The following is a 288358-nucleotide window of genomic DNA, read 5'->3' as shown; positions in this document are numbered from 1 at the left end:
AAATGAGTTTTCACTCTAGATTTGAAAGTGGCATCCTAATATCGGGAAGGAAGAGCGTTCCAGACGGCCACAGAAGCGCATCCGAGAGCGCGCGATGCATGCAGTCAAAAGCCGCCGCTGCTGCTGCTGCTGCGAGGATAATCGGAGTTCGAGTGATGGTGGTTTAAGCTCCTTGACGAGATGATAGCTGTAAATGATACTGGTAGGAACCTCCTGGTTCCACCAGCCCACAGGGGATTATTGTGTTCGTCCGTCGGTCGTGCATCCAAAAATGGGAGGGGTGGGGCTGGGTGGAGAGGGGATGGGGGGGGAGGGAGGGGCTGGGTGGGGAAGGCGACCCACGGCACACACGAGGGGGTGGGTGGCCACCAACCACGTCCGGCCATCTTCACGACATTTTCCCCTCCACGTGGATGGAGAATCAACAACATGCGTTTGGAGGATGCGGCTGCTCTCAATCTCTACATTATGAGCCGCCAATTCGTGGGTGTTGTACTCTCTTTTTTATTTGAGGAACAGCTTTTTTTTCCTCTCAACCAACCCAGGTCCCCACTCGGTCCCCACCCTTCACGCCGGCTTGTGCCCGCCCTCACAGTCGGGCATATTTGCGGAACACACCACGTGGTGGTGCCGCCGTTGTTGACCCTGGCCATTGACCGAGCAACTCAACGTTCCTACCAGCTCCCTCCGCAGGAATGCGTTTACTTGGGAGATAATTCATAGGGCGTTGCGTTGGTGCCTGTGCGAAATGTGTCACTCGACTTTCTCACTCTGCCCAACTTGTGTCTTTGTTTGGTTTATGCGCGTTTGATCTTGATTTGAAGCTTTCATGACTGCATGAATCCATACTCTTTGGTTCTTTCGGTAAAATCACGTAGATAGAAAATTTATTGATCACGACGTTTCGATCACAACACAAGCATTCGTCATCAGGTGAGACAAACACAGCAGGAGAGCTGCTGAGGCAGTTGACGATTGCTTGTGTTTTCTATCTCCGTGACTTATACGTGTTTGTTTATTTACCGGTTTATGTATGCCGATTGGGTTGTACAGTACTTATTTACTTTGGCCAGCGTCCTGCAACGACGCTGGATTTAGATGCCAAATATATAAATAACAACCACCTTTGTGATTAAATAAATGTTAAGATGACCGTGTTGGCAGAGAAGCACATGCACAATTAAAAATAAAACGCACCACACGATTATGTTTGGCCTGGCGCGAAGGCACAAACATAAAAAAACGAGCTCATGTTATACATTGTTATAACAGGCCAATGCTAGGACTGGCAACAGTCATAAGCAATGGCTTTTAATGTTTTGGGCTCCGTCAGACTTTGAAAAAGAAGTGATAGCTTATCGCATACTTTCCTTTGTCGGGCCATGTTCATCACCAATGACGAATGCCCGCGAAAGTTAGTTTTATATTTAGCTGTATTTAGTCACGCGGTATCATCCTTGCCAACATCGCTGAATCGACAGTCGTGTGGAAACTGACACATTTTGAAACACCTCTCGGAAAAAAAATAACTTGAAGTAATTATTCAATCTACATGCTAGAAAAAAAAACAACACGCGCGCACACACACACACACCTGCAGATGCATTACACGTGCTTGCAATGTCAACTCATCGCATGCCAATGTGGAAGGGCTTGGGTGTGGACGTTATGACTCCCGAGAAGGGCAGGTATTAATTCCAAAACACAAGGGAGGGTGTGGAGGGAGGAGATGGCTGAGCAAGAGGCTGAGCCAAGCCTTGGGTCTCCTAGTATTATTATTATTATTGTCCCAGGTGAGGCGTGGGGGGTGCGCCTTGTGACAAGATGGCTGTGACATATGCTTTAAAATCAGGCGTGTTCAAGTCAGCTCTGTTTACAAAACACCAGTTGCCTTCTGCTTTAACAATGACGCGACAAGGTAGGAAATGGAGTTCAACCTTGAGCTCTCTGGCAGTCCCCGAGTAGGTTGGTGTGTGTATGTTTAAAATCCCCGAGTAGGTTGGTGTGTGTATGTTTAAAATACAGACCCCGGTTTGTTACGCGCAATTACGTTCAGATGCACACGTGTAACACAGGGGACGTGAAGACCACGCGCGCACACAAAATGAAAGGTCCCCGTGCAGCCATGAGAGAATGTTGTGGAAGAGTGCGGTCAGAGAGCACCCATCAATTCAGGCTCACGCGACGCACACGATCCCCTGACTTCGATCTTCCACGAAGCTCATGGGCCACGAGCATAAACCGCATCCACGCAACCTCGGCAATATGCCAACAGATGTTTGGTGCACGATTTGGAAGATGTGGACATTCTCCGGGGTGCCACTGTGGTCACCCAGAACAGACCGTGGGTAACATACCAACGACTCAACGCTCGATTCACAAACGTGAAGGAGGAGGAGGGGGGGATATCTTCACGATGATGCACCGCTCCACAACTGCTGACGCAATTATTGACTCAGCGACCTCGACAGGCGTTGCTCCACGTCAACTTTGGCCGTACGAAAAATAACAAAAAATAAAATTAAGGCCGGGTGGTGTTGCCAGCGCCACGCCTGGGGTGGCCTTTTTCTCCCCAGTTCTGATCTTCATAATTGCTGGGGGAGAAAAAATAGACCGCCGGGTTCAATCCGCGGTGTGTACACCACTGAGTCACTGCTCCTTATAACAAAGATGCCCCGTATAACCTGAACATATTTTTGTGGGCAAGTTGCTATAAGCGAGCACCAATGAAGGCCGGCACGGCACACGATGGGTTGTGTGGCCAGCACCACGCCCGGCCGTCTTTGTCTCCCCAGTGGCGACGTTTAAACACTGCACCAGGTACTCATTTGAGGCTGATTCGACCTGCTCCTTACACGCGTACACGCACACACGCACGCAGAGACCTAGACATGCATATACAAACTACAAGCGCGAGGGAGTATACAGTACATATATATGGCGATTAAGCCTTGAGAACAATGTTCAACGATACCAACACAATGTTAGGCTTACAGCCACAGGTCACCTGAATGCGGTCATTGCATAAGCGCATATCTGTTGGTTAAATAATTATTTTTTAAACATCTGCTAATCCACTGGTGGATGAAGGCTTTGCCACACTGTCAGTTGTTTGACCATCTTTCACCACACTCTGCAGTGTGGGTAGGTTTCAAAAGGGGGAGCCAGAACCAGGTCAGAAATCACTCGTCTCTGATGTCATCCATGGCTGGGCATCAAACTCAGGTCCACCACATTCCTAGCTTTGTGCGCAAACCACTGATTCAACCACTGGCATTGGTTACATTATTGAAACAACGCACGAGAATGTGATTGTCAGTACACGAAAGCTGATACTTGAAATACACTGCATTCAAATACATTTGACGACCCATACGTGTAATACGTACGCACGTTCTTCTAACTCGCGTCTTTTCTTTTTTTAACAAGTCGGCACCAATTTAATTGAGCGACGTTGAAATGTTTTCTTCGAAATATTTCTCCTCCTCTCGCTAACGAGAACATGCATGGGCGTGAATGTGCGTATGCACATCGGGAGTGGTATGACTCGCCAAGGCACGATTTTGCATGACCGCTAACTTGAACATTAATCATTAACAGGCATATTCTATATATGGAAGGTGCACCTGACAAGCTCGCCGTCTCTATATGCCATTAAGGATTTATTGCAGTAAGTCACGGAGCAACTCATGTTCACGTGATTGATAACGCAGACCGCTCATGGCAGTTTTATGACGCATTATAATTCTAGAATTTGAGAAGCGCATTCAAGATTTCCATCTGATGGAAGAAAATAAAGGAAGGTGACAAGTAATAACAATAATGGCCTCGGTTTATTCAGAAATGTCTTAATTAGGCTTAAGTTTTTTTTACGAAGAGGCCGTCCATAAATGACGTCACGCACCTGGGGGGGGGGGGTGGTCAGACATTTGTGACGATGTGTGACGAGCGGGGGGGGGGGTTGAGAAACGTGACGTCACATCAAAATGCGCAACTTTAAATAAATATAGACAACACGTTCTACTTAATTAAATAGACTTTTTGATACATGTTTTCTCCTACAACATCAGATTGCAGCGGCACATTAAATATGCACTAAAATGACAATAGTTTAAAGCGATTTGAAGCATGTTTTATTTTTGAGGGGGGGGGGTGGGGGCAGAGCTTTGTGACGTCATATTTGAAGGGGGGTCTGACTTTTTGTGACGCCGTGTGACGAGTGGGGGGGGGGTTCAAAAATCGTCCAAAATCGCGTGACGTCATTTATGGACGGCCCCAAAAGTCCTGCTACACTGGGATGTTTGGCCAATCAATTAATCGATTTAATTGACTTCAGCTGGTCCAATGAGCTGTTCGGGTCTACTCCACAGGCGTCCTGCAACGATACAGATGTTACTACGCGGTTCAGATCTTCGTTGCAATCACGGTCACATTGGTGGCGATGCAAACAACATGTTCCAGGAATAGGCAACTGGTTAAAGTTGTAGAAAAAAATCATATGACAGTAATGGGTGTTTGGTAAATGGAAAGAAATCAAAGTAACCAGAGGAGACCCTCCACGTCATCAAAGATCCCATAGCTGCGATGTGCACGTCAGGGCCGCCTCGAATTCCAAGTGTGCAAATGCATTGAGGCCTGCGGGGTCTGTACCTGGTGTGGCCTGCACTGTTTGTGATACTCCGACTGATGCTCCTGTTGTTGTGGAGTGACTCATGCAGCCAGCTATGGCTCTAGGGTTTGGTGTTACATGTTGTTTATGTCGTTTATTATTAAAAATTCGGTCACAGTCCCTATGATCACTGGTACATTGCATTTATGGCTTTATTTTGGTGATTTCGAAAAGTTTTTTGGTTTGGCCATGTTTGTTTTGTTGTAGTACGGAGTTAGACTGGTGACTTTAATCTAAGTTGTCTTGTGGTTGTTGTTGTTTGACTTGCATCCCACTGGGATTTTTGCACACAGCGTTGGTGTACGGTGCTTTTTCAGGAATATTTTGCTGTTTTTCCTGGATTTTCTGTTTGCACAGTCACATAGTCACTTTAAGATGTTTTCTTGTTCATGTTTTTGTTTTTTGTTTGTTGCACCCGATTCAAGAGCCGAATGGCTCACAGGGCTATACCAAATAAATGAAAAACTGAAAACTGCTGGTTTGCTGCCCTTCCCCAACCTTGTATTTACTGTTGTAAAATCGGTAGGATTTACTTTTCGTTACTTGCTTACATTTTTCTTTATTTTGCACTCCTTATCGGTTTATTTTTTATTGATTGGTGTTGTAATTTGTTGACCCGGCCCAAACGGACATCTGTGAAGAAGGCCTTCGAAGCTAATCAGCTTCCTCCAGGAAAAATAACCAAATCCTCTCCTGTTTATCTTTCGAGCTTATTTCAGATTATAGTGACCGGTTCTCAACGATCATAATGCCGAGATCTTTGTAATATTTACGTTATTATTTTGAATGACTGCATTGACTATTTTTCATAAATTCTGAAATGAAGAAAAAAAATCAACCTCGTATTTTAGTTTTTCAGATAAATGTGCAACACAAGAATTTGTCAACAATTAAATTGCAAATGTCGCCACACATGAAGCTTTATCCATCATCTACTTTACAATAACCAAGTCCCATCTAGTTTGGGCAAACACGTTGCTTTGCTCGAGAGTGAAGTCCAGAAGTACTGATCTATCACGACTGATATTTTATGACAACTGCAAATTCACGTACAACCACGAGCAAGTCTGTGCATGCGAAAGTGTTTTTTACAAAAAAAGATCTCATACAGGTAACAAGGTGAGATTAGGAGCAATCCCTTTACGAGTGTGCTCCTAAACTCAGCTCTTTACCTGTATAAAAGACACCTGGGAGCCAGAAATCTTTCTGATTGAGAGGGGGTCAAATACTTATTTCCCTCATTAAAATGCAAATGAATTTATAACATTTTTGACATACGCTTTCTGGATTTTGTTGTTGTTATTCTGTCTTTCACTGTTCAAATAAACCTACCATTAAAATTATAGACTGAGCATTTCTTTGTCAGTGGGCAAACGTACAAAATCAGCAGGGGATCAAATACTTTTTTCCCTCACTGTACGTATGATATACCTTTCACAGTGGTTGCTGAGGAAAGAACCAAAGGCCCAAAATGCCAAGTGGTCAGCATCAAAATAGCACTAATGAAGGTTTAGTAGAGGAAGTGTTAACAGGTTTCTTGAATTGAATAAGGTTGAACAAACTTGGGAAGGAATTCCAAGTCAAGCAGTATGAGGATTGAAGCAGAAAGCGTTCATGGCTGTAGTGTGTTGATTGAAAGCATTACGGATGAGATGAGACATTGTGTCTAGTACACTGAGTCATCTTTGCCGGGGAGAAAAACAGAGACAGTCAGAAAATAATTTCATAATATACAGGGTGGCCCAAAAGTATAGGGTTATTTCATTTAGTTTAACACTGGCATCAAAACATTTTAATTGTTTATTATTTAAGTGATTATTATATATTATCTTTATTAATATCTATTTTCTTCAAAACAAATGCTGATACGATATACTTCCAGAAAGTCATATGGCCAATGGATTGTGTACAAAAATATGTATTTGTTTAATTTTACATACAGAGACAAATATGGGAAAGATGATTTTTTTTTGTAATCAACATTCCCCACGACGATGATTATTGCTTATTCACGGTGCAAATGAGACCAAACGAGTGTGGTTGAGCGTGTCCTGTTTAGCTGTCGAGGAGACACAGAGAAGAGTAATAACAACGTGCATTTGATTTGAACATTGGCAGTGTGGGTTAGTTTGCAGCACAGCTGTGAGTTAACGAGCCACCGTTCCCCAGTGCCCATGGGCTAAAAATGCCCTCTTGCCGGCGCGTGTCAATGCTCCCCCCACCCCCCTTGCTACGGCACGCGAGACGTCGGTCCATTGATGCGCGCGCGTGCATGCGTGTGCCACGCTGCTCTGTGGCTGGCCCACGGTACGTGGCATCGCCATCGCACGCTTCATCATTTAGTTATGTCACTGCACGCCGGACACAAAGGGCACGGCGCCAACATCAGGGACATCAACGCTGCGGTGGACGACACTCGGTCAATGGACTTAGCCGGGGGGGGGGGGGTGTTAAATGACTGCGGGATAAACCGCGGGGTTTATTTTGTTTTGACTTTTGGCACTCAATTGGCTAGGGGTGGGATCGGCTGCTGGCACTCATCCCTCCTTGCGGCCTGTTCTGACTCAGGTTCAAATTGTGATTGTTAATCTCAACGGAGCATGGTCCCAACCATTTGTTTTATTTTCTAAAACGTTGTTTGATTCCACCCCTCCCCCACCGGCAATTGTATCCAATTGTGTGCTGTCGGCGTTGTGTTAATCGATTAAAATAAACATATATACATTCGGAACTCTGCAGCTAGCAGTGTATCACCTTGTGTCGTCAGAAAATGACTCCAGAATATATCACAGGACATCTTAAAGGCGCTTTAATGAAAATATTTGTCAACAATAGGAGCCACACATTTTAATACCCTGCAGAGATCATTCGCCATAAAAAAATTTTTTTATCAAAATTAATGTCTCCAAGTTTCTCTGAGCTGGAAGATATGAAAACTAAAGTTTGCCATAGCGTTCCTTAGGCTTGGGGAGGGCAATTCATACCATAACAGAGCTGGTTAGAATGAATGTGCTTGTGTTGATCCATACAGGGGTTATGACGAGAAAGATTGCAGTCTTGTTGGAAAACCTTCGTTAAGAGTGGTAGCGAACTGCACTATGCATCCAATTTCTGCACCCTTCCCCAACTCGCACCGACCGCAGTATTGAAGTATGGTCAAACAATACCCACGACAGACAAGGTATGGGGAGACCTTCATACAGCAGTGGATTTAAAACGGTACATTATTACTACTATTACTATAGGAAAACATAAACATTCAATGGCACAGCCTTAGGCCCGACACATATGTAGTGACTGACTTGGAGACTTCAGTTCTTGGTGGAAATTCTTCAATTAAACACCGCGCACACTTTGTACAATACACACCCTGCACTGTTACACACTCTCTGTGTCTCTCGCTTATACGCAACTCTACACTGGTTGCTAGCCGACAACACAAAGCGAGCCTTCTGACACTGACGACGCTGAACCGAGACAGCCAACTACGTCTAGCGCAAGTGACGACGACAGTGATGAAGGCAGCGAGACGACAGCGATGATGGTGACGATCTTCAGCAGCAACGACGACGGGGATCCCACTCCAAACGACAGCCCCGAGGTCCCCTCCCAGGGCCCTTCTTATACTGTCAGCGTTGCCTGGCTCCGCCCCCGGCCACGCCCCCCTTCTGGAACCTACTAGCGAGTTCTCGGCGTGTCCCTTCTTTAACCTTTCCCCTGGATCCCTCTCGGGTCTATCACGTGGCCTACTGTCAGTCAGGGCTGCTACAAACCGCAAATACTCTTCCCTGCCAGCAGCCAGCGCTACGCTACTAAGTGACCGAATCTATGTCACTACACAACAGTGACGTGCGGTGAGGTCAATGGCTGGGGAGGCACTGGCTAGTGTCAGAGCAAGATTCACACACTGAGGGGGGCGTGGCCTCACGGAGGGGGCGTGGCCTCACGGAGGGGCGTGGCCTCACTGAGGGGGGCGTGTTAGACACGTCCCCCTCAGTGAGGCAGATATGATAGCTGCCTCCCCTGGTGCTTTTTCATTGCAGTTTCATGACGAGACCAGCGAGCATAAATATATTTATACACATACGTGAAATAAGTTACCTGGAGTATGGAAGGCGAGGACATGAAATGAAGGGTCTACAAACATTAAATTGGTGACACAGAGAAATAGTAACAGGCACGTGCTTATTGCCCGCGCTCCATCCAGTTACTGAGGGGTTGCGCAATCAGAGGGGAGGCTGAGCTCGTCGCTGCCTCACCTCTCGTCTCTTCCTGTATTTGCAGCGGAGCTCCGCAAATTTGGCGATTTTGACTATAAAAACGATTGGAATCGTACAGAAATGACATTTATAACACACATCAGTCGTAAAATCTTAATATTTATTTTATTATTCTTTTTTCACTTTGCGTAACAGCTATTTTCATTGGAGTATGACAGGTAAGGCTCTGCCTCCCCTGACACTGACAGCACGTCCCTGCTACACAGATAATAGCGCATTGGACCTCAGGCTGTCTAGGACGGAACCTCCCGTTGTCTGGAGGAGTTGGTTTGTCCATTGAGATGTCTGTGGCCAGTGGGAGTCAGGCAATGAGCGAGCGAGAAAGAAAGCATTGACGGGGTTGGGCAGGAAAAAGGGGATGGTGTTTAATGTGATTTGGAAATACGCCAAGTCTCTAAACACTATTAAAACACCGCCTACTCCAAACAAAAGAGCACATATCATTAATATCGATTTGTTCACGGAACGTTAGACAAATATTAATATGGTAAACATGCATAGTACGTGTACCATACAACCGAAGGTTCCTCTCGCTTATGAAAAACAAATTCCCCAACGCATTATAGATATATACTGGAGTATCATACTCAAATGTGATTACGTATATGAAAAAAAAAAGTAGAATGTTCATTCTTAACGTCTTCTCACCGTTAGCTGCGAATTAATTGTGGTATTGCGGCATTCATTTTAACAGGCAACATAGTTTTGCCTTATAAACAACACTGGGACGCCCGTGTCCGCTCTGTGCAGAAGGAGGAGCGGCAGCAGCACATTTTTCCATGAATCGATTGTGCGACGAATAGGGATTTGTGCTTGGGGGAAGGTTACATCGGGCATGCCATTCACGAGTGCATCGTACCGTACTGCCTCTAAAAGATGTACCGAAAGCACCATTGTTCATATTCCAGTCTCTTTGTTTCGGATCGCAGGGATTATACATACGTCCCCATCAGCTTTGGTCAATCCGCTTCTGGATGAAGGACTCCTCCCGAAAGCTGCCACCACCGCTCACAACACCGCCATGTAATAATTCACCTATGCACCTGCATATGGAATGATTTCATTGTTCCGTCTGCCTTGGTGGACGCGCCCCCTGGGACATGTTCCATTGTGTTGTTGTGTACACGTATAGGGTATAGACAAATTACGGAGTTGTTTGGAAAGCAAGGGATTTATCTAAATACACGGGCTGGTATTGTATTTTTTTTTAATACGCAATAAATATGAACGGTTATTGATCTCCACACCAAGGTGACGATGGCCCTTTGTCCCGGTTTAAATGCATCGCTATCAATACATAAGCAGGACAATAACGAGATCGTCTGGCGGATCTCGCGGTGCGTGGCGAGCATCAACCACAATTGTCATTAAAGCACGCACAGTTAAGCAACGACGTACCAGGGTGAATATGGCTATTCCCTTGCCCTATTTCTCAGGTTTAGGGGCTTGTGTTAAAAACTCAGCCCAGAAAGAGAGAAAGGAAGGGGGGGGGGTGTGCGCTTTGTGCAGTGAATTGTAAAGGGTTCGTGACGTCAAAGACGTGTGGGTCACGTGACAACAGCCAGTCTTGTTGATGAAAGTATGAAGGAAGGAGAGAGAGAGACACACACATTGGGATGATTCTGGGAGCCGGTCACAAAGGAGGTGGGGGGGAGAATGATTAAATACTCAGCAACCAAAAGGTCCTAAATTGTTCACGGCAATTGGTTGTAAAAGTATACCGACACAACGCGTACATAGCGTAGATGGTAAAGACGTTCACGCATATCATTAGACATTGCATTTGTGCCCATATTATTAGACATTGCATTTGTGCCCAAAATGGAGTTATACTATCATACGTTTTAAAAGATACACTCTGTGATGTTTACTGTTATGTAGCTGGTCACACCTTTAAATGTAGCGTCGGGCAACGCTTTGAACATATACAGTACAAGCAAATTCCAAATGTAAAATTGTACGTAATTTTGCACGGTACAATACTGCAATACAAAGCAGAATGTCACTTAAAATTATGATCGATTTCCTTCCTGTTCTGAAGTAGAGGTAGTGTTCCTCCCCCCCCCCCCCCTTAAGTTAGTACCCTGCATATTATCTATAATTAATAATTTGGCAGTTCACCAGCATTGGATTAAGCCTGACACCGCCGATGAAACAGTGAATGTGAACCAGTCCAGAGTTGGGCAGTGGAATGTGTAAAACATATTTTGTATGCGGAGTCACAAATATGACAAAAAAATTGGCGTTATATCTACTTATTTTGTTATTTAAAATTCAGTTATGTTCGAGTGCAAATGGCATCTTTGATAAGTGACCATATATGTATTTTATTTGTTTGCCATATAATGCTAAGTTTTGATTTGCATTCGTTATGAGTATTAATTGAGGCACAAATATAGTACAGTGTATAGCGATCATTGCGAAACTGGTGGCAACTGTAACGTCCACAAATCAACATGGAAAGCCTGTGTGAACTTATCATATCGGGGGTTCTATGTCCACAGGACTGCCTTACAAATTAGTTGACTATTTCCACTCTTACAGAGAATATACGCAGGTTAAGGACTGCCTTCAAGCTTTTAAGAACTGTAAAGTGATGGTTGAGCAGCACACGTTGCTAAAATGGATGATGCCCCTATTTTGGATATCTGTGAAAAAGAGCTTTATAGCTCATCGGATTCCTCCATTATAAACAGATTGTTGATTCTGATCAAGTATATAGGGACGTTAGTGGCAGCCAAGAAATGGAAGTCGTCGTAGAGTGTGTCCGCCGAGGAGATGAAACAATGAGATCAGTTCGCGTGCTGGTGGTAGGTGTACAGTATTATTATTATTCATACCACAGGATCACGAGATGGCGGACAGATTTGGGAGGCCTTCATCCAACAGTGGATAGATCATGACCGATGACTGGCTTCCCCCCACGTACCAAATTTGTGCTCATAAATAGAATTGGACAGACATCCCAAAGCAGGATACATACTCCTGAAAAAAAAAACAAATAACCCCGAGGTTCAGCAAGGTTTTCCTGCGTAAATAAAGCGCATACTATATTTTTTAAAAAATGTTTGTTATTGTTGAAGGCAGATCAGGTTGTCTTGTGGGCTAAACAATGGTTCATCCACAACGTGACGCATTATGTCGCGAGAGATGATGGCGGCCTGGAGAGGATTCCATCCAGCAGTGGATTGATTATTATTTGTGTCGATGATGATGTTGGTGGTGATGATGATGATTATGATAATAATATTGACGAGTAACACACTTCAAGGCATCACTGCCCCGGCAATGCAATCCATGGAGCGGGCGCGCGCGCACTCCGGGATCATTTCGTGGGACACGAGAGGGTTAAAAATACAAAGTTGAGTCATCCGCTTCCGACCTGCCCAGGCACACCCCCCCCCCTCCACACCGCTCCACATGAAACTGCATTAGCCCCCCCAATCCCCTTTAGATGTAAGAACATTGCCGCATCCTGCCGGGGCACGGGCTGTATTTCCGCTGGCCTCCGTACCACCCCCCCCCACCCACCCACATTTCTCAGCTACAGTCGCGGACGCATGAATAAGTTATACGTCAATGTGCTGTGTGCTAGGGGTAAATACTCTACATCAGTCCCGTGGTCTCGGCGTTGTTGCGGGACCACGAACAATGGGAGTATTTGACGCAAGATGCGTGTTTCATCGTCCCGAGACGCGGCTTTGTGAAGAAGAAAATAAAGCAAACCAGAGCACCACTACAAGATGTGTTTAAAACATAAATTGGTTTTGGTATATACAATTTTGTGATTGAAAGTTGTTGGCCGTTGTTTTTTTCTAAAAGCATGCGTCTTAATTAATGCATTTGTTTATTTGTTTCGACGATGATGGATAATACTGCCCGTGTTTCTGTTAATGCGGTTGTTTATTTGCTAAAACATATTTTTTAGTGGTTTATGGATTGTCCCGCGTTTTCAAAAATAAATTGGTTGGCGAGTGTTTTCGGAATGGAAGATAGCGTGCTTCTCGTATGAGGTTACATAATGAATTACAGCGAAAGGGGCCGTCCATAAATGACGTCACGCACCTGGGGGTAAGAAATGTGACGTCACATCAAATGCGCAACTTTAAATAAATATAGACAACACGTTCTACTTAATTAAATAGACTTTTTAATAAATGTTTTCTACAACATCAGAGTGCAGCGCCACATTAAATACGCACTACAATGACAATAGTTTAAAGCGATTTGAAGCAGAGCTTTGTGACGTCATATTTGAGGGGGGGGTCTGACTTTTTGTGACGCCGCGTGAGGAAGTGGGGTGGGTCAAAAATCCTCCAAAATCGCGTGACGTCATTTATGGACGGCCACAAACATGACCTGCCTTTGTTCAATCCATCGAGACAGAAGTCACCGGTAAAAACGCAGCCTCGCTATCGGCATTGTAACCCCTACTGCCGGTGCCCTGGTCAGATTTCTCGTACAGAACAAGTTTAAAACAACAACAAAAAACACAATTCCAACATTTACGACATTATTTTGGAAGACGCCTGCTGTGTGTCGACGGGCGGCGAGGTTCGTTCCCATCGTGCTGGTGAAGAACAATGGAGTCTTTAAAAGACCCTAGTGCTCTGCCACCTATTGTAGTCTTTCCTCCAAAATACCATCCCTGCCCACCCCGCCCCAAAACCTACCTACCCGCCCCCAAGCACCCACCCCCAGCACACTACCGTGCAGTTTAACCTTCGAACGGTGGATGAGGAGGAGGTGGGGGGGGAGTTGAATGTTAATGTGTTTATAAACGCCGACTGATTAAATTCATCATCCGTCACCATTAATTAATAACCGCGATGTATAATGCACGTGCGCGAGCTCACTGCTGTACACCCTCGCGAAAGCCGTGCAAATTGGGGTCTTTTCCATGAATACAATATCACCCCCCCCCCCCCCCTGCGAATGAATGCCGACAACCAGCATCATCGCATGCGGCCCACGCGCTCATGGGAGCGAACACAAAGGGTTCACAGGAAGAAGAAGAATAAAAAAGAAGAGACACAAGCGCACGCGCTTGTGTGCAAGACAAACACACCGTATCCTCTATCTTCAACTTCGTATCATGCGATGCATCGAGACTGCATTTGTTTTCATTGGCTGCAGGCGAAAGAAAGGGCAGCGCGGGGCAAAATTTGAGTGGCAGGACACACATTTGTCAATGAACCACAGCAGCACGTGCGTGAAGGGGAGATCCTCGTCCAGCAGTGGATTGATGGAAAGGGCTACACTTGTGGAAATGTGCAGTTTTACAGAGCTCTTTTGGGTTATTAACAATGTTGGTGACCAATGGCGGAACCAGGATTTTCAGGTAGGCAACCCCTCCAGCAATGAAAAATGATAGAGGAGTTGTTAGCAAGGACTTGTCCCTTGCTTGTTACTCGACGCGTGTGCGGCGATGGCCCAGCCATCGATCGAGGGGTCGAATTGGAACCGCGTTGTGTGATCGGCATCGCGCTCGCTGAAGGTGTCGATGCCTTCAGGGAAGTCGTGGACTCTGTAGACGCAACTGCGCACAATTCTGTGAGTCACTTATAACTGCTTTGCCGTTACTTATTGCCAATTAAGGACTCAAACTATTGTGCTAACGTCTCATAGAGTACCTGGCACGTAATAATATGCTACACAGTGGCAGTGGGGGTCGCAAAATGCCCCCCACTGGCTCCGCCAGTGTTGACAACCCGCAATGGCCAACGTGGTGAAGAGATTGTGAAAAAAAGACAAAATAACCCACACAGAGTGGGGAAAGGCTTCAATCCAACGGTTGTATTGAGAATCTAGGATTGAAGCTTTCGTGACTGCAGGAATTACTATACTCATTGGTTCTTTCGATAAAGTTACGTATGTAGAAATAAAATAAAACAAAAATAGATCACAACGTTCACGAAATAGATCACGAAATAGATCACGAAAAAATAGATCAAAACGTTGTCATCTATTTTAATTTTATCTCTACATACGTGACTTTACCGAAAGAACCAATGAGTATGTATTAAGAATGCCTGTACTATTAATGTTTATTGAGCAATTAACAGCCCTTTGTCATTCGACTGCCGACGGCCTCCCCACGCCGTGTTGGACATGAGGGTTGTTTAACCTTACTTTCACCATGTGGGAAGGTGCTCCAGAATCAGTCGAGATATCATCACTCGCCACTGATGTTAGCCCTGGCCGGCAATCAAACTCAGCTTGCCACGGTTCCCAGGTGCGGTGTGCGTGCCTTCTGCGTCATCACTCTACCTTGCTGTTCATTGTTGTGTTGTTGGGAATGCATTAAAAGGGAGTGAGAACCTGGGACATTGAAATAAAACGCTGAATCAAAACACAACGTTTTAAAGGGCATTGTTAAGCATCTCTTTAGGACGGTGCTAATGACACATGGGTAATCTTCCACCCACATTCCTTTTCTCGTCAAAGAGCATAGCCCATAATGCGAACTCTGGTCATCCTCGAAGCGGCTTTTGGCTAGCTATCGAACAAAGGCGGTCACCGCATCGTGCGCTTTCAGATGCGCTTGGCTACGTACGGTGCGAAAGAAGTTCAACAACATACATACATCACTAGTGATGCTGGCTAAATCAATCAGCATCTGGAGAGAACTCTTGCCAGCTGTGACTCTCTCGATTTAGCAACGGTTAAGAGGCTGGCTTATAAAACAAAACTGCAGACGAACATCAAAGTGTATATCTATTTTAAGTAAGCATCCGTACCTCATTCAATAGGGACATTAATTGGAAGAAAAAATCACCATTGTCAAAAAGCAATAATGTAGAGCATATTAGTGTGTTATGATTGTACCATTATTTAATCTCTTTTACAAATTAAAATCTATTTGACTTTCTATTGAATGCGGGTAAATGTAAAGAGGCAAAATAGATTCGTAAATATATATGAATTCGAAATGTGTTTTCTATTTCATATTCAATAAAAACCCGTGACTTTCGTTAGCACCATAATCAAAACAATTATCGGCCATGATCGATCGACTGCTGCAATAAGGGCTCCCTAAAACTGCCGCCATTTCTCATGATCCTGCGATGTAATAATCTACTGAGTATACTTTCACACGGACCGATATCATCACACCATCTCCTCGACGGTTGTATATATTTTGATTTAAAGCTTTCGTGACTGCAGGGATTCATTTTCTTGGTTCTTTCGGTAAAGTCACGTAGAAGGAAAGCAATATTTTTAAATTATTTTATTGTTTCCCTTCTACGTGACTTTACCGAAAGAACCAAGAATATGGTTGTATATATGTTTAACTTCTTTCGCACCGCACGTAGCAAACAACGCTAATTGGAGGTGCGGGGGAAGAACAACAAACTAAACACAAAAAGCAGTTCTTAAGAAATGAGTTTTCAATCTAGATTTAAAGTGCATAGCTCTTAGTGCCTTCCTAATAACGGAATGAAGGAGCGTTCCAAACGGCCACAGAAGCTCATTGAAAGCGCGCAAAGCAGTGGCCGTCTTTGTTCGATGTCCTGCCAAAAGCCGCTGTATTTTTTGCACGCGTTCAAGTCCGAGGCTTCCAAACTACATCTCTCGATATCTCACTATTACTTGTATATTTCTCAGATAATTTTTCGTGGCCGGAAGTAGATGCTTCATCGGAGTATGTGTAGTGGTGGAGATGTTCACGCGAGCTACAAATACATCTGCTCCAATCCGCAATGAGTCACAAAGTCATGACTCCCTCTCTCTCTGTCTCGCAGGCAAACATGATGCCACACCAATGCCCGGAAACGTTAATCCGACTCTTGCAAATAGAATTAATAAGCAAGAGAATTTTTCCAAAATAAAGGCAAAAAATCATTCGTTTAAACGTGGAGACAGAATCACTGTTTCAAATTATTTGGCTACTATAAATTTCCACGTGACGAGTCCTTTCGTTGAGCTATCATTTGTGGCCAGGTAGCTTCTAAAAAAAAGGGCTGTATAGCTCAGCGAGCCTTACCTAGTAAAATATACAAAAAATGGTGATCGTACTGTATGTAGAAATTTACATTTTAATTTGGTACAAGGGTGTACTACGGGGGCGATGCAAGCAGAGCTTTGAAAAAGCGACTGACTGAATCTCGTCTGCCATCTGGTGGTGAATCTGCATTAAACTATCGATTGTCCCAGGATATACACGTTAGGTGGTGGTGGTGGCCTTTTGATCACATCCGTTGGTGTTGACCGTACAATACGTACTGCAGTGTGAAGCGTGAATAAGCAGATCTGTGGGCCAAAAGCCAAACCTTTTACTTGTTGGCACCACGCCTGAGATGGCAACACTTGAGTTGTAGCAACGTCTTTGCATTTCCAATAAAAGTGAATTGCGCAATGACTTTATTTCAGTGCCTACCTTATTACAGACCAATTCATACCTTATTGGTCACCTCGTGCCCTTATAAATCTCAACGTTCATTCCACAAAGTCCCATCACAAGGGAGAAACACAAACATATAAACAAAAACATGTATTTGTTGCTACACGTATTGAAACGGCTGTACGCCGTATGGACCTGAACACTCAATATCCCTGTACAGGAATACGGGGTAAACCGTATGGGTTGAGAGGTATGCGTAGAGAAAACTTAAGTAAAAGTATTAAGGGCCCTAAAAAAACTCAAGGGGTCCCCAAATTCATGCTATAAAAATTATGGGTACACTAAATCGAACTCAGAGCCTTATAATGAAGGTCATCATTTTAATAACACTGCTAAAATAATGTTAAGTCTAACGCCACACTAACTTAACTACTTCACAGAACTGTGATACTTTAAGTTATGTAGCTCGGCCATTGTAATGTTAATAGTCTTGTGATGCAGCCAAATACAATATACCATAGCGATTAATGATTGTTATTCCCCCCCCTACCCCCTCAAGAAAGGTTTACCAATAGGCATAGGATTTTCCCAAATGCACACGTCATAAACCATTTCACATGACTGGAACACGTTTGTAAACACATCAAATTCCCTTGTCATTTGCACAACCATCCACACGATGGTAGCATTGATCACACTCAGGCTAAGCTGCACGTTTCACACATTTATAATGCAATGCCCTCGCTAAAAAGAAATTGCTTTCAGTAATACATACCGGTTCTACGTAATGTGACACACAGATGTGCACACACTGCAATGTGAACCTACGGTGACCTATAATTTGAGACAAACCCGGTAGCCTCAAGGAAGGTACTCGTTTATTCTGTGGTCTTTATCCTATTGACGCCCACAATAGAACACGCGATACTAGTGATTAGGGCTCGTGAAACGTAATTAAAACACATGTTAGGGATTTGAAATACATGGCCTGAAAAAATTGCCTTGAACGCAGTCTTCCGTCCACCAAAGGCTATGGGATGGCAATCCATTAACTCATTTAATACGCTGCCACATCATGTAAGCTACATTTTTTTAATAACATAAGCAGATATTCCCCCCCCCCCCCCAAATATCGTTCGTCAAGGTTGTGTTACGGTCCTTATGTTGTCTGTAGCAGAAAGAGGTGTAGCAAAATCGATTGGGACGTCCTCATCCAGCAGTGAATTCACAAAACAGCTGTACGTGTACATTGTTTCTTTATATGACGCTAGCATATTTAACAAAAATCTAAAACATACTATTGCCACCGTCCATATATATAAAAAAAAACGCAGCAATGGTATTTGTTTGAGTTGTTATGCCTTTGATAAATAATCCCAGTAAACATCGATATTTATTTTTCGTGATAGAGTACGTCTGGTTTCTTGTAGAGCTGTTGGAGATGACGGTGCATTGGGGCTCGGGTAAAACGTCGACCACGAATGGATAATGACTGTCTTCACTCAGCCGTAATGGGCCATCTGGTGCTCTGGAGGTCAGAACGTGAGTGGGAGGCACGGATGTTTAGGCATCTCAGAAGATTCGTTTCTTTGAGTTGTTAAGAACCCATTTTGCTCCCTCCCTTCCTCCCTCCCACTCCCTCCCACTGCTAAAATCTTAGAGACAAAAACAAAATGTTGGCACAATTCAGTGATGATGGCTTGTCACGGCCGTTACTCGTGGCAAGGACATTGGACTGCACGCGGGAGCGACAGCAGAGAGCCCGACAAACGAAGCAGATCGCCTCGTTTGTTACTCATTCTGGGACGTGTCAACTCTCGACGAGTAACCCCACGGGTTTTTGCCCCCCTCCACGATGTCGTCTCGCGACCGTGCAATAGGTTCCACTACGTAACACAATTTTTGTCTCTGGGTACTGTGTTATATTTTTTTATTGCTTATGCCTAAAAAGTATAGAAAATGGACATTATTCCCCACAAACTTTGCTTTTGTGACCAGGACTTTACGTGAAGGAATGACACAAATGCACATCGTTTTGTCATTTAAAATAGGTAAATTTCTAAATAGCAATGTCGTGGTCACAAAAGCAAAGTTTGTGTGGAATAATAGCCGCTTTCTGTACTTTTGAGGCATAAGCAATTAGAAAATAACACTTACTACCCAGGAAGACATTTTATTTCTGTTACACAGTGTTCTCACGTCTTTATATTGCTGTTGTTGTTGTTTGTTTACCTGCAAATAACTAACTCAGCCCTATTTGTTTCTTAGCCGCAACTGTCGATGGTTCAGGCCGTATCCAAGGGTCAGCTCCAAGCGTTTGTTTCTATTACTTAACAGCCTTTCTATGAAAGAGAAAAAAAATGTAAAATCATGAAACCAATAAAAAAACATCCAAGTGTAGTATTAGTTCAGCAAAAGTAGAACTCGCTCATGTCTGCGTGACAGTTACAGTGAGGGGAAAAAAAGTATTTGATCCCCTGCTGATTTTGTACGTTTGCCCACTGACGAAGAAATGATCAGTCTATAATTTTAATGGTAGGTTTATTTGAACAGTGAGAGACAGAATAACAACAAAAAAATCCAGAAAAACGCATGTCAAAAATGTTATAAATTGATTTGCATTTTAATGAGGGAAATAAATATTTGACCCCCTCTCAATCAGAAAGATTTCTGGCTCCCAGGTGTCTTTTATACAGGTAACGAGCTGAGATTAGGAGCACACTCTTAAAGGGAGTGCTCCTAATCGCGTTAGAAGTTGGCTTAACGTTGACTGTGTCGTGTCGCCACCCTGAGTTGTTCGCCCGCCCTTGAAATGAGGGCATGCTACAGGGTTGCATTTGTGCACCCATTCGGGTTAAAAAGCGATTAAAACCGCATTGTATAGGGCAGATTGAGAGTGGGCAAGAGAAGTCTAAGTGGGTGAAAGTGGTAGGGAATTGAACGGGTGTGCCTGGAATGGATGTTCAGGTAAATCTTCACCTAATACTATTTATTGATCTTTCTGAGCAAATGCCATGATGACGGATAATGAGCTCATTGTTAGGGCATACCTACTATAATCACCCAGAAATGTCTGTTCTTAACGCTCGTGACGTCACTCCACATCGACCAGCCCCCTTCATTAATATTCATGAGCAGGGGACGTCCTCCAAATGGACCCCCCCCACCCCTCATTCAAAATCATTGAGCGGGTGACGTCACTCTATATGGAGTACTCCCCCCCCCCTCATTAATAATCATGCGCAAGTGACGTCACTCCACATCGAACAGCCCCCTCATTAATAATCATGATTAGGTGACGTCACTCCACATCGAACAGCCCCCCTCATTAATAATCATGACTAGGTGACGTCCTCCAAATGGACATCCCTCCGCCCCGCCAGTATTAGTATCTACTATAAGGAGCCAAGAATGTCTGTGTGCAACGCTCGTGACGTCACTCCACGTCAACCAGCCCCCCTCATGAATAATCATGAGCAGGTGACGTCACTCCACATGGGGGGCCGAGGCGCCTCCTCCCCCCTCCTCGGCGTCAACTGACAACCCTCACTACAAAGGCAGAACCCTCACGTCACGTGATCTCCGTAACGCTGTTGAGACATCAAAGTAAAAAGGACGTCGTGATGAACAAGGGATTATAACCTGTACATGAAATAGGTCTGTGTCACGGCGCCCTTACAAATGAGAATAAAATAATAAATTGATAAAATAAAATAACACAATAATATTCTCACGACGTTTCGGCCACAACACAAGCGGCCTTCATCAGGTGAAGGGACGAGACTGTCTGGTAGGACAGCGCTGGACTACCAGACAGTCTCGTCCCTTCACCTGATGAAGGCCGCTTGTGTTGTGGCCGAAACGTCGTGAGAATATTATTTTATTTTATCAATTTATTATTTTATTCTCATTCTACGTGACTTTACCGAAAGAACCAAAGAAGATGAATCCTTGCAGTCACGAAAGCTTTAAATCGAAATTTAAATGAATATCACGTCGCGATCTGCTTTTCGCTTGCAAATTTCAGATTTACTGCAATACACCCGTCCTTGGACGGGCAAAAGGCTAGTTCTCAAATAAGAGCCATTCAGGGATATTTCGCAAATGAACTCGGAAGTCGAGTGAATGCCACACACCCGACCTGGAAATTCTGCCAACCACCATCCTTGCCATGTATTTTCATCCCCGATGTAACTGAAGTGAAACTGTGCACGAACTAAAGTACAGTACTTTATACAGGCCAATGCTTCTGCACACACACAAATGTAGTGTCGTGTCCAGTAGGAGGCAGGCATTTGCTGGCATTGCAATGATTCTCGAGTGTGCAAGCACACCAAGGTCGGTGTTTTTTAATCGGTAATAAATATGCTCATATAAAAATTGTTGTGGTCGCTTAGGAAGCCAGTTCTCAAAGCTCTTCCACCTGGGAGTATTGTAAAGCCTATATCAAATTAAAAGTGTAATTTCAAAGCCATATAGTTTACTACATATACAGAATAGGCATTTAAAAATGTACTGCATATACTTTTTATATACAAATATGAAGTGCAATAGAGCGTGTTCCAATTTACATTTGTGTCTATTATATTACTTGTTGTAATTTTGCACTTAAATCGAAGTCATTTTTTTGCACATGCCACTACTGGCAGAGGGGGGTGTTTGGCCTACACTTCCATACGGCAACACAACTGAGCAAATGTGGGAGTATACGCACTTTAATCTACTGTACACAATCTGCTATTCGACTATCTGTGGTGTTTTAGTTTTGACGACTGGGTGGATTGACACGGGGGAATTTTAAAAGATTGCACCGTTCTTTCTACTGCCGCTCCAGGAGATCCAATCAAACCGATGACCTCCACTTAAATAGTACGACAAAATAGTTTTATTTCGTAGTGCCATTATTTGACCGCAGGCTATGCTAAAAATGGTTATGTATGGGTTCACTGTCATCTGATAAAAACTAAAAGTCTCTAAGCCGTGTCAAAAATTACGGCAGTGTTTTTGTGAATTATTTTTATTACCAGGGTTTCTATCCTTCGTCCTCTTCTCAAACAAATCATAATGATTACATTATTCAAGGCCATTTACATGTAAATGTCTTTGATTTTCACCTTTCCCATTAATAATGAAGCCCCGTATTCAATTTGTGGACGCTAGATTAGTAAACAAATTGGCATAAACAGAACCCAGAGTCGGCCAACGCAATCCGCATATTAATGTATTTTTTCTTATTCATATTCTTAGCTCTTTCGCTAAAGTCACGTTAAACATGCTAAATTCAAAATAACAACTCATGGCGACATAAGTATGAGTCTAACGATGCATAGATTAATTTATTAATACCAATTAAGTTCAACATAGAACCATTACATCGCACGTGCAAGAGTATAGAATGTGTTTTTAAATTCGTACTTTACGTTGTCATGAGTTCACGTGACACATTCAACCACTAGAGGCGCTACTATTCACCCCAATACAATTGTTTTTATCATTAAATCAAATTTCAACGGTGAATTGCAGCGATTCATACAATACCAAGGGGGTGAATCTTTACACGGCCAGTAATCAATATCGTTAATCATAATCATATTGCGTTATTATTATTCTAACCATCGGTATTAAACAGGACTCCGAGACAACACACCGGCGTGCTGTACTAGTGACGAATTGGCACGTTCTGTTTACGTGGCAACCCTTACTAGTTGGCTGTGTCGGGTGGAGGCAGATCTAACGACACATTAATATATTTACGCGATCTAACCCAAAAAAAACTCTATTAAGGAAATAATCACTTAAAACGTTCCAATTGCTCACTCTTTCGCCTACTGAATAATAAGCATGTTTATCACTCGTGCTACGCTTTGTGTTGCGCAAACACGCGAGGTTCTGCACAATAGAGGACATTAGCCAAGCGTTAGAGTGTGTCCTGGTACAGACCATGCAGATTTGTTCATGTTCTGCTGTCCGTTAATGTCATCACTGGGGTTTTTTCCCTCCCAAGTACAGATGTCATTTACCATGAGGCATTAAAAAATGCACGGATGAATAAAAAATGCTAATTCTTCAGACTCACTATACATGTAACCGAACTGTGCGTACGAATCATTGGTTTTAACATGGATATTAACCGGTCCCCGGCCCGTGCCTTAACCGACCCGCACTTACAATCGCGATGAGGTCTGAACAAACAACTCCTGTGACCGGGACAACATGGGGAGGCCTTCATCCAGCAGTGGATTGACAAGGGGGCCGTACATTATTTTAATGGGAAAATGCTGTCAATCCAGTCAAACTCAGGTTGCTGATTTGAGAGTGCAGTGCACTAACTTCTGCGCCACCACTTCGTCTATGCTGTACTGTCATTGATTTGCCTTCAAAATGCACTTTAAATATTACCCGTGAGTAGTTCTAAAAGAAGTGCCACTTTTAATTTCAAACAAATACTGCGGTCATACATTCCAACGTAAAATTGTCTTCACGTAAGGGATCTTAATAAGGCGCAGCCCTGCAATTGCCTGCTCACGCCACTGCTGGCAGAATGACATTAACGAGAGGAAGCCCTAGAGGGCCCCTCGAGAGGGTGGTTGGCTTCCTCTTTCAGGTTTGCCATGCGTCTCGGAAGAGGTGGGAATACCCACCTGCTGATTAACCATGGCGTACCCATTCATAGCGATGGGTGGGCTGGGCAGAGTTGCGGAGGTGGTGAGGGCGGGAGTGATGTCGGGGAGAGTAATAATAAACTTGCCCATTGTTTTCCGAACCGGTAACCACTGGATTGGAAGTCCAGTGTGATCACCATTTCACCAAGGTGGTATCTTTAAACCGATTGTTGTTTGTGAATCATTAACGTGTGGAGGAAGGGGCATTTTATATGCGCAATGCGTGCCATTTGATTTACACACGTGGAACATCAGTGGAGAAAAGAGTCAGCAGACCGGAGTTTACAAACCACTGCCATAATGGCACCGATCGCCATGATTTATTTCATTTAGTGTTTTTTTTTCTTTAGCGAATTATTTTACACCTGACTTTCGAACAGACCACCAGGTACACAATAGAAATAGGTAATTAAATTAGTATATATGTCAATGGTCTGTGAGTGGACGTCAGCCCGCACAAACCATGGAAGATACGGATACCTGATGCACAAAATGGAAAACTCTCCAAGTGTGCGACCGTGGTCGTCCAGATCAGACCCCTACAGCAAGTAACGACGCAACGCCCGATCCACAAATACGATGGAGACATCACAGCGACACACCCCGCTACTCCTGACGCGCTTATGTGGCTTGACCACCTGAATGTGAATTTTGAGTTGTGGCTCTGCATCTACATCAGCCGTACACGAAAGAAGAAAGAGCCCACGTCGCCACAGAGCCACATGGCAGCCTCGTCCTTCAGCTACAAACCAGCCACTTTAAACTATTTTATCCATTTTGTGAAATTCATTTTGCATTAATTTTCGTTGAAAACAAGTTTGCAGAGATCGGGCTCGCGTGCAAGAGCCACGTGGATTGCTGCATCGTGGGGTCACGAGGGATGGTGAAGGCTTGGGGAAGCCCTTCCTTCAAATCACGACTGCTGCTCATGGTTACGAAAACTCCCATTGAGGTGTTTTGTTCGTTGCTTGAATTAGGAAACTTGCTACGAAACACACAACATTTACAAAACAACAACAAAAACACACACACACGGAGAGGCCCATGCTCGGAATTGCAATGTACAGTGAGGGAATAAAGTACTGGATCCCCTGCTGATTTTGTACGTTTGCCCACTGACAAAGACATGATCAGTCTATAATTTTAATGGTAGGTTTATTTGAACAGTGAGAGACAGAATAACAACAACAAAAATCCAGAAAAACGCTTGTCAAAAATGTTATAAATTGATTTGCATTGTAATGAGGGAAATAAGTATTTGACCCCTCTGCAAAACATGACTTAGTACTTGGTGGCAAAACCCTTGTTGGCAATCACAGAGGTCAGACGTTTTTTGTAGTTGGCCACCAGGTTTGCACACATCTCAGGAGGGATTTCGTCCCACTCCTCTTTGCAGATCTTCTCCAAGTCATGAAGGTTTTGAGGCTGACGTTGGCAACTCGAACCTTCAGCTCCCTCCACAGATTTTGTATGGGATTAAGGTCCGGAGACTGGCTAGGCCACTCCAGGACCTTAATGTGCTTCTTCTTGAGCCACTCCTTTGTTGCTTTGGCCGTGTGTTTTGGGTCATTGTCATGCTGGAATACCCATCCACGACCCATTTTCAATGCCCTGGCTGAGAAAAGGAGATTCTCACCCAAGATTTGACGGTACATGGCCCCGTCCATCGTCCCTTTGATGCGGTGAAGTTGTCCTGTCCCCTTAGCAGAAAACCACCCCCAAAGCATAATGTTTCCACCTCTATGTTTGACGGTGGGGATGGTGTTCTTGGGGTCATAGGCAGCATTCCTCCTCCTCCAAACACGGTGAGTTGAGTTGATGCCAAAGAGCTCCATTTTGGTCTCATCTGACCACAACACTTTCACCCAGTTGTCCTCTGAATCATTTAGATGTTCATTGGCAAACTTCAGACGGGCATGTATATGTGCTTTCTTGAGCAGGGGAACCTTGCGGGCGCTGCAGGATTCCAGTCCTTCACGGCGTAGTGTGTTACCAATTGTTTTCTTGGTGACTATGGTCCCAGCTGCCTTGAGATCATTGACAAGATCCTCCCATGTAGTTCTGGGCTGATTCCTCACCGTTCTCATGATCATTGCAACTCCACGAGATGAGATCTTACATGGAGTCCCAGGCCGAGGGAGACTGACAGTTCTTTTGTGTTTCTTCCATTTGCAAATAATCGCACCAACTGTTGTCACCTTCTCACCAAGCTGCTTGGCAATGGTCTTGTAGCCCATTCCAGCCTTGTGTAGGTCTACAATCTTGTCCCTGACATCCTTGGAGAGCTCTTTGGTCTTGGCCATGGTGGAGAGTTTGGAATCTGATTGATTTATTGCTTCTGTTGACAGGTGTCTTTTATACAGGTAACAAGCTGAGATTAGGAGCACTCCCTTTAAGAGTGTGCTCCTAATCTCAGCTCGTTACCTGTATAAAAGACACCTTGGAGCCAGAAATCTGATTGAGAGGGGGTCAAATACTTGTTTCCCTCATTAAAATGCAAATCAATTCATAACATTTTTGACATGCGTTTTTCTGGATTTTGTTGTTGTTATTCTGTCTCTCACTGTTCAAATAAACCTACCATTAAAATTATAGACTGATCATTTCTTTGTCAGTGGGCAAACGTACAAAATCATCAGGGGATCAAATACTTTTTTCCTTCACTGTATGTATGTTGAACTTCTTTCGCACCATACATAGCCAGCCATGCTAATCAGAGGTGTGTATATATGTATGCAATGAGACTGAAAGAGGAACACGCGGATGACCAAACGCAGGTTATGGACGTCATACAAGTCAGCGGGGCTTGGGAAGGACACGTCGTGTTGACAAGGGACGATGGCAGCCGGCCAAGCCTACGGAAGGAGTGGCAGCCAATGGAGGGATCAGGGAGGAGGGGGGTGGTGAACACCATGGAGGAGCTGTGAGATGAGCCCGTGCGTAGGAGATATATGGATCGTTGCATCCAGCAGTGCACAGAGCATGGCTGCTGATGCTACTGGTAATGAAGGTGGTGATGATAAATAAACTTACATAAATGGCTCCAGCCGGTGCACCAACCCGAGAAGTCATAAACCATTATGCGAACCCCGGTCTTCCTCGCAGAGGCTTTTGGCTATCCATTTGAACGAACACAGTCACCGCGTCGCGCACTTTGCGGCCGTCTGGAACACTCCTCCTTTCGATATTAGAACGCCACTGGAGGCTATGCGCATTTAACAAACATCTACATTGAAAACTAATTTCTTTAGAACTGATTTTTGTGTTTGTTCTCCTTCCCCCGCACCTCCGATGAGCACCGTTGGCTACGTACGGTGCGAAAGAAGTTTAATATACATACATTGCTGCTTGCTGTTAGTAAATGACGAGCCGATTCTGACGATCCATTTTTTTCTGGCACCCTTATATTTCAAGTTGAAAGTGCCTGCATTGTAAATCAAGTGTGTTTTAAATTATGGTTTATCTCTGCTACCTTGATGTTGACATCAAAGAAAGGAAAAAACATGACTTTGGTTCCCAGCTACAGGGCATTGAGAAGCGTCACGGCTCGCATGTGTCTCCTTTCATTTCGTGTGTTTGGAGGGAAAAAAACGAGTCGAGTCCAAGTGCAGCGTTTCATGCACTACCGGTGGGCAGTTTGTGGGTGAGTTGTCAAGTTAGGGCGTTCCACGCACTACCGGTGGGCAATTTGTGGGTGAGTTGCCAAGTTAGGGCGTTCCATGCGCTACCGGTGGGCAATTTGTGGGTGAGTTGCCAAGTTAGGGCGTTCCATGCACTACCGGTGGGCAGTTTGTGGGTGAGTTGCCAAGTTAGGGCGTTATATATTTTTTTACTTTATATCTGAGCCCTTCCCGGTGCTGACAAGATGCGACGTGACTTTACGTGCCAGTTCATATTGCAGCCAAACAACAAGTTCAATGTTGTTATCTCTCGATTGTTGAGCGTAACAACATTTGTCCTGTAATTGTTATGTACGTGCGTGTACATAAACATGTGTTGGTCGTGCTCAATCAATGAAGTCAGTTACAGTTGCTTATTTATTTATTCATTCATCTTGGATATCAGCCCATCAGTTGAGACTAAACAATGCCATCTAAAATAGTGCGAGCCATACGCCACATTTGTTATGCAATGTGCCATTTAGCCTGTGTCATTTGTCTGTTAGCCGGGTAAGGTTTTGCACAGATTTAATGTGTATAGGGCTTTGGTATTTTATAACAAAATCCACGTTCTCTGAAACAAAAAAGATATATATTTTATCAACACACTTCACATTTGCTCGTTGTTTACAACTTAGGGATGAACATTTTCCCGCGATAGCTGTGGAAAAAATAGTACCCGTTTTGCATGAAACTGATATTTTTAAACGTTTACTCAATAAACAAAATAAAGTGTTTGCACGTACGTTTGTCAGCGCTACAAATTATGTAAGTCTTCAATACACACGTGATTGGACAACACAGTATAGCATTTGATTAAAAGTACAACGAATGCCCTTATATACTTAGCCTCGTTAAATGCAACAACAATAACAACACGTAACAATGGATTGCACCTGAATTTAGCATCGCTTTTGGATCGTGCGACTATGTTGTCACGATCCCGAAAGGAATTTGCCTCGATTTCCTTTAGGACCTTTTTGGGATTTTTTTCTCTCTCTCAAGGTCATTCGCGCCTACACCCCCCTGTAAGATAGAGGGAGCATATTGATCCGTTACAGCGAATAAAGAAAGCACTTTAATTTAACTTCGTTGCCCCGTTTCGTAAAAATAAAACATATCCTCCGTGCACAAATATCCCCCAGCCTTTCATCTCGCCAAGCCTCCTCGGCTTTCCCGAGCCCGTTCCTGCACTATTATATTCCATCCAGTGCTGCCCACCCAATCGGGCGTTCCGAACTTGATGGAGGCTGGAGAGAGAGAGGTAGTGGCAGAAGGGAGAGAGATCGAGAGGTGCACCGTGGCGAGTTGTCACATACTCAGATTGTCGAGACCAAAAGCAAAACACTTCTCACTGGAGGTGCACGCGGTGGGTCCGTGAAGAGTGTCTTAAATGCAAGAGGTGACGCAAGCAAAGCTGACCTTTCAGCCACCGCGCGGAATATTTCATCGCTGTTATTTTGCACTCTGAATTTTGAGCTATCGATGTCTTCTTTCGAATTGTAAATAATTATCCGCAGATACTGGCCTTCAAGGCTTCCATTCAGCTTGTAAACGGTACCTCTCATCGTAAAATCCTCTCAATCGCTCATTAAAATATAAATACAGCTAAATTCAGGAACATGCAAATATGGTGATATTATACTCTTTGTTTTTTTCGGTAAAGTCACGTAGGTAAAATAAAATTTAAAATAAAAAAACTAAATTAAATCACGACGTTTCAGAGGCAACACAAGCTTCCGTCTCCAGGTGGAACAGTCACAGCAAGATAGCTGCATCAAGATGCATCAAGATGTATCAAGATGCATCAAGATGCAGCTATCTTGCTGTGACTGTTCCACCAGAAGACGGAAGCTTGTTTTGCCTCCGAAACGTCGTGATTTAATTTAGTTGTTTTCTTTTATTTTAAATTTTATTTTACCTACGTGACTACCGAAAAAACCAAAGAGTATGAATCCTTGCAGTCACAAAAGCTTCAAATCTAGAATAGTGATATTATGTTGAAGGGAAACAATAAAATAATAAAAATATAAAACAATAAAATTATCACGACGTTTCGACTGCACCACAACCAATCATCATCAGGTGTGAAAACCACAAGAAGAAAATTTGAAAAAAGTGGCGTTTTTTTAACGTTAGCACCACGGATAGCGATTTGACAGTTTATTCAGATGGACGAGTCCATCTATGTTCGGAAAAGAGGAGGGGGGAGACGAAAAATAATAGATGCGGTCTGAAAGCCACCTTAAGCGTGATCAATCAATTAAGACCCGAAATGGTTGATCAAATCCTTCCAATGATTGCTAAGCCAAAATCCATCTTCTCGGTTGAAATTGTCTCTGTGTTTGTATATGTGGATAGCCTCATGAACGAATCTCTCATGGTAGCCAGATGGCTTGCAAATAACCTCTGTCTTGGAGAAGTCAATGTCATGTGAACCTACTGAATTATAACAGTGATTTGCCACGGCCGAGGTGTTGGTCCTACCGTGTTTCAGGTCTGCTTTGTGTTCACGAATGCGGTCCGAGACATGTCGTTTGGTTTCTCCAATGGAACTACTAGCACAGAGGCAACTTAGTTTGTAGACGCCAGGGTACTGTATGTCCGGAATCACATCTTTTACAGACGGAACCAGATCACGGATTTTATATACTTTACTTGGAATGGAACTTTCTACAAACAAACTGAGGGCACCCCAATGGGCTCCCCCTATCTCCGGTTGTAGCCAATGTTTTCATGGAGAAATTTGAGACTGACGCCATCCAGACTGCCACTCTGCGCCCAACTTTATGGAAGAAGTACGTGGATGCCACTTTTGTCATCTGGCCACATGGCCGGCCTGCTCTAGACCAATTCTTCGACCACATCAATTCCATACACCCAGCCATCAGATTTACCATGGAAGTCGAAAAAGATGGCAAGCTACCTTTTTTGGATGTTCTAATAAAAAAGAGACCTGATGGTTCAATGAGCCACTCTGTCTACAGGAAAGCTACCCATACGGAAGCTTACCTGAAACCGGATTCCCACCACCATCCATCCCAGAAGAATTCCCTCATCAAGACTCTGCACCATAGAGCCCAATGCATATCCGACCAGGAACACATAGCCAGTGAACTCAAGCACGTACACCAAGCTCTTAAGGCTAATGGTTACTCCGACTACACAATCCGTAAAGCTATCACTCCAACCATGAAGAAGGATCCTCTTGAGGAGCCTTTTAAAACCATCATTTTACCCTACATTGCGGGGATCACCAAAAAGATCTCCAAAATCTTGAATAAACACAAGATCCAGGTCCGATTCAACACATTACATAAAATCCGTGGTCTGGTTCCGTCTGTAAAAGATGTGATTCCGGACATACAGTACCCTGGCGTCTACAAACTAAGTTGCCTCTGTGGTAGTAGTTACATTGGAGAAACCAACGACATATCTCGGACCGCATTTGTGAACACAAAGCAGACCTGAAACACGGTAGGACCAACACCTCGGCCGTGGCAGATCACTGTTATAATTCAGTAGGTTCACATGACATTGACTTCTCCAAGACAGGGGTTCTTTGCAAGCCATCTGGCTACCATGAGAGATTCGTTCATGAGGCTATCCACATATACAAACACAGAGATAATTTCAACCGAGAAGATGGATTCTGGCTTAGCAATCGTTGGAAGGATTTGATCAACCATTTCGGGTCTTAATTGATTGATCACGCTTAAGGTGGCTGTCAGACCGCATCCATTATTTTTCGTCTCGCCCCTCCTCTTTTCTGAACATAGATGGACTCGTCCATCTGAACTAACTGTCAAATCGCTATCCGTGGTACTAACTTTAAAAAACCGCCACTTTTTTCAAATTTTCTTCTTGTGGTTTTCACACCTGATGATGATTGCTTGTGTTGCAGTCGAAACGTCGTGAGAATTTTATTGTTTTATATTTTTATTATTTTATTGTTTCCCTTCTACGTGACTTTACCGAAAGAACCAAGAATATGAATCCCTGCAGTCACGAAAGCTTTAAATAAAAATTTGATATTATGTTGTTCAAGATATTGCATGACATAACTATAATCACATCTAAGCCATGTTAACAATTATTACTGAAATTTGTTTTAAAGGAAAACACATCTCCAACTGAAAATTGTACCTAATGTAATTCATTCAGCTGTTATATTTTATATCTTAGGGTTTTAAAATGTAATTTTTTAAATTATAATTACAGCTGTTGATTTTCCATAAAGCAATATTTAGTTTACAAATGGGGCACAGCTGCCTGAAACAACACGTGTCTGGTTTTAATTACATTCGCCATTCATTGTGAGTGTTTTGTCACTCTCACAGCAGTGTACACCTGCACCGCCGTGTGTCTGTATTAAGGGTTAGATATTAAGGTGATCCTTTCAATATTACATCAGGCCAATAATGCCCACTGCATATTTTTGTAATGCCGTTTATATTCACAGCGATATGTATTTCATATTGAGTTACGTAAATATGTTGAACTTCATTTGCACCTCACATAGCCAACCGTACTAATCGGAGCTACAATACTGCGCCTTGGGAAAGCTTTCATCCAACAGTGGATTGACCTTGGCTGATAATGATGACTGTGGTAGAGATGTCATATTTATGCCACAAAACGCTAAATATATTACCCTGATAGAATGCATCCTCGTCTATAAGCCCATTTAAAAAAATTACGAGAAAAAACACTATTCTGCTTATAATCTGATTCTTTTATTAAATAGTTCTTGTTTCTGCTGCTGGATGTTGGTTTAAGCTAACCCAGATGTTTTTTTTGTGAATGTTTTCCCCACTGTCCCCAGACACAATCGTCGCTTATTATCAGTGAGTCCTCACACACTGTGCCGTGACTTATTAACACATCTTATCGCATCTCGGCTGTGCCTTTCTGCGCTCCGATTTGCTACGTTTTTCTATCTGTGTCTGGTGAAAAAAATCTTGAGTTATTGCAACAACAAAAAAATGTAATATCCTGTTGCTCCACAGACCAAGTTGCCATGACAAGAGAAATATAGCACAGTCACACAATGTAGTTTACGGTGTAATTACGACTATCAGTGTAGGATTATAAAGGATAGATGGCACTTGAATAGGTTATACTTTTTTTTTCTCCCTGCATGCAATTTGCTGTTCGCAGCTGCTTTGCCATTGGGTTAAAGAGCTGGAATCCTTGTGATGCTCTTCCAACGCTAATCTGATTCTCGAGTGCTGGATTTGGCATTTAGAGAAAATGCGCCTTTAAAATTGCAATTTTAATTCTGGGATTAGCCAAGGCAGATAATGCTCCTATCAACACAGAGAGGCATTTGGAGTGGAGATTGTATCCAATTCTGTGTGCGCGGTTCAACGTCCTATCGCAACTTGCCTGTTGCTTTATAGCCACATGTTTTAAATGACAGAACAACATGAAGTAAAACATAGCTCGGGCAGCACAAACAATATATTATGTTTATTTTGACAGTTGAATAAGATTATAATTTAAGGCAAAGTCTCCGTATAGAGCTTCCATTTATCACCATTTATTGTTTTAACGCGTCATCTGCTGATTGAGTGGAAATGCCTCATAATCATGAAAGAGCTGAGTGATATTTTTTTGTTACATAAACTGGAACGTGAATAATGAGGCGTGGAGAGACGCACGCTTGGAATTACATTGAGAGACAGAAAAGGGGAACGCGTGAATAAGAGAACGAGCACGTGTGCATGCCTTGATCCAAATGGTTAAGAAGAAGAGTAAGTGGACTTGGGCAGGACACGTGGATGAAAGGGACGATGTGCCCATGGTCAAGAATAAAAAAAAACATGCAGGAGTTGGCAGCCAATTAAATGGAACACATCCGAGAGGACATCCGAATGCAATGGAGAGATAACAATCGACTCGTCTGTAGGTGCTAGGGGTCACGGGGTCGGCAACCCGCGGCTTCGGAGCCGCATGCGGCTCTTGAAGGACTCCTTCGTGACGTCGTTTGTTGAGGACCACCACCGTCTCGAATCCAGAAACACTGCCGACCCTTGTGCTCCGTGGATGTTAACCTTGCTGCATCGTGAGAGATGGCAGGCCTTCATCCGGCAGTGGCTCGATCACGGCTCGTGATGGTGATGGTGGGGATTCCAAGCGAATATTCACACTTTCCAACTGCGTTTCAAAGTATCGTTGAAAAGTTTCGTAACTGGGTCGTGGTCAGTATATGGGTAGCCATATGCAATACAATTATATAGCAAGAGCACAAGTAAGTTTGCGTTTATTGATCGCTGTTAACACACGGCCCATAAAACACACGCAAGGCGCCGATGTCTATGCCCTGGGACAATTTGAGCTGGAGAAGTATCCGCAAGCTGTATATGTATCAGTTTAACACCTAGGCTTTCGCGACCAATATTATTCATTATAAAGGTTTTTGGGTTAGATCGCGTCAGTATAAATGTGTCGTAACCCTCCAGTAAGGTTTGTCACGTAAACAAAACGCGCCAATTAGTTACTACTTCAGCCCACCGGTGTGTTGGAGAGTAAATCCACAACATTTACAATTTGAATAGTACGACGTTTCGCTGATAATTACATCCAGCTTCATCGGGCGATTTGCCAGGAGAGTGAAGCCATCCACCTGCTTCCGGCCTTCAATAGAGCAGGACGACGTCATCACCTGAACCCATGTATGTTTGCTATTGGAAACACAGTCAATAAGGTCACAAAATTTTCTGAATACAAAGAGGGCCCATCTTTTAAAGTGTTCGCCTCTTATGCGGCGACGACGATGATGATGATGATGCAAGGAAAGCTGTCTGTAGTGTTTTACCAAATCCATTTCACGCCGGTTTTTTTACTCTTATCTAAAAAGCAATACCGCATTGTAACACATCAAAGCAACACACACACACACTACCAATGTGTCAATATGGACGTTGACAAAGAAAGTGGAACATCAGCTGAGCAGTGTGCAAAGAAGAGTGGATACGTACATGCTTGGAATCGCAATGACGGACAGGATGTGTGATGTATGATCTCTAAGAATCAATATTAATGAATAGTCGCATAAATTCATCACGGGAAACGCCACTGTGCAGGCTGACACCGCACCTTTGTTTCGAGGTACGGTGAATCCAACATTTCGCGTCTCACACCTGTGCATATATTCACTCCCTAGATTTGCATGTGAACAAAAGGTGACTCACGCTGCATAAAGGAAGCCCTTAGCATTTATTCCAAGATGGTTACCAGTTGTGATTGACAACACTGGAAATGCTCTTGACTCAATTGTATTTATAATTACACCTAGAAATATGATTTTTTTAAATATGAGCGTTGAGAACTACATTGGCAACATTAATCAACGAACGGCACATTTGAACGTCTCACACTTGTTGGCAATCGTAAATGTGATTAATTTTCTGTCCCCACGAGTGGTGACAATGAGCCAACCTTGAATTCTCATAGTGCCCGTTCATTGATGTTGATTAAGGCTAATCAAAATGATGACGCTGATGATGAAAGTTTAAGGATATGTTACGTCATATTTTGGAATACACACGTGGTGGGGAAAAAGGCATGCAACACCAGTGAGCCTTTTGTGTTGCGTTGGTGTAATTGTAAAAGAGATATGTTGCCTCGATGGGTTTCTCTAACAGGAAGATAGTCATATTATATGTGTGGTTAGTTCATTGTCCTTCCCCCGCTTAGCACCGGTGGTTACGTACGGTACGAAATAAGTTCAACATGCATCCACATTTGTTTGCATCGTTTTTTCTCTGTATCCCCGTTATTTTTTTATACACACATTATCTGTAAAATATTAGGTTGGTATAAAATGCAAGCTTCTGATCTCCAGTTGTGAGATATTGAAATTCTGAACTGCCATAGAAAATTTCCCATCTTACGCAAAAGCAGAAATGATGAGTATCTGGCGGTACATAATTAAAGCAATTAACAGGAGATCCATCAAGCAGAAAGTCAGTGCATGCAGTTGTCTGCTAAGACACAAGCACGTGAATAATACTACAATGAATAATTTGTAGTTTAAGAAAATAAATACCTTCCCAACTTGTGTATTTTAGAACTCTGGATCCCTGAAAGTTGTCTAACTTAGATTAGACCATGTTTAAGAGCCTTACAACTCAGTGCATATGGCAGGGGCTCCAACACCAACATTAAAAAGAACTTACTGAAATGAAGGTGCCTGAGCCTGAACTGTTTACACCCTGTAGATGTTATTAATGAAAGAGGGAGTCCTGTAAGCTGCCCATAACCACGATGCATTTTTCTTTGTCAACTGAATGGGAAGGTCCGATAAATCATCATAAAAAAACCCTAACATTATTAGACAGACCACAACTACCCTTGAAGGTAAAAAAACAATGGATAGTGGTCGAAAATGTAATAGAGCGCCAGGCAGCGCGGATATCTCGCGCAGAGCTCGCTGAGAGGGATAACTTGTCATCGGCTTAATCAAAACTGATAATATTAAATCAACCGTAACTACATTAGCCTCCATAAACGGTATCATTTTTTTTGTAGAATCGTAAGCACGCACGCTGTAATTGCGTCCAGCTGATCGCATTAGAGTTGGCACAAAGTCAATGGCCTATGCTAAACGGTGCTTACAAAATTGCTCCCTTTTTTCCCCCAAAGCTTTTACTCGACGTATAAATTGCTTCTTTTGAATGTACAAATCACCTCGGAATAGGCCCGATATTTGTCAGATCTCAGAAGCTAAGCAAGGTGTTGAGCTTGGATAGTTGTCGGGTGGTTGACCACCACTGGCAACAGACGGGCGCAATGAGGTCACGTAGGGCAGTAGAGGAGGGTGCAGAAATACACATTCCTGTTGTGCCCACCCCCATGCTTAACACACAGCATTGACCAGCGTGGTGAAGTATGGTCAATTATCTCTCACGGCCCGCAAGGCATGGGGGGATGCTCTCATCAAGTGGTGTATTGACAAAGGGCTGTGTGGATCACAACTCACGACATTTTCCATTGCCACTCAAAAATCAATATATGTATAGAGAGGAGGCTGTCAAATTCTGAGCAATGGCCCTTCAGAAATGGCAAGGTATGTATTGGCTGACCTACTACAGTGCCCAGTAAACATGCGACGTTGGGAAAGCTGTAGAATGCACTTTATGCTGCGAAATCCTGAGAAAACCGAGACATTAAAAAAGGCAAAAGTTGTTTTCATAAGTAGATTATTATCAAACGCTTTAAAACCACAAGGTTATACTACACTCGCCTTTTGGCCCTCCAAGGACGGGTGTATTGCAGTAAATCTGAAATTTGCAAGTGAAAAGCAAACCGCGTCGTGATATTCATTGCATCAATTCGTGTGCAATGTGCGCGGTGACACAGACCTATTTCATTTTGAGGTGATAATCCCTTGTTCATCACGACGTCCTTTTTACTTCGATGTCTCAACAACAGCGTCACGGAGATCACGTGACGTGAGGGTTCTGCCTTTGTAGTGAGGGTTGTCAGTTGACGCTGAGGAGGGGGGAGGAGGCGCCTCGCCCTCCCCCCCATGTGGAGTGACGTCAGCCGCTGGAGGACGTCACCTGCTCATGAATATTGATGAGGGGGGCTGGTCGATGTGGAGTGACGTCACGAGCGTTAAGGACAGACATTCCTGGGTGATTATAGTAGGTATATTTCTCCCGCACCCCCAATATATAACGGTTGGCTGCGAAAAGAAGTTCAACATACACACACGTATTTTAATGTACATTAAGATAAAACATAGCAAAATTTGCTGCAAAGTTTACCAAGCGAATGAACAGTGATTTGAGCACTCCATCTCCCCGGGGGACGTGCAGTACTCACATATTGTGTTTATGCTCTCCGGTTACCTGACATTAACATGTGTGTACATGTCACACGACAGCCCATTCAGTAATTTACTGCTGGATGATGCTGGCATTCACTCGGTTATTTTTAGCATACTTTACCACGCTGGTTAGTGCAGGTTGAAGGCATGGGACCATAGATGTTGGGGCATAGCAGATTATGGAAATCGATTAGCTGGACTGCCCTCTTCTGACGTTGTAAAATGTACTCATTGGTGTTTTTTCTCTCCCCAGGATCGTCTTATTTTTGGAGGCAGTTCTCCCGGAGAATGTGTAATTCTTCCCGGAACATTAAAAGTCCCAGGCGTTTTGTCAATTGATTAATAAAGCGCAACTCAAGGCAATGCATTCGCATGCAGTTCTCCTATGTTCAGGTATCATGAGATATTATGCTTCCCATGATATGTTCCGGATTGCTGTACTTCTGAGGTGGTAACCGTAATTGAAGGCAGTTGACTGTGAGTTGTTGATTGGTCTTCCTGTAAGTCAGATGAGTTTAATTCATTTGTTTTTGTTTTGAATTGAAATGTAATTTAAATTAAGTCCAAAGTGTATTATTATTATTATTACACAAGGGAATCCAACAAATCAAGTACCTGAGCAGTTTTTTTTTCATATATATAAAAAAAGCCAACATAGATTGGAGGCACCGGTAAAGTGGCTGATGCCCACCAAATTTGATCTTCCTATGTCCGTACACCCTGTGAAGCTGTCTTACATTCGACTCGTTTTAGGAGATGCAATATGTTCCGTCGGTTAACCGCGTCCATTTTCAACTGCCTCGGCTCCGCGCCAGTTTGATGGAGCAGTTGAAAAGTCAGCGCAAGGCGCCCGCGTGCTTAACTGCTCACGACCTTGTGCGGGTCACCGCAGCCTTGATAGGACAGCGGCGCACGGGAGTGATTCATGAAACGTTTATCAAATAAACTTCCAGTTAGGGGGATTTAAATGTACTTGACATTTTCTTTGGATCCGACGCTGACATTCAATTGAAACTTTTTTTAACTTGTCTGGATTTGGATGCAATATTTCGCAAGTGAACGCCTTATCTACGGGAGAAAAAAATATAAGCAAAGCATGCGATTTTCCTTGCAATGTTTAATTTGTGCCACGATTGAACTGACTTCATAAATATTTTAATCATTGGAAAAGAGCATCAGAGGCTCGTTTCCAAATTAATGATGCAGCTTGAAAGTTGACTTATCTGACGTTTTAACGCAGCAAATCAGACTTGGCGACCAGTGCCTTTGAAGGAAATCACAGGCACATGGATTATTGAAAGCCGAGTAAATGTCACGCCATTCAGGAACGTGAGCACACTACACCATTTCAAGCATTAACACGACACTGTGTCCATCAGACATCTGAAGAAGATTGCCATGTATGTGCCAATTGTGATGTGAATACTGAACGCATCAGTGTGGCTGATATACCGTTACTGGACGGTCAATGTAAGTCGAATTTAAGAAATAACTACACTGTGAACGTACAAAAAAACAACACGTGAAAATTCAAGGTTTGGCATGAACTATATATATATGAGGGCATTGTATACAACACAACGTAAAAGTATTTTTTTTTTACTCCAAACTTTCAGTTAATTAATTGCATTAGTAAATAGATGGGTAGAGAGACATACGCACACACACACACACGCGCGCGCGCGCACAAACGTTGCGCTAAAACGTTTACCAACAAAAGCGCAGCGAATGTGCACTTACGATACGGCATTGGATATGACATAAATCCGTGTGGGGGTTTAATTATTTTGTTTTGCGCTCTCACATTCTGCGGTTGCTATGGCATCGTTGCTCGGGAGCAACGTCCGTCGCGCATACTCATCGGAGGCAGAGAAAGGGGGCTGTGAAAATCTCGAGTGTGCGCAAACACAGACTCGAGTACCACCGCCACACTATTAGGGGGCAATCGATGCTCGGCACAGAGAGGCTGGTTAAGCAGCGGTGCTGACGCAGTCCTGCAAAGTGCCTTGGAGGAGGAATCGGGCGGGAGGGCATCGAGGGTGGTGAATGAGAAGGGATGTTAATGACATTCGCCGTGTCGCGGTCAGGGTTTAAAATGTTCTGAATCTTTGATCCGTGAAAGGAAAAAGCCTTGGAATGAAAAGTCTCCGAGAGCACGTCCATCGGGGAAGACGGAACGCGATGACATCAGCTGGCGCGCTTTGTGCTGGGTGGATTGATGGCACCGCGGAACGGTGAGAGATGGCATTCGCTTGGGTAAGCCGCTACCCAGCCCGGCGATTGACCACCACCGATGTTGACGGTAGACTGGAAGGTAGCACGTGACTAGTAGCCACAGCCATGGCGAGGGGGACTCTATTCCGAATGTGGTGTGCCCAGGTATTGGGTCGGTGAGCAGGACAGGCCCAGTTGAAATTAAGCTTTGGTTGTAATAACAAGTTGGAGGTCCAGTGGGCTTTAGCATCAACGCCGCCGCCGCCGCCACGTGTCAACGGTCCTCTTTGGTGAGCTTGACAGTTTTACGAGCACTACTACATCACTCTTCTCATGTTTTGAGGAATGAAAAAAGCAAGTAATGGCCACACATTTTTTTTGTAAACGCTGTAGAAGTACAGTACAAATTAACTGAATTCCCGATGATCATTTATTTCGATAGTTTTGATTTTTCCTTTGGCAAAATATGTAACGATAACTTGATGGGAAAGGAACAGCGAGGAGGGGAAGACAGAAACCCAGGTGGACTAATGCGGTGGTAAAATATCTATAAGAAGAAGGAGGAATTGCGATTGAGTGAAGTGGTGCTACCAGCTGAATAAAGACACGTGGTGGAAATGTGTTCGTCCCATTGCGAGCTGACAGAATGGACAGACGCGGATGATGATAGCTTTTTAAAAACATACATTCGTGCTATAATGCATTTGACACGTACATTTGAACAGAGAAATTATTTTAGTAGAATCTAAAAGTGTGGGTGGTGTTAAAATTATTTTCTTTCGCAAGCACTCTATAACATAGCAACTTTTTGCTCCCAAATGTCCTACAAATTATTACTTATTAAAATTTGTGGATACGTTTTATATATATACTTATGCAAATAAAAGTAACCTGGCACAACCAGGTAATGGGGCAGCCCTGCAATTTTTTTCTCACACCACTGCTGGTGGAAGGGCCTCCACTCGAGGGAGCTTGACAGAGCTCCTTCACAACGCCTTTGGCCTATTCTTCCACATTTGCCAGATGCCTTGGGAGAGATTGGATCACCCATAATTTTCCCCACCCTCCACGACCTACCGATTACTTCTCTCTGGCCCACCCATTTATACTACTGGGTGGACATAGGCGGGGAGATTCATGAAACTGGTACCATGGTTTTCATTTCACCTGCCACGCCTGGACATCGAATCGAGCCGGCGACCTCTGGATTGTAAGTCCAGTGCGCTGACCGTTTACAAACCACGACAGTGATTAAGTGGAACTTGCGTGCTTGAACCTGATGGTGAACCGTGCGTCGTTTTGTTGGAGGAGGTCACGTCAAATCTAATGATCAGCCATGCAGCCAGAACCACATAACAGGGGTCACGGGGTAACAACCGCAGGGCCTGGTTGACATTTAATGAATTGAGCCTCCGTCGTATGCGCGGCCAGCGGAGGAAAGCCACTACTCTTTGGCCGGATATTATGTTACGAGCACGAAATGTCATGCTCGCCCGAGCAAAAGGACCTCCAGCCCCAGGCACCAGGATAGGAAAAATTGCTGTGCATGTTTACAGCCGAGTTATAAGCGTTGCTTTGTTGTTGTTGTTTTCGAGAACGCCAAATGTAGTTGTTGAATACATTCGTCAATAACACTGCTCTAAAGTGGGAATAATATACAACTGCAGCATCCATGACAATGGCCCTTCTTTATAGCCTTCATAGCCTTCTTCGTAGCCGAAATATCTCTGAGCTATGAATAACAATTATGAAGGCAATTAATTATGCGAGCATATTTCGCGAATCGAACGCAATGCTCAATTGAGAACTCAGAGGCACAGAGCCAGAGCTCAAAGTCCATCATACACCTACCTGAACAGGTAAGAGCTTGAACCGGCGAAAGCCTGAACAGGTGATAGCCTGAACCAAGTGAGATCTTGAACAGGTAAGAGCGTGAACCAAGTGAGGGCCTGAACAGTTGGGAGACTGAACAGGTGAGAGGCTGAACAGGTGAGAACCTGAATAGGTGACAGCCTCAAGAGGTGAGCCTTGATTTGCTGCATAAAGAAGGGCCATTGCCAGAAACGTTACCTGTAAGTACGTATGTTGAACTTCTTTCGCACCGTACATAGGCTAATGGGTAAAGGCAACGCATGACATATTTGTTCTTTTATAAGGCGGTGCTATTGACAATTGTGTTGAGTTTGTGCTTTTTGATGCCTCTGCACCCACTGCCAATGCGGTATCACCAAATAATCGTTTTTCTTGTTAAAACCATTGAACAGTTTCACTTAGCAAATTCGTATATTTGCCGACTAATTATCCTCACAGAAAAAAATGTCACCACTCAATGGCGTGCGCAGAATAGCACGCCCGTTGGCTTTGCACATTCATAAATAAACTTCAGCAGCGAACAAGTAATTTAGTTCTTCCTTTTTGGGATACGAAGCTGAAAAAAAGGGGCGCGCGTATTTCCAAATAGATCTCATTTCCCGATGCTGCAAGGCGGCAGGAAATAAAATTCGTTCTCAATCTCTGGGAGTCGTCAAGTGGCGACTGCCCTCTGCGCGTGCAGACCCGGCAGCCTCCTCGCCAGAGACGCGCGCACCTTCGCACGCTCCGCCACGGGGACTCCGAGCACGTCAATAACAGCTATTGGGATTGCGCCCCAGCTCATTTGCTCGGCAAGCCCGCCCGCCCGCCCGCCCGCCCGCCCGCTCCTCGCTCCGCGAGAGGCATCCGAGAGAACACCCCCCCCCCCCCCGCTAAGCCGCTCGGCCCGGGACAGCAATTTGATCCCCCCCCCCCCCCCCCCCTGCTCTCGTGCGCGGCATTGCGGGCAGGAGGGTTCAGTCACCCAGAGACGATTTCTTAAATGTCACCTGCCGTGTGCTGACATCTAACACCGTCGTCAAACACCCAGGCCTTTAAATAAATACGCTTAGATGAATGAACGTCGGTGACATGGGAATGTATTTTGTGTTGAGTTTGCTGTTCCTTTCCCGCACCTCCGATGAGCGCGGTTTGCTACGTACCGTACGAAAGAAGTTCAACAGACATCCGTATATGTTTCATGCATTTAAAACGGCAAATGAATTACAATGCATAGTACCTCCTGTTTTTCTCCAGAGATTATGAGTGCAGTGCAGAAATTAGCCTACCAAATACGTTTTTCAGGAGCATGAACTATGAAAATTAATGATCTTACTCAATGCATGAGCCCTGGTTAGACAGTATTAGCACACATGGTGCTCGTAAAGGCAGCGGTTTGAACGTTGCGGTTGAAATGTCGGTAACGGATTCCATATATGAAACTAATTATTTGGCGATTGTGAATGGGTAGTGGTGCACACACAACAACAACAACAACAACTCAATACGTTCGTCAATAACACTGCCCTTAAAGGAAAAGTATATCGTAGGCAACGTTTCGGGCAATGGGCCTTCTTCATAGTAGCTAAGAGATATCCGAGAGGGCCCTTTTTACCTGTAGGCCCACGCCGAGGGGCTAGAGAGGGCCACTCTACGTATGTGTCATAATAAAGGCCCACTGCTCACAAGGTCGCCTGTTGTATCGTTTTAAATTTTAGAGCCGTGTTTTTGGGGCTAGGGCGATTTTCAACAGCACGTATCACAAGCATTTGGAACGGTCATTTGTTTCAATAGCCTCTGATTGAGATGTTGTCAAACACCTGGGACTCTCTCGGTTTTGCGACAAACACAAATTTGTAGTGGATACTATATGAAGGAAACTATATATAGTGGGTACTACAGTGAGGGAAAAACGTATTTGAGCCCCTGCTGTTTTTGTACGTTTGCCCACTGACAAAGAAATGATCAGTCTATAATTTTAATGGTAGGTTTATTTGAACAGTGAGAGACAGAATAACAACAGAAAAACGCATGTCAAAAATGTTATAAATTGATTTACATTTTAATGAGGGAAATAAGTATTTGACCCCTCTGCAAAACATGACTTAGTACTTGGTGGCAAAACCCTTGTTGGCAATAATAGAGGTCAGACGTTTCTTGTAGTTGCCCACCAGGTTTGCACACATCTCAGGAGGGATTTTGTCCCACTCCTCTTTGCCGATCTTCTCCAAGTCATTAAAGTTTCGAGGCTGACGTTTGGTAAGTCGAACCTTCTGCTTCCTCCACAGATTTTCTATGGGATTAAGGTCTGGAGACTGGCTAGGCCACTCCAGGACCTTAATGTGCTTCTTCTTGAGTCACTCCTTTGTTGCCTTGGTCGTGTGTTTTGGGTCATTGTCATGCTGGAATACCTATCCACGACCCATTTTCAATGCCATGGTTGAGGGAAGGAGGTTCTCACCCAAGATTTAACGGTACATGGCCCCGTCCATCGTCCCTTTGATGCGGTAAAGTTGTCCTGTCCCCTGAGCAGGGGACAGGACAATGTTTCCACCTCCATGTTTGACGGTGGGGATGGTGTTCTTGGGGTCATAGGCAGCATTCCTCCTCCTCCAAACACGGCGAGTTGAGTTGATGCCAAAGAGCTCCATATTGGTCTCATCTGACCACAACACGTTCACCCAGTTGTCCTCTAAATCATTCAGATGTTCATTGGCAAACTTCAGACGGGCATGTATACAGTGAGGGAAAAACGTATTTGATCCCCTGCTGATTTTATACGTTTGCCCACTGACAAAGAAATGATCAGTCTATAATTTTAATGGTAGGTGTATTTGAACAGTTAGAGACAGAATAACAACAAAATCCAGAAAAACGCATGTCAAAAATGTTATAAATTGATTTGCATTTTAATGAGGGAAATAAGTATTTGACCCCCTATCAATCAGAAAGATTTCTGGCTCCCAGGTGTCTTTTATACAGGTAACGAGCTGAGATTAGGAGCACACTCTTAAAGGGAGTGCTCCTAATCTCAGCTTGTTACCTGTATAAAAGACACCAGTCCACAGAAGCAATCAATCAGATTCCAAACTCTCCACCATGGCCAAGACCAAAGAGCTCTCCGAGGATGTCAGGGACAAGATTGTAGACCTACACAAGGCTGGAATGGGCTACAAGACCATTGCTAAGCAGGTTGGTGAGAAGGTGACAACAGTTGGTGCGATTATTCGCAAATGGAAGAAACACAAAAGAACTGTCAATCTCCCTTGGCCTGGGGCTCCATGCAAGATGTCACCTCGTGGAGTTGCAATGATCATGAGAACGGTGAGGAATCGGCCCAGAACTACACGGGAGGATCTTGTCAATGATCTCAAGGCAGCTGGGACCATAGTCACCAAGAAAACAATTGGTAACACACTACGCCGTGAAGGACTGAAATCCTGCAGCGCCCGCAAGGTCCCCCTGCTCAAAAAAGCACATACAGTGAGGGAAAAAAGTATTTGATCCCCTGCTGATTTTGTGCGTTTGCCCACTGACAAATAAATGATCAGTCAATAATTTTAATGGTAGGTCTATTTGAACAGTGAGAGACAGAATAACAACAACAAAATCCATAAAAACGCATGTCAAAAATGTTATAAATTTATTTGCAGTTTAATGAGAGAAATAAGTATTTGACCCCTCTGCAAAACATGACTTAGTACTTGGTGGCAAAACCCTTGTTGGCAATCAGAGGTCAAACGTTTCTTGGAGTTGGCCACCAGGTTGCACACATCTCAGGAGGGATTTTGTCCCACTCCTCTTTGCAGATCTTCTCCAAGTCATTAAGGTTTCGAAGCTGACGTTTGGCAACTCGAACCTTCAGCCTCCCTCCACAGATTTTCTCTGGGATTAAGGTCTGGAGACTGGCTAGGCCACTCCAGGACCTTAATGTGCGTCTTCGTGAGCCACTCCTTCGTTGCCTTGGCCGTGTGTTTGGGGTCATTGTCATGCTAGAATACCCATCCACGACCCATTTTCAATGCCCTGGCTGAGGGAAGGAGGTTCTCACCCAAGATTTGACGGTACATGGCCCCGCCCATCGTCCCTTTGATGCGGTGGAGTTGTCTTGTCCCCTTAGCAGAAAAACACCCCCAAAGCATAATGTTTCCACCTCCATGTTTGACGGTGGGGATGGTGTTCTTGGGGTCATAGGCAGCATTCCTCCTCCTCCAAACACGGCGAGTTGAGCTCCATTTTGGTCTCATCTGACCACAACACTTTCACCCAGTTGTCCTCTGAATCATTCAGATGATCATTGGCAAACTTCAGACGGGCATGTTTACATGCTTTCTTGAGCAGGGGGACCTTGCGGGCGCTGCAGGATTTCAGTCCTTCACGGCGTAGTGTGTTACCAATTGTTTTCTTGGTGACTATGGTCCCAGCTGCCTTGAGATCATTGACAAGATCCTCCCGTGTAGTTCTTGGCTGATTCCTCACCGTTCTTATGATCATTGCAACTCCACGAGGTGAGATCTTGCATGGAGCCCCAGGCCGAGGGAGATTGACAGTTCTTTTGTGTTTCTTCCATTTGCGAATAATCGCACCAACTGTTGTCACCTTCTCACCAAGCTGCTTGGCAATGGTCATGTTGCCCATTCCAGCCTTTGTAGGTCTACAATCTTGTCCCTGACATCCTTGGAGAGCTCTTTGGTCTTGGCCATGGTGGAGAGTTTGGAATCTGATTTATTGATTGCTTCTGTGGACAGGTGTCTTTTACACAGGTAACAAGCTGATTAGGAGCACTCCCTTTAAGAGTGTGCTCCTAATCTTAGCTCGTTACCTGTATAAAAGACACCTGGGATCCAGAAATCTTTCTGATTGAGAGGGAGTCAAATACTCATTTCCCTCATTAAAATGCAAATCAAGTTATAACATTTTTGACATGCGTTTTTCTGGATGATCTTGTTGTTATTCTGTCTCTCACTGTTCAAATAAACCTACCATTAAAATGATAGACTGATCATTTCTTTGTCAGTGGGCAAGCGTACAAAATCAGCAGGGGATCAAATACTTTCTTCCCTCACTGTATTTTCCCACGTGATCATAATTTTATTTAACGTTGTATCAAATTCTCCACAACACAACATGCATTTCCCCTTGTGTTTAAATTTAAATATTTGAAGTGTCTTCCCAGAACTTCGTTTAATGTGGAAAATATAGTATAGGGCCAAAGTGATTAGCACCGAGATGAATATTAAATTAAAACTGTGTCCTGTTTGTTTCCTCTGGCCAAGCGGATATTTATCATAATTTCAGCTTTGTCCATTGGCATTGCTCCAGATATATAAGAAGCATTTGTGAAAAATTTGCTCACATTAAATTTAGCTTGCAATACTGACGTTTAATTGATTCAATAATTTTAAGCAGTCCCTGCAGTCCAGAAATATTGTAATTACTGTATATGGAACATTGATTGTCATATCAAGGTGAATTACCTGCCTTCAATCTAACTCCAGTTATCAACGTTCTGAAATCCAATCCAGCGTTTAAGCCTGCCCACCTCCTTCATTGATGTGTAGATTGTGTTCTTTCATATTTAAATCAAGCCACATGTTTTTCTTTAAGCTACAGGTTAAGAGATCTGAAATCTGCATCACAAACACTTCATTATCATTGATTGCCCCCTGCTCTCAAGACCTGTCAACGGTCCAGCTTTTCACATCTCCAAATGAACAGAATGATGTTCTTCCAAATTCATAATCCGATCAATACCTGCAATGAACATGAATGAAAATGTGCTGGATGTGAAAACAAGTACCACGTCGTCTACAATGCTCCGACCACGCATGACCACCAGCGTCATAAACAAAATAAAAATAAACGAACGTGTCGTGTACATATGCATCACACGTGCGGTCCTATTCACATGTTGCTGGATATGAATCTATGTAAAAAAAAAAGTGACCAATTGCGTCCGTCATCAACGAAGGGTCAACTGAACGGTTAAGGCAATGTGTGTCTGCCAATTCATGAACACGTGAACCGGGGCTCATAGCGGCGTAGTGTGTTACCAATTGTTTTCTTGGTGACTATGGTCCCAGCTGCCTTGAGATCATTGACAAGATCCTCCCGTGTAGTTCTTGGCTGATTCCTCACCGTTCTTATGATCATTGCAACTCCACGAGGTGAGATCTTGCATGGAGCCCCAGGCCGAGGGAGATTGACAGTTCTTTTGTGTTTCTTCCATTTGCGAATAATCGCACCAACTGTTGTCACCTTCTCACCAAGCTGCTTGGCAATGGTCATGTTGCCCATTCCAGCCTTTGTAGGTCTACAATCTTGTCCCTGACATCCTTGGAGAGCTCTTTGGTCTTGGCCATGGTGGAGAGTTTGGAATCTGATTTATTGATTGCTTCTGTGGACAGGTGTCTTTTACACAGGTAACAAGCTGATTAGGAGCACTCCCTTTAAGAGTGTGCTCCTAATCTTAGCTCGTTACCTGTATAAAAGACACCTGGGATCCAGAAATCTTTCTGATTGAGAGGGAGTCAAATACTCATTTCCCTCATTAAAATGCAAATCAAGTTATAACATTTTTGACATGCGTTTTTCTGGATGATCTTGTTGTTATTCTGTCTCTCACTGTTCAAATAAACCTACCATTAAAATGATAGACTGATCATTTCTTTGTCAGTGGGCAAGCGTACAAAATCAGCAGGGGATCAAATACTTTCTTCCCTCACTGTATTTTCCCACGTGATCATAATTTTATTTAACGTTGTATCAAATTCTCCACAACACAACATGCATTTCCCCTTGTGTTTAAATTTAAATATTTGAAGTGTCTTCCCAGAACTTCGTTTAATGTGGAAAATATAGTATAGGGCCAAAGTGATTAGCACCGAGATGAATATTAAATTAAAACTGTGTCCTATTTGTTTCCTCTGGCCAAGCGGATATTTATCATAATTTCAGCTTTGTCCATTGGCATTGCTCCAGATATATAAGAAGCATTTGTGAAAAATTTGCTCACATTAAATTTAGCTTGCAATACTGACGTTTAATTGATTCAATAATTTTAAGCAGTCCCTGCAGTCCAGAAATATTGTAATTACTGTATATGGAACATTGATTGTCATATCAAGGTGAATTACCTGCCTTCAATCTAACTCCAGTTATCAACGTTCTGAAATCCAATCCAGCGTTTCAAGCCTGCCCACCTCCTTCATTGATGTGTAGATTGTGTTCTTTCATATTTAAATCAAGCCACATGTTTTTCTTTAAGCTACAGGTTAAGAGATCTGAAATCTGCATCACAAACACTTCATTATCATTGATTGCCCCCTGCTCTCAAGACCTGTCAACGGTCCAGCTTTTCACATCTCCAAATGAACAGAATGATGTTCTTCCAAATTCATAATCCGATCAATACCTGCAATGAACATGAATGAAAATGTGCTGGATGTGAAAACAAGTACCACGTCGTCTACAATGCTCCGACCACGCATGACCACCAGCGTCATAAACAAAATAAAAATAAACGAACGTGTCGTGTACATATGCATCACACGTGCGGTCCTATTCACATGTTGCTGGATATGAATCTATGTAAAAAAAAAAGTGACCAATTGCGTCCGTCATCAACGAAGGGTCAACTGAACGGTTAAGGCAATGTGTGTCTGCCAATTCATGAACACGTGAACCGGGGCTCATAGCGCAGAGGCAGCTCCAGGTGGAAGGTCACATTTTCAGGTCATCCTCACCGAACTGCGTTTGTTTAATGAATCAGGAAACGTGACTTCGCATACCAACAAAGCCTAGCTACGGTGGGCAACGTCGCGCTTTGCTTCTTTCTTTGGTGCCGGTCGGACAGAGGAACGGGTGGATGAAGAACCTCAGCCCGGGTCTCAATGACCTCGTTCAGAACTCGTGACCCCTGTGTGTATGCTTGTTGAACTTCTTTCGCGCCGTACATAGCCAACCGCGCCCAGCAGTGGCGCCGTGATTTGTGCACTGTGCTGAGGTTTTTTTTTTTGGGGGGGGGGGGTTAGGTCGCGTCAATATAAATGTGTCGTTAAACCCGCCACCACCCGACACAGCCCATTAGTAAGGTTTGTCACGTAAACAGAACGTGGCCAATTCGTTATTAGTTCAGCACACCGGTTGTGTGTTGGAGAGTAAACCCACAACATTTACAATTCGAGTACGACGTTTCGCCAGCAATTACAACTGGCATCATCAGGCGGACAGACAAATTTACTACGGATAACATTGGTCGAGAAAGCCCACGTGCTAAACTCTTATACTGGGTCGGAAGGTTCGATCCCTGGCCCTGGTTTATATTAGTGGCAAGCGATGTCTTAAGTCGGTCCCCTCCCCCCTCTCTTCGCGAAGTCGCGCTCATGAGCGTGGTGACCAAAAAAAAAACACAAAAACAACTCCCATGACTGACGTAGCGTGGGGAGGCCGTCGACCAACAGAGGATTGACAAACAGGGCTGAACCCTTACGATTGTTGCCTTCTTGTCTTCTGGGGGTTCGCGATTCACGAGGAATGGAACACGTTTTTGCAACAGCTTGACAGTTTAATTAAAATGTGCGGCCCTTAAATGTTTACAATGACGACGTTAAAACGTGACTGCTGTGTTTTGTGACTTTTCAAAGACTTTGCTTCTCGTTTAATTTGCATTTTTGACCATTTTAAATAATTTATTATTTTATTCTCATTCTACGTGACTTTACCGAAAGAACCAAAGAAGAAAAACCTTCCTGTTTTCATCAAAATTTAGCTTCCATTAAACACGTAATTATTTGAAATGTTCGAGATATATTTCTAGAAAAAAGCAAAGTTTACCAAATTAAACTTCTTCCATGCAATATAATTTTCCAAGTAGAGCCAGACATTAATTCCGCACTCATTCACTTTCTCCCCCACCCATCCCATTCATTTACAACTTCTGGTTACAGGTTAAACGTGACATATTGTTTATAAAACATTAAAAGCCGTTCAATTGAAATACATTGCAATACGATTCAAGTCGATTTGTCTTCAGTGGACGCAAAGCTTTGGGATGGATGTTTTATCGTAAACCAAGCAGTGTGTATGGTATGTTCCACATTGTCTTTGATTACATTTCTTTTGTAGATTTACAAGGCACAACATTCAATGCTTTATGCATTACAGACTTTACGTGAAATTGCACACAGAAGACATGTCTATAGGACAACCAAATTACAATACTAATGGCATCAAAATGATTAACGTTTCTTTCCAGAACCACGGGGCTAACATTTTTGTTCGCTGCATGTGTCTTTTTAAAAAATTGCAGTAATTAAATATAGCATTATGCAATCGATTGCATGACGAAAAACAGTGCACACGTGCCGAATAATGTGAAGCGAAGTCGCTATCTACAATGTAGAGTTTTGTTGTTGTTGAAATTTTGAATCTTTGGGTCAATGCCGGTAAACAATTTGAAAGGAAATTGCGGTGCTACAGGCCGACATGACATTTAAACATCGATAAGAACAGATAAAGACGAATGGATTTTAAACACTGGCGATATATTTTAAATACATTTTATTTATATATATAAAAAACAAAAAAGTAACCACTCGCATTTTGAGAATCAAGTTTATGTTTTTATATAATGCCATATTCTCTGAGCATGCCTCCTGTGCCCATGGGTCGCGTTCAGCGTATGCTCACATCGCCGTACCAATAGGGCCGATGAGATAAAATCTCCCGCAGTTGAACGTGTAGCAACGTATCTGGCGCATGGGTCATTTTAATTTCCTTCTGCACAAGCGAAGGGAAATTTAGAAGCAGCAGTTCCCATGAAAACGGGAGCTTAATGCGCATTACCTTCCATGCAGTAACCCATTTATCTGTCCCAGCTGCTGATTAATCTTCGGTTGCATTTTAACCCCAATGATGGTTTATGCCAATCACATTTTTCAAGATGTGTTTTCAAATTTCACCGCGTGCAATTCGACATGATGTCCAACATCATGCTCCGCTTGCTGGCAGCTTCTTCGTGAACGGCGTTTGCTGCCGATCTCATTTGCCGCGAAAGCGAGCGAAATCTTGGACGTACAATATCGCAGCGCATGAAGCTCAAACGTCGGACATCTTTGCCAAACAACACGCGGCACAAACTGAACACGCATCGGAGAGGCACGCAGCACAATCGCACGAACCTACGCAGCACCAATATACAGTTGCACAAAAAACACATACGCGCTTCTTATGAATAGTATACAGCATTGTTTTGGTATGCACACTCAACTGCAGAGGTCTGCTCATAGATGTAATGTATTTAACGCTGAAGGTTTTGCCAAGCATGGTCAAACAGATGCACGTTTATGGAAAATAATCGAAAACAATACCAATAAAGGGGCAATAATTTTAATTCAAATTCTTTTTTAGTTTTGCTAATTTAATCTAATTATGCTGTCGGAGTCATGTCATGAGACACAGAATCCGTTCGGCAAGCTTGCACAGCAGAGCATCCCGTGTGTCAGGGAATGGGTGCGGAGATGATTTTTTCCCCAAAGTATCCTTCAAGTGGGCTTTACCTCCTTATACGGCAGGGGTCACATTTTTGCAATACACTGTCATTACATTGTTTACCTTACGACAGGCCAAACAATTTCTGTTTTTAATAATTCTCAGAGCTATTTTTTTCCCAAATTAACTCCAAAGTAACATGTCGTGTTATTATTATTATTGTGTGCAGTTATTGGTGAACGGGGTGAGACCATCGTTTCACACGAGCACTTGCGAACTTAATTTAATCATGTGCTCTGAAGAAGGCTCTGAAACGTCACCTCTTGTATACTTTTTCTGATAAGGCAGTGTTAATGACGAACGTGTTGAGATTGTTGTAACTTCATCATGGCTGGCTGATTCACAGTGGATCTAAGCAGCCACTTTTACTTCCAAACTCTTAAGAGATACGATGCTAAAATATATGCCAAACGTGGCTATGTCTGGGTATCCCCGTAACTTCTTACACTTCAATTGATTGTCCTTTTCGTTGGCATTCCATTGATAGCTTTACAAATTTTGTGACTTATAGTGCATTTGTTAAAGAGTTTTAAAGACAATTTGTAAAAAAAAAATATCATAGAAAGTTTAAACGCAGCATAGGAAGTGCAAACAACTTTCGATGGGGGGAGGGGGGGAAACACGGCAATGTATGTCTGCTGAACTTCTTTCACACCGTACGTAGCCAACCGTGCCAATTGGAGGTACAATTTTCGGTGTAATTTTGTGAAATCCTCCTACCCTGCCGTGTAAAACCGGTTCGATCCAATGAATGCGTCGGTGAAGTAATGCACAACGTGTGCACCGTTTGGACTCAACGAGTTCACTCCTCACTCTCCTCCTCTTCCTCCCCGGCGTCATCCCCAGCGGGCTGTGCCCCGTCCACCGTGCTTCTCACGCTCCCATGGGACGTGTACATGCGCGTGCGCACCGGGCACTCTTCATTCATCAGGATGGACTGCACGCAATACGCACAAACACACGCGTTAAAAAGTATAAACACGGTAGACCAACATCTCACCGCAGATGCGTACTGTATATTGTTGCGGCAGAGTGCTGTTAGCAACCTCCTATCAAGGCCGGCATGACACGTGCGAAGACGATGGTGTGGCCGGTACCATTTCCTGGCCGCCTTTGTCTCCCCGGTGCTGATATTTGCACAGAACGCACACATTTAAGTTCGAATCAGCCTGTGCGAGGTCCGCGACAGATTCAGATTGATGTAAGGCCGTGGCCAGGAATTTAATTAAGGTCACCCAATTCGCAGCATAGTGCGCTAGGCACACGTGCCACCGCTCTGCGTGCGAGCACACAGAGATGCACAATAAATCAAATATCATTTGGTGGAGCCTGGGGGCTGATCTCCACCAAGCCTCCCTTCCTCCCTCCCGACCCCAACCCAACATCCGAAAACCTCCAGCAGCAATGCGCAATTGCCACGGCTGTCCAAATGGAATTGGCTGAACACTCACTGGGGAAGGGCCGGGGGATTGGAGAGGGCTGTCATTCATCTGGCACGAGCTGGCAGGTACTGCTTGGACCTGCGTGGAATTACAGGAGGCCTGGAGGACTGGTTGCAGATCTTATGACCACGAGAGACTATTTGTCACTATGAAATAATTAAGGGGACTTGGGAGCATGGCACGGAGGTCTAGAAGCCTGCGAGTCCCAGGCTGTTGTGGGGTCACCTCCATATCAATACGAGGTGAGATATGGTGATGGCGGTGGCGGTGGTTCCCATGCCTCAATTGAGTCGCATGCCTTCAATGACCTCCTGTCACGTGCGTTGGCTAAAGTGGCCCTTGCGACAGTCACTTTATGAGGTGACATCGATGCCCAAGTGGGTCATTATGACGCTGACACACGAACAAACGATTGTGAGCATACATTATTAAGGCCCTGATGCACTTAGAGACTCTGGCTTGGTCTAAATGTATGTACGTATGTTGAACTTCTTTCGCGCCGTACGTAGCCAACCTTGCTAATCGGAAGGGCAGAAAACAAACAAGTTGATATTGTAAAAGTGCACTTTCCAGTATGAAACGACAGCATGGTACTTAGTTGAACATGTAACTGTTGTGGGTATACTCTCCAACACACCGGTATGCTGAACTAGTAACTAACTGGCACGTTTTGTTTACGTGACAAACCTTACTAATTGGCTGTGTCGGGTGGCAGTGGGATTCACGACACATTTATATTTACACGATTTAACCCAACAACACCTATATTATGGGCAGTTGAACAAGATCACGCGCATTTACGGCCCTTTCTCATTTCACTGCTGAGGACCTGCCCATGCCGTACAGATCATGGGGACTATTTGACATCCATCACGGTGCTGGCCAGTGTGGGTTGATGATGGCGGGGGGGGGGGGGAGGCATAGACGTGCGAGCGAAGTGCAGAATGACTGTCCAGTATGCTGCACCGCCCGCTGCTGTTCGCCGTACATTGCCCCTTAGTCGGTTGTGGATTTGACGGAACCCATAAAAAAAAACCCTGTATAATATTAAAACAAAAGCCAATCGGTGGGAATATTCCTCTAAGAGTCTGCATGATGCGTTGAGAATAACTTTGTCCAATTCAACACAACTGGATCAAGAGGCCCTAAAGAAGCCAACATCGCATGGCATATCCAGAGGTTTACAACCGGAGGACATTTGAAATTAATATTTCATGGGTTCTTTCGGTAAAGTCAAGTAGATAGAAAATTTATAAATAAATAAAGTGAATACAAATAAAATAAAATGTTTATAAACAGTTTGCCTTTAGAGGTTAACTCCCCTTTTCCTGATGACGACCGCTTGTGTTGCGATCGAAACGTCGTGGTTTTTTGTTTTAATTTGGTATTTTATTTTTTATTATTTTTAGTCACTTTGTTTATTATTATTATTATTTTTCTATCGATGTGACTTTACCGAAAGAGCCAAAGAATATGAATTCCTGCAGTCACGAAAGTTTTAAGTCAAAATGTAAAATTAAGTTTTGTTGTGAAACAATGAGCTCACCCGCTCAACTTGTGGTTCGCGTTATTGACACAAAACACACACCCATAATAGTAAGACTATGAAATGGGTAACGACTCTGACGACGATGTAGTAAGCGCCACTTCATTTGGACACAGCCACAATAAGGGACCCTAGGCTTCGTGCTTCGTCTTCCAGCTTGTAACTTCCTCCGAACGTCACCACTCCTCGTGCTCTCCCCTTTTTTATTCCTTCGATATTCCTCAGCCCCCTTTCTAGAACCTTCTCCTCCTTGTTTTTCCCTTAGCCAATCCCTGCCCTTCACCTCTAACGGATACTCTCTCTCTGTTTTCCGATCGATCTCGTCCACACCTTATTCCACCAATCCCTGTAAAAGTCTGCCTCCTGACCAATCACCGTGGAGGCCTCTTTCTACCAATCGGAGACCTTTGTTTCTTTTTAAATAGCAGTTCGGCAGCATATCAGCTTGGGGTATTTTTTCAGTCACGAAAACTGTTTTAGCATTATTTTTTCAATGTTTTTTTTTATAATGAATTTATAGGATTGTATTAATAAATGTAACTATCTCAACTAAAACTGTTATATTTTATAAAACTGTTATATTTTATCAGGTAAGGCGCACTGAGTTATATAGATATTTTTCGCAAGCGACCTGGTCACAAATGATAGGTCAACGAAGTGGCTTATCTTGTGGAAATTATTCGCAGCCAAATACTCTAAACGCGTGCTGTTGTTTATAAATGTGGAACGAAAAAAACGGAGGATCCAGAGAAACATTCAGCGCGATCATGGGGAGAGAGACACGCAAACTCCAAATATACAGCAGGAATCAGGGTCGGGATCAAAGCCACGACCTCCTGTATACCAGACGATTGCGCCGAGGGAATTTCTATAATACCATATGCTGGAGCTAAGCACCCAACGGACGTAGCCTACATATTATAACTGTAAAACAGTGTCACGTGTAGGACTATCTGCTTTCATTGATGACATCCAACGTGGCAGGGTATACATCAACGCTGCATAATTCCGATTGGAGATAGAGGACTCGACAAAAAAGGGGCAGCTTGAAATTTCACACTTTAAAAGTCTGATTCATGCTGCGGTCAAATGCCTATTGACGTTTTTGGTGTTGAGTAAATGGCGGTATTGATGTTCTTGGATAAATGTTGGCTAACCGCTCAATTCGAGTGGTGCACGGGGGAGCCGTTTGGAACGTACCATCTTCTCCTCGCGGCCGGGGGGGCTACGTAGGAAGTAGCACAGCGGAGCAAAGAGGATGTCGATTATCCCGATGATGGTCATCAGCCAGGGGAAGCCGATGGTGCGAGCGATCGCCCCGCCAGCAGAAGGACCTGGAAACATCGCAGACACGAATCTTGTCGGGGCATGGTAATGGCTGAGTGACTAATATGCATCATCATCATACTGTTGTAGAAACCACAGAAAGGTGGATTTTGGCACAGATAACATTTAATCGTATGATTATAACTTAAAACCATATATAAAAACTAAAATGTTCAAGTGTTGTCCCCCGAAAATTATGGACGACAAGTTCATTGGTTTCACTCAAATGACTGGATTAGCCTAAAGCTCAACATGGCTTTAGTCTCACGCTGAACCCTGAACAATGAAAGATATTTCCCATCATCAGTGAACCAAGTAAATTACTTCTCATGGAGCGTGACTATAAAGCCGACAGCGGTCAATGATAGCCTGCCAGACTGTTGGGCCCTGTCAAGGCTGGTAGGGCACCTGACGGTGTAATGTTGGGTGACAGCATGCCTGGGCCAACTTTGTCTATCCAATTTAAGACGTGAAGAGGTCTTAAAAAAAAGTAAAGCATTTTAAGTTGAGTCAATCTAGGTGATGCTCAAGCCAGGCTCAGATTCCAATTGCAACCTGGCGTTAGTTCGTAGCCAAGAATTGAGGTGACAAGCAAACAAACCAGCATGCCATTCGACCCACGTGCACACACAAATAGCAGCGCACACACTGAATCACGTGCAAGGACAAGTACCTACAGTATGTACGCGTATACTCAATGTGTATTTTGCAAAGGTCTATGAGCTAAGAAACGTGGACAATGACTATGCAAATGGAATTAAAAGCTGAAAAGTTTGCAATGAAGCGTGGAGAAAAATGCATGCTTGAAATTACACCTAGAGAGAGAATGAGGCTATCAATGTGGATGAAGGTGCCTTGGGCAGGACACATCACTCGGGATGGCGGCCAGTCGGAGGAGATAGAGAATAACAGCTGAGCGGAAATCTAAATACGTAACATCTGAGCGGCATCTAAAGGAGGAGACACGCCGGAGAGGATGTCCAATACGGAGTTGGAGCAATGAAATCAGCTGGTGTGCAGGTGGTAGATGTAATGTTGCGTCGACGGGCGGCAAGGCCTCAATCAAGGCTGAAGATGAGAGGTATATTCGTAAAGAAGCACAGCATGCCCCTTGCGTCTCAATCCTGAGTGCAAACACCACATCCCAATGCGGATGTGCCACCAAATGAATGACAGATCTACGGGCGAATACCTAAAGGGTGTTTGTGGTGACATCAAGTTAGTTCCCAATGACATTAAGACAGGTCAGCCGTGTAACAGATGTTCTGCTGTGTGACGGTTGGCTATCATGCGTTGACACGGCAGCGGGAATATGTATGTGTGAATTCCGGAAGTGGTAAATCTGGTGACAGTGCCGGGGCTCAAGTATCAATGGGTCATGTTGCATTTGCCAATAATGTGATTCTCAAGCAACAGCGTAGAGTTCCAATTAATATCGCATAGACTCTGTAGTGGCGGAAATAATCGTGTGCAGCAATAACCATCAGCGTCTATGCGTCATTCCATCGGTGCGGCAGATACGATGAGTCGCAGTTTTAATTTATTGAAATAGATTGCTCTTGTCACGGCTTACCGAGGGATTGTTTAACCTCTCAGGGCACGTGTGAGTGCACCCGCCTGTCATACGTTTTGCTTTCGTGGTGTGGCACTCGCTACAATATAAAGGCTAATCCCAGTGCCACGAAAAAAAAAGAGGGGCATGCCACGATTATCCACCGGCGCACGTTCAGCTCACACACAGGGAAGTGCCTCAATGATGATTGCTGTACAATTTACATTTGACTCGTGAGTTATCTATACTATGAAATACATCCATCAAGACATGCTATTCTGTTGAACGGGTAAGATGGCAATATGTGCGGGAGCTAAATGCCAACGTCGAGGTCTGCTAGCCACGATAGGACTTCAGGGAGAGGGTTCGTGTAGTTTTGTTATTACTCCCCTACTGAAGATGCACAGACTGCAGTAGTTTACTCGATGGTCCATAGCTTGGGTTACGTGGCCACAATCGCTCTGTGTTTTGGCGATGGTGACCTTTTCGAAGTGCCACCTTTTTACGTGCATTCATGTTACCTTGAACATAACAATGTTTTGAATGCATTGTACGCCGATGGCACGATCAGAGAAAAAATATTGGGAAAAGTCCAATAAACCAATCTATGCTGTGGTGAGGTGTGCTTTCCGAGGCGGTGAGTGAATATGACAAGGGTTATGTTTGCATGGCTGAGGTTAAGAGAGTGGGAGAGCATCCCTGAGTCATACCCAGTGCAAAGCCCATGCAGAATGCGACATCGGCAATGGCATAGACGCTGCCGTACACAGACACGTGACGCAGGTCCACCAGGTAACCCATGAGTGGCATCATGGAGGAGTCCACCATCCCTGGACCACGCGAGCCACAATTAAGGATCAGCACCAATACAACTGCTGTAACTCTCACCATTATCATTGTACTCTTTGGGTCTGGTGGTAAAGTTACGTAGATCGAAAAATAATAAAATAATAAATCGCGACGTTTCTATCGCAACACGAGCAATCGTCTTCAGGTGAAAAAATACAGCAGGCGGACTGGTGAGGCAGGAAGAAATAATTTAAATACAGCAGGCGGACTTATAATAATAATTCTTCCTGCCTCAGCAGTCCGCCTGCTGTATTTTTCACCTGAAGACGATTGCTCGTGTTGCGATCAAAACGTCGTGATTTTTTTATTTTATTTTTCTATCTACGTGACTTTACCGAAAGACCAAAAAGAGTATTAATTCCTGCAGTCACGAAAGCTTTAAGTCATTATCATTGTGTTCATCATTTTCACCATCCTTATCATCATCATCATTATCATCTTCACCATGATTATCATGATAACATCTAAGCATGACCATAATGAAGATAAACCTGCGGCTCCAGCTATATTCAGTTTGGAATTAATCATACAATTTACTGATATTTTTGTCACGCTAGTCATTGCTGTTATTATCGTTGTTGATGTGCCTGTGTTATTATTAGTATGATCATCAGCATTAAACATTTGTTGATCTCCTGTATTCAAAAAAAGCTTACCGATTGCAAAGCCAACACCGAAATTTGGCACAATCAGTCCGTAAATAGTTTTGGCCAGCGGGACCTGACGAGAGTGCGAGAGAAACACAGAGTGGCAGCAGAAAAGTCGAACGCAATTAAAGAAACAGGCTTCGCTTACTCTGGACTAACTCGACGTACGAACGCTGAATCAAACAAAAAAAAAATGGTAACGACTTACACAGATTATGGAGATTCCTACTACGACCATTCCGATCAGTGCACACAGCCACCTGCAAACAAAGCACAAGTTTTACCGCATAGATTTCACCCTTTCTGGCAATAAAACAGTTTGTGTTAAGATGTTAAAACACCAAACAGAAACCTTTTGCCAGGAATCCTGTCTGCATTAACCACACTTCATACTTGTGGTGAACGTGCAAACACAAAAACATGCTCTGAGAGTGTGTGCATTGTCTTTGAAACTGTCTGGTCCACACCAGAGACAGCTTTCTTTAGAGCCTAGTCTCAAACGGTGTTAGACCAGAAGACGCCAAAAGGCGAACAGCACAAAGACAATGCCACTATTAGGGCATTGAGAGCTCGGGGTGAGCAGCTACATCATGGGACCTTTCATGCCAGTAAATCAAAATATAAGAATAGGTTTTGACCCTTTCTGGCAATAAAACAGTTGTGTTAAGATGTTCAAACACCAACAGAAAAGCACAATTTGTAGCGCTATAGAGTTCAGCTCTCCAAATGGATTTTCGACATCGCGCCGCAGTGTTGCTCGTCATCACGTCCGACGTTTCGCTCCACACGCTGTGCGCTTGCTTCAGGAACCGAAATGAGCTGCTCGCTTCGGTTCCTGAATAAACATGGCAGGCAAACGCGCGGGTATAGCATAGAGACCGCATCGGAGACAGCTGTGAAGCACACAAATCGTTAAGAATTTTACGAGAGATGTGACCCACCGGGGTTTGTTGCAGCATAAAGAGATAGCCACGGGGCTGAGAAATTGACCACGCCAGCTTAAGGATTACATTGGTCGATAAAGTGTTGTTATGTTTGGAATTGAACGGCACAGGAAGGTCTGACAGTTAATTAGTTGGGGCCACGAAAGTTGGTGACCTTTTCAAGGTGTGCCTCATTCGGGGGCATCCGTTCAGATGACAATGTGAGCTGGTATGACACAATTGCAGAATTTTCATTCTGTTATGTAACAATTTACTCTGTGATCCTGGGCGGGAGGGAAGCTACATGGTTAAATGTCTAGCTTTATATCTTATGGAACCTCATTCTGTCTTACATGTACGTGAAGTCTTCTGTTGCCTTACTTTGCCCTCTCTTACATTTTTCACACTGAGACAGAGAGCGTCGATTCAAATTAAGTGCGTTTGTTTACATAGCAATGGGATACACGCTCACACGTTCACACACGCACGAACACACAAGGCCTCTATCCTCATTTGACTGTTTAGCAATCATCATAACATCTAAGCATGACCATAATTAATATAACTTACTTCGCATTCGTGTCTCTAAAGTGAATGACACGAATTATTATATTTCTGTGTTGTGTACATTATTCGAGACCAGAATGCAACAGTTTTTCCCAAACTGCAATATGCCAGCAAATGTTATAATTTTACTTTTAATACAAATGAATTCATGTCGTCATACATTTTTTATTATTATTACAGGTTATGACTGTTACTCAATATCTATGAAAATAAAAAATAAACTGTTAATCAGGAAACAATTATTCAATGTAATTTTTATCAAGGCCCCATGGTGCAACGTGTCATCTCGGGCCCTGTTTGAGTCTCGGGTCTCTCTATTTATGGCGTAATGAAGAAGGGGCATTTCCCAAAACGTCACCTTTTATATATTTTTCCTTTTAATGCCACAGTGACGAAGGTGTCAATAACCTCCAATTAGTACCTCCGATTAGCACGGTTGGCTATATACGGTGCTAAAGAAGCTCAACAAACAAACATACGTACATACGTGTGGAGTTATTTGGCTTACTGTGGTGTGCCATGCGAAGTGAAGTTTGTTAAAAAATGAAATCTTGTTTCAGACACTTCCTCAATGACTCTCCCTACTGCATGTTGAAATTATTAAAATAATTATGATTATTCCAGGTGATTTTGTCACAGGCAGGGCAAATTTACACATTATTTTAATGCCTTACCTTCCCATTTTGTGAGCCAAAGGTCCAAATATGTTGGTGCCTATCCAGTAAGAGATGCTGGCTGGAATGAAAGCAACTCCTGTAAAACACACACACACACAAAAACAGACATGTACAAAATATGATAGCAACATACTGTCGTTGAATAAAGAAATGCAACGGATAGTCTCTCAAAAATGAATCAAGACAATTAGAATAACAACACGAATCAACACTGAACATTTTAACTGTTATTTTGGGGAGGAAAAAAAATCATCAGCATGTTTACGAATCAATAACAACTATATGCTTACAAAGCAGTACCACGCTTCAAGACGAATAATTATGAGCAAATAAAATTAGACTTCATAAAGAAAAAAGTGTAAAGTATAAAATAGTCAGGATTTAGTGTTGTAAGTATGTTGTATTTCTTTAGCACTGTATATATCCAACCGTGTTATGTATGTGCAGTGTCAGGAAATATACATAGTGCCGTATGCATTGTTTTTTTTAATATCACAATTGTTTTCATTATCCTGTCTTTTGGTTTCCAGAGCAACTCCAGGAGATTGCAGGTTAAAGGGAAACTGCGGCATCGACAACAGCGAGGATCGGCCATCCCTTACAACTGCCCTATTTTGAATGCAGCTGCTAACATAACATCGCTGCTAACACAGCCTGCTCCACCTGCTCTGTACCACAGTGGAAAAATAATTCACCAATGATTTAAATGTACAATTATTACAGAATGAGACTTTAAGGCAATTGAGCATTCATCATCATCATCATCATCGTTATCATCCGCAATGATCTATCCACTGCTGGATGAATGCCAGGGCGATATAACAACTTGATGCCACAATGGCACAATCCAACCCATTTTCACAAACGAGCTGATCTAATCGCTCCATCTCCATATGGTTGTCGTCCTCTCTGCCGTGTGTTGTCCTTTAGATGCCATTCTGGCGCCAGTCCCATCCATCGGCTATCATCCCTTCCATCGATGCGTCACTGTCCGTGTGTCTGATCCGCATGCCAAGGAGATAATATTCAGTGGAGGCAAACTGAACATGTATGGCGAAATACAGTTTTACGTAATTGCATGCCTAATTCCTGATGAATATGCCCTGTAGTGCGTACATCATGCGCACTGTACATGTGAAAGTGGGATATAAATCAAAACTCAATGTTAGGAGTTAAACATGCTATTATATTTCAAGAGACTCATCATTGCCCACACATTGCCATACACTACTCATGAATGATGACCGACTGATGGTGGGTTGGAATATCGTGTCGCCTTTAAGCTGGCTCACACTCATTGAAGCAATACATCTGTCACCGCCAGAATCTCCTACCTCGCTGGGATTTGCTTTGTTCGGCCACGTAACGGATAGGAACCCACGTTCTCCCTATTTGACCTGTGGCGTATGACGCGTTAGGCTTCCCACATGCTTTATTGAGCACGTGCCGTCCTTACGATCTTATCCTAGGCCCAACGGTGCTCATGACGAGGACATAAGCGCTGCACGAAGGCCGTAATCACAGACGGACGATGAGAGATGACATTTGAATGTGGTTCGGTGCTTAATAAAAAAAAACGCACCCAGCTGCCACTTAGGTGAGCACATGGTTTCCATCATCCATATGGGAAGGGCGGGTTCCAGCATCGCGATGCCCATGTTAGCAATGCAGATAGATCCTGCATCAAGGCACACAACAAAACACACACACATCAATAAAAGTCTCACCGAGTCTTAATGCACTTTTTCATGATGGTGATGGTGGTGCATTCCTGTGATCCAGCACTGTCCCTGGCAAGGGCTTTAATTTGCACCCTGGTTTGACAACGATATCCATTGCAGGATAATAAAGCATTGGGACATCATTCTCGCGACCGTGATGTTTTGCATGTGCGTCAAGAAGTACATGTGGCAATCCAGATATAAACAACATATCAATTTATTATTACATTATATCGATTCTCTCTCACACAGAGCAGGCACGAGGCAGGCATTTGGCAAGGGTGGCTGCAGTGCAGAAAACCATTGTTTGATTGACCCTCAGCCCATTTTAGTTCAATGCAATTGTTTAAATATACGAATAAACGACACCCATCTAAACCAGCCACCCCATCCTAAACCCCTCCCTTCTCCCCGCCCTCTGTGAAAACAGAAGATGTGCCATGCGGCTTACTTCTGCTCGCTCCTTCCTTCTCTCTCGCTCTCTTCCCTCCCCTCTCATCATCCTCTCATCACCGATAATTTAGCCGGGTCGCTGCTTCTCCCCCCCCCCCCCCTCCGTCCCTCTACCACCGTCCCATTTTTCCATTCCTTTTCCATCCTTTCTTCTTAATTCCCATTCTCTATCCTTCTCATTGCCGTGTCTTTTAATCTTTCCATATATTCTATCATAGACTCAAATCGCCTTCCCATTGTGAGCCACGGGTGGTTTAATGGTAACTAAACATTTTGGTCAGTTACCAATATTTTTTGTAATTATTATTTTTTCATGAAAGTAGCCACGGTGGAGGAGTAATGGGAGAATAAAAATGTTATGCAGTGATTATTTATGAAAAGAGAAACTTCCTATTGTCATAGACAATATAAATCGGAAATACACACTGCCTTAAATTATAACCCTAATACACAAAAATATAACAATAGCCGATTATGTGAATTTTGCACCTGCTTTTGTTGAATATTTCGAAAATATTGTTAAAAACAACAACAACAACAACCTACCATGATTCAGAAATCCCAGTTGAATTTGACCGGAATCCCTATGTATAGTATCATTGAAATTATTTATAATCCAATACCCTCCAGTTTTCATAAATCAATAAAACATTATTTCACGATTTTATCCGCTTTCAATGTGAACCTAAAAATGTATGATCGTGCGAATTCTGTACGCGTGCAGCGAGGGTAAACCCCCACGCACAATCTGCACGGTGCTGTCTGCAATTAACTATGGGAAATGGTGCAGCACTGACCTGCTGTGATGAGTATGTACGGGTCTCGGAGCAGAGTGAGCAGAGGCGTTCCTGTTTGGCTCTGAAAGGGAACACACACCGTCTAAGGGCAAGCATCCCCCATTTGGCAACAATATAAAGTGTCCTGTTAGTGAGCACCTGTTAAAGCCAGCACGGAGCGTGACGTGGCCAGCACCACTCCCGAACGCCTTTGCCTACCGAGTTGATGTTTACAGACCACACCAATCACTCCATTAAGGCTGAGTCAACCTTGGCGATACCCAGCACATATTCTGATCTTATTTAAAACTGTCATCACGTTATCAATGGCCGGGAATCGAACCCGAGGGAGGCCGGGTTGGGTTAGCACCCACGGGGAGATCATGCAGACCTCAAATGTATAGGTGTAAGGGTCAGGATTGAACCCACGACATCCTGTATACCAGGCGAGGGAGATAACATCTCGCCACCTCGTTGCCAAACAACATATGCTAACCACTGCAACCACTGCTCTCTCCGCAACTCCTGTCACCCCCACACTCTGGACATCTGTAAAAAGACCATCATAGCTCATCGGATTCCTCCAGTCTAAATCAAGATTCTGACTCCTCAAGACATACACACAAATATCTGCTTACCCCCTTTGCCGGATTGATGATACAGGTAATTTTTACAAGTACCTATCTATGAATGGCATATATCAAGATTGAATTACATATGGAAATATGTTAAAATCAAGTGATTGCCAATTCCATTACATTTCATTTTAAGCAGGTAAAAGCATTACTTTTTAATGGTTCAAATTTCAACGTGATACATTGTAATTGTTTTGTTCATTACTTTATTGTGTCGTTAATTAATTCACCATTTGCCTTCCAAACATTTTTCATATTCGGGAATTTGAGCAAGATGGAATTATTATAATACAATACAGGATATTTTCTCTGCTAAAAATAGCAAAATCAAATAAAAACTATGGCCATTTTGCAATTATAAAGCTATTGAATTGTCTTAACTGCTTTTACTTCACGCAATAATATGGTTCAGTTTCCGGAATAGATCCTATTTTAGTCATGCTAACCTCACAGAGCTGAGCATCCATATGTCTCGAGCTGCAACCATCTATCATTTGCCTACAATATACAAAGAGTATTAATTTTTAAAAAGATGCTGATTAGACTCCAGCAATTCTAGTTCACCATGTACACTATAAATCATGGTTGTACCCAGGCTGAAATGGGCTAAAACCTCTTGAATAGTTGAAGCCACTTTAACAGGTATGCCACAAAAAATATTTTACACCTCATTCAAAATCGTTTTTATTTTCAGTCGTAAAAATCTCAAATCCAATAAAGCCTTAAGCCCTAATGATAATCACATGCTGCCATGTTCGAAACATGTTTATGACTCTATTACATTTTAATTGTAATCATTTTGAAATTTAACAGATCTGGCAATGCAGCACATTTTCACATTAAACGTGGTGCATATAATTTTGCTGTCTGTGCTCTACAGTACGAAGGCATATATCTCACATTGCTTTGGGAAGCATTTGTAAGAATGTCCCAATGTTAGCTCACTTTGCATTCATTCCTTACTCCTCGAAAAAAAAGGAAAGCATGCGATGATGCTTTAGGGTGAGTTTCAGTAATGATTTGCACAACTAACAGCTGGTGTAGTCTTAAACACACATACGCGTTATATAGTAATGTATTAGGGTGATTTTCAGACTTAAACATTGAGGATTTTTAAGGGCAATTTGTAAACCCTTTTTGGGGGGGTTTTCAGATTTTCTGTTCATTTACATTACGTGAAAATTGAACGTGCCTTCATGCTAACAAAAATTACATCATCCATTGCCACAGTATTTTTGGCAGGAAAAGCATGCACGTGACGGAAAGTATGTTTATTAAACTTCTTTAGCAGCCTATATAGCCAACCGTGATAATTGGAGGTATGGGGAAAGGACAACAAACTAAACACAAAAGGCAGTTCGAAATAAATGCGTTTTCAATATTTAAATTCGTTTTCAATTTATAGATGGTGGTCTCACGTCCTCGTGACACCATGATTTTGGATCAATCTGAAACCCCCCAAAAATATGGTCCTTTCAAATTTCTTATCGAGGCCCCATCTTCAGATTTTTCCAATAAATAAAACAATTGGGAACACATCTCGATGATGTCTCAATGATGTGTATACTACAGCAATGTGTATGCATGCACACAACAACAAACACTTGCTCCGTATGGAATGCAAAAAATTAAAAGCAATATTATTACAAAAATAAATTAAGCATGGCGTAATCATTAAAACATAAAACACAACATGAGTACAGCATTCTAATTCGATTATGTAAGTTAGAAGCACATTTTGCATCATACATTTGTTAAGACTTCTCTTGTGGGCTTAACAAATATACATGTTATTAAAGGGCACCGGTCAACAGGGGGAATTATAAGTGAGAATGTTGCAGGACACACTTGGGCATCGTCATCATCATCAGCCATAGCTATAGATTACCGACGTATGAACTTACTATGTATTTTGATTATAGTGTGCTGCTACTGCTCTTGTTAATCCGGCTGTTATGGATTGACTTATGTAGCTAGCGAAGGACGCTAGGTTTAGTGATGTGTGTTGTGTGTGTCGCTATTGTAAACTTGTAATCACATGTGTTGGGAAAACTGTTACGTTGTTTATATGGCATTGTTTTAGTTAGTTTTAGAGGGGCTTGCTTTGGCCCGATTTTTTATTTAGTATAAATTTAAACTTAAAATTTCGATCTGTATTGTATTATGATTGCTATTGGGATCAAACATCGAAATACAATTTTTTGCACTTTTTATACGCAGCATGGACGGGTTGTGCTTTTTCTGTAGGATTTGATTGTTTACGTATGTGATGTTTATATTTGTGTACAATACATTTTAGGTGTATCTTGTAATTTTATTGTTTGCTGCGGTTGAACCCAAATCAAGAGCCAAATGGCTCACAGGGTAAATCCTAAAAAAATGAAAACTGAAATGATTCATTCACTGCTGGATTTAAGCACCCCCCCGAGCCACCAACATCTTTAATGATTCTGCAATGCAACAAAAACATCGACCACCTGCACACGGACCCATCTCATTGCTCATATCCATGGCGACATCCTCTCGGACGCGTCCCACCCCATGCGTATCTCTCAAACGAATGTTTGTAAAACTTTATACAAAACCTCTGGCTCCGACTTGCTTGGTTGCAACACCAACATCTGTAATGCTGTAAAAAACCAACAATTATAACCTGGAAACATTTTTCCATTAATGCATTTGTTAAATCGGATGCCATTCAGCCACATTGCATGCAAGCTATGCTTATAATGGCACTTTGGCTTAAAACAAAACAGCTTAGTGCTCAGATGAGTGAGGCAGTGCAATATCGTTTTCAGAGCCCTGAGCAAGTGGCAGAAATTCCAAATTAGCATGGTGGGGTCAAGTTAATCGATAGAACAAACAGCTCTTGGCTTCACACATAGCACTACTCGCTTTAGCGATTTCAGAGAGCCACTTTCACCCGTGACATAACTTTTAACTCAAAACCTTCTGATTGCAAGTCACACATTCTGACCACTGCGTAAAATTACTGACATCATTATGTCATCGGAAGGGATGCATGGCACGTGATGTCTTCTCGTTTAAAACGTATTTATTTTAAATATAAACGCATTTGAGGGGCCTAGAACCCCTGGAGGTAAGCCTTCCTTGCCTGGATTTTCTACCCGAGTCCCCAGTGCATCTCTGTGCAAGGTGACCCCGGGATAGGAGCAAGAAGCCCGTCAACATCATCAGCCGTGGTCACGTGCCATCATCGCAATGGGCCACGATGCTAATGGCATTCGTGATGAGGTTCTTCCCCTGAGTTTTGGCAAAACTTTGGACAATCTATAGAGTCCTCAATAGCAACACAACTTCATAATAAGCCCTTATATACGTAACGTTTTCTGTATGAGAGTTATCGTGACTCCACGGCACAGATAGGGGAGATGGATGGTCTGATGGACAGATGGACAGATAGAGAAAGCTAATACACCGACACTTTCAACTTCAGTTGGAAAGTGTACAACATTGGAGCACAATGAAATTGATTATTGAATCAAATCCCAGCCATGAATCACGAATCGCAGGTAAACTTGGGCGAGTCATTATATGTCTAGCGGCAAAATATCTGTTGGGTGCAGTGACTCCGCGAAGTGGCATGGGGCATTCGTGTGAGTGCGGAGAGGTTTGCTTGCCTCCATCAAAGAGGGCCAGGCCAGCAAGCACCAAGAACGGGGCAGGCTTTCCCACAAAGTCGTACATGATGCTGCCAAACGGTGGTCCCACTGCAACACGGTGACCATGTTAATTAAGTTGAACCAACGCAGCACGTACAGCATACATACACAGAGATACCAGCGCTTGACATGGCATAAATGATGTCAAAGCGGTGAATGGCTCAAGTAGTACATAGAAACGTATTAAATAACACATTCACTTAGTCTAGGAAAGCTTCACTCAGTTTCAAGACTTTTTTTTTTCAGCAGGGTCCCGCTGCACCGGAATGTTTGGTTGATTCTGTTATTTAGCAGTCGTCACGTGCGAGGAAACCGGATTCTTGCAATTTTCTTCCTGATGGGGAACCACTTTTGTGAAAAAATGTTGTAAAATTTAATAAAAAATAAATAGCAAAACAAATCTAGAAATATCAACATTCATCTTTTGGTCTATCTATCGATCTACAGTACAGCACTACCAATACTTATTAACCTGGGATGGTGCTGATGACTGCACATTAGCCATTCATTAATAGGGATTCCTTGCATTGCAATGAATGGACGGCATTTGGCCGGCATTTGGCCTGTGAATGCTGAATCCAAAGGGCTTTGATCTTACCCAGAACTCCCATAGCGAGACCTCCCAGCGCCACACCCATCGCATTGCCTCTCTCCTCGTCATCCGGGTACAGGCTGGCCAGCATGCCCATTCCTGGCAGAACGAGCAGGTCAAAGAGTCGATCCCAACACAAATAACAACATTAACAACAACAGCCATTCGCCACTAAGTGACAGTCATGTCACCACGGCGCTTGTGCCAGGCTATGTTCACTTGAAGACCGCGTGAAGTGTCGAACGCCCGCTGGCAGGTCACCGGACAGACCCAGGTGCCATGGGTTGCCGAACTAAGATGACTGGCGGATGCACCAGCCGTGCCCGCTACTGCGCTAATTTGCTGTGTTTTAGCTGCCCGGCGCTCCTCACAAATGCCCCCTCTCTCACACGCGGTGGTACTCAAACACAGGGTCGCATTGGCACGGGGGCTTTAGGGACATTAGGGGCTGCAACACAGGGCCTCGAATTTTGAGAGGCTTCCAAAAAAGTATATGCACCCTACGTTCTAAATTGTTGAAATGCAATAGTGTGGCACGGTGATACATCCTAAAGTGTAATGTAATAATTAAAGCCACAAATTTACAACCAGCTATGGGCTAAATTTAAAATGGTGTTGTTAAATTTTATTTTGCTTTAGCTTTACAATTCGTACATCACATTTAAACAACTAGAATAACAAACTTGATTTGGAGCTTTCGTGACTACAGGAATTACTCTATGGTTCTTTCGGTAAAGTCACGTAGAAATAAAAAATAAATAAATAGCATACGACGTTTCGATTGCAACACAAGCAATCATCATCGGGTACAAATGAAAGAGAAAACAAATCTAGTAAACTTAGAAATATAATGCAATACAGCGCAGAGAGTCGGCTAACATCAATCAACCAGGTAGGGTGTTGGCTGTTATGTTAGCCGACTCTCTCTATTGCATTGCATTATATTTCTAAGTTTACCAGGTTTGTTTTCTCTGTCATTTGTACCTGATGATGATTGCTTGTGTTGCAATCGAAACGTCGTATGCTATTTATTTTTATTTTCTTTCTACGTGACTTTTACCGAAAGAACCAAAGAGTAACTCGAATAACAATGAAGTCTTTGGCTTTGGGCATAAGTGGTGGTGAAACAGTCAAGGCATTGAATCGAATATGCAAGAGGGGCCCGCCAAAACTATAATATCCCAGAGACACATACAACTATATCCAGACCTGCCCACGCATCATGGTTTTCACTTATCTACTTAATAATAATAATAATAGAAGACAATTTATGCTCCTTTATCAATCCACTGTTGGATGGAGGAATCCCAATGGTATTGGTGGGGAGTGTGCAGGTGGTGCAGCTGCACCAGGGCCATGAGTTAGAGGGGCCGAGGCGCTGGGTTACGGAGAGTCAAAAATTGTAAAGTGGGTCCCATTACATTCCTTCCACCAGGACCCATGCCAACTATCCTACCACGCAACCTCTCCATGCTGTCCGGTCGTGAGGGTAATTACACCATACTTCTTCACCACAGTATTTAGTGTGAGTTTGTGAAAGGTGCCCAGGATCCATTAAAATATTACTGTTCACTGATGTTAGCCATGGTTGGGCCGCTGGGTTGTACAAACCCAGCAGCAACCTCAGCTAATTCTTTGGGGGTAGTTTTTTTTTTGGGTCACCGGAATCTCTCAATTTTCCATCAGTTGAGCTCATCTCCAACTTCCAAAAATCGTAGAATCTCACCGGCCACGGAGGAGCAGGAGGATCCGATGCCTTGCAGAGCTCGAGCCAGGAACAACAGCGGGTAGCTCTGAGCGAACGCGAACACTGCACGCCCGGGGTGAAGCGGCACAAACAACAATCAGAGGTGAATCAGGCCACAATTGTCACGGTGCATTTTCGTTTTGCTGTCTTATTCCGACTGTGCTTTCGGTTTCACGTCATGGGACACAGTTTGCACTTGAATCTCGCGCGGTGAAGTGCAACGACATGTGTAAGAGAACGGCTTGCAGGAGCGATCTCTTTAAGTGACCACGGGTCCACATAATAGGGAGCAGCACCTTCACACCCGGCCTGCCACTAAAAGTAATGCTCATTGCAAGGGAGTCAAAGCAACGTGGTTAATTCTCGGAGGTGGAATTTAGCCAAATGAAGTACGGAGCCAAATGTCAAGTGAGGTTTTTTTTGTTCATGTTGTTCAGTCATTTAGTGACCAGACTGAACCCATCGATTCCCTACTCTTGAGAACCCAGTTTAATAACAGGCAGTGGCTGCCTGGATTCGAGTCCAGGTTTCCATGGGTGACAAGAAACGGCATTCCAGTCGTGGGCTGAGCTCAGGGAGAGCTGGCTCGAGCACCATCCTGCGGCGGGGAAAGGAGGCGGTGCACGCGTTTTCAGCCGAGCCCAAAACAGCCAAGAATTTGCTGTCCCTGTCTTGAGGAGGGGGGGTGGGGTGGGGGGCTGTTTCAACCCTAGCACATGGGCGAGAAGCCGTGCATGTGTGACGAGTGCGGCAAGACGTTTTTCTCGCGCTCGGCCTACAAGTATATATATTTTTCTATTCTGCTTGTGTGTTAATCTGTGTATACCCCGGATATTTTAAAGATGGCAATTATCCTGCTGTGTATCATACTGCTGTCCCTCCCGGCCATATCTAGTGCCACACTCAACTCTACAAACAGCTACCCTCGTTACTTTGCGTCCATACTTGTTGCTCGATTTGCCACTACACCTGCAAATGAAACAGCTCTTAGACACTTCTACACTCCATCATTGTATCCTTTCAAACCCTATCTTTGTCCCATTACTTCCCCAGCACTCCTTCCAAACTTCATTTTGCTCTTAAAAATAACACTATCTGCGAGCTGCTGCTATTCGTCCAAGGTTCGCCGCTCTTCATCCTTTCACAGAAAATACTTGTGCAAACCATTAATTCTACTTTTCTTATTTCTGGGTGGTATTGAGCTTCATCCTGGCCCAAATGAAAATAACTCGCATAATTCTGTAGATTTTTCTGGCAGGAAAGGTGTTGGTGTTCTACATGTCAACATCAGAGGGCTTGTGATTAAATTATGTCAACTAAAACTAGAAGTGGCAAATCTTGACCCGGACATTTTTTGCCTAACAGAAACATTTCTCACTTCTGCCGTCAATGACTTTCAGATACCATTGACAACTACAACCTTTTTCGGCTTGACCGAAGATCTAAAGGAGGTGAAATTGTTCACCAGCTCACTCCTTGTTTATCAAATGTTGCTTTGAAGGTTTGGCTCTCAGAATAACTCTCCCAAATAATCAACAGATATTGGTAGTGTGCTGCTATAGACCGCCTAGTGGGAAGGATGTTGAAGCTGCATCGGCACTGAGAGAGCTTTTTGGGGGCCTCCCTAAAGGTGAAATAGTTTTAGTGGGTGATCTAAATTGGAATTGGCTAAACCCGCCGGCCGTGGCCACAAATTTTACAGATGAATTTAACCTGTTTAAATTAACAAATGTCCCCACAAGACCAAACCTAAAAAATCCTGGACAGTCAACTCTGCTTGACGTCCTATTGATAAATGCCCCTCACAATTTCGCACTGACTGGTGTTCTGGGTAATAACCTTAGTGATCACTCCTTTATTTTTGGGGTGAGATCATCAGACAAACCCAAAGCCCCCCTAAAATTGTTGAGAAGCACTCTTTGAGGCACTTCAGCACTCAGGCATTTACTAATGATGTGCTTTACTCGGATATTGAGAAGGTCTGTGATATCCCAAACCTGACTACGGCTTGGGAGACTTTCAGGTACACGTTTCTCCAAATTCTTAACAAACATGCTCCGTTGGTTAGATTTAAATCTAAAGGCAACCGCCCACCATGGTATGATCCTTTGATTTCAAAGCTCATGAAAACTAGGGACAAGGCTTGGGCATGTGCTCAGAAAAGTAATATGGTAAATGACTGGCTAGAATACAGGATTTTAAGGAATAGATGCGTAAAAAAAATACGGCATGCAAAAAATGCCTACTTTTCCTCCACTCTCCTGGAATCACATGGAAATGCCAGGATTTTTTGGAAAACAATCAAATGTATCGAAAAGGCATCCAAAACAGACAATCTGCCCGTTGAGCTTAACCGAAATGGGGAATATTTTTCAGATCCCCAAAAAATTGTTGACAATTTTAACCTTCATTTTTCTGAAGCTGGTAATCTTTTTGATAATGTATTGGGAGTCACCCCTGCTCATGCAAATTCCGACACCCCTGTCCAAACATTAAACGAATTTAGTTTCCAGCCAATCCACGAAAGTAATGTTCTGAAACAACTGTCCTACTTCAAAGGGTCCTCCTCTACCGGAGCAGATAGTTTTCCCGTCTTTGCTCTACTAACTGTTGGTCACCTAATATACAAACCTATAGCCCATATTTTCAACCTGTCCATCAAAGAAGCATCAGTTCCTCTAGAATGGAAACATTCCTATGTCCGTCCACTTCACAAAGGGGGCCCTAAAGATGATCCAAATAACTACCGACCTATCTCAATTTTGTCCCCATTGATGGAAATTTTAGAAAAATTATTGAATTAACAAATTAGCAGTTTCCTGTCCACCAACAGTCTACTACATCTAAATCAATCTGGGTTCCGAAAAAAATACAGCACCACATCTGCTGCATTAGACTCTCTGAATCAAATTTACAGTAGCCTTGATAATAAGCAGTACTGTGCCTGTCTTTTTCTTGACCTGTCCAACGCTTTTGATACAGTAGACCACAACACTCTGCTTAGTAAACTAAGTTGCCTCGGTTTTTCCGAAAACACAGTACAATGGTTACAAAAATTACCTCTTTTCTCGCACCCAAACTGTATTCACAGATGGTTGGAGGTCAAACAGTGTTAAGATAACAAAAGGGGTTCCATCCTCGGCCCCCTCTTGTTCTCTCTTTTGCAGATGACACGATACTGATTACTGCTGGCCGCTCTCCGGATGACGTGATTGCTAAGCTCCAGGGTGATTTCAACAAACTACAACATCAGCTAATTGCTCTTAAACTAGTCCTGAATACCTCCAAAACCAAGGTGCTATGCTTCTCACCGGGACTAAAGCAGGAAGTTATTTTTCCCCAATTACATTCCTTAAATAATTATAAAATAGAGCAAGTCAAGATCTATAAGTATCTTGGGGTCATCCTGGATTCAAAACTGAATTTTGAAAATCACATTGATTATATTGGTAAAAAGACAAAAATAAAAATTGGTTTTCTGTATCGACACAAGCACTGCTTCCCCCCAATGTTCCGTTTGGAATTGGTAAAAGCTACTATACTGCCTCTACTTGACTACTATGACATCGTGTATAAATCAGCCCCAAGTACTGTACTGAAGAAGCTTGATTCCATCTATCACTCGGCCTCAAGATTTGCATTGAACTGCCCATATAGGACTCACCACTGTGATCTTTACAATGGGTCAAACTTAACATCTCTTAATGTTCAACGGCTTGTGCACCAGATCTTATTTATTCACGATGTACTTACAAAAAAAATCCGCAGACTACCTACTGGATCTCCTCTCTGTTTCAAAGAACAAATTTGACCTCAGGTCTTCGCTCATTTACCAGCTTCACATTCCCTATTGCCGTACAAAAACCGGAGGAAGGGCCTTTGCTATTGATGCCCCCAGGGTCTGGAATGCTATTGCCAATAAACTGCAACTTGTAGCACTACCTATGAGATCTTCACTCAAAACTGCTCTAGAGGAGTTGTACACCCCTAGCTGCCACTGCTATTCAGTGGCCTAAAATATGGCTCTAGGGTTTGGTGTTACATGTTATTTATGTAGTTTATTGTTAAAAATTCGGTCACAGTCCATATGATCACTGTTACATTGCATTTATGGCTTTTATTTTGGTGATTTGGAAAAGTTTTTTTGGTTTGGCCATGTTTTTGTTTATTGTAGTACGGAGTTAGACTGATTGCCTTAATCTTAGTTGTTTTGTGGTTGTTGTTGTTGTTGTTTGACTTGCATCCCACTGGGATTTTTGCACACAGAGTTGGTGTACGGTGCTATTTCAGGAATGTTTTGATGTTTTTTCCTGGATTATCTGTTTGCACAGTCACACGTAGTCACTTGAAGATGTTTTCTTGTTCATATTTTTTTTGTTTGTTGCGGTTGCACCCGATTCAAGAGCCGAATGGCTCACAGGGCTATCCCAAATAAATGGAACTAAATGGATCTAAATCTGAAGCGCATTGAACCTCTCAGCCACCCAGCCCACATCCTGAGTCAGGCCACACTTAACAACACGCACACAGCCAGAGGCTTGCGGGTGCTCAGCGCGATATCATCCACTGTCCTCGACACAGACACGATCGACCCAACTTCAGATTGCGTATCCAGCTCTATGAAAAAAGAAGACTGATCTAATTTCCTCTACGGGAGATGCATTTCAGATTAATTGAGGTCAGCGAAGTTCACGGTGCAAAAAACAAAATCCGATAGCATCTATTTGGACTGCAATCATTTGATGTTTAGAGCGTGTTTAGAAGCATCCCACAGGATTCCACCAATGTTCTTGTATGATGATATAAACCACAATGTCATCGTCGTTTATGTTTTATATACAGCCTCGATGCCTGTGTGGAAGGTCGTGAGAGGATTCTACAGAATTAAACAGTTAAAACTTTCACATTTATTGAAAGCCTGCCTCATCAGTATGATCATTTCCATGAGCATCCCATGACGCATGCATGCGCCTCGTTGTGTCGAGCCACTTGCTAGGCTGAATAACTAGAAGACCAACAACAAAAACCGAGCACTCCAAAAAAAAAACACACACTCACACACTTGGAATAAATTGTAAGCTTTGTGAGCATTTGAAACCACAATCGAATTACAAAAGTGGAGGTGCACGCCGAATGTTTGTTGCGCTGTGCATTCGCTGAGAAGGTCACGTGGGTGGATGCCAGTTGCTAATAATTGAAACAAGGTCGATGATTTTCACAGCATTTCCCACCCCCCTCTCCCCCCCCCCACATTAAACCATAATCTGCGCCGTAATTGGGGACAATTTGCGCAAACTAAAGCCAAGCTGTCGGATCTCTTTGTGTCTGCGTGGCAGACAAACGCCAACGGGCGGAAACGGGTTCTTTTTTTTTCTGCTACCAAAAAAAAAGAAAATTGTCGACAGGGGGTCCGCTGAATAGAAGGGCGATGGCGGATTTCTCCCAGCAGCCAAGATGTCCATCGAAGACGATCCTTGCGGGCAAAAGCGGTGCAGTCCAAATGGATATTAACTGGTTGGTTTGTTTATTTATAAATGTATTGGTGTGGGGTTTTTATTTTTTTTGGGGGGGGGGGAGGGGGGGGGGCTTCTCGTGAGCCCCGTGCTTGAATTGTGTGCCTTTGTGCTGTCACTTACTGATCGTTGAAAGGAACATGATGATGAAGCCAGCAAACATAGGCGAGTGGTATCCCACCCTGCAAGGGCACAGTACATTCGAGGTGCGAGATTTGGTTGTTTTTCCAGGTGATTGACCACGATCACACACATGCCTCCATGCAATCAAAAAGCCCGCACAATTTGGAAGCGAAACTCTTATAAACAATATGCAGTATCTGCGTAATATGTATTTTAAATGCTTACAGCTAATTCTGACTGAATGTAAGCAGAGACCTATGGTATTCACCATGTCCTACAGTATGTGTTAACTATTACCTTTGACCTATGTAAAAAAAAACAAATCTGTGACAGAAATTATTCTGTATGCAATAATATTCACGACATATCAACATTATTTATTGCATGCCTTAAATACTCTTCACAATGCAACCGTTTGTAAACATATTAACACTTTTATATATGACGAATAAATGGCATTAATCACTAGATAAAAGTATTACGAATAAGAAATTGGCCAAACATTTCAGAGAGGACTCTCCTGCGAAAGTCTGGACTCTGTTTGTCTTGGAAAATAAAGTTGTATTATAAACGTTTACAGGACACAAAATAGCAACTACAGTGGAATAAACAAACACTACTTTGTGGGCGGCAGAGAGCTGTGGAGCAAAATCCATTGTGTTGTACTTCTACGGTGGTGTAGTGGTTAATGGCATGCCCTTTGAACCTGGGCATCTGGGTTCAAATCCTGCTGATGGCTAACATGAGTGGCAAGTGATACCTGAACCAGTCCTTGGCCTCCTCTAGGTCGACTTATCCATAAATGAGTACCTGGTGCGGTGTGTAAACATCAGCACTCGGGAGACAAAGGTGGCTGTGCATGGTGTTGCCCACACCGTGCAGGTATATATCGGTACTCGCTAATAGGACTTTTATTAAATTAATTTTAAAAATAATTGCTACTTTGCTCATGCACCACGGATCTCCCTTGTAAAAGAGCCAGGAAACTGGCTGAACCCGATGGAACAAATCAAATCCATTATAGTAATGAGATTTCATATGATTGTGGATGAGGTTTCCAAACTGCAGCAATTGGTTACAAGTACATTATTTAATTTAAACAAAAAACACCGTTAAATATTGTGGCAAAATAAATATTGTGCACAATTGAAGCAAAAACTCTGAATAGTTTGGTTTGCTCATATACATCACACGGTTCATAACACACCCAGTGAATACGCTATATTGAACCTCGCAAACAATTTACAGTACCTTGATCCAATGAATAAGAATATTTAGCACTGCAAAAGCAATCACTTTTAAAAGGAAAAAAATATATTCGGCAATAACACAGCCTTCGATTATTTGTTTTAATAGGTGACGTTTCGGGCAGTCGTCCTTCTTCACAGCACATACACATCAATGACCAGATTTTAAATAGGCTTACACATAGACATCTAATAAAGGCTATTGAGTAATCGACCACCACTTCTATAATCAAACACTCTAACTAAATAGACACATTTATATTAAAAGTAAAATTCTAAAAATGCTTCTGGCATATTGCATTTTACTTATATGCAGTGACAAAGCCACAAACTAGACCCGGGGTAATCCAGTCTCGGGTGAAGCGTGCAGGTGGATTAATTGACAATTGGAATGCGAAGACAAACACCTAATAATGCACCAGCGCTGGGTTCTGGGCAAAGCCAAGCTCTCCTGGGAAGCTGCATGGACTCCATGTGCCCGTCTGATGGAGAAACCTCTTGAGCAATGAAGTCACTGCCATCGCATCCTCGGGACCATTACTCCACCGGCCCACGGCGGCCTGAGACTTGAAACCCCGAGGTTGTGTCAGTAAGTTTAACCCGCCCCGGAGATGCAAGCCACCGCTGAATTTAAAGTGAGCAGGTGTAAAAGAGAGGGTAAAGGTGCAGCCCTGCAATTTCTTTACTCATACCACTGCTGATGGAAGGGCCTCCCACTAGAGCAGTGGTTCTTAAACTTTACTGTAGCCTTGCACCCCTTTGGTTCTCAATCGTGAAACACGTGCAATGTGGATACATCCACAGGTTTGATTAAACAAAGTAGTTGTACTAACGTGCCCGTGCTTAATTTGTGTCTCGATGGTTTACCTTCTAAATAAAATCTGGCCACGTCTCGCACCCCCACGGGGGTGTGCGTGCACCCCAGGTTAAGAAGCACTGTTCTAGAGGGTATGTTGGCCCACGTCTCCAAACTGGGCACACATCGTGGAAGAGGCGGGAGTATCCAAATTTGACTCCACCGCACGTGACCTGCAGACCAATTAACTTTGGTCTACCCATTTTTACTGCTGGGTGGACAGAGATGGGAGGATTTATGTAATTGAACGTTCCCATTATTTTGGATGGCAGGTTCAGTGTGCTAGGCATGACACCACAGCAATATCCCTCAAATAATAATAAATACTGCAATTAATGTTTTAAACAAATGGTCAGAGACTTTAATGGGATGCTATTCATAAACTCACATTTACACACATCGTAGGAAGCTGTGTTTGTTTAAAATGGCAGTTCAAGTCCTCCTTGGATGTAATTTGGGATAAATATAGAGTTGCAGATGTGTGCATGTGTTCCGCAGTGCATTTAGATTTGTGATGGAATAAAAAGTTAATGGAAACTGCAATGGCATAGTGGTCTCACTTTACCCATAATCCAAATCCTGGACAGGCACGCCAATAGCAATTGAAACCCGAACTTGTCCTAGCCTACCTCAGGTCAACTCCAATATGAGCACTTAGCATTGCACAAACACAAGGTGGTACTAGAACCACAACCCCTTTGTGAAATGTGATGCTTAATAACGGCACTTTATTGCAGCCCTCTGTAAACCGCTTACTGGATGAAGGCCTCCCCCACGCCACGATGGTCATGGGTGTTGTTTGACCATACTTCACCTTGCTGGTTAATGCATGGTGGTAAAGTGGGGCCGGGTACCACTCAAGATGTGTCTTGCAATGGACTTCAGCCCCTGGTCGGGAATCGAACTCAGGTTCCGGGATTCGTAGTGGAGTGTGTTAACCACTGCACTTCAGCTACAACATGCACATGTCCAGCTCATGTTGTCAATCCACTGCTGGATGAGGGTCTTCCCACGCCATACTTCCCCAAGTCGGTCAGTACAGGTTGGTGAATATGGGGGAGTAGAGACGTGGTAGCATAGAAACACAGCACAACAATGCATTTTGCCGCGTCCAAATTTATCTCCAGGCGCAGCAGTTGAAACAATGTTACAGGTTTCTTAAATCCTCCCATCTCTGTCCTCCCAACGGTATACATGAGCACACATAATTATTATTTGATCATCAGGACATGTATAATGGCGTCAGGTGTGGGTATTCCCACCTATTCCAAGACATCTGGATTAGATGTCTGGATGACTCTCTAGATCTCCCTCAATCGGAGGCCCTTCCACCAGCAGTGGCGTGGGCACGAAATTGCAGGGCTGCACCTTAAAAAAAAACCAACAACACCATTGACCGCAGTGACATTCGTCGTTGGCGTCTTTGTCGTTGTGCATCACCTGTTTGTCAGGGGGCCGATGAAGGGATTCGCGAGAAGCTGCACCGTGGCCTTGGCAGCGAAGAGCAGGCCGACTCGCACGTTCTCGTTGAGCAGGGCCGCGACGTCCATGTCGCACAACGAGTCGTTCAACGCACTGCCGCCCGGGTTCGACCCCGTGCTGCGGTGGTGCCGGGAGCGTCGCCTGCTGCAGGGGTCCGGCGTCGGGGAACCCGGGCTAGGGCTGGGTTCCTGGGGCTCCTGCGACCCCTCCTGACCCCCCTGGGCCTGGCTGGGGCCACCGTCGTCCGTGGCTGTGGCCGCGTGCGGAGCGGCGATTGGAGCGAGCAGCTGCCCGCTGTCGTTCCGCGGATGCTCGTCTGGATGCTCGATGGCGTACAGGTAGCTGGGGACAATTGGCACTGCGGAGGGAGGAGGGGAACTATTATTGTTCTGTCACTCCTCGGAATTAAAGTTTCACGTCGGAGATGGTGAGATGAGTGCAGTGGTGTCGTGGTGTTGGCGTGAACCCTGGTGCAGCGTGCCTCATATTGAAGTATTTTCCTCTTCATTAACAATGTTTTCAGATGTTTGTCTGACAGCCTCAGACACTCAGCCTTAGTACGAGTTTATATGTCGGACTTCATCTTTCTCTGAGGAATGTCTTGGCGACTGGTTATTAAAGCCATGACTGGCACAAAATCACTTTACACATTTTATATTTTTTGACATATGTATCATATACAAATTAAAAAAATGATGTATTATTCTTTTTAAGAATACAATACAATTTGGATTGATCTCGTATTTAAATGCATCTGTATCTCAATGTCCTGAAACAGGATAACTTGCCCTGAACTTCTTACGGAGTAAAGTCGCTCGTACGCAAAGCCTCTTTCAGTGGCCACTATGCATGCCGCCTCTACTTAATGCAGCTCGCATTATTTTTGCTTGGTGTACGTGGGGCAGGTGAGCTCTGAGCTCGGCCTTGGAACGTTCAAACAGCGACGCGTCTTTTCAATACCACCTTATTGTGCTCCTCTGCTCAGTGTGATGCAGCTGTGCCTCAGCCTAATGAATAAAGATGTAAAGATGTATTGATCCAATGCAAGGCATTGTATTTACATTTTACCAATATATCAAGAACAACTCCAAACAAGATGCACCACCAAGATATATGCTATTGTTAGCTGTCAAACGTGTCTTAAAATAATATATCAATCCACTGCTGATTGATGGCCTCCCCACTGTGTGTGGATCATGGGGGTTGTTTGACCATATATCACCGCACTGGTCAGTGCAGATCGGTGAAAAAGGGGACTCAGGACCAGTCCACTGGCCACTGATGCTAGCCGTGGCCAGGAATGAAACTCCAGGTAGCTGGGTGCACAGAGGGATCAGTATTATGACGATGAATCGCCCCACCTACCCACGACGGTGAGTAGCATGTTGTCAAGCAGCAGCGCCACGAACACGATGAGCAGAACGAACTTGCGGGAGCGGCGACTCTCTTGCAGTGGACCTAAAGAGGTTAGCTTGCCAAGGCACTCCATTATATTCTGGTCCAGACCAGACCAGGTCAAATCCCAGCGCCAGAGCTTGGTCAATCCAACAAATTGCTTCCAGCAAAGGTCGGCCCTTGAAAACCTACACCAGTGCAACCGTCACAACTCATCTAAGCTGAAGCAATACCGGAGGCTTGTTTATTTGCACAATTCACAGCTCGATATACATGCAATGTCTGCACTTCATATAGGGACATTCATTGGAAAATAACCAACAGATGTAATTTTTTATGTTTTTATTATAATTGAATAAGAGCCCGATACGGAGCACAAACCGCAATGTAAGGGAGCGGGGGGACTACTGATTTCTGATGACCGATTTACTTTCTACTCAACAGGTGACCGAATATTGTTGAAGCCATGGACCTCCGTATCTTACAGAAGACTGCATACTTATATAGCGATTGGTGAGAGACATGTGGACGCTCTGAATTAAAATGTTGCTTTATCTCGAATTTACCCCTATTATATTTGTGGCGCATGTATACATAGATCATCACCCTGTATTGTATAGCTAATTCAATTTTCCTATGAGCAAATCAACTTAAAAGTGCCAGATCATGTCAGTTATCAGAAGCTAAGCAGGGTTGTACCTTGTTTCTTTTTTACTTAGTAGGGCGACTGACTCGGGATTTAACAGGTGTTATAGGCTTGGGTTGCGAGGTAGCCAAAAGATGGCAGTGCCGCAACATATATACATATACATATGTATGTTGAAGTTCTTTCGCACAGTACGTAGCCAACCATGCTAATCGGAGATCAATTTGCTAACTGTTATCCTCTGACATGCGTGGGTTGTCTCCAGGTACTCTAATTTTTTAACCACATGCCGAACACATTTGTAGAATTGGCCTGAAAGGAATCTCATGAAAGAACAGTCTTGAGACTCAAGCTTTCCTGGATAAGCAAATTATAGTATTAATATGAATGAATACATCGAGTAAATGCACTCGAAACATATATTCGCATAATATAAACGGTATACATTAAACCGGTTTAATTAGCTCTGACATTAAGCTCTTATGCTTATGTGCAACTACGAGTGAAAGTGTATTTGTTTGCAAACAATATTTTAACGCACCAAAATTGTTCAAATAAATATAGCCATTCTAACTTTAGGTAACTATTTGCGTGATGCCTACACTTAATATGGCATGCCACTGCGCTAATGCCATTAAAAATACTTAAAAGTATAATGAAACGACATTTGGAAATTACTTACATACTCTGAATGGAACACTTGCAATTGCAAACCACGACGTGCTTTGAAATAATACACGCCGAAGAATTTTTTTTGCTAAAAGTACATTCACGTAAAACTAGGTGTGATGTCAAATTACAAAAGACACAATCACGCACCGCCAGGAAGTTGCTGTAACGGAGAAGTTTCCAACGCTAGCGCAACGTCCAGAGGTTGTCACACGCAGCGACTCCGCACGGGGAAGACTGATGCCCGCTAATACGCCCTGCAACGAATACGGCAGCAGTCAGCCCTCGCCGTGTACCCTGTGACTATCCCACAGCCAGAGACGCGCACGTATGCATGACCCTTCCCATCCGTGCGTGGGAGCAGAGTAGGAGGAGGAGTAGGCGGAGTAGGAGGTGATGGCGATGATGGGCGGGGGACAGGAGGTGCATCTGTTTCATGAAGTCAAAGATTAATCGGGTTGGCTGCGTGTGTCTTTGTACAGGTGGTTTTTTTTCCAGCCTGAAGTTTTTTTCGTTGTCCATCGACCGCAGATCGATTGTGTGAATATACAGAAAAGTACGGCTATTGACATACAGGCGCAGACACACCACAATGCTCTTCTCTATGTCATGAATCTCTGCACCTGCACCGTGGTACAACAAAGGTTGTTCTCTGCATGCACATGTGAGAGGTTATATAAAGTATTGCATAATAACAGAGGATACAGCCCTTATAAATTGCTATGTAAGTTATAATTTCCGTATCACCTTTATATATATTTGTCGATGCATCATCCACTCATTACAATGTGATAATAACCTTTGCAGTAGTTCATATAATATTCATCATTCCGAGAACCCGGACATTCATTGTAGGCAAGAGGCTGTGTCATTAATAAGAGGCTGTTGCATAGCTCGGGAAGTTCACAATGTCGCTGTCACATTACTTGGCAAATAACAGCCGAGTACCTGCTTAGTTTAAACGAGGTACTCAACTCAAATCTTTCTAATGCTTCCTCGGGTCGACGTTTCGCTACACGTGCTGGGAACTCCTTCGAGTTCCCGAGAAGCTCCCAGCGGGTGGCGCGAAACGTCGGGCATCGTGCCCCCAACAATACGCGGTTACAACCAGAGAACACATCGGAGAGCAACACAGCAGCAGAACAACCGCGAGAAAGACAACATCATACGAATAATTTAGTTTACATCTCACTCAACAGGTAGGAGCAACATATTAACTCATTCACACGCAGCTAAAAAGATCGCAGTCGAAAGAGTATGGTAAGACAGCGGGTCCTTGAAGGATGTCGTGGGAAAGTTTATGCTTTCATTTCTTGCCGCCGTGGCTTCTGCGGGATTATCCACAAATAACCAATCTTCTGATCGCATAGCTGTTGAAGGTACATTCGGCGCGTGCAGTAATTGTTTATTAAATGAAAAGAGAGGCGCATGCAGACACGTGCTGTGCAGTGGCTTTGATTGGCTCTGTGTTCTCACAGAAGGCACTTTCTCCTTGCGTTGAGGTCTGCATGTTACCCCCCAGGTACCTGTGAAAAACAAACTGGCGGTTTCTATAGGTTGTGTGTGTGTTGATATAAACGAAGCACTGCAGTGATGTTGTAGCATTCGCCATAGCACATGAATAAAAACAACAATTGGCTCTTCCACAGGTATAAACTACTGAACAAATGTAAAGTTTAAATACCAGAGTATTGCCTAAGCTCTTGTCCCCTGTTAATTTTCTGTGATGTATTTAATAAAAGAACATCTTTTTAAAGTATTAATACTGCAAAAAAGTCATACAAACCTGGTATTTGTAAAGCTATACCCACATACGGTATAGTCCTATGCGAGTATACTCAACAGTTATAGCTATTGAAAAGTATTCATGATAAACACGGTATTTGTAACGTGAATAAATCGTGATATTATTCATATTAATGTATACTTATGCATGTTAAATCTATAAAGGTGAACACTCGTGACGGGTTTATGTTTGATTTTAAGTTATTCCTGCCCGCGCACCAATTAATGATATTGTTTTGATTTAAAGCGTTCATGACTTCAGGGATTCATATTCTTGTTTTTTTCGATAAAGTCACGTAGAAGGGAAACAATAAAATAATACAAATATAAAACAATAAAATTCTCACGACGTTTCGACTGCAACACAAGCAATCATCAGGTGTGAAAACCACTGCAAGAAAATTTGAAAAAAGTGGCGTTTTTTTAACCATCAGGTCTCTTTTTTATTAGGACATCCAAAAAAGGTAATTTGCCATCTTTTTCGACTTACATGGTAAATCTGATGACTGGGTGTATGGAATTGATGTGGTTGAGGAATTGGTCTAGAGCAGGCCGACCATGTGGCCAGATGACAAAAGTGTCATCCACGTACCTCTTCCATAAGGTTGGGTGCAGAGTGGCAGTCTGGATGGCGTCAGTTTCAAATTTATCCTGATGGTTCAATGAGCCACTCTGTCTACAGGAAAGCTACCCATACGGATGCTTACCTGAAACCGGATTCCCACCACCATCCATCCCAGAAGAATTCCCTCATCAAGACTCTGCACCATAGAGCCCAATGCATATCCGACCAGGAACACATAGCCAGTGAACTCAAGCACGTACACCAAGCTCTTAAGGCTAATGGTTACTCCGACTACAAAATCCGCAAAGCTATCACTCCAACCATGAAGAAGGACCCTCTTGAGGAGCCTTTTAAAACCATAATTTTACCCTACATTGCGGGGATCACAAAAAAGATCTCCAAAATCTTGAATAAACACAAGATCCAGGTCCGATTCAACACATTACATAAAATCCGTGATCTGGTTCCGTCTGTAAAAGATGTGATTCCGGACATACAGTACCCTGGCGTCTACAAACTAAGTTGCCTCTGTGGTAGTAGTTACATTGGAGAAACCAAACGACATGTTTCGGACCGCATTCGTGAACACAAAGCAGACCTAAAACACGGTAGGACCAACACCTCGGCCGTGGCAGATCACTGTTATAATTCAGTAGACTCACATGACATTGACTTCTCCAAGACAGAGGTTCTTTGCAAGCCATCTGGCTACCATGAGAGATTCGTTCATGAGGCTATCCACATATACAAACACAGACAATTGCAACCGAGAAGATGGATTCTGGCTTAGCAATCATTGGAAGGATTTGATCAACCATTTCGGGTCTTAATTGATTGTTCACGCTTACGGTGGCTTTCAGACCGCATCCATTATTTTCATCTCCCCCTTCCTCTTTTCCGAACATAGATGGACTCGTCCATCTGAATAAACTGCCAAATCGCTCTCCGTGGTGCTAACGTTAAAAAAACGCCACTTTTTTCAAATTTTCTTGCTGTGGTTTCCACACCTGATGATGATTGCTTGTGTTGCAGTCGAAACGTCGTGAGAATTTTATTGTTTTATATTCTTATTATTGTATTGTTTCCCTTCTACGTGACTTTACCGAAATAACCAAGAATATAATGATATTGTTGTTATGGATATGTATAAATCAGCACCCTGGACAGCGCATTCAGCGTAATAATTGCAACGGCCACACGTCCCTACAAGCCACGAACGACTCCATGATCTTAATAACATCGCGCCGCTCTCTTCTTTGGTTTTATACCCAACGAGCGAAGATTATACGGGGTCATTAGATTACAGAGAGCCATCTGACTTCAAATAAACATTTACAGAAGGCTTAGCTAAACATTTCTCAAGTGTTTTTATTTATTATCGGAGCAAATTAAAAATGGACATCACGTATAATACTACTTTAGTATGAGGCCATTTATCCAAAATCATCATTGAGTCCCTCGGGTATTTTATCAGAGGAGTCCTCCGTTTGAATAAGTTGGCCACTTCCTCAATATGAGGAGCTGAATAAACCCCCACACATACTAAGGGGCCACGCCTAAAAGGTCCGCACAGATAGGTCCACGAACCCAGGTTTCTACGCTGTCATCTCCTGGCCCCCTCGTAGCCCAGCGAGTCATTTTGGGGGTTTCACAAATCTCCGTGAACTACGGGGCTGACAACCAAGCTACGCCACAAGCTTCAGGCATCGGTGGGAAAACTGATGACGCCCTGGCGTGTACAGTGCCTCTACCGTTATACGCAGCGGTAGGAAACACTCCCACAAAACAAACACGCCAGCCTCTTGTTTCCCTCTCGCGATGAGTCGCACTCTATGCACGAATAATCCAGCCAGCTGGCGCGTAGTCCTTAAAGCACGACGGCTCGCGGTTTGTGAAGGTCAAGAGTTGAAATCCCCAGTGAGCGGTCAACTCGGCGTTGCGTCCTTCGTGTTGATTAAAATGAATAACCGTTCAATGCCAAGTGAACAATTGTCTCGTGTATAGGACTGATCCCTTTTAGAGGAACGTGGCATTCTTACCAGTATGCGATCACCTCTCAACGTTCACTTAAGTAGGAAACCATATGCGATTATTATATACAAACAACCAGCGACGATTAAATCAGTTAGTGGACAGTCGCTAAACGGATGACCACATTTCAGGACTGAGATATAGTGATGGCTTTGGGTCAGCCTTCATCATCCAGCAACGGATTGAGCATTGCTGATGATGATACACACAACCGAATACATTTATTGACATATGCACGTCGAGCATATGAACGATTTAATTGCATAACATGTATTAGATTCTCATGTTATTCTATGCAAGTCATAAATAAACCTTGAGAATAACATTTTGAAATTGTGTCATCACTGTGTATAAGCATTTCATTTGGAAAATTAAATAATTATTTTAATTATATTTTAAGCCACGGTCATGTTGGGCTTTCATGCATTACGTATAAAGACAGAAAGGCCCAATCTCTTTCATCCAATTATGATTCATGTGAACACAGCAGATGGCTTTCATCTGCTGCCGGGTGTTTGATGTGTAAAATGAAGTAGGCTGACATATGTGCACTTTGAATAAACAATACTGTGCAGATATACAGGTAAACCAAAACTTGTTTTCTTGAAAATACAACTCAACCACATCGAGCTGACGAATGCATTGATGAACAGACATCTCTCAGATGCGTCTACGGGTTGTATCACGTGATGTTTTAGCAACCGTGGGAAGTGCAGCAACATTAATTGTTGTCCATAATAGAGATTTTTTTTTTGCGTCGTTAAAATCCGCCACCACCCGACACAGCCAATTAGTAAGGTACGTAAGGTTTGTCGCGTGACGAACCTTACTGTGTTGGGTGGTGGCAGGTTTAACGACGCATTTATATTTACGCGATATAACCCAACGACCTCTAATACGGATAATATTTGTCGCCAAAGCCCTACGTGTTACACTGATCCATTCTTGTGCACTCCTTATATGCTCCAAAGTCACTGCTCCCGCCTTCACCAACCCGCACTGACCATCATCATGATGATAATGATGCAACAAGTGACCACGGTACATCCAGAAAACACGCGGGGGGGGGCGGGGGGTGGGGGGCTATACAGCACAACCGCGAAAGCCTAGGCATCACAAGTTGTCTAGTGAATTGTCGTTGTGTTTTTGTGTTGTCGGTTTTGCATCCTCGCAAATGCACAGTGCCACCCCCCCCCGCTCTTCCGTACACCGTGCCAGTCGTGGATGTCACGTGACCTTTCTTGGTCGGTGTCGGCAGGTAAAGTCGAAGAGCGTTGACGTTGAGGCATATCAGTAGAGTGGAACAATGAATACTCTTTGGTTCTATTCGGTAAAGTCACTTAGGTAAAAAAATAAAACGACAAAAATCACGACGTTTCGGCCACAACACAAGCGGCCTTCATCAGGTGAAGGGACCAGACTATCACTCCAGCGCTGTCCTCGAGATAGTCTGGTCCCTTCACCTGATGAAGGCCGCTTGTGTTGTGGCCGAAACGTCGTGATTTTTGTTGTTTTATTTTTTTTACCTACGTGACTTTACCGAATAGAACCAAAGAGTATGGATCCTTGCAGTCACGAAAGCTTTAAATCTAGAATGGAACAAGGAATGTTTGCTGCACTGCCCCCTGCTGAGACTCATCGCTCCGCAGCAGCAAGGGATTAACAAGAGGGCTGTACTGGCTATTTATGGGGAGCCAAGGTAGTGCGAGATGTTACTTCCCTCGCCTGATATGCAGGAGGTCGTATGGTTCGATACCGACCCTGATGCCTGTACTTTTGGAGTTTGCGTGTCTCTCTCTCTCCCCGTGGTCGCGTGGATTTTTCTCCGGGTCCTCCGGTTTTTCCCCCCTCCACATTTAGAATCAACGTCACCATGCGTTTTGGGTATTTGGCCGCTAAAAATTCCCACGTGATAAGCCACTTCGTTGAGCTATCATTTGTGGCCAGGTCTCTTTCGAAAAATATCTATACAGCTCAGTGGGCCTTATCTGGTAAAATAAAAAAAATAGTTTAGTTTTATGTACTACACAAACAATATCGCCGCGGTGCTAAATGTTCCATGCCAATATGGTGGTCGGCTAACACAAGCACTATTCAGGCTCAGACTTGCTTCGTTTCCGCGACAGAGAACATTTTGTCTACGTGGCCATAGACAAAATGGTATAAGATTAATCAATGCCTAACAGAGCGACAACTTGTCACATATCATTGCAGGCTCATACCGTTTGCCATCCGCAATGTGCTGGCTTTTCAGTGCAGTGAACGCGTGTAATGTGTGACATCATTGCACGGTTTTGTTACAGTTCATTCGTTTAATGGCAATTGGAGGTGCGTCTTATAGTAAATAGTGGATCAACGTGATAAAAAAAAACCTCACGGGGAGATCAGTGGCTGTTCAGGCTGTTGGAAGCGCGTTGGCTTTACACTTGCGGCGTCGTTAATGACATGAAATATGACATCACTGCTCAAGATATATGTGTGTGCACTGCCTCTGTGTGCCCAATGCATGCAATTGCAGTACAAAATAGCAGAGCTATATACAGTAATTTAACGTATTAATTATCCAGTTAGAAACGTACATTTAATTACAGTGACATTACATGCGTGCTCTTGTTTGCTTGTGGCCGGGAACTAGATGGAATCTTGCGTTGTGAGACCGTGATAAAAAATATATATAACGGATTTTGGAGGCCTTCGACCAGCAGTGGATTGGTCATGGCTGATGATGATGTCGATAGATATTGAATTACATGCAAACCATTCGACTATACTATCACTGCATGATTGCAATCTGTGCATATAACCCGCTGTGATATATGACGTGAAGTTGGGAAACTTTGACAATGGAACAAAAGCTAAAACATGTGCAAAGTTGCAATGAGGGGCGCATGCTTTCGCGCCTCGGATTAGCACGGTTGACCACGTACAGCGCAAAAGAAGTTCGACATGCATACATACACGCACGCTTGTGATTACACTTGCAGGCGCAACGAGGAACACACAGAACAGAAGACAAACGCCAATTGGAGACGTCAACATATTGACTCTCGCGAAACAAATTTGGCATTGGGCCCTTAGGGGCCTGTCCATAAATGACGTCACGCACCTAGTGGTGGGGGGGGGGGGTCAGACATTTGTGACGATGTGTGACGAGGGGAGGGGGGGGGGAGAAATGTGACGTCGCATCAAAATACGCAACTTTAAATAAACATAAACAACACGTTCTACTTAATTAGTCTTTTTAATGAATGTTTTCTCCTACAACATCAGAGTGCAGCGGCACATTAAATACGCACTACAATGACAATAGTTTAAAGCGATTTGAAGCATGTTTTATTTTTTTGGGGGGGGGAGGGGGCAGAGCGTTGTGACGTCATATTTGAGGGGGGGGGGTCTGACTTTTTAGTGACGCCGTGTGACGATGGGGGGGGGGGGTCAAAAATCGTCCAAAATCGCGTGACGTAATTTATGGACGACCCCTTAGTTGACATCACCACGAGAAGAGACGATGCCCAATGGTGTCAGCACGTCAACCGAGGAAGGAACACAGCCTCGTGTGCAGGGGGGGTCGGGTCGAGTCGTCGCATCGCAAGCACCCGAGAGGGATGGCGAAGAACTTACGGAGGAGGCCTTCAGCCACCAGTGGCTGGGGCATGGCTGCTGATGATTAAGGTCACCAAATACTAATGTGTGTACAAGGTTCACAGTGTGAAGATCAGGAGTGCGTTTTATCACGTGCTTTGTCACATACCGTACATTGTAATGTGTGTGTGTGTTCTTGTCAAATTTGCTGAGATATTCTAATTAACCGTGACATAGCACACGTTACATGCATGTATACTTTATAAGCATAAATGGAAAAAAAAACTCTTTAGACCAGCTCAGATAGCTGGGAATGCCAGAAAGTGTTCCCCTCTTGTGCTTTGAGCATTACATATTAACAGTGCTCAGCCTACAAACTGTCTTGCATGTGTTAGATCAGTGTCAACGGCATTTCACAATTTCTGATCATATAGAATGAATTGAATAGGATGCCTATTTCATATACAGTATTTTGTACTTCATAATGTATTCTTTGTGCAGGCTTTATATTGTTTATTTGAGTTATTTACCCATGGTCAATTCACTGCTGGATAAAGGCCTCCCCAAATTCTTCATATGTCTAAATTGAAAAAAATATATATTGTTCAACTATTTATAATGGTAGAGATTATTTTTTTTAAACAGCAGTATGTTAAAGGCATTGCCTGCCAATACGGAATTGAAAACATGTGTGTACGCCGAAAAAAACTGCAATTTTTGGCTACTTATGAGCAATCGCACAATTTCCGACAATCAATAACTCACTGTATAAATATTTCATCATTACTTCTGGATGTGTTATTTATGCCGCTGACTCATGTGCGATGCTCTTCATTCATTATCATGAAATTCACAAAACTGTCTAGCGTCCTTTTAATAAAACTTAATTACAATACTTACTAGTCCGTTACTGAATTAATTCATCCGACAACTATGGGTTTATTCATGGTTTAGGGGACAGAACAGCTTTCATCATAATTTAGTAGCAATATCGCACTTACATCCATTGCATTCCATACTTTGTAGGAAAATAATTTTCACCTGACAAACATGTCTTCATGATAATAAACCACAAAAAATTATGACGCTGAATACATGATATCGCTAATCAATCCCCCGTGTATGTGTGTGAATGTATGTAAGTATCATACCAAAGACACAGTGGGGAGCGGTAATATAGCGGTTAACACACTGCGCTCCGAACCTGGCGACCCAAGTTCGATTCCCGCTCGCGGCCAACACGAGTGACGACTATTTTGAACCGGTCCTGGGCCTCCTCTAGGTTGACTCAGCCTTAAATGAGTACCTGATGCTGCGCGTTAACATCGCCACTGGGGAGACAATGGCGATTGGGCGTGGCGCTGGCCACCCACCCCCTCGTGTGCCGTTCTGGCTTTCAGAAGTGCTCGCTAAGAGCACTTGCCCCAACCAACAGTCTGTTACAGGCTATACGGGGGGTTTTGTCTTTGTATCATACCTCATTATACTTCTATCTCGTTGGGAGCGGTTAGCATGCTGCTGGCTGCCAGAGTTAGATTCCTCGCCACGTGGGGAGCGGTGGTATCATAGGCAGCCCACTGCGCTGTGAACCCAATGAACCTGAGTTTGATTCCACATCACAGCCAACATCAGTGATGGATATCCAAACCGGTCCTGGGCCTGCCGTAGGTCGACTAAGTCTAAAATGAGTACCTGGTGCCGTGTGTAAACATCAGCATTTGCGGAGACAAAGGTGATCAGGTGTAGTGCTGACCACTTGCTACATCAACTGGCTTTAATCAAGTGCTTGCTAACAGCACTTGCCCCTACAATCTGTAAAAGTCTATATGGGAGGATTTTGTAAAGGTATTTAAGTATCATGAGGCCTATATATGTGTTTATAATGATAGACATGGTCTTTTTCTTGTCTAATGTTAAGTTGCATTTTTTCCAAAGCATGTTTGTCTTAACAATTTTCTAAGAATTGAGTCACCTGTTCCTCATCTAGAAAAATCACACCTAAAGTAAAAGCCTTTATTTTGTATAATAATATAATGGTAATTATGCGTGCATGTGTAATAACAGGGTGCCACCTGTCGGCCTGAAGGGGTAATCGCGGTTATGGGTATATTACGTAATGCCTAATGATGAGGGGGGCGTGTCTGGTTTTCAGGTGAAAGGCGGAGTCAGTCGAAGCTCCGGGAACCTGCTTGAAGGTTCTGGAAGGGAGCACGGCCAAAGGCGGGGCTTGGCCGCGCCGGGGTGTATATAAGGGGGGGCCGAACCAGAGGTGCGGTGCTGTTGCGGATCCTGGGTCCTGGCTGTGTCGCTGCTCGCCGTCATCTCTCTCCGTCGTCCAGCCACGTGGCCGATCTCCTGCAAGACTCTCATCGTCGCTGCGCTAGTCGGACAGCTGTCTAGTTGGATGGCGACGATAGTGTTGTGTGTTAGGGTCGGCTATGTGTAGCTGCGTTACGTAAATGTATCGCCCGGTGTGTTCCTAATAAATAAGAATCCTTCTACTTGACGTGTCGCGGAAGCCGCTCACTACACATGTGTAGCGGTGCAATTGGAGACACGCACTCTGGAGTTGGAGGCAACACGTTTATTAACAACTCTCCTCTAACGATGCAACTCTAAACGCAACTGGTTCTATAGTTGGGCGTAACGACCTGCTCTGTGTGAATAGCGAGCTTAACGAATCGAACGGGTCAGCCAGCGCACACGCTGCCCGACCCCCGACACCGAGCGAAGTCCCAGACCGAAGTCCGAAGACGCGGGAACCCATGCTTGATTCCACAGAAGAGGCCCCGATCGCTGTCCGGGCTTCCCCTCTATCCCCCAGAGCGTGGCCTCGCTCCTCCCCTGGCCACGCCCCCCCTCCTGGCATCCAGCCAGCCCGCTCTCGGCTTCCCCTTCGCGAGCTCTCGAGAGCCCCCTTCGAGCCTCTTCGCTGCCCTGTCCCCGGGACTGCGCCCCCTAGGGGCCAGCTCGCCTACCGTGCACACTCTGGCGGCCTCCGAGAGAGGTTCCAGACGCGCACACAATTGTGACGTCAATACCGTCACTACACGTGGTGTGCCTCGTTGTGTTTCAGGAGTATTTTTTTCTTAGAAGGGTCCTGCGTTGGACGTCGTGCCATTTACACAAATAGTCCTTTGGCTGCTTCTAAGAAAAAAACTGGACTACTCAGAGTAAACACATGCTGAGGTTCAGCACTGCCATCTCCTGATCAATTTGCAGTTGCATGTCTACAACACCTGGCAAGACCTAGTGGTCACCTATCCCAGCACGAAACGGGCTCAGATCTGCTTACCTTTTGAGATCCACAATGCGCAGTCAATTGTTCATTGCTGTTACAACACAAATGTGTGTTTGCCTGTGGAATTTCCAAAATCTAGTAAGCAACAATGTCAACCCTAGCACGTGGTTAATAAACGCCAGTCTGATTGGTGAGGATACATATCTCTTCTTTTGAAGACGGCCGCTTGCGTTGTGGCCGATGCATCGTGAGAATTTTATTGTGTTATTTTATTATTTTATTCTCATTCTACGTGACCTTACCGAAAGAACCAAAAAAGATGAATCCTTGCAGTCACGAAAGCTTTAAATAGATACATATCTCATTACGCTCCATGCCGGGGCATTGTGTGCTGGTGAAAATGACCCAACTAAACGTTCCGTATGACTTCACGTTGAATAATGTGTGTCCGCCTACGAATATGCTTTAGAATCGGTGAACAATGTTCATTCAATGCGATGCTGGTCGACTTAACTTTGTGCTTGTATTTCGTACAAAACAAAATAAATATGGAAAATGAAATGTATAGATGAGGGATGTGTAAAACATAAAGTACACTTGTAAAAGGGTTAATGTTGCACTGCGGTGGCGGACTTTATCTGAGATTAGTGTTCTACTGATTGCAAATAAAATGATTGCATGAATGACCGAACCCATAAATAAACAAACACAGAAACAGGGCGTTGAGCAAGCAAAATGTATAAATTACAATCCATCTCCACCAGCGAAATGCACTGGGCTCGGGTTCTCTGGCGTGGCACATTCTGGGTGAATTGAAGTTCAAAATCGCTCATTGAATAATTAATAGATTTGCATGAAATTGCTCCACCGTGGATTTAGCAAACTGAAAAAATGTCGTCGGCAAACTTGGTGACTGAAATCGTGTTTTTGTCGAACATCAGTTACGCTTGGTGACAAGGAAAACGGGCTAAATGGGATGTTTTTTTAAATAAGTTTTATTGATTGCCTATAAAGTATAAATAGTGGCACAATTTTAAATAATTCAAACAAAAAGGACAGAACCGTTTTTTCTCTATCACAAATGTGTGAAGTGCATATGCCAGGTCTGTGATGATTTCATTACAGATAGGTAAACACTTAACAAAAACATGCATAAAAAAACATACAGCATGCATATAAAAATAGTCACATAAATATAGCCCCATTGCATAACAACATGCACATTTCATATTCGCATTGTATCCGTGTACAGTATGTGTAGTGGATCATGCACTTCTCTCTAAACCCAGTAACCTGAGTTCAATTGCTGGCCACGGCTAACATCAGTGGTAAGTGATGCCTGAGCTGATCCTGGTCCTACCAATTCTTCAACCTGCATTCACCGAAATTAAGTATAGTGATACAACCTGGTGATTGACAAAGGGCAGCAAATTATTTATGTTTGTGTATACCCTGATTTGCATATACCGTGCAAATTGTATGGGTGTATATGCGGGGTATTCCTCAAGTCTCTGTAGATGCTTGGCATGAAATGGCTTGAGATGTACTGTGATATGGATCTGCATTCCTGAATGTATGGGCTGTTTACAAGGACTATTCGCAACTGTTCTTATGTGTTCATATGATTGTCCCATAGTCCTCCACAATTATAATGACAGCGATAATCAAACAATGGCCCTTCTTCCAGTGCGATTGTCTGGGATACCAATTAGACTCCCTGTAACACAAAGCAATCAGTACCATTTCTACTGCATTGGTTTTTCGACTTTTCCAGCTGGTGTTATCTGACGTATGCTGGGAGCTGTTTCTGAATCAGCTCCTAAATAAGCTCCCAGCGTGTGATTAATTTCCTGACGAAGCTCCCAGCACGTGGATTTAAACGTTGGACATCGTGCCTAACCACATTCGGTAGAACTTGAAAACACATCGGAGAGATAATGCCTTTGTTTACAACCAGGTGAAAGCCTAGAAATCTCTTTTGCAAGCGAGATACGGGTACCAACATAACTTTCGAAAACACGTTGCATATATATGCATGCATGTGTAAAATATATTTGCATAGATTTCCCATTGTCCATCATAAATTGTGTCTAATTTTTTTAAAACTAAATTGATATGTCAATTTACAATACTTTTTTGAATGCAAAAATGTCGATCCTGTTACAGGCGTAACATCTCTCCACAGTAGACCTTTTCGCATACATACCCCACTGATTTCCAATGACCCTCGCACGTTCCGCTCAACAGCCCATTGAACATTGTGATTGATTATTGCCAATGTGCATCATGAGTAAAAGCTTACATAAGAGTATTGAGATTGGTGGGAGGCTTGTAGCCGTATCGAATTAAAATGTGGGTTTTCTCTGTAATTTATCCTTATTATTTAAAGCGCGGTTATCTCTGAACGGATAACCGTGTATCTACTTTTCTTTCTGTTTTTTTACATTCAATTAGGCAACAATGAAATGGATGACTTTTATGGTAAGTTATTGTTTGCCATTTCAAATGCTCCATCCATCACCGAATAAAGTGAATGATATCCCCACGAGCAGCAGCAATCAGCCACCACGTGAATCCATGTCGACCAGGTTACCTTCGGACAACTTTCCTTGGGCCACGTGCGCTCACTGGCCACGTAATTGCTGATTCATCACAGCGATACATATGCCGATTCATCACGGGCGACATCACAGCGACACACTCTGCTGCTCCTGACGCGGTTGTCCGGATTGACCACCTTGAATGTGAAATTGCAGTCGACGCTCTCCATCTACATCTACATCATCAGCCATACGAAGGGAAGAAGATTGCCGAGTCGACGGGAAATGTCTTCAAAACCGAAGCCGCAAAGCATGTGGCAACAAAGGCAAGTGCTCGGAACAGACACATATTAGAACATCACAGAGATTATAACGTCAATAAACACCCCTCCCATCGCCATCATGCTGTCTCATCTCCATTTTCTTATATTTATAGAAAGCATGCTTCTGACCAAATCCCTTGGAATGAGGCTGACTGATTTTGTCAGATATCGGACGCTGAGCCTGGTGGATATTTCTGGATGACCACCAAGCATAAAACAGGTGTTACAGGCTGCTACAGGACTGCATTGGAAGCACAGCAGTGCAGCAAAAATGTATTGTGCTCCTTTGCTATACTTCAATGTCTCTCCGCCTTCAATCTAAATCGTCGGTGAACTCAACTCCATTTGGCCTCGGCAGGCTATGTTTTCGATACATCAACGAAGCCAGTATACACCCAACTAAATCAGTACGATACTTCTCACTCTGACCATAATTCATATCCGGGACTGAAGCAAGAATTGAGCTGCCTGACCTAGACAATGCATCAGCTTGGTCTAAACCTTAAATAATGCCTCTTCTGCCACTGGCGCAGATGAAATTCCTCCCGTTGCCCTTCAGTTGGTGGCCGACCAAAATCTTGAAACCTCTCGCCCACATTTGTAACCCCTCCGTCAGCGAAGCCATACTTCCTCTCTCGTTTTTGTCTACGTGCCGAGAGCGACTCGAACTTTGGTTCGAAGATTATTTCGTGTTGCTGCTCCCCTTTCGTGGAACGAGCTGGCTTCATGTTTTCGGAAAATATTTCTCCCATCACCGGCCCTCGATTAAATTCCTTACTTGATTTCAAATACCATTTTCACTTGCACATGTGATAAGCATGCTTTACATAACTCGTTTTTGTTACATGTATATAGATTGTTGTTGTTGTTCCTCCTGTCCCGTAAAGTGTTGCCCTTGATCGTATGCCTTTCGAATGTTGAAGCGACCTACCTCGTGTTAAAAAAAAATGACGATTCATTCTTGTTATCCTGTCGTATTATTTGCTGCTAACGACGTAACATCTCTCGCAAGGTACTCCGTGGGTCTGTCTTGAAAAGCAGACCTGTGGCTGCATGCGAGTCTCTCGCATCACCAAATAAAAACTGAGCGAAACTCAGCCTGCATTTTTTTAGCAGTGTGACGCGGCGAAGCAAGGTCGAACAGCCCCCCACGAAATGCACGGTCACATGGGGGGGGGAGGGGGGGAGGCCCTCGTCCAGCAGTGGATTGACAAAAGGGCTGCACACGGTGCACAGAAAGCATTGCCATGTTACTAACCTCTGGTGAACCATGGAATTGGTGGACATAATTGCCATTCATCAAATATAGCCGTAAATAAATCACTGCATCGAAGTAACTTGTGCGATTGGAACAATTGTTACGAATAACTTGTGGTTATGTATGCTTTATATATATAAATTCAAACAATTCCACGTGACTTACATGCTATGGAAAAAAATCATGCGATCGCAGTACGTATGTGTATTGTGATGGAAAAAAAAATATTTGGTTCAATTGAATTTACTTTTTATAAAGGGGATTAAAAGACGTGAGCACGTCACAAGGACACACCAATAATTCTGCATTTCGCATACCTGTCAACCCATACGATTTACCCGTATTCTTGTATCAACAGAGGCAAATTTAGTTTTTGTCTATTTGTTTGTGTTTCTCCCTTGCAATGGGACTTTATAGGATAAACGTTGAGATTTAAAAGGGCACGGGGTGACCAATAAAGGTCTCAATTGGTCTGTACGAAGGTAGGCACTGATAAGGGATTGACAGGTATGATTCTGCGCAAGTGCAAGTTAATGTAAACATTCGTGTCGCTAAAAACCAATGGGTTACGTGACCTACGAGAGAAAAAAAAAACCCATATATTTCCGTGCAGTTCTAACTTTTCACGCCAACCGCGTCGCGTCAAGCACTACGGAATGCTCACTCGCACGTGGACATGAGCGCTGTGAGGGCCTACAGGGGCCATTTGTGCTTTCGTATACGCTCACTAAAATTATGACGCTTCACATTATTAATGCATTAAATAGGCCCGTAATGCATACGTGTACACCCACCATGCAACGCCGTTGACAACTACAAACGTTGGCTATGCCGTAGAGAAGCATTCTACTGTCAAAACCACCCAAGTTCCCTTGCTGAGTGTTGCAATGTAAATGCAGCTCACTTTCTGAAAGCAACGTCTCTGATAATGAGCATTGCATAATATTGGGCAAAACCCAAATATATATTTACGGGATTTAAGGGCATCAAACAAGGCCAGCATAACCCTGATACTTAATGAGTGTGTAAAACGCAGGCAATGACCAAATAACAAATAATTCATTATATCGCCTCTACGTTCATGCATTCACTTGGTAGTATTGAGTAGGAATATTCAAAGAAGGTAGGAAGGCATATCGGTTTTGTTGTTGTTGTTGTTGTTGTTTTTGAAAGTCCGCTCAGGATGATGGCAGCAGTGGCGGTGGCATTGATGGCGCCTATCTGGCACATTTCACGCAGTCTCTTAGTCTCTGGCGCGGGATGCTGATGCGGCCGTAGAGCGCAAAGATGCGGTCCTGCGTGAGCTTGAAACCCATGGAGATGATGGCCATGCCGATGATGATGTAAATGGACGTAAGCATGAAGAAGTTGGGATGCTTTGGCACGATGTCGCCTAGGCCGATGGTGGTCATTGTCACGAAGACGAAGTAGAAGGCGTCCAGGTAGCTCCATTCCTCCCAGCAGGGCAGGAGGAAGGTCCCGAACATCAGGTAGACGAAGACGATCAGGAAAATGAGCGTGAAGGGAACGTCCAATTCCTTGACTTCTCTGTCGGCTTCCGGGACATCAGCGCCCTCGGCGATGCTGACCGTCGCCGGCAACTCCCTGCCGCCCTCCACGTCGCTGCCGGGGGATTTGAGGGGCACGTCCACCGCATCGTCCTCGCCCTCATGCCGGTGGCTGTCGTCGATTTTGGTGCGCGACCGCTGGAGATCGTTCCCCTCCGGCCCATCGCCGGGTGGGTGCTGCCGGCCGCACCGCGCCCCCGGGAGGAGGCGGTGGCGGAAGGACGTGTAGATGGTGGTGAGCGTGCGCGCCAGCAGGTCGCCAACGTCGGCCAGCACCAGCAGCATGATGGGGATGCCGAAGGTGGCGTACACCATGCACATGATCTTGCCGCCGTCTGTGGAAGGCGCGATGTGCCCGTAGCCTGCCGGCGTTCAAAGAGGGGGTCCGGTGTTAACTGGCCGTGGTGGAACGAACGTCGGTGCTGAGTGAAAAGCATTCACGGTGATATTACATTCACGAGCAAGGGCAGATTTTGGAGGGGGAGGTCAACGTGACGGTCGTCAAGTGCTCACAACTGCAGAGAGGCCCACGAAAAAATAAAGGAGGATTTTTTTTTTTTACAATTATATCAATATTACTGCTGCTGGGACTATGTCTATGAGTAAGAGGAGGGGGGTGGGGAGTGGGAGACACGGAGGATGCATGGGGTGGAGGTGGTCATTTATACTCTGGCGGCCGGGCGGCAAATGTTCATAAATCTGACCCCTGCATTACGGCTGTGCACATCAATCCCACAGATTAATTGATGCTGTTAATTAACGTTAAGGCTTGTTATTGTGATTTAATTTAGGGGAGTCGAGAGTAGGACCTGACTCCACATCTTGAGCAATAAATTATTTACATTAATTTCGCTGTGCTAGTTACACCTGATGACGGAAGCTTGTGTTGCCTCCGAAACGTCGTGATTTGATTAACTTTATTTTTTTATTTTTACCTACGTGACTTTACCGAAAGAACCAAAGAGCAAGAAATTCTCATTTGTGAACTTCATGGAAAAATCGAGTGGTTGCAACATTTCCAAAAAAGGACATTAAGCAATAGTATATCCAGGAATTAGACAGGTATGCATGTATATTTCTTAGGGCAATGTCCACCGTCATCAGTCCCATGTTCCACCAAAATCAATACGGTATTTTAAAGCGCCTGCACACATTCAGCAAGTAATTTGCGAAGCTGGACAGTACAACCTGTACTTGTACACTAATTTCGTGTCTAATACCACTTGCCAGTGCTTTGCATTTTGGGCACAAAGTATTTACCAAGTTCTGTTACTTGATTGGATTTCATCTGGATTTGGGCACCCAAGGATTTATTGTAAGTAGGACAATTATGGAAGTAACTTCCAGTTTAATTGCTTTAAAACATTGCTTAATTGGCTGTGATGCGAACAGCTTAGCCTCGCATTCTGAATTTGAGATTTTACTGAAATGAAGGAATAGGGGGCACTTCTCAAAAAGTATTTTTTTAGCAACTCAACAAAATTCTTCAATGTCACGACAAAGTATTAAGATTAAATGCAAATATATATTTGCATATTACATAATAGCCTACAGAACAAGTCGACGGAAAAATATGTATTTATTTAGGCAACGCATACTATTGTCTGTCCCACATACCACCAGCATCAATATTCCAAAGTTTAAACATGCAATTAAATGCGAATACATATTCAGTTACTTGCTTAGCAATGCCTGTTTTTGGTTTTAATATATCTGTTCAGAACACTGAGTGTTATTCCTTCGTATGCATGCATTTTCTCCAACTGCTATAATTTTCTCCTGCATGAAGCCAAACAATTCATTAACGGAATTTGCCAAACATTCCATTGCAGAGTCCTTCTGAAAGAAAAAAAAACAACACTTGCAATTGGTAGAATTATACCTTCAGAAGCAAAACTACGATGCTGCAAGATAAATGAAATTTACTCTGTAGGTTTTTGCGGTCATGCTGTACAGCTCTACCGTGTGTTTGTTTGGAGCGAAACAACAGACTTCACGATGACCAACAGCTGATGGAAACCGAAAACAAACATTTGGAGAACTGTATTTTGTTACAATCTCACTCAAGAGTTCCCTTTTCACTCGCTAATCTTGCCTCCTTGAGCCCGAGCTATGGGCAGCCACTGATCGTGTGGTACCTATGGTCGTGAAGATTGTGCAGCAGAAAAAGAGCGATCCCAGGAAATTCCACTTGATGGGCTTTTGCATGGTAAGATTGTAGAATTCTGCCAGGACGATGCTCAAGTAGTCGTGGTACTTGGTGCCATTCTCCATATCGCCTGCAAATAAAGAATAATAATCACAAGCATTGACAACATTTGAATTGCAGCATCTTAGACAAGAAGCCATAAGCACCAGGCACATTGCTTGATCATTGATTTTCATGATTTACCGTCCTTTGTCAATCAAGTGATGGATTAATTCCTCCCTACCCCATGTTGATAATGGGAATTGTTTGACCATACTTCACCACGATGGTCCACGCGGGTTGGTGAAGGTGAGTTCAGATATTACCTGCGACTGATGTTAACAGTAGCTGAGAATCGAACTCCGGTCATCAAGTTCATAGTACAGTGTGCTAACCACTGTGCCACTTCTCTATCCTATGGCGAAAAATAAAGTTTCACGTAATAAAATAATTGTGTCAAATCGAATTAATATGAGGCTAATAGCGCATTAAGTCACTTATTCTAAATTTCATGCTCATAATGCTTGCCATCAACTACACGTATAAGAACTGTTTTTAAAATGATATGGAACCGTTCAAGCCACTAGAGGCCGCTACATTGACAAGGTGAAAAACGAATCAATCCTCAATTTGAATGACGACTGCAAATCACACTCATTTACTGAATCACAAAGGGCCCATTTTCATTTTCTGCACTCTCACTGTCAGTGGCAGCTCGTGGTCCCAGTGTAATGGGCTAGCAGAGTAATCCACGCGACTTTCCATGAGCACTGGTGCATCGTAGCACATTGCTGTCGGTGTATCGTAGCAATGCACCCTCTCCTGTGCATTTGGTTTGAGCTGGCCTGAATACGCTGATTGAGACACTAGGTCGTGGAGACTGGTCAAGAGTTTGCTTGTATTGAACCAATGCTACTGGGATTATGCCGAACCTTGTATTTTTATGTGCTCATCGCGCGCTTTCAGATGCGCTTCTGCGGCCGTCTGGAACTCTTTTCCTTCCTATATTTAGAACCCACTGGAGTTATTTATTTATTTAGTTTATCATGTGCATGGTGAGTTTTCTTCTGGTTCTCCACTCGACTCCCACATGCCAAAACATCCCAATGTGGGACCACGCTGAAGGAGAGTCGTGAGCCTCGTTCAGGCTTTCCTGGCTACATCGTGGGCATTATTGGTGGTCAATAATGATAACAGAGTGGTAGTCAAGCAATGGAATGCTTCCAATAGAATATGCACCGAGCAGATGGAGCTATACAATCAGCTCATGAACAGGTGCTGGATGGATTGTTGCATCGCAAGATCATGAGAGATGGTGGTGGCTTGGGAAGGCCGTCCTCCGGCAGTTGATTAATCATGGCTGATGTTGATGTTGGTTCGTGACATTACAATGATTAGTTAAGCCACCTGCAGCTGTAACTTGAAACTGAGAAAGGTGAGGTGGTGTGTGTTTCTTCCTCCAACTGGGGTCATGAGACACCACCAGCCACTCATTATTGTGCATTTACATGAACATAATAATCAAGAAGCGTGACAATTGAAATAAAATTGCGAGTTGTGGCTATGATCACATTTTTATGTGTAAACTGTCTTCATGCACCGACTGGTGGAACATTCATTCTGTATATATCCTTGCATTACGAAAAACAATTGTAATCTCAAACCAGTAAAATAGAGCTCATGCCATTCGAAAGATAAAGCTAAGCATGGGCATAATTTGCCATCTATATTGAAATACTACATTATATATCATCACCAGCTGTTCTTCATCCATCGTTTCACGAAGGCTGCCCTAGGCCCTGTAATTCACGGGAATTGTTCGATCACACTTCACCGTCCTGGTCGGTGTGGGCTGGTGAAGGTCGAAGACGGGCACCCGTGACCAGGTCAGATATCACTCGTAACTGACGTTTATCCTCTCCCGGAAACTTGGGTTACTGGGTTCATAGCGTATTGCACGAATGCCACCACTGCTCCCCCATACTGCTTACACAACAACACTGACGATTGTTCTTCTTGATACTTGTCTGGAAATCGTTATGTGTTTCTTGCGACTGTATTCTCATCATTATTTTTTATGCTAATTAACAAGACACAAAAGCAATAGTTTTGCATTTCGTCTTGCCAACTATGCGTAGATAATCATACAAAAATGTATTAAGTTGTGACTCTCCTGCTACATTGAGCACTGAGAGCATTTTAAATATAACTGACTGTCGTGACTTCGGATGCTAACACACAAGACAGTCTTAATTCACTTCTGCCCAGCGTTGGCAGAGCTGCCACCATGACGGTGTCAAATGTGGCATCGCAGATGAGAGCCGAGAACAAATATTATGGGCAGTGACTGCATTCACGTGTCGCTCAGGAAAGCTGCGTGAGCTTTGTGCACACGTGACATAAAGTAAAAAAATAAGCATTGTATTGCAAAGCGGAAAAAGTGCAAGGATGTGTAAATGCAGCAGCTGTTGACACAATATAATTATGGTGAGGTAAGCAAATACAAAATAACAACTCTAGGCATAGGCAATTATGCAGAAAGTGTATTACTTAAAACTGCACTCTGCTCCCGGACATTCACCACTGAGTCTTTTTTCCGAAATTCCACATGCTTGGCTGATTAATTAGGTAGTCAATTTAGACTGCAGAATACAGAGTGCATATTTATAGCATTTGGGTGCAGCTGTGGCACAGTGGTTAGCACACTGTGATATGAACACGGCGACACGAGCTTGTTCCCCGGGCACTGCCAACAACCCTAACTTATTCTCACATGCCAAAGACCCATGAACGGAATTTGTTAAACACCCCAATACAAGACCCTCCTGGACAAGTGGGACCTTCCTGTGCAAAAATAGATTTTTAAAAAATAAAACGAAGTGCCACTTTTCATTGGGAAACAACCCCCCCCCCCCCCACGTGATGGTACATTCTATCCAACCTATAAACGTCGCCTGTTTTCATAACACGAATTGGATATAACGCGATTGAGTGAACAGAACTACGTCGCGCGAGTAGGAATATGTGGTTTTATGGCTGAATCAGCGTAGCATCACACAAGGGCAGGATGCTGTTGGATGCTTCGTGATGCTACCCACGCGCCTCAGTGTTTAATCAGCCTGCATACGCATCTCACGTTCTATCGCGGACTGTGCTTTTACCTCCTGTAAAAAAAAAAACATTTATAACGCGATTATTTTCCATAAGAGGGTGTGCCATGAACGCAACCACCACGTTACGGGTGAAAAGCCTGCATGGCGATAAATACGACCGTCAGACGGTACTGAGAGGCTGCCCGTGGCGATATGAACACGACCCCCACGCATGACCCACGCGAGCGCGCAGACATCCGCGCGGTGGGGCCCCTGGCACCGACCTGCCTGCGAGAGGCGGACGGTGTGGTTGACGATCTGGCTGACCAGCTTCTTCAGCTTGGTGTCCTCGCCCTCGTGCTTGTCGCCCTCGATCAAGGTGAAGGTGACGGCGCCCAGGAAGGCGTAGATCATGAGCAGGCCGGCCAGCAGCACGTGCGTGGAAAGGGCTGGCAGCACTTTCCGCAGACGCTCCGCGTACGCGGCACAGCCCGCCTGCCTCTGCATGGCGCTCATGCCCCTCCGCGAAGAGCCACGGCAGTCGCCTTGCTTTCGCTGGCGTGCGTAACGAGAAGGCGCGATCAATCAGGAGGCGTTAGTCCATGGGTTATTGTGGCATATGCATCCGCGTTCACCGTGGGTGTGCGTGCGGACGCATGGATTTTTTGTTGTCTTCTTGTACCCCAATTGTGTTCGAATGGTGATACGGAGCTCCAGTAGAGCGGTGCGTCACCCTGTGGGTTCGAGAGGGGCACCTGAAATAATAAGTCATCAGAAGCCAGGATAACGACAGTGCCGGCTCAGTGGTCTGACCTCTGAGTCATCAGGTCACCTCGAAATATATATTTCTGCTATTAGAACAGATGGCAATACAATTTTAGTTCTCTTTTTGGGGTGGACAATGCTTTACATGGAATTCATTTAATCAAATATTCTTGTAATTACATACGCAGAAGCGCACATGGATTTTTACTCGTGACAATTCATTACGGATATTAGCAACACTTGAGAGCACATTTGGTGGTCTGAGTTAGATTTCTAATAATTGTAGATGTTAAATTTTGATTTAAAGCTTTCGTGACTGCAGGGATTCATATTCTTGGTTCTTTCGGTAAAGTCACATAGAAGGGAAACAATAAAATAATACGTGACTTTACCGAAAGAACCAAGAATATAATTGTAGATGTTGCCTGCAACATATATTATCTACATCTACAATGTAGGTACTGTATATACAACTTTAAATCGTCCATTAAGGAAATAAATCCATGATATAAAACTGGCATTCTGTGGAATTATTGTGTAGACTGATGTACTGTGAGAATTAGTTAACATGTTCCTCTCCGGTTCATGTCAGTGCTATCTAACTGTTGTAATACTGTTGCGGTATATTTATGAAAGCCACCTATCGGTAAACAGATCATTTGGCGATGGTGCGTTGTCACATTCTTCAATAACACTGTGGCACCACAAGGGAAAAATACATAACAGAAGTCATGTGGGGCAATGGTCTTTCATGTGCTATAAAGAAGGGACATTGCGTCACGTGTCACCTGTGCTCAAGTTTTCTTTTGAGGCAGTGTAACTGACAAACATGTCGAGCTTTGTTTATATGATTATTTAGGTATATACAGTGAGGGAAAAAAAGTATTTGATCCCCTGTTGATTTTGTACGTTTGCCCACTAACGAAGAAATGATCAGTCTATAATTTTAATGGTAGGTTTATTTGAACAGTGAGAGACAGAATAACAACAACAACATCCAGAAAAACGCATGTCAAAAATGTTATAAATTGATTTGCATTTTAATGAGGGAAATAAGTATTTGAACCCTCTGCAAAACATGACTTAGTACTTGGTGGCAAAACCCTTGTTGGCAATCACAGAGGTCAGACGTTTCTTGTAGTTGGCCACCAGGTTTGCACACATCTCAGGAGGGATTTTGTCCCACTCCTCTTTGCAGATCTTCTCCAAGTCATTAAGGTTTCGAGGCTGACGTTTGGCAACTCGAACCTTCAGCTCTGTCCACAGATGTTCTATGGGATTAAGGTCTGGAGACTGGCTAGGCCACTCCAGGACCTTAATGTGCTTCTTCTTGAGCCACTCCTTTGTTGCCTTGGCCGTGTGTTTTGGGTCATTGTCATGCTGGAATACCCATCCACGACCCATTTTCAATGCCCTGGCTGAGGGAAAGAGGTTCTCACCCAAGATTTGATGGTATATGGCCCCGTCCATCGTCCCTTTGATGCGGTGAAGTTGTCCTGTCCCCTTAGCAGAAAAACACCCCCAAAGCATAATGTTTCCACCTCCATGTTTGACGGTGGGGATGGTGTTCTTGGGGTCATAGGCAGCATTCCTCCTCCTTCAAACACGGCGAGTTGAGTTGATGCCAAAGAGCTCCATTTTGGTCTCATCTGACCACAACACTTTCACCCAGTTGTCCTCTGAATCGTTCAGATGTTCATTGGCAAACTTCAGACGCGCATGTATATGTGCTTTCTTGAGCAGGGGGACCTTGCGGGCGCTACAGGATTTCAGTCCTTCACGGTGTAGTGTGTTACCAATTGTTTTCTTGGTGACTATGGTACCAGCTGCCTTGAGATCATTGACAAGATCCTCCCGTGTCGTTCTGGCCTGATTCCTCACCGTTCTCATGATCAATGCAACTCCACGAGGTGAGATCTTGCATGAAGCCCGAGGCTGAGGGAGATTGACAGTTCTTTTGTGTTTCGTCCATTTGCGAATAATCGCACCAACTGTTGTCACCTTCTCACCAAGCTGCTTGGCAATGGTCTTGTAGCCCATTCCAGCCTTGTGTAGGTCCACAATCTTGTCCCTGACATCCTTGGAGAACTCTTTGGTTTTGAACATGGTGGAGAGTTTGGAATCTGATTGATTGATTGCTTCTGTGGACAAGTGCCTTTTTTACAGGTAACAAGCTGAGATTAGGAACACTCCCTTTAAGAGTGTGCTCATAATCTCAGCTCGTTACCTGTATAAAAGATACCTGGGAGCCAGAAATCTTTCTGATTGAGAGGGGGTCAAATACTTCTTCTTTGGTTCTTTCGGTAAAGTCACGTAGAATGAGAATAAAATAATAAATTGATAGAATAAAATAACACAATAATATTCTCACGACGTTTCGGCCACAACACAAGCGGCCATCATCGTCCCTTCACCTGATGAAGGCCGCTTGTGTTGTGGCCGAAACGTCGTGAGAATATTATTGTGTTATTTTATTTTATCAATTTATTATTTTATTCTCATTCTACGTGACTTTACCGAAAGAACCAAAGAAGATTAATCATTGCAGTCACGAAAGCTTTAAATCGAAAAGGTCAAATACTTATTTCCCTCATTAAAATGCAAATCAATTTATAATATTTTTGACATGCGTTTTTCTGGATTTTGTTGTTGTTTGTCTGTCTCTCACTGTTTAAATAAACCTACCATTAAAATTATAGACTGATCATTTCTCTGTCAGTGGGCAAACGTACAAAATCAGCAGGGGATAAAATACTTTTTTTCCCTCACTGTATATATATAGACACGAACAGTCCTTCCTTGGTCTTTTCAAGTATGTCATAAATAAATAAATAACTGGGGATTTCCTTGCTCGTGTAGTTAGCGAACCCCACACAAGTTAGTGTTAACCCTCTGCGCTTCCAGCTGCCGGTGTTACTTGAATGGAGCATGATTTGAACAATGTTTCCCTTGAACTTGTTTGCTACTTTGGTGTCTGCATTGTTATCGTTTTTTTCTGCCGCTGTAACTTCTTTTTTTTCACCAAGGTCATTCTTGTAATACAGCTTAAGGCTGAATATGTCTTCCCATGTAGTCGAATAAAATCAATCAACAATGGATGTCCTCTGGACATGTCCCTCCCTCGCTCCAGCCAACCAGCCAGCAACCCGTTTTTTTTTCTAATATAGTATGATTAGATTAGTCAAGGGATATTGAAAAACAGAAAACCAGGTGAATGGATGCAGTGTTAAACTATCCAGAGGAACATGCTTCGAGTCTGTCTTTATCATATATTGCATTTGAAAATTAGCTGACAAAAAATATTATAAAATGCGTGTTGAGTCTGTCGATTCGTTCGATGGCATCCGGAGTTGCTTCATACCTCCTGTGAGTCAATCGTGTGATGAACAGATTGGACTTCACCACGTGCACAATCGGATAAAAGGGTTGAATGAAGACTTGAGGCGGAATCAGCAATGCTGGCTAAAGGAAGGAGAATCACGGCAAAATAATTAGTTGAGCTTCATTGTTGTTAATGAGCTGATGGAACGCACAGATTATGATGATAATTGAATAGTCAAATGACGTAAGTTTAGTTTGCTTAACAGGATGAAACATCAAGAGACCCACTTACAAAGAAGTAACCTGGGTCAGCAACATGACAAAAGCAGAACAAATAAGTACATGTCAGCACTTATGCAAACAGAAATCACAACCAAAAAAGAACCGCGTCACGTGAACTATATATGTATTACTGTACTTGTGGATGTGTCTTACAGTATTGGCGGCATTGTGTTCCAACTTTTTCAACGACTTTCCATGGAACACAATTTGTCCACGGTACAGTGGTGTAATCACAGGCAGGTTGTAGATTAAGGTGTCATACATATTTAGCGTTGGCTTGTGACCCACGGCATGTAAACATTGTCACAATTCATGGGACCTCCCTTGCCACTATCAAAATATAAGAAGAGGTTTTACCCTCTCTGGCAATAAAACAGTTGTGTTAAGATGTTAAAACACCAAACTGAAACCTTTCGCAAGGAATCACATCTGCATTCACCACATGCAGACACGATTGTTTACACATTCGCCGCAAGTACATGTGGTTAATGCAGACATGATTCCTAACAAAAGGTTTCAGTTTGGTGTTTTAACATATTAACGCAAACTATTTTATTACCAGTAAGGGTAAAGCGTATTCTCATATTTTCACAATTGCCCAACCAAAAATAATCCACTTACTGTGAACGGTGCTGTGGCGTAGCTCTGGAGCCCAAAGGCGGTGACAATTTCACCAGGGACCACAGGGTGTGTGGCCCCAGATGCCCGGGCCACGAAGAGCCAAAAGCCCCTTTTCATTCCTCTGGACCAGAGCCCACGCTACCCACACTAATGCCACTGAAGCAATGGCCTACTATTTATTGTCCATTTTGCTCAACTACCCCCCCCCCCAACCTGTGCTAAACAAAGTGGAAAGCATGGTGCAGGATCGAGACTGACCTTCGTCTGGATTTCAAGGCTGTTGCCCGTATTACTGGTGATGAACGCCAGACCCAAGCCCTCAGATAACCTTCAACTGGCTTTGTGTGTAGATACATTGTAATCCTGGTATGTTAATGCCAGACTGACATGATAACTGCGTGAGCACCGTCTGTGCTTCTGGAAACGGGGAACGATGCTTGTCTCGTCACAGGCCATTCATTAAAATGTCAGGCGCAAAATATTAAACTTCGTCATTGCTGCCAGATCCAATGCCCTTGGCACTTAAAAAGAATACCAACGGCAAGCAATTATGAGATGGTTAAAGAAAATCCAATTGGTTATGTTAACCTTCTCGGAGATGACACGAGTGTATGGAGTTCCCAAGAGAACGCACTGCAATGTAAAACCTTCTAAACGCGGAATTACTTCGCGACCGCAATTTCATTTGCAGGGCATTTGTTTCCAAATCCTGTGGCGAGCGATCCCAAGCCTCTCCGGTGTGAAACTGCGTGGACAATGATGCAAAAGCTTCGGGTTTAAGGCAAGGATATGAGCGTCGTGAAAGACGTCAATTGCTTCAATTTGAGCATTCCCACATTGCAAATGACCGCGTTTCCATGTGTGTGCATGCAATTTCAACATGTGAAGGACTTAGCGAAGAATCATAAACTTGTTTGGTGGCACTGGTTTTGAAATTATGCTAGATATACGTTTTTCTGAAAACGATTTAAAAAAAGCCTGCGTACATTTGTACAAAATATACTTTTCACACGAATCCGTTCTATAATACAATTTTACTGTCTTTACTGCACAATGAACGAAACTTAAACTCTTAAGGGTGCATCGCAGACGGAGATGAATGATTGATTTAAAAAATAAATAGACAATTATAAGCGATAAAAACATTTAAGTTATATGTATTATTCCATTGATGTCAATTTTAATATAATGTGGACAAGCTCCTGGCTCACAAAGCCATATCGCCATCTCACATGATCACGCCGCTGTTACGGTAAAGCGCACATGGGCAACGATGCAAAAGGCAAAAATGGTGAGGTGCATGCTGGAAATAACACTGAGGGGGCAGTAAAGGGAACACGTGAGTTGGAGGACATGGGTTAGATAGAGGTATCGAATTCATCGTTCAGAAAAGGGAGTGGGGCTTGGGATAGGACTCTGATATAACGATGCACAATGCACGTTTGAGATACGTGGTGTATTAAGCGCACACACACACACGTGCATTACACATGAGATGGCGACGTCTTGGGGATGCCTTCATCCAGCAGTGCATAGATCAAGGCGCAAGTAGATAACGATGAACAAATGACAGTTTTGTAAAGGCGGTGTTACTACAAATATCTCCCGTGTAGACTTTTTTTTACAGACTATTGGGGCAAGTGCTGTTAGCGAGGACCTACGAAGGCCGGCACGGCACACGAGGGGGTGGGTGACCAGCACCACGCCCGGTCACCTTTGTCTCGCGAGTGGCGATGTTTTACACACAGCACCAGGTACTCATTTGAGGCTGAGTCGACCTAGGGGATGCCCATGACCGGTTCAGATAATCGTCACTGGTGTCAACCGTGAGCGGGAATCGAACACGCGTCGCCAGGTTATTAGCACAGCACGTTAACTGCTACACTAGCGCTCCCCTGTATACACACAGACACACACGTGCGGTCGACATATGAGCTGATCGTGTAAATCACACGAGCGCGTGCAGGTGGACACATGTTTACATGCATGGCGACAGGCGCGCACACGCCAGTGTTTGCGCTCCGTTACACACGTGTAGCTAACCCCCCTCCAAAGCACAAAAAGCAAGGGAGTTGCCACTATTCCACACACCCACGCCGCACATGCAATTACAGAACCTGGACTCTGATTGATTTAGATTATTACCATTGCCCTTGCATCGTAGTATAGACGTTTACAAACAGACGCTATATATAACATACATATACGGTGCATACCTTGATCCAACATGTACGGTACCTTCTTTGCACTGTTACACACACGAGGCGTTTTTTTTTTAACGCACACATAAATGCATTCCACATTTCATACAAATTACGCATTTTTGCACATCACTACAAAATGCAACTGGCAGCGTTGTGTTCGCGTAGCAATATTAACACACGCGCTATAATTAAGAATTGTATACACACTGCATATACTACTATTTGTGTATACTGGACCTTACCTTGATCAGTTGTGTCCAAAACACAGTGCTGGAATACAATGCACCGGTTCTGTGTGCGTGTCCGCTCAGCACCACGGCGCTTGCGTTGATGTGAGCTGGCCTGATTTGATATTATATATTAGAGGCAGGCTACTGTAGCAGTGGCGGTGGTGGTGGGTGGAATGGATGTATGGATGATAATGTATAATAAGGCTGTACCTTCTGTTTCAACAATAACAACAAAAAAACGAGGTTAGGATGTGCTTTTGTGTATGTGCTTTGAAGGCTGGGCTTGCTGCCTGCAAATGCTCCTCTTTGTTTTTTGCTGGCTATGCCACTTCACGTGTGCGCAATAATTCTTTGAAATAAATAAATTATACCACCTGGATCTGTCCCGTGACCTCCTCCTGCCAGCGGAGCCTTCGACACTTCACGTGGCCCTCAAGGTGCACCTCGCCTGGCACGGGCGCCGTGGTGATGTCACGGCGACTTTGTATCTGCGTTATTGTCTTGGACCCCCCCCCCCCCACTATGTGAACATCCAAAGGCAAACATTGAGGTTCTGTGGCTGAACCAGCTGGTGTTGATGCGCGCATCTTATGCAAAGTGTGCACTGTGACAACACTGCAGGCCGGTTTTTTTTTCTTTTTTTGCGAGGAGAAGGGACAGGGAGCTGTTAAGGGGATAAAGAGACACACACAACGATACCCAAACCCCCATGGTGACTCATTGAAGTTGTTTATTTATGGGGAATGGCACGAATGAACCATTACCAATTTCTAGACTCACTCATAACACCGCTTTCCTTCTCAAGCCACTCCGTCATCAGCAGTAGTCATTGTCTATCTACTGGTGCGGCAAGGGCTGTTAAGCTGCATACGTAGACATATACACATAAACACATAAAGTGCCCATGTATACGTATTATCACGAGTCATGTTCTATCCGCTGCAAGATAAAGGCCTCGCCACTCATTTGCTCGTGGTCCTGCAATGCCACAAACTCAGTCCTGCACGCGAGCTGATCTCACATTGCTCCATCTCCCCGGTATACGTCCTTTCAAGAGTGATCCCCTCCTCGACCTTCATTCAGTAAATCACCCGTCTGCTCACCCCATGAATATTATATTCACTCAGGAAAGACTAGATTATTTACCGAATTTTTTTTTCAGATTTGGAATGCTTGGTTGCATGCTCGAGATCCATAGTGTTCCGAGATAATCCACGCATTCGCTGTGACAACTCCACACGCGCATCGTCTGTCATGAGCCTACTTGCTGTACTGCCTCCTAAAGGCAACTCTTTGCTTTGCACGTGTCTACTTCGTGGCATCATCTCTGCGTGTAACACCAACCCTACCTCCAAAGAGCTGGATCACAGGCTTGCGCTAGAATTCATAGACGCGGGAGCATAGAAGTATAGTACAACAATTGCTTTGCTGCCCTGCCCTCTATTGCCAATGTAGCCCCATAGACACCTAAAATATTTTCTATGCAGGATGGTCGCCGACCCAAGCATAATTAACCAGGCTCAAAGCCCGCTTAGCTTCTGAGATATAACATTGCGGGCAATGGCAGAGCCAGGATTTTCAGGTAGGGGGCAACCCCTCCAGCAATGAGGCTCAAAAGAAAGCCGTCCCTTGGTGTGGACCAATCAGTTTCAAGGACAATGCATATATTATCATAGTATGTTTTTTGTTTGCATTTTGACTGCAGGTATTGTGGTTAATGCAGACATGAATCCTTGTAAAAAAGGTTTCAGTTTTGTTGCCAGAAAAAAGGGGAACAACCCTATTATTATATTATAGGAGTTGTTCGAACCGTGTGTGATCGGCATCCCACTCGCTGAAGGTGAATGCCTTCTTTGAAGTCGTGTATTCTATACGCAACTGCGCACAATTCTGAGTCACTTATAACTGCTTTGCCGTTACTTATTGCCAATTATGGACTCAGACTATTGTCATATCATCTCATTGAGTCCCTGGCACGTAATAATATGCTACACAGTGGCAGTGGGGGTCGCAAAATGCCGATTTATTACGAATAAAACCCAATGATCCGATCGAAATTAGGGATTTCGATCGGATCATTGGGAGGGGCACGTGCCACCCCACCACCACTGGCTCCGCCAGTGATTGCGGGTGATTTGGTCATACAGCTGATTACTTAAAAACGATGGAAAAATCTGTCTTGTATCTCACCCGTGAGGCTGGTAGCTTCTCGTGCCTTATGTACAGATCAAAGTTTATCACCAGTCCCATCCGCAGCTTATATAAAATAGAAATGTAAAATATATAACCGTAGCTGAGCACAGGCCCAAAGGCCAAATATGTCCAAGAGGCCAGCAACAAAAAGCAACGTTGAAAGTGTAAAGAGGCAAGAGTCAATAATTTATTTAATGGAGCAAGGTTATTGGAACTTCCCGGGAAAAGAGACGACAAATGGAGAGATTTCCAACTTTGAGCAGTGCGAGGCTAGAAGCAGGAGGAGTATTGTTTTGACCTGCAGTACGTTGGGTGAAGACAATATGGATGAGACAAAATAGCCGTCCGGTAGGCTGAGTTTTAACACAGGTGGAGTATTCAAGGAGTGAATTTCACGGGATCAATAACCGTGTTGGTGGTGGCGATAGAGGAGTGATAAGGGGGGCGGCTAACCGCTGGTGAGGAAATCAGTGAGAGCTGGGACATCAATCATCCTGACTGCTTTATGTTGAATTCCATCAAGTGCACATCGGTAGGAACTGGGTGTTCCACCCCATAAATAACAACAAAATTCCATCTTAGGCTGAATTCGTGTGTTGTATGACAATGTGAAATCCGTTGATGCGCTCGTGCTAGGTTTATTCCTGCATCACATGACCGTGAGATGTGGCTGCGACTTGGGAAGGCCTTTATCCATTAGTAGATTGACCATGGCCGACGATGATGATGATGATTGTACAATTAATTGTACCAATGGCACGTTTTAAAAGTCTATCACGGCACGTGAGCCCTTTACAGCTTGACGAACACACAACTGTGATATGTCCCGTTCTGTAAGTTTCAATTTCGTCCAGACAAACTTAGCTTTTGTATATTTTTTTGTGCTTGGTCTTTATGGTAGCAGAGCTGATATGAGGGCAGTGTGAACCTGGTTCTTGTCATTCACACGCCGGGCAAGCTAGGCTGAGTGCATTTGCTAACAATAGGCTGCGCCCCATCATCAATCAGTCTAAGCCCCCGGACCGGATAAAGGAGAATATATATATGCATTTGGTCACACGATGCAACGGGGGTGTACAGTAGATGATTAAGATGAATGCACGCAGCCACATGTAATACCGTGAAATGTAATACTGTATTATAATCAACGCTGGCTTGCAACATGAGTTGTATTTTATTACAATGTTCCGCTTCTTTGTTTTCCCTCCGTTTGACATTCTGCTGTTGGATGAAGGCCCTCCCACGTCGCGTTAGTCGTGGAGCTAACTTGACCATACTTCACCACCGTGACCAGAGTGCGTTTAGGTGCGGGGAAGCAGCAGGACCACACAACCTAGTGTCCGTATTCTCAGGTCATCTTCCGTGCAATTCATAGCCAAGCTTCGACCTGCTTAGCTTCCGATATCTGACCATGCTGGGTGGATTCAAGGCGTTGTTGTCACACATTGTGCACAGTGTCATGTATCCTATTTGTGATACATAACAAATATTGTGGATAATTGTATTGATCCAAAAGCGTGTTGCAGAACCAAGCCAAACTCGAGCCAAATTTGCCTCTTGGCAATGTGTGATTTAGTGATGCTGCTGTACATATTGACCTCTTCAAGGGACTGCACAGCAAGAATTTAAGTTCAATTATCCCTCCAAGGTCTCTCTTTTAATATCCACAATACGATATTGGTGTGTAACCCTTTCACGTACACACAATGTAATTGACCTTATGCTACATAGTATTCGTAGTTGAGCTATATTGTTCATGCTCAGTTTATACAAACGCATGCCTGCCTATACCTGGTGTTGAATGGGGACCATTTGGTTATTTAGTTGGTTATTACCATCTCACAAGCTGGACCTGGATAGCGCTTTCATTTATTGGACTATACGTGCAGTAGTAGGACATTTGCGAATCAAGCAAGCCACTTAAAGCTTTCGTGACTGCAGGAATTTATATTCTTTGGGTCTTTCGGTAAAGTCACGTAGATAGGTTCAAAGAAAATAAAATAACAAAAAACTACGACGTTTCAATCGCAACACAAGCTTGTGTTGCAATCGAAACATCGTAGTTTTTTAATTTTCTATGAACCTATCTACGTGTCTTTACCGAAAGACCCAAAGAACAAACCACCATTCTAGATTTGAAGTTTTCGTGACTGCAAGGATTCATACTCTTTGGTTTTTTCGGTAAAGTCACGTAGGTAAAATGAAATAAAACAACTAAATTAAATCACGACGTTTCGGAGGCAACACAAGCTTCCGTCTTCAGGTGGAATAGTCACAGCAGAATATCTGTGTCATATCTGCATAGTTACACAGATATTCTGCTGTGACTATTCCACCTGAAGACGGAAGCTTGTGTTGCCTCCGAAACGTCGTGATTTTATTTAGTTGTTTCCTTTTATTTTATTTTACCTACGTGACTTTACCGAAAAAATACAAAGAGTATGAGTAACAAATCACCACTGTTATCCGACGTGGTCGCACATGATGTGTCGTATCAAGCCCTCAATTGTGAAGCAGACAGTCGGTGAGCAACGTCACACAAGGTGACTGAAGCCTCTCCTCATCTGGCTGCAACACAACAAGCCACGGTGATGGAGTAGACCGAATTTAATAAGCAATTTCCGCACAAATAAATGAATGTTAGGATGCATTTCCAAATGATACACTTAAGTGTTAAATCTTTACGAACGTTCGAAAGGTTATTTTTCAGATGGTTTATTTATATGTGGAATTTAAAATTACATGAGAACCTCATGGGTGAAAGTTCTCTCTTGCGAGGTAGTTTGTTGTCCTTCCTCCGCACCTCCGGTTATCACGTTTGGCTATCGCGCGGTGCGAAAGAAGTTCAACATACATACAGTCCTGCCCTTTTGTGAATCCACTGTTGGCTGAGGTCTTCCCCCATGGCACAACAATCAGTACACATGTTGTAAAAAGAATGCATGGCCGTTCATTAACATGATTTGTGCAATGCAGTGTTTAAACATTTTCAATAAATAATACAAGTTTTTTTCTAATCCAAAAAACCTGTATTATGGATGATATTGGTCGCGAAAGCCTACGTTTTCAACTGATTTTCAATCGGTTGTACGGGCAAGGCTTGTTTAGTTGTACTCATGCCGAGGCTCTTTGCGAATAAAATAAAGAGGACCTTTTGTTACGAAAAGCCAAAGGTATTCTGAATTGAGATTTTGCATGCATATAGGTATTGGACATGTGAAATCCAACACGAACAACGTGGTATTTTATTTTTCATAAAAACGTAATTTGCAAACATGCTGGACACACTTTTAGATTTTTGTGTTTTTTACATTTTTCACGTGTATGCACGTACCATTATACAATATCCGAGTGCACATTGACACATTCAATGTCTAATTTGTAATGATTTGATGTAACCGATGACACACGCTGCACATGTACCACGTGGAATTATTGTAATCGCAAACAATTATTTTGTTTTAAAAAAATGAACGTATCTCATATTCAGACCTCCCTGCGACGTGGGGAATTGTTTAACCATACTTCACCATACCTGTCAGTGCGGATCGGTGAAGGCTACTACCACTCTCCACTACTGATAGCTGTGGTCGGGAATCCAAAATTAGTTCTCCGGGTTCATGGCGTGGCTGCGTACGGTGTGAAAGAGGTTCGACATATAAACGGAGTGCATTCACCACTTTGATACGCTGTATTTACTACGGAAATATATTCATTCGTTCATTCACTTACCACACGGACCATTCGTTCAGTACCCACTTGGAGAAATGTCCTATGTGAATACACAATTTACTCTTTAATTCACTCACCACGCGTGGAGTTAATGCATTCGTGTAGCACGTAGATTCGTCCATTCACTCATCAAGCAAACTAATTTATTCAGTTGCAAAGTGGACCATCAAGTCATTAATTCTTCATACGGGTCATAAATTCTGTCATTCCCTCACCACGTGAAAAATCAATCACTCCGTGGGTCTATTAATGAATGCACTCCATGGGGCCATACAATAATTCATCCACTCCCCACGTGGCTCATTATTGTCCATAAGAGATTTTTTAATTCGATCACGTAAATATATAAATGTGTCGTTAAACCCGCCACCACCCGCCACCGCCAATTAGTAAGGTTTGTCACGTAAACAGAACGTGCCAATTTGTTATTAGTTCAGCACACCGGTGTTTTGGAGAGTAAACGCACATTTACAATTCTTGAGTACGACATTTCGCCAGTAATTACAACTAACATCATTAGGCGGCAGACAGATATGCCGAGAAATCCTCCTGTTTCGTTCTTTCTCCACAAATCTGGCAGTCGCCCGACGAGGCATAGCCGCTCTCCCCGCAGATGTGTGCTGTCGTTCGCGGGGGGCACCGTGGTTGTGTTGCGACTGAAAAACAATTTTTTTCTTCATGTTCGGTTGGGTCGGTGTTCGGCGTGTTCCTCGGGAATGGAGGGGTCGCTCTACCTGTCCACCGGTTGCGGCTGCTGTATTGGCAGCCGGACACCTGGTTTTTTTAACGGAGTGTGTGGGGGGGGGGGGTGATGTAGTGACACAGCGCCGACTGCTGTCCAGCAGCGGCAACTGCGATGGACAGTAAGCGCACACGCCGCTGAGCATGTCCACGGCTGTGTGTGTGCCGGCAGGGCGGAGGAAACCGGGGCAAGGGTCACGGAAGACCTCGTGGGGAGGCCCCTGGAACCCTCCGGGTGGGTTCGAGAAGGGAGGCGCGGCCAGGCCGCGCCGAGGGGACTAAAAGCAGCGGAGAGCGAGAGCTCCGGGCTGCCGGTTCTGGGGTTGGACTCATCTCGTCGTTGCTGCCGGTCTTCGCAAGATCATTTCAGTTTCAATTTCATTTATTAGGTATAACCCTGTGAGCCATGCGGCTCTTGACTCGGGTGCAACCGCATCAAAACAAAAACATGAACAAGAAACATCTTAAAGTGGCGACACTCAACAGAAAAATCCAGGGAAAAAACCCGCAAAGTCTTACAGAAAAAACACCGCATTTCAACGCTGTGTGCAAAAATCCCAGTGGGATGCAAGTCAAACAATAACAACCATAAGACAATTTAGATTAAAGTTATCAGGCTAACGCTGTACTACAACAAACAAACGTGGCTAAACCAAAACGTTTTCAAAATCACCAAAATAAAGCTATAAAAACAATGTGAACCAGTGATCATAGGAACTGTGATTTCGCAGCCGGACAACCATTGGCTGGTTCGGTCGACGCCGCAGGAGCAACGCGGTCACGGTTGTGTCTAGGCCGGGGCTGTACGTCAACGTGGTCGAGGGAGAGGAGGCGATCCTGGGTGTGAACGGCCGGAAAGGTGTCACAAATAAAAGGGGCCGTTCATAAATGACGTCAGGCACCTAGATGGGGGGGGGAGGGAGGGGTTTGAGAAATGTGACGTCACATCAAAATGCGCAACTTTAAAATAAATATAGACAACACGTTCTACTTAATGAAATAGACTTTTTAATAAATGTTTTCTCCTGCAACATCAGAGTGCAGCGCCACATTAAATACGCACTACAATGACAATAGTTTAAAGCGATTTGAAGCATGTTTTATTTGGGGGAGGGGGGCAGAGCTTTGTGACGTCATATTTGAGGGGGGGTCTGACTTTTTGTGACGCCGTGTGACGAAGGGAGGGGGGGGTTAAAAAATCGTCCCAAATCGCGTGACGTCATTTATGGACGGCCCCAAAGCAGGCGCTTCCTGCAACTACCACTAGTTACGAATTGGCGACGTTTTGTTTTGGTGACTAAAAAAACCTTACTAATGGGCAGTGTCGGGTGGTGGCGGGTTTAACGACGCGTTTATATTTACTCGATCTAACTTAAAAAAAACCTATTAAAAACTATATTATGGATGGATAAGAGAGGTCGCGAAAGCCTCCTGATTCTTAAACTGGCTCATTATTCATTCATTTAAAATCGCCAAGCGGACGTTTTCCAGCCATGGTCTCGCGAGAGCGCGCGAGAGAGCGAGATCTCGCGAGACCTCGCGAGACGAGATTTGCTCCGTCGCTCACGCACATGTTTTCTAAACCTCGTGGTGGCAAGATCGGGTTTGCCGCTTAAATTACGTCGATTAAAGAATATTTATCGTCAAATAAGGTGATCGGGATACATTTGCGACTCCGTGTTGTACGACTTTAATAATATTGCACGTTCAGCGTTCGGCCACCGGCGATTTCAACTGAACTCCCACTAGGCCGCGGTGATTCATCGGTCTCGCCTGGATTCTCTGCTGGTTGAGGTGAGGGGTGGTCGGTAGAGGCATCCAGCCCAAGTCGGTGGGTGTTGAGCGGAGGTTCCTTTCAAACTCTGTCCTCTCTCGGCTTTATCGGAGTAATCGGTGCCTTTAAAGATCGCGTGTTGTTGACGTTAAGCTCATTCCACTATGTTACATTTTACTTTTTAAAGTAATTTCAACGTTCCGTTATAATCACCCACATGACCAGCGTGGCGAAGTATGGTCAAATCACTCACGGCACGAGGAGGCCCTCATTCAGCATTTACATAATCATGGCTCGGTATTTTTTTTAATTTAGGTCTTTTTTTTCTTACGTAAAAAATGTATCGGATAACGTGGGGGTGGGGGGGGCGGAACCAATACAAAAAGTTAACCAGTACAGTATAAAGTTTAGAAACAAACGTCTGAATCATAGCGTATGGTTTTCAGGATTCTTTGTTCGTATACAGTAATCTGCACTCTTTTCCAGCTATTGTCGGTGTTGGGGGTTTCTTCAGTAGTTCTGTACTTAATGTGCCACGTTGGTCAGGGCGGTTTGGTTGGTGAAAGGGGGGAGATGGGACCCGGGGGCTGGTTCAGAAAATAATATAATCAACACTAAAAACTATTGAAAGTCGCGTCGTGTATTTGTATCCATTCGGATCACAAAATGTGTGTACATGTTTTCTGTACGTACTTTTGTAACAAACCAAAAAAGAAAGTGTTGCCACACACCTGCATTATGTGATTACCAGAGCCGTTAATTACATACACGAGACGCCTCCATCTGCTGGACTGCGAGGTGGCAAGGAGATGACAGTACGACAAGTGAGCCATCATCATGTGCAAACGTTGTCGGTGGATACGTTGGCGGCACAACTTTGAATGAATATCTGCCGGGACGCGGGTGTGAGTGCTTGTGAATGCGTTTGTTTACGCAGTACGGTGTGGCGGGATTTTCTCTTTGCTCAGCCGCAAGTTGCAAAGCCATGGAGGAAGATTTTCCCCGAGGAGGTGTCCAGCCAAAGGAACGAGTGGCCGCACGTGCCATCGAAAAGTCTGCTGCTCACAGCGACAACCTCTTCGGCGTAAGTCGCCCCTGCCACAAGCGGCAAACCTGCTCGTCGTCTGTACCATGTGTGTCAACGGAGGTTCCTGTAATGGGATGTATGCATTGGCTAACGTCTGCAGATTGCTCTTTTGTAAAGAAAAGCGCGTGAAATGTTAATATCATGATGCATGCATGGTGTCATGCTTGCAAAAAATACTGTTGTGGAAAATATGCCTTTGTGTTGCAGTGCATGTATGTTGGAACTTTTTTTGCACCGTACGCAGCAAACCGTGCTAATCGGAGGTGCAGTGGAAGGACAACAAACTAAACACCAAAAACAGTGAGGCTAGTGAAGCCAACCATCATCCTGCTCACAGAAGAGAATACAATTAGAAACGATATGGACAAGACTGTAAAAACGAGGCAAATTAATCGTGTCTTGAATGGATTTGCAACACGGAATCCGAACAATGTATGGACTCACTAGCAGAATGAGTCATTACATGTCCAGTAAATATATAGACCGTGATAAAACACAAATGATCACAGAAGTACAATACGCTAATTGAAATCATACTCTTGTTGGAACGTTGTGTTTCTTTTTTTGCCACTAACCGAAATGTTTATTGCAGCAACAAGAGTTGGAAATTGAGGGCAAAAAGCGGCGAGCCAAGGATGTTGAGGGAGAAAAAGTCAAGAAACTGAAGTTTGAACAAGAGGCCATCAGCACTAAGCATGCAGTATTAAAGCCCAACAAAGTCCAGTTCATCGACATTCTTAAATTGAAGGTAAAACCGTTGCATGATCCACATTACTTCTGCTAATCTGTGGGAAAGATGATAGGCCCTTTGTGCTGCATTTCCACTTATCCTGTTGTAAATGTACAGTGAAATCTTATTGTAATGTTCTTACTCGGTGATTTTTTTTCTATACCGAACAATCCATAAAAAAACATCTGATTGATATTGCAGTCGGTTTTTCTGTCATTAACGTTTTCGCATCTAACGTTGAGTTGGGCAGGATCCCTGAAAATGTTATATTGAGGTCTCACGGTACCTTCCCGACATGCCTTTCAGCAGAATGGCTACGTTGCCAAAGATTGTGTTAACCGTGGTGTAAATACACTACCTCTGTCCCCATCTCACTCTTTTCTCCATTCACTCTGCTTTAGCAACCATGGCTTCCTATCAAAGCCCACAGTCACCATTTTTTTTCCATTGGAAGGTTGCGCATTCTCTTATGCAGCCCCCCATGGGCTGCTATTGCCTTCCCTCATATATATCTGTGCTGTCAACTCCCTGCTCCTTTTCAAGTCCAAACATTTTTTTTGCTTTGTCAATTGTCCTCTCTCTTTAAAATAAATGCGCCCACTGTTCTGATACAGCGTTTTGAGATGCAGTTGCTTTTTGTAGCTTGGTAAATACAAAGATCGCAATTTACAGCATCACTTCAGTTGAAACATTGTCATGTTGCCTCGCCTTGTTAAGTATGCTCCTCCCATTTGAATTCTCTATTTGTATTTGCTATTGTCCCACAGATGGTCAACCCAGACATGCTTGTCCTGGGCTGCGTCAAGGTCTCTCTGGACCATGAGCTGGAGGTGGGGTTGCCAGGTTGCCTCACTGGCAATGTCCAGATTGTGCACGTGTGCGATGCCTACACTAAGAGCTTGGGTGACAACCTGGATTCAAACCTGGAGTCGGAGGTGATGAATGTCTTTTTTGATGAAGTACATTCACTGTATTTTGTTTTTTTCTCTCATGAGGTGTGGTATTTTAAAATATATTCACGAATATTTTTTTAAATATTTTTCGGAAGACAGTCCTGGATTATAGTTTGATGTAGATATTGTTGGAATTGTTTGTAGAACTGTTAATATGTATAGGTTGTTGGAGTCGGAAGGAGTGCTTTGGAAATAATACGCTGCATTTAACAGCGTAGTGGTTTGTTTTGAAACGGTAGCTTCTGCAATTATTGTATTGAATCACCAATTTGTTTTCTTGTTTTGTGGAAAATTAATGTGACTCAACTGATTATCTCCACAAGCGTTGTTATATTTTAACCTTCAGCAGAAACTTATAAAATTGCTGGCACAGACAATACATTTGGCATATAAGTTGTGTTTAATTTTCCGGTTTTCTGCGATCTGTTAACAGACGGTCACTCCTCTGAGTGAGCTGTACCCACCAGGGACCCTGGTTCCTTGCCGAGTCATGGAGGTTGTGCAGGGCAAAGGCAACTGGTGCAGGATTAATCTCTCAGTCAACCCTCGTGATGTCAACAAGGATCTCAGTGCCTCCTCTCTCAGACCAGGCATGGTATGTCAGCAGTTGCGGGCTCGTGCCAATCTTGGCAGGAATCACTTTTGTGCTGTCCCATGTCACGTGAAAAAATGTCCAATTCAGAGTTATCATGGAGCAGTAGATCGCCTCGAGTTAGAGAGTGGCCTGGAGAAGGCATCACAACTATTTTTGAGATCCTTTCAGGTGTCCTCTTGTCCAAACTTGGCATGCTATACCTTACAAAAGTGTGCTTCTATAGAAATATTCGGTACATTAGTCAACCTGATTGAACATTATTGTAGCTGGAATCTGCCAAATTAAGTGAAAACACAAATTGCCTATGATGGGTTTTTTTGTACAGTCCTTGGTGACCATGCCGAGGCTTGATTTGCAATTCTGGTTTAATAACAGGCAATTAAAACATAGGTTCAAACTTAAGATATTGGCAGTGCCTGATCAGTGGTCTCATCTCTGAAACTCTGGGTCACTTTAAGCAGTAATGCTTGTTTAACCAGCACTAGCTTGCTTAATTTGAAAATGTATACTCTTCAGAGCTGACCACAATGCATTCATTCCTTAAGGAAGTGCTGGTGAATTTTGCATAATGCACGAAGGCCAAGTAACCTTTTACACATTTTGCGTGTTCAATTTTGATTGAAAGCTTTCGTGACTGCAGGAATTCATATTCTTGGTTCTGTCGGTATTATTTGATTGTTTCCCTTCTACGTGACTTTACCGAAAGAACCAAGAATATTTTGCGTGTTGTTTGAACCTCATCAGCAGCTTATGCTTATCTTGCTGTTGCAGCTACTCCATGGCTGTGTGGCCAGCGTAGAGGATCATGGGTACATGGTGGACATTGGCGTGTATGGCACCCAGGCTTTTCTCAGCAAGGCTAAGGCTCAAGCATTGGTGAACTCGAAGAAAGCGGGTAAGTTTTACGCATGAAAGCGATTCTTCAAAATAATGTATTCTGGTTTCACTTTTTTTCTGTTCCAGCACCATTCATGTACATTTTTCACCGACACAGGTTTGAATTACAATTTCTTAACTTGGTCTTCTGTGAAAGTATTGTTAGACCCATTTAAGACACGTGAGCTTGAAAGCACGCATCCTTTGTTCTTGCAGTGCCATTGGCTTTTTCTCTATAGAGCCCTTCAATTTAAAATCATATGGAGTTTTATAACCTATGGTGTGGTCTTTAAAGTATATAGCCAACCTGATTTAATGTCTCTAGTGAGATATCTTTGTCATGTAGCCAATGAATTAATGAACAGTCATTGCCAAAAAAAGAGATATTCAATAATGCTTTTCGAGCCTTTGTAAATTCCCTGGAGGCAACAACAGTAGCTTATGATGAACTGAAGCCATTATGCTTCGTGTATGCATGTGTGTTTGTTTCAGTGTAATGAGCCTTGCCTTTGGTTGTATAATGCAGGGGTTTATTTTATTCCTAGTTTGATGTCTCGTTGCCATCTCCATGTGACCAGGTCAAAACCTGTCGGTGGGCCAGCCGGTGTGGTGCATCGTTGAGACTGTTCGGAGCCAAGGCCATTCGGTTCAGCTCTCGGCCAACCCTACTAAACTGAGTGCGGCCATCGCCAACGAGAAGCATGGCTGGACACTCGACAACCTCCTGCCTGGCGTGATTCTGTCGGGCACCGTTGAAAGGGTACGATAGCTTATAATGTTATGGCGCAATGTCGAGGGGGATTACGCAGTGGTTGACACACTCCACTATTGCACACATCAACCTATGGGTTCAGTTTTGAGTTCCCAACTATGGCTAACAGCAGTGGTCGAGTGATATATGAACTGCTCCTGGGGCCCCCTTCACCACGACCAAAATTGGTAAACGGTAAAGGTGTAGCTCTGCATATGCTTGCTCGCACCACATCTGGCAGAAGGGACTCTGCTACATGGAGCTCTGAGGGCCACTCTCGAGTGTATTTGGCCTGTGGGTGCAGCCGATTTTTAGTGAAATTGCCACAAAAATGTCTGTGTCGGCATTTATAAGCCTCTAATTTATAATTAGGTGGAACGGTGACATAGTGATGCTCACGCTGCGCCATGAACCTGATGACTTGAGTTCGAGTCCCGGTCATGGCTAACATCAGTTGCGAGCGATATCTGAACCTGTACTGACCACCTGTACTTTCACCGATCTGCACTTACCAGTGGGAAGTGTGGTCAAACGCTTCACACGGGGAAGGCTTTCTTCAACCAGCAGTGAATTAACATTGGTTCATGAAGTTTGTTCTTTTTTTCGAATTGGATATTTTTCTCATTTCACAATAGGAGTGCTGTTTGACCATGTAAATTTTCTGCTTACATAAGGTGGAGCACGATGGGTTGGTGGTGGAGTTCCTGGGTTTGTTTGAAGGCAGCGTGGATTCTTTGCATCTCAGCCCACAAGTCATTTACAAGAAGGGCCAGAAGGTGAGAATCGTGCACAGGATTTCTGCCTCGCACGCCATCCCGCACTTTGGAGATCAAGACACAGACAATGTCTTAACAGAACTTGCTTAGCCTTAGGGGGGGACCCCTAATGGAACCTGTCCCTGTGCAGTACAAAGTGAACACAATTTACATAATTTTCATCCAGGAATCGTCCCATTATTCCAGAATTATAACTTACACGACGGTTTTAACTGTGTGTTAAAATATTCCATCACCTGTTGAGATGAACCAGGGCGAGTCGAAATTAGTGAGGCATCTATAAATGGATCACCTGGTATAACAGATTTTTAAGTGTGATTGTTGTGAACGCATCTTAGGCACTATTCAAGGTTCAATCTCGACTTAAAGCTTTCGTGACTGCAGGTATTCATAGTCTTGGTGTCTTTCGGTAAAGTCACGTAGATAGGTTCAAAGAAAATAATCAAAAATAACAAAAAACTACGACGTTTCGATCGCAACGCAAGCGGTCGTCTTCAGGAAAAGGGGGGGGTCGTCTTCAGGAAAGGGGGGGGGTCGTCTTCAGGAAAAGGGGGGGGGGGTCAGCTTCCAATGGAAACTGTTTACAAGGGGTTGAAATGGGCGTAGCCCAAATGTCAGCAGCCAATGATAATGTAAGTGTTCGGCAGCGAGCCCGGCGGTGGTTCGTTTTCCACCAATCAAAGGGCTGCCAGGTGAAAATTAGCATGTTAAAGAGAGATTAGCATGTTAATGGGAGATTAGCATGTTAATGGGAGATTAGCATGTTAATGGGAGATTAGCATGGTAATGGGAGATTAGCATGTTAAAGAGAGGTTAGCATGTTAATGGGAGATCGCAGAGCCACAACCAAGGGGTCGGTACGCGAAGTGACTGTGAAAGCGCAAGTTTGAAATGGGCGTAAAGCACAACTAACATCGGAAGGTGGTGGTAGGATGGGAACATCATAGCCAATTATGACTTAAACTGGTTGATAACGTCCTTACAATGATTGCTCAGTTTGTACCCATCTTCTCGGTTGAAATTGTGTCCGTGTCTATACACAGACACAATTTCACACAGTCACTCCGCGGGCCGACCCCTTTGTTGCGGCTCTGCAATCTCCCATTAACACTAATTTCGACTCGCCCTGTTTCATCTCAACAGGTGATGGAATATTTTAAGGACAGCGGCTCCATATCGTACAAAGAAGAGGGTTAAATCCTCAATGTGTGTATTGAGACTGTTTGGAGACATGAAATAAAATGTTTTCATAATTTCTCCATCTTTTTTTTGTGGGGTTACTATTAATGGATCACACTGTGTTCAACAAAAGCCCCCCCTGTCATTGTAACTTATGCTAAACAATTAGCAAAATTCATAATTGGAATCTTCATTTAAACTGGAGGAATCTGAACTGTGAAGCCCCTTTTTCACAGATGTCGAGTAAATTTAAATTCTCCGTGACTACACTCTGCAGGCAGACATTGCCCCCACCACTTATTAGCGCTGAAGCTGTCCCACTAGTGATCATCTTACATACTCCAGCTACATTGTTTTCTCTTGTTTTGATTGTAAGATGGTATTGTTTACCAATGCTGCTAAACGCCGTAACGCGAGTCTCTCTCGCCGGGCCCCTGTTTTTTGTTTGCTCAGGTGAAGGTGTGCGTTCTGCACGTGATGCCCTCTTCCAAGCTGATTGGGCTCAGCACCCTGCCAGCGCTGCTGCAACCGGGAAAACCAGCGTCGGACCCGATCGGTTTCACCGTCGGTGACGTGTTTGAGGACTGTGCTATCTCCCGTATCCTCACGGGCGCGGGCATCTTATTGGTGCTGCCCAACGGATCTCCTGCCTTCGTTCATGTAAATATTATTGCCTTGCAGACATTAATAATGCGCATCATGTTTCCCTGTAAGTGTTTGTACTTCATCATTAGCGGCTATGATCTGTCAACTGCTGGATGAAGGCCTCTGGAAGCCTTATGGTGTTACGGTGCAACGGTCCCATATAATTCATGTACACGTGATTGTTTTTAATTGCTTCATCTCTCTGTTAGACGTGATTCTCGGTCGTATTCCCACCTTTGGCTGCCACTCTCTTTTTATAAAGTTGTGGTTATAAATGATAACTTACAGCCCTCGTCAATTCACGGCTGGATAATGGCCTTGTCCTGTGTTGGTCATGGAGCTTCACCCACTGTGGTTAGTGCAGGATAAGTTCAGACTTCACTAGCTACTGATGTTAGATGTTACTGAGAATCGAACTCAAGTTGCTAGGTTTATAGAGCAGTGCATGAACTGCTGTTCCAGCACTCTCCCCATTTGTAAGGAAATAGTGTTAAATATGCATTTAAAAATCCGACATTTAGGATATCTGCACTTTATCATCTTGTCGATTGCTCATTTTATTGTAAATGTGCTGATGTGTCCATTGTCAACAATAGGGGGAAATTTGGAGGTGATATTTTTCATCTGTTTCATCAGGATGAGAGTGGTACCCTACACACACCTTTCTGAGTGTTACCAGCGAGGGACACAATAATCACTACCCACCATATTTAATTGAGGCTAAAGCTGGAAAGAACAGTCCATTTTATACTCTTTGGTTCTTTCGGTAAAGTCTATACCTACGTGACTTTACCGAAAGAACCAAAGAGTATGGATTCCTGCAGTCACGAAAGCTTCAAATCAAGATCCATTTTATGTTTCATTGATGGAAGAATTGAATCAACTACTCTTGGTGGTCGATTACTTGAGACCCAACGAGCCACGCCCGGCAGCGTGAAGCGACCGATGGTGCTGGCGATGTCACCAAGCCCTGCCCATCGCCTCCCATCCAGTGGGGCATGATATGGGATGCGGAGTTGAGACTTTTTCACGTGATCTGATTAGTCAAATAATCAAACTTTTAATTGATAAAGAGAAATCTATTACTTAACAAATTAGATATCTCAGCTTGAGTTCTTGTTTTTTTTCGATTTTATGCTGTGTTTGAATACTGCAAATTGTATTATTATTATAACTGCAGCAAGCATATTTTTATCTTCAACGTGCAGGTGAAACAGATTTCCGACAAGGAGCGGCAGTTTCTAAGCGAAGACTCGAAGCATAAATGCCGCGTCATAGCCTTCAGCCACGTGGACCAAGCGGCAATCGCTTCCCTTCGGCAGTGAGTACCGCCTCTTGTCCACGGTGCTTCTCTGAGTTGCGCCGTGCAACTCTCACACTGATGCAGTTGCTAAAACGATCAATTTACATTTACACGATGTTCTTCTTTTCTTGTTACCAGGAGCGTAATCGAAGGTCCTTTTATGCGCTACAGCGATCTTGAGCTCGGGCAGACCGTGGAGGTGAGCAGACGCTAATGCTCGCACTAGCTCCGCACACAATCACTCCGTGGTGCAATGATATTGATTTGAAATCGGACCGGCAGGACTGGTTCTCGTATCACCCGCCACTCGCTGCTGCGGCACCGCTCCATCCCTTCGACACGGTACACATTTGAATCGTTTTGTAGTGTCTCGCGTGGATGGCTCGACAAAAGAGAGTGCCTAGCCTTATGCTCATGGCGTAAGCGTGTGCCACTCCTGATGGGGCCCGCCCCGCCCCAGTCACACCGCGTCTCTGTACCGTAGGGCACGGTGCTGACGGTGGACAAGTTCGGCCTGCAGGTGCGCCTGACGGATTACGTGCGCGGCTTCGTGCCGCTCTCCCACCTCGCGGACGTCGCCGTGCTCCACCCGGAGAAGAAGTTCAGCCCCGGCAACGAGGTCACCTGCAAGGTAGCTTGAGCAATAAACTGGAAACTTGAAGGTACAGCGCCGTAGTGATGTGAAGGTTCCAGCGCCCTGAGTCTTTTGTCCGACCGTCTTTGTTTTTATGACAATGTTAAACATTGTCCACTCGAAATGGGCAGGCGCGAAAATTCTGAGTGCATTGATCATAATTAAAGAACGTTAACATCATAACTGAACTTGTGTCAACTTGAACATCGCAAGATATGTGGCCTTTGCGTCCCTTCCAGCAGCTAACCAAAAATACTATTCACCGGAACGTCATTCCCCATCGTTAAATGTTCTAATATTTCTCTCCAAGTTTAACACGTAGGCTTTGGTGACCAATGTCATCCATAATACAGGATTTTTGGGTTAAATTGCGTAAATATATAAATGTGTCGTTAAACCCGCCACCACCCGACATTGCAAATTAGTAAGGTTTGTCACGTAAACAGAAAATGCACATTCGTTACTAGTTACAAGCACACCTGTTGTGTGTTGGAAAGCAAAGCCACAACATTTACAATCCGAGTACGATGTTTCGCCAGTAATTACAACTAGCTTCATCAGGCGACGGCCAGATTTGTGGAGAAATCCTCCTGTTTTGTTCCTTAAATAAGAGGGCTAGATGTGATCGCATCGCTTGTGAGCGATGGGGGAGGGAGATTAATGAATGCATATAAATGACAATGGGTATCCATTGCCGGTTGGGTTATTGCTATGGTAATCAACATACATTATGTATGTGCATTAGCCCATTGTTATTGTACCTCCTGTGGATTGTGTATTAAAATAGCCGTACCTGTTAGTGTTCAACGGTAATCCCTATTGAAATATGGTGACCTGTATAGAGGTATGCATTTAAACAATGTGTTATTTGATGATTCGCTTCCCAGCAGCACTTAAGTCTAGCTATCAGAACGTTTACATTTTTTTTTATTTCTACCAAATTCGATAGATTCTCATTAGTCTTGGCCAGGAGTAGCTAGTTTTGCACAATACGTCAATGTTTTCAAAATCGATTGTGTCCTTGTTGGCACGCTTCTTCTGCCACTGCCGATAGTTGTATTTTGGAGTATTTAATATTTCTTTGGTGTTCTTTTAGACACGTGCTTATCATTCGTCCTGTTTTCCCAACATAGCAGTCGCCATAAGTGCAATTAATCCAGTACACACCTTCTGTTGATAGCTTCGGTAATACATCTTTTTTACGAGATATTAATTCATGTATTTTATGTACCATGCCAAATCTGACTCGGATGTTTTGTTTTTCTAAACATCTGGCTAGTTTATCAGTTACTCCCGCAATGTACGGTATTTTAATAGCTTTAATTACTTGGTCCGTTTCAACGCTCGTGTTACTTGATTTGGCTTTGGCATTCAATGCCCTGTTGATTTGTGCATCATTGTAACCGTTCAATTGCAGCGCTTCTTTGACATGTTTAATTTCACTTCTCAGATTGTCACCATCTGACACTTTTTTTACCCCGATGTATGAGCGTGTGCTGAAGCAATAATAATTTGGCACGTTTGTTCACGCGGCAACTTTATTGATCAGCTGTTGGGTGGAGGAGGGTGTTCGGCATACATTTGTCTCTTGTGATGTTACCCCACAATGTAGTATGAATCCAGGTACTACGATGAAGGCTAGCACAGGTGTGCTCTGTAGCCCTGCAGTGCTTTTCAGAACATACTGCATGTTGCTTGGCCATGTTTTAACATTTTGGTCCAGATGTTTGGAAACTTTATCAGGAACTGAATTTCTAGGTGTCTTTTTTTCCATTGAAACCTATATTGACACACAAGCATAACAATCCATTGTAATCGAGCAACGAATCGTCCCATCCCTAGAAAGCAAGAGGTTTACCTCTATATTAGCAGTCATATGTGACACTAACCCTCAATGAGTGAGGAGCTTGGTTACTCCACAACCCGGGATATTGCACCTCCAAAACCCGGTGAATAACATTTTTTTGAGCCTTTGGTTAAAAAAATAATTAATTAGTTACGCCCAGGGTGACAAATTCAAATAATTATATATTTGGAGCATTTTACCTCCAGATCGCACATGGGTGCGATGGCAAACAAATCATGGTAACTTTGATTTTATTAAACTAATAGTTGCGTGAATCATCTGTGGAATATGGCAACAAATATTCAGCGTGTCTGCAAACAAGACAGTAAGCACGCTGAGTTTTCTGCCCACTGTGGACACACGAGTAACGTTTGCCACCACAGGCGGTACCGACCACAACCCCTGTGGCTCACGGGGTGTAACGCTGCCGTTGGTGAATGAAAACAAATGACAGTGCCTATTGGCTCGCTTACCCCATCTGCAGGTGCTGAACTGCTGTGCGGAGAAACACAAGCTGATGCTGACGCACAAGCGGGCGCTGGTGCGCTCCAAGCTCCGCCCGCTCGTCTCCTTCGAGAGCGCCGTGCCCGGCATGGTGGCTCACGGCACCGTGGTGTGCGTGCGCGACTTCGGCTGCATCGTGCGCTTCTACGGCAACGTCAAGGCCCTGGCGCGGCGCTCCGACCTGGGCCTCGACTTTGGCGCCGACCCCACGCAGGCGTTCTACACGGGGCAGGTGAGGCCACGCTGAGGCGCCCAGAAACACGGCGGGGTTGGGTTATTACGGGAAGGTCACAATGTATGTTGAACTTTTATTTTATTATATTTTTATTACTTTTTTATTATTTCCCTTCTACGTGACTTTACCCGAAAGAACCAAGAAGATATGTTGAGCTTGTTTCGCGCTGTACCTAACTAACCGTGCTAATTAGAGGTGCAGGGGAAGGACAAAAAATTAATCAGTAAAAGCAGTTCTAAAGAAATTAGTGTACAATCTAGGTTTAAAAGTGCATAGCCCTCAGTGACTTCCTAATATCGGATGGAAGCGCGTTCCAGACGGCCGCAGAAACTGCTGAATGAACGCGATGCATGGACCGTTTTTGTTCGATGGATAGCCAAAAGCTGCTACTTCGAGGATGACCGGAGTTTGCATGATTGTTTATGTTCTTTAATGAGTTCAGCATGATATGCAAAAGAAAAAGGAAACGGTTTTTCAACGTGAAGTAAATTTTGAGATGCTGGATTGGCAGTGGGTTGGCATGCACAAATAACAAAAAACTCAACACATTCATCAATGACTGGCTTTTTATAATGAGGAAAAGTTATAGGATAGGTGACGTTCAGGGAACTGGCCATTCATCTCAAAATATCTAGAAGGACCATTGCCCAAAATGTTGGCTGCTTTAATGGGTTAATGACGGGGTGGGCAGCTTGGGGGTGGGTTCAGATATTACTCACCAGTGATGTAGGCCAAGCCTAAGAGAAACGTAATTCAAGATTTGTTTGGTTCAGAATACAGTCACTAACCGCTGTTTCACCGCTTCCCCCTCAGATGATTATTTTAAAATTCAGCAACTGGAGCAGATGCCCCCATCATTGTGAAATTTAATTTGTGTGTGTTTTTTTTGCTTGCGTGCCTCCTGAGCAAGGTGGTGAAGGCTGTGGTCTTAAATTCCTCTCCAGCCGAGGAGAGAATGTTGGTTTCTCTGTCGGGGACGATGAGTGGAAGGGAGACGCAGGATGCTGGGTGCCCCGTTCAGCAAACAAGCTTCGCCATCGAAGTGGGCAAGGTGAGAGAGTGTTTCTGCAGCGTGCACATCCCGCCTTCCACGTGAGATAAACATTCGGCGCTCCTGGTTTCAGATGTCTATGTTCTGAACATTTACAGTCCTACACCCGATAGGGTTTTTTTTTACACTGTTGCTGAGCACAGGCCCAAAGTTCCAAATTTAAAAGCTTCAAATCAGGATTATCATAGTTGTAATAAATTAGATGTAACACATTTCTTGAATTGGGGAAGGTTATAAGAGCTTGAGAAAAGAGACTATGGGAGGGAATTACACCAATCTAGCAACGCCAGCGAAGAAGCAGAGGAAGATAATAATTTTTGCAAGCAGTATGAGCATCGAATGCGATATTGACGAGACAGACCCGCTGCGGACGCGTATTCCCACGCGACAATTAACCCCCACCGTGTGCTCTTGTCCGGCGCCTGCCCAGTGCGTGGACGTGCAGGTGCGCTGTAAGTCGGAGAAGGGGCTGGACGTGAACGTCACGGGTTCAGGAGCGCCGGGCTTCATGCCCATGATGCACCTCTCTGACAACGTGCACGTGTGCCGACTGCTGCTGGAAGTCGTGGAGCCAGGCGACGTGCTGAGCGCCACGTGTTTCAGCGAGCGCAATGGAAAAATTGTATCCTTGGCATCGTTCCACGCGGTGGTGTGGAGGGGGGGGGCAAACGTTTGTACGACCGACTGGTGCACATGGCAACTGAAGGCCCTCCATCCTGTGGTGGATTGACAAAAACGAAATAAAACTTTTTATTTTTACCAGGTAAGGCCCACTGAGCTATATAGCTCTTTTTCAGAAGCGACCTGGCCATAAATGATAGCTCAACGAAGTGGCTTACCACGTGGAAATTTATAGCAGCCGAATACTCTAAACGCGTGTTTCTAAAAAAAAAAAAGGCTGTACGTGCAATTGCACATTTAGTGATGTTTATTGTGTAACCTGTGTGATTGAAAGCCTGAATATAAGTGTATGCAATTGGAACCTCCTTTGCCAGTAGCAAAATATGATAATTGTTTTTTTACCCTTTTATCTGGCAACAAAACTGACACCTTTTTTACAAGTGCACCTTTTGGCGTGATCTGGTCCAACACCATGTGAGACTCGGCTCTAAGGAAAGCTGTCTCGGGTGTGGACCAATCAATTTCAAGGACAGTGCCACATACATTATCAGAGTTATGTTTTTTGTTTGCATTCCGACCGCAGGTATTGTGGTCAATGCAAACATGACTCCTTGTAAAATAGGTGTCAGTTTTGTTGCCGAATAAAAAGGTAAAAAAAACAATTATTATAAGTGTATGTTCACTGTCGTGTTGAGCCTTTGGTGTGCTTTTGCACGTGCGCGCTTAAATGGCCTTAACCACCCATTAACGTCAGTTACTGACAAAGAAGCATGCTCTGCAGGTGGCGCTGTCCGGGGGCAATGTGGCAAAGACACTCGACGACTTACAAGTGAGACCTTTCACATTACGTTGTTAAGAGTTCGAGTATTTAACACAAATACATTATTTCCACAGTTGGCTACGTACAGTGCAAAATAAGTTAAACATACGTCATATAAAAGCTTTGGAGTGGAGGGAACTTATATCCGTTGGAGGTAGCAGCGACAGACAGAGAGAAGTGGAGTGACATGGCAAGGAGATATCGGTGAAAGAAATGGTCAGGCCCCAACGGTAAAAAAAGTCCATGGGACTCGAATAACATCGATGTGAAATCTATTAATACGAAAAATTAGTACGTATAAAAAATTACCTGTAAATTTCTCATTCTGGGAAAAAGCAGCTTTGCCTTGTGCGAAACTCGGCAGAACCCTTCTGGAAAAAGTCTTGACTCAAGCGAGGCTTTCCTGGCGAAATTAATGTTACGATAACGATATGGTTTGATTTTTTTTTAAATGCCCCAAATTGTGTAAAGGTGTGGAAAATTGGCTGTTTTTATTTACCATTTTCAATATGAAATGCAATACAAGAACATTTACAGATCTCCCCCCCCCCTCTCCCCGCTGCTGCAGGCTGGTATGCTGCTGGTTGGTGTGACGAGGAGAATGCTGCCGTACGGCGTGTCGGTGGAGTTCCCCTACGCCCTCAGGGGAATGGCGTTCAAGGCCGTAAGTGGAGGACTGTCACGCTCTCCGTGACTTTACAAGAACCATTACCACGGCAGTAAAAGCCTGCACAAATGAAAATTATCTTTCAAACTGAGCACTATAAAAATGTAACTGCCGGTTTGGTTTCCCTGCTGAGGGCCACATAAGTTGTCATGGCTTCTGCACAGCTAAGATTCCACATGCCTAGCACTTAAAAACTGTCTCTATGGAGTAAAATGTCTGAATTTGTAAACACCACTCGTAATATTACCCCAGTTAAAACTATACCAAAAGATCCATTTGTAAGTCGTTTTGTACTACCTAACTTAACAATTTGTGGTATTTGCAATAATTGCCCGTAAAATGAAAAGCCACAGTTATTCACACGGTACTTTCCTTTTATCATCGATAGTTAATTGGTTTAAACGATGCCTAGCTTCTGCACGAGCGAACCTCAACTGATGAATTGATCTGGCCCTAACGCAAACTCTAAAGCCATGACGGATTCTCCAACCCCGTGGCAAGCGGGAACATTCAAGCGGCAACAGCGGCCCGGCAAAGCTCACGCGTGCGCGCCACCGGTCATCCCCTTGCGAGCAGGCGCTGTCCGACGAGTACGTGGTGAGCTGCGAGGAGTTCTACTCGGTCGGGCAGACGGTGTTGGCGGCTGTGACCCGCGTGGACGAGGAGAAGAGCCGCCTGGACATCTCTCTCCGAGTCTCCGAGTGCCTGGCCGACGCTGCGCTCGAGGGGACCGCGCTGCTCAGCCAGGCCCTGCGGGAGGTCGTCCAGGCTCGAGCCTTGCTCGCCAGCAAAGGTCTCGGCTCCGATAGCGCCGTGCGCAGACGCAGCACGAGATGGCACCAGTGCGGGGGGGGAGGGAGTTCAGGGGTTGGAAGTTTCCCCCATCATATGAATGTGGAATACCCACCAGGCAAATAAAAAGGAGATTATATATGTATGTTGAACTTCTTTTGCACCATATGTAGCCAACCATGGTTAAAGATAAATCAGATAGCCCAGTTATCTTTTGAAGCGGAAGAAACTACAGATTTTTTTTGTACTTAAATAATACAATCTAACTGTTTTTGGTTGATATTTGGTGGTAACAGTATCGTGTAATACAATACAATATAGATTTTAAAAGCATCTGGATGTATCGGCATGTCTATTGTGTTCCTGAAGTTGCATCTTGCCATTAAAACGCACAACGGCTGAAAACTGCCCCCGATGCGTAAACTTCTTTGTTTGTTTGCATTGAGCGACGAGAAACGAGGCGATGTCGTACGTGTAACTGTCGTGCAGGCCGCGAGTTTCCCAAACCGGGGCAGATGCTGAAGGCGACGGTGGAGGAGGTTTCCGCCGATAGGTCCGTGGCGTTCAAATCGGAGAGCGCGCCGGGTGTCTCGCTGAAGGCAACGGAACACCACGTGGACGGTACGGCGACGTAAACGCTCTCGTGTGAACTTGCGTTCGATGAGTTTTTCTTCCGACTGCCGGACTCTTGGTCGACGAGAGAGGTCCTTGGACGGTGGCTGTGATCACAATTGCCTCATAATTAGCTTTTCTCACCTGGTGAAACATCACAACTTTTTTTTCCTAAAGGCAGTGTGTTCCAAACTCCTAAAGGCAGTGTATTCACACTGCACACATCTGACGATTGATTGGTGAGCATATGCCATGTGATGCAAAAACATTGATTCAAATAAGTAGGGTGATTGTAGTGTGGAGGTGTTTATCCCGAAAAATGTGAATTTTATTCCGGGCTCTCTACGTGACTTGGGACATGTTTATAATATAGCGCGTAGAGCGTGCAAGCATTTTATTTGATCAGGGAAGATTGGCAAATTTGGCAAATGCTAATGTTGATGGATTGTGAGACCTGGCCTTTGGGAAAACTTGTCTTAAAGATTAATGAATGTACGGTTCACCTGCAGAATACGGCGGTGACATGGCCTAGCGGTGGTAGTGCGTTTTTGGTGGACGCGATGTGTTGTGTGGTGGGTTGTGCAGTGTGTTCTGTTTTTTTTGCAGGCCAGCAGTTGAGCGTGGGGCAGGAGGTGTCCGCTCGGGTGCTGTTTGTGGACTTTCTCGCCTCCACGGTGCACGTCAGCCTGAAGGCCGAGCTGTTGCCCAAGCGAAAGAAAAAAAAGCAAATACAGGTACGGCCATATTGGGAGCCACCATGTTGGGTTAATGCCACGTGGTTTTTGCGGATTCTGAATGCTGCGATCTCTCTGGTGTAGTTATAATGGCTGCTGTGCCGCTCGGCTGGTTTGCAGACATTTTAGGCAGGCAATGTGTTAAGTTGACTTGCCCTGCAGGCTGTGGGTGCATTCTTTCTAATATACACTCATACTTTTTCTGTGAGCAAGTTGAATTAACTTAAGCTCATAACCTCGCACACGTACAGTCCTTTTGTGAATCTACTGCTGGATGAAGGCCTCCCCCACAGCGTTGTTGTTTATGGGGGTTCTTTGGCCATTTCATCATGCTGGTCAGTGTGGGTCGATGGCCAGTTCCGATATCATTCCTAGCCGTGGCCAGGAATGAGACTGAGAGCACTGAGCGCGAACCACTGCTCCACCCATTTGTTAATAAACAAAATTAAGTGTGTGTGTACTTTATTGCAATTCTGTTTGGATGAAACCGGCTTGTAATTCATTGTTTTTGTCATGCAAAACGTCAGTGTACTTGAACAAGAAAACGTTAGACTTATCAAGGGAATGCTCCCACTGAAGTTTCCCTGATGTTACAGTGGCCATTAATGTATCAACACTCTTGTTTTACGAGCTCGTTTTCGGCATCAGCATGTTTCCTTTTTTATGACCAATTAATTTGTCCGCTTTTATTAGGTGCTTAGGAGGTGTTAACGATGAATGCCACATCCCCTCCTGAATTTGATGAATTGCACATTTTTGAAGAACAATTCGATTTGGAATCGGTTATTGTTGTTGTGTTTCTATTGTGTGGGGTTGGGGCAGTTTTGCAGTTGTTTGGGGAACGACTGCACTCGAAGCCCAGTGAACTGGGTTCAATTCCCAGCCACGGTTAACATCTGACGAGAGTAGTATCTGATCAGTCCTACCCTGCAATGCCCTCTTACCAACCCACACTAAGCATTTTGAAAAATGGTCAAAAAACCATGATATGGCGTAGGAGGGCCTCTATCCAGCAGTGGATTGACAAAGGGCTGTAATATATATTTATTTATTCACCATTATTGTTCCTGTGCTGTGTGTCATGTTTGCTGCGTCACATTTGTTACTTGAACATGCAACGTATGGATATTATTAAAATAACAAATTCGCCTTACGCACTCGATTCGATGCTCGTATTGTGAGCATAAGAATCGATTTTAATCATTACCCACGTTCCTCTCTTCCGCCTCTGCGCAGCTGCGCGAAGGCTTCGTTTACTTTGCCACGGTGCAGTTCATCGGCAGCGACCTGGCCGTCGCGTCGCTGGAAGAAAGCTCTCACCTGATTTTCCTGCCCCTGGCCAACCACCTGAACGAGATGCTGCGCCCCAACTCGGGCTCGCTGAGGGTGGGGGAGAAGCTCAAGGTCGTGGTGAAGTGCGCCGACCCCGAGGAGCACGATGGTGTCCTGGTGGCCGCGCCGGACTCCGGCCACCTGCGCAACGGCGCTTTCAGAACGAGAGCTCGGACGGCGTCTGTGAGCGAGGAGGGCGGCGAGGTGACCGACGGAGTGTACACGGTGAACGGTCGAGCCCTGCGGCTCGGCGACGTCTACAAGGGCACGGTGAAGTCATCGCGGGGCTTGCGCGCCATGGTCACCCTGCCCGGTGGAGTCATGGGCCGCGTGCACGTGTCGGAGATCCGGGACGAGGCGACGACCGGACAGAAGCCAACGATGTCGCTCAAGGCCGGAGAGACGGTTGCCGTCAAAGTGATTGGTGGCCAGGAGATCAAGACGCACAAGTGAGGGGGGGAGGGGGGGTCGTCTTGTGTGTGTGTGTGAGAGACGTGAAGCCGCTAGTTAATACGTGTGGGCCTGGGTTGGCTGTGTGGTCGGAGTGCTCAGTTGGGACCACTGACATATCCTGGGTTTGGATCCAGTTTCAGTCACCTGTGATTAAACCGTGTTCGTGCAATTGTCATGAGTCGATTGCCTCTGCCCAGTTACTGATGAGTGGACAAAAAAAAGCCCCATTATATTAAATGTGTATTTGGTGGGGGGTTTTTGTTGTTGCTTAAATTGGCTACATTTTTACTTAGAATTTTAAAAAAATTTACGACCATACAGACATTTCTCCATAACAGGGATTTGTTGACAGTGCTCCACTTAAGCGATGTGTGTTGAAGGGATTTCGGTAGCCGTTCTGTGGAATCTTTCTTGGGCCCCGCCAGATTTTCAACCACATGGAGTGGTTGCTCCGCCATAGTTTCAAATGGTTACTTTGTCTCGTGTGATGGCAATATCACAATTGGGAGTAGAATTGTGTATATGCACACACAATCTATATTTGCTTAAAATGACCTGAAGTTTATGGGAAGGGGTTTGAATTATTTAGATGCATTTTAATTACTTTCCAGAATCTGTTGCAATTTAATGGAATGTTTTTATTTTTGTTGCAGATATTTACCCATCACGCATCAGAATTTAGTAATACATTTGCCAGAGCTCACAATGAGACCCAGGTAAGGTCAAATGCCATCATATAACCGCAGAATATTATCACAAATTACATTTACAATCTAATGGAAGCAATGTTTAAAAAAAATTTTTATCAATTATTTGTATTCATAGCTTCCTTTGCATTCTGGATTGACATGTTTTTACATTTGTCATTGTTGTGCAGTAAACTGAACAGTAATAACAAGGAAGACTTCTGCATCCCATCAGTCAAGGAGTGTCTTGGGTCATACCAACCTGGACAGACTATCACCTGCTTTGTCAACAAGGTATGCCAACAAAAGCGGGAAAAAGTTCAAAACTGACAAATTGTCACGGTTGCTTTCCCCGATGTAATGAAACAATAATGGTAAATATTTCGTTTTCCTTTTTCTAGAGTCTGTGCATCAGCATTCCATCAGATTTGGAAATGGATCTAATGTAAACTAAAGGCTCAGAAAGATGCAGAGCCATCCAATTGCTTGTATATACTTTATGCCTATTGAAATCCTGCCAACTGAGAACTGACTTTTCACCTTCTTCGCTTCGTCAACGTTAACCTCTCCCTGGCGTCTTGCCGATCGTGTATGCGTCTTCGTTCGCGTCGAGAGCCGTGGTCGCTCGGCTGTGACCGGTAATCGGTGGCGTGTCTGTATTGCCGTCGTCCTTTTAGTACCAGGAGGAACGGAAAGCCCTGTGGGTGGACGTGAATGCCGTGGTCAGTGGACGTGTGGAGCAACTCCTCATTAGCAACAGGCCAAAGGTGTGCACACTCTCTGCTAGTTCCCCTTCACTGCCGATTGATTTTGCTGCTGTTGCAAGGCTCTGCGGCCAGCACGGAATCTCACTTGGCCGCCGTTTTATCTGCTTACGCCCTTGTGCGTGCGTGTTAAGGAGTTTCAGCAGATTTGGGGTCAATTATAATTGTAATTGCGTGATTTATATTGAATCTCAATCACAATTGAGAACAGATTGTGTTGTCCTTCCTCCGCACCTCCAAAGAAGTTCAACAAACATGCATACATACCTCCGATTAGCATGGTTGGCTACGTACGGTGCGAAATAAGTTCAGCACACATGATTACAATCTAATTGTAATTCGGCGAACAATGCTGCTGTAACTAAAATTCTATATGACCCGAGGTGGGGTTCGTCATGGTGTCAGGGATGGTAAACGTACGTCATCGCATGCTCGGCGACAACCGTCAACAATTTCTGTTCATTCAACCATGCTATTCGGTGGTGTGGAAGTTCACCTGTGCATTACGTGTAGCCCTCTCCCACCGCAGTTTCACACAAAACAAGTGCCCGTTGTAGCAAAGGGACACGGCATGGTGGTTGGTTACACAACCCAGCCCTTCAAACCACTGATAGCGCAAGATAACCCTTTGAAAACATGTATCTCAGTGTAACCTTTAGTTCTGTTTAAATGTCAACGTTTAATTGGTATTAATCCTCTCTGTATTAATGTAAGGTTTTCATACACTTGTCGTTGACCTTCATCACATGTTTGCTGTATTAGTTTGGGCTCGGTACCCTCTTAAAAAGGGGAACCGGTTTGTCTCGGTGCACTGTCACCTTGATGTTAAATTTAGCACACGCATAGATGCATGAATTTGCCATCCTCATCTTAGGAACTCGGAGCTCAATTGACAGCGTTTGATGTGATCGTGTAATGAAACTGATAGGATAAACCTCGTGTTGTTGCGACGCAGGTGTTGGACAATCCGCTGCAGAAGTTTCGTGTGGGATGCGCCGTGCAGGCCACCGTGGTGGCTTGCAAGGTGGAGCAGGAGTCGCTCAGTCTCTCACTCTCTGGTATGTTCACCCTGCAGACCATGACACATGCACACAACTATCATGACACCCAGAATTTAATGCACCGAGACATGACCTTCATTAAAGCCTCTCGGCCGAAATCCAGATTTGAACCCAGGAGCCACTAGCCAGCACAGCAATGCACATTTAGGCTGAAGCAGAACGGTGAACGAGCGCATGGGTGAGTGACTCCGTCTCTGCGTGCGATGCACCGCAGGTGTGTACAAGCTGTCACCTGGCACTGTAACGCTGGGACGCGTGAAGTGCAGTCAGCCGGGCATCGGCCTGCTGCTGTCGCTACCGATGGGCCACACGGGCAGGGTCTTGCTCACGGATCTGAACGACTCCTTCGTCCAGAAGCCCCTGGACGCCTTCGAGGTGGGACAGATTGTGCCGTGCTATGTGCTGGAGAACGGAGGCAAGATGCGAGTCATGCTCTCGCTGCGCGATTCCAGGTGAGGCCAAATCGGAATCAGAAACTTTATTTAGACAGGAGAAATCCGATGAGCTAAGGAGCTTTTTTTCAAGGTGTCCAGTATGGGGTCGGTCAGCAACTTACAACAGCAAACAATAATAAAAAAAGCGATATGAGTGAAAAATAGAGGAAACAAAGTATGCAAGTCACTACTTGTACATGAATAAATAAGTGATTGCTTATTTCATTATATAAGTCAGATTTATCAAGCTTGGGCAAGGCAGCAAAAACAACAACAAAACAGTCCCAGACCACACCAAGATAACACACAGTAGTCCCTCAATAAGACGGCACATTAACTTTGAACTATCGGTACAAATCACATTTGCTAATGTGGCTGTATCCAGATTGGGGTCGAGCATTCCGCATCCACGAGAGCCTCACCTTTGACCCCGTTCTGTTTGTCTGAGACAGCCTTGCTCGTCGCGAGGCTCGTTTGCGGAATCCTTATTTGCGACGTGCGAAAGGGTTTTCAGGTGCGCTTCTGCGGCCGTCTGGAACGCTCTTCCTCACCATATTAGGGAGCCACCGGAGCTATACACTTGGAAATCTAGATTGAAAACTCGTTTTTTTAGAACAGATTTTTATGTTTAGCTTGTTTTCCTTGCCCCCACACCTCCGATTAGAACGATTGGCTACTTATGGTGCAAAATAAGTGCAACATACGGACATACATAATGCAGTAATGGGCTTTTCCACGTTGATGTTCTTAGGGTGAACCCGCCGACGGACGAGGAAGAGGCAGAGGTGAAGGACAAGGAGCTGTCATCTTTGGAGGACCTCACGGTGGGCTCTGTGGTCCGTGGCTACGTCCACACTATTGTCAACAACCAAGTCTTGGTCAAGTGAGCATTCTTTCTGTGATTATAAGATTGGGGCACGTGACTCGATGGACCCTATTGGGAGCCACCCAAGGGCTTGTGTAAAAGTGCACTCAACATTTTTATTTTGTCACGTGAATTACAGCATACATTTTGACATTCTTGTTGAGAAATTTCTATTTCTCCTTCAAAACTGATACATTGAAACACGTGCGTTATCTTAAAGAGGAAAAGACACATGTTTTGTTTAATGCATGATTTATCTTTATTATAGTCGTAAATATTATTGCACAAACAGCACGATGTACCCTTCAGGCTAACCTTTGCAAGACAATACTCAGACACAAGGTTGATGGTGGCACTTAGTTTTGAAATATTTTTTCCTGCATGCAGTCAAGTTTTTGTTCTCACGACTTAATCCATGGTGTGCTTCATTGCGTTGTGCTTCGGTGTTTGTGGGGAGCGGTCCTGTAGCATTAGCGCGCTGCACGACGAACCCTGCGACCTAAGTTCGATTCCTGCTCATGGCCAACACCAGTGACAGTTATCTGAACAGGTTCTGGGCCTCCCCGAGGTCGACACAGCCTCAACCGAGTTCCTGGTGCGATGTTTAAAAACATTGCCACTTGGGAGATGAAAGCGGCCAGGCGTGGTGCTGGCCACCCACCCCCTCGTGTGCCATTCCGGCCTTCATAGGTCCTCGCTAACAGCACTAGTCCAAACATTATGTTACGGCTATACGGGGAATCCTTTGTCTTTTGTGTGGGGAGCGGCAGCACAATGGTTAGCGCACTGTGCTACGAAGCCAACCACCCGAGTTCAATTACCACTCATGGCCACACCAGTGACGATTATCTAAACCAGACCTGGGCTTCCGCTAGGTTGGCTCAGCCTAAAATGACGACGTGGTGTGGTGTGTAAACATCAGCACAGGGGAGAGATATAGGTGGCCGGACCTGGCGCTGGCTACCCACCCTCATTGTGCTGTGCTGGCTTTCATAAGTGCTCGCTAACAACACCTGTCCCAAAAGTCTGTTTTTAGGCTAAACGAGTGATCTTTGTCTTTGTGTCGCTTGATCAGCTTGTCGTGGTGCGTGATGGGCCGGATCTCACTCCGCAACCTGTCCAAGTACTTTGTAAGTGGCTCTTCACTCATGGAGAGGTACATTCGCAAGGGCCGGCTCATCTCTGTGAAAGTGCTCAGGTAATGTTTCCATTGAAGTCTTATTGTATGCATGTGCCAATACAATAGCAAACAATCTTAGTACTCTTGTAAATTAAGTATTGCCTGGTTTATAACAATGTTACCTGGTCTACAATCATCTTAGGAATATGATAAAATTAAATCTAAACACTTGCATCATTTAACATTTCCAAATGCCAGACATTGCCTAATTTATGTAGTTTTCCTTTAAGGAATGTTTTATTTGTTGTAATTTGTGCTTGCGTACCACTGCCAACGCAGGATTGCCAAATATTTATTTTTATCTAAGGTAATTATAGTTTGGTAATGATTGTATTAGCTATCAGGAATGCACCTGATTTTGGAGATTAAGGGGGAGGGGTTGGATAGCACTTGGATGGGCCACCACCTTGCACAACAGGTGCTATAAGCTGCAGGGTCATGTTGTGTGTGTGCAATTTTCAGTGCAGCAAAATCTATTGTCGCGTACTTCTGTGCTCCCACGTCTGTGTTGCCCATTTCCGCATATCCTGCACTGACCAGCGTGGTGAAATATGGTCAAAGCTTACTCAATATACATAGCAATCACCGCCCCCTGCTGCAAAAGCTTGGCAGGACTCGGATGAAAAAGAGTTGAGACTCAGTGGAGCTTTCCTGGTTAAATAACCGTAATAATCCCTGCAACTCACACAGCATGGGAGAGCCTACATTGGTAATGAACTGTAAATTATACATTTTTATTTTTTTTAACTGGATGTTGAGTTTGGAGAATTTGGCACAATTTACCAACAATTTTTAGATTTTCCTTTTTTTTAATGTATTGGATTCCATTCAGTCAGAATCATAATATTTATGCTGGAGGAATCCGGTGAGCTATAAAGCTCTTTTTTAACAGATGATCAGTCAGGGCTTCAAAGTTAAAAGCGTGTTCCGAAGCGGGTCGTGACAACACAAGGTAATAGTTGATAAGCCAACAGTGGTAGCAACCCCGCTGCCAGAACGCATTACATGATTAACTTTCCAAATTTGGCCATCAGCAATGGATTTACAAAGTGCCCGCAGAGTAAAAAAAAATTGTACTGACTTCGGCACCCATGGCATACTCTTTCGGCCCCATGGTGCCCCACCTGGTTTCCAGGAGGTCATGGGTTCGATCCCGACCCTGACGCCGGTATATTTGGAGTTTGCATGTTCTCCCAGTGGTCACATGGATTTTTTTTCCGGATCCTCCGGTTTTTCCCTCCACATTTAGAAATATGCATTTATAGTATTTGGCTGCAATCAATTTGCACGTGATAAGCCACTTGGTTGAGCTATTATTTGTGTCCATGTTGCTTCTGGAAAATAGCTGTATAGCTCAGTGGGCCTTACTTGGTAAAATATAAATAACATTTAATTAGCTTGGTTGAGTTTTTCGAATAACGCCACAGGATCTTCAGCGCGTATATATATATTTTTGACGGCTTTGCGTCTTACCCCTCCGCACTGCAGCGTCGACGCGGAGACCAAGAGGGTGGAGCTGTCTTCCCTGCCGAACGACACGGGAGGCAAGGACTTGTTCCCGGGCTCGATAGGGCTGAGGCTGTGGAGGAGCAATGACAACAAAGACGAGACTCGCAAGAGGAAGGCGGCGGCGGATACCGCCGAGCCGGTCCCTGAGGTGAAGGCCGTGCACCCACGCTCGGCCAAACCCTGAGCGAGGGGATTGAAGAAAGTCGAGTCGGTGGCGTTGCTACGGAGTGTGCAGGCAGTGTGACTTGCACGGAAGCTTTAAAAGGGGAGATGCAGCCCAAACGACCAACGGCTCTTGTGCGATTTGTTTTTTTGGCTGTGTGTCGCCACAGACTGTCGGGCACAACATTTTTAAGCTTTGCCAAGTGGAGGAAAAGGCGACGTTTGTCAAAAACGCGTCGTTATAGCCCCTTCATGACATCACTTGTGACGACACCTGTGTGTTTTTATACATGCGTGCAATGATGTACATTTGAGTGCTCTGGCAGAATGCCTGACTGTGATGTTGAAGTCTTTTTTTATCATTAATGAAGCTGCAAGCTCGTGCCAAACAGCCCCGGTATCCACAGGCTAGTTAGATACGTATATATATATCTCAAATATGAGATGTGCCTTGTTTTAAGCAAACTAATATAAGAAGGCGTGGTACCGTAGGTTGGATTAGACTGATCACTCTTAACTTACTGATTGTGCAATTGACACGATGATTTGTGTATTCTTCAAGGAAAAGAAGAAGAAAAAGAGGAAAACAGTAACGGAGAAAGCGGAGGAGTGCACGGACAGCGGCGTTGAGATTTACTTCCGAGAGGGCAGGGATGACAGTGAAACCGAGACGAAGGTTTGAAAATGTTGAATTTTTTTTTTTAAATCTCAAAATGTATATTTTAATTTTGCCGTCATCTTTTTCCCACGCATGATCGGTTTGCAGTGCAGTACACAAACTCGCTAACGCACCGCCGTGTAGCATTGTTGGGTAAAAGCAATTGCATTGAACAGAGGTTCCATAGTTTGCATGGAGTGCTCTTGCCAAAAAAAACACGTGGTAATCCGTCATTTGTTTAACAAACCTTGACTGCTGATGATAGCCAGAAGGTCGAAACCAGTCCAGAGTTTTGTTTGATTAAACAAATGCTGCTTATTAATATTGGTCTGGAAGGCCAAAAGTGGGATTGACGAGCTATTTAGTTTTTTTATTTGTATGTGGAAACATTGCATGGTGTTCTGCTTATTTTTCCATTGTGGTCTTTTATTTATGACTGCATACCTGCACGTAAGGTGAAGTTGTTGTGGTGGGGAATGTCCAGGTGCTGACACATATATACACACAAAGCTAACATTTGATGTAACGTCTTCTTCAGAACCAAAAATGTAAAAGAAAGCAGGAGACTAACTTTTAGTTGGAGACAGCGTTTTTCCATCCAACAGCTCGCAGCACGACCCATTTTAATGGCATAAAATACATTACTATTGATTGAGAAATGCGTTTGGCATACATACATACATATGTGGATGTTTCAGATGCCATATCCGAAGAAGAAAAATACCCTCAAAAGCCATTTGTTCACATACCCCATGCAAGACTCCCTTGACGAGGAGTCACGAGGCTCGGCGAGACTTCTCCCGTGCTAATCAAACTCCGCTGTCACCGCCGTGAGTTGCGATGAACGGGAAGACTAAATCCAGGTGGCGGGATACTCTGAAGGCGGCGGGCCTTGAAGGTTATTACGCGTCTGCCGTCTTGCAGCTGCGGGATGTGGTGGACGGGAGATGGGCATTTGCAGGGTGTGGTGGCGTCGCTAGGCTTTTGCAACGGCGACGTTCTTGACCTTGTTGTCGTCGTCGCGCGCAGGGCAAGAGCGCAAAGGCGGAGCGCGGCGCAGCCTCCCTCGAGCGGCTGCAGGCGCCGGGCTCCTTCAGCTGGGACGCCTCTCTCGCCTCCCTTCAAACGGGCATTCTGGGAGCCCACAACGGGGGAGGCGGAATTGACACCAGCGGCGACGAGGATGACAGCGACGCAGCGGTAAATCACTAAAATGCCGACGAGCAGATGAATGAAAAACTCAAGGGCAAACACTGCAGTTACTTTTAGAGATGTGTAAATATATTGGCATTATGATCCCAGCAGCAACCTGGGATCATGATGCCAGTATACGGACCCACGCTCTGGCAGTCGGGTGTTGTCACAGCAGGTACTTTTGAAGCACAGTCAGATGAGGCAGCCTCACGTTATTTCCGAGTTTCATTAGCTGATGAAGCTCAAAGCAGTTTCAGTGAAACGTCGTATTTTGACGTACATTTTAGTCAAGATAAATCATTGGTGCTTATAAATAATACCTGCAAACCTGATAATCGTGTTTGGTGGTGGGAGGGGGTGGGTAATTACAAGAACTGTAGCATAAAACTACCATGTGGCCTCACCCTAAAACAAATATAGATTCATAATAACTATAGATTGTGAAACGATACAGCCCACGGGGGCCATCGGTTACCCACCCCTGGTCTAAGGGAATAACCTGGGTCGTCTCCCGTGTGTGGTTGCCCGACGGCGGATCTCTCCACCCCTCGAGCAGGGCCAGCAGAAGAAGAAGCAGCGGAAGAACAGGCAGGAGGCTTTCGCCGAGCGCAAGCGCGAGGAGAAGGAGCTGGAGCAGCTGGAGGCGCGGCTGGCCGACCCGTCGCGCGTGCCGCAGTCGGTCGACGACTTCGACCGCCTGGCGCTGAGCTCGCCCAACAGCTCGCTCGTGTGGCTGCAGTACATGGCGTTCCACCTGCAGGCCACCGAGGTGGACAGGGCCCGCGCCGTGGCGGAGCGGGCGCTCAAGACCATCTCCTTCAGGTGAGCGGCTGACCGGGATCGTGCGCGGGATTACTAGTGCGCCCTTCGGGATGTGGAGTCAAGTCGAGGTTGGCCGTGTCCTCTCTCTCTCTCTCTTCCTGTCCAACCGTGTTTTTCAAGGGAAATGGGCAAGAGTCGGCAGGCCCCCCCGGAGTCTCGTGGCAGGGGGCTGCTTTATCCAAAGGATGATATTTTGGTTGTGGAAAATAATGCATGAACGCGCATTTGACAATTTGCAACCCCGAGTTAGTCCACGTGCTTCAACTCCTGAAGATGCCTGCAGAGTTGTGCACGATGACACCTTGTGAAAATAAATGCTAAATGTGTGGCCTGAACCATGAAACTTGACTTGTATTATGAGTGGCCACGAAAACCAGGGTATGCATAGCAGCAGCATGTCTGTTCTCATGCACACACTTCAAATGCTTGCATCGTGGGCTTTGCAATCGATTGAATTTTTTTATTGCAATTTACGAAGTGCCTAAAGGCCATTTCGAGATTCGGCAACAAAATTAATCACGGTGAAGCCTTTAATGACAGAATAAAAATGGGGGAAAAATATGAAAAGCGATGGCATGTGGAGATTTCCACTAGGATCCTTGTGAGCTCCGTCCACTTGGCCCATTCATTAGCGTTGATGCCAACCGTGTGCGCAGAACCCGAGTTCATCGTGGCTTTACTCTCTCTTTGAGTTTCTGAATCTCAACATATCATTAACATGTTAAAAATAATGCTGTGCTTTACTGTGATCAGTCTGAAAATAATCTGCCAGGGCCCACCTATGCCAAAGGCAATTAATTATTTAACACTGATTTATGATAATTTATTATTAATGTTTTCTCACGTGGCATAGTTGTTTTTGCGCCGATTTCCATTTGCTTCATCGCTGTGCTATACTTTCCTAGTTTTTTTTATTTTGTCATTTCGGTTACAGATCAATCGCTCTTCTTTTGAGTTCTTGCCCGGTGTAATGAAAACATTTGTACTTGAAATGTATTACAGAGAGGAGCAGGAGAAGCTGAATGTGTGGGTGGCACTGTTGAACCTGGAGAATCTGTACGGGGACGAGGCTTCGCTGATGCGCGCGTTCGAGCGTGCTGTGCAGCACAACGATGCGCTCAAGGCGTTCCGGCATCTCGCGCAGATCTACATTGGCTCGGACAAGTTCCAGGTAGCGAAGGTTAAAAACTGCGAGCGGCGAAAACGTGTAATACTCTGCTGATGAACATTTTCGTTGCACATTTTCCGCAGTCGCAGACACACTGCAAAGCAAAATAAATGTGTATTTTTAAGAAGGATGGCCCGCACCTCCGATTAGCACGGTTGGCAGCGTACGGTGCGAAATAAGTTCGACAACTTACAAGAATACAAAAACATTTCGTGGTGAAGTATGGTCATATAACCCCATGACCCGCATGGCATTGGGAGGGCCATCATCCAACAGTGGATTGACAAACGAGATGTTCGACAACTTACAAGAATACAAAAACATTTCGTGGTGAAGTATGGTCATATAACCCCATGACCCGCATGGCATTGGGAGGGCCATCATCCAACAGTGGATTGACAAACGAGATGTACATATATATGCTGTACATGCACAAGAACTTTTACATATGGTATTTCAGCACATTGAAATGCAGTTGCATTTAGCTGCCCTATAATTATCATTAACTATTTGCGACTCGGTGTTATTGGGTCCACTTAATTGATGAAAAAAATTGTTGACAAGTTATATTATCGAATTAAGGGCTGTGCTTGTTACATGTCTCTATTGTGTTTTGCCAACCGGGTTAAGTAAAGAGCACGGGGCGAGCGCGTTGTTACCACTCTGCTTTGCGAGCGTCTCGGCGCTAACCGCACCTCCTCCTTGTGTCCACCGTGGGGTGCCACAGCAAGCAGACGTTCTCTACAACAAGATGCTGCGCCGGTTCCGGCAGGAGAAGGCCGTGTGGCTGGCCTATGGAAGCTTCCTGGTCCAGCGGGGACAGACGGACTCGGCCCGCCGCCTCATGCAGCGCGCGCTCAAGAGCCTGCCCGAACGAGAACGTACGTTCGCACACACGAAGGCAAACCGGTTCCCCCGTATAGGCTGTAGCAGGCTGTCGAGGCAAGTGCTGTTAGCGAGCACCTATTGAAGGCCGGCATGGCACACGAAGAGGTGGGGTGGCCAGCAACCACGCCCGACCGCTTTTGTCCCCTTAGTGGCGATGTTTACACACCACACCAGGTACTCATTTGAGGGGGAGTCGACCTAGTTGATGCCCAGGACCGGTTCAAATAATCGTCACTGGTGTCGACCGTGAGCGCGAATTGAACTCTGGTCGCCGGGTTCGTAGCGCAGCGCGCAAACCGTTACACTACCACTCCTCCATGCGGTCTCGCGTTTAGAAAGATCTAACCCAGAAGAAAAACGCGATTTTTCTCACAGCTACCGTCCTAGGCAGTGTCCAACACTATCCGGCATGAGTTCATTGCTTCGATAATTATATGTAATACGGCTTCGTGAGTTCATATCGTCTCTGCATATAATCACTTTTGTGTTCCTTTTGTCTCCAGGTCTCCTGTCTCGTTGAATTTGCTTTTTAATCTCACTGGTTGGCATCTGTTTGTCACCAATTGGGATAACTGCATTGTAAAATGTAATTCTTGAAGAGTGATGTCACCAGAATGCTGTAATGGTACTCCTGGCCATAATTTTAATTTCTCACTGCCGAAACTTCTGACTCATGTGAGAAAGCACGGGATTTACAGCTGAGGAGTACCTCCAAGATAAAAGCTGTTTGTTTTCTGGTCTGTTTCTTTAATGCACTAAGACAAAGACCTCCATGTAATCTTACAGACTGCTTGGGCAAGTGCTGACAGTGAGCACTTGTGGTTGGTGTCACGAGCACCACATCTGGCTGCTTTGTCTCCCAATGATGATCTTAGCACATGGAGCCAGATACTCATTTATGGCTTCGTCAGACTATGCGAGGCCCAGGGACCGTTTCAGATATTCACTCGCCGCCGATGTTAGTTGTGCAAGGGAATATAAAAACTCGGGTTACCGTGTTGGTACCGCAGCGTGTGCGAACCATTACTGTCGCCTTGAATACACGCCTATACACACACGCACACACAAAGTACATGCTTGACTTCCCACTCGTTCGGCCCCCCCCTCCACAACCCCTGGAGGTTGAAATACATCGCGGTGCCCTCATTTGTATACTGATTTGTTCACCATGAACCGTAGATTGTTGGCGGGTGAGGGCGGCGTCCTCTCCTGCAGAGGGGGGTCTAAGAGCATTTGACATCGCTCGGAGAAGCATTCTGGCTCGATGGTCCATGCTTTGATTGTAACAAACCAACTTTTACTTGCTTATTGTCGTGAGTCATGACATGACAGCAGATCGGAGCATTATTAGTTTTAATTGCCAACATTCCTTAGGAGTTTTGTTTATGTTATAAAACAAAAAATAACCTTTTATCACACACTCAAAACATGTTTTTACGTATTGAATATTTACAAATCCTATGGTTTTCTAGGCAAGATGAAATTTTTACTTGACAAATTTGGCCTGCGCCACGCCATATGCATCTTTCTGGCTTTGCAATGTTGTATGTCCTTGTGATTTAGATATTTGCTTATACATGCTGATGCAGCAACTGCAGCTTTGTTTTCAGATGAGATGTTGACACTTCCATGTGTTGAAGGCTATTAATCATTGTCGTTTCTTGTTGACCTAATGATTTATTTTTTCGTGAGCCCTTGATGAGCACAGGGAATGCAAACGTGTGCATGGGTGTATTTAGTGTGGTACAGCTGGTGCATCTACCAGTCATCTCAATCAGCCAACCCATGGTACCTGGGTCTGTCTGGAGGCCTGTCAGCGAGCCCTTCGACACTTCACGTGGCCTCAAAGTGCACCTGGCCTGGCACAGGCGCTGTGGTGACGTCACCATCACTTAGTGGCGAATGGCGGGTATTGGGATTTAGTGCCCTCATTCGCTGTGCCATCAACTAAAATGCGTGACTTTCAGTCCTACTTTTAGGCCTCTCATCAGATGCACTTCGTGCAAGGATGTAAGCCACAGTTATTGGAATCTTGGCTTTGGTTGTCATTGGTTTTATTGGTATCTTTCTGCTGTAGGGGCCACACTTACGTCAACTTGGACTAAACTGCACGTGGGTTAACACAACCACCACCCCTCGTGATTTTCCATTTTCATCTGAATGCTCATTGACAGTTCTCTTTGCTTTGGGCTTAAAAGGAGACGCTGTTTCCTGCATACAAAGAAACAATTCATCCCCCCCCCCCATGCAGCTTTAATTTATCGTTTTATAATCAATGTTAAACTAACGAGTAGGTAATGGTTTTATTGGTGCATTTGTGTGTGTTTGGCATGGGTTCGCGTACCATCGAGTGACCTCAACCAAAGGGTCCTTGGCAGAGATAGAAAACACAATCCGAACCGCTTGCTCAGAGCACTTGGGAGCAGTGTGGGGAGTGGGGGGGGGTCTTTACCACCGCACGTCACACAATGGCAGGAAAGCCTTCAAATCTCCCATCAGCTCGACCGCCGCGCTCAGCTCGCAGTGTCGTCGGCAAACACCGCCACTGGCAGCGAGCGGTAAACAATGCCGTCAAGGCGTCGCGTTGCTTAAAAATAATCTCTTGGGTTGGTTTTTTTTTTGCTCGCATTTGCTTCTGTTCTTGGAACTTGACGGCGACGGTTATAACGTGAGCAACGTGCCTGGGGTCTCAATTGGCGCCGTGTCCATTGCCGCTGCTCCTTCTCTAGTGTTACTGTACACGACGAGCCGAGGTGGCGGGGACCGCCCCTGTGCAAGAGCTGCCCGGGATGGTGATAACGCACGGGGTCTTTGTGGGGAAGGAGGGAAAGCAAAGCAATGCTGCATGATTTAACATGCGACTGGATGCATTGTACCGGTTGAAACAAGGAGGGGGCGAGTGCCGCCACGCGCTTTGGTGTCGATTTATTTTTGCTCGACTTATTACGATTAAGTCTATTGATAGCGGGGGAGGGGAGAGGCCTTCATCCAGCACATGGTTTGATCGTCGCTGATACGATAATAACCATGTGTCAGCATTAACTGGTAACATTTAACCAGGCTTTTCTGAATTAATCATCCTAAAATAGGTCATTGTGTGCGCTTCGGTTTCTGCATCCACATGAAACAAGGCAGCCATTTGGAATGGCTTGGGAGGATTCTGCCTTTGCTCTTATGATCTTCAATACATTTGTTTAGTTTTGCCGGTAGAACCTTTGGCATGTGCAGCGAGTCTTATTTCCACTGGTTGTGAAGGTATTTCTTTTTCCCTAAACTAATTTGTGTTCATTATTATTGGTAGTAGGTAAATAAAGCAAATAAAACCGTACAAATAAAACCAAAGAATACAAAAGGAGATGTCAAAATTGAGACAAATAATCCATTCTTTACTCGATTTGCTGGTTGAGTGACTCATTGCAAGCTTCCATCTCGCCATAAATCTGTTGTTGGGTGGTCTGTAAGGCATGATGAGGTCGCCGTGCGGAGGTTGTGATGTCGTGGGCGTTCACAGGGAGCAGTTGTGGCTTGGTGTAATTGGCAGTCCCCCCCCCCCCTAATTTTTGCTTTTGGGTAAAAAGCGAACTTTCATATCTTGATATTAAAATAAATACAAGCGCCAGCCAATAGACTTTCCTATTCTTTGGGTCTTTCGGTACAGCCACGTAGATAGAAAAATAATAAAATTATAACAATATCACGACAAGCAATCGTCATCAGGTGAAAAATATAGCGGGAGCGCTGCTATGGCGGCAGGGTGTTCTAAAGGTTTCGGTTTTATAACACCCAGCCTTAGCAGCGCTCCCGCCATATAGTTTTCCTGCCTCAGCAGCTCTCCCGATATATTTTTCACCTGATGACGATTGCTCATGTTGCGATCGAAACGTCGTGATGTTATTGTTTTATTTATTTTATTATTATTTTAATCTACGTGGCTTTCTCGAAAGACCCAAAACATATGAATTCCTGCAGTCGTGAAAGCTTTAAGTCAAGATTTAATAGACTTTCCGAAAGTCACAATTAGACATGAATAGCTTCCGTTCGATATCAACATTACGTTTACAGGTATATTACGTGGATGAATAATGTATATTTGCAGAACGGAAGAAATAAACAAACAGGCTGTGGCTGTTAAAATCGCCGTAATGAAATGCATCACATTTACATTCGGCGACTTTACAAGTATCTGCTTTTCTTCCACTTGATTGTTGTACATGACCATTTGTCAGTCCCCACTGCTAAATGTGTGCCTCGCTGCCCTTTCACGGCACGTGGGGGGCTGTTTGACCATACGCCGCCCTCGCCCTGGTCAGTGCGTGTCGGTGAAGGTGGGGAGCTTCAACAATGAGAGTCTACAAGCCCAGCGCAATCATTTTTGTACCAGCCTCCACGTTGGGCCGCAAGCCCTTTGACAACCTGTTTGTGCACCGTGGTCACCCATCCACACACTATCCAGGCTCAAATCCGCTGAGCTCCCAAGGTCTCAATGGATCGGGCGCATGGAGACTGATTTATCCTGGTGTGGTCTGTGACTGTTTTTGTTGTTGTTTAGCTGCCTTGCCCACTACCTTGCATTTCACGTTGAAAAATTGTCAGGAATACATGTGCTTAGGCAAATTGTACTTATATACTTTATTTATGTATTGATGTATTTTTCATGACCTGCTAACCTTTACTCTTTTGCACTCGTGTATCGTTTTTTTTTTGTATTGTTTTGCTGTAACTTGCTGACCTGCCCCGACTGAACATCTGTGAAAAAGAGCTTCTTAAATCAAGATTTCCGATTCCGATCGGTGCCCCTGTTTAGATCATCTTCAATGACGATTCTTCCTAAAGTGCACATTGCTGTGTTGCTTGAACTGTTATTTATTAATGCTGTCTTCTGTCCACCCACTCAACTCCCACCACCTCCCTGAACCTGACCCAGATGTGGACGTGATCGTGAAGTTCGCGCAGCTTGATTTCCGCTCGGGTGAAGTGGAGCACGGAGTGGCCGTGTTTGAGAACACGTTGAGCAGCTACCCGAAGCGCACGGACATCTGGTCAATCTACATTGACATGCTGGCCAAGCATGGCACCGCACAGCAGATCCGGCAAGTGATTAACACGAGCGCCCTCCTCTCACACGCACACCGCTCACCGACACGCGCAAAGATGGAATGCTTTGTTCCAGCGCGCAACGCCCAGGCTGTCGGGCAATAATTTTCAGTCATGGTGTATCAACGGCTGGATGAAGGCCTTCCCACCCCATTACCGGTCCTCACGGTCCAGTGCTGCTACCTCTTCCGTCTCCTGCAGCTGAACTGATTTTCAGGCTCCATCTCCGCAGTCGTTGTTTCTTGGATGCGTTCTCATCTTTGGCTGCCATTCTTTCACAAGCCTGGTCCGTCGGGCGTCATCTCTTCTCTGTGTTCTGCCCAATTCCATTTTGCTTTTAGGCGTTGTCAATGTGATGTCTCTTGTCTTTTTCCCTGATCCATTTGTCTGTGTATCCATGCAATTCCTAGCATGTTCATCTCCATGCTTTTTTGTTCACTGTTCAGCTTTTGTGTTCCGTTTCGTTTATCAGTGTCCATGTTTCCGTTTCCTATGTCAAAGCCAGCAGTATGCACTGATTTAAAACTCTCTTCTTAAGACACATCAGTATGCTACTTGGCATTATCATGTAAATAACCAAAAAATTATGATGCGCTTTCATGAAGGATTGTGGGTATCAAATAGGCAGGAGGTTGTCCCTCTGCAAAAATGTTTAATTACATTTCAGTCCATTGGCCTGTCTGACAGCATTTGTGTATGCAGAATAATTCTGGACTGCTTCAGTCAGGCCATTAGTTAGCCATTTGTGATCCTGTTAACCATTTACTGTCCTGATGACGTCCGTGTACGTCATCGGGACAGAACCGGAAGAAAAAAATAACTATCAGTTCCAAGGCTCCCACAAGGCCATGCGGGAGGGCGTGTGTGGCACTGTTTGGAGCCAGCTATCATAGAGTGCGGTCGTGTCGCTGCTGTTCCCTGCCTTATGTACAATGGCTTTAAAAACAACGGCGCTATCCCTCTCTAAATAAAATTAACGCTGAACCGCTTGTGCGTTCTGAGATTCAGCGGTGAACGGGACCCACCCTGCAACTCGCATTTGTCTCGGAATGAGAAAAAAGGTGTTAAGAGCAATCATCTCTTTTTGCAAGGAAGCAGTGTAAATTTAATTTGATTAAACGGGAGAATCGGGCTTCACAGGGACACGGGGGATCACGAACGCAAGTGCAGATATAAACTGTGGGGAGTTTTACAGCGTGTTCCATAATTGGGTACACGTACCCTACCTTTACCTTGTGCTTATTTAGTGCGTACATACTCCTGCAACCAACTCGCTTCATTCCAAGAGCAAAAATTCTGAAACAAAAATGTTTAAAGCAAGAATAATTTGAAAAGTAGGCTGTGGCCCACCTTAAGATTACCTTCTTGTAAAACATTCACCTTTCATCATCGCCGGTCATTATTTCTGTTTCTGTGATGGAGTTTCTTTGTGATGGCATTATCATCGTTCCACACATCCGTGGTGACGATATGGGTGTGGGCTGCTGTTGTGACATTGCACTCAGATTGGCTTTGGGTATGTGTAATATTATTTGATTGCAGTGGTAGCATCTTGCCAGTGACATTCAAAACTGCCCAGCGTGTATTGGCTCCGTTAACTACAGCCATACCTCTTAAGTGCAATGTTACTTTGAACTGCTCTGCAACAGCTTACAAATCTGAGAGTTTCTTAATACGAATCTTTCCAAAACGTATTCTTTCAAAAACTCGTAGTTTTTATTCCAAAATTAACAAGAACTGCATTTCAGTTTCGTGGTGCACGTTACATACCACCCCCTCGCGTACCCCAAATATCACATGACCGCTCGTTCACATGCAGCAACATTGCGATGTGTGCTTATAAGCACGACATATGGATGTCACATATAAATAATCCGTTCTAACGTCGTTGAATGTCCCTCCTCCCTCCACCCCCACCCTCCGCCCCTCCCTCCCTCCCTCTTGTCCATCCTGCAGTAGAAATGGCTCCACCAAAGTTAGTTGATCGGCAAGTCACGTGCCATGGGGTATAGCCATGTGGGCACTCTCACCACTTTCACGGCATCTGGGCAGCGTGGAAGAGTAGGCCAAAACACCATCCGGGGGGGGGGGGGGGGGGGGGGGCTGCCTAGAGCACCCTCGCTTCAGTGGAAGCCCTTTCCGCCACCAGTTGCGGTAGCCAACAATTTGCAGGGCCGCGCCTTGATTCTGTACCTGGGCTTAACCGTCCGTATGCATGTTGAACTTGTGTCGCACCGTGCGTCGCCCAACCGTGCTCTTGTCGGAGGTGTAGCGATGCGATGACATGGTTTGCGTGCGCGCGCACGTGCGTCGTGTTCGCCGTGCAGGGCCGTCTTCGAACGCGTCGTCCACATGAACTTCTCGCCGAAGCGGATGAAGTTCTTCTTCAAGCGCTACTTGGACTACGAGCGCAAGCACGGCGATGCCGCGTCCGTACAGCGCGTGCGGCAAAAGGCCCTGGAGTACGTGGAGGAGAAGAGCAGCGTCGGGGTGAAGAAGTAGCCTCCCCTCCCCCGGTGGCGCGTTGGAGCGGGGGGGGGTGGGGGGTGCGGAGAAGGTCACGTAACTTTCTTTTTTTTAACGTAAATTATACCGTGGCGTAGAACTCGACAAGCATATCTGTGCCAGCTCGTGATGATTTGCCTTGGGGGGGCTCGGGGGGGGGGGGGGGGGCGGCGGTATGACATCGTGGGGTTAACTCGGATAAGGTTGCGACATAAAAATCATTTGTATAATTACAAGGATGTCAAATACGTTAAAAGAAGTAACGTTTTCAAAGGCCATTCCGAAAGATTTCCCCGCAGCGAGTTGTCCAGAGCAGTGTTCACATTGTTGTCATGTAATATACTTGTGTGTGTGTGTTGGTACCTTGCTGGGTTCGTGGGTTCATAAAGAGATCTAAATAAAAGGATTTTTTTTTCCCCCGAACACGAAGCCTGTGTTGTTTCAATATGGAACAGCGTGATTCGGACAGCAAGAGTTCTGATCTTGCGTAGATTAAAAGGCCATTGTGTGTAATAAACAGTTATTATTTTGGCTTGTATCACTGTGAGTGTTACTTAACAGGCATTACTTTATTTCCGATTCATCAATACAACAGTAATCATTTACAGCCCTTGTTCAATCTGCTGCTGAATGAAGGCCTCCCCTGTGATGTGTCAGTCCTGAGTAACTGATAATTACTCTGATCAGCGTGGTTGGCTACCTACGGTGCGAAAGAAGTTCATGACACATACTTGAAGGGTTGTTTTCCCATACTTTACCAATCTGGTAAGTTTGATTTGGTGAAATGGCAGGATGATATAAGGTGAACTCATCCATCAATCAGTGATGTAAGCTATGACCGGGAATTGAACTCGGGGTGCCGGGCTCATAGTGCAGTGCACAAACCTCTGCAACAGCACTTCCCTCTATTCTTGTAGACTTCTCTGTCAGTTTTAATAATTAAGATAAAAAGTACAAATTAACCTGTACAATCTGTTCCACTTGCCTGAAGTTGTCCTTCCTCCACACCTCCGATTAGCACGATTGTCAAGGTACGGTGCGAAAGAAGTTCATACAATGCTTTCATGAATTCGGAATCTTGTTCTCCAGTGGTGTGACTGGTTTGGTGTTTCTCCTCTCGCCAGCATGGCAATGTGTTCATCGCCATGGTGCTTTACGAAAACTGAGAATTACCAAAGACTAATTCTTAACGTGTGGAATTTACCCATTATGGTGAGTGTTGCAATGCTAGTGTCATCAGGTCACATGCTTGGCTAGCTTATGCAACTGCTTATGGTTCGGCTTGTTACCTCTTTAATCGGCATTAACAGTGCTGTGTTTATAAAATCGGTTACAAAATGTCCTGCCATTGTTGCTGGGATCTTAAATAGGCCTGCTGATTGCTTTTTAAAGCGGGATGTCATTCATCCTTAAATCTTTTTTTAAATGTTCAGATTTAAGCCGAAGCACAGCTGATATGATGTAAGGCTTTGGGGCAACGTGCTACTTGCAGCAGCATCTTATAGAGAACCTTTTGCCTAATGCCGCGATATTGGACAAGGCTCCACTGGGTGTGAAGTTGTAATTGCAAATAAGTGCCTGGGAATAGTGTCATTGTAGTGCATTGCAGCTAATTATGAAACCCGCTGCTCTGTTTAAACACGATTGGTTCGTTCGATGAATCTCTGTGGCTGCAGATTTCCACTCAGTCGGGGCGCTTTCTCGGCTGTGTCATTTTGCTGCACACCCCCCCCCCCCCCGGCCCTCCACAGCCTCACCGTCGTGTTGGGATGAGCTGTCGTTGGCCAGAAGTGTCGAACAATTACGTTGGAAAATGTTGAAAAATGCTCGTGTTGAAGCCCTTTAAGTTGTATGCATAAACATAAATTAACGTTTGTAAATTCCTCAAAATTGGGGTTCTTGGTCACATTAAAGGATATTATTTGTAAACAACCGCCTTGCTTATTTTCTTTTTCATGTGCATAAAAATGTAAATCCTTATCATGAGCCTATCCTGGTGTGTGCCCGTGACCAATAATTGTTTTGAAATCTGGCTCTTTGTAGTGAAGATTCTCTCATCTCTTGTCCTAAACGACATCAAAGCTCCCGCGCTGAACGACCACGCGTTGCTTTGGTTCCATGCGGTTAAAAGTGGTTGGTGACATTCAACCGGCATCCAGTTCCCATTTGCAGTTTTGAATCTTCGGCGTTAAAACTGCGAGCAGCCTTGGCCCCAATTCGAATCTGCCCGCGTATGCGACGCGGGTCTCCGGGCCAACTTTGGTGGGGCGCCCTGCCACCGGCCCGCCTCTCCGATGTCGCATATCGTGTGACAGGGTGACAGCGTGACAGGTTGACAGGGTGACATACCGAGCGCAAGCGCCGCCAGCGTGCATCGGCTATGGCGCCCTCGCCCGCTGCTAGGCTAGGCTGTGTGCACACTGCGGCACTTGCCAACTGGGCTTGTCAGGGTATTCTCACACTTCGGAGGATTGTGCTGGGTTGTGCAGTGCCTCCCCACCCCGTGCCTGCCTCACTCCCATCTCGTCCCAGTGATTGTGGGTGTGTCTGCACGCACAGGGTAACTGTTGATGCAAGCCATGCGGTAATCTGCGTGGATTGCTATTGCAGCATAAGGTGGCTGGTGAGTGAAATGTTTTGTAATCGTGAATGCACCCGTGTCACGTAACTAAGAGTCAAACTTGGGCAAAAGTGAGAATTGCACAATTTTGCTTTTGGCATTAACCCAACTTTCCACGTGTACTTTTACCCAAATTCAGCAGTTAGGAAGAAGGGAGCTTTTACAAAATTATAAACTCAATATGATCCTTTGTCGATGCCTATGAAAACAAATATTTTCATGGGACCGTGGCTTCCAAGGGCATCCGCGATGTCGTCGCTGGTCGCCCTTGGGCTTTTCGGTGCCACGGGATTTGTTGCACAGTTCTGTTTCGGGGGTGGCGGGGGGGGGCGACAATGATGAGATGCTCGCGCGCCCTTTACGAATTAATGGGAGTCCAGTTTTGCGTTGACAAGGTGGGGGGGCATTGCAAATTACTCATTGCGTGCATTGACTCGTGCAGGCAAAAACTCGTTCGAAAATCCCCCCCCCCCACTGCCTCTGCAGATTTCATACCCACCCACACTCATGACAAATCGAGAGGCGGATAGTTAATTGAGCAATATGAAGGAATGTAGCTGCATTGGTGTTGCGCGCAGGCTTTTGTTCATTGCGGACAACGGTGTAATAATCCGGCGCGAGTCATTTTTTTTTTTGGCGTTGGAAGCCACAGCCCCATTGCAGCAGCGGCACAACCACGGAAACTCGCTCGGCTGTTTGAATTTTATTACCGCAGGTTTAGATTTTGAGTTCTCGCATGCGTTATTGTTGCTTTCCGATTACCAAAGTGGGTTTTAGTGTGCGGAACGATGAGCGTCATTTCGGAGGGTTGCTTCATGGTGATGGGGAGAATCATCTGCTCATTTCTTGTTTGAGTATAATTCCATCGCATGGAAACATCTTGGCACAACAGCAAAAATTAAGTTACTCGCGTGCGCACACTCAAAACTGTCCTTGGCCCCGTTTTTGTTTTTCATATTTATTAAATGCGAGCATTTTTCCATGGAAACACATCATCGACAAATGCAAGTTACGCTCTAACAATACAAATCACTTTTTTTGTAATGTATTTTTTTGCCTCTTTGTTTCTTTATTTACCTAGAATCTGGTAATAAATATGTACAGGTTCGTTTCGACAAGAAACAGACAGCAAGCGGACCTCCGCCGCCACCACCACCACCACCACCAAACGGCAATGGTGCAAAATTGGCATTTGTTGAGGACCCAACACCAAAAGCAGCAACACTGAGGCACAATAGCTGGGCGTTAGCAACATACTTTCAGAGGGCGGCAGGCGGGGGAAGTAACGGCATTTTTCATCGATCCCCAGCGCACAAACCACAACGCATCCAAGTATAGTGCCCTTAAAAGCCATCCGCTACGTCCTGCATATCACTGGAGATTCTTGGTCTGGGGCCCTTTAAAAAAAAAACTTTGGAAAAACAAATTTGAATTGCACGACTGAAACACTTGGAAGAGGACTGAACCAGTGCAATTTCGCCTGATTTTTTTTACTGCCTCTCTACACTGTCCAGAAACTCCACGTGCCAGTGCAGTCCCAATTAAGTGCAGTACTTTGCACTAAAGTACTATTCGATTGCGTGTTTCACAATTGGTTTGATTTTTGGCAGGTTCAGTGGGTTCTTTTTTTCTCCTTATACCTTTCATAACGCTTTTAAATTTGTAAATATAAAAAAAAACAATTTCACAAGTGGGCTAAATTTCGTCTTCATGCAAATAATGGTGTTTCTTTTGTTATTGAAATGGGATATACCGGGGCATCCCTTCCCTGAATTAGTTCGCTATTTCGAGGACACACTGTACTGGGCATTGGTGACACATCCGCAGTACGGTGGCTGTGGGAGACTGCATGTTTCTTACAAAATTCATATCGCGATCCAGCCGATAATCGCTCGTGCCACCCCAGGAAGCGCACGACCCTTGTCAGCGTCTTTCCTTCACCTCCCTCCAACTTCGGACTTTCATTTTGTTTCTTCGTGAGTTCAGCAATGTCCTGCTTCAGTGCTGCTTAAGAGTAAGTGGGTGCCAGTACAAGTGTGAAGGACCCTGGTTTACTTATATCTCCCCTCGTGTTGTCTCTCTTTAGGCAGCTGTGTATACATTGATATATAGTATATACATCTAGAGGCTTTTTTGTCACTTAATTTTTGCACGCGCATAGGGGGCCAGTGATATGTTTTGGGGGGGGGAAATAAGATTGACTTAATTAGTAATTGAATCGAAAGGTAAACATGTTCTTTATACTTTCCCTCCACAGTATTCTTAAGATGATAGTTCTTCCCAACGAGAAGATACAGGCCCCGTTGCGGATATTAACAGCAGTGAATATTTTAGAAACGTTAATATTTACGTAAGCTAGAAGCGGGTCGTCACTAGCTAATCGGATTAAATTGGATTGGAATAGGCCTTTTTCGTTGTAACACTTGTTTTACGTGCTAGCTTGCACTGTGGCATTTCCTTTGCACCTTTAGTATTCACTTGTATGTATGGTGAACTTCCTTCGCACCGTACAAAGCCAACCGTGCTAACTGGAGGTGCCCTCCCCCTGCTCCATGTAAACATGGGCTGCAAAAAACATTCTCCAGGAGATCTCCACGCACGGAGTATAAGAGTAACAGAACCATCGGCGCACGCTGATCGGAAACTGGTATGGATAACTAAATGAAACTTCTCGCCTGTAACCCGCGGGAAAAGCGCCACCTCTAATTGATGAATTAAAGCAGGCAATCGTTTGCTGCCTGTATTTTACTTGGTCTCTGGTTCCCACATTGGATGCTGCGTATATAATTTACAAAAACTAATTCAAATTATTTTACAAAATTACTTTTTGTTCATCTTAATTATGGCATAAATCCCAAGGCCATAGTCCTTGCATATCGCACAATGAATACCGGACCTGATACATTCTTTTGAAACACTTTCATGATATTTGACAAGCTTTTCTTCTTCCTCTTCTTCTCATAGTTTTCAACCTCCTTGGACAACGTTTTTCTGAACGTTCAGGGTAACAGTCCGGGCTGGTGCTATGTTTTTACCAGTGTGGTTTCACCTGATGTAGCTTAAAAAGGGGCATTGTGTCAAATATTGGGCTTATTTCCAGACTTGAGATGAGAAACCGATTGGACTCACATTTCACGATTTAACCTCAAAAGGGGGAAACATTTTGCCATCGCTTGAAGCAGAAAATCCCGCACTGTGTCGAGCTATCGTTTACATTGTCGTGCAATAGTAAAAAAAGAAATCCTGTTTAACATAACAAAATAACACTGTAATATGTAAAAAAAATTTAAAGCTTAACTGTAAAAAATAAATTAATGATTACAATAACAAAACGAGGCTTTCACAATAAATATCAAATATCAATTTGTAGTCATTTTAACTTACAATTATAAATTTCAAGTTGTAAACAATCAGGCACAGGGTAGTGTTGCTAATTTACAAGTCTGACATTGATGTGTTTTAGAACCGTAACAATTGGACGATGATGTTATTTTGTGGTGGAAAATGTTGATCGTCAAAGTCATCCTTGCCTGCTGCTCGAAAATATGGTTTGGAAAGGAGCGGGTTCAATATTGTTGGGGGCCTTTTTGGACGCGTGCTTGTAAAGTGGCCGACGACAGGCCAACAATCTTGTTCACGGTTGTTCACGTTCAGATTTTTACATGAAAACCCACAAGAGGTCTTCCAATTCCAAACAGGGGGATTTAGTTTCAGCCATTTTGTCAAAAGAGCAACCAGGGCCGATTCAAGAGATGTTATTTCATGAAGCCAACCCTGTCACGTCTTAAAAGAAATGTTCAGGCAAACATACGCCTCTTGGTTTTTTTGCTTCCGAGTTAGAAACTGGATATGAAGTACAACTCGAGCATCAATGAATGGCACCTGTGGAGGGTGTGAACCGTGGTAATTAAATCGACCACTGTAACAGAATTGGTTCATTCCATATCCAGTCTTGCAGATGTGACGTTTGCAGTGAATTCATATCATGGCGCGGAGCAAACCAACTACTTTCCATAGGGGTCTCTCCTTGCACTATCAACTTTGCCAGCGTACCAATGATCCCAAATGATATTAACAAACTTTCTGTAGACCTCCAAATCATACATCTTGCACATCACCAGGTACAAACATAACATAATTACCTTGCCATTTAAGTAAAAATAAAAACTATAATAAAAATGTACAGTATTACACAGAATAACTTACAATAATAATGTTCAAGTCCTTATCACAATTTCCTCTGCGTTGCCCTCGTAACTATAACCACACATCAACATTTAATGTGGCTTTAAACTTTGGTGTTATTCCTTCACAGCAAAACTTTGTTTCAAAGCTTTCCTTCTACTAATGTTTGTCGATAGATAATGCAGTATTTTACACTATAATTCATCGTCATTTTCACAGCCTTGTCCTCTGTAAATCTGTTATTTTACTCAGGTCTCCATTCCCCGCCTGTGTAATTTTAGCGAATGTGGAAATAATCCAAAAAAAGGCTCGTAATTTTTACTCCCCTTTTTTTAACAAAACGGAGCATTAGCAAAAAAAGCAGATGTGATGCTGAGCAAAAGTGAGCTCTTGACGGCGTGTACCCATAGCGAGTGAGACGGGGGGAGCAACTGCAGGCGGCAGCAGCAGCATTCACAACCGGGCAACAGCGGTTGACACGACAGACCGCTCGCTGCAGCACGCTCTGCGATGGTCTGAAGCAGGACTCTTCCAACGTCCACACTGGTAAACGCAGGCCCGTCACGACGATGGGCCCACTACCACCCGCACCAACTTTGCGTTCTCCCCCAACAGTCCCTTTTAAAAACTTCACAAGTCCAAACTTCATCGGTGGCGGCGGCGGCAGCATCCGCTGCCCGTCGCGACAACCCCCGGAAAAAACGGAGCAAAGGTGCCCCCCCCCCCCCCCCCCCCCCCCCGCTGTCGAACGACGGCACGCGGTCACGAAACAAAGAATCCCTTCTTTTGTTATTCACACCACGGAGAAGCCGCCGCTGGGCCCTTCGGCCCCGTAGAGCGCCGCTCGCGAGATCCGCTGCCTGTCGACGGGGCAGCCCAAGGAGCTCGGTGACCCCAGCGCGCCCACGCCCAGGCCCAGGTCCCCGGAGTCGCTCGTGTCGCTCGCGTCCCCGGACTCGGCCGACGGCAGCAGCCGCTGGCGCTGCGTCGGCTCGAAGGAGGCCGGCTCGCCCTGGCTCCTGATGGCCTTGGAGCCAGGCAACAGGATGGGCGTGATGCACATGGGGCACGACTTGCGGATCTCTAGCCAGCGCACCAGGCACCTGTGACGGATGAGGAGGAGGAGGAGGAGGAGGCGAGTCAGGCTCAGCGTCGGGTGAAGAAAAAAGAATGCAATATACTGAGGACGGTCTTAATGCGGAACAATATGTTGTCAGGTGCTGGCTGGGAGATTGTTTTGTCACATACTGGGGAGCTACTTTGGTATGTTTTGTTGCCAGGAGCTTGAGTTCCTGGAGAAGCTGCCAGCGTGTGACAACAATGCATCCGGAACTGGAGGCAAAAATATTGTCTCGGGAGCTGAAGGAGCACATGGAGCGAAACGTCGGACGGCATGGTGCCGAACAATACGTGGTGGCACAACCAGAAAGCGCATGTGAAAGCCGTACAGCACAACCGCGAAAAAAAACTGCGCAGCAGTTACATTTCAATTGTGGTGTCGGTGGCGTCAAATCGCGAGACAAAGCAAAGCACGTTGGGAACTCTCGCGGCGAGCAATGCCCGTATTGTGGAACGGCCACTGGAAAGTTACATCAAAGACTGCCTCCGAGAGTCATTTCCATAGACCTCTTTGGCAAAAGTACACACCGTGCACAGTGTCCATCGCGTAACAAACCGGACTTTGTCGTTCTCAGAGATGGAACTCGTGTATTGAAAACCCCGATTAATTAATAATTTGTTGGTGCGGTCGAGGGAAATGTTGTATTATTTATTTTGCAACCAAATCACCTGTGACAACGGGCACATGCAGGAATTAACCTGCATTAGCGAAATCAGAGATAAGCATATCATTTTTGACCCGTGACATATATGAATATTAACTTTAAAGTATACCACATACTGGAAGTGAACCCTTGAAAAAGCACCAACATTTATTGTCTTGGGTGTTTATGAAATTGTAAGCTCTTAAAAGTGAGACCTTTAAACGTTCTCAGAATTTGTTCTGTAACATCCGCTTCTGTGGGTCACTCTCACAAGAAGGGTTCATAGCTGCTGCGTAAATTCCAAATAGATAATTCGTCACGAGACATGACGCCAAAAGCACAATTGGGTTAAAGTTTGGAAAATTATTCTTGCAGGAATAATGAGATGGATCCAACAATTATTAATGTGTGATGTTCCCTTTGCAGTCGTATTAAGGGCTATGAAATTATCACAATGAAACAAGAGGATATGGTTACTGGAATCCAAAAATAAAACACCCACATAGAGCAGCTGGCAGCTGTTAATCACTCTTATTTGACTGGGATACAGACATGTTCCTCGCCCACATATCATGGACACTGTTCGTATTCAAGAATGCTTTGAAGCGGGTAGCTGTTTAATGTGAAATGGGAGTTAGACTCTTCTGCACTTGAATACTAATATTGGAGCTCTGCCAATATGTAGGTTTTACAATTGGCAAGTTGAGCGAGTATAAAATCTGCAGGGGCACTTGGTTATAAAAATAAAGAGTTTCCCAGCAGGCACTGCTTGGATGGTGGATTTGGAGAGCTGAGACGAAGCCACCGCTATTACATAATCTCATCTTGTTCAAAACCTGCTGTCAAAACACTGAGGTTTCGACAAACAAGTAGGGGGAATTGCTTGGATGAAATGTTTATATACATTTGAGCAACAATTTTCCAAAACGGAAGTGTTTCTATTTAATGGCCACTGCTGACGTCGTGTGCCGTGATTTAGGCGTTGTTTTCACAGCAGTTCCCCCGATGCCTGTTTCATGATCGAATGTGGAGCTTATTCGGTCTTCAAACTTAGTCACTGTGTTCCAAATGCATCTATTTGACAAAATATAATGTACATTTTAATCTTGTAAACATCCTATGGTACATATGTTTTTTTTATTTAAATAGCGTGCAAGGTCAAGGTGCAGTATATAATTTGCTTGCTCATGCCACTGCCGGCAGAGGCCCTTCTGGCAGCATTGGCTATAGAGGGTATTTGGCTTAGTCATCCACGGTGGCCAGACATCTTCAATAAACGGCGCTCATTATGACAATACCGCAAATTGAAAAATCAGGAAACAGTGGCTCTAGTCCACTCTATACAGCCTTGGTTTGAATTCCAAAATTCTCATATCACTCAAGCACCCCCCGCCCCCCCCCCAGAGATACACCCCCCACTCTGCACATGGAAGATGTCTGGGGTAGTTGCCTTATAAAATATAGGAAACTTCCCTGAACATTAAATGGTCTGGTATCTGTCAGTTACGTAAAAATACAGAACTCCAGACGTGCAGTTACATGTGGTTCTTCCGGTATTGATCGTGCTTTTGGGATAACGGTGCCTTCACAATTGCAGCACCTAAACTCTGGAACTCCTTGCCCTTCGAGGTCAGGACTTCTGAGACACTTACAAATCTTCAAATCACGACGAAAAACGTATCTGTTTAAAATGGCTTTCTCTCTTTAGTTATTTTCAAACGTCTTTCTTACTTCTTCTTTGCTTGGCTGATGTTAAAGTATTTCTGCCTTTCCATGCATAGCGCCATGAGATCGATTGTATAAGGGTGCTTGATAGATTTAAATGATTATTATTGTGAAAAATGATTCTTCTCATTGTCCCGGCTATTATGGTGGTGGTATCTCCGCTCCAGGCCTAATCCCGACTAACAAGTAGAACAACGAAAATGGCTTTATATATACGGCCACACAGGATCCGTTTTCCCTTAAATGAGCAATGTTTCAAATTGTACGTTATCTGCCAAGCTCACTTAACACAGCGGTGCACTAGTCGCTTTCATTTAAGTGAGCTTAGTGCCTGAACAGATTTTTTTATGTACTGTGTTGAATCGGACCTGGATCTTATGTTTATTCAGAATTTTGGAGATCTTTTTTGTGAGCCCCCGCAATGTAGGGTAAGGTGATGGTTTTGAATGGCTCCTCAAGAGGATCCTTCTTCATGACTGGAGTGATGGCTTTGCGGATGTAGTCGGAGTAACCATTAGCCTTGAGAGCTTGGTGTACGTGCTTGAGTTCACTGGCAATGTGTTCCTGGTCGGAAATGCATTGGGCTCTATGGTAGAGTCTTGATGAGGGATGGATGGTGGTGAGAATCCGGTTTTAAGTAAGCATCCGTATGGGTAGCTTTCCTGTAGACAGAGTGGCTCATTGAACCATCAGGTCTCATTTTAATTAAGACATCCAAAAAGGGTAGCTTGCCATATTTTTCGACCTCCATGGTAAATCTGATGGCTGGATGTATGGAATTGATGTGGTCGAGGAATTGGTCTAGAGCAGGCCGGCCATGTGGCCAGATGACAAAAGTGTCATCCACGTACCTCTTCCATAAGGTCGGGCGAAGAGTGGCAGTCTGCATGGCGTCAGTTTCAAATTTTTCCATGAACACGTTGGCTACAACCGGAGATAGGGGGGAGCCCATTGGGGTGCCCTGAGTTTGTTTGTAGAAAGTTCCATTCCAGGTGAAGTATGTGTTGGTTAAGCAGTGTTTCATCAGGGGGGGTACATCAGTATGCAGTCCTTGATGAACCAAGTCTTCAATGATTGCGATGGTGTCAGGTACTGGAACTTTGGTGAATAAAGAAACCACATCAAAACTGACAAGCAGGTCGTCTGGGGACAGGGAAATACCCTTGATTGTCGATACCAGGTGAGTAGAATTTAGTACCGCAGAGGTGGTTTTTCCAGTCAAAGGCCGCAGGATTTCAGACAGAAAACGAGCCAGTTTGTAGGTGGGGGAGTTGCTAGTAGAGACGATGGGACGAAGAGGTGCATCTTCTTTATGTATCTTTGGAAGGCCATATAATCTTCGTGGTCTGGCCGCAGAAGGTTTCAACGAGAACTGTTTGGTTTGATCAATTAATGCTGTTGAATCAGAAATGATTTTGTTGGTTTTAGTAACCAGGCTGTTGGTGGGGTCTCTACTTATTTTTGTATAGCTGCCATCGTTGAGTAGTTCCTGAATTTTGTTGTTATATTCTATTTTGTCCATGATGACAGTGGCATTGCCCTTGTCGGCTGAGAGGATGACAATGTCATCTCTCTTTTTTAATTGAGATAATTCAAAGCGCTCGTCTTTGCTGATGTTGCTAGGTGGCATCTTAGCGTTTTTGAGGGTTGCAGTGATTTCAGATCTTGCTACGTCTACAGCGATGTGACCCAGGCCCTTGAGTGCCACATCGACATGGGCAATGATATCATTAACTGGTATGTGTCTAGGTGTGACTGCAAAGTTTAGCCTTTTAGCTAAATCGGCTTTCAGACCATCAGAAATATAACTGTTACTGCGATTAATTACGACTTTGTTAACGTCTAGCTTTTCGGTGTGCGGGTCCGATTTCTTGTTGGAAAGGCGGTTGAATTTGGAAATCAAATTGTCCTTACATTTGGTCGACAGTGGCAGCTGAAGAGGCAGTCATATTGTCTACATGTTCCCAATCCGATGTAGACATTGTTGCCGTCAATGATAAGTGTGATTTGTAGAGTGTCTTGTCTAACTGATCTAGTTCGGTTCCACTCCGGAGGTGGGGCTGGGTAACATGCTAATTCATATATTAATTCCGCCCACACAGCTTAAAAGACGCTGTCCATGCTTGGCAGTGTTCACTCAAGCGCTGTCTTCCGGACAGTCCTGTTTCTTCACCTGAAGAAGGCTACTTGTGTTGTGGCCGAAACATCGTGAGAATTTTATTTTATTATGTTTTATTTTTATTATTTTATTTACATTCTACGTGACTTTACCGAAAGAACCAAGAAGATGAATCCCTGCAGTCACGAAAGTTTTAAATCGAAAAAAAAACATACTATGATAATATATGCATTGTCCTTGAAACTGACTGGTCCACAACCAAGGGACGGCTTTCTTTTGAGCCTCGACCCAATTGGTGCTCGACCAGATGATGCCTTTTGGCGTCATCTGGACGCCTTTTGGCGTCATCTGGACGCCTTTTGGCGTCATCTGGTCGAGCACCAATTGGGTCGAGGCTCAAAAGAAAGCCGTCCCTTGGTGTGGACCAATCAGTTTCAAGGACAATGCATATATTATCATAGTATGTTTTTTGTTTGCATTTTGACTGCAGGTATTGTGGTTAATGCAGACATGAATCCTTGTAAAAAGGTTTCAGTTTTGTTGCCGGGAAAAAAGGGGAAAAACCCTATTATTATTATTACCATTACTTTGTTTCATCGAACCTATATATTTATTGACACAATTTATTTTACAATTGATAACCGAAAGGGGTGCAAGGCTGCAGTAAATGTTAAGAACCACTGGGCTAAACAAACACTATTGTAAATACCACCACTTCCAACCACCCAGTCGCTCGGCCTTAAATGAGTACCCAGCAATCCGGCCATACATGAGTACCCAGCAATCCGTGCGAGTACCAGCGCTGATTTACGATGGCAGCCTAGGGTGGCGCTGTCCTCAGGGGTTGGCCATCCATGTGCGCCATGCCAGTGTTAATGGGTGCTCGCTAACGACATGTCATGCATGAATTAAAACAGGTAAATTGTGGATGTCTTTGCAAGTATCCTGTAGTGTTCCCATTTCTTGTGTGAGAGAAAAGTCCCACACTCATGGAGTTTTTAGTTAACAAAAAAAAAGATGTGATGCTCACTTTTTTTCCAGCAATGGGGAGAACTGCAAGGTCGATGTGATTTTAGAAATTCAAGTCAAGATGGGAAACCGACTCAGATCGTTTAAACTTAGGACTAACAGACGGTTAAAATTCTAGTCAAAGTTTGGAGACACCGTTAACTGAGCTGTCTGCTAGTCGTCATTCAAATATAAAGATAGGGCTTTATTATTTCATAGTGGGTGAATTATTAAATTCCCTGTGCCACCAAAAGTACATTGTCACGTGTTTCAATGAAACCAGCATGAATGATCTGAATATATAGATGTAATGTGCGTGTGTTGGTTATTACATTTGTTCCTGGACACCTCCCCAAATGGTGTTTTGCCTCACTATATTCGTGGCTCGTACTCTCGGCACTCCAAAGAAAACACAGAGAATGCCCCCCCTCCCCCCCCCCCACCGGTCACTGGGTCACTTACTTTCGGTGGAAGGCGTGCCGGCACGGACAAATGCCCAGCTTGTCCTTGAGCGTGAAGTCCTCCAAGCAGACGGCACAAGTCTGCACGATCACAGCAGGGGACAAGAGTCAACGTTACCAACGCGGCCACAACACCCGCACACGGTACAGCGCGCCTGCGGCTTGCTCCCGCGCGCCATTTCGCGAAAACGTTAAACTTTTGGAAGCGGTTCACAATATTTATAGCACTGCCCGATTTTCAAAGCCAAAATATCGCAGGCTTTGGCGTGTGGATGAAGAGGCAAAGCTGCCGAATTTTAATTCCACCGAGTCACGGTTAGAGAAGGGAAGGTGGCACAGCATGGCTTTTGAGGCCAAGGTTTGCAGTCATGAGTTTAAAATTAATTGCTTGGCCAGAATTATTGTGCTTGTGTGGAAGAGTAATAATGGCACACGTCTCTTGAGGCTGTTTCACGTAAAAAAATACAAATAATTGCAATGCCAAACTCTGCTTCTGGCTAGGAATGCCCTCTTAAGTCAAGCAGCAAGAGTAAATATGAAAAAATACCATCTGTTAGTCCAACACGCATGTACACATTGGTTCAACACGAGTATTTCCTTTTAATGCAGTGCAGAAAATTTTGTAGTTTTAAAAATACATAATAAATGTACACGTTTTTCTATCATTCGTTATTATGCATGGCAACATGGTGTTTTTGTATGTCCACAAGCCGCCATTGTGTGGTCTGATAAAGCTTGTAGTTGTAAAATATTAAGAATGTAAATGTGTCAATTTGCTTATTTGGTTTAGTGCTCTAAATTGTACACTTAAAGCAATTTTTATTAATCCACTGCTGGAGGGCCTCCCAACGCCGTGGAGGTGATGGGTGTTATTTGGTCATACTTCACCGCACTGGTCATTGAGGATTGGTGAAGGCGGGTGCATACAATTACAGTAAAACAATGGATTTTGGCTACACCGCCAACTGCTGCCCACAACCCAGCACAACCTCAAGGCCAGTTAACGGCATGCACGGCGATCACCCATCCAACAATGCGATCCATTAAAATGTATTTTTTTATTATTTCTATCCCATAGGTATGCGACAAAGCTCAAGCTCAGAGGGCCTCTGATGCCCTTATGGAAATAAACAAAGAAGGCACCAGTACCACAAGCTTCATAAGAGAGTGAGCGCGCAACACGCAAAAGCCACAGGCGACAACGGAACCGTCAACTCGCACACAAAATGAGCCAACCCCCTTTATCTCAAAGGCTTGTGCACCCGCACAAATCCTTGACTAACGTAAATGTACGGGCATCGAACTCGGTAGACATTTGTACCATCGAAGCCGTGAGACGCTGCCCTCAGAAGATCAAGATCGACATTCAGGAGCAAGCCAAGCGTTTCCTCCTGTCGATTTGCGTTCGCGTCGCGGTCACACACGTCGCATCACTCTTTAAATCTCCTCAAGGGCTGCCCCCCGCGTGGCAGGCGGCAACAGAGATGCCCCACAAGTCCAGGTCTCTGCTTTACAAATTGGACTGGCCTCCCAAGTTCTCACCTGGTTAAACAAAAACAAGCTCATGCCGGGCAGAGTGTAGCCGCCACACCGATTTCCACAGCCAGATGGCTCAGCGGGAGAGTGAGCGGCTTGCAATCAGAAGAATGTGAGTTCAACTCCTGGTTCGGGGTTGACTCGACTCATCATCACTCCGGGGTTGATAAAATAAGCATCCGTTTTGTGGGGAAGGTAACACTCACTAATTTCAGGATATACTGCACCCCCCCACCCACCCCTCACCACCATAGGAATAGGGAATTTCCACGACTTTCTTACAGCCGTCCAAGGGAGATGAGCACCACATAAATGCTCATTTGCGCAAGAAAATCCCCTGCCTTTTTTTATTTATTTCTTGATGCGCAGCGCGAAGAAGCTGCCCTACGAGCCGGGCAGCTACCCAACACCGTTTTTGGCACAATGCGCACGTCAAAGTTCGCAAACTGATGTTTCTCCAGAATCACGTGGTCATGGGGGGGGATCCTCCATCCGCGATCACGTGCGGAACACATGATCGCGGGATGGCAGCACCGATCGGGATAAAAATGGCATCGACACAAGGGCATTATCGTCCGCGCACACACTTGTGTGGACTCGGCTGACCGGGGCAGCAGCCAACAATTTGGTTAGAGGCAGGTTTAATTTACCGGCTCATGCAATCCGATTCCCAGAGCATGTCGCTGGACCCCCCACCACCCCCCCCCCCATACCCGCCCCTTGTGTGCCTGGTTGTCTATACATAGGTGCCCGCTGACGAATAGAAATATGAAGTGAAATCTCAACGGTAAGTTGTTGCTTCTCCCAAAAACAAAAACAGTTCAGATCGTAACGTTACATAGGCTGTCTCAAAGTGCACTGTGCCCTTAGCGGTATCGGAACGTGACAATAACGCACTGTTCCGTTAACATATCTGTGAGATCCTTTGGCTCACGAGTTCAAACAAATCTCTTTTTTTTTTATCCGCTCATCACCTTTGAAGCCACTTGCGTTCATCACGACTGGCTCGGCAGGTCAATTACAGTTCGGATGAGAGTCTGATAACCATTATTCCATGAGTGGTAGCACAATTTATTTTTTCTAGGGTGTCCTAGTTTCCATATTGTATTCTGCCCTGATGTGCTATTTGATGAAGGTCCGCGTTTAAGTGCTACATCCACCTTGGCTAACCTGCGGTGATGGTGAAGAGATTTTTTTCAATACTGCACGTCGAGTCCACGTTATTACCAAAGCCTAAATCATGGCCAACTCTATGTGGAGCATATCAAGTCCATTTTAAATACATAAAAGTCAGACAGACACTGCCTCGTGTTTACGAAGTTTATGTTTTTGAGAGTCTGGGCTGGCCTTCTCTTTCAAGGCTATGGTGCCTGCAAATGTCGCAAATCATACGTTGGAATGAAGCCATATGGTTTAGTTCCCAGTCAATTTTCCTAATCCACACGACGGTATTAACAATCACTTGTGTAGCTATTTAACAACGAGCAATTGCACTGCATTACGCCGGGTCACTGCAGAAATAGAGGCACGAGGGTTCGCTCCACCCAGGGCAAACAGACACTCAGTGATCAGATGCACGCTTGGCACGCAGCCATTCCCACCACAGTATTTGCGTCTCGGCTCTAAGCTGGAAATCGACGGCAGCGATTTTGCCAAAATCACGATATAAACTCAATATTGGTGCCGTAATTCAATTTGTAAATGCACAGAGACGTCACCGTGAATATTTACCTCGTAGCAGTCAAAGTTCCGTGCTTTTCCTTTTTTGATGACCTGTTGAAATAAAGAAAATAGTTTTAAAAAATTATGACAAAAACAGAATACAAGACACTATATGTATTGCCAAACCCTGTACATTTGGTGTACCGCATACGAATTGAACAAAAGCGACAACAGAGTAAATTAAATCTCTTACCTCATTGTACTTGTTGATTTCACGCTGTGCTTTGAGCCGTAACCTGGCAACAACATGAAACAAATTTTTGTTATTTATTTCGAATGTAAAATTGGCACTGAATACAGATTATTTTAATTAGCAGCGTTTACAACCCATTATTCTCTCGACGTGCGGTATATTGAAGTCGGCCACTGAAAAATCAGTCGTTCATGAGGTGTTTTTTTGTTTGTTCTCTGGCTATTAACTTCAGCCAATATTAACCATGAACTGATACCAACAATCTTAATGCCCTTCTGAAAGCCAACCTTGTCTCACCTTAATTTGTGTAAAAAAACTGCCCAAACTACAAAACCAGTACTGTATAACCACATTTTTACTCAGATTTACCATTGCAATATTTTGCAATGCAAATGTATTCATGATCCTCATATAGACGCAAGTTTTCCAGGATAAAATGCTCCCTTTTCAAATTCTAAAAAATGCCACATTATGACTATTCAAAAATAAAGGCTGCTTAATGAAAAGGGCATTTAGGCTCAGGCAATGCAGTTGGCAGCAAAATGCATAACAAGTAATGCAAATGCTTGAGTGGAGTCCTAGGATTTTCAGAAGCCACCTGATTAGTGTTAAATTTACACTTTGAAGTCGTCATTTAGTTCTAACTTCATAAAATCGAAATTTTCCCCGAGCCAACAGTTCAAAGTCCCACAGAGAGCCATGGCACGTGCTTGTTAGTCAGCCCGCACCAGCTTCCAGCCTTTAACCTCACGTGGCGCCACATGGGGGTATAACATTGTATGGCCTTTCCCATACAACACCATTCTCTCCACTCGGACAAGGGATCCCATAAAAGGTTAATGTGGAAAGTGGAAACAATGTAAAAGTTCATACTGCAGTGGTGTAATTATAAAGGCTGCAGCTAGCCTTTTACAGACATTTGCGCGGTCTTAGATGTAGTCGCATGTGTTAGTCGTATCCTGTCGTCTTTATTTAACCATTAAATTAAAAACAGGCCTCATTGAGACACATGATGCTTGTCCTGTTTTGCAAGGTTGGCCTGGGTTGCGTGAATAAATTTAAAATACTGTACAACAAAATGTTTACAAACTTTATACGTTTACAAACCTAGATTTGATTTGTGATAAATTTAATACAAATGTGAATATTGTCAAAGAAAATTAAGTCATTATTGTGGGGGTAAATAATGTTCAAAGTTGTTCGTAAAATTTTAAGCCAAACATTGTTCAAACTTAGCATTTTTACACTTTGTTAAAGGATTTTTTTCAACAACGAAAGCAATTTTAAATGCAAGGCTACGTTAAAGTGCAGTATCTGTGCCAAGTGAGATTAGAACTGGTCCTGAACCCCACTCCTTCCTTTCACCAACCCAAAACAAACCAGCTTGGTGAAGTATGGTTTAAAAAGAGAACCCCACTATCGAAACGAGGTGGAGAGCTCTTCATGCGTTGGTCGGAAGAGAATGGCTGGGATGCATTGTTTCACCACGCACACAATGTGGCAAATTACTGTGTTTAACAACATATTTCATTCATTTATCAATTCATCAGCCAGGTGAGAGCCCATAGTGACTATTTTATTTCAAGGCAGCCCAGAGTCAGAGCAATCCAAGTACAGCGGAACATGTGAAAATCAAAGGTCCATAACAGCTGTCGACAATGACAATATTGCAAAAAAATAAACATGTATTACCCACGTAACAATTACAACACTGAAGCTCCCGACACAAAGCACATGCATTGTGCACCATTCGGCCATGTGACACGGCAACCGCGCGCGTGTGGTTTCGATTTCCGCAGCTGTCCTCGCATTGCCTGCCCTCAAAAGAGATCGGTTTGGAGAGGAAAAAGAATACGCGGAAACGACGTTAACTTAAAAAATGTACATATTCTATCTCTAATTCAACAAAAAAAAGTGACTCAATTGTGTAGCGGTGTTCTCTTCTTAAACGTCGTCTTTCGTGTATGCACGTTGTGAATGGAATAATTAGTATTCATAATAAGTATACTGTGCGGCCCTTTTGGCCACGATTGGATGAAGTCCTCAACAAACAGTGCCGAGTCTTGAGGATTGTTTTGCAATGCTTCACCGCACTGACCAGTACAGGTCGGTTACCCAATTTAGACATCAATCTGGCACCGATCTTAGCCATGGCCAGGAAACAAACTCAAGTCGCAGGGTTCGTAGCAGAGTGTACGAACCACTTTGCCATCGCTCCATCCCACTTCTTCCCACCAAACCCCACCCCATTTCGACCTCACCCTACCCAACGTTACGAATACTATACAGTTAATTATAATGGTGTAATTGATATCATCACCAACACAGCAACAGTGCGTTCGAAAAGTTTAAAAAAATTACGTTTTCACGGACATCTGGTCATTATCACAGGAATAGGTGGTTTCCCATATTCCTGGCAATGTCCCGCCAGAACGCACACTAAACAAACCCATCACGGGAAGTTCAACGGTCACACAGAAAGCCCCTTAAAGCACCAGAGCCTCTCGAACATTCCCCTTGCCTTGCACTGAACCCCCCTTGGGAACTCTCACTTGATCCAAGTTAACAACTGCCACTGCGGACCACAGCAACTCAGTTTATCAACAAGAGTCACACAGCCTTAGAAAAAAAACAAAAGTACAGTTAGCAATTGCGCAAAAAAAGAGACCACATGGAACCAATGAAAACATTGCTCAATCCTGTGACACACTTCTGCAGATGCGTCACTGCTATCGAAAAGTACCCTACATTACTGTTATATGATTACACAATGCAAGGACAATTAGTTTCTGAGCAAGCCACACAAACTCATCTCCGAGGTTAAGGTGCTTTTAATAACATAATTGCTTACCCGAGACTCAACCTAAAGTGCCGCTTGAATCGAGTCACTGGGACCATATCATGCGTTGAACAACTTCGCACCAGATTTGTGGCAAGTCGCAGTGAACGAGTGTGCTATTCTCAGATAAGGGGGGTAAAACTATCGGCGACAGCAGGCAAGGTGTTTGGCAACCGAAGTATGTTGCCAGTTCACGGCTTAAATCAGCGGCGACTGACACGTGAGAGGTTCTTGGGTACCACACCCCTTCACCAGCCTGTGATAAGTGTGGTCAAATAACCCTCATGCCCCACACAGTAGAATGAGGAGGCCTTCACCCAGCAGTTGATTGACGAAGGGCTGCAAGTTATTTATTGTAAAACTAGCCTTTTGCCCGTCCAAGGACGGGTGTATTGAAGTAAATCTGAAACTTGCAACCAAAAAGCAGACCGCGACATGATAGTCATTGCATCAATTCGTGTGCAATTTGTAAGGGTGCGATGACACAGACCTACCGGTATTTCATTTTAAGGTTATAATCCCTTGTTCATCATGACGTCCTTTTTACTTCGATGTCTCAACAGCGTTATGGAGATCACGTGACGTGAGCGTTCTGCCTTTGTAGTGAGGGCTGGCCAACGTGGAGTGACGTCACGCGCGTTACACACAGACATTCTTGGCTCATGAAAGCAGTAATATATTTCTACATCGGATTGGAACGAAAGTGGAAAACCTGAAGTGGGCAGTAGAGGGCATGAAAAAGGAATTGCAAGAGCGTTGATGTGCTACATTGCTTTTATGATAACCCAGGTACAATGGTAACCCACAGTGAATGTAATTCACATGGTTATTTGTGCTTTACTTCCCAGGAGTTAGTATATTGCATCTTAAGATCACAATATAGGTATTACATTGTTTATACTCTTTGGGTCTTTGGGTAAGGTCACGAAGATAGAAGAAGAAAAATAATAATAAAAATCACGACGTTTCTATCGCAACACAAGCAATCGTCTTCAGGTGAAACAATACAACGGGTGAACTGCTGTGTCTTTTTCACCTGAAGACGATTGCTTGGGTTGCGATCAAAACGTCGTGATTTTTTTCCCATTATTTTTCTATCCACGTGACTTTACCGAAAGACCCAAAGAGTATGAATTCCTGCAGTCACGAAAGCTTTAAGTCAAGATTACATTGTTTGTAGAAGAAATGTTTATTATCGATTCCTATCATCATCTATGGTCAATCCACTGCTGGATGGATGTCTCATTCAAGCCGTTACCATCTCCCACAACTTTGCGATGTAATAATTGTTTTGGATGTTATATACAATACACTATACATAATTACAACACAATCGCCCTAACCCTAACTAATGTTAGCAAGGGACAGAATACCGTATCTTGGATCAACCCTTGTACACGTCTTTAATTAAAATGCATTTTAGAGAGGCTAAACCATTTAATACATTTTCAAAAGTTTTTTTTCAAGTACTATACTGTACAGAATTTACATCTTTTATGCGTTTTGGCATCCCCGTATTTAAAGGCGTTTATCAAAGCTAAAGAAACATTTTCAAATTAAATACTTACATTCTATGCAAGCCTAGCTGCTGCCGTGGGCCACGCAGGAATTACGCGTGCTATATAGTACGTGACAATTTAAATAGGTAAGATACTGCAAGTGGCAGTGGAGCACAACAACAAAGACCCCCCCCCCCCGTGTCGCCTGTAACACAGACTGCTGGGGCTAATGCTGTTAGCCAGCCGGCAAGGCACACGAGGGTGGGTGGCCAGCACCACGCCCGACCGCCTTTGTCTTCTCCCAGTGGCGATGTTTAACCGCACATCGCACCGGGAACTCATTCGAGGCTGACACGACCTAGGGGAGGGGGGAGGGGACCCCCCCCAGGAGGGAGGGGACCCCCCCCAGGAGTGGTTCAAGATCACCGTCACTGGGTGTTGGCCGTGAGCCCGAATCGAACTCAAGTGTCGCCGGGTTCGGAGCGCGCAGCTCCCTAACCGTTTGCACTCCCGCTAAAAAAAACACGAAAACACACAAACACACACACACACAAACTCAACACTGCCTTAGAAAGGTTGAGACGTTTTGGTTTTTAAAGCGTTATTCACCAATGCGTTGAGTATCTTTCCTTTCTAAGCGCACGTAAGAGGCGGCTCTCGAACGGCTCCGGTTGGGTGACGTCATTCACTTCCGGCAACATCGCTGACGAACAACGCCAGAGATGGGGGGGCCTCGCTCGTGGTGGTGGTGGTGGTCGTGGTGGTCTCCCGTGGAATGTTACAATAAAAGGGGGGGGGGAACGAGTTTTCATCTTAAATACGATGGGGCTTTAAATAAGGAGCAGCTCACGGGCGGCAGCTTGAACGTGCATCTTCTATTGCGATGTAGCAACATTGGGGGAGGCGGGGGTGAGGTTGGGGTAAGAGCCCCTTTGTAACGTAAACATTAAATTATAACTGGAGTACCGTAAATGCTATCTGATCGTGCATCGTCTTTGCAGTGTTTTCTTCGCCTTTTGGCGTCGTTCTCTGGTCTACTGACACTGCTCGCGAGACCAGGCCCTAAAGAAAGCTTTCTGTCTCTGATGTAGGTCAATCGGTTTCAAAGACAATGCCACACATTATTATCACAGCACCTTCGTTTGCATGTTCACCACAAGCACGTGCGGTTAATGCAGCCTTGATTACTTGCAACAAAAGGTTTCTATTTGGTCTTTGAACATCTTAACACCTCCTTGTTTTATTGCCACAAAGGGGTAAACACCTTTTCTTTTAACACACTGGAGTAGTTAAAGTCTGTCCAGGTCTGGGCAGTGTCGGTGGGAGGTGGGGGTGCTACTGCTGCTGCTGGTGGTGGTGGTGTGACGCACCGAATGGAAATTTCCAACTCGTTCGGAGACGCGATGGGACCCACGAGTGGTGGATTCCCTTTCGCAGTGCGAGTGTGGTGCCAGCGAGCCCTTGGAGCAGAGACGGAGAGACGCTGCAGAGCCCCGCTCATCCGTTGCGTTAAATGGAGCAACGTGAGACCCCCCACCCCCACCACCACCTCCTCCCGAGCACGTGCTCGCCCACGTGTACATTTCCCGTCCTGGGGTTTATGTTGTGATAGTTGCAGGCTCTGGCGTGCGCGTAATCATTGTTTGTTTGTTTGTTTTCCCAATCGATTTTGTATTTACAAAGCTGCCATCGGCCGTGGCAGGCGGCACGGATCGTGCATATGATGTGTAAGGAAATTAAATTAGGGGGCATACGTGTGTGTGTGCTGCTATTGTAATTGATGTTTAATAACACGCCCCTTATAGGGTGTGTCCTTTAAAACGTACACCCAAGTATAACGTTCTTGGGTGTACTGTTACTTTATATGCCCTGCTGAGGAAGCCACGATTTTAAAGGAAAGTTGCTGTCTTGTCAAAGCAAACGTACACAATTTCAACACAGCAAATCAATCAAATGGCCAAATTATTCCTTGAAAATAATACAACGTGATGCTGCTTTGCACGCGAGCTGCATTTTCTCGGTCGCTTTCAAATATAAACATTCCGTGCGAAAAACGCGCGTCCGCGTATCCACGGTGACCTTGCGAGCACACCCAAACAGCGTGCCCACTGCAAAATTGGGCAAAAAAAACAAAAGCCTCAGCAACCATCTGTCGATCTTTACCGAGGCTCTCTGCTCAGTTGAGCGAGATCACAGGCAAAGAGCCCCGGTAATATTCCACCGCGCAGCATTGCATATAAATATAAACACAGCGCCGATGAGTAATCCGCATTAGCAGCAGCGCCTGTCACTTGCATTGAACTCGTGGTACACGTAACCCCTTACCCTTCTCTCTTGTGCCCAAGCCATTCTGTCGCGTGAGATATAACTCATTGAGCCGGCTCGTCGCCTGTAGGCGATCTACATCGGTGCTTCTCAACCTTATTTCATTCCACGACACTCACTTTCGAGTTTTCCCGATTTTCGCGGCACGCCGAACCCAACAATCACCTTGGCGCGTTGCGTGTGGGTATCCGCTGTACCGTCGTATTACTGCTCACGAATGCAACTGCGCCTGTGTATTCGCGAGTGTGTGAGTGCCCCCCCCCCCCATGTCTGCCGTGTGTGTCTTCGTGTCTGCCTAATTGCGAAAGTGTCCCATCGAGGGAGTTGAGAGGGCCTGGGGGTGGTGGCTGAGGTCTGTATGCCATGCTGCACCGCGACCAAAACGAGCGGAGGGCGGGAGGTGTGGGGATGGGGGGCTGGATCAGCCACTGAACGGCATGGAGAGTTCCAATGTCCCGGCTCCCAAACAGTGACGGGTTCTTTACTTTCCTGTATTCTTCAAATACCGAGGCACACCTTGGACCTGTCGCCATAGCAGCACACTGGTGTGCCATGGCACGCTGCTTAAGGAAGAAACTGATCTATGTGAATGCATGCCAGGCCAAGCCCCTCCTCCTTGCGGTGTCACGAGGATTGTGGCTAAAAAAGTTCAACAATTCGTTACGCAGGGAACCTCTGCACAATTCAATGTAACGTGCACACCCACCAACCTCATTTATACCACGTACTTTATGTGCTAGAAATAAGGGTTATTGGCCAAAACATCTCCTTTTACAGTATAGTTTTCGTTTTAAGGCAGTGTTATTGTTGAGTGTTTTTTTGTCATGTATAATGGCTCACCACTGCCAACGCAGCAGCAGCATCACCACAGAATATGTTTAACCCCATTTATACATCACACATGTGGCTAACAATGTTGCTGTAACATCTGCCTTGCGATTTAAAATGTTTAATGTTATATTGTATACGCAGATGCCATGATGTTTTGACCAATGTTTAGCCACCATTGCCCAATGCGGAGTGTTTGCTGGGTGTGCATTACCTTCATCCCAGGATTTCCAAAATTCCTTTAAATTACAAGCCACAACAGCTCAACGTATTCCACTTCCACCCACTGCCATATAGGGATCTGCAATCTATAAGGCCTTCACGTGCATTTGAATGGCGATTAGTGAATGTGAAAAGTAGGACTGTGGCAGGGTGAATGGACTGGAACATTACAAAGCCCAGTATATAATATTCCACCCAGCAGAGCCTCCAACGATACTGGCACTATAACAGTAGTCACCAACCACAGCGTCATAGAAAACTAGAATTTCCGATACCAGCAGAGAAGTTGAGCACAAAACCGACGACGTCCATTCAAACATTTCAAAAACGTTGATGATGACAGATGGACCGATCCGAGTTGTGCATCATTTATTTAAATAAACACATCTATTTCCGTTAATTTCTCTATATTTAATCCATTATCCATAAGTTGTTTTTTTTAGCAAGCAATCTCTGCACCAGTTGCAATCGTGTGGGTCTTATTTTGAAATGTTTAAGCAAAAAAAACTCTCAGCCAGATGGTGTCATTATCGAGGAGCAATTAAGCAAGAAAATTCTGGACCAGTTTCAACTGTCTGGGTCTCTTTGATGAAATTAGTGCAAAGCTTGGAACGCCAAGAGGCAAATGGACAAAGCTGATATCGTGTTACCGGAGAAATTAATGATACACACATGTTATTATTTGTGTGTTTATTCGTTTCTATGTGTGTGTGTCTGTATATGTGTAATTGCATGGGTGAGTGGTGGGTATGTGTTGTTGGCACTTACTTTACGAGATGGCAGCAGAAAATGAGGCTCAGAACAAAGACGAACACGGCCGAGCCGGTGGCAAAGACGACGAGATTTAGCGGCAGGTCCTGCAGACCCACGCTTGGCATCGCAGTTGTGCTGTCAGAGTAGCCCCAGGAGTAGACTGGAATGTACATCCTGGGTGGGAGGGGCATAGTGCGTGGTGGGGAGATGGGGGTTTACAACATGTGTGGTACATAAACCGTTTTATCTTATCAGCAAACCAATTGTAAAGGAATAAACGTAACGGGCAAAAGTCAAAAGTAATTTCTGTGCCATGTTTGGCTTAGTTTTGTTTATTTTTGTTTTAACCAGGTGACAACTCAAGAGACCAAGTATCATTTTAAAGAGTGACCTGGGTCATTAGTCTGTCAGCACAGGGCAATGATTGCTATCCATAATCCCAATTCAATTATGTGCGTGGTAGGTTTCGAAATCGACAAATTTGGACACGGATGCTGGTCCACTCGTGCAAATGACGTCAGGAGAGCTTCAACGTTCTCTGTGAAGCCGACGGCACCGCAGTATTAGACTGAGCGGCGGCGCTTGACCACCTGTAGTAATAATCGGGGCGGCCGCTGGGTTTGAACCGTGACCGTTTGCACACAAAGCACCAACAGCGTTACAGCAAGGCAATGTCACCGCCCAATCGCCCATCAACGTCCTCGTAATCGATACAATACGCCAATTTGATAATTCAGATTATTTACCGAGTAATTGCCTCATTTCAGCCTCGAGGATGACATTTCAGGCGGTCCCTGCTACAACAGACGGGATGGTTGGCCAATAATACCATGAACGAGCGCATTGCAAGGGGATAACACTCAAAAGCTCTGCACAGATGGATTCAATGTCACGGGCAGGCTCAATCCACAGTTAATCACATCAGGTTTACTGGCTATCGTTAATTATGTCTGCATTGACCATTTGCGAGAATAAATTTGCATTACAATCAATGAGCATCTGTATGTATGATAGTGTACTGTATAGCAGGCTTAAGTGCATCACGTAAAGCCATCTGGCAGTAGTTATTTTAGCAGACTGGGTCATGCATTCTTGCCACGGACACAGTAATTTGAAGAATGCATAATTAAACACTTTTGTAATCTTATGACAGAAAAAAAATAACTGCAATAGACAAATAGATACAATGGCATTATATACACACACAGTACGATAAAGCTTTGCAAACAATGTACATTTTACAAGAAATACATAAATGTTGCTCTTACCCGTATTGAAAGCCAAAACACACGATGGTGAGCTTCGATTCACGTGCAGGTTATTTGAAATACTTCTCTGCCCAGCTATTTCAATTTAGAACGGACCAACACTCAATCGCAACGTATTAAAAGTCCGATCTGCAAGCAAAGGTGGTAAGGTGGTGGTGGTCGCGGTGGTAATCGACTGAGCCGAATACACGACACTAATAATAATGGGCATACAGAAGACGACTGTACGTATACGCTTCTTCCCACTTTGTCTTCAAAGCTAACTTGCTGCTGCTGCTGCTGTCCCCATGCACTTGAACTAAACACTGAACAACAACGCCGTGCCGGATGTCGCTATACCGCCGTTGTGAGACGACAATGTTTGGCAATTGTTCGCCCTTGTGACTGCAGCGGTGGTGGGACACAGAGCGAGGGAGAGAGATCGAAGACGACACACACACATCTGTGTTATGGCTCTCCGATGCTCAAGGCTGCAAAGCTTATAGAGCGCTGCGTTCATTCCGTGTGGAAAATTCCAAAGTTCAGCCCCGACAATCGGAGCTCCGCCTACACACAGAGGGAGCCCCTCCCCCCTCCCCGTCATCCCCCTCCCCATCATCCCCCCTCCCCATCATCCCCCTCCCCATCATCCCCCCTCCCCCCTCCCCATCATCCCCCTCCCCCCTCCTCATCATCCCCCTCACCCCCCTCCCCATCACCCCCCTCCACATCTCCCCCCCCCCATCCTCCCCCCCCCATCCTCCTCCTCCCCATCCCCCCCATCTTCCTCCCCCCTCCCTCCCCATCCTCCACCCCCTCCTCCTGCCCCCTCCCCTTCATCCTCCGCCACGCACGCGCGTCAGGCGTCAGTGGCGCGCGCGCGTGCGCGCGACGTCAGCGCCAAGGGGGCGTGAGTCCACCCGCTCGTCATCCGTGATGCGACTGGGGCGTGGCTTGGGGGCGTGTTTCTGTGTGTGTTGGATGAATGTGAACCGGACCTGGGCCTCTCCTAGGTCGACTCAGCCTCAAATGATACTCGGTGCGGTGTGTAGTAAACATCGGGTGGGAGACAAAGGCGGTCGGGCGTGGTGCTGGCCACCCACCCACTCCCTCGTGTTACCTTTCCGGCTCGCTAACAGCATTAGCCCCAGCAGTCTGTGTTATAGGCAGCATGTGTCACAGTCAGTCCCACCTTGAGTGAGCTCCTCCCGCAGGCGAGGCTGTTAGTCACGTAGCCAGGCATGCCCAAGCAGCTTTGGTTTTTGGCCAGATAGAGGAAGATCTTTGCAAACGAGCTTTATAACTCATCGGATTCCTCCAGTCTAAATATTCTGATGTGGAGTACTCAGAGGAAACTTGGGATAGCACTCAACGCTTCACACATATATTTAACCACACTGTCGAGTAAGTGTGTGGACCACACACATTCATCTACTACCATCCTCCTCCTCCCCCCTCCCCATCCTCCTCCTCCTCCCCCCTCCCCATCCTCCTCCCCCATCCTCCTCTTCCCACTCCCCATCCTCCTCCCCATCCTCTCCATCCTCCTCCCCATCCTTGAGCCTGGTTTGATGTTTTAATGGGAGATTGCTTGATAATGTTTTTGTACGCTGGGGCGGTGAGTTGGCCAGGAGATCGCAGGGCATACATTTTTTCTTGAACCTATCCATTTACTACTATTATAGTGAGTTCAACTGAGTCGCAGACATACATTTGGAGGCACATTTATTTAACAGCCAAGGTTGGTGACCACCAGGCTAACTACACTAATTACTACGCAACTCCACATGGAGCACCCCTCGTTAATAATTATGAGCAGGTGACGTCACTCCACATCGAACAGCCCCCCTCATTAAATAATCGTGAACAGGTGACGTCCTCCACATGGAGCACCCCTCTCAATTAATATTAATTAGCAGGTGACGTCACTCCACATGGGGGGGGGGGCGAGGCACCTCCTCCCCCCTCCTCGGCGTCAACTCACAACCCTCACTACAAAGGCAGAACCCTCACGTCACGTGATCTCCGTGACGCTGTTGAGACATCGAAGTAAAAAGGACGTCATGATGAACAAGGGATTATAAACCTTTAAATGAAATAGGTCTGTGTCACCGCGCCCCTACAAATTGCACACGAATTGATGCAATGAATATCACGTCGCGGTCTGATTTTCGCTTGCGAGTTTCAGATTTACTGCAATACACCCGTCCTTGGACGGGCAAAAGACTAGTTCCATATCGAGTTGTGAGTGTCAAACCCCCACGTATGTGTGGGATATCTCTGGGTACTCCGGTTTCCTGCCACATGACCAAACACAATGGAATTGGCCAAACATCGAGATTCAGGATCCTCTTGGAACAAAAAATGTTGCCACTCGGTGAATATTATGGGTAAAAGTTTATAAATATAACAAATACTGCTTGCAAACGCTGGACTCAACGTCTTAAAATACTCAACAATGGCACATCCGGAGTTTCTGTTCAATTATTATGTACGCTCACAAAGAACTCTGAATTCACTCCCCTTATGGCACTTAGAAGCACTTTTTCTGTGCGGGCAGTTATTTATTTAAGTCGACTGACTGCTGGTAAATCCCACCGTCGAGAAAGGCAAGAAGGGGCGGGCCGTTCTACTGCCCTGCATGTAATTGCTCTGCAATGGCTCTGCTTGACGACCGATGTAATTGGGTCACAATCTGATTTTCATATTTTAGTTATACAGCGCAGAGCACACTAGAATAATTCGCTTTTTATACATGCATATAATGCAGTGGCGGGCAATTCAAATACTAAAATCATACTGAACTGCGATGGCATACGGTGCTAAATGGGATTGCTTTTTTTCTCGAGAAGGTTCCTTTTGGCAAAACATCACTCATGAACGAATAGTAATGTAATCTCTTTTACAATCCATTGCTGGATGAAGGCCTCTCCACACACCATTGTGGCCATGGGGTTATTTAATTACAACTCCACATGCTCGTCAGTGTGAGTTGTTGAAATGGAGGGTTTCACTTCCATGTTAGATACCAGTTGACGATGTGAGTCACCGGAATTAAACTCAGTTCGTCGAGTGCATAGCACAGTGCTTAAAACAAGTACCAACGCGCCACCCAAATATAACATTTTCCGATAGTTGTTTTAAAGAGTGCCATGCTAAAGCCCAATAACGGTTACTTGTAATAATACAAAGTGTACTGTACGTGTAAGTGTATTCTCTAAAAAGCTACACATTGAAAATGTCTTGACCATCCGCATGAGTGTGGTATGAAGCAGAAAAGTTTTCAAGTGAAATATGAATTCCAAGTTTTAACATTCGAGCTTAAAATAGCATGGCCGGGATGTTTCAGCCCTAATAAAGCTGGCAAAGATGCCATGGAAACAAGTCACACTAAGCAAAATCTCATGGATAAGTGACATCATGCATGGCTAGAGTTCAAGAAAATAGGCCTGTCTCTCTTGTGTTTAAAGATCCCTTGCGTTTAAAGTGCCTGCAATCCGGCCATTTGCAAAATTAAGTTGGTGGCCTATGCAAAAATGGAACCAGCGTGCGTGTGAGACACTCGCCTGCTGGAATATGATGGCGTGTACAGCAAGGAGGTATACGCTTTCTTATCAGTGTAGAGTTTAAGAGTTCTCTGGTATATAATGTTGGTTTTCTCTGACCACCCAACTTTCCTCCCGCACATAAAAGCACCTTCCTCCCAAGTGGTTAAATGTCTTGGTCAAGCATCCCAAAAAGGGCCTCCCAAAATCTGGCAGTCAGCCAGCGACTCAACACAGTAACTGCCCTTTGCAGGAATTAGGCAGCTGTTAAGCAAACGAGCTAATACCTTCAAACACAGCTGATGCAAATTATGTTTATCTTGGATACCGCTATGGATTCCGTTTAATGTTCTTATCGTTCTTAAAATTATGTTTGTAAAAAAAAATTTGCAGTCTGGAACCTACCTCTTTGCTATACGATCTTTCCATTTACACGCAGGTCACGCTTGCCAAATAATATAGACTTGTGGTCTCCATGTGCCCTTGAAATAATGCTCATAATAATGTATAGCTCTTATCAATCCACGACTGGACAACGGTTCTGCCAAAGCCATGTCAGCCATGGGAGTTGTTTGCCGACCGCACTATGCTGGTCAGTGAGAGGGTGGTGGATGGGGAGTGGGATGGTTGGTGGGGTGTAGCCCAGGACCAGCTTGCGTAGCACTTGCCATTGACAGAGCCGTTCCTTGGGTACGCCGGATGGGGGCGAATGCCCCGGGTCCCGCGCTTTGCGGGGGGGGGGGGGGCACGCTTCGACGTCACGGTGTCAGATGTTATGCTTACGGTTTTAATACTTACTGTCCCATGATGAAACTTACGGTTTCGTTTGAAGGCGTCGGGGGGACCCACACAGTGGGATTTGACTTGGACCCCACACCTTCCTATGGACGGCCCTGGCCACTGATGCCAGTTTTGGCTATTGATCGAACTTTGGTTGCCGGGTTTATAGTGCACTGTGCCAACCACCAATTGGCTTAAATATGGGTTTAAAAGCTCCATAGTGTTTAATTATACTAAAAAAGCAACTACCTTAACATTTGGCTGCCAGTGTAGTGTGCATATACTGTACATACGTGCTGGCAATGAGTTGCGTTAACATAAAACGGGCAGCGTTAAAAAAATGAGAGTGGGCATTTCACCGGGAACATATGTCAATGCTGAACTGTTTGGCATTACTCCAGGTGCCCACATGTTAAGGAATCCGATATCAGGAGTCAAAACTCTGCCAAGAGTCAAACTCTGCCAGGCCCCGATGGCTGGGGAGTTAAAGAGTCAGAATCAAGGACACTTGGAGCGACTTACACTTTTTTGACAGAACTGCGTTTGCACATTCCCTAACCCAGCTACCGTTCGAGATAGCCTGTAGGATTTAAGTGTCCAACAATCACATGAGAATGATTAAAGTTATTTATTGTAGGAGTGGGCCCGATTCAAGTATCATTTGCACCTGGTTAGATCGGAGGAAGAAAAAGACCAACACTCACTTCTCAGGACACGCTCCAATGCAAACAGCAAACTACTATACTGTCTTAATACGTATTTTCCAATCGAAATTGCACTTAGAAAAGGCATCAAAATGATAATCTGAATAAATAGTCGCACTTTTCGTCATGTAAAATCCAGTGTATATTTTCTTGGGCCCTTGTTACGTTTTTGCCCCGGGCAAATTATCTCCCAGTTGTACGCCTTTTGGTGTCTTCTGGTCCAACACCAATGGAGACTAGGCTCTAAGAAAAGCCGTCTCGGGTGTGGACCAATCAAATTCAAGGACAGTGCATATTATTATTATCAGAGTTGTCTTTTTTGTTTGCATTTTGACTGCTTGTGTTGTGGTTATTGCAAACATGATGCCTTGAATAAAGGTGTCAGTTTTTGTGCCAGTTAAAAGGGTAAAACCTATTCCTAAATTATCTCCCGTTTGCTCCCCCACTCCCACCTACACAGCCCCCCACCGCCCTCCACAAATATGCTACTAAATCCGGCCTTGTTGGGGGGAAAGGTTAAAATTGCAATGAGACCACCCCAGTTGTGTCAGTTTAACACTGTTGGCATCTCAACATAGTTATAGAATTACAGTTCATACTTAATTTTAAAAATAGATGTGACACTTATTTTGGCTAGAATACAATTCACAGATAGGAGTTGAGATTTAAGCATGCACTGGTGATTGAAGAAATATGCTTCGATTACCTCTTTTCTAGAATACACTGGGGTTTTTTTAAACATTATTAACAAAGTTAAATGCTTATTGTTTAACTCTTTCTAATCTATTTTTTAATCCTTTGCTGTATCACTTTTATGCCGTTTTTATTTTAGATTTGTATTGCAAAATGTTTGGGTCGTTTAAATCTCATTCTAATCAGATCTCCATTGCTCTAACCACTCTCAGCCGGCTCTAGCTTGCCTATAAACAAAGGAATCAACACAAACATATTAACGAAAACATCAGATAAGTGTCTGCTACGAGCTCAGTGAACATGAAAGCAGATTGTGGAGCCCTGAGATCATAGGAATAGAGAAGTGACTTGATAAACATGTCTTTCAACAATACTCCACGGGGTGTCTCTCTACGAGTTTACAAATGTACATTTAAATTAAGGCGTTACACGCGCCACTCAAATGATTTATAAACACGTATCACGTGACGTTCAGATAGGGTGGCCCAGTGTGCTGAGGGGCCGTCCATAAATGACGTCACGCGATTTTGGACGATTTTGACCCCCCCCCCCAATCGTCACACGGCGTCACAAAAAGTCAGACCCCCCCTCAAATATGACGTCACAAATCTCTAACCCCCGCTGCACTCTGATGTTGTAGGAGAAAACATTAAAAAGTGTATTTAATTAAGCAGTCACGAAAGCTTTAAATCAAAATTTAAGTAGAACGTGTTGTCTATATTTATTTAAAGTGGCACAGTTTGATGTGACGTCACATTTCTCAAACCCCCCCCTCGTCACACATCGTCACAAATGTCTGACCCCCCCCCCCCCCCCTAGGTACGTGACGTCATTTATGAACGGCCCCTGATACAAATTGAGGTAATTAGTGCTCTCTTAATGTCACGAGGGAGCGTGATTAGCAATCTTCGGGCTTGCAAGTTGATTTGTTTTTGAAAGGCGATAAGTTGGCCAGCACCACGCACGATCGCCTTCGTGGTGACTTGTAGCAGTGAATTGCAGGAAGTTAAATTACGGGAATGCCTTCTTTAAATGCTGTAAATATTGTGTCGTGGCCGTTATAGTGAGTGTCTAATAAATGCCTACTCTCATATTAAGCATTAGTAATATTGAATTCTAAATGGCACAGTGGTAAGCACGATGAACTCCGCAATCCTGAGTTCGATTCGGGACTACGGCTAAATTCGCTGGCAAGTGATATCAGTCCGAGTCGCCCCGCATCCCGCCCATCACATTCCAGCGTGGTAAACTTTGGTAAAATTACCCCCCATAGAAAGACCCATGCGGGCAGTGCATTGACAAGCGGCTGAATCTAGCGAGCACCTATGAAGGTCGGAACGGTGCACAACAGGGTGGGCGGCCAGCACAACGTCTGACCGCCTTTGTCTCCCCAGTGGCCATGATTTTTACACACCACACCAGGTACTCATTTGAGGCTGAGTCGACCTAGGGGAGGCCCAGGACCGATACAAATAATCGGCATTGGTGTTAGACGAGAGCGGGAATCGAACTCGGGTTGCCGGGTTTATAGTGCGGCACACTAAACGTTACACCACCACTCCCCATACAAATGGGGCACAACCATGAGAACACCCACCGATGGGATGGATGGTGCGATGAAAGCCAGCCTGCGCACAGATGCTTGGTGGATTGATACATCGCAGGATCATGATGAAAGGCCACAACTTGGGGAGGCCTTCATCCAACAGTGTATAGATAATGGCCGTTAGTGATGGGTACTTCACGTTGGCACGCAGTTGTGGTTGTAGCGAATGATTCAACTCTCTGAAGTGTCGAAATGTTTTGCCACATCGCTAAGCAATGACGCAGGCTATACAGATTGCCCTTGCTTGGGTTGTATCATGCATACTATAATGCAACACTATTGATTACTATGCCCAGAGGTGATTACCGGAATTCATGGAAACCATTTGCGAAATGAAGACCTCAAGTGGACTCCTGGCCCTATGGCAACATAGTTACATAGAGCATTTGTTATTTGTAGAGAAATGAATAACGTTTCTAGTTAACGTTAATATCCCAGTAAGGGCCGTGTACTTATCTGCCCGTGGGCAGGAACACGTCGCTAGAAGGGACGATGATAACCGAGGGTCAGGAGTAACGATGGAGCGGCGGTCAAGGAATGAACCGCGTCCGAGAGGACGCTCGTGAAGGAGATGAGAGCGATGAAATCCACTGTTGTGCAGATGTTATGTAGATTATCACATCACGGGACCGTTCTAGGATGGCGGCACGTTGGGAGGAGGCCTTTATCCAGCAGTTTATTGATCATGGTTGATCATGATGATGTTTCATTCTACAAATGCCCGGTGGCATTTGTAGAATGCAATTAAAATATTTATGCGTGCCTAGTTGATTCCTGGTTATAGAATGTCATATTTGGCAACTTGGCTACAAGCTCACTATAAACATCATCACGCTCATAACACACAACAACAGCCGTTCATTTGCGACCAAGTCGCAGTAACATCGCACAAAACACTCGTGCCAGGCTAGGTGCACTTTGATGCCACACAAAGTACTGTAGTAGTGAATGATATATATTATTGGTTCTTTCGGAAAAGCCACGTAGAAGGGAAATAATAAAAGAATAAAAATAAAACAATAAAATTATCACGACGTTTCGATTGCAACACAAGCAGTCATCATCAGGTGGGTTTAAAAAAATTATTGCTGTGGTTTTCACACCTGATTGCTTGTGTTGCAATCGAAACGTCGTGAGAATTTTATTGATTTTATTTTTATTATTTTATTATTTCCCTTCTACGTGACTTTACCGAAAGAACCAAGAATATGAATCCCTGCAGTCACGAAAGCTTTAAATCGAAATTTAGTGAAGGCTAGTGGGCAGGGTTTGAACATTTTAATTCACACTACCCACCACAGTAAGCCTGTCCATGTTACAATATTCTGGTAAACGCGGACGATGTTCTTGATTGGTATGGAGCCAAATGTGTGTGGAAAAGCAACAATAAAATAACAATGTCAATTACAGTAAGTTGTTACACGCCGCATGCGCCTGATGATTAAAACCCGCATTTCACGTATGGAGCCCACAAATGATGTCTTCTTGTGTGCACGCGTCCACGTGATGTGGACAGCATGAAATATTTTAATTATCGATGTTTACAAGTCGCGTTGGACGTGTTTCACAATTCGTCACGCGCACGCGGATCGCCGTTTATATTAACGGAGAATATTCGGGAAACGTGGAACTTGTGGATCATGGTGGCCTATGTGAATTTTGGTGACCCCGTGCTACGGGTTAACCGAGGTGAGATTGACCTACAGGAACGGATTGGGTAGCAACGAGTGAAGTGTCAGTACAGGGAAGTACAGCAAGTAAGGTGTAGGTTTTTTGCACGGATTTTGAGTGTACAATACTGGATATCGTTATTCCCTTGGATTCGTCATCCCAACCAAAACCATGCACAGAAAAAGTCTTCAGATTTAGTTAAGACCAATTTTTGGGTGAGTCGTGGGAGGGGGGGGCTATTTGTATATATCTTGAACGTCTATCGCACCGTGCTTAGCTAACTGCGCTCGTCGGAACTGCGGGGGAAGCAGTGAAGGATTATCGTCGTAGCAAAAGTAGCTACATAATTATGCTACGGGCGCGGCACTTTCAAGGGCCCCAGGGCTAAATGCTTTCAAGATACCAATTCCGGTTCAGTGATTCTGCACTTGCTCTATTACTATAGTACTATACCGCCTTCAACTTTTATGAACGACTGGGTGTTTAAGGTTCGCGATTTGTCATATTATCTGGCTGTATAACAAATAAAAAAATACAATTACTTTACTGTGCAAGTTAAACATTGATGTGCTTTAATATTTACGTGTTTTTTTATACTTAGGGCCCCTTTATAATAACATATTCTGCAGGCCCCGCACTAGCTTCATCCGCCACTGGGGTGGGGGGGGGGAAGGAGTTTGATTTGTGACCACACGTCACCCTCCGATGGGACGGACCGGTGCAGACGTGAGCACGGCAGTCAAGGAAAGCGACACGCTGAGTGTCTCGGGTTCATCGTGCGGTGCCACCAAGCGCACCTCTACCACCGTGGCTGAACGACGGACGCGACCCAGCTGATTGTGCCCAGCAAGTTGAAACACGCGCGCGTTCATTACGTGCCAAGACACATGCAACAGGAATGTGTCTAGAGTGACTCAGTCCCCAGGGCGTCGGGTGATGGGCTGGGGGGGTGGATGTTTTCAGTGTAAGATTAAAAGGAGGTATTTGAACGGTCCGTGACAACCAAATTGTGCAGCTTGTTAAAACTCTACAAATGGGTGAGTGGTGATGAAATCAGAATTGACTATAGCTCTGCATCCGACTTTGCAACCGGTGAAACTGTTGCCCGGTACCATGTCAGAAGGTGGTGCTCTGCTTAATCACACGCGTGCTTGGCAGTGCCCTCTTGTTCGTTGTTAATTACCGCCCGTACGCTCTGAGAAATGACACGATATCGTTATATCGTGTTTCCACGCGTTGGCGAAACACGTGCAGGCGAAGTCTGCGCGTGTTTTTTGGTAAATAAGCGCGGTATTTACCCGCATAGGGCTGGAGCAGTGGCGTAGTTGGTTAGCGCACTTGGGTATCACGATACGAGAACAATTTCCGGCCACTTGTTTCACCCAATCAGTGGCAAGCGATGTCTAAACTTGCCACCTCTGCCCCTGCAACCCTCAATGACGAGCGTTATGAAATATGCTCAACACGGTCCTTATTAACGGCACGGTGTTGAAAGGCCTTGAGCGAGCGTTGTATTGCTTGTTTTACGTAATAATAATACAAATTGCAGGCCTTTATCGAGACTGTACAACAAAGGGCTGTCATTTTATTATGATAGCATTCTTTAGCTGTAGTTCTCTGAATATTGTAGAAGTACTGTGCTTGATAAATACAACAAAGATTCATGCCACAATGGTCAACAGAGAAAATATGTGCACTGCCACTGGGCTCTGCTATAAATATCACTCTATTTCGGTATGGTAAGCTTAGGTAGTCCACGTTCAAACCCAGAATTGTGGAGTATTTAAAGAATGTGACCCAGCCACACATAAACTGTGCTATAACTACGCAGGTCAGCACAACTTCCATCTGGGCAACAACTCACGCATTGTTGTTTCTTTACCCCATCTACCATTGAGACCCTTTAGCCTTCATCACCTTTCATGCATGCATGTTGAATTTCTTTCGCACCGTACGTAGCCAACCGTGCTACTCGGAGGTGCGGGGGAAGGACAACAAACGATGGGTCTGTGTGAGTCTATGGGTCTCAGTGCGAGTCTGTGGATCTATGTGTGAGTCTGTGGGTCTCCGTGAGTCTATGGGTATCTGTATGAATCTATAGGTCTGTGTGTGAATCTATGGGTCAGTATGCGAGTCTATGGAGCTCTATCTCATTCGAGGACCTCTGTGTGAGTTTATGTATGTATGTTGAACTTTTGCACGGCACGGAATCAGCCGTGCTAATCTGAGGTGTGGGGGAAGGACAACAAACTAAACACAAAAAAACAGTTCTAAGAAGAATTGCTCTCACGGGACACAATATGAATGCCGCCTATTGCAAATTCCTTCTATAGGGCCAACCCAAATACATTTTCTAGAATATCCAGATTAATCCAAATGCCACTTCCAGACTTATGGCCCACACTTGTAAACGAGACCACATCAACCCAATATTCCTATCAATCCACCAGCTCCCAATACAGTTGTCGATTAATTTCAAGATTGCACTCGCCATCTTCAAGATCCTCCATGGAATGTATCCTTGCACCTGCCTCTCTCCTCTCATCTCAGTCTACTCACCTGTATGCACTCACCTGTATGCACTCACCTGTATGCACTCACCTGTATGCACTCACCACCCCAGTGGCCAATGTTTTTTTTAATAAAAATTATTTTAGTAAACCCTTCGATACAATCCAAGGTTGCTTATTCTTCTCTGCTGCCCGCAATATCTTCGGGAACTCCCTTTCCCCTAGTCATCCGCACTGTCAAGCCAAAGTAGTATGTTTAACCTCCGATTAGCACGGTTGCATACGTACGATGCGAAAGAAGTTAAACATACATACGTAATCGGGTGCGAAACTGAGTCTCGTTTTAATTTTCAAAAGAGCTGTTTACTCCCTGTTCAAGTCTAGGCTCGAGACCTTCCTCTTTTTCATTTTGCCCTCTGTATAAAATAAATAAACCCATTTTGTTTGTGCAGCGTCTTGAGCTGAGTTCACATTTCGGGTGGTGGCGATGGTGGCCACACTTCTGTAAGGCAACACTGTGGAGGTGAGGGTTGGTGGATCGCACACGCGTTGTGAAACTCCCTTCTGGTGAGCGGCGATGTGCCATACCCTGGCTTGCCACAGGAGGAGGATGCAGTATAGCAAGTGGACTAATCTCCATCTGCTTGCATCTGTACGGTGATCGAGTGTTGCCCCCCCTCGGGTGCACGTGGGTTTTTTTTTATCTGGCTGCTCCGGGTTTTTTTGTCGCTCGTGTAAACACTCGTAAATAATTGGCTAAAAATATCTTAAAATAAAGACTCAATGCAGGACCCTCGTAAAAAAGATTACTGTGACTCAGTGAGACTTTACTGGATAAATTAATAACATTGTAGAGGAATTAATTACAGTGTGAGGGCCGCAAAACCTAACTTAATACCGCAAGGGGGCGCGCACATGGGCTATGTCGGTTTCGGTTAAAGATATTGAGATGAATGGTCATTCATAAGTTCGTCTGAATTAGAGTATTGACCTTATGGGAGTACATACAGGCAATTATGAGTGGGTGATGTGCATTATAATGTTATAAAGGGTTAAAATTGTATAAACAAATTAATCGAGTCCAGATAATGATGACCAGATGGTCGAAACTTCCCCTTTCCCCCAATGAGTAACAGCCCGGAGCTCATTTTATTTAACTTATAGGGCAGGGTAAGCAGTTACTAGTTTAAAAACAAAACACGATCCCCATCAGCGAACCAAGTAATGTGCCCCCCCGTGGAGTGTGATGCCAAAGCCGATTAAATAAACCCTCCAGCCCCTGCTAGAGGATTCTATATGGTGAATTTAAATATTATGTGTGACTGCAGTAAAATATAAGGGCAATGGCTTGCATTTTGAATGTCCTTCTACATGGGTATGCGTCTACGTACAACTGTATTGTACGTAATTCGTGTTGAGGTGCGGGTCTGCGTAGGACAGAAGGCGTGATGGGCAGACGGTCAAGAAGAGTGACGGGATTGGATGGAAGCCAAGGGATGGAACGCGTCCTTGAGATCATTCACAGAGGAGATGGAGCGATGGAGTCAGCTCGTGCGCATTTGTTGGGTGGATATCGGGAGATGAAGGCGGCTTGGGGAGGCCTTCATCCAGTAGTGGCTTAACTATGGCTATTAAGGATAATAAAATAAACGACAGCATTTATTTTATCAGGTAAGGCCCACTGGGCTATATGGGTCTTTTTCAGAAGCAACATGGCCACATGGTAGCTCAACGAAGTGGTTTATCACGTGGACATTTATAACAGCCAAAAAAACTCGAAACGCATGTTTATAAACGTGGAGGCGAAAAACCGGAGGACCCGGAGAAAAATCCACACGACCACAGGGGAGAACGTGCAAACTCCAGGGTCGGGATCAAGCCCACGACCTCCTGTATACCAGGCGAGGTTGTTAACATCTCGCCACAATGAGTCTGTGTGTCAAACACTTCATTATCGTAACATCTCATAACCGCGTCATATAGACTGCCGTGTGCATGTCGACTTCCCGTATTCACCTGATTTTAGTGTGTTCGTTTTCCCTGTACCTGTACATCAAAGCAAAAGTTGGGGTGCGTCTTATAATCCTACCAATTATGTGGTGATCCTGCGTTGGCAGTGGTGCACACTGATAATAATCGTGATTTACACTGCCCTAAAAGGCCCTTCCTCATAGCACGTCAATGTGTATTTTAAGACTGTTGTATGTACGTTGAACTTCTTTCACACCGTACGTATCCAACCGTGCTAAGCGGAGGTCCGGGGGAAGGACAACAAACTAAACATAAAACGCATTTCCAAAGTAGTGAGTCTTTAATCCATATTATTTAAAAGTGGCTTCATAATATCGTAAAGAAGACTGTTCCAGATGGATGCAGAAGCGCATCTGAAAGCGTGCGATGCAGTGACCGTGTTATCGATGCATTTATTGAGTCTTACAGTCTGGTAGGTGTGTGTGTGTGACCAGATCTGTAGAACTTTACAAGTATTGACACCGAGCATACGTATCTGGAGCGTCTTATAATCCGGAGAATACGGTAATAGAGCAACCCTGACTTCAAGTAATCTAACACAAATGATACTACCAGAAAACCACGTGTAATAATGAGGTTTTTTTTTTAGATGAGTGTTCTAGCATGTTGCGTCATGAATGCAAACAGCATCTCACAACGCTACACAATCCGCCAACACGGAGGTGCGCACATATATATTAACACGGAGTGCATATACATATGATGTTAAGATGCTTTAGCCCAGGGGTCGGTAACTAAAAGAACAAGCAGAGCCATTTTTCTTTCGAATTCAGTAAAAAAAACTAATATTTTAAGTGCCGCAATGCACGTGAATACGAGGCGGTGGCCCTTAATAAATAACGTCACAAAAGAGACGCAGGTTACCCATGGTAAACCTGGACTTCCACCATGGAAGTCCAGGTTTACCATGGAAGTCCAGGTTTACCATGGAAGTCCAGTTTACCATGGAAGTCCAGGTTTACCATGGAAGTCCAGGTTTATCATGGAAGTCCAAGTTTACCATGGAAGTCCAGGTTTATCATGGAAGTCCAGTTTACCATGGAAGTCCAGGTTTACCATGGAAGTCCAGTTTACCATGGAAGTCCAGGTTTACCATGGAAGTCCAGTTTACCATGGAAGTCCAGTTTACCATGGAAGTCCAGGTTTACCATGGAAGTTCAGGTTTACCATGGAAGTCCAGTTTACCATGGAAGTCCAGGTTTACCATGGAAGTCCAGGTTTCCCATTGGCAGGGCTCGGTAACCTGCGACTCTTTCGTGACGTTATTTATCAAGGGCGATTGCTTGCGTTGCGATCGAAACGTCGTGATCTATTATTATTTTCTACCTACGTGACTTTACCGAAAGAACCAAGAAGAGTAAAGGGCCCATTTCGTTTCGAATTTCAAGAGCCGCACCGCTGTCCTTAAAGAGCCGCAAGTTTCCGGTCCCATGCTTTAGCCAAATAATGAGCGTTATACAACGTATGGCAAACCTGAGGCTTCGGAGCCGCATGCGGTGGCTCTTTAAGGACTGGCTTCGTTACGTTATTCATTAAGGACCGGTGCACCGTCTCGTATTCGAAAAAAAACAAACAATTGCCGCCTTTGTTATTTTTGTAGGCGGACCCCAACTGCATCCCATACAGCAGGGACAGACGACTCTAGGTCCGCGCTTTGCGCTGTCGCAATTCTCCTGGCGAGGCACGGGACGGTAACGTTGACATCCACCAACAGGTCACAGGTGTGCATAGCCACCACCGTAATGCACTTATTTACAACACACACACACACATATAAACAATATTCACATCCAAAGCCAAGCAGATTGTGCGCGTGTTGCTTAAATACGTACATCATTTTGTTGACTTGGTCACTCACTGGCGCTGTCGTGGAGATGAATTTACGTGGCATAACATGGAGACAGACAGACGCGTGTAGGACTTACGCTAGTTTCGAGACTGACGGAGCAGCAAAGGTGAAGAGGGCCTCTCGGAGGGAGCTGTACGTGTAGATGCGTACGATATACAACGCTGACAGAGTGCGCAGGAGGAAAGACGTCTTCTTCTTCTTCTTGAGTGCCTCGCTTGCCCCCGACAGAAGACGCGTGCGGGTGTGAGCGTCTCTGGCTGCGAGAAGGGGGCTTATATACCCAGATCCTCTCTCTAGCCGACCCCCAACTCCGCCCCAAAAATAGACAACTACCGTCCACTTCCTCTGCAGGCAACTAACCAGCTAGCACACGAGTCAGTGGCCCACATGATGTGTTTAACGCATGCACTAAACTATGTTTACCAAGAGAAACAATACCACTCACCCGCCCTCCCGAAAACTCGCGTTGTTCAGCAGTTAAAGGGCGTGGAGCTGACTTGCACGCCTCTAACAGCAGGGTGCTGACTTCAAGACTAAACAATAAATTATTTATTCATTGGATGAAGACAACTCAACGTACATAAAGGCAATGTAATATTCCGCAGGAATAACAAAGGCGCATGAAATGTATCAACATCGGTGCCCTTAAAGAAGAACACACAACAATCGGCGTTCCGTTTGGGGAAATTACACTTCTTTATCTATCGCTGCTGTTGACAAATGTGTTGCATTTTTGTTATTAGTCCTTGTGTGCCCCACTGACAAAGCAGTATCACAACACAAAGTAGTATAATGCTCCTTTGAGTAATGTTTAGCTTTAGATCCGTGTTGTCAATGCTCATGGTTTCTGATCCATGATTAGATAAACAAAAAAAGTTCACTAAACAATTGGAAATATCTGCTGGAGGGACAACTAGAAAACACATCATCGTACACATATGTACATATATGCCTAGGGCAATTATTAAAGGCGGAGCAGGATCAAAACTATTACAGAGGCGGACGAGGGTACTCCTTCCAAGAAACTGCGATTAATGAAACACAAAATGACAATTTGTCCCAAAGAAGAAGAAGAAGAAGTCGTACTTGAGTCAGCGTGCATTGCCTGCTACGGCAACGTGCCTTAGATCGACGTAAATCCTGTTCACGTCAAAAGCCTGCGCGACATCGCGATGTAGCGAGGCGTGGAATCGAGGACCCTCATTTGCAACATTCACTCACTCCTCTCCTCTGTCGCGTCTGGCTCAGGCGCCCACAGCCAAAGGCGCTCCATTTGCTCGATAAAGATCGGAGACAATGGAAACCGCCGCTTCCCAAACAATTACGCAAAACATACCAAAGAGTTAACCTAACTTACAGAGTCTAGACTAAATGGGGTGAGTGTAATGAAGATTGAGGGATAAGCTACGAACCCCGGGATGTAAATGTAGCCCCTTTTGTAAATCTCACTGCCGGCTGGACCATCGCGGCCTCTGCACGCTCCTCGATGCGGGCTGGTGAAGGGTCGTTCTGGGGGAATGGGACAGGAGAGATACACATGTCGATCACCGCGGTCGGAATCGAACCCGGGTGTCCGAGTTCATAGCGCAGTGCGCCAACCACCGCCAGATCCGAAAGTGTAGACATTACAAACTTGGTAAAGAAACTTGATTTGAAGCTTTCGCGACTGCAGGAATTACTCTTTGGTTCTTTCGGTTAAGTCACGGAGAAATAAAATAAATAATAGAATACGACGTTTTGATTGCAACACAAGCAACCGTCATCAGGTGTGAATGAATGCAAGCTGGGAGAGAGACACATATACAGAGAGAGAGACAACACAGACACGAAGAGAGACAGAGAGAGACACACACAGAGACACACATGGGGGAGAGACACATAGAGACACACACGCAGAGACAGACACACACGCAGACACACAGAGGTAAGAAAACCATGTTAGTTGATATGATCCGAGGGAGAAATGTTATAGCTTATTTTAAGAATTACGCTGTCGGAATATATGTTTATAAATAAATCAGGAGCATCGAACATGAAGGAGAATCCGACAAAGGCGAAAGGAATCCCATTGCACCTCCGTCATGCAAACGAATTGGTTTCCAACTTTGCACTCCTATCGTCGATGTAATCTCCCCGATCTGCGTGACAAAAGAACAATTGTCTTTGTAGGCCCGTCCATGATTAATGCATGATTCGTGAATGGGTATCGATAATAACATTTAAATAGGCCGTGATCGTGTATAGCCGCCTCTGGAGAACATTCTCGGTCAGACGGATACTGACAAATGCATCTCCAAAGTTTACAATCCATTCTCTCCCATGATAGGCAATTTGATCTGTAAATACATACCGTGTTCAATTTTCACTTACTCAAAGCATGTTAATTTACGTTATGGAAACAAGTTGACGAACTGAGTATCCGTGGATATTTAAAGAAAATCTGTTTAAATATGCAGCCCAAAATAAAACGTCTTCAAAGTAGTATTTGTACAATGTGTTTGCACAACCCTCCTCGGAGATGTACCCGTGTTAATGGGCGTGCGGGGAGCGGTAGTCCAAAGGGTTAGTGCTCTGAGCTACGAACCAGTGACGCTTATCTGTATCGGTCCTGAGCCACACCTAGGTCGACTCAGCCGCAGGTGCGATGTGTATGCATTGGCACTGAGGAGATAAAGGCGGCCGGGCGTGGTGGTAGCCACCCACAACGGCGTTGTGCCGTGCCGGCCTTCATACGTAACAACACTTGCCCCAACAATCTGTTCAGGCTGTACGGGGGATCTTTGTCTGCATGTAAATTTATCGCCAATGGGCGCAATCTTGGAGCGCGTCTTACTTTCCGGAACGTCTTATAAAATCCCATCGGCCAGAGCTCAACAATCATGAATATCCATTGTAATACCCATTGTAATGCACTGCAGTCATTTATATATAAAGGGAAACAATAAAATAATAAAAAATATATAAAACAATGAGGCTATCCACGTATACAAGCACAGAGACAATTTCAACCGAGAAGATGAATTCTGGCCTAGAAATCATTGGAAGGATTTGATAAACCATTTCATGTGTTAATTGATTGTTCACGCTTACGGTGGCTTTCAGACAGCATACATTAATTTTTCGTCTCCCCCCTCCTCAGAACATAGATGGACTCGTCCTTCTAAACAAACTGCCAAATCACTGCCCGTGGCGCTAACGGTTTTAAATGAATAATAAATAACACCGTTTTAAAATAAATAAATACAAACCGCCACTTCTTTCAAATGTTTCTTGCCGTTGGTTTTCACACCTGATGATGACTGTTTGTGTTACAGTCGAAACGTCGTGAGAATTTTTATTGTTTTATATATTTTATTATTTTATTGTTTTACCTCAACGTGACTTTACCCAAAGAGCTAAGAATATGAATTACTGCAGTCACGAAAGCTTTAAATCTAAATTTATATATATATTTCTTACCAGGTAAACGGGTTTATCAAGGGAGAGTGGAGGTAGGGTGTACGTTATCTCTCTCCTGGACACGTTCCCAATAAACCCGTTTGTTTGCATGTACCGTAGTTCCCTTGGCCTCCGAGAAGAGTCTTGCAATTGTGCCATCGCTTGTTCGGTGCGTGATGTTAGTTCTTGTTGCAGGATGTATATTACTGCGTCTGGGGGGTGACAATAATACACGTGGGATGCTTGTCCGACCGCCGTCTCGCTGGCAAGTACGATGTGATCTTCATCATTGTCTGGAGAGGGCCCAGGCCCTCCCCCGTCTCTTCTTCGTCGTAGCCCGGATTAAGTACTCTCTTATGTAAGTACTGGAGTCCAATTCAAGCTTATCCATGGAGATAAGCCACAGGCAAATGTGGTTCCAGTTCGTCGTGCGTTACGGGTTGGAACGTTCGTGTTACTTAGCCAGAGCCAAATATGCGCATATGCACAAGGTGGTTCAGATGCCTTGTGACTCACAATTGACCCGTAAAAAAAATCCTTTCCATATTCATTTCTGGTTATATTAACATTAGTTTCAAAATATGAAGTTTTTAGATTTATCTGGACCACCCTGTAATGTTGAACTAATTTCGCACCGTACCGTAGCCAACCGTGCACAATTTTATTACAACGTATGCAATGATTTATGTCAAATTAGGTATTTGTATCAACATGTCCTGCCGTTTATCAATCAACTGCTGGATTAAGGCCTCCCCACGCCTTGCAAGGCGAGGGAGATGGGGTCTATTTAACCATACGACACCACGCTGGTATTGCGCGGATTGCTTAAGGCCGGGAAACTTCGTCGCGAAATCAAGGCTTTTGGTGGCAACGCTCTCATCGTAAAGCTACTATTTCCGTCTGTTCGCGTACTATATCGCCTGCGTTGGTAAAAAAAAAGAAGAAACGTCCGTCAAGTGCAGTCGACGTTAACCACCTCAACCCTCGTGGGAACGGTGGCAGCGGCTAGCGGCGAGGCGCAGTTGTGTCTTAGCACGTTGGCTTCACTCTCGCCCCTGGGGTGTGACGAGCGGTGGGTGGCCAGTGAACATGCCAACACTTTGGGCCATCGTTTCCAACTACATTGCGAACGTTGGTCCAACGTCGCACGTTTACTGGGAAGGTGGCCGATAATTTGTTTGAATGTTTACCGGGGGAAGTGGCACGTGACAAGGAGCCGCAGACAGTGTCGGATTCAGCGAGTGCGGGGCCTGTAAGGGGCCCAAGTAAAAAAAACACGTAAATATTAAAACACACGTGTTTTAAATTTTGATTTGAAGCTTTCGTGACTGCAGGGATTCATATTCTTGTTTCTTTCGGTAAAGTCACGTAGAAGGGAAACAATAAAATAATATTTTGTATTGTTTTATATTTTTATTATTTTATTGTTTCCCTTCTACGTGACTTTACCGAAAGAACCAAGAATACACATGTTTTACTTGCACAGTAAAGTAATTGCATTTTTCATTTGCTATGCAGCCAGATAATAGGACAAATCGCTAACCTTAAACACCCAGTCGTTCATAAAAGTTGAAGGCATTAGAGTACTATAGTAATAGAGCAAGTGCAGAGTCACTGAAGCGGAATTGATAGCTTGAAAGCGTTTAGCGTGGGGCCCTTAACAGTGCAGGGCCCGTAGCTACTACATGTGTAGATACTACATGTAGCTACTACATGTGTAGATACTACATGTAGTAGATACTACATGTGTAGATACTACATGTGTAGATACTGCATGTGTAGATACTGCATGTGTAGATACTGCATGTGTAGATACTGCATGTGTAGATACTGCATGTGTAGATACTGCATGTGTAGATACTACATGTGTAGATACTACATGTGTAGATACTACATGTGTAGATACTTTTGCGACGAGGATAATCCGGAACTTGCCGCAGCCATAGCGAGCTGTATACATTACTGGATGTGGCTTGCGTATTGTTCTACATTACCCATAAATTGGGGACTCATTTAAAATCGCATTGTTTACAACCAGGGATGGGTGAATATTTTCCAGGTCGCTGGTAGGCTTGGAGGTGATACTCGTATTCTCAGCCATAGCAAGAGGCATACTGGATATGGTGTGCCGGTGGATACATATTTCTGTATTGGTTTGATGTAAATACCATAACCAGGGCTTAATATATCACTGAATATGCTGTGTGTAGACCGGGAAGAGGGTACGTGCTAAGTAGCTTTCGCCATAGAGGAATATTTCCCAAGTTAAACATCCCAATGTATTCAACCCGGAGCTATAATTTCTAAAATTATCACCGACTAATTTTTGCGGGTATAGCCTGGTACATTGGAAGGTGGCACGCGAATTGTAATAAGCGCAGCCATGGGGAGGAGATCCCTGTTTGTATCGAATGCGGTGTGCTGGGTGCAGAAATATTCGAGACGGAAATAACCGAATGATTTTGCACCCCACAACGCTCCCACAGAGAATGCCTTCTTTGCATTGACTTTGCTGTACGAGGCTGACATTTATCCCATGAGGCAAAGTGGGGGCTTTGTCGGTACCACCTGGCGTGGACATGCTACTAGTGTCCTCCGTGGGCAGAATGATTTTAAGTGTACGTATTTAAATTTTGATTTAAAGCTTTCGTGACTGTAGGGTTCATATTATTGGTTCTTTCGGTAAAGTCATGTAGAAGGGAAATAATAAAAAATATATTAAAAACATAATAAAATTCTCACGACGTTTCGACTGCAACACAAGCAATCATCATAACCTGATGATGATTGCTTGTGTCATCATCAGGTGATGATGATTGCTTGTGTTGCAGTCGAAACGTCGTGATAATTTTATTGTTTTATATTTTTATTTATTATTTTATCGTTTCCCTTCTACGTGACTTTACCGAAAGAACCAAGAATATGTACGTATTTAATTGGTCTGTGGACATACAGTACTTGTTGAACTTCTTTCGCGCCGTACGTAGCCAACTACGTGTAAATACTTCCTGTTTCCTTTCATATTCCGTTGAGGTTCCATAGCTCATTCGTTGTTTCTTCCCCAAAAAACAAAACTGGTTTGTAATTTTAAGAGATGACGCCTTAAGAAAATATTGTCCCGATAAGCTATTTTTGGGCCAATGGCCCAATGACCAATTAAGAAGTCATATCCTTCGTGTGTACAACGCGGGAGACGTCATCTGCTGACGAGAGATGTGCTAAGGACGCTTAGAGGATTGAAGCTGAGCTGTGATGTTCACTGTGCAATCATGCGCAATTCCTTGAATTCTTCTTAACATTGTTGTCAGGACGTGACACCGCGGGGTATCTGCAATGGGCAGCTGCGTAACCGGGGGTAAACAAAACACCACCAAGGTCAGAGTCAATGTAAAAAACAACAACCTTGAATATGACGTTTATCGTCAAACAATAACGATACGGTTTCGATTTAAAACTTTCGTGACCGCAGGAAATCATATTATTTGGTTCTTTCGGTAAAGTCACGTAGATCGAAACGTCGTAAGTTGTTTCTATTTTGTTGTTTTCTACCCTCCTGATTTTACCGAAAGAACCAAAGAATATGAAATAACGACACGATCTGCTTAAATATGGAGGCAACGGTGGCGAGATGATAACTACCTCGCGTGGTATACACGAGGTCGTGGGTTACATCCCGAGCCTGATTCCTGTACATTACGAATTCGCAATTTCTCTCCCGGGTGGATTTTTCTCCGGGTCCTCCGGGGTTTCCCTCCATATTCAGAATCAACATCACCACGCATTTAGGGTACATGGCTGTCAAATATTTTCACATTATAAGCCACTTCGTTGGGCTATCATTTGTGACCAGGCCGCTTCTGAAAAAGACCTATATAGCTCAGCGGTGGGCATTGCCTGCTAAAGTAATTAGTTTTTTTTAGTTTATATCGTGCATTTTTGTTCTCAAGCTCACCCCCGATGTACGTGGGCTTGGTGAGTCATTTACTTAATTATCCAGAGTCCTGCTGAGTCGTGGAACTTTTTTTATGACCGAGCCTGCATTTTTTTTCATTAGAAAAAAAATTCAGCCAATTAATGAGTCTTTACATATTCAATTGGGAGGAAACGCGCGAGGGTTGTGCAACAAGGGATTCGCACAGATAGATGGCTGGTGATGATTATGATAAGCTAAATAAAACGAGTATCGATACGATATGATTTGTTTCTATCATGCTTCCTTGCTAGAGCTCTCATGCCCCTGTTTATATGAAGAAACGCTGCGACGTTTTTCGATTACGTTGTACGGAATGGGTTTCGCATCACATCAGCGTCAAGCTAGAGGCCGCCGCATTCACCGCGATGTTTAGAACTGCTCTTTGTGTGTCGTTTGTTGTCCTTCCCCGCACGTCCGATTAGCACGGTTGGTTACGTACGGTGCGAAAGAAGTTCAACATACATACAAAGGATGCTCGATCCTTGAATCGAATGGCTGCAATTCATAGAACCGTATTTAGCATACAAACGGAGTCACGTTCATTTACATTTGTATGCGGAATATACTATTAACGCGATACTACCCAATTTAACGAACATCGGCATACGACCAAATCTCACCACATCTCGGAAGCCAGACTGGCTCATCCCTGGATAGTGCCTGAATGGACAACCACCACGAACAAAAACAGGAGACGTAGGATAGCTTGCACATGGTTACGTTGTCAACAGAGGGGAGTGTAGCAAAATCCATTGTTGCACTGTACTATGCTCCGTCTATGCGCCTCGCCTTCACCAACGAGCATGATCGACGCGGCCCTTGTGTGAATAAACATCACCCCGTTAGATCTTAAGAAGAATTCATACGCTGAACTGGGTTTGTGCTTGCGTGATGTTGATGTATTTATATAAATTTAATCTCTTGGACGCCCTACGCACAGACACACGTCTGGCACGTCATGTTGGTGAATTTATATCGACTTGGACAGATGTCAGCTATGATGTACAATTCCGTGTTTTGTTTGAGCTATGTGAGAGAGAGCTGCTGTGTAATGGCGATTCTGTTCATACCCTCACGACGTCTATTTGATTAATTTGTTGCGATTCTGTACCGAGGGTTCCATAAAAAACTGTTGTTTTCATTGTTATTTAGTGTTATATTCACTCCATGAACCGAAGTACATTTTTTAAAAACCCAACACTTCCCGGAAAAGAAAACAATAATCGTCGACGTTTCTAGCAATGGCCCTTATTTGCGGCATAGCCCTAAGTGTAACATGAGCTGATCATAAATTTCATTAAAAAAATATATTGGACGTTGAGTGTTGATATTAATCCACGCATTATTTCCTCTTCTCGAATGAAATGTGTATTACACAACAAAACCTTGACACTTATGTAAACGTGCCACCCCTCCACTGCTGGCTCTTACGGTCTGACGATACTTTAAACTACAGAATGTCTTTAAACTACAGAATGTTATATTCCTGCATCACACCATGGCGCCCACATTTATGTGCGTTGGCCTTAAAATGGGAATGCCAGAAATGTCCCGTTTTATTTGAAGTGACATCTTTAAGGTCGGGTCTTTGATGTGGGTAGATTTAAGTACGCTGCACGTTTTCTATTTTAAATAATGCAAACGGTTAATAAGGTGCACAGCAAGTTCCCCCCCCCAAATACCCAATTATCACTGAATGTTTGTACCACAGGGGTCTTAATGGTGAGAATGAAGGCTTGATGGCAAGGTTTTGAATTATGCGTCTTATTAAATGTGCAGAAATATAATCAGAGCTATCTAGTTAATGTCAGCATTTCAAATTCCCCTGTACGTACCATGTATTTAGTAAAATGCAACTAGTCTCGTTCCATCGACGCGACACAATTTATCGAGTCAATGCCCTGAGACAATTGTCACACGTGTATTGAGCGCCATCTGCCGGACCAAATTGAAACCGAACACCCTGGTTTCTTTTTTAGAATGGGATTTGATCAACACAAAGTGCAACAGCTTCGGCGCTGCGCACGTGTGGGACCGCGAGCGATTAATGATGTGCGCATAATTTGCTACCCACATTAGACCTTTTACAAATTGAGATAAAAACCCAACTGCAGATTTTTTTTTATTAACAACGTAAGAAAATACCAGTACACGCAACGTAGCTCACTAAAGTGGAAATGCGAAAAATATACACTCGTGCTTTGCCAAGCATTTAATAGAGGGATAAGCGACCTAATAGGATTTAGCATGCATTCCTGACAATCGCACATTTACAATTATACTCGTCTCATCGTATACCGCAGGTGAATTGCTCTTCCCAAATGTACCACCACACAGCAAAAAAAAACGGAAAATGCTTCAATTACGGAAACAAATACCTGCATGTTTTATTAAAAGCGTAAACATGTTGTGTAACGCATGCAATGTATACATGAGTTTTTCGTGACTGCAAGAGATTAATTGCTGGCTAGTGGAATTAGTTGTGTACATACTGTATATGAAATGCCAATGACAATTATTATCAATGCAAATCATGAATCGTGACCAAGTAGCCGTCAGCTGCATGTTAATTATGTGATTTCAGATATACTAAACGTGGAAAAAAAGCACTTGTATATTTGATTTGCAACTACAAAATACAGCATACAGAACACCACAATGGATACACAAAGATAAAAGCATATAGAATGGACATTTTACGTCTAAGAAATGTGGCAAATTGCCTGCGAGCATTCTACTGGTAACTACGGCAGTTTTTATACAAGCACTTCTCAAACGGTGATGTGGTTAACATTATCCTAGTAGGAAGGCTGCACTCTGCACACCAAGTGTGAAGGAGCACGTACGATGACGAAGAGAGCTACACCAAAAGACTGACCTTTTCGATTGACGTGACATTAATAAAAGCTATTCAAATCATGGTAAGTGTTTATATGCCCTGCAAAGCTGTACAACTGACAATAGGAAGCTGGGGCTAAAATACCACCAAAAAGCACAAGTCAGATCTAACGGTTAAACAGCATAATATGGTCATTTTTTTAATTATTCATTAGACTTAATAGACTATCTGAAAAGCAATTAAAGTTTTACAAAATCCAAATTTATGTATCTGATAAGTTTAAGCAACTTAAATTTTGATAATACAGCAGTTGGCATTATAAGCGTATTCACCGTTGAAGGAAACAATTTTGCTACGTTTATTGCATGTCATTTGGTGTAATGTTAGCAATTGTATAAGACCACACGGATCAACATCTGCAGTATAAATATGGACATATCTTCTTTTGATATTACAGTAACTTAATATTTGGTTCAACTACTGTACCAGCACAGTCCAAGGAAACATTAATCAGGCAAACCCTGAACGAAGATTTGTCAGAAGTGGTTTACCTGGAATGTTTTTAAAAGAAAACTCGGAAAATATTTGCGAGTTGCTTTTTTTATTTGGGCATTGCCAAACTCAACATAACCTTGAACTGTGCTGTTTGTAACCCTTTTATCGACATATCTTTACCTAAAGATAAGCAACAACCCAACAGATCATTAAAATATTACAGTAACACACAGATGTATCCAAATTAAATCAATATATATCTTGCAGATGCCAGCCAAACATTTTTTTTGTTCCCCAAAATGGACACTTACCCGAAGCATCATTCTCAAAATTAAAAAGAGTGCTGTCGTTAAAAGGGTTAACTCTGTTCCCCTAAACCAAAGCACCGGTGCCCCATCGCTTGTGACAGCTCCCCGCTCTGTCCGTGTGCCGTCACCGCCCTCACAGCTTCAGCAACCGCCTCCGAGCTGGCGTGCCACAGCCCTTCCGCCGATCCGTGTTGCTCCTTGAGTTGAGGAGATGCCCGTACTGGGCCCTGTGCACCTCCACGGGCCGGCGATCCCTTCACATGCTGCACAACACAACCCGGGTGGACCCCACAGCAAAGTAAGCACTTAATTTCATTCCAAGGAAAAACGTTCTACACAAACAGGACTCACGAATTGTTGGAAAATGCATTATATAACCCACGATTTAAATAGGTAAAATTACATTTGATAACGTACATGTACAACAGCCTTTGTTAAACAACTGCTTGATGAAGAACCTCCCCTTGCAATGTTGGTTCAGGGGGTTATTTTGCCATATATACCCATGATGATCACCGTGAAGATTTGTGAAGGCTAGGAGCATAGACATGAGAGCATACACATATTTCAGTGCAATTAATTTTAAACTTCGTGGGGGGCTAATGAAACCAGTCAGTTTGCAAGGTTGACTTGGTACAAAATAGGGTACACACTACTAATTTGTAGAAAAAAACAACCGTACAACTCTAAACAATTCAACACTATTTTAGTTTTGATTTGGTAAATATGAGCTCTGGCCTATACAAAAAATGCATATTATCAGCATTACAAGTTTTGCAACTTGTAGCAATCTTGGCAATTGCAGCTTCCAAAACAGAACCAAATTTGACTACGTAAGAGCCTATCCATATTCACATTTTCTTTACATGGAGACCTCTCGTGTTAAGAGCTACTTGAGTGCCATGGCAGCAGAACATTCCTTGGGCCAATACAGTCAAGTGTCCCAGTTGGTATAAAACATGTACAATTATGATAAGGGTTTTTTCCAGATTTTAAGCTTTCGTGACTGCAGGAATTAATATTCTTGGTTCTTTCAGTAAAGTCACGTAGTTAGAAATAAAATAAAACATATCACGATGTTTCAATTGCAACACAAGCGGTCGTCATCATCCTTTTTGCCTGATGACGACTGATTGTGTTGCGATCGAAACGTGATTTGTTTTATTTTATTTCTAACTATGTGACTTTACCGAAAGAACCAAAGAGTATAGGTTTGTTTCCCTTTTTCTGGCAACAAAACTGAAACCTTTTTACGAGGAATCATGTTTACATTAACCACAATACCTGCGGTCAGAATGCAAAAAATATGATAATATATGTGTTGTCTTTGAAATTGATTGGTCCACACCAGAGACAGCTTTTCTTAGAGCCTAGTCTCATACGGTGTTCGACCAGATGACACCAAAACGCGCACAACTCAAAGGCAATGCACTATCAGAGTAATGAGGGCTCGGGGTAAGCATTTACATCATGAGGTCTCCTTTGCCAGTAACAAAATATAACATGTTTTTTCCCCTTTTTTCTGGCAACAAAACTGAAACCGTTTTGGTACTGGCAAAAGAGGCCTCATGATGTACAATTATGCTAAATGAACAAATGTATTGTTTACCTATGTAGAATGGGGTTGAAGGCAGACCTTGAATGTATAATCTGTTTTAATAGCTTAAGGTAATCCGTTTACTTGCCAACTGATTCACGGACTCTCAGACAAGAAACATAACTAATTACACCAGTGTGTGTGTAAAAGCTGAAAATGAGCACGGCTCATCTACAACCAGGATAATTTGACTATAGATTATTCAAGTTTCATTTATTAGGTATAACCCTGTGAGCCATGTGGCTCTTGAGTCAGGTGCAACTGCAACAAACAAAATATGAACAGAGAAACATCTTAAAGTGACGACGCGCAACAGAAACATCCTGGATAAACCAGAAAATCTTTACAGAAAAAAAACACCCTATTACAACGCTGTGTGCAAAAATCCCAATTCATAGCTAGATTCATAGCTAGATGTATGGCAACTTGTACCAAGTGATGATGAGGAGGTCGTCCAGGGCTGGTCCTGTATCCGGCAGCCTTGGTGGTTCCAGGTGGGCGGCCAGTGCTGGTTCTGTAGCCTGCTGCCTTGGTGGTGCCAGGTGGGCGTCCTGTGCTTGTCCTAAAGCCCGCAGCTTTGGTGGTGCCAGCAGGACGGCCTCGCTTTCTGGTTAACAAATAACAAACCCAGCTCATACCTTGTGGCATATTGCATTGCCAAGATCATGGCTTCTATTTACTTCCTGGAAATGTATGCCTTATGTATTTTCTACTTCAGAGATTAAAGGTAGAATACAATCAGCATATTAATTCATATATTTGCACTGCCCTCAACTATATTTGGGTTAATCTGAATTTAGGTTTCCCAAATTACCCTTTCACACCCGTAATTTGAACAACCCTTTGACAAAAGTCATGGCTACATAGCCAGTGGATCAATTACATGAATCACTCATTTCTAAGAGCGTCTTGCTAAATACATCGCAATGTAAAGCACACTTTTGATTGAAAACGAAATCAATTCTAAGCTGTCACTAAGAATCGCCATGGAGGTCCAGTATCTCTTTTGTAAGTCAGACTCTTTTCGAGACAAATACAGTAAACCCGTCAAGGGCATATACACAAACAAAAAAAGGGGTGACCACTTACTTGGGTGTGGCTGTGGGAGATGTAGACTTCTTGGGAGTGCGAGCCTTTTTCCCAAGTGGAGTCTGTGGCTGTGGCTGGTGTTGGTGATGTTGCTGAAGCAGCGATGGCGGCGGTGGCATTAGACCAAAGTCCCCGTTCTCTGGTTGGTAAGCGCTGGCAGCCATCAACCCAACCTGCTCCGGCACCGACAGCCGGGACCCATTCTCTAGGCCAAAGTCCCCCAGGAACCCCGCCATCTATACAACGTTTGCAGGTGTTGAGGGGGGGGAGGGACAGCAGGGTTTGGCAAAGTGGGAGAGGTAGGGTTTAGAATGGGAGAGAAACGAGTGGAGATGAATACGTTATTGTAAACAAACTAAACATTTATTTAACCAGGTAAAGCCCACTGAGCTATATTATTTTTTTGCAGAAGATTCCTAGCCACAAATGATGAGTTAAACCAAGTGGTTTATCATGCGGGGATTAAAAAAAAATGTATAGCAGCCAAATACTCTAAACGCGTGTTGTTTCAAATATGTGGAGGGGAAAAACCGGAGGACCCGGAGAAAAATGCACGCGACCACGGGGAGAACGTGTTAACTCCAAAATATACAGCGCGTTAGAGTCGGGATGGAACCTACGACTTCTTGCATACCAGGCTGGGGAGATAACGTCTCACCACGTCTCACCACCGCGTCCCATTACAAACCAGTGACTTCAACTACGCTTCCTGCACGCATCCGAATAGTATAATCTTGGATTTTTTTTTTAAACCCTTGTTGAGATGTCGCGTACAAAGTCACGCCTGGACAGTTCAGTTGACTTGGTAACACTGAAACGAATTGCAGGATGCATAATGCAGTGCAGTATACTCAAAACAAAATTGTACACTGCAAGAGCACATTGCAGACCCGTCTCCAACTACTACAGACCACATTTTACAATAAAGTAAAACGCTCGACAAGACATAAATCTAAATATCAAATGAGTCACCCACCATGCCTGACAGCAGAAAGCTACAAGGGGCTACACGTTTTGGACGAGGTGACTAAGGGGAACGAGTTCTTTCCTTTAAAGTGTACATTTAATAGATTTCCCTTTATTCTAAAGGGCTATTTCTCGAAACATTTGCAGTTTATGTTATAGGCCGGTGCCGAATTGGGATTTTGATCTGTGCACGTGCACGACTGCTATCGGAAACCATTAACGTCCTACGCCATGTATACAACACAGTGCACACTGAAGGAGTGCAACACGTAAACGCAGCATTCAAACATGCGTCCAGGACTAAGAAAACGAACACATTTAATGCACTTCCTGCCAATGCTACATATATGTTGCTCCACAGTACAGTGCTGAACGTTACGGAATACAACATGCACGTATTGGTAGCAGCACGCCTCCTGCAATACCCGTCACGAACAGATGACTTTGATCGCAAACCTCTTCGTCACTCACTAGAAAATAATAACAACCTTCAATGGAATTAGCTGAGGCAGTAAAATAACAGAACGTCGCAAACACAAAAGAGTCTCCAGTCGACACGAGTACGACCTCAGAGCGTAGGCCTCGGACACACGGTGTCGCTGCTTTAAAGAAATGTGTACAACACAAAAAAAAACCTCCACCACCCCCACCACCACAGTTGAATCATTAATAATTTAAAAAGTCGTCCATTTGCACTCTGCTCGTTGTTGTATATCGCCGTTACCTTAACCCCGTCGGTCATTAAATCGCGCTAAACGGAATTAAAGTTAAGAGCCACAGGCTGAGAACTTGCGAGGCCGCCTCAGCCTTGACCAGGCCCCGCGCCAAAAAAACAACACCAACCCCTCTCCGCGTTAGGCGCTGGCGCCTCCTCCTCCTCCTGCTCGCGAATCATTAATTTCGCCAATTCCCGTCATTAAAAACGGAGGGGGGGTAGGTTACAAAACCGGTTTCCGACAGAGGCGCGCTGGGGGGGGGGGGGACACAAACGACGCCTCCTGAAGCTGCACTTTTACCGCGACAAACCCCCCCAACAAACACACGCACGCGGTTCCAACAAGGGGTGTAATGATTTACGCGTCTTGTCGAGGCGAGACAGCGCGGGCCCCAGGCCTCGACAAGGAGGCCTACGATTTTGCTTGCGGCCGCCGCCGCCGCAACGACTTTGCGATCGTCAACTACAACAACGACGACGACATTGGGCGATTATTAAAAAAAACCACAACGCTTCCCCCCGGGAGACTACGGAGCGGACGACGATGAAATCGGGCCGAAAAATGCGTTTGTTAATAAGAGGAATAATAATAATTAAACACGAGGGAAAAAAATCCACCCCCACCACCACCACCGCATGCAGTCTCCACCTTCCCCGATCGCCACCAACGCCCCCTTCACGACGCCTCCCCCCCCCAACACCGCCGGCGTTGACGATCGTCGCAGCAGCCTCCTCCTCCTCCTCTGCCGTACCGTCTCATTCCGTGCACGTCTCTTTATCGAACGCGATACCCGCGTGGCGTCCTCGATATAACCACGTTAACGCAGCCGCCACGGGCAGTGCTTGAAAGGGTGCGCGGGGAGGGATGTGTGTGTGTGTGAGTGAGAGAGGAGCAAAGGAGGTGGTGGTTTGCGGGGTGGGGGGAAAGAGAAGAAGGAAGAGGTGGAGAAGGAGGAGGAGGAGAAGGAGGCTGCAACACACAAACGCGAGCGCCGCGGTGTCCAGGCCGGGGGAGTGAAGCAGCAGCAGCAGCAGCAGCTCAAGGCGGGGAGTCTCTCTCCTCTCTCTCTCCTCTCTCTCTCTCTCCCCCTCTCTGCCGTGTCCACGTCTTCCTCTCCTCCTCCTCCTCCACCCCTCCACCACCACCTCCTTGTCTTCTCTCTCTCTATGCCCGTGGTAATTTCTCGTCTCGCTTTGCTCCCCCCCACACACACACACACACCCCAACTTTGCCTCTCGCAACGTCTTCACCGTCCCCTCCCGGAGAACCCTTTTTTTGTCCCTTCTTATATATATTTATTTTTTTACCTGGGGGTTCTTAAAAGGCGCCGGGAGGAGAAAGGGGGGGGGGGGGTGTCCCGCAATGGTTACAAAGCGTGCGAGCGTCGGAAGCGAGAGCGGCTGAGTGCGGGAGGGGAGAGGGAGGGGAGAGGGAGGGGAGCGGGCGAGAGGCCAACGGGGAGGCGGTGGGGGGTGGGGAATGGCAGAGGAGGGGCGGTGGTGGAGCTGTCTCCCCCCTCCCACTCTCCTCCCGTGTGTGTGTGTGGTGTAGGTGGTGTGTGTGTGTGGTATAGGTGGTGTGTGTGTGGTATAGGTGGTGTGGTATAGGTGGTGTGTGGGTGGTGTGTATGGTGTAGGTGGTGTGTATGGTGTAGGTGGTGTGTGTGTATGGTGTAGGTGGTGTGTGTGTGGTGTAGGTGGTGTGTGTAGTGTAGGTGGTTTGTGGTGTAGGTGGGGTGTATGTGTGTGGGGTAGGTGGTGTGTGTGCTGTAGGTGGTGTGTGTGTGGCGTAGGTGGTGTGTGTGTGGTGTAGGTGGGGGCGTGGTATCGGTGGGGTGTGTGTGTGGTGTAGGTGGGGTGTGTGTTGTAGGTGGTGTAGCTGGTGTGTGTGTGTGGTGTGTGTGTGTGGTGTAGGTGGTGTGTGTGGTGTAGGTGGTGTGTGTGTAAGTGGTGTCGGTGGTGTGTGTGTGTGGTAGAGGGTGTGGATTGTGTGTGTGGTGTAGGTGGTGTCTGTGGTGTAGGTGGTGTGTGTTGTAGGTGGGGTGTGTGTGGTGTAGGTGGGGTGTGTGTAGTGTAGGTGGTTTGTGGTGTAGGTGTGTGTGGTGTAGGTGGTTTGTGGTATAGATGGGGTGTGTGTAGTGTAGGTGGTTTGTGGTGGAGGTGTGTGTGTGGGGTAGGTGGGGGTGTGTGTGTGCTGTAGGTGGGGTGCGTGGTATCAGTGGGGTGTGTGTGGTGTAGGTGGGGTGTGTGTGGTGTAGGTGGTGTGTGTAGTGTAGGTGGTTTGTGTAGGTGGGGGTGTGTGTGTGTGTGGTGTAGGTGGGGGTGTGTGTGTGCTGTAGGTGGGGTGTGTGTGTTGTAGGTGGTGTGTGTGTGTGGTGTGGGTGGTGTGTATGGTGTAAGTCGAGTGTGTGGTGTACGTGGTGTGTATGTGGTGTGTGCGGTGTAGGTGGTGTGTGTGGGGTTTAGGTGGTGTGTGTGTGTGTATGGTGTAGGTGGTGTGTGAAGGTAGGTGGTTTGTGGTGTAGGTGGGGTGTGTGTGTGTGGTGTAGGTGGTGTGTGTGTGGGGTAGGTGGTGTGTGTGTGTGGTGTAGGTGGTGTGTGTGTGGTGTAGGTGGGGTGTGTGTGGTGTAGGTGGTGTAGCTGGTGTGGGTGGTGTGGTGTGTGTGTGGTGTAGGTGGTGTGTGGGTGGTGTGTGGTGTATGGTGTAGGTGGTGTGTGGTGTAGGTGGTGTGTGTGTGTGGTGTAGGTGGGGGTTTGTGTGTGTTTGTGGTGTAGGTGGGGGAGTGTGTGCTGTAGGTGGGGTGTTTGTGTTGTAGGTGGTGTGTGTGTGTGTGGTGTGGGTGGTGTGTATGGTGTAAGTCGAGTGTGTGCTGTACGTGGTGTGTGCGGATGTAGGTGGTGTGTGTGCGGTGTAGGTGGTGTGTGTGGTGTAGGTGGTGTGTGTGTGGTGTAGATGGTGTGTGTAGTGTAGGTGGTTTGTGGTGTAAGTGGGGGGTGTGTGGTGTAGGTGGGGTGTATGTGTGTGGGGTAGGTGGGGTGTGTGGGGTAGGTGGTGTGTGTGCTGTAGGTGCTGTGTGTGTGTGGTGTAGGCGGGGTGTGTGTGGTGTAGGTGGTGTAGCTGGTGTGGGTGGTGTGGTGGGTGTCTGGTGTAGGTGGTGTGTGTGTGGTGTAGGTGGTGTGTGTGTAAGTGGTGTCAGTGGTGTGTGTGTGGTGAAGGTGGTGTGCATTGTGTGTGTGGTGTAGGTGTAGTGTAAGTGGTGTGTGGTGTCGGTGGGGTGTGTGTGTGGTAGATGGTGTGGATTGTGCGTGTGGTGTGTGTGGTGTAGGTGGTGTGTGTAGTGTAGGTGGTTTGTGGTGTAGGTGGGGGGTGTGTGGTGTAAGTGGTTTGTGGTGGTGTAGGTGGGGTGTATGTGTGTGGTGTAGGTGGTGTGTGTGTGTGGTGTGTGTGTGTGGTGTAGGTGGTGTGTGTGTGTGGTGTAGGTGGTGTGTATGTGTGGTGTAGGTGGTGTGTATGTGTGGTGTAGGTGGTGTGTATGTGTGGTGTAGATGGTGTGTATGTGTGGTGTAGGTGGTGTGTGTGGTGTAGGTGGTGTGTTGTAGGTGGTGTGTATGGTGTAAGTCGAGTGTGGTGTGTATGTGGTGTGTGCGGTGTGTAGGTGTAGTGTAAGTGCTGTGAGTGGTGTATGTGTAGTGTAAGTGGTGTTTTTGTGTGGTGTGTGTGGTGAAGGTGGTGTGCATTGTGTGTGTGGTGTCGGTGGTGTGTGTGTGGTAGATGGTGTTATTTGTGTGTGTGTGGTGTAGGTTGTTTGTGGTGTAGGTAGGGTGTGTGGGGTGTAGGTGGTTTGTGGTGTGTGTGTGGTGTACGTGGGGGTGTGTGTGTGTGGTGTAGGTGGGGGTGTGTGTGGTGTAGGTGGGGGTGTGTGTGTGGTGTAGGTGGTGTGTGTAGTGTAGGTGGTTTGTGGTGTGTGTGGTGTAGGTGGGTGTGTGTGTGTGTGTGGTGTAGGTGGCTGTGTATGTGTGGTGTAGGTGGTGGTGTGTGTGGTGTAGGTGGGTGTGTGTGGTGTAGGTGGGGGTGTGTGTGTGGTGTAGGTGGGGGTGTGTGTGTGGTGTAGGTGGGGTGTGTGTGTGTTGTGTAGGTGGTGTGTATGGTGTAAGTCGAGTGTGTGGTGTACGTGGGGTGTATGTGGTGTGTGCGGTGTAGGTGGTGTGTGTGTGGTGTAGGTGGTGTGTGTATGGTGTAGGTGGTGTGTGTATGGTGTAGGTGGTGTGTGTGTAGGTGGTGTGTGTAGTGTAGGTGGTTTGTGGTGTAGGTGGGGGGGGGGTAGGTGGGGTGTATGAATGTGGGGTAGGTGGTGTGTGTGCTGTAGGTGGTGTGTGTGTGGTGGTGTAGGCGGGGTGTGTGGCGTAGGTGGTGCGTGTAGGTGGTGTGTGTGTGGTGTAGGTGGTGCGTGGTGTAGATGGTGTGTTTGTGGTGTAGGTGGTGTGTGTGGTGTTGGTAGTGTGTGTGGTGTAGGTGGTGTGTGTAGTGTAGGTGGTGTGTGTAGTGTAGAGGGGGTGTGTGTGTGGTGTAGGTGGGGGTGTGTGTGTGCTGTAGTGGGGGGTGTGTGTGCTCTAGGTGGGGTGCGTGGTGTAGGTGGGGTGTGTGTGTTGTAGGTGGTGTGTATGGTGTAAGTCGAGTGTGTGGTGTACGTGGTGTGTATGTGGTGTGTGTGGTGTAGGTGGTGTGTGGGTATGGTGTAGGTGGTGTGTGTGTGTGGGTGGTGTAGGTGGTGTGTGTGTGGTGTCGGTGGTGTGTGTAGTGTAAGTGGTGTGTGGGTGGTGTGTCTAGTGTAGGTGGTTTGTGGTGTGTGTGGTGTAGGTGGGGTGTGTGTGGTGTAGGTGGTGTGTGGTGTAGGTGGGGTGTGTGTAGTGTAAGTGGTTTGTGGTGTAGGTGGGGTGTGTGGTGTAGGTGGGGATGTGTGTGCTGTAGGTGGTGTGTGTAGTGTAGGTGGTTTGTGGTGTAGGTGGGGGTGTGGTGTAGGTAGGGGTGTGTGTGTGCTGTAGGTGGGGTGCGTGGTGTAGGTGGGGTGTGTGTGTTGTAGGTGGTGTTTGTGTGTGGTGTGGGTGGTGTGTATGGTGTAAGTCGAGTGTGTGGTGTACGTGGTGTGTGCGGTGTAGGTGGTGTGTGTGTATGGTGTAGGTGGTGTGTGGGTGGTGTAGGTGGTGTGTGTAGTGTAGGTGGTTTGTGGTGTAGGTGGGGTGTATGTGTGTGGGGTAGGTGGTGTGTGTGCTGTAGGTGGTGTGTGTGTGGCGTAGGTGGTGTGTGTGTGGTGTAGGTGGGGGCGTGGTATCGGTGGGGTGTGTGTGTGGTGTAGGTGGGGTGTGTGTTGTAGGTGGTGTAGCTGGTGTGTGTGTGTGGTGTGTGTGTGTGGTGTAGGTGGTGTGTGTGGTGTAGGTGGTGTGTGTGTAAGTGGTGTCGGTGGTGTGTGTGTGTGGTAGAGGGTGTGGATTGTGTGTGTGGTGTAGGTGGTGTCTGTGGTGTAGGTGGTGTGTGTTGTAGGTGGGGTGTGTGTGGTGTAGGTGGGGTGTGTGTAGTGTAGGTGGTTTGTGGTGTAGGTGTGTGTGGTGTAGGTGGTTTGTGGTATAGGTGGGGTGTGTGTAGTGTAGGTGGTTTGTGGTGGAGGTGTGTGTGTGGGGTAGGTGGGTGTGTGTGTGTGCTGTAGGTGGGGTGCGTGGTATCAGTGGGGTGTGTGTGGTGTAGGTGGGGTGTGTGTGGTGTAGGTGGTGTGTGTAGTGTAGGTGGTTTGTGTAGGTGGGGGTGTGTGTGTGTGTGGTGTAGGTGGGGGTGTGTGTGTGCTGTAGGTGGGGTGTGTGTGTTGTAGGTGGTGTGTGTGTGTGGTGTGGGTGGTGTGTATGGTGTAAGTCGAGTGTGTGGTGTACGTGGTGTGTATGTGGTGTGTGCGGTGTAGGTGGTGTGTGTGGGGTTTAGGTGGTGTGTGTGTGTGTATGGTGTAGGTGGTGTGTGAAGGTAGGTGGTTTGTGGTGTAGGTGGGGTGTGTGTGTGTGGTGTAGGTGGTGTGTGTGTGGGGTAGGTGGTGTGTGTGTGTGGTGTAGGTGGTGTGTGTGTGGTGTAGGTGGGGTGTGTGTGGTGTAGGTGGTGTAGCTGGTGTGGGTGGTGTGGTGTGTGTGTGGTGTAGGTGGTGTGTGGGTGGTGTGTGGTGTATGGTGTAGGTGGTGTGTGGTGTAGGTGGTGTGTGTGTGTGGTGTAGGTGGGGGTTTGTGTGTGTTTGTGGTGTAGGTGGGGGAGTGTGTGCTGTAGGTGGGGTGTTTGTGTTGTAGGTGGTGTGTGTGTGTGTGGTGTGGGTGGTGTGTATGGTGTAAGTCGAGTGTGTGCTGTACGTGGTGTGTGCGGATGTAGGTGGTGTGTGTGCGGTGTAGGTGGTGTGTGTGGTGTAGGTGGTGTGTGTGTGGTGTAGATGGTGTGTGTAGTGTAGGTGGTTTGTGGTGTAAGTGGGGGGTGTGTGGTGTAGGTGGGGTGTATGTGTGTGGGGTAGGTGGGGTGTGTGGGGTAGGTGGTGTGTGTGGGGTAGGTGGTGTGTGTGCTGTAGGTGCTGTGTGTGTGTGTGGTGTAGGCGGGGTGTGTGTGGTGTAGGTGGTGTAGCTGGTGTGGGTGGTGTGGTGGGTGTCTGGTGTAGGTGGTGTGTGTGTGGTGTAGGTGGTGTGTGTGTAAGTGGTGTCAGTGGTGTGTGTGTGGTGAAGGTGGTGTGCATTGTGTGTGTGGTGTAGTGTAAGTGGTGTGTGGTGTCGGTGGGGTGTGTGTGTGGTAGATGGTGTGGATTGTGCGTGTGGTGTGTGTGGTGTAGGTGGTGTGTGTAGTGTAGGTGGTTTGTGGTGTAGGTGGGGGGTGTGTGGTGTAAGTGGTTTGTGGTGGTGTAGGTGGGGTGTATGTGTGTGGTGTAGGTGGTGTGTGTGTGTGGTGTAGGTGGTGTGTGTGTGTGGTGTAGGTGGTGTGTGTGGTGTACGTGGTGTGTGTGTGTGGTGTAGGTGGTGTGTGTGTGTGGTGTAGGTGGTGTGTGTGCTGTAGGTGGGGTGCGTAGTGTAGGTGGGGTGTGTGTGTGGTGTGGGTGGTGTGTATGGTGTAAGTCGAGTGTGTGGTGTACGTGGTGTGTATGTGGTGTGTGCGGTGTAGGTGGTGTGTGTGGTGTAGGTGGTGTGTGTGTATGGTGTAGGTGGTGTGTGGGTGTAGGTGGTGTGTGTAGTGTAGGTGGTTTGTGGTGTAGGTGGGGGGTGTGTGGTGTAGGTGGGGTGTATGTGTGTGGGGTAGGTGGTGTGTGTGCTGTAGGTGGTGTGTGTGTGTGTGGTGTAGGTGGGGTGTGGCGTAGGTGGTGTGTGTGTGGTGTAGGTGGTGTGTGTGTGTGGTGTAGGTGGGGTGCGTGGTATCGGTGGGGTGTGTGTGTGGTGTAGGTGGGGTGTGTGTTGTAGGTGGTGTAGCTGGTGTGGGTGGTGTGGTGTGTGTGTGGTGTAGGTGGTGTGTGGGTGGTGTGTGGTGTAGGTGGTGTGTGTGGTGTAGGTGGTGTGTGTGTAAGTGGTGTCGGTGGTGTGTGTGTGTGGTAGATGGTGTGGATTGTGTGTGTGGTGTAGGTGGTGTCTGTGTGGTGTAGGTGGTGTGTGTTGTAGGTGGGGTGTGTGTGGTGTAGGTGGTTTGTGGAGTAGGTGGGATGTGTGTAGTGTAGGTGGTTTGTGGTGTAGGTGTGTGTGTGTGGTGTAGGTGGTTTGTGGTATAGGTGGGGTGTGTGTGGTGTAGGTGGGGTGTGGTGTAGGTGGGGTGTGTGTAGTGTAGGTGGTTTGTGGTGGAGGTGTGTGTGTGGTGTAGGTGGGGGTGTGTGTGTGCTGTAGGTGGGGTACGTGGTATCAGTGGGGTGTGTGTGGTGTAGGTGGGGTGTGTGTGGTGTAGGTGGTGTGTGTGGTGTAGGTGGGGTGTGTAGTGTAGGTGGTTTGTGGTGTAGGTGGGGTGTATGTGTGTGGTGTGGGGTAGGTGGTGTGTGTGGGGTAGGTGGTGTGTGTGGGGTAGGTGGTATGTGTGCTGTAGGTGGTGTGTGTGTGTGGTGTAGGTGGGGTGTGTGTGGTGTAGGTGGTGTAGCTGGTGTGGGTTGTGTGGTGTGTGTGTGGTGTAGGTGGTGTGTGGGTGGTGTGTGGTGTATGGTGTAGGTGGTGTGTTGTGTAGGTGGTGTGTGTGTGTGGTGTAGGTGGGGGTGTGTGTGTGTTTGTGGTGTAGGTGGGGGTGTGTGTGCTGTAGGTGGGGTGTTTGTGTTGTAGGTGGTGTGTGTGTGTGGTGTGGGTGGTGTGTATGGTGTAAGTCGAGTGTGTGCTGTACGTGGTGTGTATGTGGTGTGTGCGGATGTAGGTGGTGTGTGTGCGGTGTAGGTGGTGTGTGTGGTGTAGGTGGTGTGTGTGTGTGGTGTAGGTGGTGTGTGTAGTGTAGGTGGTTTGTGGTGTAAGTGGGGGGTGTGTGGTGTAGGTGGGGTGTATGTGTGTGGGGTAGGTGGGGTGTGTGGGGTAGGTGGGGTGTGTGGGGTAGGTGGTGTGTGTGCTGTAGGTCCTGTGTGTGTGTGTGGTGTAGGCGGGGTGTGTGTGGTGTAGGTGGTGTAGCTGGTGTGGGTGGTGTGGTGGGTGTGTGGTGTAGGTGGTGTGTGGTGTAGGTGGTGTGTCTGGTGTAGGTGGTGTGTGTGTAAGTGGTGTCAGTGGTGTGTGTGTGTGGTGAAGGTGGTGTGGATTGTGTGTATGGTGTAGGTGTAGTGTAAGTGGTGTGTGGTGTCGGTGGTGTGTGTGTGTGGTAGATGGTGTGGATTGTGTGTGTGGTGTGTGTGGTGTAGGTGGTGTGTGTAGTGTAGGTGGTTTGTGGGGTAGTTGGGGGGCGTGTGGTGTAAGTGGTGTGTGGTGGTGTAGGTGGGGTGTGTGTGTGTGGTGTAGGTGGTGTGTGTGTGGTGTGTGTGTGTGGTGTAGCTGGTGTGTGTGTGTGGTGTAGCTGGTGTGTGTGTGTGGTGTAGGTGGTGTGTGTGTGGTGTAGGTGGTGTGTGTGTGTGGTGTAGGTGGTGTGTGTGTGTGGTGTAGGTGGTGTGTGTGGTGTAGGTAGTGTGTGTGTGTGGTGTAGGTGGTGTGTGTGGTGTAGGTGGTACGTGTGCGTGTGGTGTAGGTGGTGTGTGTGTAGTGTAGGTGGTACTTGTGCGTGTGGTGTAGGTGGTGTGTGTGTAGTGGAGGTGTTTTGTGTGTGTGTGGTGGTGTAGGTGGGGGTGTGTGGTGTAGGTGGGGTGTGTGTGTGGGGTAGGTGGGGTGTGTGGGGTAGGTGGGGTGTGTGGGGTAGGTGGGGTCAACTCCCTCAAATGAATACCTGGTGCGGTGTGTAAACATCGCCACTGGGGAGACAAAGGCGGTCGGGTGTGGCGCTGGTCACCCACCCCCTCGTGTACTGTTCCGGCCTTTATAGGTGCTCGCGAACAGCACTTGCCCCTACAGTCTGTTAAAGCTATACGGGGGCTCTTTGTCTTTGTAGGTGGGGTGTGTGTGTGGTGTAGGTGTGTGGAGGTGGGTGTGTGTGTTGTGTATGTGGTGTGTGCGGTGTAGGTGGTGTGTGTGTGGTGTAGGTGGTGTGTGTAGTGTAGGTGGTTTGTCGTGTAGGTGGGGGTGTGTGTGTGGTGTACGTGGGGGTGTGTGTGTGTGCTGTAGGTCGGGTGCGTGGTGTAGGTGGGGTGTGTGTGTTGTAGGTGGTGTGGTGTGGATTGTGTGTATGGTGTGTGTGGTGTAGGTGTAGTGTAAGTGGTGTGTGTGGTGTCGGTGTTGTGGATCGTGTGTGTGGTGTAGGTGTAGTGTAAGTGGTGTGTGGTGTAGGTGGTGTGTGGTGTAGGTGGTGTGTGGTGTAGGTGGCGTGTGTGGTGTAGGTGGTTTGTGGTGTAGGTGGGGTGTGTGTGTGTGGTGTACGTGGGGTGTGTGGCGTAGGTGGTCTGTGTAGGTGGGTTGTGTGGCATAGGTGGGGTGTGTGGCGTAGGTGGGGTGTGTGGCGTAGGTGAGGTGTGTGTGGCATAGGTGGTGTGTGTAGGTGGTGTGTGTGTAGTGTAGGTGTTTTGTGTGTGTGTGGTGGTGTAGGTGGGGGGGTGTGTGGTGTAGGTACGGTGTATGTGTGTGGGGAGCGGTAGTGTAGCGGTTAGCGCGCTGCGCTACGAACCCGGTAACCCGGGTTCGATTTCCGCTCACGGCCAACACCAGTGACGATTATCTGAACCGGTCCTGGGCCTCCCCTAGGTCGATTCAGCCTCAAATGAGTACCTAGTGCAGTGTGTAAACATCGCCACTGGGGAGACAAATGCGGTCGGGTGTGGCGCTGGCCAGCCACCCCCTCGTGTACCGTTCCGGCCTTTATAGGTACTCGCTCACAGCACTTGCCCCTACAGTCTGTTAAAGCTATACGGGGGGTTTTTTTATCTTTGTAGGTGGGGTGTGTGTGTGGTGTAGGTGTGTGTGGTGGTGTAGTTAGGGTGTGTGTGGTGTAGGTGGTGTGTGTGGTGTAGGTGGTGTGTGTGGTGAAAAGTCCGGCAAAACAACCCCCTACCTCCTCGTGGTGCCGTACGGGCAACGCTTTCGTGGACAGTGCCATGGGGGGAGGGCCAATTCCGATTGGCCTTTCCCCTCGGGGCATTTGTAGCCACCACAGCGGCTAAATGGGGGCTCTGGACGGGTGCGAGTGGCTGGTAACCCCTCCACCTTCAATAAATTACCACTAAACCACGTCTAAAATATCTAATTAATAAGCTTGTGCCGGAGGCCCCGGGGGGACAGGCGTCTGTGACGTCTTCTGGCCAAACCCCATTTGGTGAAGCCAGGAGATTGAATCTATACCCTCAGGGCTCCTCCAGAAACAACAAAAAGCCACTTCGGATGGCCACGTGGAATGTTCGAATGCTCACTGCGGAGGAGAGGCTGCCACTCCTCTGTCGGGAGCTGGACCGGTACCGCCTGGATCTCTGTGGCATTCAGGAGGTCCGGTGGACCGGTTCTGGCTCCTGCCACCATGAAGGGTGGACAGTCCTCTACTCGGGGCAGGAGACTGCCAAACAACAGGGAGTTGCTCTTTTTCTGAACAAAAGAATGAAGGGGGCATGGGAGCGTGGCGGTGAGGTGTGGGAAGCTGTAAGCCCCAGGCTACTTTGGGCTCGCCTTCCCATGAACCGGAGGCGAGGAGTGGTGGTCGTGGTTACTTATGCCCCCACCGAAGACGAACATCCGTGGAGGGATGCAGGCAAGGCCGATGTGTCAGATGCCTTCTATGACCTCCTGTCACAGGTGCTGGCTAAAGTGGCCCCTCGGGATAGAATCATCTTGTTGGGTGACTTCAATGGCCGAGTTGGTCATGATGCTGGCACCTGGTCTGGAGTGATTGGAAGGCATGGACCAGATCAGCTCAATAACAACGATAGGAGGCTGCTAGATTGTTGTGCAGCCCATGGGCATGTAATTACCAACACGCTGTTCAGGCATCGGCGCATCATCGCTTGCGGCTGGGGTTGGCATCATCCCCCACTCCTCCAGATGTCGAGGGTAAATGGGCGATGTTTAGGACTGTGACTCATGCAGCTGCAATGGCTGTTTTGGGTGAGCAGTCCAGACCTCCCCAGAGACCCTGGCTAATCGTCTACAGCATCCCACGTCAGAGAATGAGGAGGCTTACCGCAGCCTTCGCTCGGAGGTTCGGAGAGCCGTGAGGCGCTGCAAGGATGGGTGGTGGTCGTGGGTTGCTGTGGAGATGGAGTCTGCCTCAATGGCCCGCGATCACAAATCCCTATTAAACGCCATCAAAAAAGTAACCTGCATCGCCACACCTATTACCATCATTAGGGGAAAAAAACGGTGATCCAATCCCTGACCCCCAGGAACAGGTTTGGAGATTTCCTGAGCATTTCTGTGAAGTCCTGGGCGGGGGGGAATACCTCGACATGGGAAACATCGTGGGACAAAGTGGGGACGACCCTGCGGATGCTGCAGTGCCTTAAATATTTGAAGAAGTCACCCCCTGTGAGTGGCTGGCTGAGGTGCTATCTGTTGAGGAAGTCCTAAAGGCGATCCAGAGTCTGAGACCAGGAAAGGCACCGGGCAGAGATGATCTCCCTAGCGAAATTCTGAGGGAGGGTGACATTTTGTGCACAGACTGCCCTAGATGATATCATAACAGTCTGGACCACTGGATGGGTTCCGCAGTACTGGAAGGATGCCCTGGTGGTCCCCCTCTTTAAGAAGGGAGACTGCACAGACTGTAACAACTACAGGGACATATCACTCCTAAGTGTGCCAGGAAAGATCCTGGCAAGGATTATTCAACATCGCCTTGCTAGGCACGCTGAGGAGAGGCTTGCGGAGCCTCAATGTGGTTTCAGGAAAGGGCGGTCCTGCACGGATGCCATATTTTCTGTCCGTCTGCTACAGCAGAGGTGTAGAGAATTCCAACAAGACCTACATCTCTGCTTTATTGACCTGGTCAAGGCCTATGATACCATCAGTAGGCCTGGGCTCTGGGTTGTTTTTCGTGCTTTCGGAGTCCCTGACCCTCTGCTCACGATCATTAAGGTCCTTCATGATGGTGAGCGGGCCCGGGTAAAACTACGTGGCCGGGAGTCGGAGCCATTCGCTGTACACCTTGGGGTGCGACAGGGATGTCCTCTGGCTCCCACATTATTTAACATCTATTTTGACCACGTAGTTCGTGAGGTCCTTCAAAAGCTGTACCGGAGGAATTTCCATCTGGTACAGATATAATGGGAGGCTGATCAATGCCCGGGTGCGGTCAAGGCTCCCTATCGCTCAACCATGCTATATATGCCGATAATCTGGTAATCGCTGCTTATTCAGAGGAGGAGTTGGAGGCGCTGCTGCTAAACCTGGAGCTTGCCACTAAGAGGTGAGGCCTTACCATCAGCCCCACGAAAACTAAGCACCTGCCAGGGTATTTTGTAAACATCAGACACTCCACCCCCACAACTCCCAATTGTTGATGGGGCAGTTGTGGAGAGAGTGGAGAGTTTCGCATATCTGGGCAGTGTGCTTATGACCGGCTCCGGACTAACAGCAGAGGTCTCACTCCGAATCAGTCGAGCGGTATTATCTTTTCATCGGTTGCGTAACGCTGTGTGGAAGCTACCTGGTCTGTCGCTCCGCATGAAGCTTCAGGTCTTCTCGGCCACAGTCATTCCCTCTCTTCTCTACGCTTGCGAAACGTGGACCCCCCTAATGGAACATCTTCGCTGGTTAGAAACATTTAGGCTAGCCTGCCTACGATCCATCCTGGGTGTTACCAGGCTGGATTGTGTGAGGAGCTCACAAATCCTTTAAAGATCTGGGCAAGGTCACATCGGTGAGCTCCTCCAACAGGCAAGGCTGCGTTGGCTGGGTCATGTAGCCCGCATGCCCAGCCACCGCATGCCGAAACAGCTTTTGTTCGGCCGGATCGAGGGGGCTAAACGGGCGCGGCACGGGCTAGAGAAGAGATTGAGTGATGTTGTACAGAAGGATGTGGAGCTGAGTGGACTTGCCGATGACTGGTACCAGCGGTGTCAAGATTGGCCTCTGGAGGAGGCTCGTGAAGGATGCTACTGGGCAGTTGGAGGCAGTTGCCCTCCAACAACAACGGAGGGCGGAGGAGCCATGCTCACAACAACGAGCGGAGCGCCGGGTGGCTAAAGCACAGCAGGTTGGCACAGTAGGGGGCACAGGTGGTGCATCAGCAAGTCATCTCAGTCATCTTAGTCAGTCGACCCGTGGCACTTGGGTCTGCCCCGTGACCTCCTGCCAGCGGGCGTTCGACACTTCACGTGGCCTCAAGGTGCACATGGCCTGGCACAAGCGTCGTGGTGACATCACTGCCACTTAGTGGCGAATGGCAGTTGTTGTGTGGTGGTGCAGGAGGGGTGTGTGTGGGTAGTGGAGTAGGTAGGGTGAATGTGTGGTGTGTGTGGGGTGTAGGTGGTGTGTAGGTGGTATGTGGTGTGTGTGTGATGGGAGTGGTCGTGTAGTGGTTAGCGCTACACTGCGCTATGAACCCGGCGACACGGGTTCGATTCCCGCTCACGGCCAACACCAGTGACGATTACCTTAACCGGTCCCGGGGCTCCCCTAGGTCGACTCAGCCTCAAATGAGTACCTGGTGCGGTGTGTAAACATTGCCACTAGGGAGACAAAGGCGGTCGGGCGTGGTGCTGGGCACCCACCCCCTCGTGTACCATTACGGCCTTCATAGGTGCTCGCTAACAGCACTTGCCCTTACAGTCTGTTAAAGCTATATGGGGGATCTTTGTCTGTGTGTGTGTGTGTCGGGAGCGGTATTGTAGCGGTTAGCGCGCTGCGCTATGAACCCAGCAACCCGAGTTCGATTCCAGCTCACGGCCAACTCGGGTGACGATTATCTGAACCGGTCCTCGGGCCTCACCGAGGTCGCCTCAAATGAGTATCTGGTGTGGTGCGTAAACATCGTGACTGGGGAGACAAAGGCGACCGGGAGTGCGTGGTGCTAGCCACCCCACCCCCTCGTGTGCTCTTCCGGCCTTCATAGGTGCTCGCTAACATCACTTGGCCGAACAGTCTGTTCAGGCTATACAGGGGGATCTTTGTCTTTGTGGTCTGTGTGTGTTGCACTACAACAGCAGAGTATTTATACTGGAGAAATCCGATGAGCTGTAAAGCTCTTTTTTTGTTTAACAGATGTTCCGTTAGAGGTGGGTAAGAACGTTTCATACACTTACAACAGACAATACAAAAAAGAACACGACAGTTTGTACAAAGTACAAAGGCAAACAAATTGTCCAAAAATATACTACGAACCCGACTCTCCGAGTTAGACTCCCGCTCACGGCCAACACCAGTGACGATTATTTGAACCGGTCCTGAGCGTCCCCTAGGCCATCTCGGCTTCAAATGAGTAGCTAGTGCTATGGTGTTAAACATCGCCACTAGGGAGACAAAGGCTGCCGAGCGTGGTGTTAGTGTGCCGTACCGGCCTTCATAGGTGCTCGCTAACAGCACTTGCCCCACCAGTCTATTACAGGCTATATGAGGATCTTTGTCTTTATGTCAACGTTCTTAAGCCCTCTTTTTATATACCGACCTTGATGTTTTACTCAATCATTGAACATATTTTGTTGATTTTGTTTGTTGTTTTAATTTATGTTTCTGGGTGTTTGTTCTACATATTTATTTGCAGGTTTGTGTCATGGTTTTTGGCTTTCTTTTAAAATTTCGGATTTGGATTTTTAGGTGTTTTTTGCATTTAGTTTTCCATATTTTTAGCTGTTTGTGTTTTTGTAATGTTTAATCTGGCTTTTTAATGGGTTGTTTTGTTTATTTGATGATAGGCTCATATCGATTTTTCAAATGATTCACAATTACAGCACACGCAGTGTAATTTTTTAAAATTTAAATTCAATCGCTAGACTTCTCAACTACATATTTTTCCGTATGCCGAATTGGGATTAAGTAAAATACATTTGTTGCTTTAATGTAAGCTGCACATGTTTTTTATTCTTAAATGTTGACTAATGAATTGTGTTCTGTGCAATTCTTGCACATGGCAGCAAAAAGTTCGGAAGCTAAAATGCAAAAGTCGAGGTCTCGTGAGGGTTTCAGCTATTCCTCCTATGACACCACTTCGAGTACAGCATATACCATCTTATTTGTTTTTTTTTCTGCTTACTTTTCCAAATGAAAAATAATTACGTTTTGTAACCATTGTCAGCGCTATCCTTATTTCATGAGGGGTTTGCTCTGTGTAGGTCAAAGTTATTGTTTTTTTTCATCTTTTAAGTGTGCTTTTAACTGTGCTTGCTCAACTATTTTAACAAGTGTTAACTCCCATTATTACCGTACAGTACTGTTTTTTAAATTTCACTATTTTATCTTCTTTATGCCACTATTGATACTTCTTTAATTTCTTCCTTAATTTCGCTATTATTGTTAATTCACATTTATAAGAACAAATACTTTAAATTATACCGCTCGATACAGCTGCAAATGGAAAGCTATTTTAAGTAATTACTGATATAACGGAAATAATCATTTCAACTTTGTAACGTGCTGCACGGTATCCGCTCACTCTCGTAGAGAGAGAGAATGACTCAAAGAGGCATGAGGAGAAACCACAGACAAGGAGAAGGCAGCCATGCAGCCAGGCAGTGAGCTGGTGCCAACCACTGCCCAAGATCTGCGGCCTTCTATATACAGTACAGTATTCCCTCGCTATTCACGAACTTGCTATCCGCGATTTTGGCTCCCCATGAATCGCATTATGGAACTCTACACGACTGCATTGAGAGAGAGAGAGTGATCAAGTGTTTAGAGAGATAGAGTGATGTGAGAGAATGTGATGCGAGGGATGTGAGGTGAGAAAGTGATGAGATAATTTTCAGATATTTAAACGCTTATGTATGTATTTAAGGTAATTTATTTTAAAAAAATATTATCTAGAACGTATCCCTCACAAATAATGAGGGAATACTGCATTGAGGTGTTACATCTGGGAGGAAACTGGGGCACCCAGAGAAACCCGCGTGTGCGAGGGGAGAAACACTTTATATCCCATACCGACCGAACAGATGGAGTCCACATTTGTTGTACCGCCTTCGCCTGGCAAGCCAGGGTGACACCTCCATGCCCACGGGAAGGGAGATTCACAACATTTGTGCAATCCACCAACCCTCGCCTCCACACGACTGGGTTATAGGTGTGTACCACCATTGCCCGGCTACAAAAATACATATTTATTTCAATGCATTATCGTTTACTCATCGAGGTTACATTTTAAATATCTCAATTATGTGACACTAACTCTCAAGCATGGTCCAACATTGTAGGAGCACAAATAAAATGTGACCAGTGTAATGTATTTGAATGTTGTGCGTAGGTTTGCTTTCGGTGTACGTGTGCTGTGCATAAAGTAAACTTGCAGAAAATATTGCACCATCATGAGCAGCCATTTTCAATCAACTGCTGGACAAAGGCATCCTGCTGATGCAAATGAGTAGATTCTCGTGCACCGACAATAATTTTAATCTCAATTATCCTACTTTTAATCACGTCTCATATTTGGTTATTTCATCATTGGCCTTCCCCTTACGCATCAATATGACACTGCATTTGTCAATTGATTGATATCTCCTCAATCAACATCAAATGAAAGTCCACGTGTGTTGTTTTTGTTACAACATATATCTTGAAATGATGTTCTTATATCTGTGGGTGTCCTTTGAGGTATCCCAGGCTTGCTTGTGACTTGCAACACTTTGTGGATTTGCAATATTTGCATTGTGAGTGAGCACGTTCATAACCATCACTTGATGGAGACACATTAAATTTACTTCATCTTCACAGGTACAAAATTAATAAATAACTCGGTCCTCCAACAACAAATCAACTTGTCGACCACAGTGTGTGCAGTTTCACGTAAATAATCATTTTGGCACTGCACCATGTTATCTAGCAAAACAATGTGCAGCATTTGTAAATTCATTCTATGGTAGGAAGCAATTTGTAAAATAGGAAAATGCTCTTCTGCCCACAGTTTGTAAGCGAGGACAACAAGGCTCTGGATAGATTGAAGACACCCATCTAAGCATGCAGCATGGGAACCGAGGTAAAAAAAAATGGTAAGAACATGATTAAAATTCCCATTACATGATTATTCTCCCACTAACATTCACAAATCTGCTCATCCTGGCGTAATTGAGCAAAGCGCTAATGATTCCTTATACCACACATTCTATTTCATATAACATGAAAACAGTACAGTATTAAAACTCTACCAAGACGATCTTTTTCATGATATTTGAACCTAGAAATTTGAATGTGGGTTTTTATCGCCATTATTTTACTGTATTTTCAAGAGTCATATATGCACCTCTGATTAGCATGGTTGGCTACGTATGGTGCGAAATAAGTTATACATACATACATGGATACAGTATATTTAGGAATGTTTGCCATATTTGTTTGGCATGATGTCCGACTCCTGAATAAGCTCCCAGTGCGTGGAACAAAATGTCAGACTTTGTGTACAACGACGTGCAGTACAACTAGAAAACGCATCGGGGGAACTGTACAGCACAACCGCAAAAACGTGTGTGCAGTAAATAAAATGGCGCTTGCGAACAGTGGGTGGGAGCTCACCTGGACATGGCGATGGGAGAAAAATACTTCTGATCGGTGGTGCGAGCCATCCTTCCTCACACCAACAGCATCGGTGGCTGTGGGCAGTGCGACGGTGGTGGAAGTGGTGGTGGTGGCGGTGGCAGCGGTGGCAGCATCAGGCCAAGGGGGGATGCGCTGCAGGGCATCTATCCAGCTCGTTGCACCTGGAGCAATATGGTTGTGCGGATTCATAAGATGTGCTTGAGAAACCTACCACCCGACCAACTCTACACGTTCAGTTTATTTCATGCTCAGAGAGACAAGTTAATACGTGGATTCATTGTGGAATTTGTATACAATTACATACACAGTATGTATGAATGTGAAAGCTTAGCGCTCTCTGCACGGCAAGTGCTAGTGAGGTAAGGGTGGCTGTGCTATGGGTGTTGGCACTGCCGTGTCCCAGTGTGCTGTGTTTAATAGGCGTTTGCTAACACTACTTGAAAAGGTGCAAAATTTTATGGGCTGCAGGCCATGTGATAACTATAGGCTGGTGGGCTGCAGCTTGCTGCTACGAGTGTTCATATTCCCAGCCGCCTCACTTGTGTTCAACCTGTATGTGTGTTAAATGCCATGAATTGCATTTAACACACATACTTTTCGAAATGTGGTTTCCAGTTTGAATGTGGTGTTCTGGCCCGAATAGGTATGGGGTGGTACTTATCTCCTGTTGTAAGCTTTGAACTTTTGTGAAATTTCCACATTCCTTTGGCAGAGGCGAGTTTATCCATAGGACAATCACTGTCGACCTCCCACCACATAGTGCTTGATTAATTAACTCCAGGGGGATGATGTGCCAAGTAAATTTCCAATAGGGAATTGAAATCATAACGTTCCAGTTGCTTTAACTGCTGTGCCTTTTAACTATACTATTGTACACACGTATTTTTTTATTTACATACTCTGCAGTGTATAACACACTTGAGTTCAAACAGGGCATGTTGCCATTGAAGCGCAATTTTGGGGAAATATATATGACTGCTGGTTTGTATGCCCGCAATCAATGCCCTTTGGGAATAGGAAATATAAGTAGTCCTAAATGCTCAGATGTCATTGCTGCCACATCAAATTAATTGGCATCTTAGACCCTATTCACTTTACTCTTGTACCTGCACCTGGGCAAAAAAAGCATGGAGATGTACACACTTGGAATTACAGCGAGATACATAAAGAGAAACATGGATTGGAGCACAAAAACAAGTTCCGGACATTGTATTGGCTTAAGAAAAGGCAGTACACGTTGCGAGAAGGGATGATGGCCGGTGGTCGAGACTAATGATGGTGTGGCAGACAAAGGAGTGAATATGCTCAATTTGTTTGCAGGAACTAGAGGGTTTGTTACATCTTGAGACCATAACAGATGGTGACAGATTGTTGGAGACCTTCATCCAGTAGTGGATTGATCTTGGCTGATGATGACCTGCACCCTGGAAATATACAGACTCCAGCTACTCACTATAGAGAAATGAGCTTGTTTAAATGTTTTCATTGGAAATTTAAGTCATTGTCACTTTTGTTATTTATATATGCAGTCTATACAGTCAAAGAGTATTTGACACGTTGACACGTATGGGTCACATTTGACCATGCTCAATTATAGTCATGACAATCAAACCACAAGATAATCTGTGGTCCCTTGATTTGAGCTATGAGTAGCAGGGAGCAGGAGGGCAATACTGTGAAGATGGGTCCAGTGGTTAAGGTTGCCCAGGGCTTAATTTTAGCCGGAGCTGTGTGGGGCTGAGCTGCGAAACATATTTCCCCCCTGCAGAGGTCTAGAGAGTTGGGGAGCCCAGAAGAAAAGTCCATGAGAAATCAAGCCCTGGGTGTGTTCCATTAAAAGGTGACCCATGTCAGAGGAATGATGCGAGGAGAGGGCTTCTGGCTGGGGCTTTCCAGTGCGGTCTCTTGGCCACCCTGCCACCGGCTCACACTAGTTTAAATGCATTGTTTCTCTCTCCTGCCAAGGGCAAAACTGCCTTATAGGGTGTATTATGTGGGTTCCTGTGCATGTCAGCAAAGGCCCTCCCATGAGGCGTGCCAAAATGAAGAAACAGAAAAAAAACCCACATTGGGAGAGGAAACTGTGGCTGACTGTACAGCGGATCAGGCGCTCAGCCATACTTGAGAACGTTTGTGCTTATCGGCAGTGCAAAAAAGTCACAGTAGCATTACACAACAGTTCCATGTTATGCAGAACCGTAATATATTTTTTGTATTTAGAACATTTAATTTATTTTTCATAACATTCCATTGTGTTTCCTTAACTTGTGCTGACAACATTGACGGCATGGGCTAGAGTTTGATTGCATCTTTTTTTTAGTACTGAGGAAGCCCATAGTTGCATAAGCGAGCACGTGTATGAACACAAATGCCTGAAACTTCAGTGGCACTCTTAACTCAAGTATGCCGCCGCCATTTTTTAACGCTTCTTCCAAATCATTCCGTCGCGAGAATGGGAAGGGACAAACTTTTTTGTTTTACAACCGGCAACTTTGTGGAATTTTGGAGTGACCGGTAAAGCGGGCTTCCTCAGTACTGCGGAGAAAAAACGTAATGGTCAAACGAATCGCGCCCACTCTTTAGTGGTGAGAGGGGGGGGTCATCTTACCTTGGCAGTGTAGCCCCGCCATGCACCCCTGGCCGACCCCTCCCTGCGTTGCTGCTTCTGTTGCTGCTGCTGCTGCCGCCGCTGAAGTATCCGCGTGTGGGTGCCTGTGGGTGTGGCCCCAGTGAGAGGCTAACCTGTCGGCAAGGCGGGAGTTGAGACCACAGCAAGGCGGGGAGGGCTTCAGCTGTCTTGTCACATTTAGCTTGTCTCCGAGGGCAGATTTTTGTTTGCTAAGTTTTTGTTAGGGGTCTGCCAATTTGCTGCAAGTTCGTTTGCCTCTTTTGACACCTCGCCTGCCCAACCGATCGACCGCCCGCCACTACTGTTTGGGCCGAGGGGTTGGATTTAAACCCCAACTCAAAGCCAGGCAGGCGCTTGAAAGAACGCAGCTTCCTGGAAGGGGATGTTAAGCCGGAAAAAGGGTTCTACTGGCAGATTCGTTTCGGTCACCAGTTGGCTGCTTTTTGAGCACCGGATTGCTCCCAACAATTTTTTTAATGCAAATGAATTTTGGAGGAACTTGATCATGTGCAACTCAGTTTGGGTGCACATTACATGGCAATTTGTTAGAGCAAAAAATAAAAATAATCAGTTGCATAATTACATTACCGAAACAAAATGTTATATTGTATTAGCTTGCCACTACAGTAGTTTAGAAGCATTACAAGTAGGTTTGACGTATACATTACGCATATGCACAGTCGAGCGTAAATAATCCCATTTTCAGCTTCATGATGGTGAAATACCTTATTCAGTCTGTAGGGAATTAATAGAGTGTAGGCGACAGTGATACGTTTTAATGTATGGCAGTTATAAGCTGTGAACATGACATTTTCATACATTTCCACTTGCAGTATAATATTTTTTTTTACCCACAGTCATACACACATTAAACGCATATCGTGAAAAAGCACCTTCTCTCAATCGCTTGGTAGTTTTGCCTCGTGAGGCTATAAATGCGTTGCACACGTGCAACTATGTGTGCCGAGCCTGTTTCCTCTTGCCCCGGCAAAAAAGTTCCAGCACGACCCTTTTTGATGTTGCTGAAGCATTCCTCAGCCATTACAGTTGCTTGCATCATTACCCACAATTCCTCTTCTCTGCCGGCCCCAGCCGATTGGCTTGCCACACTGCCTGAGTTGGGCTACATGCCAGGGGCAGCCCCATACACAAAAACCTTGTGTGAGTGTGAGTGCGATTCTCATTTGGGGGTGTGTACCACGTGCACGCGTGAAGGGACGGTTTGCTGCAGGGCTTTGCTGGAGAATTGTGCAGACTCGGGGGACTTTCCAGTATTTGTGGGATACCGGAGAAGAAAAAATGAAAGTGAAGTTCATAAGGTAAGAGCCGGCGAAATGTTATGAATCCTGCATCTATTCTGGCTCACGTTTGACAACAGTTCGCCGTAATTTAGAAAAAAGGTAAATTGATAATGGTGGGGGGTTTTTACACATGGATTATGGCAATTTTGAGATAAGTCTTTTAATAGTTTTCTTCAATAGTGTTTTTAATAAATACATGTTTGAATGCTACTAAACCACGTTTTTTTCATCCCCATAAATGTTTCATAGCATTGATAATTTTACAAATTTACTGTAACGGGAGTGTAATTGGGGCATTATTTTTGAGTAACGAGAGTCTTGTTGAGATATGGTTGATGCTACAGTGTGAAATGAAAATGTTAATTTGTATCAGCTTACATAGCAATAGTCCCAAGAGATATAGCTCAACTGGTCTAATGGCAATCTTCCTACTTGTGAAATACAAGTGCAAATCCCCAACAGGCTCAACTCAGTCCATCATCCCTAAAGGGGCGAATAGATTGATCACTGCCTGGTTGACATAGCATAATTTGGTAGGAAGATAATGATGTCCTAGAGCTAAATATATATATTTTTTACTCTTGTCCCATTAGTTCAGGTTGATAGTTTTTGTCCTTTATCTCCAAGCCGTCCTGTCCTGTACAACGTGAAATCTTCCACCAAACTTCTTCATGTCGTTCAGCATCCTAAATTAAAAAAAAATTCTGGATCTTCTTCCTCGTCTTTGTCTCGTAGCCACTGGGGAGCGCTAGAAACTGGGCAACCTCAAATCATCTTCCAAATAATAAGTATCAGGTATAATTTTAAAGGTAATTATCTACGGTTTTAGAAAACATAGCTTATTTATGGAATCATTTGCTAGTTTCATACGGACAGAACTAATTGCACTATCACCATCCAAGCGTAGGTGAAGAAGTCTGTCAATCTGAGTGCATCTGACACTGTTAATGTAAGAGAATGTCTCGCTTGCCAACAAAAATGTTTCTATCTGACATACTCTGCCCATGTGTAAAGCACTTTATGATCATCCTATTGACTACCAACATGTCTTTGAAATGTTTAAGTGTACATCTGAAATCATCGATCTGCCCCACTCGATCTTGTACTACTTGGACAACATCCTGCATCTTGTCTTCTCACATGACCCAGCCAACTCTGTCGATACTCGCCCATCATGGCTCCTACTGAGGGCTTAATTTGTCACTGGTCGGCTGGAAAAGGCACATGCCTCATAACCATTGCCATAGCATGGATGTGGTGTGCCCGGTGTGGTCATATTTTCTGAATCGACAACTCAGACAGACCCATACTAAATAAGGCCTGCTCCTCCTGTTTTGTTGCAAAGCCGACCAGCTCTCATGCAACCCAGTGTCAATATTAACTTTTCGGCGGTGTCAAATAGCTCTCTCTTCCTCAATTGGCAACATTTTAACCCAAAAGTAGTTTATCGCCTAATCAAAGTCTTAAAATCGACGGACAGATGAGTCTCTGCCAAAAGAACTTGAAATTTCCACGAATGGTTTCAGACTTGCAATGCTTTGAGCAGCGTCCGATGCCCGTGTGAGTTACGTGTGTACAAATACAACTTTTTAAAACGCTTCAATGTTTTTTTTTTCACAGTTTTCCATATTACTGTACCAAAAGGCACTTTTGGCTATGAATGAAACTAAATGCCAACGAATGTCATATTTTGTGACTGGTGTCTTGGAATGCCTGTACTTGTTGTGGAATCTGCCCGCGTTGGCCATGAGCTCTTTGCGGTTGTGTGTCCCGAAGGCTGGTGAGGCGGAGGGCGAGGCGCCGGCAATCATTGCAGAGGCATTGCCGCGGGGCCACCATTTTGCCAAACCTGCTCACAGGGGTGGTGAAGACCAAAGGAAAAAAGTGAACATTTAATCAACTTAAAAATAGATCTTCTCCCCATTAAGGAGAGTGCGTACTGCGATGGCCTAAATGTGTATCTGTATATATGTCATAACTGTTAGAGCGGAAGTGCAGTTGTTAGTACACTGCGCTACAAACACACTGATCCGAGTTCCATTCCTGACCATGGCTAACATCAGTGGTGAATATAACACATAGGCTTTCACGACCAATATCATCCATAATATAGGTATTTTGGGTTAGATCGAGTAAATATAAATGTGTCGTTAAACCCGCCTCGACCTGTCGCCTGATGAAGTGAGTTGTAATTACTGGCGAAACGTTGTACTCAGAATGTAAATGTTGTGGAATTGCTCTCCAACATGCCGGTGTGCTGTACTGTAACGAATTGGCATGTTCTGTTTACTTGACAAACTTTACGAATTGTCTTTATCAGGTGGTCGCGGGTTTAATAACACATTGTGACTGATGTCTTGGAATGTGATCTAACCCAAAAAAAAATCTATTTTCAGTGGTGAATCTCTGCACTGGTCTTGCGCCCCCCTAAGTGACTAGGCCTAAAATATTAAGATGTGTAAACATCAGCACTTTGGAAATAAAGGTGCCTGGGTGTGTTGTTGCCCACACCATCCCATCATGCACCATGGTGACCGCACCACCCCTTTGTATGCCGTACCGACCTTAATAGGTGCTCACTAACAGCACTCTCCCCAACAGAGTATGTAAGCTATGGAGAATCTTTTTTTTTGTCTCCTAATGAAATCCACTTGTATGATGCGTACACAAGTGCATTCGTGTTTGCTAGCCTTTTGTAATGATTACTTTAATTATGAAAGTGCATAAACAGTGTCGTTTTCTGTGATTGAATTAAGCATTTGTGGTGATAAAGGTGGTCACTACATACTTGCATGATTTATTTCCGTGAATTAGTTCTCACGCATTCTACTTGCTTAAAAATTGTATTCAATTTGATGATGGGAAATTCACTGTATGTATACATACGTTGTATGCATAACAATCGTGCACTATGAAGACAGGTCTTTGCCTGAAATGTCACCGATTATAAATATTTACGACTGTTGTGTTTATTAATGTATGTACGTTGAACTTAAATATTGACTTAAAGCTTTCGTGACTGCAGGAATTCATAATCGTTGGGTCTTTTGGTAAAGTCACGTAGTTTGGTTAAAAGAAAATAACAAAAAAACACGACGTTTGGATCGCAACACAAGCGGTCGTCTTCAGGAAAGAAAAATAACTACGACGTTTCGATCGCAAAGGGTCTTTTCCTGAAGACGGCCGCTTGTGTTGCGATCGAAACGTCATAGTTTTTTGTTATTTTCTTTGAACCTATCTACGTGGCTTTACCAAAAGACCCCAAGAATATGTTGAACTTCTTTTGCACCGTATGTAGCCAACCGTGCTAATCGGAGGTATGCATACTAACAACCACTCGTGATATGTCCTCTGCTTATTGGCTTTCGTGTCACTTCATTGAAGGTGAATGACTTAGTTTACTGGTGGTGAGGATCGTGTGTTTACAAGCGTTAAACATGAAATGTAAAGCATTGTGCAGAACTTCAGTCTGATCCATCATACGTGTGAAACCAATCAATGTCAGGGCCGTTACAATCGAGCATAGGCTCGATTGCCTTTATGCCAAATTTTAAGTATTTAGTCCTTTCAGAAGATAATTATAATTTAGATCAGTCACTTATGGTAATCTGTGCCAAATTCTATATTTATAATAAAAAAGGGTTGACGTACGAATAATTCTCAAATAGTAAATATATGAGGAAATTACAATTGTAAGGCTGAAGCAGAAACTGGATGTAATCACATTAATACAAATATATTAGTTGTCTATCCATCATTTTTATTTATGTAATAATACAAAAAATGAAGTACAATTACTAACAATTTGGAATCAATATAGCAAATATTGAATTCACACTAAATGTGTATTTCTATCTCACATCATGGATATAATTAAAAACGCCTTTGTATTTTGACTCCTGCAATATTTGGGACATATTCCAACAAAGATGGGAAAAATACCGCAGGCGGGAAATTTCTTGCTATAACTTTCACAGAAAATTTTCACGGATAAAAAAAATAGTAATCCAGTTTTCTTTTTAGAAATCACTGTCACTGAACACATTCTATAGATTGTGATACTTTAGCCCATGTAAGAAGATTGAAACCGACCGATTATTTTTTATTGTATGGCACAAGTGTTTCGGAAGCATGTTGTAAAATTGTAGTATAGTTCCATTAATGGTAAAGGTATTGATCTGCATTTTCTTGCATACGCCACTGCTGGTGGAATGTCCTCTAGAGGGAGCCCTAGAGAGCCCCTCGAGAGTGTATTTGGCCTACTCTTCCATGACGACCAGCCATCTTGGATGAGGTGGGAGTACTCACCAGTTACCCCCACCACACGTGACCTGCCGATCAACTAACTGCGGAGTACCTGTACCCGTTTTTCTTATACGGTACTGCTTGGTGGACAGAGGGCAGTGGGTAGGAGGGGGGGCGAGATTAAAAACAACTTGCACTAGTTTCAACTGCTGCGCCAGAGGGTTGCATTATTGGTGACATTCGTGTAATTTTAGGTATGTAACAATTGAGGGTTAGATTTAAGTATTGATAATTTTCCATCTTTTTGCATCTAGTAAATTTTAGTCTAATTTTTTTCCGTCTCATACAAGTTTAGTTCCTTCCACTGTCCCAACCTGGCAATGGTAAATCACCTTCATAAAGTGTAAATGTGTCAATTATTTTGATCTCTATGTTTGTCAATTTATTTGCAATGTAATATTCAATATGAAACATGACTGACAAGTTTTCAGACAAACTACCATGGCATTTCACGCTCACGTGTTAAGTCTTTACATGTGTGTGCAAGCTCTCTTCCTCCCTACCGCCAGCATACTAAGCTGCCAGTCATTGTGCCATACACCTGCGAGTATTCACTTTCAGGGCCAAGCTAAGCCATTTCAAGGACACCCGTAAACATTTCATTGTTTTATTTTATGTTCCGTACACCGAGGATTGGAATGCCACCAATTCAAAAAGCTGAAATAAAATGTTCCATATTTTGTGATCATTGTACTGTATATTCAACACTTACAGTCCTGTGTGAATAATTCACTGCTGGATGAAGGCCTCTCCATGTTGTGTTGGTGATGGAAATTGTGTGAACATACTTCACTACTGTGATCAGTGTGGGTTGGTGAAGTTGTTTGCCAATTGGGGGGGGGGGGGGGGGAGGCTGCAGAACCGGTTTAGATATCACGCGCCACCAATGCGAGGCGCGATTGAGAATCAAACTCGGGATACAAGGGTGGCCAGCTTCGTTGTGCAGGGTGCTAAGCACTTCATTATGCTTCACTCCAGTGTTTACGCCGCACAGCTCTCCTCGCAACTCTCGTCCCCCGCCCACTCACTTTGGAAACCCTTATAAGCAATTGCATTTGGAGGCTTGCCCCCTCTTTTCTCTCCGCCTGATGAAGACCGCTTGTGTTGCGATCGAAACGTCGTGGGTTTTTTGCTTTTATTATTTTCTATTTATTTTACATTTTATTTTATTTTCTATCTACGCGACTTTACCGAAAGAACCAAGAATAGTAATAACTGCAGTCACGAAAGTTTAAGTCAAAATGTAAAATCTCAAAGCCAGGAAATGTCATGGTGGGTGAATATGATTGTGACCTATATTAGTAAAGTGCTAATTACAGCAATGTTATTTATCACCTTTAAAATGGGTGTTTGCGAATGGGACCAATGCGGTGTACCTGCCATGCCCCACAGGAGAGAGGTTAGTGAAAGCATTGTTTTACTGGCGTTATTAACATGTTCATTATATCTCTATATATAAAACACTTCAATCAAGTGGTGTTGCTAAGTAAACATTCCAAGCTAGCGTTTATAATTGATGGGACACTGGGGGTTCTTTTGTTGGCGTGATAGCAAAAAAGAGCAGAATACTACTTTATGAGAGCAAGAGTTGAATCGATGCTCACTTTGTGCCGTGCAAGCAAATGTCGGGTTCATCATATACAACGTGCACCTGCCCAATGTTGACAATATTCACTAAGTACAATAGGAGCTGCATTTTCTCAATATAAGTATACACTTTTGTACACATTTTCAGTGAAGTTAACACTTTATTAAGTGCACAAATTATCTTTTGGGATGTGTAATGTCTGTAACAAACGGTGCCCTTTCTTAATACCCTGCAGTGTGAAATTACAGTTAAATGCTCAAGTTGATGTAATTTGTTGAAAACGCTAAGGAGGCTATCATTAGTATGCTGTCATCTCAATGTAAACTGGGGTTGCATTGTCGTATTAGTACAACAATAAGGATACGCCATTTCATATTTGACATACTGTACAGCATCAAACCTTTAGAATTGTGTACGTATCACAATGTTGTGCATGGGTGTTGCCAAATAGGGCGATCCATTTATAGATGCCCCACACACATGTCTAATGACACTTTTCTCAACAGATTGAATATTGGGAAAGTGATGGCTACATATTTGAGGGCGTTTTAAAATAAATATTTCAATATTGTAGAGGTTGGTGGAGTATCTATTAATGGATCATCCTGTAATCTGGAGAGAGAAAAACATCACCATGTAGCTGAGAGTAAAATGGTTTATTTTATACATTCTGGCGTGTAATTTTATTCAGCTGCCAATTATCCGTACAATTGGCACGCAAGTGTACTGTGCTTTCAACTGCACTCTAATAACAAAATTTTAAATACAAATTTTATTTAACATTTGGCTAAAGGCAATTTATGCAGTTTTTTTTAAAAAATATTGAAATATACTGTCTAAAGGTAAAGCCGTAAGGTATAACTTTAATGTTATAGTACGCTTATCTTATGGCCTCAGTTTCTCCAACTTAAGAATGATTCACTGCGCGCACTCCAAATTTGAAAAAAGGCATTTTCCATGAGCCTGCGATGCAACAATCCATCATGCGCTGGTTTAACCACTCATCTTTGTGGTACGTTCTCTCTTTCAGCGGATGTGTTCCGCTCGTCCACTTTTCTTCATTCAATACGACGTCTCTAACTTGTGTATGCTCTCTGATCTTCGTGTTGGTGTTTTTGTGCCCCAATGGTAATGACAAGCGTGTACCTTGCCACGCTTGTTTGCATACCTGTCAGATGTTGATTCATTTGCCATAGCAGGTAATATACATTGTTTATAAACTTGCCCCTTCAGATGCATTGGTATGTACCTTTTCATTCGTAAGTTCGTTTTTCTAAAGCGATCCAGCCTATTGTCGTCCACCTCTTTATTTCACGATGATTTTGATTCTGGTCCACTATAAATAATTGCCAGCGGGTGCGCATGCTTTAATTTCTTTTACAATTGTGCCCCTCCACCAGACATCTTTAATTTTGTCACGAAATTGTATGTGATTTCTCGTAATTTATTTTGAGCCCATATTTGCGGCCTTTAAAAAAAAAAACCTTTCAACTTCAGTATATTACCATTACGACTATCATCAGAACATCTGAAATGGCCAATATATACATTTTTATGAATCTATGTTTATGCCTTAATAGTTCTAATTTTATTTTCAGAAAACACCTATTGTTGTGACTTCATTTGGAGAAAGTGTGTATTGTTAGTATGACTCGCCTTTTAACATGTATTTTTCTGCTTATATCACGAAATAAACGGAAGTTATTCCGGTTCTTGTAAATGGGTAATAATAATTTTAAAAATGTATATTTAGAATTTTCTTCGTAAAAGCTTGCGTGGATACATCAATTTCCACTGATTCATGCCTTTTAATAGTTGACAGAAGGATAGGCGCATTGGTATTTAATACCCATTTGTATTTTTTCCAGATGTATAGGTTAGAAGATGTGATGGATGGCAGACAATCCTTTCCTAAACCCAGCTTGCTCATGTGGTTTTAGGCCGATACAGTTTCCGTTTTTCTGTTTCCAGGGTTCTTCGTGAATGATTTATATACACGCGATAAGAGACTAACGTGGAATATGAATGGAATGAAAAACTGATCAATTTCCGAGTGAGAATAAAACGCATTCAGACATTATAGTCAATGATATAAATGTAGGTGCATTGAGCTGAGGGTTATTCTTAAGTATGCCATTGCGGTGAGGAATGGGAGGTGAGTCAAGTTTGCATCCGGCAAGGATATGAAGATAATGATTTAAACAAAAAAAAGGCATCTAGGTGAGTGGTGTGTGGAGCCCAAATGGTGAAATTAGAAACGAGCTATTCTCAATGTTATCTTGCGAAACCCAGATTGTCAAACGTCTCTGTCCTCAACGCATTAAAAACAGGAAGTGACCACAGACTGCTCTGCGATGTTACAATTCAACTTGGCCAGAAGGCGCAGATAATGCCAGGAAAAACCCAGATACAGTAGTTAACATAAAACAATATGGGTTGGGAGGTAGCCAATTTTAGACGAACTGTAAACATTCAAATTCACGGATAAAAATTTATAATATGCGTGTCATCACTCACTAATGCAACTAAATCGTATGATAGTAAATAATGCATTGGAACGGTGGGGGGGGGGGCTATGTTTAACAGCAAATTGTCTGAAACTATAGAAGACGTGTTGAGGAAGAAGAGATACAGAAAGAGACGGAGAAACTAAGCAAAATATTAAATACGCAGAACGCCGTGAGGCGATTAAAAAAAATACATTTAGAAAAATAAATCGGGAGAACCAACAAAAAAAATGGTTGTCCTAGCCAAGCAATGTGAGCATGAAGAGAACGGCAAAAAGATGCTTTTTATTTCCCTTGGCAAATCCCCAGATGGTAAAAAAAAAATATACATGGAACCATAAACACGATGTTGCCACAGACACACAAAAAACGCTGAATATGTTTTATTTTTTATGTTCAAACAAAACATTTTTACCTCATTACCGCGCGCCGAGATGACCGGGTGTGTGTGTGTTTGTGTGTTACATATACACGCGCGCGCGTGCGTGCGTGCGACATACAGTAGAGACTCACGCGTACAGAGTATAAGTAATAATACCTATATATGCATGCTTGGTCCGTGCCTGTTGGTGGTGGTGGTGGTGTTGGTGGTGGTGGTGCAGGCTGACTGTGAGGGTTGTTCGGAGGTCGAGACGTGAATCCGCCGCCGCCACTGCCACCGCCGCCGCCAGCGAGACGGCTCACGAGGCGGCTCACGCGCGCAGGGAGCCGCCGCCGCCGCTGCCGCCGCTGCGCGCCGAGGCGCTGAGGAGGAGGCACGCGGCGGTTGCCCTGGCGATAGCCGCCTACCACCAGCACCAACACCACGCGCTGACGTGCGGCGCACCGTCCTACATTGTGTGGCACTGGTAAGTCACAGACTTTTTTTTACGTAAATTTAAACGCGTGTGACCCATTTTTCGCTTCACACGCCAATTGCACGACGTTGCTCTTCTCTCGCGTGCTCTCTCGCTCACTCGCTCGCTCTGGTCTTCTCATTGTGTGCGTGCGTGTGTGTATATGTCGTGGCTTTGCACGGCCAACACACACACACACACCGGTGTGTTGCTGTACTCAGTAACGAATTGGAACGTTATGTTTACGTGACAAACCTTACTAATTGTCCGTGGCGGGTTTAACGACACGTTTATACTGGTAGGAACGAAGTTGTAGTTGAGTGTACCAGCCTGCAATAGATTAATGTGTCCGTCCGTCCCCTTTCAATACTTTAACGAAGTGAAATCTCGTGCTGTTGGGTGTAAAATCAGCAATAGACAGCGCAGAGACTTGATATGTCTTATTGCACCCAACATTTGGAAGTCACATTCTTTCATTTGCGAACTTCGCTTTTGGGGATGTTTTGCACAATTTTACGTAACAATGTCCCTAAAATTGCGCAAAATTCCAATGTTCCTACCAGCCCACCCTGCAGGGACCTGTGACATTTACGCGATTCTAACCCAAACAAAATCCGCATTACGGATATTGGTCGCGAAAGCCTACGTGTTGAACTGTGTGCGCGCGCGCCCCTCTTAAATAAAAGTCAAAGCAATTAATAAGGCAATCGTGCTAATGGGGCCCTGGTGTGTCTTGCCGTCAATTGTTTCGATGGGGTTGCGGTGACCATGCGTTTGACAAATGTGTAAGAGAGCCTTATTTCCCGACTGGGATTTCACCAAGTTGTTAAGGGTCACAGAGTCAGTTTTAAATCAGCATGTAGAGCAAATAATGCATTGTTATAAGAATACGCTTTTGAACCGTCTCTCGGTTCATATACAATTCTCTCAAGTGTCAGGTGCTTCTGTGACATACCCAGGTGTGAAATAATGTATGCTTAAGATACAGGCGTTTTTGGTTTCATATTGAATAGCTCCAGTACAATTCCCTTAAACCTCAAATGTATTTAATTTGTTCACCCGAGGACTTTCCTTAGGTACCAGACATTATGCATCAGAATGATAAAAAAATCTTACGAGTTCAATGCCCGATGGCCTTGCTGTTTTGGAACACAATTGTCACATCTTTGATTGATTGTGTATTCAAGTGGGTTGAATTTCATTTTTTCTCTCATGCTAATTCTGGCGGAAGGTCTCCACTAGAGGGCGATCTCTAGTATCCATCTTCGTTGGTTCTTTCGGTAAAGTCACGTAGAATGAGAATAAAATAACTCACGTTTCAGCCACAACGCAAGCGGCCGTCTTCAGGTGAAAGGTACAGAACTGTCGGGACGACAGATCTTCAATGAACGATGTTAAGATTCGTAGCGACTTTTAAGCTGGTTGGGAGAAGTGAGGCACCTTGACAAAGGGGTTTACATATCAAATAACTGAGGGATTAGCTATCATTGAAGCTCTGTCGTCCCGACAGTTCTGTACCTTTCACCTGAAGACGGCCGCTTGCGTTGTGGCCGAAACGTAGTGAGAATTATATTGTGTTATTTTATTCTCATTCTACGTGACTTTACCGAAAGAACCAAAGAAGATGAATCCTTGCAGTCACGAAAGCTTCAAATCGAAATCTAGTATCCATGTTTCATATACAGTACTTTATATCAGTGAATGGTATTGGGAAATAAGAGCAAGAGAGGGAGCTCTATAAAGCCCCTCCAGAGGGTATTTTGTCCGGCTCTTCAACACTGGCCAGGTATCTTTGAGGTTCTACGAATATCCATTTTATATATATATAATTAGTGGTTGCATAACAGGTCCCTGCAGGGTGGGCTGGTAGAAGTTCGCAAATTAGATAATGTGACTTCCAAATGTTGGGTGCAATAAGACATCAAGTCTCTGCGCTGTCTATTGCTGATTTTACACCCAACAGCACGAGATTTCACTTCGTTAAAGTATTGAAAGGGGACGGACGGACACATTAATCTATTGCAGGCTGGTACACTCAGTTTACAACTTCGTTCCTACCAGTATAATGTAACCGATATAATTCACTGTATTACACGTTTCAATTGAAACCTTTGTCCATTACTCTGAATCAATAGCCTTGCTTTATATTCCAAACAAGTATTTTCGTTGGTTGAGTGATATTTTGTAGTACTGCATTACATTGAGATTCTGATTAAAGCCGTTTAATGTAATATTTTGATTAAAATCAGTACAATCTTGATACATTTACCAAGAGTTGTATTTATACAATCAGAACCTTATACTGCACTAAATGCACGTGTTGTTTTCCAGATTGAAGAGGCCTGCAGAATCCAGGACAATACTGCCTTTCCCCCCCACCCATTTCATTTGTCTACACGTTGCGCTATTGTGGAGCACAAAATTCGTCCGAGTATGTAAGTGCTTGACTGCTTGCTGGGTGCATTGTGTGCTTCTACGTGACCTAGATTGATGCTTAAACGTGGATAAGCAAAATGCACACACTTTACTGTGCAATTGGCTTTAACACTTGGGGGCATAACAATGTACCAGAACTTCTGCACGAGCAGTTATTGATGCCGACTAGGACAAATGGATAGGCCGAGAGTGGCTTGTGTTTAATTCATGATCACAAACTAGATTTTCTCGATTCGTGGTTTCCAACTTGTGGTATGCGGACTACTGGACTACTGGTAGTCCGCAATGCTGTGGGACGTGATTCACAAAACTGATGGAGATTAAAAAAAATTCCACATGGTCTGCAATTTCATATTGAGGATTGTGAATGGTTCACGAGTTTGGGAACCACTGTTGTACAGCATTGCTCCTATTATTTAATATCAGGAGTCTTTGTAGCATGTCACCATTCAGATACATTTACCAAGAGTTTCTATGTTGATGTTATTTTTGTTGTTAGTTTTTACTTCTACTATTTTGCACTATAAAAAAGTTTGTAATTGTTTTGCTTCAAAGATACGTCTAAAGTAATGCACATAAAACAAACAATATATACGTAAATTCCAGTACATTATTAGATGTTTTTTTAGGTTTTCCACTGCAGCAGTGATTCTTAACTAGGATGGTGTTGTCTTTCAGAACACATTTATATTTGACGGGATCTCAGAAAAGGTGTAATATACATTACTTGTCGGCTAATAGTGCTTTACAACGATGTCGTTATACAATAGAATTGCACTGCTACAAGACAAACTGCTAAACATTTGCATTGCGCGCTTGTATAAATTTCATGCCTTGTAGTTTTACAACTTTTAAATTAGTATGTCAAAATAGAATTAAAATGTACTGGAATGTTTGTTGAAAATTGTGAAATAAACATTTTACGGGCATAACACACAAATGTTACGTTTTCTTTACATGTTAAACACAATGTGAAAAATGCAAAATTGGTTACGCTTTCCATGCAGTCATGTGCACAAGTGTTGGTTTATTGTTAAAGCTCCTGCAACATACACTTAATACTTAAATTTGCAATAAAAATAAGCATTTATTTCCATTAGTTCACTGCAGCATGTTTTTCACTTTCCATAATATTTCAACATATACAGTCAAAGGAATTTTAATCAAGCTTGTTGATTTTTTTGGACAATCTGACAAATTGTTTCTTTCTGTTACTGTGAACATATGCAGTTTTACCAAGTCAAGTTTTACTCAGGTTTTCAGCACAAAAGCTACCACAGCTTTTTTTTCTCTCACCGTGGAAAGGTTTAACTGATATTTGGAAATTCGTAAAAAAAACAGCGGTTTCCTGGAGCCGAGAAAATGGCCATTAGTATTGCTGGTTTGAGTGCAGAGAATTGAAAACCCACTTGTTACATCACTGTTGGAATCTAATTGTTGTACACGACAGTAACTTGTTCAAGACCTGGACTGAAACCAAGACCTGTATCTGATTTCTGCCGTCAGGGAAATGCTGCGTAGTGTGTCGACAATGGAATGGATACTAAGTTAATGGTTATTAATCAGTGTAATTTATATAGGATATATAAAATTACAACTCATGCAAAATTGTACAACAGAAAAGTGTGTATTGATTTATCCAGTTGGATTTTTAAATACACAACCATGAAACTATTGTTCGTTTGAACGATTATAATAACTAGCCAATGTTATTTTTAAAGTAACTAGCTAGTGGCATATCAATAGGCTGGCTAATAAATTCACCGCAAAATGTATGATCATTATAAATGCAAATACAACTGCACACAGGCCAACCTTAAAGAACATTCTACTCAGCGAGCACTGCAAATGTTGGGAGCCATAATCAGAAGCTTAACACTGTAGTATGATGTTCATTTTTAGATTTGACTACCATTGCCATATCTTAATTGAACATAGCTTAGTGAGGGAAAAAAGTATTTGATCCACTGCTGATTTTGTACATTTGCCCACTGACAAAGAAATGATCAGTCTATAATTTTAATGGTAGGTTTATTTGAACAGTGAGAGACAGAATAACAACAAAATCCAGAAAAACGCATGTCAAAAATGTTATAAATTGATTTGCATTTTAATGAGGGAAAAAAGTATTTTACCCCCTTTCAATCAGAAAGATTTCTGGCTCCCAGGTGTCTTTTATACAGGTAACGAGCTGTTACCTGTATAAAAGACACCTGTCCACAGAAGCAATCAATCAATCAGATTCCAAACTCGCCACCATGGCCAAGACCAAAGAGCTCTCCAAGGATGTCAGGGACAAGATTGTAGACCTACACAAGGCTGGAATGGGCTACAAGACCATTGCCAAGCAGCTTGGGGAGAAGGTGACAACAGTTGGTGCGATAATTCGCAAATGGAAGAAACACAAGAACTGTCAATCTCCCTCGGCCCAGGGCTCCATGCAAGATCTCACCTCGTGGAGTGCAATGATCATGAGAACGGTGAGGAATCAGCCCAAAACTACACGGGAGGATCATGTCAATGATCTCAAGGCAGCTGGGACCATAGTCACCAAGAAAACAATTGGTAACACACGCCTTGAAGGACTGAAATCTTGCAGCGCCCGCAAGGTCCCCCTGCTCAAGGAAGTACATATACATGCCCGTCTGAAGTTTGTCAATGAACATCTGAATGATTCAGAGGACAACTGGGTGAAAGTGTTGTGGTCAGATGAGACCAAAATGGAGCTCCTTGGCATCAACTCAACTCGCCGTGTTTGGAGGAGGAGGAATGCTGCCTATGACCCCAAGAACACCATCCCCACCGTCAAACATGGAGGTGGAAACATGCTTTGGGGGTGTTTTTCTGCTAAGGGGACAGGACAACTTCACCGCATCAAAGGGACGATGGACAGGGCCATGTACCGTCAAATCTTGGGTGAGAACCTCCTTCCCTCAGCCAGGGCATTGAAAATGGGTCGTGGATGGGTATTCCAGCATGACAATGACTCAAAACACATGGCAAGGCAACAAAGGAGTGGCTCAAGAAGAAGTGGAGTGGCCTAGCCAGTCTCCAGACCTTAATCCCATAGAAAATCTGTGGAGGGAGCTGAAGGTTCGAGTTGCCAAACGTCAGCCTCGAAACCTTAATGACTTGGAGAAGATCTGCAAAGAGGAGTGGGACAAAATCCCTCTTGAGATGTGTGCAAACCTGGTGGCCAACTACAAGAAACGTGTGACCTCTGTGATTGCCAACAAGGGTTTTGCCACCAAGTACTAAGTCATATTTTGCAGGGGGGTCAAAAACTTATTTCCCTCATTAAAATGCAAATCAATTTATAACATTTTTGACAAGCGTTTTTCTGGATTTTTTTGTTGTTATTCTGTCTCTCACTGTTCAAATAAACCTACCATTAAAATTATAGACTGATCATGTCTTTGTCAGTAGGCAAACGTACAAAATTAGCAGGGGATCAAATACTTTTTCCCTCACTGTATCAGAATGATTCCCCACAATAAAAACGCCTCAGCCCTTAAGAAACTCAGCAGCCAATCACAACCGCTGTTATAGATTTTATTTATTTCAGCTGGAAGGGCCCAATGAGCTGTTGGGCTCCATTTACTCAGCATAAACATCCTGCAATGTGGGACCATATTGTAAAAAAATAGTGGTAATTGCTGGATGTGTTGTCAAATCAGAAGTTGTGCACAGTTCAAGGTTGACCTTTTCTTAAAACCTTCACTTCCCTTATCCCCAGAACAGATATTTATGATGTGCCACTAGACTTATGCAGTTAAAATACAACAGCAGTTATCTCAATGAAAAATATTCAGAAAAAAATACTTGAATACAGATTTATTACTGAATGTAACAATTTTGTTTTAATAAAGATTTTAGAAATGCAAATGTCGACTAAATTCCACAGATCACACTTAACATTTATACAGTATAGTACATAGCTTACCTTACGGTACACAAAAGCAACACAAAGCCACAGTTGAGAAGAGCATGTTTGCGTAAACACTCAAACATTAGTGACAGCAGGGGTTATTTACAGCTAATATAGCCACTGTGCTCCTAAGTAAAAAATTCTGAAATTAAAGGATGTAATTTAACTTATCCCTTTGGTGAACTTTAAATAACCATATTTAGATGACACAAGGTAATGTTTTCCATACATAATATTACTGATAAGGCTTGGTTAATTTACTTTCCACATTCAGATTTGGTGAAGACACGGAAAATTAGGTACAATTATGACCAAAATATCACATTTAAATCAGTACAATATATTCCTCCTTTTAACCTGAGGCCTTTAAGCAGCACCTACACAGCACAACAGACCTGGGGTCAATAACAATTGTAATTGTCTCATTTATAATTCAATTCAACCCATAATGCAAATTGTAAAACAATTTTACGGTGTTTGTAATTACAATTGCCCCCAGGTTTGGAGTGTAAAAAGAAAAGCAAATGCCTATGCGACGAAGCAATTATCACTTTTAAGCTTACTTTGAGTAACTGTATCCAAGCGTTGTAAACGGCGTACATTTGGCTCTTGGCTAATGCCTTAAATAACCCCTGATGAAGGTCGGTTAAACTCACAAGGCTTCAAAATCACGAGTCTGAATCGGCCGTTGTTGCTTGAGTCATCGTAGTACCTGTCACTAAAATTGTTACATGACGCTGCAGCAGGAATTTTGTTTTCGAGCCTAAAACGAAAACAACACGTTCATTAGAGTAAATGCAGCAGCAGCAGCAGGTCAAAGCAAAATATCCTTCACGTCACCAATAACCTAACCTTTAAAAATAAGTAAAGATGTTAATATGTACAGAATGTGAAGACTGTTAATTTCACATGGAAGGATATGTAAACATTAATTTTATTGATAGCAAACAAATAAGTCGAAACTGATGAAAATAAATGATGTACAAGTCTTTGTGAAGAGTCACCGTTTTGTAGAAGGTTTTGGACTGAAGGCTGAGGTGATCCGACTTGGAGACCAAATCATCGAGTTTTTCTCCTCGTTGAAGAAGCGACTCCATGGTATGGTGCTGCAGAAACAGAGTAAATGTTTCCATCGTACACACTACTGAGATGCAAGCAACTGCTCGTCATCAAAGCTCAATGTGGCACATTCACTTTGTAAACCTATAGCATTGAAAGACACAAACCACTGACCAATATGACTTTTGTTTCGTCCAGCTCTGCTTGCACCTTCGTCATAGCGTCTGCTTCCTTTGGGTTCTGCCAAAAATAATCGTCTTCAACTTTCACTCTTCATATTGAGACACATTTTTTTACTTATGGGTGTGGGACAGGACAAGTACAAACACTATTAATCGTACATATACATACGGAAATGTGAATACCTGGTATTTTGCAAGGTAGGCATCTAGTCCTTCAAAGATTGTCGATGCTGGAGAGCCTCCGGGCCAGTCTGTACTTTTCACCTGCATAGAAAACTCCTCCAAAACCTTTAGAATAATCAGAGGAACAGGGTAAGCATGTATGCATCTTAAATGTTCAGACGTATATATATACATTAGTAAAGACTAGAGTTCAGATTAGTCGATACTCGGTGTCCCTGACAAAGATATTCTGACATTTACCATAAAATACTTAATCGAGTGCAAATAAAAACAGAAGGGGGGAATGCGGCCATGGTGTGTTGCTTAGCACACTGTACATGCAAACCAGAGATTACTGGTTTGATCTCCCGGTACGGCAGTTGAAAACGTCTTAAACCCGCTTGTCCACCCAGCAGTTGAAATGGGTTAATGGGTATATTTAATTAATTGATCAGTATGTCATGTGTGGTGGGGTAAAAGTGTAGATACATCTCCCTTTTCCAAAACGTCTGGTCAGCGTCGAAGAGTAGGCCAAAATATACTCTCAATGAGCTCTCTAGAGCTACTTGTAGAGGCTGTTATGCTAGGAGTGGCATGAGCAAGAATTTTAAGGACTGCACATTTACCTTTATGATTCAAAACAGCGGCTAATATTTTCAAGCTACCTCTGAATCGCATGATATTGGCTGCATTGCTTGTTTGCTTGTGATAAGTTGCATTTCAGTGCCATGATTTACGTGCTATGAAGAAGGGCTATTGCCAAAAACGTCGCCTACTATACACTGTTCTCCATTTAAGGCAGTGTTGTTGACAAATGTCTTGGATGTCAGTGGCTGATCCTGAGAGAGCGACTCATGTTTACAATGTAAATGTGGCACACTTTCACTTGCCTTGCCGAGAAGAGAGAAGCAGACCCGTGATGGATATTCATGATCTGCCACAACCACTCCTGCCAGCCCATCCTCACGTACATGAACATGACAGAAGTAATCTGTAATCAGTTACAATGAGAGCAATTAATGCATTAATCCTGCAAATCCCAAAACAAGACCAATAAGCATAGCATGTTCTTCACAGTTCTGCCAGATAAGTGCCTGTTAAGAGTAAAATTGTATTTTTCGAGGATTTGGTTCTAAAGTCAAATGTACAAACATTTTAAGTTAAGTGCTAAAAAACCTAAACACCACAATAATGTTTTTTTAACGTTAAAATACAATAGTTTTATAAACCAATCATGCTAAGCAATCATTGTCACAAATATATAATGTTCTACCTTGTTCCTTTACAGAAGCACGACTGCATCTGTTTGTCCTCTCCACAATGATTTGACTCGTAAAAGCCAGAAATTCCTGTACACTGTACAGAAACAGGTGCATGTTTATACAAGAAAGATTTTAAAAAATGTGAAACACATTGGCTATTCTTTATTTAAGCACAACGTGTCCCCCTAATTTTCAGCAACTGCCGTGAATCTGGCTATGCATGTGATCACATGGATGACTTGTGACTTTGTGTGTAAATTTTAGCACGTATCAAATGCCATTAAGAAAAATTACAACAGTAATCCTTCGCCAACTAATTAAGTGCAACGCCCTTCCAAAGACATTTTACGTGCCAACAAATTTTGTAAAAAGGAAACATTTTGAATGTATAATTTAAAGTGTTAACATAAATGGTTCATTAATAGACAAAGACCCCCCCCCCCCATATCGCCTTAACAGACTGTAGGAGCAAGCGTTGTTAGTGGCCACTTTCACTTACCAACCACGCATATTGTGACAAACATTGCATACCTGAAATACATACATAACCAACCTCATGCCCATGTCAATAACATTTAAAAACTGTTACAGAATCACAATGTTATACCTAGACCGCTGAAAAAACCCAAATGATGAGACATCGTAGGCAGCTTTTAGGAGGTTTGCTTTGTTTTCTCCTTTGTAGAGGACGCTCAAGCAGTACAGCTTCATGCTTGTTTTTTCCACTTGAACTTGCCTATCTTCTCCAGCACTGCAAGTAAATATTCACGAAGAGCATTAACTTGATGATCGAATCGATTTTTGGTATCCTTTGCAGTATCAATGATAGCCCAAAGTGAAGATGAAAATATCACAACATGCACTTCGTGTTTCGACTCCAGTCAAGTCGCTGTACTACAATATTAAAGAAATGAGTTCGGTGGTTAATAATGAAAACTTACACCTCAGGGAAATTCCCGCCTGGTCGGAAAAATACTACTCACTTCCCACGAAGTGGCACAGACCAGGCAGTGCTTAGCACCTTAGAGAATTGGAACACATTTCCACAGTTTGGAGCTTATACATTTTCGTAGTAGGGTTGTACCCCGGTTTACGTCGGGGATGCATTCGTAAAAGTTGCGACAAACATCGAAACTACGTAAACATGGAGGCGAAGGCTGAGGCGACGGATACGAGAAAGGACGGATGATGCTGTGAGCGACGTTAGTGTGGTTTGAGGCGACACAAATCAGGTAGTGACGATGTATTTGCAAAACGACGTAAAATGGCCAGACGTAAATCGTGGTATTATTGTATAAACACATACCATCACGTAAGTTAGACGTGTTTAAATCTCAAGTGCACACTAATATGAAATATGAAGGTTCTAATGGACTATACACGCCATCATTCAATGATTTCAGCAGAGGGTGCATGTCACTTCTATCAGCTGAGCTTATATACAACCAGACGTAAATCGGGGTATTATTGTATAAACACATACCGTCACGTAAGTTAGACGTGTTTAAATCTCAAGTGCACACTAATATGAAATATGAAGGTTCTAATGGACTGTAAACGCCATCATTCAATTATTTCAGCAGAGGGTGCATGTCACTTCTATCAGCTGAGCTTATATACAACCAATAACTAACCCTGTTGTGAGCACAAACGTTGCCACTTGCAACTCTTCATCAATTGGTAACGTGTCATGTACTGACTGGAGGTCTTGTGATGATTGTGCCAAGTCAACATTGATGTTGTATCATCTCACAATACTGCCCTCCTGCTCTATCAACTGCGCTCGTACATTTTTCAACTGTGCTCATCATATACAGTGTTAACAAATATTTTTCCCACTTTCAGCTATATTTCCATTGCGTTATTTCATCATAAGACAAAAAACATTCTGGCTAAGTAATGGATGAATTGCCTTGAAATCATCACTTGAAGATTATATCACAGAATTACGTCAATAGGCATTTTGGTCGCATTAGAGGGCACACATTTTATATGCTGGCACATGTCAAACCGAAAATTTAAATTAGTAAGATTTAGTCTAGCTACGTGATACTAAAGCTATAATAAATCGAATTAACTGAAAACCCTAATTTAATATCCACTGCTACTGACAGTAATGTTCATAGCAATAAAGGCAAACATGTTTGTTTTAAATACTGAAACCACCATGGGTTGAGTACACAATTTTTATTCACATTAACTGCCAATCCAAATTTAATGTGATGGTTTTTGTGCAGTCATTAGCGATTGGAGAGTGTTTAAAGTCGCTATACTTGAGAGTCGAGTTTAATTGCACGCGTGGCTTAAACACGGATTCATAAACCAATCATGCTTCGCAATCATTATAGTCGTGGCAATGCAGTCAGTTGGTCTGACCTGGGTACCTCCTGTAATACTGCATGTGTTTTAAACGTACGTGAAATGTGTACGTTTCAATTGCAACATCTTCACTCGAGCTCAAATCCCGACTTAACATTAATCTCTCAAGCCCTACCGGCACCTGTAAAGTTAATACCACTTTTGTGGAAGGTCACCGTTAGTACTTATCCTGCATTGTGGAATATCAGCCATTATTAGTCCAGGTCTGAGAATGAAACACCATCACACACTCTCACGGGTCGGAAACCACTGTGCCACCTTAAAAGCCGCTGTTATAAACTTGCATAATTATGCTCCGCGTGTGCCGGGCTGTCAGAAATGTACAACACAGTATCTCGAAGCTTCGTTAGTTAAAATAAAGCCCTGAAAGTGATGATCAACCGGTAGTTACGTCACTACAGCGCTATTGTGTAGTGCCCTTTTTAAAATTAAAAGCTTCAAAACCACCCGTGTAGAAACAACCACACACACCACCTAGGCTCGTGTGTCTTCGAGACGAGACGATTCGACAAATGAACGTCTCAGCTTTTATTTCCCTTTTATTTCGAATTTCACTCAGGCGACAGATGTACGATAAACGACATCCAAACCACGGTCACCTATTTAGTCACTCACCCGGTCACCCACCCAACCACCCAGTCACCCACCCGGTCACCCACCCAACCAACCACCCGGTCACCCACCCAACCAACCACCCGGTCACCCACCCAACCAACCACCCGATCACCCACCCGGTCACCCACCCAACCAACCACCCGGTCACCCACCCAACCAACCACCCGGTCCCCAACCCACCACAACCACGTTCGACACAGGAGGAAACCGACAACGTCGACAGCATCAGTATCCGCAGGCCCGAGACCATTGTTCGCAAGCGAGCGAGTGGGAGACGCGAGTAAAAAAAGGCTTCGGGTGTTAATTACCATGAAGCGTGTGAAAAAACAGCGGCACCAGTCCCAGCCTTCTTCCAAGCACCACGTCGAACTGAACCCTGACCCGGAAACCCGCCCCTACGTCATCCGGCAAGCTGTGAGGTAGGGGGTTGGTCAACATGACGCAATTTTGGGCTCATCGCGCAGAAGCGGTTGTGGAGGGAAGTGACGTCAGGATCGACGTTCGGAGGTGGCTCACGTGACGCGCGTTGTCGTCTCCGCCCCCACCCGTGGTGACGTCACCGTCACTGAGTGGCGAATGGCGGGTATTGGTATTGGAGGGGGGGGTGATTGAGGGACACAGCTGGTGCCATACCAGTCATCTCAGCCAACCCATGGCACCTGCTGGGTCTGTCCCCGAGACCTCCTGTCAGCAGCGAGCCAACGTGGCCTCAAAATGCACCTAGCCTGGCACAGGCGCCTCGGTGACGTCACCAAGCGGCGAATGGCGTCTCTTGGTTGGTTGGAGCCCCCCCCACCGACTCCTCCCGGAACTCTTGCCGTGGCCCTCTGAACGAGACTGACGTGGCAAACCAGCCGCCCTCGCGCATGCGTACAGCGAGGAGGGAGGGGGGGCGGGGCTTCTGGCGGGGCGTGACGGGGTGGGCGGGGGGAAGATGGTGGCGCGTGGGCGCGCGTGCGAGCCGACAACTCCGCTTCCGTTTCCTGTTTCGCGTCGCTCCCTCATTGCTAAGAGAGAAACTTCTTCCGCCTACTCCGTGACGTCCGTCGGCATAGCTCCCCCCGCCCCTCCCCCTTCTACACCCACCCCGCCTACTTATTAACATAGCTCCACCCATCTGTGCGCTAGCGCCCACCCACTTATCCCTGTCCTGCCCCCCCCCTTTCCCCTCCTCTTCCCGGCGGCTCCGAGGCCGTCGACGACGACGACAAGCGGCGACAATGACTAAGTGCGCCTTGCTCTGTTTACTGCTGGCCGTTGTCGACGTGTCGACCGCGCTTTACTTCCACATCGGCGAGACAGAGAAGAAATGCTTCATCGAGGAGATCCCCGACGAGACCATGGTTATAGGTGCGCGATGCCGCCGCCATCCACCGCACGCACTTCTAGACCGCGCGGCCTACGTGTAGGCCTAAGCCCTGACCTCGCCCGGTTGGGATACCGCGATCGGTGCGCTATGGCTCGGCCTGCGGTTTCAGGCGTGCGGCGGGGTCGGCCCGGTGTTTTCGCTGTTTTTCGCCACGCGTTTGTTGACGCGTGGCGGTTGTCGCTTCGCCCTTGGCTCCTTTTGGGCGTTTTGTTGAAGCGCTGACTGACGGTGTCGTGTGAGTTTTGAGGGTCCGTGCAGACTTGAGTGCTGAGCGTGTGAAGGCGGAACTTCGCGTCCAGAATGGCTTGTACTTGAAATCCATATCGAAGTTGGTGTTCCCGTGCTGAACACGCGAGTTAGAAACTACAGTAATAGCAACAACAACAAAAACACTCTAAATTAATGTTTTGAACGGACCCTTTTGCGCTGTGTTAACGTCACAAAGTCAAATTTCTTGTGAACGAATCTTAATCTCCATTTGGACAGCCCAGACATTAATGTGTATATCTGAAAGAATGCATGTGTTTATTGGTCAGATCTCCTTTAAAGTTGTGCGAATTGTGTTTCGGGTTTGGTGTCGTAGGTATTTAGGAGTTTTTTTTTATCTTGGTGATCGTGGCCAAGTTTTGAATACTGGGCCATGTGTTTGGTTGACGTGTGTTAAATTGGAGGATGTGTGTGCCGTGTCAAACAAGTTCTGCTCGCGTTAAAACAACCATTTTATGTTTTGATTTAAAGCTTTCGTGACTGCAGTAATTCATATTCTTAGCTCTTTCGGTAAAGTCACGTTGAAGGGAAACAATAAAATATATATAAACAATAAATATATATTGGTTGCATGAGTGGTGATTATATATAAATATAATTTTTATTATTTTATTGTTTCCCTTCAACGTGACTTTACCGAAAGAGCTAAGAATATAACCATTTTATGTTTGTACTGCTCCATTCGTACATCGACACGACTCTGACTTGACACTAGTCAACTCCGTGCATTACATTATTTTTTTTGAGAAACCGCACGTATTGCACTGCATTACACGCAAGCATATCGTTTCCATGTAAAAGTTTACGTTCATGCAAAAAAAATGCCAAATTTGTTTCATAAACATGAGTGCTACTGCGTGTGTTTTCATGCCGAACGTGGCTACGTACGGCAAAGTTGTGCCAAGTTGCAATGACGCTTTGTTTGTTACAACGCAGCTTGATGAAGCCCCCAGTGATGACGTGTAAGGTTCGCGGCTTCACCAGTACACGTTGCCCTCGCAGAGTTGGTTATATTGGATTCTTGCCTGCCTGTCTTGTCACGATGTTTCACTTTTTATTTATATTACGCCACTGCCATCGCTGCATTGTACCATTACCGTACGTTGATGTCGTCGCATGTCATAATGCCCATGGTCACCGATCGCGAATGCTAAGCAGAATAATTAAGCCTGGGATAGTGCTTGGATAGGCGACTACCATGCATTACAGGTGTCATCGGCGATGGACTTGGGGCTTGCGTGAAGAGAAGCGCAGCAACATCCATTGATGTACTTTTATGTTACCTGCCTTAAGCCAGTGCGGTTTGGCTATGTGGTGAAATGTGGTCACGTAACCGCCCACGACCCGCACAGCTTTGGGAGGCCCAAATGCAGTCATGGATTTACCAAGGGCTGTGCATACACATGCACGTGTATAGTTTGAGTCAAGTGTAGAAGTGTTAATTAAATGCACCTTTAACCTCATTGTACCGTGTCATACTTTTCTTTTGGCAGTGCACATTTATATTCTATCGGTCATTAAATTATATTGATGGGTTTTTTTATAATATCAAACTTCTTGGACAACACATTGCTATGTCCATGATATGGGAATTATAATTGTCATTGACAATGGTCGTAATTGCGAGCGAAACCTAACATGTTAATTCTTGCGAGTTTCTGGTGACGCTTAACATGGTCCATTTAACAAGTGAGTGCCCATGCTCATTACTAAGGAAAATCTTGCTCGACTTGAACCACATTTTGAAGTAATTCTTGTTCACGCAGACACCTGTTTGAAGAGGGCAGCTGTAAGCGTTCCTATTGGATGTCTTTCTCCTGACGCCCTTTTTCAATAACACTCTGTGCTAAGTGTGTCACTGATGTGGTGACACTGCTCACAATATAATTGATCCCTCAAATGACGTGGGTTAAACGTAAATCCGGTGATTTGACAAATAAGTGTACTCCGTATGTTTATTCTCCCACGTAGGTTTGTTTCACTTGTACTAATACCAGTTGAAAGAACCTTTTTGAAATAAAAAAAAAGTGTTAGCGTCTATATGGTACTCAGAATCTTTATTTAGACTGGAGGAATCTGATGAGTTGTGAAGCTCTAGTAGGGGTGGGTCAGTAAGTTACTACAAAAAAACTTGCAGTGTACCTTTTATGTTAAAATCAAGTACACCTCCATGCATAAAATATTGCTCTCGTCAGGGTTGTATCGCAATTATACATGGTGTTGTAACTTACCACCTTAACCCATTGGACATACGTTGTATTATAATGTATGGCTTGCTACATGATTAACTGCCAAATATATTTTCATATATTTATTTTGACATTGGGATATTATTTATTACCACAGTTATATAGTACTATATGCATGAGTGGTGATTATAGTTTATCTTGTTATACAGTACTGTATTTTAGTGTTGGTACAGATTCCTTATTTTGTGTAGCACTGATAAGTGTAACAGAATACAAACCACTATTGTGGTGCAAGAGGCTGATAAATTACGGAACTCGATTGCAGCTTTTTGCATTGCGAAGTGTGTGTACGTGCATTTGCATGTTCACATTTTGCTTTTTATAACACGTGGACATAAATTATAGAACCGTACTTCTAAGGTAAAAATTCATGTTCAGAGATGCCAATTGTCTTTTTTAAAGTAGTTGTTTGCACTACTGTCGTTTATATCCGTGAATTAATGTGCCCCTGCTGAGTTTCTTTGGCAGGGTTTATTTTATATATATATGATGCATCTTAATGATGAAACATAGCATCCCATTTGAAAATGCGTTTTGCTAACCTTTCTTTTATTGTGCATACTTATAATGTAAGTGGACTAATTTTTGCTTTCCTTTCACAGGCAATTACAAGACTCAGCTTTGGGATAAGAACAAACAAGAGTTTCTCCCTTCCACCCCTGGTTTGGGAATGCACGTGGAGGTTAAGGACCCAGATGGCAAGGTATGCCTGCAGAAGAACAAAAAAGATACATGACTTCATCATTCTCGATTTGAAGTTTTCGTGACTGCAGGGATCCATACTCTTTGGTTCTTTCGGTAAAGTCACGTAGGTATAAAATAAAATAAGTTTAATCACGACTTTCCGGGTGCAACACAAGTGGACTTCTTACCTCTTCCAACACAAGCGGATGCACCCGAAACGTCGGGATTTAATTTATTTTATTTTATACCTACGTGACTTTACCGAAAGAACCAAAGAGGAACTTCATCATCTTGTGCAATATTTTAAAGTTTGATTTAAATTTTGCGCAACCCTATGTGAAGAGATGGGTGGCTACAAAATTGCCTCGTGACTGACAGTTAATTTTCTACGTCATCACATTCATGTCTCATGCTTGGAATCAAAATTCTAAGCGATTAAGTTTTAAGAATTGTAGTAGATTTAGCATTTCTCTTGAGACATGGAATTGACGACCACTACCTTTCAGGTACTTTGAAAGACTAGAAAACAAGATAATCATCAGCCATGATCGATGCACTGCTAGATGAAGGCTGCCCGAAACCATCACCGTCTCATGCTCCTGTGATTTAACAATCCACCAAGCACCTGTATGATCCAAATGTTTTGGTCTGTCTGTTGGACATCCTTTTTGTAGCATTTCATCCCTTGGCTGTCCATTATCTTTGTCAATGTCCACGTTCATTATCCATATGTATTAGCAGGTAGTATGCATTGATAAAGTATCTTTAGGTACAGTTTTATGTTGCTTTTCATTGTGAAGTTCAGTTTTTTTAAAGCACTCCCAACTGGTTCGCTTGCGCCTCTTTATTTCATAATTATGCTTTCAGTCCACCCTCCATAACTTTCCTAATAATTCATGTCCTGCTGTGTTTTAAACTTTTTTCCCACCCACATATATCTTCAATTGTTTAACCCATTTGTCGTGTGACTTTATTTTTAAATATAGTGGCGAAAACAACCACAAGGATACTGCCATGGTTGATGGTTGTCATACTGGTTCAGTCTCTCGGCACAGCAGTTGCAACAATGGGAACATTTATTAAACCCCCCTACCTCTGTTCACCCAGTAATATAAATGTGTACACCACAGTTGATTTGCAGGTCAGGTATGGCGGGATAAATTGTGGCTACTCCTACCTCTTCCAAGATGTGGAATTGTAGGCCAAATTACCCTATGACGGGGTTCACTAGTATTCCCCCTTGTGGGAGGCCCTTCTCTCAGCAGTGGAGTGAGCAAGTAATTGCAGGGATATACCACTATTCAGCAGGCCCTTAAGCAAAGTAAAACAATAAATAATTATGCCCTGAATGAATTTTGTGGGAATGTTTTCCTTGCACTCTATTTCAGTTGTAACGTGATCATCTGGTTGGATTCACCCCCTTTGCAGGTCATCCTCTCCAAGCAGTACAGCTCAGAGGGCCGCTTTACGTTCACTTCCCACACCCCTGGCGAGCACCAGATATGCCTCCACTCCAACTCCACCAAGATCGCCCTCTTCGCTGGTGGGCGCTTGGTAAGTAATCGTCGTGTTTCTCTATTGGAGGGGTCATGTCATGAAACGAAGTTTACTATTACTATATTTTTTATTTTACCAGGTAAGGCCCACTGAGCTCTATAGCTATTTTTCAGAAGCGTCTTGGCCACAAATGATAGCTTATCACGTGGAAATTTATAGCAGCCAAATACTGTAAACGCACGTTAATTGTAAATGTAGAGGAGAAAAACGGAAGCATCCGGAGAAAAATCCATGCGACCATTGAGAAAAAATGCAGACTCCAAATGTACAGCAGACATCAGGGTTGGAATCGATCCCACGATCTGTATACCAGGTGAGGTAGTTAGCATCTTGCCACTGCGGTGTCCACAGAGCAGTGCAACCCTTCATGTTAGAGAGTGACCCATGCAGGAGGATGTCACAAAGCCACCTATGAAATCCCATCAAGTGACCTCTAGTACACATTCAGGGGTAGTACTTTCCCACCCATGCTGCCACTGAAAGTAATGTTCACCGTGTGAAAGTCGAACCAATATTTTCTTATCTTCAGACCTGAATTTTAACTAAATTAAGTGCCAAAGCAAATTTTATGTTACTTTTTTTTGTGCACCCATTGGCAGCCAGCCTGAGGACGTCAACTCACTCTCCTTGAACCAGTTTATTCATGAGTGGTCCTTAGAATCCTACCTAGGTTCTTAGCGGTACTTCGTCAGCTTATTGAGGATTGAGCCATCCAACCATCTTTGAGGCATGTTTCCTTGTAAAGTTACTCAGATACTACATTAACTTCCACTACAGATAAAACTGCATTGGTCCAATGGATATACTTGATTCTATCATAGTAATATAACATTTCCTGCAATTATAATTCTGTATAGAATATAACAACCCTCCTAAACTATTTGGCAGGAAACAACTTTTACTTTTGACAACTAAAAAGGCAATAATGAAAAATAAGAATAGGTTTTACCCCTTCTGGCAATAAAACAGAAGGTATTAAGATGTTCAAACACCAAATAGAAACCTTTTGCAAGGAATCAAGTTCGCATTAACTACAGGAACTTGTGGTGAATATGCAAACAAAACATGCTCTGATAATATATCCATTCTTGATTTGAAGCTTTCGTGACTGCGGGAATCCATACATCTTTGGTTCTTTCGGTAAGGTCACGTAGATAGAAAATTAATTGATCACGTGACGTTTCGATCGCAACACAAGCAACAGTTCTGCTGTGTTTGTCTCACCTGATGACGGTTGCTTGTGTTGCGATCGAAATGTCACGTGATGTATTAATTTTATATCTACGTGACTTTACCGAAAGAACCAAAGAGTAATATATCCATTGCCTTTGAAAGTGGCTACTCCTACCTCTTCAAACAACCTTTTGCCAGAAAAGGTTGTTTGACTCTTAACACCAGTTTTATTGCCAGAAAAGGTAAAACCTATTCTTATTTTTCATTCTTTCTTACCGGGAAAAAAAAGTATCCCATAATATAACTGCTCAACCCTAGCTATGAATGCCCTGATAGGTGCAATGGCTTTGTATTGTTCGCCATTTGGCGTTCTCAGGCCCGACATTGGTGAGACGAGGCCAGAAAGAAAGCAGTGTCTGGTGTAGGCCAATCACTTTCAAAGACAATGCATATACATAAGGACTTGTTTCAGCAGCCTGTCTCTCTCTCTCACCTGAAGATGGTTGCTTGTGTGGCGATCGAAACGTCGTGTTCTATTATTGTTTTTCTTCTACCCACGTGACTTTACCGAAAGAAACAAAGAGTATGGATTCCTGCAGTCACGAAAGCTTCATATCACGATTGAATGCATATATTGTCGGAGCATGTTTTGTTTGCACGTTCACCACAAGTTCGTGTGGTTAATGCAGACTTGATTCCTTGCAAAATGTATCTATTTGGTGTTTGAACAACCTAACACCTCCTGTTTTATTGCCAGAAAGGGTAAAACCTATTCTTATTTTTAATTATTTCATACTGGCAAAAAAGGTCCCATGATAAAAAAGGTAAAATTATCTTTGCAGTTTGAGTTGTGCTATGCTTAATTTTCTATTTCATAGGAAAACATTTACAATTACAATTGAGATTGTAAAGCATAGAAATGTCACTGCATCTCAATGTACTGCACATAAGGAAGACGTTCTGAGATTGTGGGCAAGTGAAGCACGGAGTTTCTTATAGCAAAGGTGAATGTTACAGAAAACAGTGTGTGGGGGGGGAAGAGTTATTCAACTGAATTTTTTCTTCAACTGAATTTTCATTAGATGGAAACCGTTACACGCAGAAAACAGGAAAATCTTACGCCTGATGGAGTTGGTCATACATCAGGCCAGAAGGAGGGCATTCTAGGCAATGGGGGCAGTATCAGAGAAAGTGTTTTATTGAGTGTCGGTTTCGGGGTTTTGCCAGAGGGTATTGATTGCTGGAGCTGAGAACATGTGGAGAGGAGAAGAGGGAAATGAAAGGGGGAGAGAAGTAGGTGAGGGTGAGTTTAAGGGGGGGACATCTTGAAGATGGCACTCGGTGGGTGAGGGGGACCTTGTAATTTGTGGGATTTGTTAAGTTGAGGGAGGAAACTCATAGCAGCATCCAGGATCACTTGAAAATTGGCAGTTAATTGGGGAGATCATAGAGAGTTGCAGTCTTCAACCCATGAGCAGGAAACATCAGATTCTTACATTTTAAAATGTTTAGGATTTGTACATTCTCTTTTTGAATGTTCTAAGTTCTTTAATATCCAGTTGAATTTTGAACTCGATGCGAAATGATTGTTATCGAATTAGTCTGAAATTGTTCCTGAGCGACCGCTTCTGTTGCGATCAAAACGTCGTGCTCTTTCTATGTGACTTTACCGAAAGAACCATAGAATATGAATTCCTGCAGTCACGAAAGTTTTGAGTCATAATTGTTCTCGAGTGTTTTTGTAAGTCACGGTCTAGTGATGAGACGCAACACATTTGTGGATAACATTGCCTTAAAATGAAACGTATAAAATCGTTGACTTTTTGTGCAATTGGCCATTCAGCACATCATGGGATTGCTATGAACTAATGTGAGTTTGTTTTATCTTTTTGTGCTTGTGCACCACTGCCAACTCGGTAACAATATGGGCAATCGATGTAGCGATGCTCATGTCAGATTTTCACCGTGAGGTGGCGCCACATGACCATGTTTTACAGACCCTCTATTTAGTCATGCAATCAGAACATAAACCACAAGCTGGTGTGAGCCGACCAATACAAAAAAATGTAGTTTTGAATGTTATGTTCGGGAAAACTTTGCTCTTGCTGCTGTTTAGCAGAATCAATTGAATGTAAAATACTTGGAAGAAAATATATCAGCCAAAATCGGTTGTTTGCATTAATAAAATGGTCATAGGCATTAATAATATGGTCATAGGCATACTCTGTAACGTTTTCCCTGCAGAGGTCTTAATTTTTAACAGCTTCAAATATACACGCACATAATTTCAAAACTGTACTCATTCGCTCTTATGTTTCATCTGACCTTGTTGTGTTCATGAATTACATTTGTATAACGGTTCAAGATTACTGTAAAAATATTACACAGCACATTTACAACTATACAACTTGAATAAAATACGTTTAGTGCAATGAATGAAAGGGAAAAAAAACGATACATGTGTCTTAATTCAAACTCCGTAATAGAGGTTTTTGGGTTAGATCGCGTAAATATATAAATGTGTCGTTAAAATCCGCCTCCACCCTACACAGCCAACTAGTCAGGGTTGTCATGTAAACAGAACGTGGCCAATTTGTCACTAGTACAGCACACCGGTGTGTTGGAGAGCCAAGCCACAACATTTACAAACTGAGTACGACATTTCGCCAGTGATTACAACTAGATTCATCAGGTGACATCCAGATTTTTTTTTCGCCTGTTGAAGCTAGTTGTAATTACTGGCGAAACGTCGTTACTCAGTTTGTAAATGTTGTGGCTTGGCTCTCCAACACAACCGGTGTGCTGTACTAGTGACGAATTGGCACGTTCTGTTTACGTGACAACCCTTACTAGTTGGCTGTGTCGGGTGGTGACGGGTTTTAACGATATATATTTTCGCGATCTAACCCAAAAACCTCTTACGGATGATATTGGTCACGAAAGCCTAAGTGTTAAACTTAATTCAAACTGTATTTAGGGAACCTGTAACGTATGGGGTTTTACGATGCATTGATTCATAAATTAATATGAATTCTTACCCTAAATGGAATCGCATGTGTAAGAAAGTGTTTTTCATTTCAAATGTTGTAAATCATTGGTGGGGCATGAGCAGATGATTACTTACATCCTTATATATTACCTGAAATGGGAAAAACAGTTCATGTTTACATTGTCTCCACCTCGGGAGTAATCATGGCAAATACTTTAGTTAATAACAAACAGTAATGATGTCTGACGATTTTGTAGGGTTTTTTGTGGTTTTCACGTTTGTTTTTGGGTTGTACATTGTTGTTCGGCATGATTAAGCTCACAGCACGTGGAGTGAAACGTCGGACATCATGCTGAACAACACGCGGTGCAACCACAAAACTCATCGGAGAGCTTATAGTATGATGTATTTTTCCGTTGAAATGTATTTTCTTTTTGCCTTGATGGGTAAAAAAAAGATGAAATCTGTGCTCTGGATGGGATAATAAAGGAAACAATTTTTCAGCCTCGTCCAGACATTTCTGGAGTGTTTTATGTTTTGAATATACATTTTTGGCAGTTTTTTACCGTTCATTTTCTAATAATTAAATAAATTGGTTTTGTGTTCAGCAAAGCTCTATCGAAGATAAAACTTATTTTAATGGATATATGATTTTTTTAAGTGCTTCTGGCCATAGAGTTGGGTGACATTGTTGCAGATAATGGTACATTGTCGTTTGTGTTAAACTCTTAAGTGCTACAAAACACTTACAGTATATATATATCCCTTAATGAGTTTTTCTGCCTGGTAGCTGGCACGGAGCAGACCGGAAACGCGCCTGCTTGTGTTCAGCCATTGGCCTCAGTTAATCTCGCTGACTCCATTTTGCAATGACCAAGTCGCTGTAAAGAAAATAAATGTTTAATTGCACTATTGGGATTTACGGTAATGTGCGATGGAGTGGGGAGGAAAAGCAGAAAAGGGGTTTCATACTAAAGGAATTCTGTTCCTTTATAAAACAGAGACTCCTTTCACAAGTATGAAAACTTATGCCAAAAAATATTTCTTGTACAAATATTTTACGAGTTAGTTTTGTCGTCTCTTTAGTTTAAGCCTCAATATATTGCAATACTAAAATGCCGTAACAAAACACATGTGGTGTGCTTATTTGTAATTTCTTGATTGACAGTTGAAATTTATTTTTTGATTATTTTTTTATTCAGATTTTGTTTGTATATCTTGGATTTGGGTTTCTGCATTGAATACATAACCAAAAATGAACGATTTTGTGATAAGGCACACTTGAAATCACAGTGACAAGCTGTAGATACGTTCCAAAAGAATCACGCAATTTTAATGTTTATGTCCAGGGCAGTGCCTAATGATATATTTTTCATAAGAAACATGCTTAAGCACAGAAATGTACAAATGTCTCCAGATGAGCCACAGCTGTCAAAATGTCCACAGCCAAGGGATGCGGAAGGGTTGAGACTGTTGCAGTATTTCGGTTGGCAAGATTGATGATCTTTCTTTCCTCGGCATCGTGACATGCAATTAATTAGACCACCCTTCAGTCGTAGAGGCACATAACTTGGGTCTTTTGGTGAAAACAAACCTCAAGCACTTGTGGGAGTGTAATTTATGTTGTGGCAGTTTCACAAAAAATATAGATCTGTCTTCCACAGCACCAACACATTTTGTTTTATGCTGCATGTTTAAACTCTGGAGTTAATCCATATCTTGCTATTGTAAGTAATATTCATTGATATGCAAGTTAATTTGAATAACTAGTACTATGTTTTTTAAACATGCTACATTTTTCAGTTCATTGGCAGGTTACTTTTGCAGATACTACAAGGTGGGGAAATTTATCTGATCCAGTATGTGATTACTTGTAGAAAGGTAACAACTTGTACATTGAATATTTTTTAGTTATTTGTATCAAATGAAATATAGCTGTCTGTACAGATTTTACAAATTAATACCCCCTGTGGATTCTGAAAACATCACAAGAGCAAACATTAATCACCTTGAATCTTTGCAATTCATTGCATGGTGGTGTGTAGGTGGTGATGAATTATATCTCTAATCAAGTAAACACTGCGGTTGTTGATTGAAGTCGACTTGCATCACAGTTGAATGGTGCGTGATTGCGTGTTGTGGTTGCTGTTGTTAATGGTCATATTGCCCTGCACTGTTACGTGGTTGTCTGCCTGTAGAGAGTACACCTGGATATCCAAGTGGGCGAGCACGCCAACGACTACTCTGAGATAGCGGCCAAGGACAAGTTGACAGAACTGCAGCTCAGGGTGCGGCAGCTGTTGGACCAGGTGGAGCAAATCCAGAAGGAGCAGAATTATCAGCGGGTGAGATTTGCATTGGCGCCAGCAATAATCATGGCCAGCCACCCCATTATGCGTTGTCCATTATTGCAAATATGATTTTAATTTGCACACATAGTATTTTGCCAGTCTTAAGTGTGCTCTTGCAATGTGACCCCTCTGCACGCGATGTAAAGTTGTATCTTTATTGTATTTATCGTCAAACTTTGGTACAGTGCAACCACACCTTTAAGCACGAACTGTGCATGAGGATAGCTCTTTTGATGAAAATTTGTGCTTGTGTTGATATTTGTTCGTTATCTTGAACACAAAACTGAGAGTCTGAGTCATCTTCCATGCATGCAAATGTTAAGCTTTATTCCACCCTTGCTTGTTTGTATCTTAACAAATGTTTTATATGAAGAATCAATTCCTGGTCACAAGTACTTTAGCTTGTCAAAACTGACCAGTGTGGATCTTAGTTCATGGCAATAAATTCACTCAGTTTAAACAAAAGCATATATCTGAAGTTGGTTTGTGGCTCAATGGGGGGGGGGGGGGGGGGTGCTAAGTTTGTTCTAAAATGTTAACCTTAGGTCATCTTCACCTATAGTGTTTAATTGACATTAAGCTTGTATTTACACTCAGAACCGGGTTTTTATATTTCACCAGAGTTGACTTTTGCCCAGTTCCTTGGTATTTGTTTTGACACAGGCCACAGAGAGCCAGCAGTGGTAAAAAAGTGGTGTGGTGTGCAGCCCAGCTGAGAAAACCAAGGAACACTTCACTATGGGAGTCCTGCTGTGATGGGTTGACAAGTGATTTACTGCATGGGGCCCGTAATGTATTTTAATGAAGTCGAGCACACAATGCCGCTTCAGTTTTCTCCAAATAATGGACTTGGAATCAAGAGACTTTTGCATTTTCCACTGTTTATAGCAAACAAATTATATTTGCATCATGAAAACAGTCACATGTTAAGTTTTATTCTCACATGCAATATAAAACAGTAGTTTACATACGTGCAGCACTGTGCAAATATGTACAATACATATTTTTTCTGCAATTAAATTAATTATAATGCTGCTTTTTTGGTTGAGAGTATAAAAGACCCACTAATTTGGCCAAGTATGCCAGTAACTTAGACTTGTGTCATGTTTCTTATTTAACGTCCTTAAAATTTCCACAGAATTTTTGCTGAAGGGTAGGATGTGCCCAATGCCCATGGACGTGTTTAGGCCTGCGACGGACACCATTGATGTGTATGGGCCACCCACGTTGTGGGTTAGCAGATGTGCAAACACACCTGCTTGTGAAATCTGCACACCAGGCCTGTGCAGTGGATTCCATCCGCCAGTGCTCTCACAGCATAATGAGGCTCTTGAGTAATGAAGTTGGGAGTTAGGGAAATGACAAATAAATCAACTTTTGGCTCACGTGCTTAATTCAAAATGATCATATATTACAACCAGGCTTGTGTTGCTTTTTTGGCAGAAATCCGTTTCCTGATCCGCTGGGGATGTCCGTGTACGTGCAGTCTCGGTCAAATGTTGCATTACAGGCACAAGATGTCCTCGGAGTCGTAGGCGATATGGAAGGGGGCAGTCTTTTCGGCGATCCATTTTCAGTTGTCCATTATGCAATTTTTCTTTTTGAGTTCCATTCACATGGAGGTGATAATGTAATAGATTTGTAAATGTGCAATACATTGGCTTGCCCTTATCCTGGTGTAAAGTGACAGAAACGAACTATAGATCCGTAATTACTCTTTGTGCCAAGACCTAGTGGCATGGAAGTCCTTTTTCAAATGAATGCTTGAGCTCGGAATAATTGCCTCCACTTACAGTGTGAAACCGGCTGTTAGCCTTGCCTAATGCTACAGATGAGTTAATCGTTAAATAACGCTGCCATCGAAATGTTGTTAATGTTTGTGGTGTTAAGTGTTGTGCCGGAATTTGTTCAGTTTAATTTCCGCACAATGGCGCGGTCTGGTTTTGCATGTTGCCTGGGCGTTGTCTTTTGTTCGATGTGCTGCTTCTGATTGAAATGCCTGTGAAATCAGATTGGGAAAACATTCAGGTGAACAAAGTGTGTTATTTTACTCTACTGCAGAGACAGAAAAGGGTGAGGCATCGTGTCGGCAGAAGCCCATACCCCACAGACAACATCCAATGTGTTCTTTTATTTTTGAATGTTACTTGAAGAAACATTCCAATTTGCCTCACTAGAAGTTTTCTTTAAGAAAAATGACATTGCATCATAGACCATTGTAAATGTGATTACTAGATTTGTTTCCATCAGTTGTAAGCATTATTTGAAGTGTTTGCAATCGGTATCATTCCTACTATACATTACAACGAGCCAAAGTAATTTTCACACATCTGCGGTTTTATACTTTGATGTTTTCTTCTTTAATAATTTGTATGTTATATATTGAAAAATACTTTTTTTCTTGGCGTGAGACTTGGGGTGAAGCAGTGGTGGGGGCAGTAGTTTGTGCACTGCAGCATGAACTGGGCAGCAGTGTGAGTTCGATTTCAGGCTGTGGCTAACATCAGGTGGATGATCTAGTCCTGGCATCCAACCCCTCGCCCCAACCCGTGCAGACCAGGATGGCCAAGCAACGCTCATGATCAAAAGTTGCCTGAAAGCCTTAATCCAGTAGTGGATTGGGTAAGGGCTGTAATTTATTATTCATAATTCAATGGCAACACACGAAATAATGGTTGTAATTTTTGAACACAGTCCCACGTCAAAAATGCTTGTTTTTATTAAGAAATAGTATCTGTAATTGAAATAAAATATTTTCGCAGTGTGCATGGGCATAACGTTTTCCTCATCTGTACACAAATCACTCGGTCTCTAAGGCTGTGGATTAAGTTAATTCCCGGTGTTCATCACGCTTCCACCATTAAACTCGATGATTTTTATCGTGGGTCATAAATATTTTCTTTAGCACTCTCCTCTTTGGCATCTTCGCTCGAATGTGAACTCCCCAGGATGCTTTCTCCATGGCTTGCTTCATAAATTTCCAAAGTTGATGGCACAGTGTGCAGCGGTAGGCAGTGAGTGTTCGAGTAGAGGGGTTAAAATGTGGTGAAGAAAGCACTGTCCTTGCGCCATGTCACTTGGAACTCAGTGGAGAGCGCTTGGCACGCAACACATGAACAGCACAGGGTTGCACTCTTTGTCAGAGAAGTAGAAATTATTTTCATTTGTTTTTCTTGGCATTTTTGTCTCACCATTGCTGTTTTTTCCAGATGTTTCTACAAATAATTTGGAATTACAATGACATTGTTTTGATTTGAAGCGCTATTTGTTTAAACTCATTTCTTGATTTTTAGATGTATTTATATAATGCATTATGAGCGTATAAAAATCTGAGGTTCAAAATATGCATTGCCATAATTACGGTATCCAAATTAGGCTCCTGCCATGCTATTGTGTGTAAAGCTATCAAGTTCTTGTTAACGACACCACTTAGACCTTCAAAGCTCATAATTCTGAAACGTAAAACCTTGTACATGTCTGGTATCTAGAAAATTACATTATGGACACCTATATAAGCATTGTGTTGCCCCGGGTTACACCATTTGATTTAGATTTTAAGGAATCTTTACCGTTCCGTTATATTGGACTCCATTTACTCCTGCACCCAAGCTCCACCCTGAGAACATTCCCCTTGGATCGCCGTTCCATTTTGAAACCAGAGGATGGTCTGTCCACCGACTTTCGATATTGACATTAAATTAATATCCTTTATTGAAATATAAGGAGCCTTCGTCCTGGAATATATTCTCAATACTTATATTGCTTCTCAGCCGTATATTTTTAAGTCCTTTGCATGCTTAAAGCATTAACTTAAGCATTCCATATCTATGAGATATTGCCTCACAGTACATTTCATAAAGGTGTTGAACAGTTGAAAGACTTCACAAAACGTAGTTAATGTAGAAAATATTTTTACAGGACTATAATATACGCCTGTGACGATGTCACCCAGATACACCCGATCTCGGCAGGTCTTGAAAGCTTAAGAGAGTTGAGCCTGGATAGTACGTGTACCGAGGCTCCCACAAGGTGATGTGGGAGGGCTAGTGGCACAGTTTGGCACCAGCTATCATAGAGTGCGGTTGTGTCGTTGCAGTTCTCTAGCGGTGAGTACAATGGCTTTAAAAACAACGGCGCTATGCCTCTCTAAATAAAATTAACCCGAAACCGCTTGGGCGTTCCGAGATTCAGCGGTGAACAGGTCCCACCCTGCAACTTGCAGACGTCCCGGAATGGCAATGGGTTAAAAACATTTTGTTTATGAATGGCAGGTGTGTGTGTGTGTGTGTATTTATCACTGTTTGGTTGAGGAATAAGGAAGTTTCTCGTCATTAGATTAAAATAGGCAGAGGTCCTGCTGAAGTGCCGCACGTGCTGAAAGGGTTAAACGTGGTTTGTGTGACCTTGACTGATAATGGCGTGGAGAGAGCATGGACTCTGTGCCTGAGCAAACAAGCTTCTGTTCACCAATCCCATTTTGGCGCAACAAAAGGTCTTGTTGTAGCAGGCCCCACGCCGGAGATTGGTTTCCGTTTAAAATAACACCATTTAAGGAAGGAAACCTGCCACAAACGGAATAATGAAGTCCAATCCATCATTCGGTGCAAGGCCGGAAATGCATTGCAGGAAAGCAGGGTAAAAAAGAAACCTTCGAGCTGCCAAGTGCGGACAGGATCTCGTAACCCAATGCGGGGGCTACTCAGCCCTTGTTTTGATAAGCTGATTGCGAGCTATAACTCTCAAGGTCTGTTTTGAAAAGGGAGTGTGGCTTATTAAAAAGGCCCATTGGAAAATGAAAGTCCCCATGTGCTATTTGATAGCAGCAGCTTTTGCCCCCCCCCCCCCCTTGTCAAGTCTGTCATCTGAATTGTTCCTGTAGAGAAGCGTATATTGTAAATAGGAATCTCACTTCCACATATTACACTGCTTAGCGATGTCGGTGGAAAAATAATTTCAAATCCTGTTATCAACGTTGATGTTTAATTGACTGTTGTACATTCCTTCCACAAATTGTGAACTTAAGTATAGTCGTACCCTTTTAGACTCGTGTGAACTGCTTGGAATTACAATGGGTGGTAGACTAGCTCCTTTTGATCACATAGCTCAGAATGTGTCCGATCTTGTCTGATTTTGGAAGCGAAACAGGATTGGGCCTGAATAGTGCTTGGATAGGTCCTCACCATGCACAGTGGGTTGTTACGGGGATGGTGGGCTACATGGTAGTCGGTAGCGCCCTCATATTTGCTCCCTTGTTACTGACCTTCGTGATGAAATTTGGTCAAATCAACTCCACGGTCAACATATTGTGGGCAGACCCTCATCCAGCAGTGGGTTAACAAAGAGCTATACATCTATGTAGTCTAGCCACAATGCTATGGTATTCTAAAAATACAGAACTTGAAGCTTGCAGTTTCATTTCACATTTAAAGTGTGTGGAAACGTGTGTTTTAAAGTTTTGACCTCGTGTTAAAACTCAGATATGTATTGTCCTGTAATTTGACTTTTAACTGTTGTCCAAATTGTGTTTGTCCCTTTTCAACAGTATCGGGAGGAGCGCTTCCGACAGACGAGCGAGAGCACAAACCAGCGCGTTCTGTGGTGGTCCATTGCCCAAACACTCATCCTCATTACTACCGGCATCTGGCAGATGAGGCACCTCAAGAGCTTTTTTGAGGCGAAAAAGCTAGTATAGGGATGGAGGGCCTCTCGCCTAATGCACTCTCGAGTTCGGGTGCCGATTCAACTTTCCCCTCCCGCGACCTCTCCTCCAAGTAGTAGGGATGCCACAACTTTTGATTTTTCTGCACCGCCCTCTTACTGTGCTTTATTTAATGATGGGTTAAATTGTGATTGTGTTATTTTCTTTCTTCCCCCCCTAATTAATGTGTGTATGTTGGTCAAAATCGCCTCCGTTAAAATGCTGTCTCATCTCAATCAATAAACATCGTGAGATGCACTGTGGGAGTAATAAGTACTGTTGGCTGTTTCGAATGCAGAATACCTCCCAGGCAATGCCAATGCAAAGTTGGTTGTTTATTGGTTTTTGTATCATTGTATGCAGAATTGATGTAAGCTATACAGTACCCTATTAAAACTATTATTAGCATTTGCTTTATCAATATGTTAATTTTCAAGTAAGGTTTAAGTCGACATGCATTACATATTGGTCTCATGAAGTGGAATGGAAATTTTCATTATGAACATTGTTATGGCATACCTACTAAGTAATTGGAGAATAATTTATCGGAACATCAACCCTTTGAAAGCAGGTTACAGGCAGTTTAACTCGGACATTTTATTTTGAGGATTAAACTTTACATAAGTGCAAGCATCCCTTCACCCCTCAAAATTAAATTTCTTCCAGATGCATTTGTATGTTAGGATTCTCTACTTTTTTTTGCTTATGCAGCAGTCATTTCATAACAATCTCCACATTTGTCATTTCAGCAGCATTCACATTAACAGTTCCATAATATATTTAAAACCAACTAGCCAAGAAGCCATGGATACATAAGCATTAGCTGGTAATACAGAAGAAACATTTATACAAGGGTAGCGATACCCTATTTGGAGAGACACTGCTATCATGTGTGCCATGTTTATTCTTCATGAGAGAGGTGGATAAGTGACTTGTCAAATAAATAATTTAACATTTGGTGTTCATTTTCCTTACATTGGCATTGATAATAAATAAGCAGGGAGCAGTGTTTTTCCAAATCGGACATGTTAATCACTTTATGAACAACAATCACTGTCAGGGTGGACAAAGTCGGCTTGTGGAACCTTGTCTTATGGAGGAACATTCTGGGCTCTGGACTACTCAATAGCAACCTATGCACACATATAGTAGTCATACTGCCACAGCACCTTTATAAATGAGCGCTGGTTGTACCGGTTGTGGATTAACAAATAAGTGGAATATATCATATTGACACAAACCCTGTTGACTTCAATTTACAGCTGATGTGACATGTACAGCAGATGTGACATGTACAGCAGATGTGACATGCATTACACTGTCGGTGTCGATTTGATGTGCCACGTTTTCTGAAAGAAACCTTGGAACCCGAGTTCACGACAATGCTATTTTACAGATGCTTGTGTCGGTGGTGTGAACGAGCGTTATGGGTGGTTTTATTCTTCAGCATTTTAGGGCTGCATTTGAAAATGTCTATACTGTATATCCCGAACTGGTTGTTAAGAGTAGTGGACTGAACTTGGCATTCCTAGGGAAAAAAACAAAATTTTCAGTTTTTAGCTATTTACTCTTTTGTGATGCAGAATTAACGAACAGAACAGATTTTACAAATTTGGAGAAAACAACCTGAAATTACTTGTTTGGTTAAACAGCAATTGTCGCCCCAACTGCAAAAACCTAGGTGGAGCCTCCTAAAATATATTTAATATTGATCAAGCTTTTTTGGGTAAAGAAGCATGTTTTTAAATATACCGATTCAGCTGCGTACTTTATCATTCTTACTTTCAACACACCATCAGATGAGATGCATTATGGGAGTTAGTCGGCAGACACTTGTATATTATTTCTAATTTGGCCTAACTGCTGCAGTTTTGTTTATTCCCTAGATTTGAGAGTTGTATCACTGTTCTTAAAGTTGGGGTGGTAAATGTATAGCTGCTTTTGAAGTATGTTTTTTTTAGTGCGTGTGATTAGTTGTGGAAATCCTCAGATGAGTTCCAGTCCTTGCATTTTCCACCACTATGTTGTAATATATTTAAGAAAAAAAAGTTGGATATTTCTCTGCTTAGAAGATTTTGACACTTAAAAAAACAAGCGACTCATGAGCTCAATTCTGCTTTACCTTTTCTGAAAGTTTGAATTATTTAGTTTGTTTTCTTGCAGTTAATTTTGGCCCAAAAAAATGTTCGTTTAAAAAAATATTTTTGAACATTGGCAACACTGGAAGCTTGCACTTCTAGCAAGCCTCAACACTGTTAATGCTCAGTGTTCGCAAATTGTGATGAATACACAACGCGATACATACATTGTGAAAGTCAGAAGAACATACGTACTTTGGAGGATTTAGTTTCATCGGTGAGTGCACAAACGACGGTGAATTCTTACCTACACTCTTTCGTGACTAAATTTGAAAGATCAAGAAACGTATGAACCACCCAGGAAGTGCGAGCAACTAATTAATTTTAGCTAATTCAAGTCGTCAAAACGTTTTGCCAGCTTGTTCTGACGTGTGAATGGGGAGGTCCATTTGGGAGTATACAATGTTTTGTAAGTTTATGGAAATAAAGGTAAGGGTTCTCTGGCATCTGCCTTGTGTGTTTGTTTTGTAAAAGGCATTTGCATCCTTTTATGTTTTGGAAAGCAAATGCTCTTTTTGAAAAGTATAGGTGTAAAATAAAATATACTTTGAAGCTATTGTGAATCCACTCTTGGAAAAGGCTTCATGCCATTTCAGTCATGGAGAGTGGTTGGGGTGGGGGGGGCTCCACACTTCACATTAGCCAGTGTTGATTAGTAAAGGAGTGGAGGGGATTCAGGACCGGTTCAGAAATCGCTCACCACTGATGTTTTCCGTAGCTGGGAATCGATCTTAGGTTACTAGGTTTATAGCGCAGTTTGCCAACGGCTCTACAACTACTCCGCAAGCATGGATCATGTAAGCATAACTGAATCATGCAGTCAGGTTTTTATTAATTTCGGATGGGTAATGACTGAAAGAATAACTGAACTGAAATGACTGCAACTTTTTAGCTTATTTAATGTGCTAACAGATTATCCCGTTTAGCCAGTTGCCTGACTTTTACAAGGGAGATCCGTTGTCCAATTTAACCTCCTAAATTGAAATCTGTTGTTAGTGTACATTTTTGTGATATTTCCCTTTTGGCAACGAGGTATTTGTGGGAATAAAATGTTCAACTCTGAACTGGTTTAGTATTGAGTGCTCTCACTGTTATGTTACCCGGCCACCTGACGTTTCCACAGCCGTCACTAGCCAAATTGTTTGCATTGAGAAAAAAAAGACTGAAATAATATTTGAGCAGCGCTCCACAATGCTGACTTGACGAATGACACCGCTATTCAGCAATGCTGAACCGATGAATGATGCCGCTGCATTGAACATTACAACTCGGTACTCTGTTGACTGCAGCACCTCGATATTGGCAAATATGGCGTGTTCCTATAAACCTAATCAACCCACACTACTGACCCACGTGGTGAAGTATGGTCAAATAACCCATATGATCTACAGCATAGGAAGACTTAGTAATGGGTTCAAAAAGGGGGCTTTAAATGCGTATCAAATTAAACCCCATCCGTGTTACTTGTTGCTTTTAAAAAAATCAACATGTCAGTACAGCACATGCAATTATTTGATACATGCTTATAATTTCATGTGAAAATGTACATGTTAAGGGCTTTGTACGGTCTAATTACAGCCATCAAAGGTCATAACGCTTTAAATGTTCGTTTTCTGCAACTGCGCCGAGTTTGAAAGTGACACGTGAAGCCAGCTGCCATGCCTTCACTGGCCAAGGGCAGACGTGGAATTAATTGGATGTCATTTGATGTCGGCGGAACCATAATAATGTTAAGTTTATTGTACAAGCAGAATTTCAAAGCGATGTTTAAAAGAGAACATCCATTAATATCCCGGAAACGTAATATTTGCCTGAAAGGGAACATTTCTCTGCCAAGTTTTTTTGAGGTCAGTAATACAATGAAAGGTGCAAGGTTTTCCAAGGATTAAGCGTTGCGATTGTTAGTTGAAATTTCTGCAATGACATTCGATCACATTAGCGTGCGTGTGTGTACGTGTCTTTAAGAGGCTGTGCCCTCCTCCCGCTGCCTCTATCCGATCCTTAAGCGCCGCTGGCGAAAACGTGGGAATGTTTTGCATTAGTGCGGTGGACAGATATAGGACACAGCGCCGCCGAGCTCCGTTTCATTAGGAGAATTTGTTGAATGAATTTGTTAACACGACGCCGCTGCCACAGCTAAGCCAGTTCTCACAATGCGCAGCACTTAACGTTGGCAACTCTTTGCAAAAGGGGTAAAGTGCTGAGTCTCCCCCTCCCAAAAAAACCCAACCCCATACCCATGCTGTAAGAGGAGCATGGGGCTAAAGAAGCGAACGCTTAAGAAAAGGCTCCCTTTTCCCGAGCCAGCTTCGATTCTTTAAACAGGGTGCTGACTTGTTCATTTTCAGCTATTGTTAAACGAGACGTGCTGGCTATGCAACGCGATCTCTTGTAGGAGTTTTACTGCAAGAGGCCATATGAGCCCTGAGAAACTATCCCCCACCCTGTACCTATTATGGCACTGGATTTTTTTTGACGCGAGATAAACAGGAGAATTCCCGGGATTGAAAAATAACACATGCAGCCACACTGCCGTGAAACAAATCTCTCTCTGCCCTTTGATAAAGCACTGGAAGGCCTCAGACCACCAATGTGGCTTAACGCAAATGTTACATAAAACCCTTTGAATTCAATAATTAACAACCAGCTGAATACACTCCTTTTTTTACGACGGTTCATTCTCCACAGCCTGAAAAAAAGACATACAACAGGTTAAAAATACACCAGAAAAAACGACGATTTGCTGAAAACTGCTGTGTAAAACACCATTATATGGCGAAGAAAAATCTTTAAATGAATAGACACGCACACTTTATGGATCTTGTAAGCATGGAATTTAAGTACCGAAGCGCGCCCGTGAATGTGGGCACGTTTCATTAGGTTCTGTGACATTGTGTCGATTGTAAATATTACAATAATGTGGACCCAAGCTTCAACGCCAAAGATTCACAGCGCTCATAAAATATGGGCTGTGAAATGATATTTACTCGACTCTTGAGTGTGGGTTGACTTGTCCTGCTGCTGGCTTAAATTTGCTGTAATGGAATTCCCGGCTGTAATGTAATTTTATGTCCAGAGAACTCCACAGGTGTGAGGAATGTATACCTTCAGCATGTGGTTAAATCCAATTTGGACATTCACACTTCATGTGATCCGCTTATTATATAGCAAAACACAAGGAGTGTGTGGGAATTGACTTTTAGACTTTCTTGTCTTGGCAGTGAGAGAAGGCGTGGATGACCATAACGTTCAATAATATTACAAATTCCTGCCTATTTGTGGTAACTAAAAGCAGACTCGGATAAGTGCAAGGGAAACATGTACACATACCTTAATAAATATACAAATAATTATCATCCATTTGTGAATCCACTGCTGAATGAAGTCCTCACGATTCCGTATTGGAGACGGGGGTTCTTTGACCATTCTTCATCATGCTGGTCAGTGCGGGTTGCTGGGTGAAGGAGCGTGTTCAGGACTGGTTCAGATATCACTCGCCACTGATGTTAGCTCTGGCTAGGAATTGAACTCAGGTATCTGGGTTCATAGCGCAGTGTCCACTGCGTCATCACTCCACACTATTAAAATAAACAACAAACCAAAAATATGTTTTTTTCCTCTTTTTAAATTGAATCAATTGACGTGCCAATGCGCCATACAGGAAGCACACCAGATGAAACCACTTTAAACCGTTCAAGTCGGTGAGAGTGAGTGGAATTAGAATGTCTACCGACATGGACACTTTCTCATAAAGACAATACACTCGGATTGTTGTCCTGGAAAAACGATCAGAAACCAGAGTTTTGTTGATAGGCAGATTAAGTAAATAGGGTGAGTGATTTTGTTTTATTAGAACAACACCACCTTTACATCACCGGCCTGGCATCTTCTATTGGAATTTAATAACATTTCACAGAGTGGAACATGAAGTTCACTGTGTGAACATCAGTGGGGCGGGAAATTATACAATAGAAATTATGAAAGTTAGACCACCATGTGTTTCAATTAGGTTATCATAGTTACCAGAACAGTCACATGTGTTTTTTTTTATCAAGTTCTATCAGGACGCCCCTTATCCCCTTCAATTGTTCAATCAATCATGCACTCGATGCGCAAGTTAATTTACACACTCACAAATTCAGCTCTAAACAGGTGCAAGGAGACGATTCAAGTAAACGACAGCTTTGCAGGGGGTCCATGTGCACTACCCACAATTCTTTTCTACAAACTAGATTCCAGTCCAGTTGGCAACACTGCACTTTACACAACCTGTACCAACAGAGAGATTTCCGTATATCGCCGTCCTCCTTTGACTATGCCATGGCAAAACTACAGAGAAATGGCAACGGCTGCATGAGCTGTCTGGCGTGTGCCGTTATTGAACGTTTGTTTAGATATTTCGTTACACGGTTTCAACAACAACACAAAAATTGCAGTCCATTTGCCAAGGAGGTTGGCGGGCAGAAGCACTCAAGGTTACCATCTTCATCCTCTCTCCGGCGCGGCCTTGGCATTTGGGTGCAGGTTAGAGTTGCACTTTCTGTCTGTCTCGCTCAGTGTGTGTATATGTATAAGCGTGCACATGGCTCTCCATTTATAGATACCCCGCTGATTGGCAATAGCCCTCTTTCCTCTCAACACTTTGTCCAACATAGACCGTCTATGTTGGCCTAAGTGTAGCAGGCGATTGTTACATTATTTAACAAGTGCGTTGAGATTGGTGGTGGGGGGGGGGCTTTGGAAAAAAAAACCTTTCGTATTGCTGATATAGATTCAAAAAGCAACAACTGCAATTTCACGTTCAGGTGGCCGAGCCAGATAACCTCTCTAATTTTGCGCGCGTTGGGGTAAATTGTGAGTGCACTCCTCGGCCTCTCCCAAGTCGTCTGCCCAGCGTGAAATAGGAGGCCAAATATCTTCATAGGGTCTCTATAGAACTCCCTTTAACGGAGGCCCTTCCACCAGCAGTGGCAGAAGCAATGCATTTTTGGTTGTCCTTCCCCCACACCACCAATCAGCATGGTTGGCTACGTACGGTGCGAAAGAAGTTCAACCTACATGGCTATTTTAGTGGGGTATGTATCAATGGATCACCCCCACGATGTACCGGATTGTAAGACGCAACCCTTTCCTTGGTATTTTAAAGCAGAAGTTTTGGGGTGGGTGGGGCCTGGGGTGTTTTATAATCAAGTGTAATGAGATTTCCGTAACCGTATTGACACCGGGCACAAGTCGAGGGACGTGACATCTCGGAGTAGCTTATAATCCAGACAATATGGTCAATGCAATGACCGCTGTGCAATCCGCTGACCGGCTCAAGTTGGAGCCAAGGGGTTGAAGCACTCAAGCCACGTTCGTTCGTCTGCACGACGCCCCCAGCGCATGCCGTTGTGAACCTCTCTAAGATGTCTTTCATCAGCTCCGAGGCGTTCCCTTGGTTCTCGTGAAAGATCGGAGTGCGTGGGATGGTGGGAGGCGTGCGATGGGACCTGTTAAAGGGGGTCTCTGTTATGAAGTGGGCGAGACGCTGACCTTGGCTAAATGTGTTCTTGGCCAATTCTGGTGAACCCTTCCACTTCCCATTTGCCTCTTGGCCTCTGCGCTAAAGTTGGAATGGGTCTTTTCGCACTGGGGATAGCACGGCCCGGAGAAGATATGGATTGATGCGGCACGGGAGGATGTGGAGCCGAGTGGACTTGCCGAAGACTGGTACCCAGCGGGTGTCAAGATCGGTCTCTATGGAGTAGGCTCGTGAGGCACGCTACTGGTCAGTTGGAAGCAGTCGCCGTCCACCAACAACGAAGGGCAGAGGAGCGATGCTCACAACAACGAGCGGAGCGCCTGGTGGACAAACAAAAAAGCACGTTGGCGCAGTAGGGGGCACAGCTGCCAGTCATCTCAAGTCAACCCATGGCCCTTGGGTCTGTGCCGTGACCTCCTGTCAGCGAGCCTTCGACACTTCACGTGGCCGTCAAAGTGCACCTGGCCTGGCACAGGCGCCGTGATGACATCACTGTCATTTGGTGGCGAATGGCGCGTATTGGATGGTTTTATCCCTAGAACGTGGATGGAATGCTGAAAGAGCAGGCGCTTTACAACATCGGCCATGAAATCGACCCTTGTTTGCGGTGGCTTGAAAAGGGCCTTCATCTAGCAGTGGAGAGATCTTGTTTGACGGTGGCGATTCTGGGTCTTTTGGCTTAACTGTTTGCAGTGTAGTTTGTTTAATTGAGCAAACACTGCACAGGGTTCAACTTCGCAAGGCTCATCAGCAGTCGTGTCTGTTGGAACACCCGGTGGTCGGTGTCGATAGACCTCCCTCCGCACCTCCGGTTAGCGTGTTTGGCTACATACGGTGCGAAAGAAGTTCAACACGCATGCATACATACAGAGCCCATAACGAACGCCGTGGGGCCCGTTTAGAGCAAAAACAGCCAAATGAAAGCAACAGTTTTAATATCTCAATCACATCTGACAATCACTTGCCAACAGAGCTAAACTGACAGTGTCGAAGTGTTTATTGTTTCAATGTTAATTGATTTAACGTTGAGCATACATTCGAGATACATTCTCATTGGCATGTCTACGATCAAATCTCATGGAACGCACCTGATCGCGTAAGATCTCGTAAGCGAAGCAGCAGTTGAGACTAGATAGTGGCCTACAGCCGGTACAAAAGAAGTTCAACAACGTGCAAACATGCATCCATATGATGGGACCTTTTTCCCAGCATCAAAGCATGAAAAAAATAAGAACAGGTTTGACCCTTGCTGGCAATAAAACAGGTGCTAAGATTTTGATTTAAAGCTTTCGTGACTGCAGGGATTCATATTCTTGGTTCTTTCGGTAAAGTCACGTAGAAGGGAAACAATGACTTTACCGAAAGAACCAAGAATATAGGTGCTCAGATGTTCAATCACCAAATATAAAACTTTTGCAAGGAATCAAGTCTGCATTAACCACACGTACTTGTGGCGAACATGCAAACAAAACATGCTCTGATAATTAATATACGGCATTGTCTTTGAAACTCATTGCCCTACACCTTTAATGGCCTAGTCTCACCAGTGTCAGACCAGAGAACGCTAAAAGGCGAACACTACAAAGTATTAATAGCTCGGGTTGAGCTGTTCAGCGTAAAGTCTATTCGTATTACATACATACATACATGCGTTTTAGTCTGAAGGGACTGCGTGGTGAACAATGCTTGAAAGTATATTATTGTACCGTCCTGTGCTCCCACGTATGCTCCCCGCCTTCACCAACCTGAACTGACCAGTGGACT

The 288358-nt window shown here is 44.3% G+C and overlaps 7 protein-coding genes across 14 annotated transcripts; 2 read left to right on the top strand and 5 right to left on the bottom strand.

Moving 5' to 3' along the window:
- Positions 1-50062: 50062 nt before the first annotated feature.
- On the bottom strand, positions 50063-83553 carry LOC116941285 (synaptic vesicular amine transporter-like). The gene is made up of 16 exons (XM_032952171.2): positions 83286-83553; positions 81791-82008; positions 80384-80783; positions 76841-76899; positions 71184-71267; positions 69464-69556; positions 68824-68913; positions 67768-67811; positions 64569-64629; positions 63180-63275; positions 61595-61673; positions 59639-59690; positions 59440-59503; positions 58645-58764; positions 56257-56390; positions 50063-53005 (listed from the first exon to the last, which is right to left on the bottom strand). Exons 2-16 carry the CDS (start codon positions 81912-81914, stop codon positions 52871-52873), a joined length of 1635 nt encoding a protein of 544 aa, XP_032808062.2. The 5' UTR covers positions 81915-82008; positions 83286-83553; the 3' UTR covers positions 50063-52870.
- An 11763-nt stretch (positions 83554-95316) lies between these two features.
- Positions 95317-113337, bottom strand: LOC116941286 (potassium channel subfamily K member 18). 4 transcript variants are annotated; one of them, XM_032952172.2, is made up of 6 exons: positions 112744-113096; positions 112514-112545; positions 109435-109535; positions 105593-105863; positions 102167-102307; positions 95317-100390 (listed from the first exon to the last, which is right to left on the bottom strand). In XM_032952172.2, the coding sequence occupies exons 2-6, from the start codon at positions 112524-112526 to the stop codon at positions 99678-99680; spliced, it is 1239 nt and encodes a 412-aa protein (XP_032808063.1). In that variant the 5' UTR covers positions 112527-112545; positions 112744-113096; the 3' UTR covers positions 95317-99677. The 4 variants fall into 4 exon arrangements, with proteins under 4 accessions (XP_032808063.1, XP_075922457.1, XP_032808064.1 ...); XM_076066342.1 differs by lacking the exons at positions 112514-112545; positions 112744-113096 and adding an exon at positions 113106-113337; XM_032952173.2 differs by lacking the exon at positions 112514-112545.
- Positions 113338-120889: 7552 nt separating this feature from the next.
- PDCD11 (programmed cell death 11) lies at positions 120890-159888 on the top strand. Its single transcript, XM_032952174.2, has 36 exons — positions 120890-121191; positions 122140-122255; positions 122851-123006; positions 123756-123923; positions 124375-124536; positions 125308-125431; positions 125991-126172; positions 126838-126939; positions 128572-128778; positions 129972-130084; positions 130205-130265; positions 130551-130697; positions 133031-133282; positions 134196-134336; positions 134767-134958; positions 135712-135786; positions 136346-136441; positions 137021-137237; positions 137726-137857; positions 138455-138582; positions 139819-140363; positions 141021-141083; positions 141245-141347; positions 141731-141820; positions 142773-142875; positions 143093-143330; positions 144064-144195; positions 145253-145375; positions 146846-147014; positions 147591-147704; positions 148716-148886; positions 149437-149702; positions 150705-150873; positions 151598-151751; positions 156683-156848; positions 159180-159888. The coding sequence occupies exons 2-36, from the start codon at positions 122157-122159 to the stop codon at positions 159352-159354; spliced, it is 5535 nt and encodes a 1844-aa protein (XP_032808065.2). The 5' UTR covers positions 120890-121191; positions 122140-122156; the 3' UTR covers positions 159355-159888.
- A 3031-nt stretch (positions 159889-162919) lies between these two features.
- Positions 162920-202151, bottom strand: LOC116941288 (RING finger protein 24-like). Of its 3 annotated transcripts, none has more exons than XM_032952178.2 (6): positions 201868-202151; positions 185171-185329; positions 176690-176732; positions 176506-176547; positions 173240-173319; positions 162920-167265 (listed from the first exon to the last, which is right to left on the bottom strand). In XM_032952178.2, the coding sequence occupies exons 2-6, from the start codon at positions 185326-185328 to the stop codon at positions 166956-166958; spliced, it is 633 nt and encodes a 210-aa protein (XP_032808069.1). In that variant the 5' UTR covers position 185329; positions 201868-202151; the 3' UTR covers positions 162920-166955. The 3 variants fall into 3 exon arrangements, with proteins under 3 accessions (XP_032808069.1, XP_032808066.1, XP_032808068.1); XM_032952175.2 differs by lacking the exon at positions 201868-202151 and adding an exon at positions 201775-201861; XM_032952177.2 differs by lacking the exon at positions 201868-202151 and adding an exon at positions 186424-186962.
- A 9160-nt stretch (positions 202152-211311) lies between these two features.
- Positions 211312-241176, bottom strand: C11H5orf24 (chromosome 11 C5orf24 homolog). The gene is made up of 6 exons (XM_032952179.2): positions 241059-241176; positions 238018-238151; positions 235386-235570; positions 215531-215766; positions 214874-215048; positions 211312-213107 (listed from the first exon to the last, which is right to left on the bottom strand). Exons 1-6 carry the CDS (start codon positions 241148-241150, stop codon positions 212895-212897), a joined length of 1035 nt encoding a protein of 344 aa, XP_032808070.1. The 5' UTR covers positions 241151-241176; the 3' UTR covers positions 211312-212894.
- Positions 241177-252018: 10842 nt separating this feature from the next.
- On the bottom strand, positions 252019-261039 carry YKT6 (YKT6 vesicular SNARE protein). Of its 2 annotated transcripts, none has more exons than XM_032952182.2 (8): positions 260907-261039; positions 258212-258355; positions 257616-257698; positions 257233-257333; positions 256364-256468; positions 256173-256238; positions 255944-256045; positions 252019-255702 (listed from the first exon to the last, which is right to left on the bottom strand). In XM_032952182.2, the coding sequence occupies exons 2-8, from the start codon at positions 258313-258315 to the stop codon at positions 255667-255669; spliced, it is 597 nt and encodes a 198-aa protein (XP_032808073.1). In that variant the 5' UTR covers positions 258316-258355; positions 260907-261039; the 3' UTR covers positions 252019-255666. The 2 variants fall into 2 exon arrangements, with proteins under 2 accessions (XP_032808073.1, XP_032808074.1); XM_032952183.2 differs by lacking the exon at positions 260907-261039 and adding an exon at positions 260779-260897.
- Positions 261040-261728: 689 nt separating this feature from the next.
- Positions 261729-281517, top strand: LOC116941290 (transmembrane emp24 domain-containing protein 4). 2 transcript variants are annotated; one of them, XM_076066340.1, is made up of 5 exons: positions 261729-261948; positions 265086-265186; positions 266596-266721; positions 273085-273231; positions 274681-276003. In XM_076066340.1, exons 1-5 carry the CDS (start codon positions 261819-261821, stop codon positions 274693-274695), a joined length of 519 nt encoding a protein of 172 aa, XP_075922455.1. In that variant the 5' UTR covers positions 261729-261818; the 3' UTR covers positions 274696-276003. The 2 variants fall into 2 exon arrangements, with proteins under 2 accessions (XP_075922455.1, XP_032808072.1); XM_032952181.2 differs by lacking the exon at positions 274681-276003 and adding an exon at positions 278780-281517 and having other exon boundaries at positions 261732-261948.
- The last annotated feature ends 6841 nt before the right edge of the window (positions 281518-288358 follow it).

This window comes from Petromyzon marinus, chromosome 11 (assembly GCF_048934315.1).
Source record: "Petromyzon marinus isolate PM22_M1 ecotype Great Lakes invasive population chromosome 11, UKy_Petmar_22M1.pri1.0, whole genome shotgun sequence".
Taxonomy (NCBI): Eukaryota; Metazoa; Chordata; class Hyperoartia; order Petromyzontiformes; family Petromyzontidae; genus Petromyzon; species Petromyzon marinus.
This window is presented reverse-complemented; position numbering and strand designations above follow the sequence as displayed.

What these genes read in the sequence shown, in the direction of transcription:
- LOC116941285 (XM_032952171.2), bottom strand. Translation starts at nt 81,914, where the DNA reads ATGGAGTGCCTTGGCAAGCTAACCTCTTTAGGTCCACTGCAAGAGAGT. An exon ending in CATGCTACTCACCGTCGTGG is followed by an intron (nt 80,784 to 81,790) that starts GTAGGTGGGGCG and finishes CTCCCTCCGCAG; the next exon opens with TGCCAATTGTCCCCAGCTAC. An exon ending in TTGGCTCACAAAATGGGAAG is followed by an intron (nt 59,691 to 61,594) that starts GTAAGGCATTAA and finishes CTTTGTTTGCAG; the next exon opens with GTGGCTGTGTGCACTGATCG.
- LOC116941286 (XM_032952172.2), bottom strand. An exon ending in ACACGATTGACTCACAGGAG is followed by an intron (nt 105,864 to 109,434) that starts GTATGAAGCAAC and finishes TACGCACGCCAG; the next exon opens with CGAAAGCAAGGCGACTGCCG. An exon ending in CACAATCTTCACGACCATAG is followed by an intron (nt 100,391 to 102,166) that starts GTACCACACGAT and finishes GAACGCCGGCAG; the next exon opens with GCTACGGGCACATCGCGCCT.
- PDCD11 (XM_032952174.2), top strand. Translation starts at nt 122,157, where the DNA reads ATGGAGGAAGATTTTCCCCGAGGAGGTGTCCAGCCAAAGGAACGAGTG. An exon ending in TGTCGGGCACCGTTGAAAGG is followed by an intron (nt 126,173 to 126,837) that starts GTACGATAGCTT and finishes TGCTTACATAAG; the next exon opens with GTGGAGCACGATGGGTTGGT. An exon ending in AGGATGACAGCGACGCAGCG is followed by an intron (nt 148,887 to 149,436) that starts GTAAATCACTAA and finishes CCCCTCGAGCAG; the next exon opens with GGCCAGCAGAAGAAGAAGCA.
- LOC116941288 (XM_032952175.2), bottom strand. Translation starts at nt 201,833, where the DNA reads ATGCCACGTAAATTCATCTCCACGACAGCGCCAGTGAGTGACCAAGTC. An exon ending in GACCAAGTCAACAAAATGAT is followed by an intron (nt 185,330 to 201,774) that starts GTACGTATTTAA and finishes CCTCCCACCCAG; the next exon opens with GATGTACATTCCAGTCTACT. An exon ending in CGGCACGCCTTCCACCGAAA is followed by an intron (nt 167,266 to 173,239) that starts GTAAGTGACCCA and finishes CATCCGTCACAG; the next exon opens with GTGCCTGGTGCGCTGGCTAG.
- C11H5orf24 (XM_032952179.2), bottom strand. Translation starts at nt 241,150, where the DNA reads ATGATTGCCGGCGCCTCGCCCTCCGCCTCACCAGCCTTCGGGACACAC. An exon ending in TCTCCCATCGCCATGTCCAG is followed by an intron (nt 215,767 to 235,385) that starts GTGAGCTCCCAC and finishes AACGTTGTATAG; the next exon opens with ATGGCGGGGTTCCTGGGGGA. An exon ending in GACCTCCTCATCATCACTTG is followed by an intron (nt 213,108 to 214,873) that starts GTACAAGTTGCC and finishes TGTGTTGTGCAG; the next exon opens with CATGTGAAGGGATCGCCGGC.
- YKT6 (XM_032952182.2), bottom strand. Translation starts at nt 258,315, where the DNA reads ATGAAGCTGTACTGCTTGAGCGTCCTCTACAAAGGAGAAAACAAAGCA. An exon ending in TGCTTCTGTAAAGGAACAAG is followed by an intron (nt 257,334 to 257,615) that starts GTAGAACATTAT and finishes AACTGATTACAG; the next exon opens with ATTACTTCTGTCATGTTCAT. An exon ending in CCAAAACCTTCTACAAAACG is followed by an intron (nt 255,703 to 255,943) that starts GTGACTCTTCAC and finishes TTTTCGTTTTAG; the next exon opens with GCTCGAAAACAAAATTCCTG.
- LOC116941290 (XM_032952181.2), top strand. Translation starts at nt 261,819, where the DNA reads ATGACTAAGTGCGCCTTGCTCTGTTTACTGCTGGCCGTTGTCGACGTG. An exon ending in TTAAGGACCCAGATGGCAAG is followed by an intron (nt 265,187 to 266,595) that starts GTATGCCTGCAG and finishes CCCCCTTTGCAG; the next exon opens with GTCATCCTCTCCAAGCAGTA. An exon ending in AGGAGCAGAATTATCAGCGG is followed by an intron (nt 273,232 to 278,779) that starts GTGAGATTTGCA and finishes CCTTTTCAACAG; the next exon opens with TATCGGGAGGAGCGCTTCCG.